The sequence below is a fragment of the Myodes glareolus genome, chromosome 9, assembly GCF_982192425.1.
Source record: "Myodes glareolus chromosome 9, mMyoGla1.1, whole genome shotgun sequence".
Classification (NCBI taxonomy): domain Eukaryota; kingdom Metazoa; phylum Chordata; class Mammalia; order Rodentia; family Cricetidae; genus Myodes; species Myodes glareolus.
In genome coordinates this window covers 7,573,995-7,854,885 of record NC_142034.1, presented here as the reverse complement: position 1 = coordinate 7,854,885, position 280,891 = coordinate 7,573,995, and the positions used below count along the sequence as shown (strand labels likewise).

The 280,891-nt window shown below is 50.2% G+C and overlaps 10 protein-coding genes, 2 long non-coding RNA genes, 1 other non-coding gene and 3 pseudogenes across 22 annotated transcripts in view; 9 read left to right on the top strand and 7 right to left on the bottom strand.

The window, feature by feature from the left end:
* Positions 1-38,801, top strand: part of Ttyh2 (tweety family member 2) — a 44,990-nt gene extending 6,189 nt beyond the window's left edge. Inside the window, exons 2-14 of the mRNA XM_048446163.3 lie at positions 6,650-6,822; positions 10,017-10,128; positions 16,147-16,367; positions 20,356-20,451; positions 20,890-20,962; positions 25,494-25,563; positions 25,827-25,882; positions 26,523-26,615; positions 26,802-26,894; positions 28,095-28,237; positions 28,834-29,019; positions 29,770-29,848; positions 37,025-38,801. Coding sequence (XP_048302120.3) covers positions 6,650-6,822; positions 10,017-10,128; positions 16,147-16,367; positions 20,356-20,451; positions 20,890-20,962; positions 25,494-25,563; positions 25,827-25,882; positions 26,523-26,615; positions 26,802-26,894; positions 28,095-28,237; positions 28,834-29,019; positions 29,770-29,848; positions 37,025-37,099 — 1,470 coding nt within the window. The 3' untranslated portion in view covers positions 37,100-38,801. The remainder of the gene's footprint in view (positions 1-6,649; positions 6,823-10,016; positions 10,129-16,146; positions 16,368-20,355; positions 20,452-20,889; positions 20,963-25,493; positions 25,564-25,826; positions 25,883-26,522; positions 26,616-26,801; positions 26,895-28,094; positions 28,238-28,833; positions 29,020-29,769; positions 29,849-37,024) is intronic.
* A 7,482-nt stretch (positions 38,802-46,283) lies between these two features.
* Positions 46,284-82,406, top strand: Dnai2 (dynein axonemal intermediate chain 2). Of its 3 annotated transcripts, none has more exons than XM_048446166.3 (13): positions 46,284-46,430; positions 52,740-52,939; positions 55,448-55,609; positions 56,516-56,637; positions 59,028-59,170; positions 61,001-61,114; positions 65,981-66,120; positions 67,838-67,960; positions 72,110-72,333; positions 76,002-76,137; positions 76,917-77,063; positions 79,058-79,285; positions 81,623-82,406. In XM_048446166.3, the coding sequence occupies exons 2-13, from the start codon at positions 52,757-52,759 to the stop codon at positions 81,737-81,739; spliced, it is 1,839 nt and encodes a 612-aa protein (XP_048302123.1). In that variant the 5' UTR covers positions 46,284-46,430; positions 52,740-52,756; the 3' UTR covers positions 81,740-82,406. The 3 variants fall into 3 exon arrangements, with proteins under 3 accessions (XP_048302123.1, XP_048302124.1, XP_085552133.1); XM_048446167.3 differs by having other exon boundaries at positions 46,326-46,499; XM_085696007.2 differs by having other exon boundaries at positions 46,326-46,741.
* Positions 82,407-90,384: 7,978 nt separating this feature from the next.
* Kif19 (kinesin family member 19) lies at positions 90,385-115,092 on the top strand. Its single transcript, XM_048446169.3, has 20 exons — positions 90,385-90,566; positions 92,160-92,240; positions 102,796-102,906; positions 103,615-103,702; positions 103,993-104,129; positions 105,622-105,747; positions 106,005-106,199; positions 106,621-106,767; positions 107,603-107,725; positions 109,331-109,496; positions 110,026-110,200; positions 110,359-110,554; positions 110,997-111,267; positions 111,356-111,477; positions 112,050-112,183; positions 112,412-112,517; positions 112,665-112,752; positions 113,664-114,061; positions 114,274-114,433; positions 114,646-115,092. The coding sequence occupies exons 1-20, from the start codon at positions 90,528-90,530 to the stop codon at positions 114,774-114,776; spliced, it is 2,994 nt and encodes a 997-aa protein (XP_048302126.3). The 5' UTR covers positions 90,385-90,527; the 3' UTR covers positions 114,777-115,092.
* Positions 115,093-115,747: 655 nt separating this feature from the next.
* On the bottom strand, positions 115,748-121,824 carry Btbd17 (BTB domain containing 17). The gene is made up of 3 exons (XM_048446171.3): positions 121,486-121,824; positions 119,025-119,301; positions 115,748-117,059 (listed from the first exon to the last, which is right to left on the bottom strand). Exons 1-3 carry the CDS (start codon positions 121,568-121,570, stop codon positions 115,985-115,987), a joined length of 1,437 nt encoding a protein of 478 aa, XP_048302128.1. The 5' UTR covers positions 121,571-121,824; the 3' UTR covers positions 115,748-115,984.
* Positions 121,825-128,652: 6,828 nt separating this feature from the next.
* Gpr142 (G protein-coupled receptor 142) lies at positions 128,653-132,024 on the top strand. The gene is made up of 3 exons (XM_048445690.3): positions 128,653-128,677; positions 129,592-129,753; positions 131,068-132,024. The coding sequence occupies exons 1-3, from the start codon at positions 128,653-128,655 to the stop codon at positions 131,925-131,927; spliced, it is 1,047 nt and encodes a 348-aa protein (XP_048301647.3). The 3' UTR covers positions 131,928-132,024.
* A 25,540-nt stretch (positions 132,025-157,564) lies between these two features.
* Positions 157,565-172,808, top strand: LOC125408086 (uncharacterized). Of its 2 annotated transcripts, none has more exons than XR_015738669.1 (4): positions 157,565-157,765; positions 162,423-162,568; positions 172,042-172,163; positions 172,545-172,808. It is a non-coding gene; the product is annotated as an uncharacterized LOC125408086 (long non-coding RNA). The 2 variants fall into 2 exon arrangements; XR_015738668.1 differs by having other exon boundaries at positions 157,568-157,765; positions 172,045-172,163.
* On the bottom strand, positions 167,634-168,002 carry LOC148120761 (large ribosomal subunit protein eL39). Its single transcript, XM_087909818.1, has one exon. The coding sequence runs from the start codon at positions 167,932-167,934 to the stop codon at positions 167,779-167,781; it is 156 nt and encodes a 51-aa protein (XP_087765944.1). The 5' UTR covers positions 167,935-168,002; the 3' UTR covers positions 167,634-167,778.
* Positions 172,809-178,675: 5,867 nt separating the features above from the next.
* Positions 178,676-178,865, bottom strand: LOC148120760 (Nuclear RNase P; annotated as a pseudogene).
* Positions 178,866-182,580: 3,715 nt separating this feature from the next.
* Positions 182,581-202,049, top strand: Gprc5c (G protein-coupled receptor class C group 5 member C). 6 transcript variants are annotated; one of them, XM_087909812.1, is made up of 5 exons: positions 182,586-183,066; positions 195,631-196,704; positions 198,196-198,290; positions 200,072-200,221; positions 201,882-202,049. In XM_087909812.1, the coding sequence occupies exons 1-5, from the start codon at positions 182,904-182,906 to the stop codon at positions 201,912-201,914; spliced, it is 1,515 nt and encodes a 504-aa protein (XP_087765938.1). In that variant the 5' UTR covers positions 182,586-182,903; the 3' UTR covers positions 201,915-202,049. The 6 variants fall into 6 exon arrangements, with proteins under 6 accessions (XP_087765939.1, XP_087765938.1, XP_087765940.1 ...); XM_087909814.1 differs by lacking the exon at positions 182,586-183,066 and adding an exon at positions 183,195-183,353; XM_087909817.1 differs by lacking the exon at positions 182,586-183,066 and adding an exon at positions 183,373-183,453.
* Positions 202,050-225,783: 23,734 nt separating this feature from the next.
* LOC148120757 (CMRF35-like molecule 8) lies at positions 225,784-242,892 on the top strand. The gene is given in 8 exon segments (XM_087909811.1): positions 225,784-226,160; positions 228,802-229,179; positions 229,983-230,112; positions 233,233-233,330; positions 240,191-240,228; positions 240,571-240,678; positions 242,211-242,339; positions 242,341-242,892. Coding segments are annotated over 8 exon segments (981 nt in total). The 5' UTR covers positions 225,784-226,093; the 3' UTR covers positions 242,374-242,892.
* Positions 235,292-235,469, bottom strand: LOC148120759 (Nuclear RNase P; annotated as a pseudogene).
* Positions 235,331-235,918, top strand: LOC148120758 (uncharacterized). The gene is made up of 2 exons (XR_015738718.1): positions 235,331-235,641; positions 235,687-235,918. It is a non-coding gene; the product is annotated as an uncharacterized LOC148120758 (long non-coding RNA).
* A 6,576-nt stretch (positions 242,893-249,468) lies between the features above and the next one.
* On the top strand, positions 249,469-250,173 carry LOC148120756 (small ribosomal subunit protein uS5 pseudogene; annotated as a pseudogene).
* A 3,002-nt stretch (positions 250,174-253,175) lies between these two features.
* LOC148120755 (U6 spliceosomal RNA) lies at positions 253,176-253,282 on the bottom strand. Its single transcript, XR_015738954.1, has one exon. It is a non-coding gene; the product is annotated as a U6 spliceosomal RNA (small nuclear RNA).
* A 9,097-nt stretch (positions 253,283-262,379) lies between these two features.
* On the bottom strand, positions 262,380-271,741 carry Cd300lb (CD300 molecule like family member b). The gene is made up of 4 exons (XM_087909810.1): positions 271,421-271,741; positions 267,689-268,018; positions 265,017-265,107; positions 262,380-264,440 (listed from the first exon to the last, which is right to left on the bottom strand). The coding sequence occupies exons 1-4, from the start codon at positions 271,458-271,460 to the stop codon at positions 264,272-264,274; spliced, it is 630 nt and encodes a 209-aa protein (XP_087765936.1). The 5' UTR covers positions 271,461-271,741; the 3' UTR covers positions 262,380-264,271.
* Positions 271,742-275,458: 3,717 nt separating this feature from the next.
* Cd300c (CD300c molecule) lies at positions 275,459-280,427 on the bottom strand. Of its 2 annotated transcripts, none has more exons than XM_087909809.1 (4): positions 280,017-280,427; positions 278,883-279,233; positions 276,986-277,046; positions 275,459-275,766 (listed from the first exon to the last, which is right to left on the bottom strand). In XM_087909809.1, exons 1-4 carry the CDS (start codon positions 280,075-280,077, stop codon positions 275,631-275,633), a joined length of 609 nt encoding a protein of 202 aa, XP_087765935.1. In that variant the 5' UTR covers positions 280,078-280,427; the 3' UTR covers positions 275,459-275,630. The 2 variants fall into 2 exon arrangements, with proteins under 2 accessions (XP_087765935.1, XP_087765933.1); XM_087909807.1 differs by having other exon boundaries at positions 276,986-277,100; positions 280,017-280,422.
* Between the last annotated feature and the right edge of the window lie 464 nt (positions 280,428-280,891).

The following is a 280,891-nucleotide window of genomic DNA, read 5'->3' as shown; positions in this document are numbered from 1 at the left end:
AGAGCTCACAGGTGGGAAGCAGACAGCCATAATCTCCACATGGAAAGGACACCCCAACTGGCTTGGGTGCTCAATTGGCAGTGCTAAGGATGATTAGAAAGTTACAAAGTTGAACGGTGTTATAGGAGGCCACTTGTTTGTTCCTGGCTGCTTAGCCCTGAAATAACCACACAGAAACTGTATTAATGAAATCACTGCTTGGCCTATTAGCTCTAGCTTCTTATTGACTAGCTCTTACATTTTAATTTAACCCATTTCTGTTATTTTATATTTTATCAAGAGGCTCATGGCCTACCTGCAAGATTCAGACTTGTCTGTTCCCGGCGGTGGCTACATGGTGTCTCCTGACTCTGCCTTCTTTTTTCCCAGCATTCAGTTTAGTTTTCCCCACCTAGCTCTGTTCTGCCCTGTAATAGGCTCAAAGCAGTTTCTTTGTTCATTACCCAATAAAAGCAACACACATACAGAAGGACTTCCCACACCAGGGTTGTGACTCTCTAAAGCCACTTCGGTTCCCTTCTCATCTGGGGAATTGTCACCCTCATCATCTACCAGCTACTCAGGAGAGGCCAGACCCTGATGATGTCATGTCCACAGTACTTCCTGTTGGGTCTGTGAACAGCACATCCATCCAGGCCTTCTCAGGACATGTGTTAGGAAGGTGTTCATTGTTAGAATTTGACTTGGATTTTCCCACGTCTCAGTTCACAGACTCCCCTGAGAGTCCCCTGTGAGAAGTTGAAGATGTAGCTTAGTTGGGAGTTCTTGCCTAACACGCATCCACAAAGTCCTGAATGGCATCCCCAGCAACCAAAAAATCTGCATATGTTAAACACATGCCTCCATCCCAGCACTTAGAAAGCAGAGGCCAGTGGATCTTTGTGAGTTCTAGACCAACCTGGCATACACGGTAAATTCCAGGACAGCCGGGGATTTAGAAAGATCCTGCCTAAATAACAATAATAATAATATAAACACAAACAAAAAATAACTCTTGGCTTCATATGCAGTTTGAGGACCAGCCTGGGCTATAGATCCTATCTTTTTTTTTTTTTTGACCCAGCTGAGTATAGAAGGAACAGAGTGTGGAATTTTGGGAGAACAACAGGATGCTCTGGCTCAGCTGGAGGCAGATCTGAGGAGGAAAATACAGACTTTCAGAACCCAGCCCTGTGGGAGATGAGCCAAGGTCGGGATGAGGAAGCCCGTTCATTCCATTTGAAGTTGGAGTCATGGTCATCAGGCAGTCACGCCAGTTCCCCAAGGGATTAACCCTTCCCTAGCTTTGAGGTGGTGTTCTCCCTGGAGAGCATGAGGCTAGCACACCACTCAAGTTGCCCGTACTCCCTCGGTGTCTGTCTACAGTGGCTGCTGCTGTCTGCCTGACCCGAGTCCTGGGGTGGTGCTGACTACAGATGATAAACCAGGAAGAACTGAAGGAGCTTTGATGATGGGCATGGTGCTGGGCAGGCCGCAGTGGTGGTGTAAGGTGGGAGGGGTGGGGCGGTAGGAGTCGCAGGGCGATGTGGATGTTGGCGATCGCTTGCGTGTGTATGAGTGGAATTATCCACCCGTCCTCCATCCCCACTCCTATCCTGCCCATACACTAATTAGGAACAGAGACATAATGGCCTGTTAGAGCAGCAGGTGGCACCACGTTGGCTATGCTCCCTCTGTCTTCCCCACCCCCTCTCTCTTTCCTAATTTCCTTTCCTTTCTGTCCCTTGGTCCTTGGCCCATGGACAGCCCAGTTTCCAGCTCCTCCTTTAGTGCCTAGGACTCATGGGGTGAACAACTAACAGGCCCTACCCCACCTATATGTGGGCTTCCTATTCACAGCCATTTTTCCCTGACCTGTTATACATTGACCTAATGAGGCTAACTGCCTGGCCTGGAGAGGGCCCAGACCCAGAGCTGTCCAGGAAATCTGGGCTCAGGAGTTCAGGGCCCCGCAGGAAAGCTAGGCTCATAATTTCCAGGAATCAGAAATCCAGCAACCAGCTGTGGAGAGCTGGTGGGTCAGGTTTATAGAGACTGGGTGGGGACACCTGGTAGAGTCAATGGTTCCTTCTGCTTGGGGGGACCACAGAGGAGACCCTCCTGGGAGTGAAGGTAGCTGGGTCATTAGCTGGGCAACACCAGTCATTACTATTGAAAATACCTTCTGGGGCCGGTGAAATGGCTCAGAGAGTAAAGACACTTGCCACCAAGCCTGATGATGTGAATTCAGTACCCGTGGTCCACACTGCATAAGATGAGAACTGACACCCTAAAGTTGTCCTCTGACTCCCACACTAGAGGCATGGCATGTGTGTGCCCCCACACTTAACTAAATAAATGTAATAAAAATGTAAATTATATATTTATTCATTATAACTTAATGCAATATGTCTATTCTTAACTCTTCAGCTTAATCAATCCCCCTGTCTCCCAAGACAGGGTTCTCTGTGTAACCGTGTAGTTCCGTCCTGGAACTCACTTTGTAGACCAGGCTGGCCTCGAACTTACAGAGATCTGCCTGCCTCTGTCTCATGAGTGCTGGGATTAAAGGTGTGCACCACCACCACCTGGATAATTTTCTTATTTTAAAAACTGTGTCTGTGTGTGTGGTGATGGATACACACATGTGTGCATATGCACATGCCTTTTCATACATGGAGGACAGAAGGAGACATTAGATGTCTGGCTCCATCATACTCAGCGCTACTTCCATGAGACAGGGTCTGTCACTGTGTTTGGAACAAGGTGGGGGAGCCAACAAGCCTCCTTCCTGTCTTCCCTCCATAGATCTGGGGTTACAGGTTATGTGTGTGTGTGTGCGCGCGTGTGTGTGCACGCATGCGTGTGTGCATGTATATGACCATACTCAGACTTTTCAGTGGGAGCCAGGATCCAAACTCAAGTCTCCATACTGGTCGGCAAGTATTCTTACCACCAAATCCTCTCCGCAGCCCTCACCTTGTATGTAATACATTATCCTGGCCAAGTGTACCCTTGACTACCCAAGGCACTGTGGCATCCGCCTCCACCTCAGTTGCCACAGGTGATCACCTCTGACGGCACTGAGTATGGTCTGTTGCCCCTTCCCTACTCTGTTAGGTTTACCCATATCATACGTAGCTGCTGGTACCCTCTCATGCCTGTGTAGTGTTCCATCATATGACTCCAGCACCAGGCGTGTGCTAAGTGCCGTTTCCAGTGTTTGCTGACTACCGCTGAGCTGAGTGACTGTGGACTTTTGTATGTGGATCTTGTGGGGGTGACACACCCCTCCTCTCTATGAAGTAGAGATGCTGGGTCATGGTGCATATAGACACACAGTGGCTTGCAGGTTGTCCAGGGGGAATGCCTGTTTCTTGGTGGTGAGATTTCAGGGCTTGTGAGAAAAGAGTGAGGTGGGGCTTACTTTTAGTTTTTGGAAACAAAATCTCATTCTGAAGTCCAGGCCAGCCTTACTTCCTTGATTGCTAGGATGATGGGCACAGATCTGTGCCGCCATGTCCAGCCACAGAATGTCATTTCTAGAGCTGGATGTGGTAGGAACACATCATCCTAGCACTTACAAGAGAGGGACACCAACAGGACTAGGTAAAACTGGGCTACACAGTGAGCTCAAGGACTCAAGTGTGGAGAGCTGATGTGGGAGTCCCCTCTGTCTGCTGCGAATACCATTGGTTAATAAAGAAAACTGTCTTGGGCCTGCGTGGGGAATAGAGGTAGATGCGGAAAACTAAACTGAATGCTGGGAGAAAGGAGGCAGAGTCAGAGAGAAGCCATGTAGCCCTGCAGGAGACAGATGGACGGAACTTTATCCAGTAAGCCACAGCCATGTGGCGATACACAGATTAATAGAGATGGGTCAAAGATATAAGAGTTAACCACTAAGAGGCTAGAGCTAATGAGCCAAACAGTGATTTAAATAATATAGTTTCTGTATGTTTATTTCGGGGCTGAGCAACTGGGAACCAACAAACTGCTTCCTTCATCAGAGACCCTACCTAAAAATAAAAAATAATTAAGTTTAAAAGCCAACAGTGGTGGGGCTGGAGAGATGGCTCAATTGTTAAGAGCACTGACTGCTCTTCCAGAGGACTCAGGTTCAATTCCCAGCACCCACATGGCAGCTCACAATTTTCTATAGTTCCAGTTCCAGGGTACCTAATACTCATGGCAAAACATCAGTGCACATTAAACAAACAAACAAACAAACCCAACAGTGGTAATTGCACCCCCAAGGCTCTGTGTGTCCTGAAGAGTGAGTCAATTTCATGAAGAAGCTGAATACTGGGGTGTGTGGCAGGATGGGCGGGGTGGGGGGCGGAAGGCTCACCTGTTGACGTTAATCTGTTGCTTCTGCACTTGAGTGAGATGCAGTTAGCATGGGGTCAGCTCTGGTTTTGCTCTGTTCTTTGGGATTTTGTTGTTTGTCCTGGTTAGGGTTTTATTCCTGTGAAGAGGCACCATGACCATTTCAACTCTTATAAAGGAAAGCATTTAGTGGGGGCTGGCTTACAGTTAAGAGGTTTAGTCCGTTATCATGGCAGGAAGCGTGGCAGCACACAGGCAGACACAGTGCTGGGAAAGGAGCCAAGAGTTCTATATCTGGTTTAGCAGGCAGCAGGAAGAGAGAGTGACACTGGGCCTGGCTTGAACTTCTGAACCTTCAAAGCCCACCCCCGCCCCACCCCCACACATCCCAGTGACGCATTTCCTCCCACAAGGCCACACCTCCTAGTAGTGCCACTCCCTATGGGCCTAGTGGGGCCATTTTCATTCAAACCCCCACACTGTTGCTGTTGTTGATCTTTGAGATGGAGTCTCATATGGCCCAGACTGACTTAAGATCGAGTATGTAACCAAAGATGGCACTGAGCTTCTGATCCTCCCCTCTTCAGGCCCACCTAGCAGCTCAGAATTTTCAAAGGGAGAGCTGTTGTCTGTCAGGAAGCTGTCAGGAAGCCAAGGTGTCCCCTCTACATAGGATTATATGTGTGAATCACCGGGCCCAATTTTATGCAGTGCTGGAGGTGAAATCCTGGCCTTCCAGCTTTCTCGGCAACCACTCCCCTCCTGGACCACATCCTCAACTCCTCCTACTTCTGACTCTGACTGGCTAGGTCCAGGGTGGGCCTTCAGGGTTCCCCAGCTCCAGGGAGGTGTCCTGCTCTGTCAGAGAGCAAGTTGCAGGGTGCTGACTTTGTGTGGGGAGCCTTAATCATCCCTCCCTTGCCCCAGCCTCCTCTGCAGGGGAAGATGCCTTCCAGGAAGGTGGGCAGTGACTTCCCACTGTCTCATTGGACAGGAGCGTTTTGAGGTCATTCTAAGGGGCAGGTGAGTGGTCCAGGCCTGCCTCAGCTTGACGACTATGGAGGATGCTGTGCTCAGAGATGCTGCCCCACCTTCCACCTCCCTGGAGGAGGAAGGAGCTCCCTTCCATGCTTGAGTGTTGCCCAGCATGGAAGAGGAAGCTAAGTGAAATGAGACACCTCATTTGTCCTCCCGGTTGACCTCATCACTTCCAGATTTGTCCCTAAGGATGAGAAGCCTGTCCACCCAGTGTTAGCATCAGGACGGCCCAGTCAGGGGTCCTGTGAACTGCCAGCATCCTCCAAGTGATACAGGGCAGCTGAGCAGTTGCCCATAGGGTTCATCTCCATACAGTCTACCCAGCCTGCAGCCACCAGCCGCAGCAGCACCGCGGGTAGCCTCCCTGTGATCTCTGCCCACATGATTGCTACCACCCGCCCAGGTTCCCTGAGGAAAGCTCTAGAGAGAGCAACCCCCACTGGGACACTCTGGATGAGGGCATGGCTGAGGCCGAATGGGAAGCCAGGAAGCTGTCAGCTCAGGAGCCTGACTTAGAGCCAGGTCCAGTCCTGGCTGACAGCCACTGATCCCTGGGCCATCTGGCGTCCATCTGGCCAAATCAAGGGATTGGAAGAAGCGGTGGAGGGGGACACCTAGGCCTTCTGACAGTCAACGGTTCCCTTTGAAAACCCTGAGCTGCTAACGGAACCCTCTCCACGTTCTGACTTTACTGCTACACTGGCATGTCAGTTGACTGTCCCTGGTAGGGTACAGCAAGGAGGACACCACAGATTAGCTACCCTATCTACCCTGGCTCCTTTATGCCCATCCTATAGCACCGAGCTGAATGCTGAGGATTCTGGAGAGCTCCAGCATTTGGAATGAGCACATTGCCTTTTGATTTAAAAACTGGTCTGGCCTGGTGGGGCCGAGGTATGGCGGCATCTGTGATTCTTAGTGTCACCTAAGAGAGACTGAAGGCTGCTGCCCCAGCTGGCTTTCCCTTTCATATTCAGTCTGGAACTCCAGCTTACATTCCTGATGGATCTCCCCACCTCTATCAAATTGATCTAGAAGCACACATACACACACAGAGACCGAGAGAGATTTGAATTGCCTAGCTGATTCTAGACCCTTGATAATGTGAGCCGTCGCAACAGCTGCCCTCCTTGCCAACCCTTCTCGTCGCCGATCCTGTCCATTTCTCCACCATCCCCGGTCTGGCACCTATGGAGGGCAGGCTGTTTATTTAGAGGGCTGAGCGTGAGGATGCAGTAGGCTCCCGGGACTCCCCACCCCGTTGCTGGACCAGAAGCTGACACGGCCCCTCCCTCTCTTTCAGTCGCTGCTCTTCCTGGGGGTGATAGCTGCCATTGGCCTGGGCCTAAACCTCATCTTCCTCGCTGTTTACCTGGTGTGTACATGCTGCTGCCGGCGGGACCACACAGTGCAGACCAAGCAGTCCAACCCCTGCTGCGTCACCTGGACAGCCGTGGTGGCCGGGCTCCTCTGCTGGTGAGTGTCCCAGGCGCAGCCACACCGTGGTTTCAACTCAGCTCACAAGGGGCCAGGTAGGCAGAGGGCACCCAACAGACACATGCAAGGGAAAGCTCGCCTGTGACCAGGACATGCCCCATGTCCATGTGGCCCCTCATCAGTGACCAAGCTAATGCCTGGATGAGCAGACCTGCCTCCCCAAATGAATACTGCCCTATTTGTGGCCTAGCATGGGATATCAGTCCCTACTGTGGTGATAGGGGTCTGCATACTGTCCCCCCCAACCCTCCTACCAGACTAGAGCCAGACCTGACAGCTACGTGGGTCCCTCCCTGAGGTGACCAGGTGACAGTGGGCATCTCTTTTCTCTGCGTCCCCATCACCTTCCACAGCTGCCCTGGGTCTGTAGCCCCAATCAGTTCCATTATCTTGTGAGATCAGGAGCTTTTAATGCCCTTCGGTAGACCTTCTCCTGTGCTCTGACTGAGAAATGAAGGTTCGCAGCACTGTGTGGGAGCCCACCCCACCCACCCAACACCTAGCCTGTGTGTGCAACCTCTGTTGGGAAGTTGCTGTGTTTTTCTTGTTTCTCTGTCTGTAGAAATTTTTCAAATGTGTAGCGCCCCCTTGAGATGTTGAAGGGTGTGGCTACCCTCTAAGGTAAGAGTCCCTTGCTGCTTGTTGGAAGCACTGGTCCTAGGCTCTAGTCTGCAGGAGGGACCCCTTACTCCCGAATACTTCTTTTCTATTATAATGTATTCATTCACTGTTTCTTTGCCTTTTGGCCAAGATATGTGGTGACGTGTTCATGATCTCATGTGGATGGGAGTGTGGGGCTCACTAAAGCCAGATGAGAGGCCATCCTCAAAGCAGCGAACTAAGACCGAGGACTGGGGAAACTTGTGGCTGGGGCCGGGGCCTATGGGAAAGAGTTCCAGCCCAGATGGGAAGGTGATCTGACCAGAGACGAGCTAGAGCTCCCACGAAGAACTGGGGTGCTAAAAACCCTCTACCCAGTGTAGGATGGTTAGGGAGAGGTGGGACCCAGAGATACACACCAACAGTGCTTGCTCCAATGCAGCGATCCCTGGATCCACAGAACACTACTGGTGCTCCAAAGTTTCCAGTAGGATTACTGCCAGATAAGCCTATTGTCAGGTACAAATGCCGTTAAAGTGCATCGAATGCTGGCTAATCCAGTGTCCAAATAGCACCATCGTAATTTGGCCATGTGTATTTTGTAGCAAGTAAAAATGGCTCTAAGTGGTCTAGTCCAATAAGCAATTATTACCTACCTATAGTTAAGAAAAACGCAAGGGGCTGAATGAGAAGACGGCTCAACGATTAAGAGCCCCAGCTGCTCTTCTAGAGAACGTGGGTTCATTTCTCAGCAGCCACACGGTGGCTCACAAGCAGCTGTATGTAACTTCCATGTAGTTCCAGGGGCTGTAACGCTTCATTGGGCCTCCGCGAGCATCAGGCACACATGTGGTGCCTAGACATATACTCAGGCAAAACACCCATGCTTGTAAAATAAAATGGAAAAGAAAATCAGGAGACAGGTTTTCAGAATAAGCTGAACTGAAAACAAGGAGGAAGAAGAAAAAGCTCAAAAACAGAAGGGGCCATGGTGTCAGGATTCCTTCTGGGCAGCATGTCTACAGCCGGCTCCAGGCAAGAGGACATCAGCAGTAAAAGCCAGCCATTGCTTCGCCTTTTTTGTTTGTTTGTTTTTTAATTTATTTTTTAAGCATGCTTTCTGCATGTGAATGTTTTGCTTGTGAACTTGACACCTCTAGCGACGCTGTGGAGAAAGACGGACAGAGCCACAGTGCCGCGAAGCTGCCTGAGCGTGGGTTGTGTTACTGCTTGAATGCAAAGAACACTGATGGGAGCCAGGCATGGTGGCCCACGCCTTTAATCCCAGGACTCGGGAGACAGAGGCAGGTGGATCTCTGTGAGTTCAAGCCCAGCCTGGTCTATAAATCAAGTTCCAGGACAGTCAGACTACAACTGTCTCAAGGAAGGAAGGGTAAGCATCAGTGTGTGTGTGTGCGTGTGTTTGTGTGTGTGTGCGCACACACACACACGCACATCCACACACGTGCCCTCTTGCACTTATTTTTCCCCCAAGGTAGTGTTTTGGATGAGAACTCAGGAAGCTGCTTATTTGGTCCTGTGATCCCTGGGAGGGAGGACCACATAGAATATGATGGATGACGGAGTTAAGATTGCAAATGATGTACTCAGGCTGGAATGTTGGATTCAAGCCAGCCATGAAATTTCACACAGATGGATTTCAAGTTTGGCTTTTGGTTAAAATCAATATGACACCATAGGAAAGAAGAGAAACTAAGCCTGATCATTCTTAAGGAGAAATTCTGGGAGGGGCTGTTACAGACCATAAAGTCAGTGAGGACATGAGGGAGGGTCCCAGAGCATACACACCACACACACACACACACACACACACACACACACATCAGCTCCCCACACTCTGCTCAGAGTCCTGGCTGAATAGTGATATTGGAAACCAGACTTTGAGACAGGGGATCAGGAGTTCAAGGTCATCCTCAGCTATATGGGGAATGTGAGACCCATCCTGGGGATAACATGAGACCCTGTCTCATGTGTCTATCTCAGAGAGCAAAAGGCAAGAGGTGAGGTGACAAAGGAGCCACTTTGAAACATCGGATGCAGTTTGTGGCAGAATTGGAGGTTTGTTCCAGCCACTGCGAAGCATGAATCAGGACCCAGTGGGTTCTGGGCAAATGAGGGAGGCAGGCAGAAGCTGAAACTTTATGTTATCTGAGGCCCCAGGTTCAATCCTCAGTACAAGGACGGACAGGGAAGAAAGACTGACAGCACTTTTTGGATGGAGGAGATAGGGGGTGATATGCTTGCTGTACAAACACGAGAACCTACCTGAGTCTGGGTTCCCAACACCCACATAGAAAGCTCACAAGTCTGCAATCCCAGCGCTAGGGATGGGGACCAGAGACAGTTCACTTGCTGCCAGCATCGTCCTTTCAGTGAACTCCAGGCTCAGTGAGAGGCTTTGTCCCAAGGGAATGACACAGAGAGCAATGGAGGAAGGCACCAGCATCCTCTCCTGGCCTCCCAGTGCACAGGCACACACACACATGTGCACAAAGAGAGATAGGTGTATTCTCTGCTGGTTACATCACCTTTGTTTGGGGTTTTGCTTGTAGTGCTGCAGTGGGTGTCGGTTTCTATGGAAACAGTGAGACCAACGATGGGGTGTACCAACTGATCTACTCCGTGGACAACGCGAACCACACCTTCTCTGGAATTGACGAGCTGGTAAGCATGGTGGGCAGGCGGCTGGGCACAGACACAGCCCATGAGATCAGTGGGGCCAGAACAAGGGTGCCAGTCGGCTCTCAGGAGCCCAGCTGCACCCTTCAGAGCTGTGTGGTGGATGCTGTGGGCTGGACTGCCCTCTGAGCAGTCGCCCTGCCAAAGGCAAACAGTTTCTATGACCCTGGCCAAGGGAGGCTTCAGGGCGGCTCTTTGCCCATCAGCCCCTAGTTGGTCTGCAGAACATCTGAAAGATTGCCCATCCCCAAAGGAGACCTGAACACAGGTTTCTGGAGTTGTTGGTGGTGGGGGTGGGGGTGGTTTCAAAGCAAGAGGTCTCACTATGTAGCCCTGATTATTCTGGAACCCACTGCATAGACCACACTCACCTGGAACTTCCCATGACATTCTTGTCTCTGTGTACCCAGTGCTAGGATTGCTGTCACGTAGCCTACTGTGTGTGTTTATTTGAGATGGAGTCTAACCTCGAACTCTGAATGTCTCAGGTGATGACCTGGGCTTGAATGCAAGTGCGCACTGCCATGCCTGGTGGATGCAGTGTGGGAGTTTGAACCCCAAGCCTCTATATGATAGGCAAGCTCTCTGCTTCAGCTGCATCTTTTGTCCCGAATGTGGACTTTTAAATGTTAGTTCTAAGTACTTTGTACAAAGTTCTGATCCAGCTATCAAAAGGGAAACTGGGGACCTAGCATGGTGGCACACACCCTGTACCCCACCCCAAAAAAAATTTAAATGGAGAAAAACAGTTCAGAAACAATGGAAGAGCAACCCCCTGCTCCACCCTCAAATTTTGAGGGCGGTTCAAGGGGTGGGAAGAGTCCCCATAATCACTGTGTGTGTCCCGGGACTCCAGGTTCAGCAACAGTCTCGCCGGAAGCTCAAGGGGGAAGACTGGGAGAAGAGAAGTTGGGTTGCTCGGAAGGGCAGAAGGACGAGCTAACCTGTTGAGCCCCAGTGATGGAGCCGGAGGAGTTGGGAACTAGGTTTCGGTCTCTTTCACCCCCGTCCCTGCCTACCTGTCACTTTTGCAGAGTGCCAATCTTTCCTGATGATTTTCTAGGTGATCCCACGTGTTGTCTCCTGAGGGCTCTATTGGGAAAGGCCAAACACAGAACTCAGGGAACTAGTCCTTGGGCCCCTGACGTCTCTAGACCAGTTCCCTCTGGAACATCAAAAGTTCCAGCAAAAGGACACATTTGCGTCAGCAGCTTCCACCATCAAACCCAGCCCTAACTAGAGGAATCAGTCACTCCCCAGACATCTTTCTAGGGAGGACAACCTCATCTACCCCCTCCTGGCAGGCTCCTTTAAACTCCTCCACCTTTCTAATCCTTCCATCAGCCCCTGGAGGTGGGGGAGGGGCCGGGATAGGAACTCTGACCTTAAAGAAACAGGCTGTGTACATTGCCCAGTATTTGTGGGAAGTGACCCCTGGGAACTCGGCCACTCTTACTCACCTTGGTCCTGATGAGGTTCAAGCCCCCAAGGACACCTTCTGTCTGCCCTTGGCACTAAACCACATCCCTTCTCTAGCCATCAGTGACCTTGGAGGTGGGGGGGGAGCCTGAGAGCTGGGAAGCCCCAGAGCTGTGACCTTCCCTGATGGGAAAATTCAGTCTTTATCTCTGGGGAGGAACTTGCAGTTGTGTGGGAAACAAGCCTTAGGCTCCCAACCCTTCTGAGCCAGGTTTGAACACTTGGCTATAAGTCACACTCTCTAGACCTTCCCTCACCCAGTGCCTGGAGATAGCCCCTTACCCTTTGGCTGGTACTGCAGTGGGGACAGTTGTCCCAGGGCTCTGTGATGGTGCTGCCAACTATGAAAAGCTTCTGCCCCTCTTACCTAAGGGGCTGTTGAAGCCTCAAGGTGGGTGCCTAATAGTCTCAGGCCCCAGGGCTCCAGGGAGATGGCCGATCCTTATAGGGCCTTCCCCCTCATCTAAGGGTTGGGGTCCAAATTGCAGGTAAATGGTTAAATGGCATCAGGTGAATTACCACCAAGGAAAGTGCAGGTAAACTACAGAGTGCCCTCTCCCTGGGGGATTAAGATAATGGTGTCATTACAATAATTACGGCAATCACCATGAGATAGAGATGCTGGGGTTGTGGGAGGCTGTGGGTGGCAGAGTCAGGATGGAGACTCACCCAACAGCCCAGATGGCTTAAAGCTGGGCCCTGCTGGAGCGCAGATGGAGCAGCCAAACGGTCAGCTAGAGGCCCTTCCAGGGCTGCCCCCAAACACAAAGGCCAGGGAAGGACCCTCTGCATTCTCTTCGTTTATATCCCCCGCCATCCTGGACCAAGGATGGGAAATTTCCCATAAGCCTATGGGAAATGACTCAGTAGAGAAACTGAGGCACAGACAGGTGTCCTCAGCCCACAGTGCATCTCACAGCAAGAACACAGAGCCCAGGCCTCGGGTCTCAGCCCTGTGTTCTTTCCCTCCCCCTATTTCCCTAAACCTGAGATGGTGGTTCTCTCACCACTCCACACCTGGCCTAGTGCCCTCTCCCTCCCCCCCCCCCTTCTCTCTCTCTCTCTGTCTCTCTCTCTGTCTCTCTCTCTCTCTCTCTCTCTCTCTCTCCCCCTCTCCCTCTCCCTCTCCCTCTCCCTCTCCCTCTCCCAGAGGTTCTCAACCAGGCACTTAATCAGAATCACCTAGAGGTAGTTAGGATTTGTGGCAGCAGGCCCCACCCTGCTGGGGCTCCTATTCCCCTCAGGCAGGCTGAGCATTTGCATTTGTAATGAGCCCCTGGGTGCTGTTGCTGGCCTGGGGACCACAATTTGAAAACCACACCCAGTGACCTTCTAGCTGGTCCTGGTCCCCAGCTGGTGGAGGAGCTGAGCTGTCCCCCCTCATCCTCAGTTCCCAAGAGAAAGCCACAGTCCTTCTTGGGGGCAACACACCTCTGTCTTTTTGAACCTCAAGGGCTGGGAACCATGTGAGCAAGCACAAGCTACAGGGAGGCCACTGTTGTGATGTGCTATATCACCTGTCTGTCCGTCTATCTATCTACATATCTGATCAATCTAGTATCTCTTCCCATGAAACAATACCAGAAGGAAAGATGGACTTGACAGATGTTTACCGACATGTGACTTTGTTTCTTTTCTTTCTTTCTCATCTACAAGGTTCTACTATGTAGCCCAGGCTATCCTAGAACTCCAGACCTTCCTGCCTCAGCCTTCTAAGCAATTAGATTACAGGCCTTGGACACCAATCCTGGTCTATTCTCTAACTGTGGCTTTGTTTGTTTTGTTTTGTTTTTTTAAGCCAGGGTCTCTACCGAGTCCTGTCTGTCCTGGAACTCGCTGTGTAGACCAGGCATATGCCACCACACCTGACTATTCTCTAAATTTTTAACTTTTCTATTTTTGCTTGGGTTTCTGTTTATTTGGGGATTTGTTGTTTGTGAGAGGGATTTGTTTGTTTGTTTGTTTTTGAGTCAGGATCACTGATAGTTCAGGTTGGCTTCAAACTCCCTACATAGCCAGGGTAGAACTTAAACTCCTGCCTCCATCTCCTGAGTGCTGAGATCATAGTGTTCAGTGCTACACCCAAACTGTTGGATGCTTCAAATCAAAGTCAGGGCCTTCTGCATTCTAGGCAAGCAAGCACTCTGCCAACTAAGCTACATGCCCGACCTTGATTTGTCTGTTCTTAAGGTAACCCTTGACAGTAACAGACTGAAATGCCAGACTTGATGGTGCAGGTCTATAATCCCAGGATTCGGGGGGGGGGGGGGGGGGCAAAAGGATCAGGAGTTCAAGATCATTGTAGGGTTGCGTGAGATCTTCTGTCAACACACACACACACACACACACACACACACATGTGCATGCACACAAGTGGGGGTAGAGAACTTGAAAAAGTCTAAGACAAAGTTTAAAATTTTGGTTTGTCTCTTTTTTTGTGGAGGAGGGCTTTTTTTTGTTTTGAGACAAGGGTTTGTCTGTAGTGCAGATTGGTCTTGACTTCAAGACAATCCTCCTGCCTCAGCCTCCACCAAGTGCTAGGATTCTACTGGCACGAATCAGCATTCCCAGTTAGCTGTCTCTGTCTTGGTGTCTCTTAATCTCTCACCGTCTCTTAAGAGCTCAGCTGAAACCAGAAAAACGGAAGAAGCAAGCGCTGACACACAGCAAACAGAGAGCCATTCTCTCTGCTAGAATCAGGAAGTCACAGTGCAGGGAAGACATGAAGAGCCACAAGATTAATGTCAAGTTCCCATGATTCCTGAGCTCAGAATGCTCTCCTGGCTCCATAGCTATGCCCTCCTCTGCCCCTCTGCTGTGTCTTTATCCTGCAGGCTGTGGGAGCCAAGACTGCTGGGTAAGGATTAACCAGACACCTTGTCCTCCATTAACTGCTTTGTTATGCATTGTCTATGACAATGTCAAGGCCGCAAAGCTAGACCCTGGCAGCAGAGTCCTATAGTGTCAGCTATCCAGAAGTTGGAGCAGGAGGATCTCAAATTCAAGTCCACCTGTACTCCATAACTAGTTCCAGGCTAGTCTGGGCAGTTACGGAGACCCTATCTGAAAACAAAACAGAGACAAAGTCCTTCCTCCTTTAGCTGCAAACGTGCTGTCTCTGCTCAGATGGCTGTGGGGCTGTGACCCCAAGCCTGGTAGCCCCTGAGTATGACATTTGCAGTGTAAGCTGCACCTTGCCCCTTGTTTGGGAGCTGACAAGGACAGCCACCGCCATCACGCTTTCATTTTGGTCTGTGTAGGTGGATGTTCTTCTGGGGTGCACTTAAGGCCAAAGCAAAGGACAGGTGCCGCTATACCCACCTAGCAGGACAGACGTCCTGGGAAGTGGGGGGCTGTGAGTCCAAGAGAAGACACTGATTTCCTCCTGCTGCCCCAGAGCCAGGCTGGGAGGAGACAGCATCTGTTCTCTGCTTCCAAGGCCCCATTGTTCTGCCTTGCCTTGCGGTTGGGACATTACAAGCTGATTCTAGCTCAGAGACAAACCCCTTCTCTTGCCGGGTGCCTGGGAATCCTATTGGACTAAAGCAAAAAGTGGCAGCCTGGAGCTCTAAGTCTTTGGTTTCCTAACTGCAAATGATTCAAATTTTAGAGAACAAAAATGAATTGGTTTAGTTGCCTTTTTGGAGTCCAGGTTGAGCCCCACCTGTCTGGAATTCAGGAGACCTGAGGTGTTTGGGATTTTAGAGTTTGGAGTTATTTGTACAGAGCTTGTTGTTTGAGGGCTAAGATTTGAGTTTTCAGATTAGAGAATCTGCAGAAAGGCTTGGAGTGGAGAACCAAAGCCCGGGGAAAACTAGAACAGGGCCAGACAGAACCAGGCTGTGTGTGCTTTCCAGCACTAAACAAATCACCGAGGTCATCAAATTTATGAAGAAAAAGGGTCTGGACACCTATAATCCTAGCACTTGGTAGATGGAGGCAGGAGGATCAAGAACAAGGACAAGGTCATTGTCAACTTCATAGCAAGTTGGAATATAGCCTGGGCTTCCTGAAAAATAAAACGGTTTTTAAAAGGAAAGCGAGAGGGAGGAAAGACAAAGACTGGTTTGGGTTCGACGACGTGGTTTCCACTCATGCTAGTTGGTCTCATGCTGGTTGGTCTTGTTGCTTTGGAGCCTTTGATCTGAGAGGTCTTGGTGAGTCCACATGACAGGCAGAACTGCTCACTTCAATGTATGCAGAAGAAAGAGTTTCAGTGTCCCCTTTGAGGAAGGGTGCTCCCCCATGACCTAAAGTCCTGTCACACACCTAACTACCACTTCCCAGTATCACCAAGTCTGTGGCCATGGCTTTAATATGGATCTTTGGGGAACATTCCAGACCTGCGGAGGACCTCTGTCCTTGGCCATTCCCCTGGGGCAGCAGTCTCACGAGTTCCCAAGGTTTGTGTCAGTGTGGAACAGCCCTTCAAGCCCAGCTGGCCTATTGCTACTTCCTCCTGCAGCGACCTTCTCAGTGGCTATCCCAGGGCCAGATTCCTAGCCCCGTCCTTACCTCCCGTAGGTGGCTGCAAACACCCAGAAGATGCAGGTGGACCTAGAACATCACCTGGCTCCGCTCAGCGAGATCTTTGCTGCTAGGGGTGACTACATCCAGACCCTGAAGTTCATACAGCAGATGGCAGGCAGTGTCGTCAAACAGCTCTCGGGACTGCCCGTGTGGAGGGAAGTCACCATGCAGCTGACTGAGTTGTCCCTCCAGACTGCCTATGTGGAACACTACAGGTGAGGAACTGGGAAGGCAGTGGGAGGGACGCAGAAGGCTACAGGTGCAGACCCAGCCCCTCCCCGCAACCTCGCTGTGTAACACCCCAGCAATGCAGGGCTAAGGGGTGCCCCACCATGACCACATCTATTATGTCCCTTCCTCTTGGCTGTGACTAAATATCTTGACCCAAACAACTGAAGGAAGGAAGAGGAGTTTATTTGGGCTCACAGCTTGAGCGTGGTCCATCGCCATGGCAGCAGGAGCACGAGGCTGCTGGTACCATCACATCCACAGTCAGGAAGCGGAGCGATGCCTGCTGGTGCTTGCTTTATCCTTTTTGTCCAATGGCTCTTCCTGCTTGTCTTAGTCACGGTTACTATTGCTGCGATGAAACACCATGACCCAAAAGAAACTTAGTGGGGAACGGGCTTATTCTGCTTACACTTCCATATCACTGTTCATCATCAAAGGAAATCAGGGCAGGATCCGGAGGCAGGTGCTGATGCAGAGACCATGGAGAGGTGCTGCTTGCTGGCTTCCTCCCCGTGGCTTGCTCAGCCTGCTTTCTTATAGAATCCAGGGCAACCAACCCTGAAATGGCACCACCCCCAATAAGATGGGCCCTCCCCCACCAATCACTAATAAAGAAAATGCCCTACAGGCTTGCCTACGGTCTGACCTTATGTAGGCACGTTCTCAACTGAGGATCCCTCCTTTCTGGTGACTTTAGCTTGTGTCAAGCTGTCATAAAACCAACCAACATATCACCTCAATTAATATAATCTACAAAATCTTGGGTCATTGAAATAGTTTAGATGGTAGAGACCCCTGGCACCAAGCTTGACAACCTGAGTTCAATTCCAGGACCCCACATGATGGGAAAAAATTTGGCTTCTCCAAGTTGCCCTGTGGCCTACACATGTATTGTGACATGTGTGTAAAAAAAAAATCTTTCTCAGACATGCCCAAAGATTTGTCTCCTGGTTGAGTCTAAGTTCCATGAAGTTGACAATCTAGATTAATGGCCACAGCAACTTAGGCCTCCAAACGCACCTCTGCCTCATCCAGCATCTGTTTCTGGCCCTCTGTAACTCCATCCCTGGTGACGTCACTAAACTCGGGTCATAGGCCCCAGACTGGCTGCCCTCCTTCTGAATACAGAGTCTCAGAAGGGTCACTGTTGAGAGCCAAGGAAGGAGACGGCTGTCCCTGTCCCGGGTTGACCTTCACCCGAATGGTAGCATGGACTTATATAATGTGCGTGCATCGTGTGTGACATACACGTCATTGTGCTCAAAGGGTCAGGGGTCCAGTATCATAGACAAGGGGTGGAACAGATATGTGGCTCTTGCATGACAAGTGTCAGCTCTTTGAATCCCACCCTCGCCCAAACGACTTGGCACCTCTTCAAGCCACTGACGAAGAGCAGAGCCTCTGCCCCAGCATTGCACAATATACCCTTGGTCTTCTGGATTTGTATCCTATTATATCATAAAACCCCACCCGGGAGGCTGCAGCTGGGGGCTGAGTCCAGAGGAAGTGTTCAAGGCCTCCCCCATCAGACTCTCTTTCCCAAAGGGAAGCACTCACCCAGTCCTGAGCTCCATGTCCCACTCAGGGATCCATCCAGGCAGTGCTCCCATCCCCCACCCTACAGACCTTGAATTTCCTTGATGTCAGAGATAGTCTAGATGGACAGGGCCCCTGGGGTTACTCCTTTCAGACATGGGCAAAATACCTTCCTCCTCAGGGACCGAAAGGAGCTGCCGACTCTGAGGAGACAATCTGCCACCACATCAGAGCCAGTGGAGTATTCATAGGGGTGTCCTTACCAACCTGACTCTTTTCCCTTGAGTTCATCTGGCTAATCCTGTGGACATTTTTAGTAAAAACCATGAAGAAATGGGTATAGATTTTATATATCAAAAGAGGCTTCTTATTTCGGTCAGGTTAAGGAGCAAGGGTATTTCAAGCCAGGTTCCTGAATGTTGAGGGTCACTTTCCCTTCTCTGCTTGGGTTTGTAGCTCACAGGTTTCTTCGGGAGGCTTCCCAGAAAGGTTTCCCAACAGTTGCACTCCCAGAGCACTTTACTGGGGAGACACATCCAGCTCCAGCTTGGAGGGGATAGCAAGCCGAGTTACTGCCCTGGGCTGAGATGTGGACACTGGCTTACAGATGCCGGATGTGGTGGGGTGAGGGGTGAAGCCGGCGGCATTAGTTCAGCAGGCAAGAGCCAAGTTCATGGTGAGAAGTCCCTCCCCCAGTTCCCAGAGGCTCCCGTGGGAGGACACAACCGCCCAGGAGCTGTTTCTAGGAACCGCTTACACAGGCAGCGGTTGCAGGAGCTGCGAAAGCACAGCTGTGGAGGGGACAGGAGCCCCTCTGCATCTGGATTTCCTGCAGATGGGAGAGGAGACGGAAGGAGCAACCCAGAGTTAGGTTGGGACCATGGAACCCATGTTTTGGAGGGTGTTGGGGCTGGGGGGGGGGGTGGGGCTATGCCTCTAGAAGGAAGGAGAGTATAGGGTTCCCATGCAGCTTCTGGAAATTTTAGCCACCATGAGTCTGTAGCATAGGACGCTAACACTAGATGGATCCCAAGTTCCTTTCAACTCTGACTTTAAAAAAAAAACTTGCTCCTTGGTGGCCTCCATCAAGTGGCAGGCCAGCTCAATCCATGTCCCCAAGCCATAGCCCCATTTCTGGGACCCCAGAGACCTGCCATGGGCTACCTGCTGCTCTGGGGGGTTGAAGGTTTTAATTTAGCCCCTTCTTTTAGGCGTCAAACCTCCATTCACAAAGGCAGAATCTTATTTGGCCTCTGGGAACCTCCAGCTTGCTCCATCTTCCTCAGAGCCTCTGTCACTTCCTGTCAGTTCTATCATGCCCTGCTTACACCCGAGGTCCGATCTCCAGCACCGCATAAAGCGTGCAGTGGTGCACACCTGTAATCCCAGCACACTTAGCCAGTGAAGGCAGAAGAATCACTCTACTGCACTGTGTATCCCATGCAGGCTCCATGTGTAAGATGGGACGCCTTGGGCAAGACAGGCAGGCATCCCTCAAAGAAGGGGGGCTCTCAGGGGCTCTCTTTGACCTGTGACTGCAATGTCAGGCCTTACCAGATCTGCTCTCTGAAGGTTCTAGAAACAAAGCAGAGCAGCCGGGAGCTGCCTGATCGATTGCGGGGAGGGAACCGTAGAGACAGAGCTGTGCGGACCACTATGGGCGCTTCCCACCGTGTGTGTCAAAGTGCATTAAAATTTGGCTGGGCGGCTGGGGTGTAGCTCAATGGCAGAACTCTTGTTAGCATCTACGAGGCCCTAGACCTGCTCCCCAGCCTCATAAAAAATAGTAATATTGCCAGGTGGTGGTGACAACACATGCCTTTAAATCCAGCACTCAAAAGGCACAGGCAGGTGGAACTCTGTGAGCTCGAGGCCAGCCTGGTCTACAGAATTAGTTCCAGGACAGCCAGGACTGTTATACAGAGAAACCCTGCCTCAAGAGAGAGAGAGAGAGAGAGAGAGAGAGAGAGAGAGAGAGAGAGAGAGAGAGAGAGTAATATTAAGTACTGAGACATTCATATCTTTGTGAGAGTCAGCTGAGTTTGCTCTATAACCCAGGCTAGTCTGGAACTCCCAAGAGCTGGATTCCAGGTGTCTGACACCACACTTGGCTTCATTTTCTTGCTTGCATAATTCACACCTCAGGTTCTTAGGTTCCCAGCAGGCATCTGTGAATAGTGGACAGTATAGATGTAGACTGTTTCCACCATGATGGAAAGTTCTAGTGCCCAGTACTGGTCTAGGTATTCCACTGGATGATTAAGGCGAGGGGTAGGAGAATTTGGGATGCAGCTTCAAGCCCGAGGACCCACAGCCTCTGGACGGTGCTCTCGCTGGTCTGAGCTGCTGGTCTGGCCTCCCAACAGCAGCAGATAATGTGTGTGAAGGTGGGGGTTCTGTTATACTGATCCCCACCTTCTCTTTGCCTTTACCCAGGTGGCTCTCCTACCTCCTTCTTTTCATTCTGGACCTGGTCATCTGCCTTGTCACCTGCCTGGGACTGGCCAGGCGCTCCAAGTGTCTCCTAGCCTCGTGAGTAGCCCTGTTTATGGTCCTGAAGCAAAGAGAGTTGGGCCAGAGGCCCCCTATAGAGGGAGAAGAGGGCTTGGCAGGCCCTGAGAGTGGTAGCAGCCAGGATGACCCTCCTCAGCACCAACTCCCTTGCAGGCAGGGGCTCCTCATGTGTCACATGCCCCCCACACTCCAGCTTTCTCTGTACTGTCACAGCTGGGTCTCTTCAACCCTGGGATACACTGGGATCCACATCCCTCTCCTTGCTGTTAGCAGAGATGGGATGGGTTGGGGGAGTCAATGCATGACGGAGATGGGGTGGACATGGGAGGGCAATGCCTGGCCAGGTAGGGCTCTGCCTGGAAAGAAGGATGCTGAATCCTGGTAGGATAACTGCTATCCAGAAGACTCCCTCCTTTCCACCCTGCTGAGATCCCTGAGTGTCTGCCTCTCTCCTAGCATGCTGTGCTGTGGGGTGCTGACCCTGATCCTCAGCTGGGCTTCTCTGGCTGCTGATACTGCTGCAGCAGTGGTAAGTAGAGGAGGTTTTGGGTGGGTGGTCTGACCAAGACAGTCCGTCTGTCCTGTCTTATTCAAAGACCCCAGCAGGCTACCTTTGGACTCAGTCCCTTACCTACCATCCCAGAGTCTTGAACTGAAGAGACTTGGCTCACTTTGGTCCTGGCTAAGAGACAGAAAGGGGTTTGTCCAAAGTTACAGGGCTTCAGGGACAGAGCCAAGACAAGACAACCTGCTTGTTTGGGCATGCGGAGAACGCGTGGGTGGCCGGGTAGCTTTCGTGCGAGTGCAGAAAGCTAACCTGGTGGAAGCTGGGTGGGTTCCTTTACCTGCCCCCAGACACCAGGTACAAAGAAGGTGGCATCTCCTACCTTCTGTCCCTGCAGTCTTTTGCCCTTACGCTCACACGTGCTCTGAAATACATGTGTGCTTCTGCATGTGATGTCTCAAATATTACGGAAAAGTGAGAGACTTCCTATATGAGAATATATAAAAAAAGAAATTAGTGATCTTAGACCTGAGCTGCCTGAGAGCTCCCTCCCTCATCAGGTGGGGCTTGCTGTGTGCCTTGGGCTGCAAACTCAGTGGGACATGGCGTTTCCTCTTGACAGTCCCTCAGTGGAAGACCGCTTGTAGGCAGATCATCATGACATGGTGTGAATCACTAGTTATAGGTGCTTGTTCTCTCTATGTGTGTATGTTGCTGCATGTCTGTGTGAACATGCATGCACATACAACTGCATACATGCTGAAGAAGATACACTTCACTAGATGATTTCACAGAACCGCTCTGCTCTGAGGGCTGTAAGCCAACCCTGTGGTCTGCCCCTGCTCTTACTTACCTACATCACACCTTGCCTGGCGTCCCTAGGGGTGGCTGGGAGCACTGGTCTTGGATGCTTTGTCTGTCATACCCATGGGATAAATGGCCCCTGGTGCCACCTGGCTCTGCCACTTTTGATAGATGTCTATGCAGAAGCGCCAAGGAGCCAGTCAGTTCTGGTGACACAAATCTTTGGCTCCAGATGCCCCGGAGACTGAGGCAGGATTGCAAATTAAGGCCTGTGAGTAACAGAATGAATTTAAGTTTACTAAGTAAGACCTATCTTATAAAGGGGCCGGGAGGCTGTGGAGCTAGAGAGATAGCTCAACTCCTAAAAGCACCTGCTACTCTTTGCAGGGGACCCAAGTTTCATTCCTAGCACCCATGTGGTGGCTTGCAGCCATTCATAACTCCAGTTCCAGATGATTAAATGCCTTCTTCTGACTTTTGAGCAGAACACCAGACACACATGTGGTACATGCATGCACACACACACACACACACACACACACACACACACACACACTAAATCTGAGGGGGGATGGTACTGGAAACATAGCTCAGTGGCAGAACCCTGGACTAGTAAGAAGCTGTAGGCTTGAGCTCTACTGCTGTAAAAGGGGAGAGGGAGGGCTGAGGACGCTCAGTTAGTAAGCTTACTGACGCAGATCATGCAATTCGGGTTACATGAGGTCCTGTCTCAAAACCAACAAAAACAGAGAAGAAGTGGGTATCTCTCATCTCCCCTTTCTGTGCTGTGACCACACACCAAGGCCTGGTGTCGAAAAGACAGTGCTGGAGCCCAGGCTGTGTTCATGGCATCCTGGTGGCCTTGGGAGCTGGGAGGTTGTAAACACTGTGGGGAGGGGCTCCACTGCCCGGAGTGATGGGCACAGCTGCCTGGCTGGCTGCCTCTGCTCCAGAGACAAGTGCGGGCACAGGGAAGCTTTCCGTACTGAGCCTACGGGACTGGGTCCTGGTTCTGGCAGCCTCTGCCTTTCCAAGAAGCAATGGCATCCAGCTTGCCACCGTGAGCTGCCCCTTGGCAGCTGGCACCCTTCCCGCAGGGGCTTCTCCCATCAGGCATCTCGCCGTTCAAGGAACCCACGGGTCGTTTTATCTGCAGCCGGGTGCCATGGAATGCCAGGGAGCTGGGAGCCATGCCATTTCCCTAATTCCTTTAGTCAGGCCCTTGTGCGGGAGAGGCGGGTGCGAGGGTTCTGAATGGGTCTTTGACAGAGCCGAGGCTGCTGTGGCATTTTAATAGGAAAAGGGGTAAGGAGGAGCTGCGGGTGGAGGCGGGGCACCAGCTGTCAAGGGGTCATTGTGCACAGCTTTTTGTGTTCCTCTACTGCCGCCCTGCCCTCTGAGGCCTCTTTTGAGAGCAGTGGGGCTAGATTCACACTGTTGCCCTTCCCCCAACCTGCCCAGCAGGCAGGGCATCCATAGGATAGAGTGTTGACCCTGAGACTCTTCCAGGGCACGCTGAGTTGGGGGAAGGCTGGGAACTGGGGACCCAAGCTCAGAGCCTCCAGACCTGTGGTCCTAGGCCCTCACTGCTGGCCTTCCTGGCTATTCCTTTTTAGTTGGTAAGAGCCACAGACGAACTTTTAGGTGCCAGGGGCTCTTTGGGCAGAGGAGAGGCAATGCCAAGAAGGAAGAAAGCAGGAGGAGTCTCCACAGCTGCTTTGACTGCTGCAGCGGTGACAGAACACTCCCAGAGCACGCAGGCCTGAGGGGCAGCAGGCCCACCTCCTGGGTCGGAGGCAGGAACTTAGCTTCTAGAGCCCCTAGCCTTAGCCTCATCAACCCTTCATCCCTCCCCAGCACCAGGACCTCTGGAAAGTCACTGAAGTTCTCACGCCACAGTGTTCTCTTGTGTAAAACGGGGAGAAGAGCAGTACCTGGTGCCTCAGACAGCACGCAGGGGTTACTCAACGTGTGGTAGCCATCTTGGCTTCTAAGACAGTTCTCACAGGTCTGAGGGCCACAGGCACGACTCCTTCAGATACTCAGGAACTTCCCACAGGCTCAGCCATCACCTGGGCCAGCTCACTAGGCGAGCTCACCTGGGCTAGCCTCTGGCAGCTCCTCCTACCTGTCCTACTTGCACTAGTTACCTTCTTCCCGACATCCTAGTCACCACTGAAAGAATACTATATGAACACATACATGCGTACACATGTATGCCTGTGCATGCCCGTGTGTATATCACCTTCATTGGTAGATCTGGATCCTCACAGTAAGCCCTGTACCCCACGGTATCTTAGCCCACTTTCCCAGGAGATGTGGACTAAAGCTCAGGCCTGGCTGAAGCAGAGAAGGAAGCGAAGCCTCAGCATAGGTGAAGCTCGTAAAGGGGTTCCTAGTTCCCGTCTTTGGACCCTGGGCTTCTTGAGGTGTGACTCCATTTACCATTATTCTCTCCAGCAGCCCCAACCCGGTTTCCCATCCCTGCTATTCCAGCCAAGGGGTGAAGGTGCAGCGCCGGGCCTGCTGGTGCTGCAGCTCTGATAATAATAGGCTCGCTGATCTATTATGTATGCTGGTGGTTTGTGTGTAAAACCATCCTCTGCGATCCTGAGTGCATGTGGGGGATCGCATATGTTGGGGGGAGGGTGGTCGTGTCGGTGTTGGGGAAGAGATGAATGAAGGTCAGGGTACTCTGGAGACATTTTGAATCTAGAGGAGCCTATTGCTCCCCAATGTCCCCCAACACAGATTTTCTACTATCAGTACTAAGACACAAACATACGCCCCTGACAAGTACCAGACCTCAGGGCCTGCACCTAGAAAGAGCTCAAAACCTGATATTGATTCAGTGGGTGAGGGGTGATGCTGCATATAGACAGAGTACCCCTCGTGTTGTAGGACCACCTGCAGGATTTCCAAGCTCAGGAATCATGCACCAGAGAAGTGGGTAGCCCCTTAGTACGGGGCACAGGAACCAGAGTTTGCCCCTGCTGCTCTGAGAGGTGGAGTGCCCCTTTTCTCCAGTTCCCCATTCCACCCCATGTCAGTTCTAGGCTCCGCCCGCCACTCCTCTTTCATGCAGTCACCCTGACCTGAGTGGCCCCTTAGCCAGCCCATGCTCCAACTCCAGTCCTATTCTCTGACCTCCTGCCTGTGGTCTCAGCAACGGAAGCCTGTCCCCTAAGGCCCCAAGATGAACTTTTTCCTAGCCTCACCCTTCAGATGGCAAGTCAGAGCCAGGCATAGTGATGCACACCTTTAATCCCAGCACTTCAGAAAGCAGAGGGCAAGCAGATCTCTGTGAGTTTGAGGCCAGCCTGGTCTTCAGAGTGAACTCCAGGACAGCTACATAGTTAGGTTCTGTTTCGTTTTGTAAGTTGGGGACCTTCCAGGGGTTGGCCACCAGAATGTCCAGGGGTGATGATACAGCTGAGAAGAGCAAATAAGCCTGAGAATGAAAGGAAACCCCCACCCCAGACTCACACCTGCAGCTGCCCCTGGGTCCTCCATGAGGTGAATAGAGCCATCAGGTCTACACAATAGGTGAGACTACTCAGACACAGAAAGTAAGTTGCCCAAGGTGACAGGTAGGAAAGGACAGAGGCAAGACAAACCTGATCATCAGACTCCCAGCCTCTATTCTGCCCAGGGCTGAGTTAGAGATCCTGTGACCAGGGCAGCAGGAGTCTGGCTAGCTCCTCCCAGTGCCCGAGGGTCTGACCTTCCTCTCCCCACTCCCCGTCTCCAGGGCACCAGTGACTTCTGCATGGCTCCTGACCTCTACATCTTGAACAACACACAGAGCCAGATCAGTTCAGGTAATGTATTCTGGGGCCTCTGTCCCTAGAGCCATTCATTCCCCAAGCTCAGACTAAGCCTATATGATCCAGCTACCTACATCCTGCCTCTTCCTGCAGTCGCCAAGGGTCTCCCTACCCAGACTTAGGTTTTTCTAGACCACTTCCTGGATAACTGCCTTCTTTGGGAGCTTGAGGGAAGAGGGGAGCGGGGCTGGACCACTGAGCAGGCAGAGGGTCCTGTTTCCTGTGGGCTTCCTGACACCGATGCTGTTGCTTTGCAGAGGTGACCCGCTACTACCTGCATTGCAGTCAGAGCCTAAGCAGCCCCTTCCAGCAGGTACAGCCCCCCCAAGCGCACCCTCATCCTTCCCACAGCCCCTCTTCACCTTCCTCTCTCTGGATCCTGAACTCTGCCGTGTACCAAGATGGTAGACAGCTGGGCATCTCTTCCCTGTGGTCCGTCTCTTAGCTATTTTCTGAAGGGGGTTTTGCTCTTGGTTACTGCATTCTTTACCTTTCTCCTATGCTCACAGTGTACCCCTTCCTGGAGAGCTGGTCATTCTGCTGGTGCTGTGCCGGTGGGGATAGAGCCCAAGGTTCTGTTTTTCTCACAAGCTCCATGTAGTCTGAGTAGCTTGAAGCAAGGGAACTGTGGGGCTCATAAAAAGCCAGAGGGATGTGGGAAGAAGCATAATCCTACCATAGTGATTGGGTTGGCCAAATGGCTCGAAATCTGAACGCTAGGGAAGAGTTTCCTTCTATGAGTTAAAGTCCAGTGTTCCAAAACCAGTGGAATCCAATTTCTTATGCCTGTCCCCTGAATCCAGAGTTCAAGAACCCCTTTACAATGGGTACAGCCTGTCCCTCCTATATATTTGCCTGATGGTGGCATGGCTACAGGAGGACAAGCCTCCTTGTAGCTGTGGGACTTTGGTGGGGAATGGATTCTCACGGGAGGCTGTGGTCTCTCCACCCAGTCGCTGACCGCCTTCCAGCGCTCGCTGACCACCATGCAGATCCAGGTCGCAGGCCTGCTGCAGTTTGCTGTGCCCCTCTTCCCTACAGCAGAGGTAAGGGAACTGCCACACATAGCGACCGTGTCAGCAGGAGGGGAGCCCTCGCTGAACCCCCACTCCCATCCACCCTTTCCTCTGCCACACTCCTACCTGTACCCTGGCCAGGTTTGGGAGGGGGCATCCTGCCAGCTGTGTGTCCCTCACTCCCTATGGCTCAGCTCTTCCCTCTTCCTGCTGCAGAAAGACCTTCTTGGCATCCAGAGTCTGCTAAACTCCTCTGAGACCAGCCTGCACCAGCTGACTGCCATGTTGGATTGCCGAGGGCTGCACAAGGTACTAGGTGACTGACCGTGGAGGGTGTGGGAGGACACATTTTCCTAGAGAGAAGCCAGCAAAGACCTAGAAAAAGGACTACCTGGCCTCCCTTCAGGCCCAGGAATGAGGCTGAAGCCAGATAGTGGGAAGTAGCTTTTTGATTCTCTCTGGCTGCAGGGGAGCACAAAGAAAGGAACTTAGGATAGGAACTAGGAAGGCTGGGCAGGTTAGTTTTCGAATATTAGAACTCCCTAACCTAAATGATGACTGTATAGTTAACCATTGCCTAGACTCCTGGCCATTGGGTCAATCCATCCATCTCATTATTTTGCAAGTCAGTAGTTCAATCTCATTACCAAGATACAGTGTATATATACACGCCCTCCTGACAGACATGCTAGTGCATGCTTGTAGTCCCAGTACTTAGAGGCTGAGGCAGGAGGATCATGAATTTAAGACCTCCTGGGATATATAGTGAAGCCTTGTCTTAAAGACAAAGAGAAGGAAGGAGGAAGGAAGAGGAGGGAGGAATGGAAGAAGGAAGGAAGGAAGGAAGGAAGGAAGGAAGGAAGGAAGGAAGGAAGGAAGGAAGGAAGGAAGGAAAAGCCAGATATGGTGGCACACACTTTTAATACCCAGAACTTGGGAGGCAGGGGCGGGTGGATTTCTGTGAATTCCAGGTCAGCTAGGGCTACATAGTGAAATCCTATCTAAAACATACCAAAACCCTAACCTCACATATATACAATAATGCAAAGGGGTATGTGAGCACCTCGCCCCCAAGCAATGTACGAGCCAATGTATGTCAACATCTTCCACAACCCATATAGATTTAGAATAAATACATAGGCTATGACCCATGTATGCCCCCACACACATTGTATACAATAGACCTTTTGGAAAAACGAATAGAGTTATGGATGTAACCTGTTTGCAATTCTACAACTAGTCACCACCTCATCTGTCTAGTTGGAAGTCAGCCTCTAGTATCCAGCACACAGTAGGGGGTCAGCAAATTCGTGTAGAGCAGTCTGTCCCAAGGAGTCCCTCAAGAGGCTCTAGAGTGGGGACCCTAAAAGGCAGTGAACTGTGCTTTGGCAGGGAGAGCAACCAGAAGATGGTAGGTGAAGGCAGGAAGGAGAGGGGCTTCCAGAGAAGGGCTCAGAACCTAGGTTTTGCCACCCATCCCTCTGCAATGGCATATCCCTGTTTCCCCAGGACTACCTGGACGCCCTCACTGGTATCTGCTATGATGGCATTGAAGGCCTTCTGTTCCTGGGTCTCTTCTCTATCCTGGCTGCCCTGGCATTCTCCACCCTGACCTGTGCAGGACCTCGAGCCTGGAAACACTTCATCAACAGGTAGGGTACCAGAAAGGTGACCCCCTGCAGCATGGAGGCTTCCTGTAGGGAACACCGATGAGCTAGTCACCTGAGACAGAGGAGGGCAGCAGAGGGTGTGGCAGGCTGGGTGGATTTCTCTGAGGATTAAAATAGATCCCTGCGAAAGTAACTGTCCCAAAGATGGTGACAACCAACCCTCCCGATGCTGCCCAGTATCCCTTGCTCTGCTTCCCAGGCAAGACTTTGCAAGGTGACGTGATGAGACAGAGGCCCCAGAAAATAGCAGGGAGGGTCAAAGCTATTATTGTTAAGATGGAACCTGTAGGCTCCTTATGGAGAGAGACAAAGACGAGATTTCAGGACCTCACGGATGGGTAAGATAGGGTGAGTGGGCCACCTCCCCACAGCCATGTCTGCAGCCAGTATGGTGCGCTGCCTGGAAGAGGTGGACTTGGAACTGGAGTCAGGCGGAGTAAGTCGTACCCCTGAGGACCATGCTTTTGTAGTTGCTAGAGAAGATGTATGCGGCCCAAGAGTATCCTAGGAAGAGAGACTGGGGAGCATAATAGGACCTTGAGCCTCAACCCTCATGGCCGACCAACATCTTGTTCTAGGGACAGAGACTATGGCGACATCGATGACGATGACCCTTTCAACCCCCAAGCCCGGCGCATCACAGCCCACAACCCAATGAGGGGGCAGCTGCACAGTTTCTGCAGCTACAGCAGCGGCCTTGGCAGCCAGTGCAGCCTTCAGCCTCCCACCCAGACCATCTCCAATGCCCCTGTCTCCGAGTACATGTACGCACAGTAGAACCCCCGGGTCTCCCACACCCAGCAGAGCCCTCCCAGCCCCGGAGTGAGTTTGGGTTTATAGACAGAGTGTTAGGTCCCCAAAAACACATGCGGGAGGTCACACATCAGAGGTCACGGGTTGCCTGATAGGAGACCCCTCCACAGCCATGTATGCTGGAGAAAAGCACGCTGCAGGTGTCAAGATGTGGACTTTTCCCACAAGCCCTCAGGTCAGTCCCAGGCCTGAGAAGCTGCCCTTCTCCAAGCCATAGTGCTCCTGGCATCTGTCCGTCATTGGTGGTCTCTCCCCTGGTCCCCCTGGAGCAGTGGTTCTCAACCTGCGGAGTATCAGCTATCCTGCATATCAGATATTTACATTACGATTCATAACAGTAGCAAAATTACAGTTATGAAGTAGCAATGAAATGATTTTACAGCTGGGAGTCACCATAGCATGAGAAACTGTGTTAGTTGTCACAGCATAAGGTTGAGGACCACTGCCCTAGAGCATTCTTTCCTTTCTATTTTATTTATTTTAAATTTTTGAGGCAGTCTCACACTGTAGCCCAAGCTGTCTTCAACCTCCCCCATGTGCCGGGATTACAGGTGTGAGCCACCACCCCCGGCTCTTTTCCCTTTATTGTCCTACCCACAATCCCTCCATCATACCCACCTCCGCCTGCCGCCACCACCACTCTCGGCTTCCGTGAGCACAAGTTCCTGCACACACACCTGATCTCTCCTCTCGGCCCACAGGAACCAGGCCATACTCTTTGGTGGGAACCCACGATACGAGAACGTGCCGCTCATCGGGAGAGGTTCCCCTCCGCCCACAGTAAGTATTCTTCCGTGGCAAAGTCCCTATCAGGGACATAATCAAAGATAAAACCTGTCAACACAGTGCGTGATCCCCACAGAGATAGAAAAGAAGGCAACGGCTTTGCTATCAAATAGGTATTAAAGCGGGCTGCCACACATGTCACCATGTCACGGGAACATCAGCTACCCAGACCATAAAGACACAAAGCAAGCTCGCCCTGTTAGATGGTCTCCTGCGCATGGCCCACTGCACAGCTGTCCTCAAGATAAATGGCCTCTGTCTTCAATCAAGAGGACCAGCAAGAGCTTTTGTCCCACTGGCCCATCATAAATCCACCCGGTAGTTAGAGTAACATGCTTGGCTGGTTGTTGTTTTCACTCAGAGGGAAAAGCACATTTCTCATACCACGCGACAATCAGGGGCCTCCAACTTGGAGCGCGGCATGTAAGCTGTCACTGGGGAGGGAGTGTCTTCTATGGTAATGGCTTTTACAGGGCCCTCAAGAAAGTGTTCCTAGGACTAGGGATGTGGATCCGTTGGTAGAGCCCCTGCCTATGCATGAGGCCTTGGATTCAAACCCCAGCACCATGGAAAACTGGATGTGGTGATTCAAGAAGTTCAAGGTCACACAGAACAAGTTCAAGACCATCCTAAGACATAAGAGATCCTACTTAAAAAAACTTAAAAGAAAAAAAAAAAACGTTATTCTTGTAAGACCAGAAGGAAATTTCTGCTTTTTTTCATTTATTATCTGTTGTGCTGGGGTTTTTGCCTGTCCCCTGTACATGCACATGCCTGGTACTTGTTGAGGCCAGAAGAGGGCATCAGATCCCCAGGGACTGGGGTTACAGGTGATTTTAAACCATCATGTGAGTGCTGGGAATTGAACCTGGGTCCTCTGGAAGTCGGTGCTCTTAACCACTGAGCTGTCTCTCCAGCCCCTGCTTCACCTCTTTAAAAGGTTAAGGCTGAGTTAGCTCAGTGGTAGGGCACTTGCTTAGCATGTGGAAAAGCGAGGAAAAGCATCATGGTATTTTCCTAAAAAGGATAAATGCTAGATGGTCTCTTTCCTGTCTGTCTTTCTGCCTTTCTGTCTGTCATGGTTTGCTTTTCTGCTGCTGTGATAAATACCAGTACCGAAGGCAACTGGGAAGGAAAGGTTTCTTTGGCTACGTCTCCTCATCCTAGCCCATCATTGCAGGAATTCAGGGCAGCAGCTGATGCAGAGGCCCCCTGAGGAACTCTGCTCCCTGGCTTGCCCCTCATGGCTTGCTCAGCCTGCTTTCTTATAGAACCCAGGACCACCTGCCCAGGGTGGGGCCATAGGCAGTGGACTGCACCCTCACGTGGCAGTTCTCAACCAAATGCCCCGCAGATAACCCACAGGCCAATCTGATGGAGGCACTTTCTCAGCTGACATTCGCTCTTCCCAGATGACTTGAGCGTGAGTCAAGTTGACAGAAAATTAGCCAGCAGGAGACCAGGTCTCACTTAGCGGAAGATGACCTTAAACGCCTGACCCTCCTGCGTCTACCTCCCAGGTGCTGAGACTATAGGCCTGTGCTACCAACTTCTCGTTTCCTTTCTGTACCAGGGAGAATCTAAGAGATTTCTTCAGATTCTGGGGCTGGGTTGACTGCTAAGCCAATGGGCTGTAGCCCCATGCCCTTCTCTTTAAAATTTGTGTTTCCCGTTAATCCTGGGGCCAGAGTGTTGTAAGCCAGAATAAGCAGCCAGGACAGCTGCTGCTGATCACAGCCCTCCTCCACCCTGGCAAAACTCAGAAGCCCCCAGGGCCATGCCCAGGTGAGCTCTTGCTTCTCGCCTCCTCTACCACTTCCAACCAAGAAGCAGTACGAGGGTAGAGCCCAGGAAGTGCTGGGTGAATGGGTAGTGGAGAAAACACCATGCTGTCTGTTCCCAGCATAGCATCCACAGAGCCCAGGATTACTGCAATGGCAGAGAGCTGCAGGTAGGAGCGGTACATGGACTCTGGAGTCCAGGTGGCTGGTTCAAATCCCGGCTTCTACCTTGTGGCCTATGTCACCTAGGGCATGGACTCTCTGTGCCTCAGTTTCCCTGTGTGTAGTAGAATGGGGTTGCTGGTGATACAAGTGTGAGCATTGGAGGGATGGATCATATTAAGTCATCATGGGCAGTGCACAGTAAACGCCATAGGTCGGAAGACTGGATCTTTTTGAAACTTCTCTACAGAGGCATGGCATTCATAAGAAAAGGCCAGGATAAACGTCTGTGAGGGCAGTGGGTAGACTCTTTCTAGTGTCTGTCCCCATGGAGCCATTCCTCCTGCCCATCCAGGTTGTTTCAAAGGCGGACCAGAGCCTCATAAAGTAGCACTAAATACCAGGGACCAGTGGAGTGACCCTGGGCCCTGGGAACCCAGGAAGTGCACAGATGGGCAGTTAGCAGCACTCCTGGCTTGCCCGATGCAAAACTGTCCATAACAAATCCTGCTTTTCCTTCCCATAGCTCCACTTCTGTGTTTTGCCCTGAAAACCTTACTTACTTTTCTCTTATAACTATTATTTTGTTTGTGTGTGTGCACGCGTGTGTGTTATGTATAGGAGTGCACAGGGAGGATGAAAGAAGGGTCCCTTGGAACTGGGTTATAAGCTTATTGAGGTGGGTGCTGGGAACTGAACTCGGGTCCTCTGGAAGAGCAGCAGGTGCTCTTAATCGCTGAGTTGTCTGGTCATCTCCCTTATTTTTTTAAACAGGGTTTCGTGTAGCCTGAGCTGACCTCTTAACTAACTCATAGCTCACTGTGTAGCTGAGGCTGACCCCTTAACTCATGCTCACTGTATAACCAAGACTGTCCTTGAACTTCTGATGCTCCGGGCCCCTACCCCCCAGTGCAGGGTTCACAGGCTTGCGCCTCCTGTGGTTTATGTAGTAGTGACTTAGAGGCTGCACCTTTAAAATCCCATCCTGCCTTCTGCTAGTCAGCTTTCTAGACCTTTCTTTCTCCCTCCAGCTGTCAGGCCCCAGGGACACAGGCTGACTTTATTATTAATCTAAGCCAAACATGATTTGGGAAAATCTGCTGCTGGGAAAAAGGAATTAATCGCTATACTGCGATTGTAAATAAAAGCGATTTCTAGGTTACCTTCTGTTTGAGACAATCAGGCCACTCTCTACGTCCTCGACCGAGGTAAACAACAGCTGACCTTGTTTGTGAGGCTGGAGGATAGAACAGCCCTCATTGCCTTGGCAAAGGTGATTACCAGCTGTCCCATCTCAGCCAGCCCCAGAGGAAGAGGCCCACCCTCTGCCCCTGCTGGGGACTTCTGCAGAGACGGGTGCTGATGCTGTTGACCGTGGAAACCAGCAGGATGAGGATGTGGGCATCTGTCTCAGGGAACACAGCACAACTGGCTGCCCTCCACCCCATGTGCCGTCTCTGAACTCTCAGCCCAAGCTGTGAGGGGGAGAGGGTTCTGCCTATGCCTCCACCTCACTTGAGTGGGTGAGGGAGAGGAAGCAAGACCGCCAACAATTCAGCCTGGAAAGTGTCTTCCCCTTAGTTCTATCTCCACAGAATCTCTCTTGTGTTTCCAGACCCTTCCCTAGACCCCAACAAAAATAACTCAGGGTCATTGTGAAGATTCCATTGTGAAGATAAGCTTTTCCATCCCATAAAACAGCAGTATTCTTGTAAGCCCTGAAAGGGGTGGATTGGTGCTGAGGACTAGAACTCAGGACCTCACACATCCTCTGTCTACCGCCAGGCTATACTCTCAGCCCCAGGAGATGGGCTTTACAGACAGCAAAGGACCAAGGAAAGCAGAAACAAGGAACGAAATTCTGATTGGTCTTTTCCGAGTTCTGTCTTGTAAAAGAGATCCTTGTAGTCCTTACTGCTGGGTAAGGATTAAAGCAGAGGGAACCTCATGATGGCCTCGCTTGAAACTGACCCGTTTCGAGGAATCCTGGCTGTTCTCATTCATATGGCTCTTTAGTGTGAGTGATTCCATTTTGATTTTCAGTCTGGCCCAGTGTAGGACTCCATGACCCCTGTCATTTTCTTATAATAATAGTTGTAGGGGTTTTTTTGTTGTTTGGTTTGGTTTGGTTTTGTTTGTTTGTTTGTTTGTTTGTTTGTTTGTTTTTGATTTTTTTCAAGACAGGGTTTCTCTGTGTAGCACAGGCTGTCCTGGAACTCTGTAGACCAGGCTGTCCTCAAACTCATAGAGATCTGCCTGCCTCTGCCTCCAAGTACTGGATTTAAAGCCGTGCGCCACCACTGCCCAGTGTTGTTGTTGTTGTTGTTAACTCTTTACTCTTTTGCTCTTATGGGGACCCGCCACCCAGCTCTCAAATAAATCACATGGAGTCTTATTATTGCTTATGAATGCCTGGCCTTAGCTTGTTAAATTATCCCATCTAACTTTTGCCTCTGGGCTTTTATCTTTCTCTATTATATATACGTTTCTTTGCTTCTTACTCCGTGGCTGGCTGTATAGCTGGATGGCTGGCCCCTGGAGTCTTTTCTCCTCCTTCTCTCATTCCTTGATCCTCCTTTCCTCTCTCTTCTCTATTTAGTCTCTCTGCCTGCCAGCCCCGTCTGTTTCTCTCTCCTGTCCATCTATTGGCTGTTTAGCCCATTATCAGATCAATCAGGTGTTTTAGGCAGGCAAAGTAGCACAGCTTCACGGAGTCGAGCAAATGTCGCATAAAAGAATGCAGCACATCTTTAACTAATATTTCACAACAAATAGCAGCACAGGGGTTCTCCTTAGACTCGTTGAAACAGACCCTCCCAGGGAAGCAGCCTGGGAGATTTGAAGTCTAACAAACTTACAGGCGAGTTTGAGGAACATTGCTTTCAGGGGGTGGGTCTCATGCTTGTGTGCGCACTGGAACCTATGGGCTTGTGGAATCTGGGCTGGGACCCAGGCAAAACTGATGCTGGAGGCCTGGGAGCCAAAGTGGAGAGCCAGCACTCTCAGGCTGCCTTGCTCAGCAGTCCCAGTGCTCTAATGGGCAGGATGGTCCTGTGTGATGGAGGCCCGCGCGCTGTGGGATGCTTACCTGGCTTCTGCTTGCTAGTTTCCGTCGTATCCCGTCCTCAATCCTGCCCCAGCTGTGACAACTGGAGCATCATTAGATGTCGTAGGTGTGTCTGAGAGACAAGATCACCTCATGGAGGTGCACTGGACCACCTGAAGAAGTGCTCCGTGTCCTTTCTCCTCTTCATCGTACCCCCAGTGGCATGCTTGCTGTTGTGTGTGACCTAGACCTCAGAAAGGTCCCTGGGGCTGGGAGACTCAGATCCTGGGGTCAGCAGACCAGCAGCAGTCACGAGCTTGTCAAGAAATGTAAAATGTCTGGCTGGGTGGTAGTGGCACGCACCTTTATCCCACCCAGCACTCGGGAGGCAGAGGCAGGCGGATCTCTGAGTTGGAGGCCAGCTTGATCTACAAAGCAGATTCTGGAACAGCCAGGACTGTTACACAGAGAAACCTAAAACCCTGTCTCAAAAAAAAAAAAAAATCACCGAAGGAAGGAAGGATCAGTAGCAAATAGCACTCCCTCCTCATGCAGGGGACTCAGGTTCAGTTCCCAGAACCCACACAGAGGCTCACAACACCTGATCCTTGAGTTGCAGGGGTTCAATGCCCTCTTCTGACTTTTGCAGGCCAGGTACACATGTGGAGCGAATGCGCACGCAAATGCAAAACACTCCTGCAGATAAAATCAGTCTAAACATTTTCTCAGCAGGAGCGGAAATGTTGCCTCTCAGTCCCGGGTCAAGGTCCCTGATGGGGTATGCTGGGTTTGCACACGCGCCCCAGCTTCTTCAATTCTGGAATTCCCAGAGCAGCATGCTTTAAAACTGTTATTGACAGTTTTAAGTTTGGTTTTCTATTTTCTGTATCATACCTCAATACAGGGAAAAACAAATCTTAGTGGGTGTGGCCCGAGTGTGGGGATGTTAAAGCACCCTATTTATTTGGAGACCCTTATAGCAAGGGTCTTGCTGAATTATTTTAGGTCTGCTTTTTTCAAGCGGGGAAACAGGCCAGGAGAGGTTAGAAGACCTCCGCCAAAGTCCCGGATAAGGTAAAATGTATAGACGGGGACTGGATGATGGTTCAGGCAGGAAGGTGCATTGCCTTGTAAGAACCTGAATTAGAGCCTCCAGAATTATAAAAAAGCATATATATATAAATTTATACCTACATAATAAAGAGCTAGGTGTGGAGTCTGGACTGTAATCTCAACACTGGAGAGTGGAGATGGGGCTCACTGGCCAGCCAACTTCACTTATTGGGGAGGCTTTAGGTTAATGAAAGACCTTGTCTCAAGGGGAAAAGAAGGGTGGACGGCAGCTACACACCTACAATGCACACTTGGGATTCGTTCGGACCTGGTTCCTAGAATCTGTGGACCTGCGCCCCTCCGTCTGCTGGCTGCTAACTGCTCCGAATGTCCCTAGTGCGCCTGATACAGCCCAGTGCTATGCCTCAGTGAGAGTGCAGCCTGGGGGGGTGGGGGGAAGGAGGATTCCTGCTCTGTGTTCATGTGCTAGGCTAGAGGCTAAAGCCTGGGGCCCCCCCGAGAGCTGTCAGACTCGGCATCAGTGAACATGAAGCTTCTCACGCCACCCTGGTATTCCCCCAAGCTGTACAATACCTTGTGATAGAAAACACCATGTCTGACTGCTGTACCAAGTTCCCGGAATCTTCGATGATGCAGTTGCTCCCTCTATGTACACAGAGGACCAGCTCCAGACATCCCAAAAGTACCAAACTCCGACGATGCTCAAGCTCCCCATTTAAAATGATGTGCTGTTTGCCATGTAACTGGCTTCATTGCCTCTGAGTGTGGTGACACACACACACACCATCTCTCTGGAGGCTGAGACCAAAAGACCCTTTTGCGTTAGAGTCTAACCTGGCTACATAGGGAGTTCCAGGCTATCCTGGACTACAAAGTAAGACCTCATCTAAATAAACAAGTAACAGAAATAATAGAAGAAAACCAGAAAGTACATACATGCACAATACAGGATTTTTTTTTTTCCAGTAGCTTTGATTTGATACAAAGTTAGTTGAACCCTTGGGTGTGGAACCAGCATCCCCAGAGGGAAAGACGGGCTGTATAATGTCAGGTTGACCCAGTAGTGAGCTGTACCCCCGTTCTGACTGCCCCTCCTCTCCTCCACAGTACTCTCCCAGCATGCGGGCCACCTACATGTCCGTGGCAGATGAACACCTGAGACATTACGAGTTCCCATCGTAGCAGCTTCCGGGGTACCTGCCGCCTCCTGCCAGCTTGGTTTTCAGCAAATGCAGATCCCAGCTGTGTTTCTGTAACAGAAACTGAAAAGTTCCCGGACGGGCAGGCTCCTGTGGCTGCAGGGACACAGCTGGTACTCCTGACCAGAGCCACAGGTGGACAAGACCAGCCTCGGGCCAAGCTCTCTGGCCCAGGGCTCAGGGCCTGGTTCAGTCCTCCCTTTAGTCTCACCCTCAGCAGAGGAGAAGTGGCAGTGAGGAGGGGACCACAGCCGAAGAGCTCCATTCTCAAGGTCCTGCCACCGGGCCCCTGTCTCTTGTTAAAGTGGCCCTAAGCCCAGGCTACACCTTCCAGTTAGTTACTGTGTCCTCGGTTCCTAGCAGGTGACAATTGGAAATGTGTTAGAACACATGGTCCAGGAACCGCATTCTGGGACCACGCAGACTCTACCTAGACCACAGGATAGCATTACAAGTACTTCCCAGAGGGGACTGGTGGCACCAAGCTGGGCACTGCAGTCTGGCAGTCTTGGGCAGGAGCTGGGGAGAAAACCTGCCATGTTCTGCCTCTCTCACCTCCACCAGCCACCTCCATTCCGGAGCCAGGTCTCAACTGCAGGCAGGGACAGTCTCAGGTATGAATGGACACTTTGAAAGCAACCAAATTCTTGTTCCCAGTATGTTAAGACATTTTGATCCAAAGAGTCGCACCTCCTGCCCAGGCACCTCAGACAGGCTCAGGTCCTTCACCTGTTTCCGTACCCTGGCTCTCACATAAGCCATGCTACAGATCTGTAGGAGAAGCTGGGAAGTGGGTTGTGGGTTTTTGTTTTGGTGCGGGCGGGCCTTGGCCTAGAACTCACAGAGATCCACCTGCCTTTGCCTCCAGAGTATTGGGGTTAAAGATATGCACCACAACACCAGGCCAGGAGCAGATTTTGGGAGGGGTTTTGAGATATGATTTCTCTGTGTACCCTTCGCTGTCCTGGAACTCAATCTGTAGACCAGGCTGGCCTCAAACTCACAGAGATCCACCTGCCTCTGTCCCCAAGTGCTGGGATTAAAGGTGTGCACCATCACGCCCAATTCTTTCTTTTTTCTTTTCTTTTCTTTTTTTTTTTTTTATAAAGATCACTGAGACGACATGTCCCAGACGGGTAGAGAAGGGTGTTCTGGGGCCCTGTAAAGGAACAGACATAACTAAGAAGGCTGAGGGCTTTTTCTATCCTGAAGAATAGGCATTTACTGGCTAGGAGAAAATAATGATCCCTGTCCTACCTGCTGGGGGACCAGGTTAGGCCATTTGGTGCTTCTAACTTTCTGCCAACCCAGAGTACACGACACACTAAAGCCCCGTGGCCTTGCACACCTAAGCAGGGCCTGGGTGATCCTGTGCGACAGGACCCTTTCCATCTCAGAAGAGCCACACTGTCATCGCACTGACAGCTCCCAGCCAAGCCGCCAGGCGCCGGCCTCACTGTGTCTCATATTAACCGGTGCATACTGTGAGCCACCTTTCTGTGTCTGTGTCCTGTGACCTCAAGGCATTTGCTTCTAATGTCTCCTCTGCAGCAATGGAAGGACTTTTTAATGCATGTACATTAAACTAAAACTCCTCCGGGTTCTACAGGAGTCAGGTGGGCAAACCTCTCTGCTTGAAACGTGTTCGCCCTCACCTGAGCCAAGAAATAAACCCTTTCTCTTAAGACGTGCGGTTGACTGCATCACTTAACTTGCTAAGCTTTGGGGGACTAGCAAGGGTGCACGTCCTCTCCACAGAGGTCCGGGAGGGAGGGACTACGAGAGGCTCCTCCTGCAGCAGTGTCAGATTTCAATGAGAGGGCAAGATGGGGGCTGTGAGGAGCTGGGTAGATGGCTCCGCAGGTATGAGTACTTGCAGTTCTTCCAGATGATCTGAACGACACCCACATCAAGCAGTTCATAACCCCCCATAGCTCACTCCATCTCCAGGAGATCCACTGCCCTCCTTCTGATCTTCCGGGATAACCATATACATATGATATACACACCGAGAAACATATATACACATACATAGAAATTAAGCAAATCTTGGAGCTGTAGAGATGGCTCAGTAGTTAAGAGCACTTGTTACTTTTGCTGAGGGCCCGGCTTCGGTTCCCAGCACCCACATGACAACCCACGGTCCTTGGACACTGCAGTTCCAGAAGACCTAATGCCCTCTTCTGGTCTCCATGGGCACGCAAACGTACGCTGCACATACATGAAGGAAAACACTCATACACAGGTCTCATTATGTAGCATTGGTCGACCTGGAACTCATTGTGTAGACCAGGCAGGCTTAGAACTCAATGAGATCGGCCTGCCTCTACCTTCCAAGTGCTGGCCCCAAAAGGTGTGTGCTACTACGCACAGCATGAAAACATTTTTTTGCTTATTTTGTGTTTTGAAACAGCTTCTCTGTGTAGCCCTGGCTGTCTTAGCACTCACTCTGTAGACCACACTAGCCTTGGTGACTTCCGTCCTCTGGATGCTGGGACTAAAGGTACACACCCCCACATCTAGCTATGAAATCTTTTTAAAAAAAGAAAAAAGAAAGAAAGAAAAGAAAAAAGAAGGGGCTTTGAATGGCTATCTCAGGTCACAGGGGCCTGTGGCCTTTGCCTATTTTTTTGTTTTGTTCTTGTTTTTCATTTGTTTGTTTGTTTGGTGGTGGTGATGGAGTGTGTGTGCATCATTACTTGCGCGTATGTGTGTGTGCGATTACTTGCATGTGTGTGTTTTACACATACACCAGAGGACAAAGGACATTGACTCTTCTGCTCTACTCTCTTGGGTATGGCGTCCCTTGAGATGGCGTCTCTCAGTTAGTCTGTCAGCCAGAAACGCTCCTGTCTTCCCCCACTGCAGCACTAAGGTCACAGACATGTCACACCTGGCTTTTTAGGTGGGTGCTGGGGATTTGAACTCAGGTCCGCATGCTTGCACAGCAAAAGCTCTTATCTGGCCGGGCGGTGGTGGCGCACGCCTTTAATCCCAGCGATCCCAGCACTCGGGAGGCAGAGGGAGGCAGGCGGATCTCTGTGAGTTCGAGGCCAGCCTGAGCTACAAGAGCTAGTTCCAGGACAGGCTCCAAAGCTACAGAGAAACCCAGCCTTGAAAAACAAAACGAAACAAAAAGGCTCTTATCTGAGCCACTTCCCTCACCTCTGCCTGTAGCCCCTCTCACAGAACCAGGGCCAGGCCCCGTTTCTACTCTGAAGGTCATCCGTTGCTCATCCCAGGCTGCTATAGTAAGCAGTCTTTATTAAGTGTTCACGGGGCGCCATCAGTCCTCTCTGGTGTTGATATAAATCTTTCATTATTAGCCCTCAGAGTATATCTATAAAACAGTAGTTCTAGTAGGTGCATCAAGGGTCAGGATCTGGTTGGATTGAGGACAGACCTAGGTGTCACACCCAGAGCCCTGGACCCCGTGCTGGGTGACTCTGGGTGGATATGGTATGGGGCAGTGGTCAGGCAGGAGCTGCCCGGACTACGCTCCTCCAGCTGCAATCCATGGGTACTGTGAACTCCCGAGCGCACCTTCAAAGGTTGCTTCTCAGGACAGGGATGACTGGACCCATGCCTCTGGGGCAGCCATCCCTCGCCGCAAGTCTCTGCTGGCTCAGCAGCCCCGAGTCTGGTGCTTCCCCCCTGTCAGAGTGACGGTTCACACCCCTGCGCAGCTGAGCTTCCGGAGCTTCCTGGAACATCGCCGCCGAGCTCCTGGGAAACTGCTGTAACCTTTGGGGGTGCTTGAGGGGAGGAGCTGAGCGTCACATGCAGATGAGCTCAGCGACCCAGAAGTGGCCGCGTGCTCTTGTGGCTTTTCCCGGGCTCTGCCGGCCCTAGGGAACCCACGATGAGTAAGAACGGTATGGGAACTCCCATAACTAGTTGGATTTGGGGGGGAAATTGCTTCTTAGCACCCAGGTGACGTAGGCTGTGGGGGCCTTTATGGTCTCTGCTAACTTGATGAAGCTTGAGTTGCAGAAGGACTGCGAGAAGTAGGAAAGCCAGGACTGGAGAGATGGCACCGTCTCTCTGCCGTTCATCATCTGGCTGCTCTTCCAGAAGAACTGGGTTCAATTCCCAGCACCCGCATGGTAGATCCCAACCATCTGTAACTCCAGATCCAGGAGATTCAACGCCCTCTTCTGGCCACTGTGGGTACTGCCTGCACATGGCGCACAGACGGAAATGCGATCAGTACACCCATACACTCAAAACTTTACTTCTCTTATTTAAAAAAAAAAAAATAGAAAGGTGACTCTGTGTGCACAAGCCCAAGGGTGGTCATGTCAGCCCTGTGTCACCTCTCTGCCCCCAGAAAAATCCGCACACTAGCTGCAAACCAAGGGAAAGTGCGTGGTGGCCAGAGGTCCGTTCACTGTCCGCCGCTGGGCTCGTCTGTCTGTCATCTGCTAGTGACATAACCGCAGACCCAGGAAGGGCCAGCTGGAGGAAGAGGACGGCCAGTAGCCTGCTCCCTGGGGGAAAACTGGACTCCACAAAGGCTCTCAGCGAGCTCAGGCTTCCCCGGGAACAGATGTCCCCAGTGCTTCAGACTGAACCCAGGGCCTTGCTCATGCTAGGTGGCCGCTCTGCCGCTGAGCTACACTCCCAGCTTGGCACTCCCTCCTCGCTCCACACTGTGCTCAAGAGGCCAGCAATGCCCACTGCCCAGTCAGATAGGAACCGTCCTTGCCAGCCCCCGTGAGCACTTTGATCTGTGTCTCCTAACCCACAAAGCCTAACTATGTGATGGCCCCCTCCTTTCTCTGAATTCTAGGGTAGTAGGGGTGTCTGGGAAGACATGGTCATGGGTCTGGAATGGAGTTTCCAAATAGTCATGTAGCAGAACCAGCTCTGATTGCTTGGATACGGGTTAGCTTTTGTGGGTAAGACTCCCAGGATCGTGTGCTTCCTGTTTTAGCTAGTTCTCTCTCTTTCTCTTTGTGTGTGCATGTGCGTGCATGTGTGTGTGTGCGTGTGCGTGCATGTGTGTGTGTGTGTGTGTGTGTGTGTATGTGGTGTCTGGTGGTTTTGGTTTTGATTTGAGATGAAGTTTCACTATATGGCCCTGGCTAACCTGGAACTCACCATGTAGAACAGAGAGCCTGGAAATCTGTAGGCCTCTACTTCAGGAGGGCTGGGATTAAAAGGCACCCAACTTGGTCTAGTTTTGTTTGTTGTTTGTTCTGAGACAGATTCATACAGCCCAGCCTAGCCTCAAACTTAGTGTATAAGGCTGACCTTGAATTTCTCATTCTCTTGCCTGTACCACAGAAGCATAGCATCATGGTTTTACTCCATTTTAAAATTATAAAAAACAGAAAACAAAACAACAAAGAATGGTGAAAGCAGAAGGCAATGGGGGTAGATATGATCAAAGTGCATTTATCCATGCATGCATGTATGCATAATGAAAGCCCTAACCCTGCACTATTAATATGCACTGCTGTAAACCACTAAGAAATCTTTCTGTAGAGTAGCTCTAAGTCCTGGTGTGATGGAGCTGGTACTTACAGCACTTAGGAGGTGGAGGCAGGAGGATCAGAAGTTCAAAGCTAGCCTGAGTTACGGGAGACCCTGGGGGAGGAAGCCAGAGGTGTGGTGTAATGGAGTAGGAACCTGCCTGGAGTTTGTCCAGGGCGGGGGCTGATCTAAGCAAAGAATTTCTGTGGCCAGTTATGCTGTGATTGGGCAGAAATCCGAGAAGCTGAGAAAAAAAGAAAAAAACAAACCACGTAGGACTTTATGAATAGTCCTAATTATATGACCTCATGCTGGCCTCCCATGGTGGCTGAGCTGGACCTTGAGCCAAGAACTCAAGAGCTAAGCGTGAGTGAGTGAGTGAGTGAGCAAGCCAGTGTTGGTCGGCTTTACACAGGTCTGAGTGAGGGGAGGGGAGGAAAGGGGAGGGTGTTGTGGGGTGGGAAGCCGAGGATAACATCATTGTCATAATAAAAACTGAGTCCAATTTCCCCCACCCCCTTTTCTTATCTACACTCCACCCCCCCCCCCCCCCCCCCGCTTCCCTATCCTGCGTCATCAGAGGGGCCCCAGCTCGCAACCCCAGCCAACCACGGTGCTCTAGCCTGGAACTGCTCAGCTTGCTCCTCTGGTCCCTATCATGCCCCACCCCCACTCCGGGACTCACTTCCCACTCCATCCCCTGCAACTCAAAACCACTTTCTAGGGCTCAGTTCCAACCCCATATCCCACATCTTGGTGACTCATTCTTTGCCTGGCTTCATCCAGATCTCCAGTGCCCACGCCTGGCCTCAGGTTCACCTCATCCTCTGGAGCCTGTAGCGGCAAGCACAGTGCTGGCCGTGCCGCAATGCGGGCTGGGCCATGGCACAATGCGGGCTGTGTCTGATGGCACATCTTCCCATTACCCCGAAAAACTGTCACGGTCCCCCTGCTGTGAAGATGTAGAAAGTTAAACCCCAGAAATGGAAACTCAGGTTGGGGATGCAGTTCACTGGTAGAGCTCTGACTTTTCATTGGCTAGGCCCTGTCCAGTCCCAATACTGAAAGAATGTCTTAAGTCATGGGTCGATTATACAAGAAAGCTTTTAATTGGGGGTTTGCTTATGGTTTCAGAGAGTAGTCCGTAATCACCACGGAAGGAAACATGGCAGCATGTAGGCACACATGATGCTGGAGCAGGAGCTGAGAGCTGCATCCTGATCCATAGGCCACAGGAATAGAGGGACGCTGGGCCTGGTGTGGATTTGGAAACCTCCAAGCCCACTCCCCACTAGTGACACACCTCCTCCAACAAGGCAACACCTCCTAAGCCTTTCCAGACAGCTTGCCCAACTGGGGACTAAGCATGCATATTTGTGAGCCTGTGGGGGGCAATCTCTTTCAAACCATCACCAGGTACAGGATAAATAAATGACCAGTCTAGGGTCCTCAGCTCCAAATGCTCTTAGGGTCTTCTGGGAAGCCATATGAGATTCTGTAGTTTTCTTTCTCCTTAAAATAAATCACTGCCACGCCACCTCCTGCAGAGTCTGTGTGGTCTCTCCTGTAAGATGTAGCACAAGCTTCAAAAAAGAATGCCCGCAGAGAAGGTATGTGTGCTGAGCTTCCTGCATTGGAGCCCTGGACTTTAGGCATTACCTGCTTATGTTCTAAAAACTAGAGTCTGGGGCTCGAGAGATGGCTCAGCGGTTAAGAGCATTGCCTGCTCTTACAACGGTCCTGAGTTCAATTCCCAGCAAACACATGGTGGCTCACAACCATCTGTAATGAGGTCTGGTGCCCTCTTCTGGCCTGCAGGTGTACATAGAGACAGAATGTTGCATACATTATATATATATATATATTATATATATATATATATATAAACTAGAATCTGGTCTGTCGCCCCCCCCCAAAATAGTATGTTTAAGTTTCCAGAGTTTACTAATGAGTCATTGCCATATACAAGAGTATACAATGCTAATAAAAAAAAGATGGGTTAACATTTTAAAAAAAGGTTTCCAGGTTAATCTGATGCTTATTAAAATTAAGACAAATCCAGCAAAAATAAGATAAAAGTAAAAAAAAATAAATGCCTGTAACTTCTTAAGATTGGTTCTGGGGATGGTTTTTAAAAGTTAATATATAAAAATAAATAAAAATAAATTACAAAAATATAAAAAGACTGTAGACTGTGTGACTATCAACCTCAACCACTTGCTCTTAGCTCAAAATGCCATAAATTCATAACTTCGATAATGACTTATATTAAAATTAATGCCAAGCCATGTCTAGCATGATTGACCATAGACAGACTCACACCAAAAACGTCTGTCTGATAAAGATCTGTTTTTATGTGTCTAATATGATAATTTTAAAAATAATCTATACCACATAAAAAACAATACATGCTGTTTTGTTAAACAATCTTTTCTATATATAAAAAAATGAGCCTCATGTCTAGTAAAGACACATTCAGATACAATTCCTTTAAGTCTTGTGTCTGTTTGTCATTTGCTGACCTGCCTATTCCTGAGACCCTGTCCCGTCAGTCCCAGTGATCTGGCTGAGCTGGTCCGTGGCAAATCACTGTGCATGTGTGTGTGTGCATGCGAGTGTGTGTGCACTCATTACACTCATGTGCCATACATAGCACAAATATGGAGGTCAGAGGACAGCTTGGGGAAGTCAGCTCTCTTCTGCACCACGTGTGTCCAGGGGCTCAAACCCAGGCCATCAGCTGTGGTGACAAGTGATGTAGGACTAAACCTCCCTTCTTTAATTTTTAAAAATTACTGATTTATTATTATTATTATTATTATTATTATTATTATTATTGTGGGTGTGTACCTTGGCAGATGTAGGTCAGAGGACACCCATTCTCCTTTTCCACTTTTACATGCCTTCTAGGATTTGAACTCAGTTTGTCAGGTTTTTGAGGCAAGCGCATACTGCTCACTTAGCCATCTTGCCGGCCCTCGATATGGTTTTCTAACCCCTCCTGCATTTTCTTTTCTCTTTTCTTTTTTAATATTTATTTATTTTGTATACAATATTCTGTCTGTGTGTATGTCTGCAGGGCAGAAGAGGGCACCAGACCTCATTACAGATGGTTGTGAGCCACCATGTGGTTGCCGGGAATTGAACTCAGGACCGTTGTAAGAGCAGGCAATGCTCTTAACCACTGAGCCATCTCTCCAGCCCCCTCCTGCATTTTCTCACTGCATTGTCTTAAGCTCAGAAGAAGCACGCCTCTCACTGGTCATTCATACTTCCATCTGCTCTTTCATTCATGCAGTGAGCCATGTTCGCTATGTGCCAAGCACACGGCTAATGCCATGCATATATTCAGTCTGACCCTCGAGGAATTTCCGTTCTGGAGATGTGTTCAGAAGGGTGGTGGTGCAGGAGATATGGCAGCAGAGGAGAACAGTGACAAACCAGACAACATAAGAACTGAACAGAGCAGGCTTTCACGAGCCGGGGCACAGAGCTTCCCACCCACTTTATTTGCGTTTTCAGAGGACTTTGCCGGACGCCGAACTGTAGCTTTGGGTAAGCCTTTTGGCCAAGCCCTTATGACCACTAGTGCGATTTACAAGTTGGTTAACTTCCCTCCAGATAAGGGAGGAGAGAAGGACTTTGCCTCCCACCAGCCGGACCAATGTCACGTGCTCCAGATCTCCTTCCGAACGGCCCGTGTCTCGGCCCGGCTGGGGTTGCTAGGCAACCGGTAAACTCCACAACTCCCAGCCGTTTGAACTGCGCTGGAGACCTGGACGTGGCTTGGGTGCTTCCTGGGCGCGCTGTGGCAGAATAAACTGCGCCTAGATCAGGTACTTGAGCTCGGGAGGACGTCCAAGCCTGAAAGGAAACCCGGCGAAAGGAGGGAAGCGTCCCAAAGGGTAATAATCACCAACAGCGCAAGAAACCTAGGAAATTGCTTCTAGGAGAATTGTCGGATGCTGGAATGAGAACCAGCGCTCCCTAGTGCTCTTCCCGCTGCATTAATCCGCGTTGCATAGAATATTCTCCAAGTTCCAGGACCTCTGCAACCCACAAGCACCTTGCCTTCCGCACCACTACCCCACCAGGCCCTAACCCCGACTGTGTCCCGGAGTGGGCGGGACTTCTTTCAGGCTTTCAGGTGAATGGAGCAAGCGTTCTGCCCCGGGAGGATGGGGCTGTTAAGAGAGCTTTCAATTAAGAGGAGGGAGAGGGAAAGGCACACGCCTGTGATCCCTGCACTCGGGAGGCAGATGCAGGAGGATTGCCAAGAGTCCGAGGTCGGCCTACACTACTCAGTAGCCTCCAGGCCAGCTGAACTAAGGGTGAGAACCTGTCTCAAAAAACAAAGAGAAGGGCCTGGAGGAAAGGCTCAGCAGTTAAGAGTGAGTACTGTTCTTGCAGAGGGTCGGAGTTCGGTTTTCAGCAGCCACATCAGGTAACTCACAGCCCCGCAGCTCCAGCTCCAGGGTATCTGACACTTCTGGCCTCCACCCCACTGCGCTTGTGTGCACATTCCCACACATATCGCGCGCGCGCGCTCACACACACACACACACACACACACGATTAAAAATAAAATCAGTTTAAGAAAAGTGAGGTTAGGGAGTAATGGTGGGAGGTCACACGAGTACGGTGAGGTGGGTACAGGGACTATATGTAAATGCATCCTTTTGTTTGCCCCTCAATCTGAGAGCTGACCTTATCATGCCCATTAGAGTCATGAAAACATTTTCCTAACCTAGTCCAGAAGGTTCTCAGAGACATGGGAATGGCGCAAAGAGCCCTCTCTCTGCATTCCTACCTCAAGCAAGGCTCCTCTGTTCCAAACACACAGATGGGCTGCCCCAGGGGACAAAGGCTGGCCCTCCTTCTGGCCTCTTTCTGGCACTGACACCCCTGCTTCCCACCATTCCCTCGGCTCCCCTCCCAGCTGTATACCACACTTTCTGTTAAGCCGCAAGACTTCTCTCTAGGAATGACTTTGCCGATCGTCCTCGCATGAGGCAAGTTTTATTTTGATACTGGGGCAAAGGATCCACCTTGACGCTCCCCAGGAGGATGCAGAAAATTCATGCATGTTTTGGTGTTTGGACCACGCTAAGGAGGTTCTTTGTGATTCTGGGTTTGGAGCTGGTGTAGGTCGGTGGTAGAGTAGACCATATTTCGTAGTAAGGGCGGGCTGGGGGAGACTATGATTCTTCATGCTTCTGGGTCTTTAGATTCCCATAGGGACAATCTCCCCCTGACACTCCTAGGCAACAATAATACTCTTGGTCCCCTCCGCTACACACACACACACACACACACACACACACACACACACACACACCCTGCTCAGATCCCGGGGAAGCCCCAGCTTGCAGCATTTATCTCCCAAAAGAGGGGAAAGACTGTTGTGGCATCCTTGGCTGACCTTGTCATTTATCTTCGCTGTGCTAGCTTGTTAGGAAAGAGCCTGCCTAGCTTGTTAGGAAAGAGTCTGCGCCCGGGTCCTTGAATGTGCTGTTTCCCTGTCACCAGGCTAGCCTTTAAATGTCCCCTCTGTCTGCCTCCAGACACAAGACAAAGCCTCCGTTCTCCAAGAGGCCTTGGCCTTGGGAAGCACCAAGGACAGAGCAAAGCTGTTAGAATCTGATTGGGGCTGAAGAGGCTGTTTTGTTGTGGTTGTTGTTTTCTTCCCAGGATTTTCTCATTCTCTTAAGTGTCCTTGTGTCACCTTAGGAGTCAGCTGTGCCACAGCAATGGGAGATGGAGGGAGACAGCCCCTAATTGCCTGACTCCAGCTGCCAGGACTGGGAGGCACGGGTGCTTGGCAGGACTGGTGGAAGACAGGGAATTTAATTGACTTCTTTTGCATTCTTCTTTTAAAAAATTATTTATTCATTATGTATACAGTGTTCAGTCTGCATGTATGCCTGAAAGCCAGAAGAGGGCACCAGATCTCATTACAGATGGCTGTGAGCCACCATGTGGTTGCTGAGAATTGAACTCAGGACCTCTGGAACAGCAGGCAGTGCTCTTAACTGCTGAGCCATCTCTCCAGCCCCCTTTTTTGCATTCTTTTCCCCAAGACTTCACTTTCATCCACACAGAACAAAGACATGGGGCACCCTTATACAGACCGCTGTCTTGACCACCCCTCTGCCCTCTGAGACATTGTTCCCATCCTTAAGGGAGACTTTCCCATCCACTTTCTCCATGAGCATGGTTTGTGTTGGCTCTGGGAGTGGTTTGAAGCAAGCTTTTATAGTTTTGTTGTTTGGTTTCAAGGCAGGGTCTCCTGTAGCCTTTTGCCTCTACCTCCCAAGTACTGGGATTACAGGCATGTGTCACCATGCCTAGCGGGTCATGCTCCTTCAAGGAGCAATATATGGATGCCAAGAGACTGGGGAGATAACCCCACCCTATCTCCTCCCTCATCCCCTGCTCCAGCTGTTCCCTTCCACCCCGGCACCTGCTGCTAGATGGGCATGCCCAGCTCTCAGCCTCTCAGTGTCCAGGACTCAGCAGCCAGAGCCTTGGGTCCGTATAGTCGTGGGGTCTTATAGTTTCTGTTCTTCCATTTAAAACCACACAGCCCATTTCGAGTTCATTGTTGCGTATGGTATGAGGTTCGGCTCTTTCTGATCTTTTGCTTGGGGATGCCCAGTTGTCCCAGCACCGTCTGCTGAAAAGGTCATCCCTCCCTGCTGCATCCCCTGATACTTTATCAGTGATGAGCTGACTGGAAATATGAAGGGTTAGTCCAGAGATTTCGGTTCTGTCTCATTGGTCCTGTGTCTCTTTTCATCAGGACGTCACTGCCTTCATTACCTGTGATTGGATTGATTTATTGATTGATATTTAAAAAGTTTTTTTTTAAGTCTCACTGTGTAGCCATGTCTAACCTGACACTCATTCTATAGACCAGGCTGGCCTCAAACTTGCAGTAATCTTCCTGCCTCTGCTTCTTCAGTGTTGAGCGTATAGACACACCAGCATGGCTGGTGCATAACTGGTTTAATTGTCTCTCCTTTCCCCTTCCTCTCTCTTCTCCCTCCCCCACCTTCTCTGTGTCTTTGAGATAGGATCTTTTAATGGGGGGGGGCAATTTTGAGACAGGGTTTCTCTATGTAGCCTTGGCTGTCCTAGAACTCAGTCTATAGACCAGACTGGTCTTGAACTCAGAGATCCACCTGCCTCTGTCTCCCAAGTGCTGGGAGTAAAGGCATGTGCCACCACCACCCAGCTTGATCTTTTAATTTTTAAAAACATCATTTTTAAAATGTTTATCTTATTTGTATGCATGTTTACCTGCATGTATGCCTGGTACCCACAGAGGCCAGACGTTGACATCAGATCCCCTGGAACTGGAGTTACAGATGGTTGAGAGCTGCCATGTGGGTGCTGGGACTCAAACCCTGGTCCTCTGAAAGAACAGCAAGCTCTCTTCACCATTAAGCCATCCCTCTAGGCTCTGAGAAAGTTTGATTTTTGTTTATGTGTATGTGTGTTGACCTGCTTGTCTGTCGTATGTCACGTGGGTGCAGAGCAATTAGTGCCGTTAGCCACCCAGCCACCCCTTCAGCACCAGACAGAGGACATAGCTCAAGTCGAAGTCCAGCGTCCACTGTACAATGACCCGGATGGCCAGCTTCCTGTACTCAGCCTCCTAATGCACAGGGTCTCTCTGTGCTGAGCGCAGGGCAGCCGATATTGTCTTTCTGTGTTCTCAGGGACTTTGATGAGGAGACCTTTCCTCACACGGGGATGCGTGTCCACAGCACCTTTGCAGCTGCAGGTCAGCCCTGGAAAGACTCGGTCACCCAGCCAAGGGCACACTGCTGGTGAAAATCGGTCAGGACTCCAGGGTCTTGCCTGCCTGCTTTACAATTATTTTTTCTTAATTTAGAGTGAGCGTGTGCATGTGTGTGTGCTTGTGCAAGGCACCATGTGTTGTGTGATGTTTTACTCTTTTGACTTTTTGAGGGGCCCACCTCCCAGCTCCCAAATGAATCACACATGGAGGCTTATTCTTAGGAATGGCCGGCCTTAGCTTGGCTTGTTTCCAGCCAGATTTTCTTAAATTATCCCGACTACCTTTTGCAAACTCCGGGCTTTTTCCGTTTCTTACTTCTGTATCTTACTTTCACTCTTACTCGTGGCTAGCTGAGTGCCTGGCCCCTGAAGCCCTCCTCCCCTTGTTCTCTCATGGCTCCCCCTCAGCCTCCGTTCTCCTATTTATACTCTCTGGCTGCCAGCCCCACCTATCCTTGCTCTGGGCTTGCTATTGGCCGTTCAGCTCTTTATTAGGACCATCTGGTGTAATCACAGCTTAACAGAGTTAAGCAAATGCAGCATAAACAAAAGCCACACACCTTAAAATAACATTCCCCAACAACCGTGCACATGCAGAGGTCGGAGAGCGACCTGTCAGAGATGGTCCTCTCCCGTCCACCATGGGCTCCAGGGACGGAACTCAGGTCAAGCAGCCTGTGCCACCTTTACCCGCTGAGCCATCTCCCTGGCCCAGTCCTTGATTCTCATGGTCAAGTAGCACAAATCAGTAACTTCCAGTTCCAGAAGCCCCCTGGCTTTTTGTCCCTTCTCCAAGTGGCTCACAGACCCGCACAGGTAGAGGGATGCAGGAGGCAGAGATTCCCCGTGTGGCCATCAGAGGCAGTGGAGAGTCAGGTAATCTGTCACTGTCACGTTGGCACGGATAAGCCTTTCGAGCAGTTGTGCCAGTGGCTGGGGGTTCTTCAGAGGTTCAGGTCTTTCTGATCTGTGTACCACGCTATTCAAATCCTGAGTGTGGTGGTGGGTTTGGCTCAACATTACAGTCATCTGTATTGCTTCCTGCCTCCCAGCAAGTGCATTGATCCCACAGAAAGTCTATCATTTTATGGGTAAGACCTCTGAAGCCTGGCAAACCACCTGGGCTACTTACTTGGCAGCTATGTGAAGCCAGGAAAGTCCTCTGGAGGTATGCCTGTTCAAGTGGATGGTGCTTTCAGTGCCCACCTCAGAGGGCAAGAGCAGGGACCACACAAGGTAATCTATACCTAGCATACTGTTGGCACTCAGGTGAGCTAAGCTACCTATTCTTGTTGTTTGAGGAGATTTTTTTTGTCTTGATTTGTTTTGTTTCTTTAAAGATTTTGTTTTTCTGGACATGGTGGCTCATGCTTTTAAATCTTGGTACTCGGGATGCAGAGGCGGGTGAATCTCCAAGTCTGAATGCAGCTTGGTCTACGTGGTTGGTTCCGGGCCAGCCAGTGAGACCCTGTCTCAAATAAGATGTATTTAGCTGTGTGTGTGTGTGTGTTTGTGTGTGTGTGTGAGGGGTGAGGATGGCACATACACACATGCTTCCAGAGGCCAGAAGGTGGCATCGGCTCTGCTGGAGTTAGAGTTGGAGAACCAAACTCCAGTACTCCACGGGGTCATCTCTCCAGGCTCATTTTAGACGGGCTGCTTTCGAATCATAGGCTGGCCTTGAACTCACAGCGGTCCTCCTGCTTCCGTCTTCCATGTGCCAACACAGCACAAGTGTGAACCAGCATACCTGGTTTCAGACGAGGGATTTTGGGTTTGGTTTTTTTGTTTGTTTTGCTTCTATGTTTTGTGTTTTGAGACAGGGTCGCGTGTAGCCCAGACTGGCTTTGAACTTGCTATGTAGCCTAGGATGACTTTAAACTCCTGATCCTCCTGACTCCACCTTCAAAGTGTCCCGTTGAATAGGATTATTTTTAAAAGATTGTGGGGGTGGGGATAGAGGGTGGTGCCTGAGTGTGTGCACTACCCATGGAGGCCAGAAGAGGGCGATGTTGGGTCCCTGGAAACGGAGTCACAGGAGCCCCACGGGTGCAGGAATGGACCCCAGGGTCCTCTGGAAGAGCAGGCAATGCTTTTAACCACTGAATCATCTCTTTAGTCCCTTATTTTTCTTTTTTTTGTTGTTGTTTTTGTTTTTGTTTTGCTTTTGAAAAAAATACAGATGTAGCTTCTGGAAAGATCCCCTGGGATTCCCTAACCTGGCTCCCTGCCAATCAGATGCAAAAAACGTGGCCCTGCCTCTGGTGGGACCTGAGGAGATGAGCAGGCTCTGGGTGGGACGCCTCACTAGTCTCAGACTCTCCTCTATCCTGCCGCAGCCACCGCAGCCATCACCATGGAGATCGTCTACGTCTACGTCAAGAAGCGCAGCGAGTTTGGGAAACAGTGCAACTTCTCAGACCGCCAGGCTGAGCTGAACATCGACATCCCGCCCAACCCTGAGCTGTCCTCGCTGTATGTGGAGCGGAACCCAGTGGACACGGGCATCCAATGCTCGGCCAGCATGTCAGAACACGAGGTGAGTTCCTGCCCTGGAGACCCGGGGAAGAGGGCTAGTGGGGAAACTACCTGGAAAGAGAGAGCAGGTGATGGAGGTGTCTGGGCATGGGAACCCCAAGACCCACCTCTGTGCTAGGATCAGTAGATAACACCACCTCTACTTGGGCCAGAGCAGGTGTGTCCACAGAATGCACACGGCAAGCCCACACTCTGAATGCGTGCAGTCTCTGTGATGTTGAGGAATGGAGGATTTTTTTTTTCTTTTTCTTTTGAGACAGGGTTTCTTGTGTAGTCTTGACTGTCCTGGAAATAACTCTGTAGATCAGGCTGGCCTTGAACTCACAAGAGATCCACCTGCCTCTGCCTCCTAAATGCTGGAATTAAAGGCGTGCACCGTCATTACCCGGTGAAGGGTGGAGGATTAATCACTGTTAATAAGACATCTCCTGGGACGGGTGGATGGATCCCTGGGCCTATTCACCTCCAGATATGGCTGAGAACAGGTGTGAATGTGGCCCAACACAAACTGGCAAACCTACTTAAAGCATTATGAGAATATTTTGTATGTGTCATTTTTTTTTCATGTCTGTGGCAGAGGGGCTGTGCACCCCAGCTTGGTCTTGAACTTGCCAAGACAAGAATGACCTTGAGCTTCTATCTTCCTGCCTCTATCTCCCAATTTTGTTTTTTTTTTTGTTTTGTTTTTTTTAAAGATTATATCTATTTCCTCTGTCCAGGGAGTAGGGGGAGGGAGAGAGGAAGGGAGGAAAGACAGAGAGTTGACCGTGTGGTTACTGAATATGAACTTTGTAGATGACAGTGTTGGCAGGGGTCCTATTACAATATCAAAAAGATTGGATATGTCTAGAACTGAAATGTTCCTCCTGAGGCTTCTGGGACCTCTAAGATGTCTCTGGACTTTTTCTAGGCATTTAGCCCTTCCCAGAGGGTCTTGAGACAAAGGAAGTGCTACATAGAAAATTCCTCCTGGAATGGGTCAGGGCCCCAGGAACACTGTGTGCCTGTGAAGTAGGGAATCAAGCCCCAATCCTGTCGGTCACGGTGAGAATCATGTGGGAAGAGCTAGCCCATCTCATCCAAGGGTCAACCAGTGAAAGTATCACCTGACTTGGCCAAACACCTTCACAGTCTTGTGGGCGCGAGCGATTTTGATGACTCACGCGAAGGAGCTTCTCGCTTTCCCAGCCTAATTGCTGCTTCCAGACCCAGAATGGTGGTGCTCATGGTATAACGGTGGCCCAGGGCTTTCCAGTTGTAGTGTCTCACCCTAGCAGAACCGGCTTAAAGCAGAGAGGAGATGGAGCAACCAGTTAACGGGCATGGGGCTTCCTTCCCTGCAAGATAATGAAAAGTTGTGTAGCCCCAGAGAGGTGATGGCTAACTGTGTGGAGATGAACCTCAGTAGAGTTGCTGAGCACTCCAGAGAGCCCTGGGTTCCGTCCCAAATGTGATCCAGGCGTGGTGGTGCACATTTTTAATCTCAGCACTCAGAAGGCAGAGGCAGGTGATTCTGAATTCAAGGTCAACTTGATTGACACATCTCGAGTACCAGGCCAGCTATGGCCACATAGTGAGAACCTGTCTCAAAAGAGACAAATAAAATCAAGTCTGGCAGTATATGCTTATAATCCCAGCCCTCTGGAAACAGAGGCAGGAGGATCAGAAGTTCAAAGTCATCCTTAAGCTACACAGTTTGAGGTCCACCTGGGGTACATGAGACCCCGCCTCAAATATAAAATGAATGGATAAATGGATCTGAGGGTTGTGAAGGGTGTGAGGAGTGGGGGGAGTCAAGAAGGCAACTTTGGCTGAGGAAACTGTCCTGCCTGCTACCCAGAATGCACTCGGCAAGCCTGCGCTCTGACTTGCAGTTGATTTGCAGTCTCTGTGATGCTAAAGGATGGAGGATTAATCATTGCTAATACGATAGCTCCCAGGACCCAGGATGGTTGGCTGGACTCCTGGGCCTGTTCCAGATAAAGTTAGATGCAGTGGTGGCACACGCTCTTAATCCCAGCACTCAGGAGGCAGAGACAGGTGGATCTCTGTGAGTTCGAGGCCAGCCTGGTCTACAGAGCAAGTTCCAGGACCAGTTTCAAAGCTACAGAGAAGCCCTGTCTCGAAAAAAAACAACAACAAATAAAAGATAAAGACAGAACTGGGTTTTCTGTGACCACCATTGCCCCCTGCAAAGCTGTCAGCATAGTGCTGCTGAACCACATAGGGCCAGCCTCACTTTGTTTGTTTGTTTGTTTGTTTCAAGACAGGGTTTTTCTGTAGCTTTGGAGCCTATCCTGGAACTAGCTCTTATAGACCAGGCTGGCCTCCAACTCACAGAGATCTGCCTGCCTCTGCCTCCCTAGTGCTGGGATTAAAGCCATTCACCGCACCCCTTCCTCAGCACTGCCTTAAGAGCTCAGGGTGCCATTATCCCGGGATCTGGGTTTGCGGAAATGACTGACTACTTAGACCTGTGACCTCTTCTCATCTCTGGTTCTCTGTTTAGGCCAACACGGAGAGGTTTGAAATGGAGAGCTGTGGGGTTAATCACATCGAGGGGGGCTGGCCCAAGGATGTGAACCCCCAGGAGCTGGAACAGACCATCCGCTTCCGGAAGAAAGTGGAGAAAGACGAGAACTACATCAATGCCGTCATGCAGCTGGGCTCGGTCAGGCTCCCCCCAGCTCCAGCTGTCTGACACCAGCTCCCCTTCCTCGGACTGTGCCCAGGCTGTGCATAGCCCCCCGTAGACTCCCATAGCTCCCAGCCAGGGAATGGGGAACCTCACTGCTGGCCATAAAAGTTTTAGAGAGTCTAAAATGCTGGAAGAGGGCTGGCAAGATGGTTCAGTGGGTAAAGGCCCTTGTCACCAAGGCTGACCACTTGAGTCCGAGCCCTAGAATTCATGTGATAGCTAGAGAGAACTCACCCCTGTAAGGTATCCTCTGACCCCCACACATGTGCAATGGTGAGACTATCTTCCCCAAACACAGGCACACACAATAATAATTAAATAAAATGCAAGGAGCCCCTTGGGTAAAGGGTACCCCAAAAGAGCCTATCAATCAGTCAGTAATGCTCATTTATGCACCGAACTAATTTTAAGTCTCAGTCAGACACGGCAGAGGCTGCAAGTTAAATCTCACATGCCTCCTGCCCCCAAAGAGTTTGTAATTCGCTCCAGGAGTCCAAGACAGACAGACACACAGACTTTACCAGATACTATCAAAAGGAACCCTGTCAGAGACAGGGATTGCCAATTTGCTGCATAAGGAGGAGATTTCCTGATGAAGGAATCAAAGAAGTTCCCAGGAAGGGTGTTGGGCTAGACCTTGCTGAACATCAGAAATGACAGGGAAGGCCTCTGGGTGGTTTGTCCTTGACATAAGTGCTATATGGGCCATGCTCGCATGCCTGTGTCCCCAAGAACCAACTGTCACTCTTGGGAAGTGATGCCTCTCCCATGAAACAAGGGCAGGGACCACTGCACACTTGTCCATCTCCGGCTGCAGGACAGCCCTGCTGGGCTGGGACAGAGCTCTCCTCACAGCTAAGAACTCTGGGTTCTCCACAGATTATGGAGCATTGTATCAAGCAGAACAACGCCATTGACATCTACGAGGAGTATTTTGATGATGAGGAGGGTGTGGAGGTGACTGAAGAGGCCCCTTCAGCCAAGACCATCAATGTCTTCAGGTAGCTCCGGAGGGTGGGGTGCCGGGTCCCCTCAAACTGGATTGACAGGTGGCCTGCCCGATGAGGATGCTGGGAACCAAACTCAGGCTCTCTACAGGGATCTGATACCCTCTCTGGCCCACACAGGCTCCAGGCAGGCGTGTGAGGCACATCTATACATGCAGGCAAAACGCTGGTACACATGAAATAAACAAGTCTTTTGAAAAGTAATTGACTTTAGCTTTTCACATGGTTTTAGGTCCTCAGCAAAGCTGAACAGAAGGGCAGAGAGCTCTCACGTCACTCCCACACGAATTGCACAGCAAACCCGGAATTTCTCTCAAGCCAGTGTAATGCTTCACTCCTGTAGTCCTAGCACTCAATAGGCTGAGACAGGAGGATTGAGAGTTCTAGGCCAGTCACAGGAATATCAGGAATTCAAGGTCATCCTCAGACTCTGATACTTAGTACATCCTGGGATGCATAAGATCTGTCTTTTAAAAAAAAAAAAATCAAGAGCCAGCTAACCGATGGACCAAATCTCTGCTATGCAGAAGCCGTGGTTTCCATTAGGGGGCACTCTTGGGCCTCACAGTCTGGATTTGGACCGAGCTCCAATGCAGAGCATATTTTCACCACCCTAACAAGTCCTTACTGCTTTCCCTATTCATCCTCCTGCCCCCCAGCTCCTGGTACCCACTGATCTCTCCGTCACCGCCAGTGTCCACACTCCGCACAATGCCGTACACTCTGTGGCCCAGCTAGTCTGCCTTCTTCCTCTCACCAGCGGTCTTGTTTCTTTGAATCTTTTCTTCCCCCCTCGCTTCTCCTTCCCTCCTTCCCCCCTTTTCCCCTTTTCTTTATTTCTATGACAGGGTGTCCTGTAGCTCAGGCTGGTCTAGACTCACTATGCAGACAACACTATTCCTGAATTCCTGATCCCTCTGTCTATCTCCGAAGTGCTGGGATTATAGCCCATGTTTTATGTGGGGATCAAAACAGCTTCATGCATGTAGGCAAAGGCTATCAAGTCCCTAGATCCCCCTTTTGTTTGGTTAGGACCGGGGTCAGGGTTATTGGCGTGTGCTGTCATGCCTAGCTGGACAGGAGTTTTGAACTCATTTGGGCGAAGACCAAGTAGTGAAGTGACTGGATTCCTCTTTTATGCTGATAATCATGGAATCGGGCTCCCAGTCAAAACTTTCATCAGGTAAAAGTGTTAAACTAGGCCAGCATGGCAGCACATGCCTTTAACCCCAGCATTTGGGAGGCAGAGGCAGGAGGATCTTTGATTTGATTTACACAGTGACTCTTAGGCCAGCCAGGGCTAGCCAGTGAGACCCTGTCTTTAAAAAGAAAAAAGAAAAGAAACGTGTTAGACTCCAGCTCGTCGTGGTGACACATGGAAGTGTTGTAAGGGGCTGCGGGCAGGCCTGCTTTTTGCCTCACCCGGCTCCCGCACGGCTAGCTTAGCCCCAGAAATAATAACACACAAATTGTATTCATTTAAGCACTGCCTGGCCCATTATCTCTAGAGAGTTAGTTACTGACTAACTCTCATATCTTGATATTAACCCATTTCTAATAATCTGTAGCACCACGAGGTGGTGGCTTACCGGAAAAGATTCAGCATGTCTGACCTGGTGGCTGGCTCCATGGCGTCTGCCTCATAGTCCTCTTCCCAGCATTCTATTCTGTTTACACCGCCTACCTAATTTTCTGTCCTATCAAGGGGCCAAGGCAGTCTCTTTATTGACCAATGAAAATAACACAATAGACAGATAACCCTCCTCCATCAATAGAAGAATCAGATCAGTCAGGGCTATACAGGTGCTGGCTTGCTGAGGCCACAGCCTGTGTTGGTGTGCCCTAGCATGCATGTACAAAGCCCTGGGTTCGATCCCCGGTACCTTACAACCTGGGTGCATTGGTGCATGCCTGTACTCTCAGAACTTGGGAGGACCAGAAATTCAAGGTTATCCTCGGTTCAAGGCTAGCCTGGAATACATGAGATCTTGCCTTGAAAATAGATATATTATTAGCCTGAATCTCACTCATTTGCATCCCTGGCTGTTTCCTCTAGGTGGAGCCATTGGGACTGGCTTTCCATTTAAGGGAGTCTTGTCAACTTTGGGGTTTCTTTGGGTTTCATCTTCGTCTAATCTATCTGTCTGTCTGTCTATCTATCTGAGACAGGTCTATCTACTCTGTAGCCTAAACTGGCCTCTAGAGTTGTGGATTGCAGGCAGGAGCCACCCACCGTCCAGCTTTAACCTCGGAACATCATTTCCAAAGAGCATGTGTTTGCTTAGATCTACTTGGATTATTTTGAAAAGGAATGTGATAGACATAGATTTTGGGTGGAGGGGACCCTACCCTCCAATCCTCTGCCTTCCCTGCTCTCCCTCCAGGGACCCTCAGGAGATCAAGCGGACAGCCACACACCTCTCCTGGCACCCTGATGGCAACAAGAAGCTGGCGGTGGCTTATTCCTGCTTGAACTTCCAGCGAGCCCCTGTGGGCATGAGCCACGAATCCTATATCTGGGACCTGGGTAAGGAAGAGGTGGTTCTACTGGCCAGGGAGGACTGAGGGGCCAGGCCAGAGGCCAGCAAGACTCGAGGAGCTGAGAATAGAAACAAGGGGTGCTGTCTGATGTTTTATTCTTTTGTTTTTTTGTGGGGCCCACAGCCCAGCTCCCAAATAAATCACACCCATTTATTCTTAGCTATGAATGCCAGACTGGCCTTAGCTTGGCTTGTTTCTTGCCAGCTTTGCTTAAATGATCCTAACTTCCTTAGCTGGCTGTGTAGCTGGGTGGCCCCCAGTGTCCTCCTCTCCTTGTTCTTTTGCTCCTTCCTCTTCCTTCTCTTTCTATTTATCCTCTCTGCCTGCCAGCCCTCAGGTCCTTGCTCCTGCCTCGCTATTGGCTGTTCAGCTCTTTATTTAGGCTCGTCAGGTGTTTGAGACAGGCAAAGCAGCGCAGCTTCACAGAGTTAAACACACGCAGCATAAATAAAAGCAGCACACCCTAAAATGATATTCCCCAACAAGGGATCGAAGGCACACTGTCAGGGGCACCAGGGGCAGGGGAGGGCTCTTGTCTCTTCCCTGTGTGGGAGCAGACAGGCACATCTCCACAGATCCAAACCACAGCCAGAAAGTTCCCATCCACTCTACATTTGCCTTCCGCCCCGAGCATGGATTGCACAGCCTTGTGAGTGTTAGGGTTGCTAACTCCAGATTGTTAATCTGCGGCATTAAGACCTTTAGGCAGCTCATCGAATTCTGACAGCTGCCCTCACCCAGCTGGCTCCAGTTTCAACCCTGGTCCTCTGACCTGGGTGGAAGAAATTGACAGAGTAGATTTTTAAAAAAGAGTAGATATTGTTTGTGGGGAGGATGTACGTGTCGTGTTGCACACGTGGAGGTCAGACAACAATTTTGTGCGGTCATTTCTCTTCCTCCTCCTCTATCTGGTCTCCGAGGACTGAACTCCGGTCACCTCAGGCTTGGGCAACAAGTGCCTTTCTTTACCTACTGAGCCATCTCACCGGCTCCAAGAGTAGACTTTATATAAAACATCAATGCCATTAATTCATGGACCCAGGGACTTGGAGCTGGCTGAAGTAGCAAAGGCACGAAGAAAAGACAAACACAGACAGACACACTGGAAGGCTGAGGCGGGCGGTCTGGACTCTCGGCTGCAGAAGTCGCAGTACTGAGGAAGCTCGGTCTTTGTGGCATAGAGTTGAACAGAAGCACGGGGTTATCGCACACAGCTGAACAAGGGTACGGGTTAGCATGCACAGATAAGCAAAGTGGTAGGGTCATTGTACACAGCCAAACCAAGGAGGCAGGGTTAGGGAATCTCGGTAGGAGCCATCTCTGTAGGCGAGCTGTCCTCAGTTTGTAAGTGTCTAGTGAGGAGAAAGTTATGGTAGCTATGTTCTGCACGCTCTGTCCACGTCCATTCTAAGTCAGCCGAGGGAAGGGTACCGTTTCCCTCTGAGCCTCCCCGCCTCCGCCACGTGGGATGAGGGTTGAGTCATCCTCCCTGGGGTTCTTGGCATGACTGTGCCTGTGTCAACAGCACACACACACACACACACACACACATACACGCACACACACTCAGGATTTCACTCACTCAGACTTCCTCCACTCCTTCAGCCTTAGGATAAAAATTTTATTTCATACCAAACCTGGGAAATGGATTAGAGCTGGGATTTAATATACGAACACACATCCCAATCCTGATTCTCTCCCCCTAAATAAAGGCACTAGCCAAGATTCAGGCAAAAGAGCCCATCGGCCGAACTGGTCGGCCCTGCCCTTTCTCTGTGTTGGCCTAATGGATTTTTTTCCTCCCTCTTTATTTTAGAAAACCCCAACAGACCAGAAATTGCCCTGAAACCATCTTCTCCTCTTGTCACCCTGGAGTACAACCCCAAGGATTCCCACGTGCTCCTAGGGGGTTGCTACAATGGGCAGATAGGTAAGGAGACTCCCCTGCCCCCACCAGCAGCCAGGCAGGATGCCGCTAACCCACAGGGCCACCAGGGCTCAGTCTGGACTTAGCAGGCGGACCATTTGGGAGGCTAACACTGCAGTCCCCTGGGAGTCAAGGTTTGCTGACACTTTGGGCTAGCCACCAGTCATACTCATTCAGGTAAGTCTAACACTAACTAGCCGGCAGTAAGAAGGTTTGAGAAATTATAATTCAGGCCAGGGAGATTGTTGCCTTTAACAAAATCTCAGTTATTTGATTTTACCAATAAAGACTTTGGAGCCAAATGCTGGGGTGAACGCCTGCTAATTCAGAGAGGAAAAAGCATCGGGCTACCCCTCCTTCTCAGTGGAAGCCTCCTGCCTTCTCCAACCAGACTTCTCAGACTGTCCCCCTTTTACTTCCTGTGCGCCTCTCTATCCATTCTCTTGACTCCCTCTTACTCTCTATGGTTTTTTCCTTAATAATCCTCTGTTTGCTCCCTGTCAACCGGTTGCTTGCTTTGCCTCTTGACCTACGGTTGACTTTATTTAATCCTGTTTACAATATTCAAGCAGAAAGCTCTTGGATTAAAGATGTATACTAGGGTTGAGCCACACCACAAACAGGTTTTTCCAGTAAATAATGGAATCTCAGGGCTCCCAGTGTGATCAAATATCCGGCAACCATTGGCTCCATTGGTAAGGGTGCCTGCCACTGAGCCTGATGACCTAAGCTGACCTGTGTGACCCCCCCATGGTGGACAGAGAACAGCTGTCCTTTGACCTTCACATGTATGCCACAACACATATGCGGCCACGCACGTCTACATGCATAACAAATAAGTACAGCGTAGGGGCTTTGCTTGCTTGGTTGGTTTTTGGTTTTTCAAGACAAGGTTTTTCTGTGTAGCACTGGTTGTCCTGGGACTTGCGTTGTAGACCAGGCTGGCCTGGAACTCAGAGATTCACCTGCCTCTGCCTCCCAAGTGCTGGGATCAAAGGCGTGCGCCACCACTAGCCCAGCAAATCTAGTTTTTGTTGTTGTTGTTTTAAAGCTCAGATAAACTCAAGGACCAGGGTCGGTCATGAGAGGGCCGTTGTGGAGTCAGTCCCGTCTAGGAAGAGCGGTCTGGAAAATTATGTGGAATGAGCCTGGGTGACGCTGGGTTTGCACATGCCATCGGGAAGCATCGCCTCCTGTATTAGCTACAGCTGTGACACAGCATCCCGGGGAGAGACAAACAAGGGAAGAGAAGAGAAGGAAGGTCCCTGAGGGAGCAGTCCATCATGGGGGGGGGGGAGCATGGCAGCTGGTCCCTGGTGGGGGAGGAGCTTGCAAAAGGGGCTTCACATGGTGGGCTCACCAGGAAGCAGAGGGCTTGGACATTAAATAAGACTGTCCCCCGCTACAACACACTTCCTCCAGCTAGGTCCCACATAAACACCTGGGGATGTATATTTATTTACGATTCCTTTTCCTAAAGTCCCAATGATAAACCGAGGCACAATCTGGGACATTTATCGGGCTTCCTTAAGGAGCACAGGATTTCCCAGGGGTTTGGGTGCTCTATGCTCTTTCTCCCAACAAGCCACACCTGGAAAGCTGTTACCCAGCAGGGTGAGAACTTCCCCCATAGCTTCATAAAGAAAGCCATATGTTTCCCTGCCATATTATCTGTTGTCTGAGCCCTAAGCACCACAGCCAAGCTGCTGTCGTGACTTATTCAGCAGCCCTGCTCGCTCATTATTCATGACCCCATTCAGTGGCCTTTCATACTGGCTCGGATCAGCTCAGCCCAGGGGTCCGGCTACCATAGCAAGGAGACTCCAGCTGTGTCACCGGGATCACAGAGCGCATCCTGGAGCACTGTTTTGTAGAGCAAGTTCCTCTTGGAACATTTCTGGGCCAGGCCAGGCCAGGGTCAAAAGCCTTAGACCTGGGGGCTCCTAGGACAAAACTGACGGGCAAGTAAGTATGGTTCTTGGTTTACAAAATCATCTTTCCAAGAAATGGCTCTTGAGTAAGTATGTGGGCCCTTGATGGCTCTCAGGAGGAAGGGAAAGCCAGACACTTCAGGGCAGGAAGCAGCAGGCTATATCCCTTTGTTGGCACAGCACAAAGGTGGTGTGTGGGTGGGGTTTCACAGTAGAAACCTGAGCGTGCCTGTGAGTTTTCTTTCTTTTTAATTTTATGTGCATTGGTGTTTTGCCTGTGTGTATGTCTTTGTGAGGGTGTTGGATCTTCCGGAACTGGAGTTCAGACAGTTGTTACCTCTGCGGGTGCTGGGAATTGAACCCAGGTCTTCTGGAAAAATAGCCAGTGCTCTTAATCTCTGAGCCATCTCTCCAGCCCTGTTTCTTTTTAAAAACTTCTTTTGGGATTTTTGTTTGTTTGTTTTTTGGTGTGTGTGTGTGTTGGGGGTAATGTCAGAGCAGACCAGATGAGGGCATCAGATCCCCTGGAGCTGGATACAGGCATTGTGAGTTGTCCATTGTGGGTTCTAGGCACCAAGATCCATCTCTGCTAGAGCAACAAATGCTCCTAACCACTGGGTCACCTTCCAGCCCTGTCGTTTTTATCATTTAAATGTTGTTCATGTGTGTGTGTGTCTGTGTGGGTATGCATACCTGCATGCAGGCACCTCAGGAGGTCAGAGGCATCAGATCCTCTGCATCTGGAGTTACAGGGAGCCATGAGCCATCTGATGTGGAAGCTGGGATCAGAACTCTGGTTCTCTGTAAGAACAGCAAACATTCTGAACCAATGAGCCATCTCTCCAGACCTCTTTTTTAACTTTTAATTTACATTTTAAAAATGTGTTATGTTGGAGGGTGTGGTCCTTTGGATATCATTGGCCCCCATAATCTCTGGGAGTGGTACCATTAGGAGGTGTGGCCTTGTTGGAGTGGGTGTGGCTTTGCTGGGGGAAGCGTATCACTGTGGGGCGGGTTTCTTATGCTCAGGATACTGCCCAGTGTTCAGTTGTCTTCCTGTTGCCTACAAGATGCAGCAGTCTCAGCTCCAGCACCATGTCTGCCTGCGGGCTGCCATGCTCCCCATCATGATGATAAGGGACTAAACCTCTGAAACTGTAAACAGACCACCCCAATTCATTGTTTTCTTTTTTTCTTTTTTTTTTAAAGATGTATTTATTTATTTTGTATACAACATTCTGCCTCCATGTATGCCTGCAGGCTGCAAGAGGGCACTAGATCTCTTTACAGATGGCCGTGAGCCACCATGTGGTTGCTGGGAATTGAACTCAGAACCTCTGGAAGAGCAGCCAGTGCTCTTAACCTCTGAGCTATCTCTCCAGCCCCATTGTTTTCTTTATAAGAGTTGCCATGGTCATAGTCTCTTCACAGTAATAGAAACCCAACTAAGAGGGATTCATGTATATCACGCATGCCTGTAGAGATCAGAGGACTTCTGGACAGAGGTGGTTCTTTACTCCCATGCGGATCTCAGGGGTCAAACTCAGGCTATCAGGCTGTAATGGGCTCCTCTCCCTGAGGAGCTGTCCCACCAGCCCTTTGTTTATTATCATTCATTATTAATTCTTTCTAGATTTATTTATGTTGTGGACCATGTGTTTGCCTAGTTAAAAGGTAATGAATCCCCTGGAACTGGATTCACAGATGGTTGTGAGCTCCCAGGTGGGTTCGGGGAATCAAGCCCAGGTCTTCAGGCTTTGTGATAAGACCCTTTGCCCACAGAGCCATCTCTCCAGTCGCCCCTCCGTGAGCTTCTTGCAGCACGGTGTCCATGCAACAGGGCGCTCTGCCCATTTTCCCACCTCAGGGCCTCTGCTTGTGTCTCCCCTGCCTTGGATCCTTTCTTCACCTCTCGCTTGATGAGCCCTACCCTCCACCTTAGCTTTCCGCCACCTTCCCCTGCTGATCTTCCCTGACCAGTCCAGCTTCTCTACCTCCCATCCCCGCACCTGCCTCTCCCAGTACCAAACCTGGTCCACTCCCAGGAGCTTCACCAGGGCGTAGAAGGGTCTCAGAACATGGCTGGGACGCAATGGAATGAATGAAGCCTGAACTCCAGGAGTCTATGCACAGATTGTGTGGGACTGGTAGAGAGTGTAGGCTGGTTTGAATGTTTGAATGTAGCCCTGATTCTCAAATTTCAAACTCAGAGAAACAACATTCCTCCAGTTCAGTTCCTTACTGGGGAAGGAATCCCATCACACACACACACACACACACACACACACACACACACACACACAAAACCAACCCCCAAACACAGCTCTCGCCTCAAAGGGAAATGAGAGACAGTTCTAGAGTTAAATATGAATGAATGACCATGGTCTGGAAGCATGGATGGGTTACACCAGATACTAAGTAACAACGTGACAATGGTTTCCCGAAGTTCTTAGAGCTCAACTGAAAACCACTAACCACTGCTTTTTTCAGAGGCAGTGGCAGAGTCACGGGTGACAGCCCAAGTCTGTAAACCCAGCACTCCCGAGGTACAGACAGGAGACTCAGTAGTTCAAAGCCATCCTTAGCTATAGAGTGAGGCCAGCCTGTGTCAAGGAACCAAAACCAAAGCGAATGAATACTGACCTCCCACAGCCAAATATCAGTGAAAATAACAGGCAGGCAGATTATAACAGTCCAGGAAGCCTGTTACAGGCCTCACACGCTATCCCATGACATTCTTCTTTTGACTAATTTTGTTTATTTTGAGACAAAATCTCACTATGTAGCCCTGGCTGTTCCAGAACTCACTATGTAGACCATGCCGGCTCCAAACTCAAGAGTTTCAACTCTCCTCGGTCACAGAAAAGCTGTGCTGCAGGCTTGGTCGGTTTGCTTTTCTGGGAACTTGAGTTCACAGCTTCCTCTTCTCCCCCGTCAGCCTGCTGGGACACCCGGAAGGGCAGCCTGGTGGCAGAGCTGTCCACCATCGAGTTCAGCCACCGAGACCCAGTGTATGGCACCATCTGGCTGCAGTCAAAGACAGGCACCGAATGCTTCTCAGCATCCACGGATGGGCAGGTACCACCTGGCTGGACCCTGGAGAGCAGAGGAGGGCCCACGAGAAGCATCCAGAGAGCATTGCCTTGCATTCTGTTTTCCATCGTTGCTTTATTGTGCAATGCAGGGGCTGGAATCCAGGGCCTTGTGCATGGGAGGTGTTCTACACCTGAACTACACCTCCTGCCCTCTCCTTTTAAGAAAGAAGGGGGGGAGAAAGGAAGGAGAGAAAGAAAAGGAAGAAAGGAAGAAAGAAAGAAAGAAAGAAAGAAGGAAGGAAGGGAGAAAGGGAGGGAGGGAGACAAGAAAGAAAGAGAAAGACAGAAAGACGGACAGAAAGAAAAAAAAGAAAGAAAAGGAAAGGAAGGAAGGAAGGAAGAAAGAAAGAAAAAGAAAGAAAAAGAAAGAAAGAAAGAAAGAAAGAAAGAAAGAAAGAAAGAAAGAAAGAAAGAGAGAAAACTTGTTTGGGGCAATAGTGTGTGTCATGGTGCCTATGTGGGTACCAGATATTAAACTCAGGTCTTCAGGCTTGGAGCAAGCACCTTTACCTGCTGTGCTATCTCATGGCCCTAAGTTCTCTCTCTTTAACACTAAATAGTAAACAATTCCAAAGAGACAAGGGCAGTCTCTGAGATGCCTCCTCTAACCAGAGCCTCCCAGCCCCTCCCTGTGTCATTTTTCTGTGTCTTCCCTGAGAGATGCTCTCTGTATAGTCAAGCAAACATCTCTCTCTGTTCTTCCTCCCCATCTTTTTCTTCCTTTCTCTCTGTTTGTTTTTGTTTTGAGACAGGGTTTCTCTGTGTAGCCCTGGCTGTCCTGAAACTCACTCTGTAGACCAGGCTCAATCTCTCGAACTCAAGAGATCCACCTGCCTCTGCCTCCCGAGTGCTGGGATTAAAGGTGTGCACCACCACCAGTGCCCGACCTGCCTCCCCCATCTTGCACACTTTACACCTGTCTGCACCCTGCTGTGTTCCCTGAGCCTACTCAGCAGCCACTTCAAATTTAATGAAGCGTGATTCTGTGCCTGGTGACAGCTTAGTGTAGGTTTATTATGATCTGTTTAAGATTTTACATCTTGTTAGTGTCAGAAAAGGAGTGTGTGTTTGCACCCATATCTTTGTACACGTACACAGGCAAACCTATAGTGTATATTGCTGGCAGTGAGAATGCTAGCCTGTTTTAGTTGTTGGTGATGTTTTTTGTTTTGTTTTGTTAGGGTTAGGGTTTTGTTTTGTTTTGTTTTTAAAATGTATATAATGTTCTGCCTGCATGTATGCCTGCAGGCCAGAAGAGGGCACCAGATCTCATTGCAGATGATTGTGAGCTACCATGTGTTTGCTGGGAATTGAACTCAGGCCCTCTGGGAGAGCAGCCAGTGCTCTTAACCTCTGAGCCATCTCTCTAGCCCTGCTTTGGTTGTTTTTGTTTTGAGATTGGGTCTCATGTAACCCAGGTTGGCCACAAACTGCTGAGCTTACTACCTCCACCTCCTGGATGTTGGGATTACAGGCACATATCACCATGCCTGGGTCCCATTTTCATCTTGGTAGATATTGCTATATGGGGGAGGGGGGCGGGAATGGGTCTTGTACCGGCATCTGAATTGTATAGAGTTTGCTTTTGTGTGTCTTAATAAATATGTCTGTCCTCGTTGGCCCCACATCCTTTGAGGCCCTGGATGGTTTGGGAGGCACAAGTCAAGGTCCTCAAGGTCTCGGTCGCCTTCCCACGTCAGGTCATGTGGTGGGACATCCGCAAGATCAGCGAGCCCACCGAGGTGGTCATCATGGACATCTCCAGAAAGGAACAGCTGGAGAACGCCCTGGGAGCCATCTCCTTGGAGTTCGAATCTACTTTGGTGGGTGTTTCTTGCTCTCTCTTCGTCATCCTCACTTGTGGGACTGTGGGCTGACCGGGCTGGTGTAGGAGATGTAGGGAGGAGGCCCCTTCCGGAGTCAGCCTTACTCCATGCGGAGACTTTACCGAGATGATCCAGCAGGGGGCAGCAGAGCACCTCCACGAAGGCCGCCACTCTCACTGGCTTGAGGCTGGCCTTTCTGAGCAGAAGCAAGCTTTAAAACCAGAAAAGCAAGAGTTTCAGGGGAAAGTCGCTAGCCAGAACCAGTATACACACTGCTTCGACATCATTTGAGGCCCTAGGCTTCCCTTCTTCAGGGGAAGAAAGAAGTGTTGGGGAAGGAAGGAGTAGCAGAAGAGTCCGGGAAACCAGAGCACAGACACGGTTAGGGCAATTCAAGAGATGGTATGGAAACCCCAGAAGCCAGGAATATTCTGTCTGTATGTATGCCTGCAGGCCAGAAGAGGGCACCAGACCTCATTACAGATGGTTGTGAACCACCATGTGGTTGCTGGGAATTGAACTCAGGACCTTTGGAAGAGCAGGCAATGCTCTTAACCTCTGAGCCATCTCTCCAGCAGAGGGCCAGTTTTTTAAAAAAGGCAAAACAACAACAAAACAGAAACAAGAGGGTTCAGTGGGTAAAGGCATTTAATGCACAAACCTGATGGCCCAAGTTCAATTCCTGGATCCCGCTGCAGAAGGAAACCAACTCCCAGATGTTGCCCTCTGACCTCTATGTATACATAGGATGCCATGGTATGCATGTACACACATGCCCCCTCACATACATCTTGTGATGATGATAATACAAATTTAAAAACTAGCCAGGTGCTGGAGAGATGGCTCAGCAGTTAAGATTACTGACTGATCTTCCAGAGGACCCGGGTTCAATTCCCAGCATGCACATGGCAGCTCACAGCTGTCTGTAAATCCAGTTCCTGGGCAAACTGACACCTTCACACCATTACCATAAAATAAAGTCAAATAAATCATAAAAAAATAAAAAGTATAAAAACTCACTAGGCGGTGGTGATGCACACCTTTCATCTCAGCACTGAGGAGGCAGAGGTAGGTGGATCTCTGTGAGTTCGAGCCAGCCTGATCTACAGAGCAAGTTCCAGAACAGTCAAGGCTATACAGAGAAAAAATAATACTAAATAATAATACTAAAAAATAAAATAAAATAAGTCAAAGTTGAAGCCAGAAGCAGAAGAATCATTGAAAATTTGAGACCAGCTGGGTCTAAATAGTTCTAGGCCAGCCAGAAGTACATAATAAGACCATGTCTCAAACATAAAAACCCAAAACCAATAAAATAAAGCACAAAGCTTGAAGTTTAACAGAGCAGTCGTGAGAATGAACACTCAATAAATAAGGCGAGAAAACCACGTTTCCAGGTGGTTGCTGGCTTGGACTGGTCCCTCCTCTACATTTTGCCGAGGTTCAAGTTTGTCCCCCCATCCGTGCCTTGGGGGTGTCACTGTTTGCTTAGGGTCCTGTCACATCAGTCCTAGGACCGTGGGTGGCTCTGACCTCACACCTGCCCTGGGGATCCTCAGACACTGGCCAGACTTCAAGGCTGGGGTGATAAGGCAGAAGGCAAACCTACCGCCCTGCCAGCATGGTGTTGGAGGAGCCCCTGAACTCAGAGCCTGTCTGGCAGGGTTCAGTAAGACACTGTGCCCCAAAGCTGGAATTTCTAGGCCACATGCTATATACAGTGTCCCCTCTTCTCCATGCTTGTCCCTGAGTACCCAGCCTTTGCCAGACACAGGCAGCCGCCATGCTCCTTTGAGATCTTGATTTTATCCCTGCTTCCCCCCAGTCAAGAGGACTCTTGGTGACAGTAAACCGAGTGACCTGGCAGCACACGGTAAAGCTGGAGCCTGAGCCCCCCAGTTCTGATCCTGTCTCCACCCCAATGTGACTCCGGAGTTTTCCCGTCTCTCAGAGTTGAAGCACTTTATCAAGATGTGACATTTTATTTACCACTGGGACAGAGACAGAGCCTGGGTGGGCAGGAGCCCTGCCTCCTATGTTACCGATAAATATGAGTGTACTTCCTTGTAGCTGTGTGGGTTCTGCTGACTCACTTTCAGCATGGCTCTTCCTCAAAGGAGTTGGTTATTTTTTTTTTTAATTTCTGGTGAAGCTAGGATTAGTGGTTTATGCTTAATCCCAGCACAGGCAGGCAGATTCCTGGGAGTTCAAGGCTAGCCTGGTCTACACAGCAAGTTCAAGGACAGCTAGGGTTATATAGTGAGGCCCTATTTCAAAAGAAAAAGAAAGAGAAAGAAAGAAAGAGAGAAAGAAAGAAAGAAAGATTCCATCAACTCTTTTTGCCTAGCACTCATTCTGATTTTTCAAATATTCAATGAAGCATATGATTTCTTCCCCAATAACTAATAACTTTCCTGCCAGAACAAACATAAAACAAAACCGAACCCCTGTGCCTGTGGGAACAGCAGCCCTCCATTCCTTCTCCCTGAGACCTCATCACTCTTTCTACCTCGATGGCCTGGCCTAATCTGGGGACATTGAAGGAGAAGGGTCATACAACAATTGTCTGCTTTCCTTCCTTCCTTCTTTCCCTTTCCTTTTTTAAAGCAGGGTCTCATTTAGTCCAGGCTGGCCTCAAACTAAGAATTTGGGGGTAACCTGAAACTTCGGCTCTGCCTCCCCTCCTGACTGCAGAATTTCAGGAATGCACCACATGCCCACTGTGTATAAGGCTGGAACTAGGGTTCCATGTCTGCTAGACAAGCTCTCTACCAACCTAGCTGCTTTCCTAGCCCTTTCCTTATTTTGTTTGTAATTTTATTTTTATTTTATTTTTTTTAATTTTTTAAAAGATTTATTTATTATGTATACAACATTCTGCCTCCATGTATGCCGGCAGGCCAGAAGAGGGCGCCAGATCTCATTACAGATGGTTGTGAGCCACCATGTGGTTGCTGGGATTTGAACTCAGGTCCTCTGGAAGGACAGTCAATGCTCTTAACCACTGAGCCATCTCTCCCGACCTTTAATTTTATTTTTAAAAGTTCACTTTAACTTTCTCTGTGTGTGTGTGTGCTTGCACATGCACCCATGCACTGGTGCACATATGTGTAATGCACCTGTGGAGTTAGGGCTCAGAGACAACTCAGCTTGCAGGAGCTGGTTCTCCCCTTGCACCGCTGGTCCTGGACACCAAGCTCAGGCTGTCAGGTTTGGCAGCGAAGGTTGTTGGTCACATCTCCAGTCCCTGATTGGTTGGTTGTTTTAGTTTGTTTGTTTGTTTGTTTGGAGACAGAACTTTTACCCCAAATGGTCCCAGGCAAGTTTCCAGGCTTGGTGGAGGGAGGAGGCACCCAGCACAGAGACAGACCCTGGGGTTCACAGACGGGAGGTGGGGGACTTGCATCACTGACCACCAGGTGGCTTTCTGAGTGCTGTCTGGCACCTGTCTGAGTTCACAGTGACATCCAGACTAGACAGTGCTTGAGTCAGTGTCCCTGCGGTGCCAGAGGAGGCTTCTGAACGACCAGAGCCACACTGTGTCCACTCCGGGCCTTCTTCACTCTACATGTAAACAAATATCCAAAATCCTTACGACAGAATGCTTACTGGGGCTGGGGAGGGGGCTTGGTGGCTAAAGTGCCTACTATGCTGTGGGGAAACGGAGACAGGAGGATGACTGGGGTCTGCTGGCTGCCAGCCGATTTAAAAAGCAAGAACTCTAAGTTCAGTGAGAGACGCTGCCTCAGAAGAAGAAGACAGACAGAGAGAGGGAGAGAGAGAGAGAGAGAGAGAGAGAGAGAGAGAGAGAAGAGAAACAAAGCTTCCTTTGGATTCTATACGCCTACACACACAAACGCACATTCAACACACACATTTTCTCTCTCTCTCTCTCTCTCTCTCTCTCTCTCTCTCTCTCTCATTCTCTCTCTGCATAGTATGCATTGATGCCTGTGGAGAGGCCTCCTAATGACCCTCTAGAGACCAGATGAGCCAAGGAAGGCCTTATTAAGCCAGGAATACTCCTGAAGAGGCTGGGAAGCCGGACGGGACTCAGCCTGAACAGAGCTGAAACAGGCAGGTCACATGGGTCCAGCCTAGAGCCCAGGTCTCATGACACCTGTCTTTTGTTTGTCCCCTCCACAGCCAACTAAGTTCATGGTGGGCACCGAGCAGGGCATCGTTATCTCCTGCAACCGCAAGGCCAAGACATCAGCCGAGAAGATCGTTTGTACCTTCTCAGGCCACCACGGCCCCATCTATGCCCTCCAGAGAAACCCCTTCTACCCAAAGAACTTCCTGACTGTTGGTGACTGGACAGCCCGCATATGGTCTGAGGACAGCCGGGAGTCGTCTATCATGTGGACCAGGTGAGAGGGTCATAGAGGAGCAGAGGGGACACGGGTCCGCTTCAGACACTTGGTATGGTAGCTCATGCCTGTTATCCCAGCACTCTGGAGACCAAGGCAGGAGGATCCCAAATCTGAAGCTGCCTGAGCCACATTGAAAGATCTTGTCTAGAACAAAACAAAACGAAAATTAAAAAAAATCAATGAACAAACAAAAATTTAAACAAAAAAACCCACTAATACCTAGATTTATATCACATTCCCAGTGAAATTTAAATTTCATTTTAAATGATTTTTTTCTGTTGTTCTAAAGGATGGTAACCTTGAACTTTTGTGTGCTTCTACCTCTCAAGTACCGGAGAAGTGTGAGGTTTTTTTTTGGGGGGGGGGGGTGTTTGTTTTTTGAGACAGGGTCTTACTACGTAGACCTGATTGACTTAGAACTCTCTACAGAGACCGGGCTGGGCTCAGACTCACAAGCGATCAGTCTACCTGTCCTGGTTGGGTTTCTTTTGTATTTTTTGTTTTGTTTTGTTTTGTTTTTTGGTCAACTTGGCAACAAGCTAGATTACCTGAGAAGAGACATCCTTAACTGAGAAAAAGCCTCCATGAGGTGGCCTGTGTGCAGATCTGTAGGACATTGTCTTGCTTGGTGATTGATGTGGGAGGGCCCAGTCCCCTGCAGGATGTCTCTGGGTATATAAAGAAAGCAGGGTGAGAAAGCCCTGAGTAGCAAGCCAGTGATTTTCTTCCTCCATGGCCTCTGCTTCAGGTCTTGCCTACAGATTTCTTTCTTTGAGTCCCTGTCCTGACCTCCCTGGATGATGGCCTGTCACCTAGAAGTCTAAAAGGAAATTAACCCTTTCCTCCCCAAGTTGCTTTCTTTAAAAAAAAAATAATTTATTTTTTATCTTATATGAATTGGTGTTTTTGACTTCATGGATGTCTGTGTGAGTGTTACAAGGTAATGTGGGTCTCCCTTGGAGGAGGGAGCAGGTATGCGTGGGGTCAATGACATAGGCACTGGGAGCAGGTCAAAGCAACAAGCTCAGTTTATTAAGGAAGGGGGAAACCTTATATACCCCACCCTGCCCAGGGGAAGGATGGATCTGTTAGGCTGGCACCTGCTGATGTGACGTGGCCGCTCCCAGGACTCAGCTGCCATTCCTCAGGCAGACCCTGAAGTATTTACTGTGCGCCTGCTCTTACTGTCGGTTAGGACTGATCTAAGTAGACTGGTCAGGTAGGCTGGCCCGTTAGAGAATCACCCCACATGGGAGCACATCAGATCCTCTGGAACAGGAGACACAGACAGTTGTGAGCTGCCATGTGGGTGCTGGGAATTGAACCTGGGTCCTCTAGAAGAACAGTCAGTGCGTCTAACCTCTGAGCCATCTCTCCAGTCACACCCCCAAGTTGCTTTGGATCATGGTATTTAATCACAGCAATAGAAACCCTAAGATACTACTCTGCCTCCCAAGTGCTCAGATTAAAAGCCTGTGTTGCTGGGGGGTGGTAGCACATACCTTTAACTCCAGAACTCTGGAGGCAGACATAGGCAGATCTCTGTGAGTTTGATTGAGGCCAGCCTGGTCTACAAAGTGAGTCCCAGGACAGTGTGGGCTGTTACACAGAGAAACCCCTGTCTTTTTTTTTAATATTTATTCATTTATTATGCATACAATATCTGCCTATATGTATGCCTGCAGGCCAGAGAGGGCACCAGATCTCATTACAGATGGTTGTGAGCTACCATATGGTTGCTGGGAATTGAACTCAGAACCTTTGGAAGAGTAGGCAATGCTCTTAACCTCTGAGCCATCTCTCCAGCCCCCGAGAAACCCCTGTCTTGAAAAGCAAATAAAAAAAGATAAAAAGAGAGAAAGGAAGGAAGGAAGAAGAGAAAAAAAAAACCTGTGTCACCACACCCACTCAACACTAATAAAGAATTTTGAGTATAAATATGCCCCCATGCAGTATTTGGAATATACTTACACTAAAAATTATACACTGCCTTCAGAAATCTTCAGTTAGGGGACTGGAGAGATGGCTCAGGGTTTAGAGCTCCGACTGCTTTTCCAAAGGGCCTGGATTCAATTCCCGCAACCCACATGGCAGCACAGAGCTGTCTGTGGCTCCAGTTCTAAGGGATCCAACATCCTCACACAGACATACAAGGAGGCAAAATGCCAATGCACATAAAATAAAAATAAAATAAAATCTTTAGTCAGCGGGGCTGGGCATGGTAATACTTTTAATCCCAGTATTCGGGTGGTAAAGGCAGGTAAATAGATCTCTTCCAGTTCCCGGGCAGCCAGAGCTGCACAGTGAGACTCTGTCTAAAAAAGACAAAAAAAAACCAGGGATTTATTTCTGTTTGGCTTGTTTCTCTCAGTATGGCCCAGCTGTTCACAAACTTAGTAGTAAATGAAGCCTGGAAATTTAGTCTTGTTTGATGTTTTACTCTTTTGGCTTTTTTGGGGGCCCAACCCCCAAGTAAATCACCCACGGAGTCTCATTCTTACTTATGGACACCGGCCTTAGCTTGGCTTGTTTCTTGCCAGTTTTTCTTAACTTAAATTATCCAAACTACCTTTTGCCCCTGAGCTTTTATCTTTCTCTATTTCTGTATACCTTTCTTTCCTTTTTTCTCTTTGGCTGGCTGTGCAGCTGGGTAGCTCACCCCTGATGTCCTCCTCCCCTTGTTCTCTCGCTCCTCCTCTTCCCAGGTTCTCCTATTTATTCTCTCTGCCTGCCAGCTCTGCCTATCCTTCCTCCTGTCTCGCTATTGGCCGTTCAGCGCTGTACTAGACCATCGGGTGTTTTAGGCAGGCAAAGAATCACAGCTTCACAGAGTTAAGCAAAGCAGCATAAACAAAGCAACACAACTTAAGATACTATTCCCCAACAATTTAGCCTTAGCTGTACCTCTTTGGAGGAGGGAGAATGGGTTCAGAAGAAAACTCAGAGAGAGAGAGAGAGAGAGAGAGAGAGAGAGAGAGAGAGAGAGGAGAGAAAAAGAGAGAATTTTAAAAATATTCCACCCACTTTGATCCACTTTGAAGAATGAATCTTTGTTTGGCCTGGTAAGACGCCACAGTGGATGAAGGTACTTGCTACCAAGTCAGACAGCCTGTGTTTCCTTCCCAGAATCCTCTTAGTGGAAGGAAAAAACTGACTCCTGCAAGTTGTCCTCTGCCCTCCACATGTGTGCCGTGACATGAATGCACCTGCACACATGCAAACACACACATGAAAATATGTCTTTAAAATTATTCAAAATATTTCCTGTTCACCAAACAAGCGTTTAAAGATCCAAACAAGGACCAGGAGGAAATAGAACCAACTCCCATCTCAGAATTGTGGACTTTCCTGGGTGTCTCCTTCCTGGGACCCCACGGTGGATCCCAGTTCCAGCAGGTCTGACACTGTGAGAAATACCGATGCCCAGTCAGCCCATGGAAAAGAGCCATGGTCTTTTCAAAGTCCAGGTCCTTGCAAAGTTCAGCCTGAGACCCACAGAGGAGTAAGACTGGCATTCTAGAGATCAGGCCCAAGAAAGAACTTCCTACCCAGAAGGACTCGGAGGCCCTGGGTCCTGGGAGAACCTCAGTGAGAGGAGCTGTAAGCAGCCTCAGCCCTCCCCCACCACAGGCTCTGACTCTGACCCTGGACCCTGGCTCCTACAGGTACCACATGGCTTACCTCTCTGATGGAGCCTGGAGCCCTGTGAGACCAGCAGTTTTCTTCACTACCAAGATGGATGGGACCCTGGACATCTGGGACCTGGTGTTCAAGCAGTGTGACCCTGCCCTCAGCCTGAAGGTCACATGTCCCCCTCCCTCTGGGGTCCTTCCATGGGTCCAGCGTTGGGAGGCATGTATGTGTGTCTTGCTGCTCTTGGTAGATGCACTTGGACAGGACTCTGGCCTTGGGGAGCATGGGTTCCTGCAGAAGGGAGGGGCCAGGGGACTTACAGCTGTGATGATGTCGAAGAATCGCCCTAGGGAATTTAAACAGGAGGGAAGGACCAGAGGTGCCAGTCAGTCTGTCAAATCTGAGTTCCATGCCAGGACCACAAGAAACAAGTTTATTCGGTTGATAGGACTCTTGCCTAGTGTGCACAAGGCCCTGGGTTCTGTCCGTACTGCAGAAACCAGGTACAGTGGTGCAGCCAGAGGATCAGAAGCTCAAGGTCATTCTTGTCTACAAGACCAACCTGGGCTGCGTGAGAGCCAGACTCAAACAACAATAAAACAGGGAGAATCTTAAGAGAAAACCATTTTCTGCCCTCCCCAGTGGTGATCCCTCTACTCAGACCCCTATGCTCAGATTCTCTGCGGCTCCCCCATCACCCTGTATTAGCAGATTGCAGCTGAGCCGCACTGGCTGGGGCCATGGAAGGTCAGGGAGCTTAGCAATCCACAGCAGGAATGGAGCTAGACCAACAAGGAGGCTGGGGACCATGGTCTTGGCAGCAAATGAACCTCATCCACCGTGGAAGGGTGCATTGCTGGGGGTGTTCCAACAGGGCCAGATAATAGGGTGTGTGTGACTTCGGTTTTCTTTCCCACCGTACCTGGTTCTGCTGACCCCTTCAACAGGTGTGTGATGAGGCCCTCTTCTGCCTCCGGGTCCAGGACACCGGGTGTCTCATTGCCTGTGGCTCCCAGCTTGGAACGACCACTCTGCTGGAGGTCTCCAGCAGTCTCTCCACCCTGCAGAGGAACGAGAAGAACATAGCATCTTCTGTGAGTGCCAGGGCAGGGCCCACTTTGTACACGTCCTGACCTGGCTTGTCACATAGAGACCAAGGCAGGAGAAATGGGTTGCCGTGGTTGGCAAGGGCAGCATGGTGTCACCAAACTGTCGGTCTGCCCTAGCTCTGCTGCTAGCATTCAGTAGTCTTGGCCAGGTCACCCAGCATGCCCAGGCTTTGGCTTCTCGGCTGTAAATCAAAGTGGTTTAATGGTAAAACAATGGGACTTCTTGGCAGCAGAGCCTCTCCTCTGAAGGCTTAGCAGTCGCCCACAGAGACTACAACGGAAGTGACCTGCCTGATGATAGGGCCACTGAGATCCAGCACTACCCCTCTCCCTACCCTAGGCTCATTCCCCAGCAGTATGGGGAACACTGGGATTGAAGTTTTTTCGAGACAGGGTTTCCCTAGCTGTCCTGGAACTAGCTCTTGTAGACCAGACTGGCCTCGAACTCATAGAGATCCACCTGCCTCTGCCTCCTGAGTGCTGGGATTAAAGGCATACGCCACCACCACCTGGTGGGGATTGAAGTTCTTGATGCTGAGGCTTGGCTTGCCTCCTGGCTGTGCCTGAGGCTGAGCCCTCACCCCTGAGCTGGGGACTAAAATCATCATCTTTCCTACTCCAAAGGACATTCTTCACTGTAGCCTGTGTATCTGGGGCGTTGGAACTGAGTAACTCAGTGTCCCTGCTCAAGGATGCCCTTGAATTTCTGATTCACCCGCCTTTGCCTCCTGAATCCCAGGGTTGCTGGTGTGTGTCACCATTACCATTTTTGCAGCTGGATCTCTGGTAGGCAGGCACTCTAACAGCTGACCGATGTCTCTAGCTCTTATGAGCAAATGTTTAATTGTTTGTTTTGAGGCAGGGTCTTACTTTGTAGCCTTGGCTTGGCCTCTGTCAACCAGGCTGGCCTTGAACTCACAGATCCGCCTGCCCCTGCCTTCCTTTGTGCTTCCCTTTCCGAGTGCTGGGTTTAAAGGCATGCCCACCAGATCTGGCTAAGTTGTTTGTTTGCTTTCTCCAATGCATGAATACAAATAAGCAAAAGCAAACGTGAAAAGTTCACATAATCCGAGATGTATTTTCAGTTACAAATTTACTTGATGTGTGAGTATTGCTGATATCTTTTTAATTTCACAGGGAATAGTGCAATACATAATAAATCTCTCAGCTCTGGCAGAGATGTTATTTTTTGACAATGTTTTGCGAAGTAGCCCATGTTGTCAAACTTTTTTTTAAGACCATCAGCTCCCCAAATAATGTCACGGAGACTTCTTATGAAAGATTGGCCTTAGCTCAGGCTTATTCCCGATTAGCTCTTGAATGAACCTGTTTCTATATTCTGCCATGTGACTCTTTACCTCTCCTCAGTATCATATGTCCGACTTCCTCAGTGTCTTGCTGGCAAATCGGCCTCGCTTCATCCCAGAGTTCCTATCTCTGCCCGGAAGTCCTGCCTGTTCTCTTCCGCCTAGCTAGCTATTGGCTGCTCAGCTCTTTATTAAACCGGTTGGGTGCCTTAGGGAGGCAAGGCAAAATAGTGACATATCTTTACACAGTGTGATAAAATATTACAAAGCAAGCCCAGACTGGCTTATACTTACAATAATCCTCCTGCCTCAGCCTCCTGAGCACTGAGATCATAAGTATGTACCACCATTCCTGGACTAGCCCTCCTGTCTTGATATGACCCCCAGTAGACCTCACCAGGAACAAATTTCCATAGATACCCAGACTATTCTGGGGTTTCCAGCTGTCTCCCTGCCTCCCTTGCCACCAGCCTGCCCCTGTCTGCCCCAAATATTTTTTAAACAGTTTATTTAATTTTATTTTATATGCATTTGTGTGAGGGTGTCGGGTCCCCTGTGAACTACTCAGACAATTGTGAGCTGTCATGTGGGTGCTAGGAATTGAAAGAGGGTCCTCTGAAAGAGCAGCCAGTGTTCTTAAACTCTGAGCCATCTCTCCAACTTCTGCCCCAGATATTCGAACGTGAGACCCGGCGGGAAAAGATCCTGGAGGCCAGACACCGTGAGATGCGGCTGAAGGAGAAAGGCAAGGCGGAGGGCAAAGATGACGAGCAGAAGGATGAGGAGATGGCCCTGAACCTTGAAGAGCTAGTTGCCAAAGCTGAAGAGGAGTTCTTCGAGGTCATCTTTTCAGAGCTGAAGAGAAAGGAGGTAGAGGCATTGAGGAAGAGCCCGAAGCCTGTGAGTACCTCAGCAGGGACATGGGTGGGCTGGGGTTGGCGAGAGAGCAGTGAGACCTGAGTTCTGCCCAACTTCTGACCTCCTGGGTGACCTGGAGCCAGTAACTTTCCTGGATGGAGCTTGAGTGTCCTCTAGTAAGAGGGTGGACTTAATTCTATCGCCTGAGGAGATTTGTCTCCCAGGAGACACCAGAGAGAGCTTCCTGCCTCCCGCTGTCCTCTTCCTTGCCATGGTAGGGCTCCTCTTCAACATGCAAGGTGCCCCCTGAATCAGGCCCCTGAGAATCTGTGAGTGAGGGCTTTGAGGAAAGGGTTGTGAGCTTTGCCCTCTGTGCGCTGTTCTGGCTTAACTCAACCAGGTGACAGGAGTGTGGCCTGTGACTGCTCCCCGCCCCCAGCCCCAGCCCCAGCCCACAGCATTTTCTGCCTTGTCCTCTGGCTTCTCACTTTTCTTCCCAGTGCCTCAGTTACCATCTGGAAAGCGAAGAAAGCACTGTAAAGATGATGCCTGGTTACCTTCTGGGGACAGAGGGGGAAAAGGGTCTCCTCCCTATGCACTATTGTTCTCAGGGGTCCAGATAGGAAGGCGACAAGGGCCAGATGTCAGGAACGCAATGAAGCCGAGCCACACCTGTGCCTGCTCTTCTAAGTTGTGTCCTGGGGTCCAAAGACAAAGAGAAAGTGTGGAGCCCTTGTGTCTAAAAAGCATTCAGGGTGAGGGTCTGGAGAGATGGCTCAGCGGTTAAGAGCACTGACCGCTCTTCCAGAGGACCCCAGACAACTGTCTAACTCAACTCAAGCTCCAGGGGATCCGATGCCTTCCCCAGGCCTCTGTGGACACCAGAACACGCATGTGGTATTCTGACATCCATGCAAGCAAAACACACATACACACTAAAAGCAAACAAAAATAAATAAATGTTTTAGTGGAGCTAACAAGACGGCTTAATGGGTGAAGGCACTAACTACAAGGCTGGTGATGATCTGAGTTGCCCCACGTGGTGGAAGGAAAGAACCAGCTCCCACAAGCTGTCCTCTACCTACAACCAGGATATTGTGGAACTCGGGTCATGTGCATGATCACATATGTGATTGCACGCATGAACACACACATGCACACACACACTCTGAATAAATATAACAACTATTTAGAAGGGCCTGGGATATAGCTCAGTTGTTAGGTTGCTTACCTGGCATTTGTAAGTTCCTGGGTTCCGTCTTCAATATCAAACCACAAACCAGGTGGGATCATGACACCTGTAACACCTGTACTGCCAGCACATATGTAGATCCAGGCAGGAGGGTGACATCACAGGAGGAGGGTGTGAGATCCCCTGGAGATGGAGGTGGAAGTGGTTATGAGCCATCTGACATGGCTGCTAGGAATGGAATACAGATTCCATGCGAGAGGAGCAAGTGTTCTTAAGCGCTGAGCCGTCTCTCCAGCACCTCATTCTCCCCAGTGCCACTTTCTCTGTCTCCCTCCCACTTCTTGAGGACAGGGAGTGAGTTCGTGATGTAGTTTGTATTCGGATAGCCCTTGGCCGAGAGCCATGTATGTGAGTGGGAGGGGAGCCCCCATTTACAGCACAGGCTGGACTACAGTCCTGCCTCTCTGTCCCTAAGCCCAAGGCTCTTCCCATCTGTCACTTCTGGTCCACCCCATCCTTCAGCAAGCAAAGGTTACAGTGCCGTGGTGCCAATAGACTTGTGCTTGGCGTCCTACATCCTGGAAAGCTTTCCTTACAAAGTTGAAACATTTTAGATGATGCTGAACTGGAGAAAGTGTTGAGGGTCACAGACTCAGCTCTTCTTCTGCCCGCCCTGTACCTCCTCCTCTCTTAAGTCTCCACAGTTAGCCTGAAACTCTGGGGGTCAGAGAGCTTCACTCGGGAGCTAGGAAGAATAATCCATACCTCTAACCCAAGCACCGTGGAGAGCCCGGGACGGAAAATCCAGAATTTGAGGCCAGGCTCTGTTATACCACAAGAGTTGGTCTCAAAAGAATGAAAGCAGGGAGGGGCTACCCATGATGGGGGCTGTCTCCATTTACCTACATCACAGGTGAGGGTAGCAAGGTGCCCCATGTGGAGCAGGCTCAAGGTAACCTACTCTGCAAGTGGCAGAAGCCTGGCTCTTAGATTCCCAAGGTCTTGCCTGCCTTCCCCATCCCATGGCTCTGAGCACTGGCTGCGCCAGCTTGGAGTGGGCACCATTGGTGCCCAGGGACTTCCTCTCTGGGCTCCCAGCAGCTCCCTGCCCTTGGCTTTCGGGGTTTTACCTCTGGGGAATAGGGAGGGCCTGCCCCTCACCAGCATTTCTGTTTCTACTTCAAAAGAAAAAGCCAAGTGTGGAGACAGAGGACGTAGAGGACCTGTTGGAAGAGAATGCCGGTGAGGAGGAAGAAGCCGGCGAACAAGCTGGTGAAGAGAGAGAAGAGGATGTGTCCCCCTAGGGCAGCATCTGCCCACAGCGCTGTCCCTTTGTGTCCCTGCCGAGCCTTCTCCATGCCACCTCCTCTGACAAGGGAAAGCTGAGTTTCTTTCTTCGACAGTTTTGGATGGGGACGGATCAGGGACAGTCACTGCCCCATACTGGGGCTGAGCCCCGTGTGCACCCCTTTTTAGTTGGGGGGGAAGGGATAGGGCTAGCTCCTCCGACTTCAGCTACCCCATAGCTCATTCCAGCTCAGGACACACACAGCCTTCAGTTAGACTACACACACACACACACACACACACAGATACACACACACACATGGCTAGATACAGACCTAGATTCTGCTTATCACAGGTTCCCCAATTAAGAGTTACTAGGTGCCTTTCTCTAGAAGCTTCCAGAGCTCAGCTGAGCATGCCCCCATGGTACAGGGGCCCCAAGAGCACCTACAGAGGGGCATGTTTCTTTCTCCCTCTCCACCCCCCTCACCTACTTTCAAATAGGAACAGAAGCTTTGTCCCCTTCTCCAATGAATGCCTCTCCAGGCAGCCCGCAGCGGGTATCTTGACACATAGCCACATAAGGCGGTCTACGAGAAAATGGGTAGATGGACCTGGCTCTCCTTGTACATGCATGCCTCTTATTACTATGCTTTTTATAAAAATTAAATCAGTGATAACAGCCGTCAGTGTTTGTTATGAATCCCACACTCAGGGCCCCTATTGGCCTCAGATAGTTCTTCGAACATTCCTGGAAGGTTTGTGTTGATCAGCCCTTATTTCGCCAAAGAGGAACCTGAGGCTCTAGGAGAGCTACCTGGTCACAGCTGCTGAGGCATGGAGCAGAGACAAGAGCATCAGGCAATTGACTGTGGGCCAGGTACTATGAAGAGTAGTAGGCCCTTTGGGGTTAGGCACTGGGCTGGGGCCCAGAACCATGGCTCTATACAGTAGTAGGTGGGTAGAAGGCACCTCTGAGCCAGCTCTGTACTCACACAAGTCCCAGAGGGCCAAGGATTCTGTGACCATCAGCAGAGATTCAAAGTGCCTGCAATAGGCACTATTATGGCCTGAGCATGGTGACATAGAACTTTAATCCCAGCATCTGGAAGGCAGAGGCAGAATGGATCTCTGTGAGTGCAGGATCTTCAGGACAGCCAGGGCTACACAGAGAAGCAAACAAACAAAACAAACAACAACAACAACAACAAGAAAGGCAGAAAGAAAGGCCGGGGAGCTAGCTAGCTCTAGCCAGCTCAGTCAGTACAAGTCTTGCTGTGCAGTCATGAGGACTCATGTACCAAAGCCAGGCACGTTGTCAAGTACTTGTGATCCCAGCACTAGGAAGGTGGAGGCAGGCAGATGCAGATCCCTGAGGCTCACTGCCTGGCCAACCTCGATGAATCAGTGAGCTCCAGGCTCAGTGAAAGTCCTTGTTTCAAAATCAAATGGGTGGCACTAAGAGTTGACCTCTGACCTCCACAGACTAGCATTTGAATAGTTTGTGGAGGGCCATTGCTTTTGCCCAAAACAGTGAGGGGACACCGAGTTGGTGCATTTGGCTAGACGTTGATGTCAGTGGTTGCTGTTCATATTTATTGAGGGTTAAATCTTCACAGGAGTCCAGGGAGGGCCCTAACATCTTCCACCCATGCATCACCAATGTGGCAGGTGACAGAGAGTAGGAGGAACTGCTGGGTCTTGTAAAAGCAAACGATAGGGCTGGAGAGATGGCTTCAGAGATTAAGATCACTGACTGTTCTTCCAAAGGTCCTGAGTTCAATTCCCAGCAACCACATGGTGGCTCACAACCATCTGTAATGAGATCTGATGCCCTCTTCTGGCCTGCAGTTGTACCTGCAGACAGAATACTGTGTAAATAATAAAGAAAACATAAAAAAAAAACCAAACGATAGAGTCCAGCTCAGGGTTGTTCATGATCCATAAGCATATATCACACACTCTTTACTCTGAGCTCCACCCTTCAGCCTCAAGAGTGGGCTCAGCTGGGGCCCTACACCCTGCCTGCTGCTGTATCCAGTCTGCAGGCAAAAGGTACTGCAGGAAGCAGAAGACTCCTCACTGTAAGAAGGAGACACAGGGACCACCCTTGCTGCCCTATGGGACTTTTTTCTCAAAGATGTGATTCTTTGTGTGGTGGATTTTGCTGCATTGGGACATTTGTCAACATCTGGAACATTTTGAATTAACACACCTGGTGAGTTATTCCTGGCATTTCACATAGAAAGGCCTGGATGCTATACCTCTCAGCATTCTAGAGTTCCCAGGACTCTAGACTCCTACCAGAAAAAAATGATCTTGTCCAATATGTCAGTAGAAGGCTGGGGTGGTATCTGCCTCGGCTCTGGATTCAGTGCCCAGTGCTGCAGAAACCAGGGGGTGGGTGGCGCACCAGCAGTCCCCGCACTCAGGAAGAAGAAGCAGAAGAATCAGACATTCGCAGTTATCCTGAGCTACACATCAAGTTCAAGGCCACCCTGGGCTACAAGAGACCCTCTCACACAAACAAGCAAAATGAGATGGAGTCAGGGTGCAGAATCCCAATTTGGAAAGCGAAGTCAATCAAAGGGAGAGCTCCTGGGGAGGGGGACAGTGCAGCTACTTGTTGACTTGGGCACTGATTGCCCCTGTGAGGGGCTGCCACTTTGAGATCAAAGCAGAATAACATTCTTTGGCTATTCTGGAATAGTCTTTGTTTTGGGCTTGCAAAAGGCAGTCACCTGCTAGGGCCTGAAAATCCTTTCCTGTGGGTACAAAGCTGCCACTGTGGATAAGATGGCATTCCAGAACAGACTGTGGGGAGAAGAGAACTTGTGGACAGTGCTGGGCAAGGCGCTGGGAGAGCTCTATGCATATGGTGTCCCTGTTACCAGGCTTATTGCAATGACCTTCATGGGCCTCATGCACCTGACAGCTATTGTTCATTTCCCTCTGTGGTGGTAAACCTTTGCAGGGTGAAAGGAGTCAAGGAAGAACCCCCTGATCCTGACTTGGGAACAGGGGATTGAAACCCCACCAATCCCTGAGCACAAAAACCCACCAATCCCAAGCCACACTTAAAACTCCACCCCCAAGGAACCCTGGATAAGCTCTATACCCTAATCAGTTTGCCCTAGAGGCAGTCATCTGCCTGGATTCTTCCCTTCCAACAAATCTCTTGAATGACCACTTTGCTCCAGAGTGCAGCTGAGCAGAGAATTAACAACTGTTGCTGGACCTGAAGCAGAGCAGAGCAGAACATAACACCTTTGCTGGGGGAAACACTTTTGCTTTCCCTAGCAGAGCAGAGCTGTTGCCCTCTGGGGGACCTAAGCAGAGCTGTAACAACTTCGCTGGGAAACCCTCCCGTGCCAGAACAGAGTTGTTAAGTTGGGGAAACCTTTCCCCAGAGCAGGGCTGTAAGCTGTTACACTTACAACCACTTTGGGGTACTTCTTGGCTCCCAAGTGCCAGGATACATTTCCATTCAAGCTGCAATGTTACCATCTTCACTGCCAACTTGACCTAAGAGCCACACCTCTGGAAGTATGTATGAGGGGTCTCCAAAGAGGCTTACCTGAAAGAAGGCCCACCTGAATGTGGGTGGCACCATCCCATGGACTCAGGTCTCAAGAGTGAATGAAAAGGGAAACATGGGAAAGCTCAGGCTGCCCTTGAACTCACTCTGTAGCTGAGGATGACCTTGAACTCCTAATCCCCTGAGGACTGAACTTATAGGTGCATGCCGCCATGCTTGTCTATGCAATGCTGGGGATAGAAGATAGGACTTTATGGATGCTAGGCAAGCACTCTGTCAACTGACCGACATTCCCCAGGCTCTGGGACAACATTTTTAAGGACTACAGGCATTATGAGAAGGATAACAGGAGAAAGTGTCCTAGCTTCTCGGGAGTACAAGGAGAAGCTTTCAGGTGCCCTCCGTGAGAAACTGACAAGCAGAGACCCCGAGAGGGAGTGTGAGGCGCCTAGGTGGTGTATGGCATATTTCTGTACACATTTGCACATGTGTGTGCCCGTCCACCTGTGTACACATGTAATCATACATCAAAAACAGTGGCTGCTCTGTTAGCCAAGGCAGGGCTTGTAAGTAAGTGGGCGAGGATCTCAATGAACTCAGAAAGTCTGAACTCAAGTAGGTTCAGATACCTACAGCGTCCCTACATGCTGAGTCCTAGGACGCTCGTGAAAACAGGAGAGGGTGTTGCCAAGAGCTTCATCCACATCCCTAGAGGGGAAGAAGGGGGTAGTGGCAGGTGTGATGGGTTTGACATCAGAATCAGTTTGGAAACTCACCTCTGAGTCTGAAGATATTTCCAGAAAGGATTAACAGAGTGGGGAGGAACCACCATGAACGTGAACAGCACCATCCTCAAGGGCTGGAGTTTGGGATCAAATAAGGAGAAAGTGAGCTAAGCACCATTTCTTCTTCCTCCTCCTGCTCCCTCCTCTTTCCTACCCCTCCTCCCTCCATGCTGCCTCCTCTTCTTCTTCCTCCCCCTATGCCTCTTCCTCCTCTTCTTCCTTACTGTGGATATAACTTCTGTCTCGCGTTCCTGCCATCACCATTTATGTTCTTTCTTTCTTTCTTTCTTTCTTTCTTTCTTTCTTTCTTTCTTTCTTTCTTTCTCTTCCTCCTTCTCCTCCTCATGCTCCTCTTCCTCCTTCTTCTTGAACTGTACTCCCAAACTCTGAGTCAAAATAAACCCCTTCTTCAGTTTCACTTGTCAGGAATTTTTTTGTTTGTTTGTTTTGTTTTTTGAAACAGGGTTTCTCTGTACCTTTGGAGCCTGTCCTGGCACTAGCTCTTGTAGACCAGGTTGGCCTCGAACTCGCAGAGATCTGCTTTCCTCTGCCTCCTGCCTCCTGAGTGCTGGGATTAAAGGCGTGTGCCACCACCGCCCGGCTCTTGACAGGAATTTTATCATAATAACTGAAAAATAATGAACACAACCTCGAAGTCACTGAAGAGAGTGTTTGAAAGCAGACATGACCTCGAGATGAGTCTCCACAGCAGAGAGGTCGAGACTTCTATCTGTGAAGTGTTTTATATGGGGTCTCTCTATGTAAGCCAGGCTGGCCTCAAATTCACCACAATCCTCCTGTTTCAGCTTCCTGGGTGCTGGGATTACATGTACACACAGGTATCCCTGCCTCCAAATCTGCTTCTTTTTTTTTTTTTTTTAACCAATCAGTCATGATGGGCCATCTTGGCTGGGGTTTATTTATGTGGATGAATGGCAAAGAAAAAGAAAACTAGACAAGCCCAGTATCCCAGGGACCTGCTTTGAGGGAGCCAAAGAGTTCAATTCAGAGCCTAAAATGCTAGAAGAATGGGTGGTGGTGACAAATGCCTGTAATTTCATCAGTCGGGAGGCGAGACAAGAGGATTGTGAGTTTGAGGCCAGCCTGGGCTAACAGTCTCAATCTCCATCTCAGAACAAAATGAACAGGTAGGAAACACTCTGAACCCACAGCCAGTTCTCTCTTGCGTGCCAGCCGCTTGCAAATTGGCCAGCCTCTGAGGCTGCTGCAGCCAATCAGGCAATGCCGGAGACCCCACTGCAGCAGACATTGGTTTCCAAGCTTAGCTGCTCCCTGCTGCTGTTTATTAATAACTATCCCCAACACAAGCTCCCCGGGGAAGCCGGGGAAACCAGTCCCAAGGCATAGGCTGACACTGTGCTCTGCCTCTGGATGCATGCCAGGCAGGCGCGACAGCCCCAAGGGAGTTGGGCTAACTTCTCCAACTTCTTTCCTGGATTCAAACCCCATGGAGTCTCCCTCTCTGGTCTTTGCAGCGGCTCTGGGCTCAGTTTCAGTGGACAGATGACACAAAGGACATCACTGTATTCAGGAAGAGTTCCAACACCCTCCAGGTGACGGACAATGAGGACAGGAAAACCAAGCTCCCAGAGGCTAAGCAGGATGAAGGAAGAAACAGGACTAGAATCCTGTTTTGCCCAGGCCTCCTGAGGGGAGGAATCTTTCCCCTGGGCTCCCCTGGGTGTGATTGTTGCTACTGTTACCAACAATTGTAACTGTTTATCCATTGTTCTGCCTGGTCACCTGGCCACCTGGCCAGCCTTTTGACATTGCAAAGTGATGGCTCACAGTGGAGAACAGTATAAGGTTTTTTTTGGTTTTGTTTTGCTTTTTTGTCTTTTTAATTTCAAGAAACCTCCCCAACCCAGTAAAAAACAACAAAAACAAACAAAAAAGAAAGAAAGAAAGAAAGAAAGGAAAAAAGTCCAAGCTAGGTGATGGTGGCACATGCCTTTAATCCCAGCGCTCAGGAGGCGGAGTCGGGGTCTCTGAGTTTAAGGCCAGTCTGGTCTTCCAGGGCAGTGAGCAGCACACAGAAACCCTGTCTCAAAAAAACCACAAAAAAGCAAACAAAAGCAAACAAAAAACTCCTGCATTGCTGGTGGGAATACAAGCTGGTTCAGCCCCTTTGGAGATCAGTATGGCAATTTCTCAGAAAATTAGGAAACAAGCTTCCTCAAGACCCAGAAATGCCACTTTTGGGTATATATCCAAAGGATGCTCAATCGTGCCACAAGGATAAGTGCTCAGCTATGTTCATAGCAGCATTGTTGGTCATAGCCAGAACCTGGAAACAACCTAAATGCCCCTCGACCAAAGAAGGGATAAGGAAAATGTGGTACAGTTACACAATGGAGTACTATGCAGCAGAAAAAATAACAACATCTTGAAATTTGCAGGTAAATGGATAGATCTAGAAAACATCATATTGAGTGAGGTAACTCAGAAAGACAATTATCATATGTACTCACTCATAAGTGGCTTTTAGACATAAAGCAAAAAAAAAAAAACCCTACAATTCACAGTCCCAGAGAACCTAGACATCAATGAGGACACTAAGAGAGACATACATGGATCTAATCTACCTGGGAAGTAGAAAAAGACAAGATCTCCTGAGTAAATTGGGAGCATGGGGACCATGGGAGAGGGTAGAAGGGGAGGGAAGAGGCAGGGAGGGGGGCAGAGAAAAATGTGTAGCTCAATATAACCAATTTAAAAAAATGTCAAGAAACTTGTCATTTTAAAAGATTTACTTATCATGTATACAATGTTATGCCTGCAGGCCAGAAGAAGGCACCAGACCTCATTACAGATGGTTGTGAGCCACCATGTAGTTGCTGGGAATTGAACTCAGTACCTCTTAATGGCTGAGTCATCTCTCCAGCCTTGAAACTTGTCATTTAAAAGAAAGTTACGTTTAATAATGTGTGTGTGTGTGTATGTGTGTGTGTATGTGTGTGTGTGCGTGTGTGTGTGCGTGCGTGTGTATGTGTGTGTATGTGTGCGTGTGTGTATGCGTGTGTATGTGCGTGCGTGTGTATGTGCGTGTATGTGTGTTTGTATGTGTGTGTGTGTGTGCGTGTGTGTATGTGTGCGTGTGTGTGAGTGTACGTGTGTGTGTATGTGTGCGTGTGTGTGCATGTGTGTGTATGTGTGCGCGTGTGTGCGCGTGTGTGTGTGTGTGTGTGTGTGTGTGCCTGCTAAGGTCAGAGGCACCCATTCACTGTTGCTAGAGTTACTGGCAGTTGTGTGCTGCCCGATGTTAATGCTGGGAACTGAACTCAGGTCCTCTGCCAAAGTAGCCGAGGACCTGAGTTCTTAACTCCTAAGTGCCAAACTCCAGCCACCCCTCCCCCAATTTATACTTTTAAAAAATTACTTTTATATATTATGCACTTGTACTAGGGTGCCCATATGGAGGTCAGAGGACATCTTTTGGGAGTCAATTCTGGCCTTTTCCCCCCAAGTAGGTCTCAGGAATTGAACTCAGGTACTAAGGTTTGACAGCAAGCTACCTTACAAGCTGTGCCATGTAGGGGGCCCTCAGAATGTTTTAAGTAAGCTTATGACTTTGTGTTGAGCCACATGCATAGCCAACATAAGCCAAATGCAACTCAGGGCCACAGGTAAACTCTCCTAGGTGGTGCTAGGTGGCATACCGGCTGGGTCCATCCATTTTGATCTAGATTCTGGGTTTGTGCCTCAGTTTGCTAGAGGGCCAACACCGAGGGGAGGAGACTCTTCCATAAGATATACCCCACTAAGCCTGGTGCCACAGGGTGCACACTCTCAACCTCTGCTTCTGGACAATGGGTGCAGCCACCCACACCCTAGGCCCTGGCCTCCACAGCTGCGATGCCTGCATCACTCCTGGAAACCCGACGCTGTCGGGAGCGCCCTGGAGACGCCCAGCAACAATCAGGAGGGCAGCAGATGATCGTGACCGCAGGGGCAAGGGTGCGTCTGCCCAGTGAGTCGCGTGCCAGGCGGATGCCGGGAGCGCAGAGGCCACAGCCAGGAGCCACGAGCCTGGGCGCGGGTGTGTGCGGAGGAGCCACCAAACGGACGCCGCTGTGCCGGGAGGAGGCCCTGATGCTGAGGCTGGAGGGCCACTCGGTCTGACAGAGCGCTTCAGCACCAGCTTGCAATAGCTGTAGCAGCAGTGCAAGCCCGAGGAGTGTCCTGGGTAGAGAAGTCCTGGTCATCCAGGTTCAGGGGGCAGAGAGCAGAGAGCCGGAGAGCGGTGCCAGCACAGTGGGCGGGGGAGCACAGGGGGCGGGGCGGAGCCGGACGAGGCCTCCCGGCCCCGCCTCCTGGTCAGCGCCCGGGCGGCAGGCTCGTTGTTGGTTTCGGGTTGTCAGGCAGCGGAGGCGGAAGAGCGACCCGAGGAGGTGACCACGGTGGAGGTGCGTCTCGGCCATGCCAGCTGTCGCGGCCTGAGGCTCTCTACCTGCCGCAATCATGAAGGACAGTGGTGACTCCAAGGACCAGCAACTCATGGTGAGACTTCCCCCCCACCCCCCATCAAGCTCCTCCTTGATTCCCTTCACCAGTCTTGGGACCTGACAACTTCACACATAATGTCCACTAAGGACACGCGAGAGACGGGAGTCTGGGACTGTGCAGAATAACTTTGCCCAAGTTCTACAGAACAGGTGGCCAGAAGGTATGGTGGAGCCTCCTGAGACTGAGAAGTTAGGACCCCACTTCCCTCTCTCCAAGCAGAGCCTTCTTTGAGCCAAGACTCAGAGGTCAAGACCCAAAAGAGACCTGAGCTATTGCCTGAGAAGAAAGCTGAAAGTCTCTAGTGAACCAGGGTGCTTAAACCTAGACAGGTCTTACTTTGAAGGAGGGCAGAACCACAGATAGGAATAAAAAAGGCCCCGAAACAGGGTGGGCCAGCACCAAGGCTGAAGTAGGTAGCTATGGGCTAATAACCCAGGCTCTGTCCAAATCAGTACTCTAGATACTTCAGAGAAATGTTGGAAGTCACTTAGTCCCCAGGATCTCCTGGCCTGTGATGAATGAGAAAATGGCAGTGAGGGTAGGGTAGGGGTAGGTAGAGATCAAAGGCAGAGATTCCTGTCTATCAGTGGTGGAGGCTGAAGCCACAAGAAGCCTTGGTACTTGGGGGATCAGTGGAAATTTCTCTCTCCCAGCCCCTAGCCTTTGATCTGCAGAAATGGTACTGCAGCAGCAGCCAGATGGCAGGGCAATGTTAGCACAATGCCCCCTATGTAGGGAACCTGCTTCCGCAGAGGGAAGCTTGGACCCAGCCCCAGGGGCCAGTCCCAGACTCTGTGGCACCCTCTCTGGCAGTGAGAATGTCTTCTTTGAAAGGGTTTTCTCCAGAACGCTCATTGTCAATTAGGGAAGGGACCTTCCTCCCACAAGGAGATCCAGCCAGGAGGCTGATAAGGACAATCTGACAGGTTGTGTGGATGAAATGAACTGAGGACCTTTTGGGTCCACCCAACATCTAGCAGGTGCCTCCCTCTCTGTTCAGCAGAAGAAAAATCTTCCTACTTCCTAACTCTGTTCTTTTGGGAGACACATGTATAGAGTGAAGACCCACCGTCTCTCTCACTGACCAGGAAATAAAGAGCAAAGAAGCCCTAAGTGACTCTCTCCTTGGAGTGTTAGGCTGCCATCTCAAGTTGCTAGGATGACAAGGGTAATCTCTGTCCCATCATAAGTTCCAAGCCCTTCCTATCATACCACACTTGCAGATGCAGACAGGTGGCCCTGGCCCCCAAGGCTCCAGATTTAAGCCCAAGGGAGTGACAAGTGTTTAATTCGGGCATGTGACTGATGCAGCCTGTGTAGACAGTTTTCCTCCTGGAGTGCAGGGTTTTGCAAAGAGACATAGACTCCGACTCAGCCAAACACCCTATGGATCTGCTGCCCTCTGCCTTAGGCATTACCCTCGGCCACAGTTTTCTTCAGAACCAAAGAGCCAGAGTTGGTTGGGGATACTGGAGAACACAGGGCTGTTGTGGAAGAAATTCAAAGACTTCTCATCCCCCCCCCCACCCCACCGCCACCATGGCCAAGTGTGGTCCTTGTAACCCAGGGTTCTCATCTTCCTCCCAGGTGGCACTTAGGGTCCGGCCCATCAGCGTGGCTGAGCTGGAGGAAGGAGCCACCCTCATCGCTCACAAGGTGGACGAACAGGTACTTGGGGCTACAGCCAGGTGCTGCAGGGTGGAGGCCTGCTCCGCTTGATTGACACACCTGGCTGGACAGCAAGAGCTCTGTGTCTCACTGCACCTCTGGGTGGGCTTAGCCACAGCATCACCAAGGTTTCTTCTTCCAGGAAGACTTCCTAAATCAGCCCAAGGAAAGCTAAGAGCATTTGGAGCCTGGGTGGGTCTGGATCATAAAATATATTTTGGTGCGCATGGTGTAAAACTCTCCCATCTGAGACACCTGCTATCCACAGAGCACGGATTCAGAAGCCCACCTCTAGAATATGCAAGTTTGGCAAAGTCCTTGACCGTCTGCTCTCCGGGTCCTCATGTCACCATGATGAGGGGGCATATAAGACAATAATTATTCATAGAGAACCTACAGCATGCCTGGGACTGTGGAAGGAACTAGAAAAGCCCTCCACCATGAAAAGCCCTGTCCTCCCTCTGTTGCAGAAGTCTCCCGTGGGGAGAGAAGATGAGGCACTGATAGGAACTAAAACAAATGAGGAATTGCAGCCTCGGAGGGCTAGGAAGAAAGAGTGTGTTGCCAGGAGAGGAATAAGGGGCGCTGGACCTAGGCTGGGGAGGTAGCTCAGTGGTTAAAATGCATGCTTCATGGGCATTGGGAGTTTGGATCCCCAGAACCCACATAAAATGCCACAGAAATGTTTGTGGGCATGGTGGCCGTCTTGGAAGGCAGAGACAGGGAACTGGCAGGGTGAGCTAGTGGACAAGAGTAGCAGTATCTGTCAACTTTGGAACGGATTGAGAGACCCTGCCTCAGTGCAGGATGTGTGGAAGGATGGTCAAGAAGGCAGAAGCGTGATTCAGGAAGAATACTGTAGAGGTTAACATTGGTGTTAGAGTTCCACATGTACACATGCATTCAGTGCACTCATACCCACATCAGTGCACACAGACATACATGCACACAGGAAGGAAGGAGAAAGAACAAGAGAAGGAGAGGTAGTGATGAAGCCAGATGCAGTGGTGATGTCTGTAATTCCCACAATCGTGAGGCCGAGGCAGGAGGATCAGGAATCCCATGCTACCCTGGACTTCAAGTAAGACTCTGTCTTAACTGGAACTGGAGTGTGTTATAAGGAAGAGAGTTTGCTGGGCGGTGGTGGTGCATGTCTTTAGTCCCAGTACTCGGGAGGCAGAGGCAGGCAGATCTCCGAGTTCAAAGCCAGCCTGGTTTACAGAGAGAGTTCCAGGACAGCCAGGGCTACACAGAGAAACTCTGTCTTGAAAATAATAATGAGGATAATAATAATGATAATAATGATAGTAATAATAATGATAATAATAATAATATGATGGTGGTGGTGATGATGATGATAAAGAAATCTCAAGAGGGAAAATTGCAACCAAAGGGACTTGCAGTGTGCAAGACCCTTGCGGTGGGGCTGCAGTCCAACCGCATCAGTAAGAAAAAGCTAGCGCGGCTCAAGGAGAGAGGTAAGAGGCATGAGGTGAGGTGACATCAATAGGTCCCAAACCAAACTCTCGGTCAACATGGCCAAGGTGCCTGTCTTATGTTTGTTTAGGTAGATATTCCAAAATTCAGGTACTAGAGTGGACCTGAGCACAATGGTGGGAACTGGAATAGGTTTGGTGTAACAACCTGACGGTGACCCTTGCCTGAGATTCAGACTGTATGGCTGGCTGCTGAGTGCCAGGCTCACTGGCTGTGCTTTGGGACAGACTCCGGGTCAGTGAGCATTGAGTGGAAGCTGCAGAGTTGAGAGAGACTGTGTTCAGATGCTGCCCTAGGCTGGGTCCTTTGGGCTGGGCTCAGGAAGCCCCAAATGATTTTTCTCCTTTGCCCCTTTCCTCAAAGCCCTTTGGGGAAATAGAGTTGTCTGGAAGAGCCCCATATGATGAACAGGAGCAGAGAGAATGTACGTAGACAGTACAGGAGCCTCAACTCTAAGTGGGGAAGACAGTCCAATGTCTTCTTTTTCAATGATTTTGTTTTTTGATGTTGTTTGTTTGCTTGTTTGTTTGAGACAGCATCTCACATAATCCAGACTGACTTTGAACTTACTATATAGCCTGATCTTCCTGACTCTTCTTCCCAAGTGCTAAAGTTAATAGTGTGTGCACCACCATTCCCGGGTTATGAAATGCTGGGGATTCAACCCGAGGTTCTGTGCATGCTAGGCAAACACTCTGCAGGACTTTTTTTTTTTAAACTTTTATTTTTATCCTAGAGTGGGGCTAGGGGTTGGATTCATGCACATCATGGTGCGTGTCTGGAGGTCAGAGGGCAGTTTGGGGAGCTGGTAGTCTTCTCCCACTTGTGGCTCCCTGGGATCAAACTCAGATCATCAGACTCAGCAGCAAGCAACTTCGCCACCCACTGAACCAAGACAAGGTTTCTCTGTGTAGCTTTGGAGCCTGTCCTGGAACTCACTCTGTACACCAGGCTGGCCTCGAACTCACAGAGATCCACCTGTCTCTGCCTCCTGAGTGTTGGGATTAAAGGCATGTGCCACCACCGCCCGGCTTGAGCCATTTTTCTAGTCCCCACAAAAGGACTTCTTTGGAAAGTCTTTACTTGTGTCTGCTCAGAGCCTGGTGCACAGGAAGAACTCCACAGATGTCAATTCTAGTCCGTAGAGAAGGAGGTCCCCAGAACTGCTGCGTTGGCTGTTGAGAGGGGCCAGCTAGAAGAGGGAGGGAGAACCCTCCTTCTAGATAAGGCCACTCATCTGCCTCCGAGGGTATCAGGTTCATGGGTTGGGACAATGGTGTCTCTCTTGGCTGTTCCTGGCTCCGGGCCACCTTGGGGGTTGATCAATACAAAGTGATGGGAACAGCCCCTGTTAAGTGCCCACGCCTGTCAGACACTGGCTCCTTCTGTCTATGAGGGCAGAGGGAGGGTCACCCAGTGAGCTACACCTCCCACCAGGCCAGAGCTGGGCCAGCCCAACAGGCTGTTCCTTTGTCAGCAGAGGCTCTTAGAGCGCTGTCTAAGCATTATGGGCACAGGGCTCTCCACACCACCCCCCTGCACACTCTGCCCTCAGTTCCCCAGTGGCTTCCAACCGGATTAGTACAGGAGGGCTGGGTCTAGCCCCTCTCGCTGCTGCCTAGGAGTGGCTACAGCAAAGGCCAAGTTGACAGCCTCCTGAGTAAGCTATCTCTTGGCACACAGGCCCTGGCAACTAGGTGTTTAAGACATGAGAATCCAAAAACCAACATGGAGGAGAGGCTGCACTGCCCCCTGGTCCTGTACCTCTCTCAGAACCTCGCTGTTCATCTGTCCCTCTCCAGGGATGCATGGCCCAGAGGAAGGCTCAGGGCTGTAACTCAGACAGACCAGTTGTCTCTCTTTTCTTCTCATCGTAGGGCCTGATGGCCGGGCAGTGGGATGAGCTAGGAGCTAACCCAGGACAGTATGGCAATGGTGATGTGGCTGGGCTCCTGTGGCCAGCACAGTGCCCTGCCCCTCTGAAGAAGAGGTCAGCTAGGATGCTTATCTGCTTTCCTTTGCTCCCTGGGGTTTTGGCTGTCATAGCCTCTGTGTCCTGGCCTGTCTGAGAGGCTCGCTAAACCAACTCCCTAGGGGCTTGGACGGTAGATAGGTCCTGCTTCTTGCTTCCTGTCTCTCCTCAGAGCTGAGTGGGTTCCTCTGTGGGTGTCATCTCAAAGTGAGGTAATCCAAGGCTGTCGTACCTCCCAGCAGATAATTGGTATTTCCATAGCCCACATGTCAGTGGGTTCTAAGTAGGAAGAGGTGGAGGGAACTCAGTTACTCACTGACTTCAGCCACTATGAGGGGTCTGAGCTGGTCTTAGGACTCAGTATATCCTTTTGGGATCATCTGGAGCTTGGTATCCTGTAGTAGTGAGGTTTCTCAGAAGAGGGCATGCCAGCAGACAAAGAGTCCCTGAACATCAAGAGGCCAGTGTGAGCCCAGGGCTGTATCTTAGCTGTTAGGGAGCTTGCCTAACTCGCACACGTATATTCAATCCCTATCACCACAGAAACCTCACATGTACCCCTGGCACGTAAGAGGTAGAGGCTGGATGATCAGAAGCTCATGGTCATCCTTGGCTACATAACAAGCGTGAGACCAGCCTAAGCTACATGATAATTAAAAATTAAAACAACAGAAAGAAAAATAAATAGACAGACAGACAGATAGAAAAAGGAAAAGAAGGGCTGGAGAGATGGCTCAGGGGCTAAGAGCATTGCCTGTTCTTCCAAAGGTCCTGAGTTCAATTCCCAGCAACCACATGGTGGCTCACAACCATCTGTAATGAGGTCTGGTGCCCTCTTCTGGCCCACAGCAATACATGCAGAAAGAATATTGTATATATAATAAATAAATAAATAAATATTTAAAAAAAGAAAAAGAAAAAGAAATGAAGGAAAGAAAGAAGGAGGAAGAAGAAAGGAAAGAAGGAAGAAAGGGAGGGAGGGAGGGATGGAGGGAGGGAGAAAAGGAGGAAGGAAGGAAGGAAGGAAGGAAGGAAGGAAGGAAGGACGGACGGAAGGAAGGCAGGCAGGCAGGAAGAGAGCAGGCCAATATGTGTCTGGATTCTGGGAAAGTTGAAGCTGGTCTTGGGTTTGTCAAGGAGCTAGCTCCAGTGACTTCCAGGCTTGAGATCACAGAGGCCTAGTACAGTTCAGGACAGTGATCTTCATCAGAGGGTCTTTGCACAATGCTTAAACATGGCACCCGTCCTAAGGAAGAGGGCATGAGAGTTACTTCTCTCAAAGGCTGAACTGTGGGGTGGCTTCTGGGCCCAGGGTTGAGTAAACCCCTGCCCGCCACCACATCCACTTTCTACACCAGACCTCTCTTCACTCCCCTGTGGCTGCCTTCCAGTGGGTGCCCTCCTGGAAGGGTGTGGTGGGGTCTCCTGCATTGACAGCTGCTGGGGTAAGATGGATCCTGTAGCCAGAACCTCCCAAGGGGGCCAAGAAAGCAGAAGGGGCCTGGAAAGTATCCCAGGAAGGGGTGGAACTCAGGACAAGCAGCCACCTGCCCCTCCCACACACACCCCTCCCAAAGCCTCCTCCCAGCCCCCCAGACTGTGTTTATCTGTAGGATTTAAATCAACTGGTGATATGTATAATCCAATAATTAGCCCTTGTCCAACTGCCTGTTTCTGGGGTCCTGCTGGCCACACAAGGGCTCTCCAGGAGGCCAGCAGAGGGGACAGAACAAGTGAGGGCGGGGAAAGTGCAAGGCAGGAGGGTGCCATGGGGCGGAAAGGCTACAATGCTGGGCCAGGGACCCAGCCATGTCATCCCTGGCTGGGTGCCTGAAGGCTGTTAATGACTCCCTGGGCCTCTGTCACCTATCAGAGGACTGGAGAGTGAGCTGGGTTCCATCTACCTCAAGAGCTATGGAGAAGATTAGAGGTGAGGCAAGGAGGCCATTGTGAACGATAAATACAGTATAAAGTAACGGATTCCAGAGGCGAGCTGGAGCTAGCCCAGAGGTGAGCCAGAGCTAGCCTGCTTGCTGCCTCGGGCACGGTGGGATATGAGGCTCCGTATCATCCATATAGAGGCTCCCAGGCTCCGTAGATCCCTAAGAGCAGAGTACCCGGGTAATGAGCAGGGGGTAGTGCAGGTTTAACTACATGCCCAGGCCATCACTGCTTTCCATCTGTCTATCCCATTGTATGTCCCTGTGATTGGCTCATACTCTCTTCATGTCTGGTTCTTCATGTCTGGCTTCATTCCCTTCATATAACGCTTTCAAGGTTTTTGAATATCATAGCTTATATCAGAACGTCACTCTTTTTCATGATCGCTCGTATTTTAAAGGATAGACGTACCGTGACTTGTTTACCTATTGAGCAGTTGACGGGCATTTGAGATGTTTCTGATTATTTTGACTCTGGTGTAAAATGCTACAAGTATGCAAGGGTTCTCACTTAGCAGTAGGATGGGTACCAGGAGAAGGTGCTTGTTACTGCAGGTTCTATGACACTTGGTGGCTAGGTGTTCACTATGGCTAGGCTGTGGACTACATTAAACTGTGATCTTAGCGCAGTGCACTGGTCAGTAGATGCAAAGTAGTTTGGTTCCGGGGGCCCAGACTTCTCACCCTCATCCCATCCCTGCTGCTCCCAGTGAGTGACTGGGCAGACAGATGTCCAGGGCAAATGCCCACTTGCTAGGGGGTTAATCGTACTCTCCATCTCCACCCCAGATTCATATGTTGGGGTCCTAACCCTAGGATCTTAGTCAGGGCTTTTAAGGAAATACATACCCATTGATGTAGTGAGGAAGAGAAAACGGTAAGAGTACAGTGGTGCCGGCGGTGCTGGTGGCACATGCCTTTGATCCCAGCACTTGGGAGGCAGAAGCAGGGGGATCTCTCAGCTCAAGGCCATCCTGGTCTGCATAGTGAGAACTATACAGAGAAACCCTGTCTGGAAAGAAAGAAAGCCATAGAAAATGAGAACGCACATGCCAAGCCATCAGCATGGTGCCTGGAACACCCCAAACTGCTTCTAAAGGCAGCCTTATTCAGCAAATGTCCTCAGGCCTATGCGGTGTACTAGCCAGGGTGACGGTCAGAAGGCTATTGCGAGCTCACAGCAGGTCCTGGGTCTGCACTGTGAGAATGCCCAGAGAGGGAGACCAAAGTCAAAATGCCAGGCTTTCCTTCCAACCTGCATTTCTCCCTAAAGACCGAAGACCGTGTCTGGCATCTTGCCCTTGCCTGCTCATGTTTTTCTCTAGAATGTTCTTCTCCCGCCTCCCCCTGACCCCGCCACCTCTCTTGACGTCTCCTGCTCATCCTTGAAAATACAACACCAATGTCATCCCTTCCAGGCTGCCTTCCTGTCCTGGAAGGGCTGGATTTGGGGGTCTCTGCTCTATACACCAGCTCTCCCCAAAGTTCTGAATCTGAGAGTCTCAGGTGCAGGACTCCAGGCCTCATCTTTCAGTTTCTCTAAGGCCTTTCCCATGTTTGGGGCACACTTTAGGGGCTTCACAAATGAGTTGCACTGGTCCGAACACCCCAAGCCAGTCTCCGTGGCAGCCCAGGCTCCCTGCCCAATCCTCATCGGCTCAGCCCTGCTTCACCTGGTCAAGAGGCACAAGGGCTCCATTGTGTGCTGCGGTGGCCCAGAACAACAGTGATATTCTGGGGCTTGGTATGGGGGCTGGAGTCCTGACAGATGGAGCCCAAACAAAGCCCTCATTAAGTGGGATTGAGGGTGACAGGTGGGGTGACAGTGCTCTGATACGGGAGCTTTCCAACATCAAAGAAACTGGGTGTCTAGGTGAACTTGGCAGTGTCTGAAAGTCATACCGAGGCCATCTGTTATGGTGGGTGACACAACATACTGGTTGCTCTCCCCAGCCAAAGCCCCTTGAGGCTCTGTGTCCAGGAGAACCCCAGTCCCCAAGATGAAATCCCTTATAGCTGGCCCTGCTCCTGTTGCAGCCCTTGGGGACCCATGCCAGGGCCCCCAGAGCCAGGGTTTGTCTTCATCTGGGTCTGAAGTCTGAGTGGGGCTCAAGCTGCTGGTAGCCTGGGATAGGGATCAGACCCCACAGGAGGCTTGGGGGGCTCTGGGGCTGATGCCCTGGGGAGGGGCCGGTGGCTGAGGACAGGTGAGTCCCTAGGGAACAGTGCGAGCCCTGAGCTCACAGTGGCTTCCAGCCTTTGGCCATCTAGGAGGGGTCAGAGTTGGTGGCCTTTCCCTACCCAAAGGCCCCACCCAGCCTGTCTGTGATCCTTCCCTCTAGCTGGCTCACCTGCAGCCCCATCTGATTCACAGACTTCTGTCTCTTGGGGAGTCACCCTCCCCTGGAGAACCCCAGAAGGGGCCCTGCAGCTGTCTGAGTTCAGGTGAGTTCAGAGAGTCCAGGTGCAGGTTGCTCCAGGTATCGTGTGTGTGTGTGTGTGTGTGTGTGTGTGTGTGTGTGTGTAGCAGGGATGATCCCAGGATATGAAATGTAGAGAGGTGTCTGCTGGGAATCCCAAAGCCCTTGTCCTCCTAAATCCTCAGGCCTGACTGAAGGACTCAAGGGGTCCCCTGAGGACCTCCTAAGCTACTGGGTTCAGTTGAGCTTGTAGGCTGGACTCCTGCAGCCTCATCTTCACCCTCATCACCAACCTCCGCTGCCTCTGGATGGCACTCTATGCCTGGCCTATTCACAAGGCCTTTGGAATAGTCATGAGCCTTGGCTGTCCTGTTTATCCCTGCGAAGGGTGAGGTAGGGGCACAGCTACTATCTCTGCCTTCTCTTAATTGCCCTGCCACAGCCAGCCCCCTTCCTGCTTGGCCCCATCCTGTTCCCTAAGGTGGAATGAGCACCCAGAACCCTTGTGAGAGCAGTGGTAGGTGGGGGTTGGGGGGTTGTTGGGCTACGTAGACCATGAAAACTGCCAAGGCGCCCCACAAGACCCTGTGCAGCAGAGGGAGCAGGAGAGGTTAGGGAAGGTTCAGAGAATGAACTTGTACCACTCTGAGAGCCAAGTGGCCAGAATCCCCAACTCTGGCTCTGCCGTTCCCAAGCGGCGAGGGATGCCAGGTTGAGAGTAATAATGAGAAATCCATGTTGAGGGGCTCAGTAAAGATCTGGTGTTGGTTGAGTGTGGTGATGTATGCCTGTCATCCCAGTGCTCAGGAGGCTTGCCCTAAGGTCAAAGCTAGCAGCGCTACAGACAAGGCCCTGTCTTGAAGAAAAAAATAAACAAACAAACAAGGCTTTTTAGTGTGCCCTAAGTTCGAATGTTGGCATGCACCAAGAGAGAATGGCAGTGTGCACTGGGAGTGAAGGTGCCCCCTCTGCCCTCCTTGCCCCCACTCCCGGTAGAGGGTAGACTCTGAGGCCAGCCACCATCTAGCCCCTGGGAGCAGCCCCACCTCGTTAAGTAAGGACCATGGGACGGCTTATTTCCCCTGGCTGTCTGGCAGAGCCTGGTGTCTAGGGAACCATGCCCGGCACTCCAGGTGCCAGGCATCTCTCAGGGGGCACCGATGTTGTGTAAGGGAGCCGCCGATGTTGCCACTCTCAGCCTGTCTTCTGTTTGTTTCATTTTTTACCACCCTACGTTTGATAGCAGAGTCTTGGGGTAGGGCAGTTGGTGACGTCCCCTTGCCCACACTCCCTCTTTGTGGCTTCTTGAGAGAGGATCCCTGAGACTCGGCTTGTGTCACACACTTTGTCTCATGGGCTCTGTACAATCCCCAAGGAGATTACACCACCATTTCCTCCCCTGGGGAGGGGACTAAGGCTCGGGCAGGTCCCCATGCAGACATGAGGTCACTCTGCTAGTGGGAGGCAAGGCTAGGATTCAGAGTGCATCCCTAGTGTCACCTTATATGCCTACTCCCTTTGTCCCTATGTCCTTCCCTGAAACTCAGACACCCCCTCTAGAGTACCTGAGTGTTTTCTGACGTTTCCTATCTCAAACCCTACCCTAGACCAGGAACCCCAGCAAGAACCGAGCCGTTTGCCCTGTATTCCTGCTCAGAGCCCTCAGCAAAGTTCAGCACACTGGGACCTGGGCAGATGCCTGGGCAGAGTGGAATGGGCTCAGAGATTGTTCTTAGAACATGGGAGGAATACTGCCAGCCCCGTTCTATGCCTTAATGCATGTGCACACACACATACATAGAGCACAGCTACCCCAACACTCCAGGCACCAGTGGAACACTAGGCTAGGGTTCTGCAGTCTCTCTTTCTCTCTCTAGTCCCAAGTCCTGGCCAGGGATGGTGTTATTTTAAGTTCACACAGGAGGGACCCAAAGCCACCTGCTCTTTTCACACATGTCACCCAGCTGTCAGCAGCTCTTTGCCTGCCTTGTCCTACAGTGCTCTGGAGGCCGGTCATGGGGGACCCGGCAGGGTCCAAGAGTCACAGAGCTACAGAGATGCCGTTACATCTGCTGGTTTTGCAGAATGATGGTGGCACGCACCTGCCTTTAATCCGAACACTTGGAAGACCGAGGCAGATGAATCTCTGAGTTCAAGGCCACCCTGGTCTACAGAGCGAGTTATAGGACAGCCAGGGCCATACAAAGAAACCTTGTCTCTTGTGGTTTGGAACCCAGGCCCTGGGTTCTGAGTTCTGTCTCTCCACAGGCTAGTGCGGAGCCTGAAAAGGGCCTCTGGACTCTAAATTCCTCTCTGTCGGGTGGAAGCACAAGCCTTGCTGCTCCTGAAGTGGGATGAAGCGAGGCTGCGGTAGAGATGGGGGTGTAGTGGGCAGAGTGAATCTTGTCACAATAGATGTGTTATGACAACCAGCGGTGTTGCAGTTCCTCCTCCAGTAAAGACAGCATGGGAAGTGGTACTGTGGTTAGTGGCCTCTTACTGTGGAAGAGGCCTTGGATCCGGGGTTCCCTCTAGATTCCGCCCCCCCCCACATCATTCTCTGCTGCCTTGGGATAGCGCCATCTTCAGGGGACAGTCGTCACCAAAGAGGCTTTGTCTCCCAAGCACCCAGACTGAAGCCCAGAGAACAGATAGTGCCCTGGAGAGGTCTGCACGCTGTGGGGACTCCAGGTGACTGTGGTCTTCCTCCTCGGGGACATTTGCAGATGGTGGTTCTCATGGACCCAATGGAGGACCCTGACGACATCCTGCGGGCACACCGGTCCCGGGAGAAGTCGTACCTATTCGACGTGGCCTTCGACTTCACTGCCACCCAGGTGAGGGAGAGCATGGGCTGGAAACACAGGAAAGACCCCACCTATGCTTCGCCCTGCCAGGAAGGATTCTCGGGGGACCCTGCTCACCCCTTCTCCAACATTTACTCAATGAGCCACTTTCTGGAACTTGGCCCGTTTGTAAAAGTCTCCACGTATCTGCGTAGCCTCTCACCTGTACACTTGCACCATCTGACACCACATGACAGATTTACCTGTGCACCTGCAAGACTGCGCACCGGGCTGTCTGTAGAAACACTCGCGGTTAGCACTCATGTGCCAACTTGCGTAGAGTAGCCACATGAGCTGCTCCACAGCTGGCCTCTGTGGGCCAGGAGAAGGACTGTGGACCCCATCTGGTATGGAGAGAGCAGGTGTGGGACAGACTCAAGAAAACTGACACCCTAGGGATCCCATCTTGCCCATCTTCCGGATGCTCTCCGGAGCTGACTCTGCACCCTCAGAGCAGGGGTTGGGCGGGGGGGGGGCACCTGTAGAGGAGGCTTCTCGGGTGTCCTGAGCCCTCTTTGCAGGCTGGTATCTCCCCTGAGGGGTGTAAGCAGAGCCTCCCTTCCTCCACTCCCTCCACTCAATTACCTCTAGCTTAGGACTCCAGAACAAACCCTTCACCTGTTCTCAGCCAGGACCTGCCTGGGGGCACCCGCATCGTGTCCTGTCTCAGACCCCCAATGAGTCTCTTCTCCCCTGTAGGAGATGGTGTATCAGGCCACGACCAGGAGCCTCATTGAGGGTGTCATCTCGGGGTACAATGCCACTGTGTTTGCTTATGGCCCTACAGGTGAGGAGGAAAAGCGGACACAGACCAGGGCTACAGCACCCTTATTGTCCCCCCTGAGAGCCAAGTGCTTTGCCCTCCATCAGAGAGCCAGCCTGGCCCGAGTAGGGGTCAGGAATGGGAATGATCCAAGCCTTGCCTTCTGCCACAAAGACCCCAATTCCTCAGCCATCTGGGAGGGTGCATCCTCACGGACAGCTCAGGTTTCCAGAACTACCTCCCCAATAAGGCTTCACTCTTGCTTGGCCCCTGCCTGGTCCCTGCCCTGCTGACCATCAACCTGTCCTATCCAGGCTGTGGGAAGACCTACACCATGCTGGGCACTGACCATGAGCCGGGCATCTATGTTCGGACCCTGAATGACCTGTTCCGAGCCATTGAGGAGACCAGCAATGACATGGAATATGAGGTGTCCATGTCCTACCTGGAGGTAAGTCCCCACCAGGCTTGACTAGGTGGCTTATAAAATAGGATGGCCCACCTCCCTAGAGCCAGTCCCTGGCAGTTCAATACTGGGGTGCTCAATATGTCTGCTCCCCACCCCACATCTATAGTATTAGCCCCACTTGATAAAAGTTAAGACTCAAGAGTCAGTCATGGTGGCACACACCTTTAATCCCAGCACTCGTGGGACAGAGGTGGGCCAGTCTCGGAGTTCAAGGTCAGCCTGGTCTACAGAACAAGCTCCAGGACAGTCCGAGCTGTACAGAGAAATCCTGTCTCAAAAAGCAAAAGCAAAAGACAGAGACATGGAGAAGTTAGGCGACTGTCTCTGTGGAACACGGTGATGACAGAGCAGGGATTCCAACTCGGGACCCTGTGACTCCAGCGTGGTGTTGCACTTGACAGTAGCCTGGGCAGCGAGCAGTTGGGCTACCATTCTCAAAAGCTCACCTTGCAGCTGGGCGGTGGTGGCGCAACCTTTAGTCCCAGCACTCGGGAGGCAGAGGCAGGTGGATCTCTGTGAGTTCGAGGCCAGCCTGATCTACAAGAGCTAGTTCCAGGACAAAGCTACAGAAAAGCCCTGTCTCAAAAAACCAAAACCAAAACCAAACCAAAACAAAACAAAACAAAAAAGTTCAACTTGCCTTAATCCTTTGAGGCTAATTCTTAAGCCAGTGGTTCTCAACCTGTGGCTGTGGGTCATGACCCCTTTCACAGGGGATGCATATCAAATATCCTGCACATCATCTATTTACATTATAGATATAAGATATTACATTATAACGACACACCTCTTATGCATATATAATAACATACATATACATAGATATACATTTAGATATTAGATATTACATTTTAATAACAGTAGCAAAATTACAATGATGAAGTAGCAACGAAAGTAATTTTATGGTGGGGGCAGACACTACAACATGAGAACTCAACTCATAAAGTCCTTAATGGGAAGATGTTTGCTTAAGGCAGGGGGATGGGGTGGGGCGGGAGGGCGTAATCTGAGCCAACAAGCCAGCCTCCATCTGGTTCCTCTGAGAGCTGATAATCTCCAGGGTGCTGGCTCAGAAGGAATGGTGAGGGGAGCAGCCAGCAGGGGTTTGCTCAGCCAGCAGGGCTTGCCTTGATTGTGGGGGATGATACCATATCAGATGCAGCCTGAAGGTTGCCCAGCAACAAGCTGAGCTCCCTCATCTGACCAGGGATCAGGTCCCTGTGTCCAGCCCAGGGCTGCAAGGGAGAGCCCCGAGGGGGAGAGGCTTCCGCAACCCCCTGCAACATTGACTTTGAAGCCTCTACCATCATGGAAAGGGAGCAGTTCCCCCAGTTAGGGCTTCTCTCATACACGGGGCTCCAGCAAACAGAAACATGTGGTCCTTCTTTTCTTAGGGTGGAGGGGACCCCACGACTGCTCCAGGCCTGGACCTCTTGTCCTCCATCTCCCTCCCCCTTTCTCACTGTCCCATCAGATCTACAATGAGATGATCCGGGACCTGCTGAACCCCGCCCTGGGGTACCTGGAGCTGAGGGAGGACTCCAAAGGGGTGATCCAGGTGGCCGGAATCACCGAAGTGTCCACCATCAATGCCAAGGAGGTAAGTCTACAACAACTGGCTAGGGACCATGGGCAGGACCATCAGTCTGAGGGATGAAAGCCAGGGAGCCTCTGGGGGAAAGATACCCTGAGTGGTGGCAAGGGGAGTCACATCACCTGTCATGCCCTAACATCCTCACCCTAGTAAGTAGACAGGCCACACAGTTTCTCCACTTACACAGAGACCTGTCCAGAGAGAACTGTCCAGGCCTCTTAGCCCACCCCGGGAAGCTAATAGGTTGGACCTTTGCTTTCCAGATTATGCAGCTGCTGATGAAGGGGAACCGGCAGAGGACCCAGGAGCCCACAGCTGCCAATCAGACGTCATCCCGCTCGCACGCAGTGCTGCAGGTGGCAGTGCGCCAGCGCAGCCGGGTCAAGAACATCCTGCAGGAGGTGCGGCAAGGCCGCCTGTTCATGATTGACCTGGCCGGCTCTGAGCGTGCCTCCCAGGTGAGGCCTGGTAGTGATACAGCGGAGTGAGAGGGGTTCCCAGAGAGAAGCGATTGATGGGCAGGGGTGGTGGCCCTCCAAGGGAGGCCAGATTTCAGAAGAGGAAGGACGTGGAGGAGAGGTTAACTGGGCGGGGTGGTTGGAAAAGCAGGGTATCTCAAGGATGTCAGGATACAAATGGCACCCCCAGAGTGAGGGCTGAGCAATGGACCTGGCGCCTTGATGGACTGCTCAGGGAAGAGAGGATGGGGCGAGGGCAGAACTAAGCCTCCTTCCATGCCACGACACCTCTACCTTCAGGGACCTCAGGAGCGAGGCCATGGTCTACAACCAGGATCGCTGGGGTGTTTTTGGGTCACTGAGTGAAACTTCAGTAGGTTATCCCACAAGGCTATAGTCATATCCCCTGCTGTCTCCCCAGACACAGAACCGGGGACAGCGCATGAAGGAGGGAGCCCACATCAACCGCTCCCTGCTGGCCCTGGGCAACTGCATCAACGCGCTGAGTGACAAGGGTAGCAATAAGTACATCAACTATCGGGACAGCAAGCTCACCCGGCTCCTGAAGGTACCAGAACAAGCTGGGCCTGGGCACTGGCATCAAGAGTGGGCCTGCCAGACCATAGCCAAACAAACAGTGTGGAGCTATTCCCTCTTGGATTTCAGATGAATCACCAAGTTCATTATGCATCAGTATGCCTCATGCGATATTCGAGGCTCCCTTAAGCTGAAACAGTCCGTTCACTGTTTATCTGAAATTTGATTACAAGCAGGTGCTTTTTATATTTCTGGCAACTCTCACCAGAGCACAGGTAGAGAATGAAGAAGCGCTTTGCCTGGGACCTCCCCCCAGGGCTGTGAGTCAAAGAGAACCTAGATTGGGGGCCTTTGTGATGGTCAACCTTATAGCCAATGAAGCTGCTTTCTGGGGCCACTTACTCATGGCATGGCCACTCTTTGCCTTCAGTTACAGACTTGATATCAATGAGTTCCCAAACTCATTGCTGGGTTCAAGGGCTTCTTCCCACCAGGCCTAAAACCTCCCTGGTGGCTTTGTGAGTTAGAAGGAGTACATTTACAGATAAGGAAACTGAGGCACAGACAGGTTAAGGAATTTCCCTGTAGGCTTAAACTTTGTGAGCTCTGGAAACAAGATCCCAGTTGAGGCCTGTGGTTGGTGGAGGCCTGCATCAGCCTGTCACGAGGACCGCAGCCACAAGCCAGGGCAGTGGGGATAATTGAAAATGACCACCACTATATGCATGTGTTCATGTCGCGTGTGTGCATGCATGCCTCTGTCTGTGTTGTGTACGTGTGTGTACACACAGGGAAGGTGTGGTACACAGCCTTGGGGAGCCTCTGGGGGAAGTGATCTCCAGCAAGTCACATCCCTGTCCCCCCAGGACTCACTAGGGGGGAACAGCCGCACAGTGATGATCGCCCACATCAGTCCAGCGAGCACTGCCTTTGAGGAGTCCCGGAATACCCTGACCTACGCTGGCCGAGCCAAGAATATCAGGACTCGGGTGAGGGCCCTTGGACTACCCCCAAGGCACACCCTCCTGGACTGAGATTTGAGGTCCTGCGAGGAGTCTTGCCAGCCTCGCCTCTCTTTCTGCACTGACATCGTTAGCCAGGCCAACACCACCCCAAGCACTTTGCCTGTATCCCCAGCCCCTGCCTGCCTGCCTGGAGCCCTTGTTCCCCAAAGACCCTCTTCTGCCTCTCACTCCAGGCTTGCCTCCATCCCATCCCTCTTCCTTCCCCGCCTCTTCAGAGGTTACTCAATCCTCTGTATGTCCAAAGCATGTCATCACCATAGTCACAATAAAAGGCTCCCTTACCTAGTGCCACTCTGAGCACCGTCACCCACCGTCCCATTTGACCTCAGAACTAGGCAGGAGTTACTGCTTCCCTACCATTCAGTTTAAGATAATGAAGCTCAAGGACATAAAGTGACTTCAAAGCTGGTTGAGGACAGCACTGCAGGAGCTGAGTCTACCTGGCTTCCAAGTTCACGGTCAAACTCATGTCCCCTGGCCAGGAAGTCAGTCTTAGCCTGCAAGGGTATCGGGGGAAGAATACCTGACTTTGAAGCAGTGTGTAATGAGCCATCTTCCAATACCTACAACTTCCCCCGACATCGTCATGCAGCCTCCAGAAACTTCAGGGGGACAGGCCACATGATTGTAGTGAACACTGCAGCCCAGTATTAGAGGGCAGACACGGGAGAATCAGGAGTTCAAGGTCATCCTTGATTATTCAATGAGTTCAAGGCTAACCTAGGCTACATGAAACCTATTTTTTTGTTTTGTTTTGTTTTTCAAGACAGGGTTTCTCTATAGCTTTGGAGCCTGTCCTGGAACTAGCTCTTGTAGACCAGGCTGGCCTTGAACTCACAGAGATGTGCCAGCCTCTGCCTCCCGAGTGCTGGGATTAAAGGTGTACGCCACCACTGCCCAGCTGAGACCTATTTTAAAAAACAGAAAAAGCAAGTAATTATTTAATTGATGCTAACAGTAGGTGCCAAGGCAAGCGAGGGAAAGGAGAAGTAGGGATGAGCTGGCTGTTGTGGGTATGGAGAGACCAGCAGAACTGCCTGGCTAGAACAGGGCACTCACACAGAAACAGAGTCCAAAAAGAAAAAGAAAATCTCGGGGCCAGAGTGATGGTTTGATGGTTCAGAGCATTGTTGCTCTTCCAGAGGACCTGAGTTCAGTTCCTAGCACCCACATCAGGCATTTAACAATCGCCTGTAGTTCCAGTTCCAAGGGATCTTACACCATCTTCAGGCACCCATGCTCACACACACAAACTCCCACACAGACAAACATGCACACACATAAAGTAAAAGATAAAATCTGGGGCGGGGAAGAGAAAAGAATCCAAGGGGCAAGATTTCAATACCCGGTGAAGGAATGAGCCCCTTCCTTTAGGCATTAGGGAGCCACTGAGGTTGAAGAGTAGGCTTGGAACTTTAGAATTACAGGTCTAACAGAGGCATGCAGAAATGATAGGAGGCTGTGGGGGTGGAGGCAAAGAGGACATTGCTGTCACTGAAAAGGACTGGTAAAGGGGAGAAAAGAGAAAGGGGCAGGCCTGGCTCGTCCCTCATCCTGGGCTCCCGACAGGTGAAGCAGAACCTGCTCAACGTCTCCTACCACATCGCTCAATACACCAGCATCATCGCGGACCTGCGAGGCGAGATCCAGAGACTCAAGTGCAAGATCGACCAGCAGGCGGGGCGGGGCCAGGCCCGGGGCCGCCTGGACCGCGGTGACATTCGCCATATCCAAGGTATGCACGTGCCCCTGCGGGTCTTTAGGTGAGAGTGTCTCTCAACAGCCCTCTCCAGGTGGCTTTATGAGGTTCTAACCCTGGCTCCTCCGGCTGAGCGGCCCTAGAGCCGTCCCATGTGATATGGGACCACACCTGTTTTGCAGATATGGGACCACACCTGTTTTGCAGAGCTGTAGAAGGGATGGAATGATCTGAGGAAATTACATGGGGGCTGCCCTGTGGGGCCCATAGGCGTACTACTCACTGAGGCTTGCCTGTTTGCTGTGATGGTTTCCCAAAAGATTGCAGAGAAACAGGGATACCCTTTTGTAGTCGGCACAAGGATGCTGTGAGGACTAGCACAATCTCAGTTTGTGTGGGAGAGCAAAAGTCGTTTTGGGGCTGCAGTGTGAAGATGGATTGTGGGAGGGTGTGTGTGTGTGTGTGTGTGTGTGTGGAAGGAGAGGGATCTAAGAAGCCGGAAGTGGAAGTGGTGGTCTAGGAAGCTTGAGTTGGCCCCTGTGCTGACTCCACTCCCACCCCTCAGCTGAGGTACAGCTACACAGCGGGCAGGAAGGGCAGGCGGAGATGGGACAGCTTCGGGAGCAGCTCATCGGCGCCTTCCATGAGCAGATGGATGTGCGGCGGCGCCTGCTGGAGCTGGAGAACCAGGCCATGGAAGTCCAGATTGACACCTCACGGCACCTACTCACCATCGCGGGGTATGCTTTCCCTGACCCGGGACCCTCCACCTCCCTCCCCCAACACACACCAGATGATTCAGGTTTGTCATGGAGGAGCCTGGAACATAGAAACACAATGCCTTGCCCCTTGAGCCGAATCTTGTGTGTATCTCTCTCTTGGCGGGGACGGCTGGCAGCTGGGAGCATGAGAAGTCACGTCGGGCTCTCAAGTGGCGGGAGGAGCGAAGGAAGGAATCCTACTCCAAAGACGACAGCGAGAAGGACTCAGACACAGGAGATGAGCCGGATAACCTGGAGCCACCAGAGGTGGCGTCAGCCCGGGAAAACATCGCCGCCCTGGTGGGTGAACAGAAGAAGCTGCGCAAGCAGAAGGTATACGGGGTGCGGTGGCGGGCGGCTTGGGGGCAGGGGTGTGGTCAAGAGGAGGGGCGGAGACCAGCGAGCTCAAGCCACAAATCCTGGATGACCTTGCCAAGTTTCTCCGTCTCTGTGTGTCTCATACTTCTAAAATGGGAGGGCCCATGATGATGCCCGAATGGAGTCGCTGGAGACAGTTAAGTTAATGCTTGGCGTAAAGCAAAGACTAAGAACATGGTAGTCAATATAATAACAGATTTTTACCTTCTGTGGTGGATAAGGGCTGCCGCAGGGCGTGGTTGAGTCAAGTGACACGGACACTGAATAGTTTGCGAGACCCAAAAATAAGCTTTGAGGGCTGGTCTGGGTCTGGAGCAACCCCCAGAAGACCTGAGGGCAGGGCCTGGCTGGGCAGGTGGAACTGGCCTAGCGCTGACCCGTGCGGCGGTCCCCGCAGCTGGCGCTGGAGCAGCGCTGCCGGGAGCTGCGAGCGCGGGGCCGGCGCCTGGAAGAGACGCTGCCTCGACGTATCGGATCCGAGGAGCAGCGCGAGGTGCTCAGCCTGCTGTGTCGCGTGCACGAGCTGGAGGTGGAAAATACCGAGATGCAGTCTCACGCCCTGCTCCGCGACAGTGCTCTGCGTCACCGCCGCGAGGCCGTGCGCCGCCTGGAGCAGCACCGCAGCCTCTGCGAGGAGATCATTCAAGGCCAGCGGCAGATCATCGACGGTAGGGCCAGCCCAGCGCGGGCCTAGAGCATTGTTTGAGGGATTGTGGGACCATGCCAAGCCTTCAGTTCCCCTTCCCTCACGTACAGACTTCAATCTGGAGATTCCCCGGCACCTGGAGGAACTCTATGAAGTCTACCTTCGGGAACTGGAGGAGGGCAGTCTGGAGCGGGCGACCATCATGGACCGCGTGGCCTCCAGGGCTCTGCAGGTGGGCGCTTGGACCCGCCTAAATTCGCTGACATGGGAATCCCATGAAGCCAGCCAAGTTCCAAGAGTTGGCTTCTCCCTCGATCCTCCCCCCTCCTCCATTCCTCCCTCCCTCTACCTTGCCAAACCTGGATGAGGGTCCCCATCCCTGAGTATTACTGCCTGGCCTGACACTTGTCCCCACCTAGGGTCACAAGGTCAGGACTGGCCATCTGAGATATCACAAGTGACCACTAATCAATAGGATAGTTTTTAATCCCAACACTTGGGAGGGTGAGGCAGGAGGATTGAAAGATTGGCCCTGTTTGTATAGCAAGATTCTGTCTCAAACAACAGATAGATGGATTAATTAATTAATTGATTGATTTCTAAAAATCAAGGGGAAAATGAACCTAATGCCCCAATGGGTTCAGGCCGTTGAGCTGTGCCACTAACACTGCCTGGCAGACCCCAAATTGATGGGGACCCAGAGGATAGGCCCAGAGCCCTCCAGAGCCCAGAGCTCTGTTGTTACTGGGTCCAAGTCTTCTTTCTGCTCACCTTATTATTGTCCTCCTCCCCCTTCCCCCATAGGACAGCTCCTTGCCCAAAATCACTCGGCCTGGGACCACACTGACTCCGGACTCTGACCTGGAGAGTGTGAAGACACTGAACTCTGAGACCCAGCGCCCCCAAAACAACACCCTACCCCCACTTGGCACAGAAAGGTGAGGCTTCCTGATAGCTACCTACCCTGTGTGAGCAGTGTCAGCCCCGGAAAGGGCTCAGCAGGGAAGACGATGCCAGAAACAATGAGGCTGTGGCAGGGGTCTGCAGCCAGGACCTGTAGGTTCTCTCTCCCTTGGCACCAACAGTTTCTCTCTAGGGTGGGGGTGGACTTTGGTGTGACTTGCCTGGTCAACAGCTGCCTCCCCCTGTTCCTCTGCCAACCGCAGTGAGTCCTACCATGTGTTCAAGGCCAGTCCCAGGGCCTGGCAGGCAAAGAATTCCTCTGTGCCCACTCCGCCTCCCATCCAGGTGGGCACTCTGGTGACCCAGCAGGTGAGTTCTGGGTGCCCAGAACGGTGGGTGGATTTTTTTTTCTCCAAAAAGGCTAGCACCTCCAAGATGACACAGCCCTCTGTAGAGTGCAGTGTGGGGTCCCTGCTGTCTTCAAGCCTTCCCCTTTCCAAATGGTTCACCCCCTAGGCCCCACCACAGGACAGCCTGGGCAGCCAGATCAACTCTTCCCCGGACAGCAGTGAGAATCTGTCAGAGATCCCTCTGTCCCATAAAGGTGGGTGTGCCCTACACTTCACATGCTCTGACCCCTGACATTGTCTAAACTGCTCAGATGACCAAGCCCGAAGCTCCTTCCTTCTCTCTGCCCCTGCTGAAGGTACCCATTCATTGCCTGTACCAGAAGGACTAGCTACCTGCTAAGGACACACAGAAGATGGGGAACAGTCAGAAGTTAAAACAGGGACACTTGGTCAGGTGTGGTGGTATACGCCTTTAATCCTAGCACTCGGGAGTCAGAGGCAGGCAGATCTTTGTGAGTTCCATGACAGGCATCAAAGCTACACAGAGAAACCCTGTCTTGAAAAACCAAAAGAGAAAAAAATTAGGGACTCTTGTCACCCCCTTCCCACTGGATTCCAGCAATTAAACTAAAACCATAAAACCATTGTCTAAACCATGTGGAGGTTTTTTTATTTTGAGATCAGGTCTAAGTTGCCTAGTTGGCCAGCCTTTGCTTTTTTATTTGTTTTGTTTTTAATAATAGGGTCTCACTATGTAGCCCAGGCTATCCTGGAACTCACTATGTAGACCAGGCTGGCCTCAACTCAGAGATCTGCCTGCTTCTTGCCTTTCAAGTGCTGGTATTAAAGGTGTGGCACCGTGTCCAGTCAGTCTTGAACTTTTGATCTTCCTGCCTCAGCCTCTTGAGGAGCTAAGATCACAGGCGTATGACACCAGTCTAGACTCCCAGCGTCTCAGTTAATCTTTGAAGTAGCCCCAGAACATTTGTTTTGCCCATTTACAAATGCAATTGAGGTTCTGAGGGTACAACCCACGTTTCTCAAAGAGCTAGCGAGTTAGGGTTCTGAGGGTGAAATCTGTGAGTCCTGGCTCTTGCTCACTTTTGACCTGTGAGGAAGGGGTGTGGGAAATGGCCTTGACCTTAAGTTGGGTATCTGTTTGTAGAGAAAAAAGAGATCCTGACCCGGACTAAGTGTATCTCGGTGAAGGCCGCCCAGCGGCGCTCCCGGGCCCTGGGATCGGAGGGGCGCCACCTGCTGGCACCTGCCACAGAGCGCAGCAGCCAGTCCCTGAATTCGTTGAGCGAGGCTGACGAAGTTCGCCCCTCCGGTCCGCTGGCCTGCAAGCGGCCGCCCAGCCCCACACTGCAGCATGCTATCAGCGAGGACAATCTATCCAGCAGCACTGGCGAGGGCCCCTCTGGGGCAGTAGGACCTCGAGGTGATGGCACTGGACCCTGGGTGCGTGGTCAGAAGAAAAGCCTCAGCAAGAAAAGGGAGGAGTCACTGGAGGCCAAGAAGAGGAAGCGGAGGTCTCGGTCCTTCGAGGTCACAGGACAAGGGGTGAGGCAAGATGCAGGGGGGAATTGCCTGTGCCCACTTCTAATGGGTGAGGGTCTGAGGACTAGCTCCCACCAGAACCTACAGAACACTACACCCAGAGGCCCTGAACTGAAACGCAACAATTCCCAGCCTGATAAAGTAGCTAGGGCCGGGTTCTGTAGCTGAGCGTCAGCCATCTCTCCATCTATTTTCACGGTTTTCCAACTGTACAGCTGTCTCGTCCTAAGACACACCTGCTGGGGCCTCATCCCTCAGAGGGCATTTCAGACCGGCGGATGCCAGTGTGTGGGCGGCCATCCCCTGGTGTCAGACATTTGGGAAAGGTCACACTTCCTCTGACCAAGGTCAGATTTCCTCCAAGCCAGAATACAGGTCAGTACCAACAAAGGAGGGATTGAGGTGGGAGACCAGCTCAAAGAGGAGACATGCAGGGTTCTTGCCCCTAGCTGGAACTATGGTTCCCGGAGCGATATGGGTGGGGTCAACAAACTGGGATTGATCCCCTAAGAAGTTCAAGACCACTGGATGTTGTGGGGAGGGAAAGCATTCCTCAGCAACTGATGCTGGCTTTTCCTCTGTCATAGGCTCTGGCAACCCCTCACCCCTGCCTGTTCCCCACAACCCAGCGGCTGTTTCCCGCAGAGCTACACATGGGCCCAGCCTGCCTCACGGGTCAAGCACTCTTGGCAAAGATGGACGCCTCCGGCATAATTGAGCGGTCCTGGCGCCTGCTCTTTTGCCTGCAGGACTGACTGGGAGGTGGGAGCTGGACAAATGGGGATCCCATGAAGCAAGGGCATAGGGGACCGGGCTCCCATGACCCTGAATCGGTTCATGCTCAATGCCACTAGAAAGAGAGATTGGGCCCCACCAGCTTGGCCTCCCAGCCCTGGACCGAATACTGTTGCCAAAAACCTTCCACAGACCAGGGGCCGATCTTGGCTTCGGCAGTGGGGGAAGAGGAGCTGTTAGTGAAATAGGGTTCCAAGGCCCACAGTGGGCAAGGGGTGGGGCCTGGGGATGGGGAAGGAGTCACAGGACTTCACACATGGTGGGGAGGGGTGGAGAGGGAGTCTGGTTTTATAACTTCTCTGTTGCTTTTTTTTTTTTTTTTGCCATTCTTTTAAATAAAGTCCTCCTGGAGTTTTGATGGTTTCTTATGCGTTTTCAGTATGTGCCGTGGCCGTGCCTGATTCTAAGATTTGTACAGTTCCTGGGCCTTTCACTCCCAGCACCCCATCTCCCTTGGCACAAACTTACCAAACATCTGCGGAATGCATGTTTTCTCAAGATGACAAGACTGTCCCTCCCCAGAAGGATGGGGCTAGAGCAAGGTCTCATTTGTGGCAGTCTCTCAAGGGCCTTTCCACTGACCTGAACCCCTCCCCAAGAGCCACTTGACATAAGCAGTGTCAGAAAGTCTCTCAAGCTAAAGGGACCATTACCCACTGGAGGTGGCAGCTCAGAGAACACCTTCACCTCCAGATGTGAATATTCAAGAGAGAGATTGATCACGCTGACTGTCAATCACTAAGCTGTCAGTCACTGACTGTCAATCACTGAGCATTGGGTCATGTTCCCTGCCCTAATCCGTGTCTGGATAGGAACTCTCAGGAAAAAGCTCAGGGGAGGGCATGTGAATCCCAGACTTTTGAGACCGCCCGCTGAGTCGCTTCAGGCCCTGGCCTCTCTGAGCATCGATTTTATTCTGGAGCAAGATCGCTGCCTTCCAGTCAACTGGGAAAGGCATTCCTGAAACCACAACCATCTTGTCTACCACATTCGCCTGCCTTCCATCCCCGGCCCCAACCAGCCGGACGTCGTCACCCAAGGCCCAGGCTGGCAGTCGATTCCATGTTTGCCTACCCCTTCCCTGACCCTGGAGCGCCATTCAGGTCAGGCCTTTATTTCTCAAACCACAGGCTAACTGGGAGTCCTGATGAGGGTGTGGTAAACGGGCTTGACAATGAGATGGAGATGCAGTGCATTTTCCACCAGGTACTCCGAGTTGCGCCTCTGCAGGTCTGCGTGGACCAGGAAGTCGCCAGCCTCCTCGCTGCTCTGATGGAAGCTGTAAGCGTGGCGGACCAGAAGGCGGCCCTGATGGCGCGCACCCACCAGCACGGTCTTCTGGAAGCTCACGCCCGCCGCGTCTCCACTGCTGCTGGCCGGCGTGACCACCAACCGTGGTCTTCCGTCCTCCGGGCGTGCCGCGGGCAGCGCAGTGCCCGCTGCGTCCGCGTAGACGGGCCGCAGGCTGACGGGCAGCCAGCGCGGGGAGAAGAGCACGTTCCAGGTGATCCGGCGACCTGCGTCGTGGCCGCTCGGACCCAATTGCGTCTGGAAGCTGGTGCTGCGATCATCGCGAGCCGGGTTGTTGATGACCCATGGGGCGCCCCAGGCAGGCGCGAGGTAGTTGCGCGGCAGGAAGGCGCTGCCGTTCACGTGGAAGAACTTGGCGTAGTGCAGCGGCGAGGCGGCGTGGAATTGGTAAGCTTGCAGTAGGAGGTCTGCCACTGCTGGGCCGTGGCGCGCCAGCGCGGCTGAGCGCGCCTGCAGCTGGAAGAGCTGTGCGGGCGGGATCATGGGGTAGCGGATGGCTCGCAGCGCTCGCTCGGCCACTGTTGGGGGCGGCCGCGCGCGACCCAGCCACGCCTCCAACGCGTGGAACAGCTCCAGCTCATCCTGTAGCACCAGGTCCGAGCGCTGCAGGAGCTGCGCCAGCAACTCGGGGCTCACGGCGCCCCACTCGGCGCTCCCCGCCACGGCCGAAAGATTCCAAGCCAGGAACTGCAGGCAGCTCTCACGCAGAGCTTCATCCCCGGTGCTCACTGCATAGTGGTACCAGCCCACAGCTGGGCCCGCGCCTCCAGCCAGATGCGTCCGCATGTAGTCAGCCACACCTCGCTGCAGGGATGCCACACGGTACTTGGTGGCCAGTCTGTGCAGCGGGATAGCCTGGGCCAGCAAGACGGTCAGCTCACCGCAGTACAAGTACCTGCAAGAGAGTTGAAGAGTGGGCCCTTTGAGATGGCTCAATGGTTAACAGCACTTGCCCAGGGGACCAGACAAGGCGACCCACTTCCACCCCTAGCTGGTTTTTTTTTTTTAAAGATTTATTTATTTATTATATATACAGTGTCCTGTCTGCACCTATGCCTGCAGGCCAGAAGAGAGCGCCAGATCTCATTACAGATGGTTGTGAGCCACCATGTGGATGCTTGGAATTGAACTCAGGACCTCTGAGCTCTTAACCTCTGAGCCATTTCTCCAGCCCCCCAGCTGGTTTTCTCAAAACATGGCCTCTTGGGCTGGAGAGATGGCTCAGTGGTTAAGAGCATTGCCTGTTCCTCCAAAGGTCCTGAGTTCAATTCCCAGCAACCACATGGTGGCTCACAACCATCTGTAATGAGGTCTGGTGCCCTCTTCTGGCCTGCAGGCATATACACAGACAGAATATTGGATACATAATAAATAAATAAATATTTTAAAAAAATGGCCTCTTTTGTAATCAGGCGCTAACAGGATGAATGGGCCCTGAGGCCTCCTGTCTTTCCCTCTTAAGTTCCCTCCCAGCTTATTCAAACATCTTCTAGCTTCTGGTGTTGTGGAAATCACATCTATTTAAGGAGCATCGCCTAGATGTCTAACTATAAGCTAAAATGAAAACAAGCCGCTGATAACCTCGGAGTCCACAGTCTGGAGTTAGGTGCCCCTCTGACCTCCTCCTTGCCACTAGACAAGGCAAGTCCTTTAACTTAGGTGAATCTTAAACTTACCTAGGAAAGGGGAAGGCCCCCCTCTGGCATATTGTCACAGTGAGAGGCCATGAAGAATCCTGCTACAGAATACACAGCCAACCCAGGCTACTTCATAAGCCCGGATCCCCTCCTCTTTGGAACTGGGTCTTTCTTGCTGTCCAGTTTCCCTTTCCCTGTTAGCTGTTTTACTGTCTCTGGATCTTTTAGAGTACTGCCCCCCTTATTCTTCCTAGCAGGCCCACTGGCACGCAGCACCCCACTAGGCCCTATGGGAAACCCTTCTCTTTTATCCCTCTTCCTGATGCCTGGAACTTGGAAGTGATGTCTGAAATCTGCAGCCACCTTGTCTCAGCCATCAGGATAGGGTTTTACCTCCTTAGACTATTTTGCAAGTCTTTTTCTGTGCAGGAAGCAGAGAGGCAAGACAGATCTAGCTAACCTTTTTGCTTCTTAGACCTGTGGTTCCAAAGCCATGTGCAGGTTTAAGAAATGGCTGGTCTCAGGCTGGAAAGATGGCTCAGAGGTTAAGAGCACTGACTGCTCTTTCAGAGGTTCTGAGTTCAATTCCCAGCAACCACATGGTAACTCACAACCATTTATAATGAGATCTGGTACCCCTTCTGGCGTCCAAGCATATAGGCAGGCAGAACACGGTATATATGATAAATAAATCCTAAAAAAAAAAAAAAAAAAACAAAGAAAGAAATGAGGGCTGGAGAGATGGCTCAGAGGTTAAGAGCACTGACTGCTCTCCCGAAAGTCCTGGGTTAAATTCCCAGCAACCACATGGTGGCTCACAACCATCTGTAATGAGATCTGGTGTCCTCTTCTGGCCTGCAGGCATACATGGAGGTTGAACACTGTGTATATAATAAATAAACAAATCTTTAAAAAAAAAAAAGAAAAGAAAAGAAAAGAAAAGAAATGATTGGTCTCAACCCCAAGACTTGAAAGAGGCCATCCAACGATCTGTCATAAACTCTCTTGGCCTGGTTTGTAAGTAGCTCAGAAGGGACTCCCAAGGGCAGGAAGTGGTACACAGGCTCACAGCAGGGAGGGCAGTGGAAGCAGGGACAAAGGAGCTGAGTGTTGTGTGTCACGCTATGACTTTTGAAAGTATATATAATAACCTCTAAGGCCAGACTTCTGTTACCCTGGAGGTGGAGAAGTTGGGGGGCTGTGGACATCCTTCCCCTACATACCTGATGAACTTGTCAAAGACAGCAGCACAGTCCCGGGGTTCCTGCAGCAGCACCTCGCTCTGGTTACTCAGCAGCTCCCGGAAAAGCTCACTGTGCATCCCCAGCAACAAGCGGTGGGTGTGGAAGGCTCGGACCTCATCGGTGCCCACAGCCTGTACTCGCAGGACGACGTCACTGGCGTTGCCCTGCTTCAGCAGGTCCTGCAGTCTCTGGAGCAGCATCTGGGAGTGGTTGATGGAGGTGCCTGCTGCCTCCCCACCGACATCGGCTCTCTGAGCTGCAGCAAGAAGAGACATAACAAAGCCTCAGCAGCCACCAGGCCTGCAGAAGGACCAACGGGTGACATATGTGCCAGCATGTGGGAGAAGGGTCTGAAGCCCAGGGAGGGAGCTGTGTGCACACACAAAATACATGAGTATCCAAGGGTTTGTCCTGGTTGGGCATGGTGGCCCCACGCAGACTTAGGAGTTAAGGCCTCAGAAGCAAAGTGGGCTCTGGTCAGGAAGAAACCATGGAGCATGAGCTGGTATCCATGACACTAGACTCTCAGGGGAAGGTGAAGAAAACTCTGGGTCCCCACCTCTCTCTCCTCCTCAAAAATGTGTCAGAAGTGGCACACTCTAGTGTAGTGAGCACTTGTCCTGAGACTGCAGTGTGGCAGTGCGTGAGCCAAACCCATTTCTCATGATTTCTCACAATTGGGAAAGCTTAGAGGAGCAGAACAGACATGTAGCAAGTATATAAATGAAAGGGTGAGACAGGAGGATTGCCCTGAGTTCAGGGCCAACCTAGGCTACATAGAAAGTATCAGATCAAGTGTTACTGCTTAGCAAGGCCCAGTATATAAAGGGGGGACATCTGATGGCTCAGCCAGTAATGGTACCAGCTGAAATCATGAATTTGATACTGGGGACCCACGTGATATAAGGAGATAACTGATTCCTGAGAGTTGTCCTTTGACCTCCACCTGTGTGCAGTGGCACATGAGCACCCCCACACACACACACATATGCACAAGGTAAACTAAATAAAATGTGATTAAGGAGGGGTTGGTTCCTGGAGACAGAGAGAAAGCACTCCCTTGGTAAAATGATTGAGTACCTGAATTCTATCCCTAGAAGGCAGGTTTATATATATAAAAAAAAAAGCTGGTTGTGGTGGCACATGCTTGCAATCCCAGGACTGCGGAGGCAGAGACAGGTGGATCCCTGAGGCTCCCTGCTCAGCCAGCTCACCCTCATCAATGAGCCCCAGGTCAGTAAGGGACCGTCTCAAAATACAAGGTAGATGTGTAGATGGTGCCTGAGGAACCGTACCTTGACCTCTGACTTCTACATGCACATTCATCACACACACACACACACACACACACACAAATATATATAAATTTTGAAAATAACTAAATGCACAAGTGAGCACTCTGAAGCCAGCCAGGGAAAGAATACACAGAGACAAAGGGAGAAGCCCCTAGGGACCCTTGGTGGGAGTGAGCTTGCGGGGCTGGGATCAGAGACAGGACTGGGAAGATCAAAGCTGAGACAGCAGGCAGGGGTTTTCTTTCTGTCTTTCTTTCTCTGTTTCTTTCTTTTTCTTTTTAGTTTTTTGAGATGGAGTCTCTCTTAGCTCAGGCTAGCCTTGAACTCATTACTAACTAAGGTTGGCCTTGAATTCTTGATCCTTTCCCCCCACCCCATGTGCTGGGATTACAGGAATACACCACCACGTCCAACTGGCAAGCTGTGAGACAGATAAGGAACCCAATGAAGTACCATGGGCCGCTGAGGGAATAGTACTCTAGGTAACTGAGGGTTGAAGTTGGCGTCCCCCGTCCAGGGAGGCTATGGGGTCACATGGGGACACAAAATGAGTTCTAGAAAAGACAGCCCCCAGCCAGAGCAGGGCAGGGAGCCTGCTAAGTGAGAAAAGAGAGTGTCTAACAGTTCGAGAACTGCAGAAGGGCACAGGCAGACAGCTCTTGTGCATGTGAGCACGCGCGTGTACGCGCGCATGGTGGGCACGTGGCTTATGTGTGGATTGTTGAAAGGAAGGCTCACAAGAGTGACCATCTGTGTGTGGGAGAGGGAGACCCAGCAAGAAAGGGAACAGCTGCTGGTGAGTTTCCCAGCCCTGCCTCCCCAGCTGTCACTCTGAAGGACCTGAATGCTGATGACGTCCCCCTGAGGCCTCTGCCTGAACCCAGCTGTCTGAGACGATGAATAGTGGGTCTTTTTGTCATTAAGACCCCTGCCTGCTGCCCAGCCCCTCTTTCCCTGGGAGGCAGTCCACCCCTTCTCCCTTCTGAGGACCTGTCCTTGGAGATGTCCCGTCTCTGGGTGTTCTCCGTGGCTGACTGGACCGCGCCACCTCCTGGCCAGCCCTAGATAGCTCCTAGTAGAAGTTCTTGCCCCCACCCCTTGCCTTTTTCCTTACCGAGAACCTGATCCCCTCCCAGCGCACTCACCTGCACGAGTGGCCAGTCCCACCAAGGTCAGGGTAGCCCAGAAGCTTCCCCAGGACCCAGGCTTGCAGTGGCCTTTCCGAAGCATCTTGGTGTTCTGTCCCTAAGTCTCCTGCAGGGACAGTCAAGTCCGCACACTCCAATCCCATCCTTCCTCCTTATATAGGATCCAGCAAGGGGACTGTACCCCCTTCCTTCCCGGCCTCCCTCCCCTACCAGTCTCCGCCATGGATTGGTTGAAGCTGGCCCCTGCTGTTGCCTAGGCAACTACTTAAGCCAGAGTGTGGCAGCCCCAGGGGCTATTGTGCAGGCCTGGGCCCCCAAGGGGAACAGATCCGGACACCCTCCTCCCCCACCTCTCCCAACAACCCAGCAAGGCTAACTGTTCCTCTCCAGAGAAGTTTAAGCTTTCTGAAGGGCAAGCAAAGGGCTTTGGGACCCCTGGCAGCCACCAGCCCCAAGGCCCCAGCCCCCAGGCCCAGCCTCCATCCTGGCACAGGGCATTACTTGGCAGTGTCCTGGTGAGCCGGCTGCAAAGGGAGAGACTGGAGGAGGCAAGGCAGAGCTGGCTCGGGGTTCTGCCCCTCCCCCTCTCCCATTTTAGGGTGGGCCAGTTCTCCAGAGGAGAGGATAAGGACCTTGAATAGGGGTATGGAGTAATGGGGATTATTCTCGTGCTGTTTGTGAAGTTCCTTCTACTCTGGAGAGGGTGATGGGCCGTTAGTGAAGTTGCACAGGGACGGACCATCTCCCACCAGGGACACAGCCTGTTTCCCTACCCAGACAGTCCAGAACTTTAGTCCATCCCATGCATGGCCCCATGCCTCAAGATTCCCCTCCCTAGATGGTGTCTCTCACCAGCTTCTGTCTAGTTTCTAGCCTTGCCCTTCCCAAAGTTCTAAGAAGACAAATCTGGCACTGTAGTTCACGTATAGGGAAACTGAGGCAGAGAGCTGGATTTCAGTCTCGTTAGACAATACAGGGATATGTTCTGACAATAAAGACAATGGAGACGAGGAGGGTGGGGTCCAGAATCCCTTGAACATGTATGTATGCCTATGTGGGTAGTGTGTGTTTGTATGTACACGTGTGTTCATATATATGTGATGTGTGTATATGCGTGTACTTGCATTTGTGTTTGTGTGTGTGCATGCATGTGTGTGTGCTAAGACTTGACCTTTGCATGGAATCCACAGGATTTGCCCCAATTCCCTGTGAGAGAGACATGTGGAAATAAGTGGATCCTAGGAAATCTGAGTTTCTCAGAGGCCAGATCCCGCTCTGGCGACGTGTTGGAACTTCTTGTCTTTGCCCTCTGGATCCGAGGGACCAGCTTTATGTGTTGAGTTCTGTCTCTTTCTGGTGTGGAGAGACTCAACAGTTTCACTTCTTCCCAGAGCCATAGAGAAAGCAAGAATTAGGTCTGGCACCAAGCTTGTCCGGGTTGGCAGAATCAGAGCTGTCCGGCTTAGCGGAAACATCTCCCTGCTCTCTCACGCCTGGCCTCTCCTGTCCAGATGGACCATCCATCTCCCGCTGGCTGCCTGCCTACCCTTCCTTTAGACTGTACCACACCTAGGCTCAACTGAAACAGGCTGAGCCTGTGTGGAATAGGGCAATCCAGCCTTGGAGGCAGCCTCACGTCTATGCACAATGCCCATCCACAAGAATGATGGTTTTCCAGTAGGCATGCTTCTCATCCCCTCTTCCTTGGGGACCCTCCTCAGTCCCTCTTGATGTCTGGCCTACCTGCACTGGCATCTTCCACGCTCCACTAAGAACCCAGAATTCCATGTTTCCTAAGCAAACCAACTAATTATTATGGACACCCCCAGCTGTGATCTAACCACTAGAGAGAGGTGACTGGCATTTCAAGTGTCAGGAGGCCTCAGGCTACCGAGAAGACCTCCCACCCCTACCTCTGACAGGCCCTTCCACATGAATTCTAAGATTCTAACTTCCCTCATCCCTGCCTCTCTTCTAATGATGTAGGAACCGACAGACTAGGTGAAGCTTGCATGGCACAGTGTGTGCAATCATATGTGCATATGCGTGCTATGTATTCATACATGTGGTGGGCGTGTCTCGGGCCGGGATATGTACAGCAGAGTGCTCAGCCTGCACTGAAGTGACAGATGAACGATGGACAGATGGACAACACCACAATTTAGTCCCTGTCCTCCCCTCCACCACCACTGCGGTCTGGAAGCTCCATCATTCCTTGAGCACAAGTCTGAAGATCTCATACCCAGAGAGGGGTCAGTGGAATGCAACTTCCTGCCCAGGGTCCACGTGCATCGTCTAAGGGACTTGTCTATGCTCAGCCAGAGCTGGCACAGCCAAGGGCGTAAGTGTCCACAAGCTCAGAATAGCTTTTCCGGAAAGCTAGGTCAGCCCCAATGAATGATCTCTATGTAGCAAGGTATCTCAAGAGGGTCTCGAAGCAACCGGAAACTTCTGCAGTCATGGACAGGGAGGGTGGCTTCAAGAACTACAAAGGTGAGGATCACTCAGACACTGAGCTTGAGGAGACATGGAGGATGGGTGGACCTGAGGCCCAGCCTGCCTCTAATGTCAACTGCCTTCTCATGAGTGGGGAATAGGGACTCCTGTGAGGTTAGGTTCCAGACTCAGTACACCCCCATAGGCTCACTAAAGATAAAAGAAAGGCAGGCTGGAGAGGTGGCTCAGAGGTTAAGAGCATTGACTGCTCTTCCAGAGGTCCTGAGTTCAATTCCCAGCAACCACATGACTGCTCACAACCATCTTTAATGAGATCTGATGCCCTCTACTGGCCTGTAGGATATATGTAGGCAGAATACTATATACATAATAAATAGATAGAAGATAGATAGATAGATAGATAGAAGATAGATAGATAGATAGATAGATAGATAGATAGATAGATAGATAGATAAAAGAAAGGCTAGGCAAAGTGGCAGGAAGAGGATTGGGAATTCATGGCCAGCCTCCGCTACACAGGGAGCTTAGGGCCAGCCTGGGCTACCCATCCCAAAAGGGGAGAGCATCTTTTCCTAAAGTCACTCAATGCTATGGGAGGCTCACAGTCTCACGGCTTCTTTCCTGATCTATTGTGGGATACTAGTTTAACATGTGTCGTGCTTGTTTATGCCGTGGAACATTTGTTTCAGATGCAAAGATGTGTTGCATTCTTTTATGTTGCATTTGTTTAACTCTGTGAGGCGGTGTTACTTTGCCTGTATAAAACACCTGATTGGTCTAATGAAGAGCTGACCGGCCGGCCAATAGCTAAGGCAGAAGAAAGGATGGGCGTGGTTGGCAGGCAGAGAAAATAAATAGGAGGAATCTAGGCTAAGACAAATGAGAAGAAAGAGTGAGAAAAGAAGGAGAGGAAGATACCAGGGGCGAGCCACACAAGCAGCCACGGAGTAAGAAGGAAAGAAAGGTAGGTATATAGAATAGAAAAAGGTAAAGCCCAGAGGTAAAAAGTAAATGGGATAATCTAAGAAAAGCTGGATAGAAAGGAGCCAAGCTAAAGGCATTTATAAGTAAGAATGAGTCTCCGTGTATTTATTTGGGAGCTGAGTGGTGGGTCCCCAAAGGAAAAACAAAGACCGTCTACACTGTTCAGCACCCTTGGTCATGTCCTCCATCCAACACAGCTAGCCATCTGGTCCACAGACCTCTCCTCCCTAGAGCCTCAGCTTACTGCAGCCTCTACTCCCTAGCACATCGTGTGAGGGAATGAAACAGAACAGTCCTGGGGGAGACAACAGGGAGAGCCAACCTGAGTTCGGATCCAGATGCCACATCTGTGATCTCCACCAACATGCTTGTCTTCTCTGATCCCTGGTCTCCTCGTGTGTCAATGTTGGTAGACAGGTAGCTAGTGGGGTTGCCATAAGGATGAGTGGTGGAGGGACAAGCAGATGTGTGACCCACGTGGTGCTCCCACCAGGGAGCTCTGGATGGGTGGGTAGTAACTAAAACTGCTGAGAACCATGCGTTTGAGGTGTGTTGCTGCTGCTGGTTGGTAACGCCTTTCACCTTACCCAGCTAGGTCATAGCTACCTGACTGTGGGGCACAGCCCCTTCTTCCGCACCCTCAGTGGCCGACCCTGGCCCCTGATGTAGATACAATGTAGGAAAGACTCACCAAGAAGAGGCCACTTAACCTCTGAACAGGCTCTGTGCCTGGTGATGACCTGGTACCCTATCCCTGCCACCACCTATACCCTGTCAGGTACTGCCCTTCCCTGTGTGATAGTATTGGCAGTACTGTACCCCTGGCTGTGGATACTGCAGACCCCAGCTTTTGTTTAGTGGAGCTCAGTGCTATTGACAAGCACAACATCTCCTAGGGGTGTGAAGGGTCCTGGGACCCACATGTCCCTGAATTAAAACATTTTCTGTCTAGAAAACCACACCTTCGCCCTGAGGATTCAAGAGACAATTTAAAAGATATTTTATTATTATTTTACATGCCTTTATGCTTTGCCTGCATGTGTGCCTGTGCACCGTGTGCATGCAGTACTCACAGGTCCAGAAGAGGACATCAGGTCCCCTGGAACTGGAGCTTACACATGGTTATAAGTTTCCATGCGAGTGCTGGGAATTGAACCTCTGTCTTCTGGAAAGGTAGCTGGTACTCTTAACTGCTGAGCCATCTCTGCAGTTCCAAGGCAATTTTTAAATTTTTCCTTATTTGTGTGTGTGTGTGTGTGTGTGTGTGTGTGTGTGTGTGTGTGTAGTGTGTGTGTGTATAAGGTCCCTTCCACAGGGAGGGACTCAAGGGCCAGGACTGGGCTGGAGTAGCTAAGCTGGTCAAAGACGTGAAGAGGTGTCCTTAGCAGATGTAGCTTCCCTCCTCCTCCGTGCTTTTGCCTTGCCCCTGATCCAAAGGCTCTGATTATCTGTATAGGTCACAGGAGGCTATAATGGAGACCACTAGGCTCTGTCTGAAGAGTGCTTAAGCTTCCCTATAAAGTTTACATCCCTAAAAAAAAGTAGCCCTCCTTGTCCCTCAGACATGTTTGGCCCTCCCAACATCTTGAAGCAGAGCCTCTAACTCACCCCTGCCTCATGGTGCAGGGAGGTGGAAGTCTGCAGGGTCTGTCTGTGGTGTATGATTTTTTTTCTTTAGATTTCTTTATTTATGCATACAATGCTCTGTCTGCATGTACACCTGCATGCCAGAAAAGAGCATTGAATTTTTTTTTTTTTTGAGACAGGGTTTCTATGTAGCTATGGAGCTTGTCCTGGAACTCGCTCTGTAGACCAGGCTGGCCTCGAACTCACAGAGATCCTTATGTCTCTGCCTCCTGAGTGCTGGGATTAAAGGTGTGTCCACCACCACCTTCCTTTCTGTTGTTGTTTTTTGCATCAGATCTCATTACAGATGGTTGTGGACCACCATGTGGTTGCTGAGAATTGAACTTGGGACCTCTGTAAGAGCAATCAGTGCTCTTAATCTCTGAGCCATCCCTCCATCCCCAGCACTTGCTTTTTCTGGCTGAATTCCTAAGTCTGTATCTGGGGTCCTGTCTTGAGCAAATAGTACCTGCCCCAGTCTCCTTGCTCCCAAGGGGTCCTGATGGAAGCTTGCAGGATCCCTGTGTGGCCGTCAGGCACAGCGGCTTCTGCTGTGAGCATGCGAGCAAACAAGCCTTGGGGTCAGGTGGGTTGACTCCAGCCCCAGATATGGGATCCACCTTAGGGAGCCAGAAAATGCCCGTCATTCCCTGTCATATTTCCTGGTGCGTTTCCAGGAGCTAGACCACTGTGGTCTCTTGGATGGGAATGGCCCCCATATGCTCACAGGTTTGAATGCTTGGTCCCCAGTGAATGGAACTGTTTGGGATGGGTTAGGAGGTGTGGTCTTGTGGGGGGAGGTGTGTCACTAGGGGTGGGCTTTGAGGTTTTCCAGTCTCTCACTCTCCACCTGCTGCCTGTGGATCAGGATGTAAAGCTCTCAGCGGCTACCCCAGCACCATGCCTGTCCACCCCCACCATGATGATCGTGAAGGAACCCCTCTGGAACTGTAAGCAAGCCCCAGTTAAATGCTTTATTCCCTGAGAGTTGCTTTGGGCACAGTGTCTTCTCACAGCAATAGAACAGTGGCTAAGACAACCATGAAAAGCGGCTCCAGGGTAGGTCTCAGTTCTGCACCCCAGGCAGTCCCCCTGGAGTCTGTCTGTGTCCTGATGCCCAGGGTGGCTCACCTGGGTTACTCTTCATCCAGGTGCCGGGAGCTGCTGGCCACAGATTCCAGCTTCTTTGGAGCGTTGCTGGCACCGGCTGGTGTTTATTTACCAGAGAATGGTGTTCCTGAGAGCTGCTTGGCTGCACCACGTCTAGGGGAAAAAAAAAAAAAAAAGGTTGCTAGACCACTGGGTCCTGTGCGCTCCACACTGCCGGCAACCTGGCCAGCCTTCTCCTGGGGGTAGCAAGGCACGTAGCCTCCTTCTGGCCTTTGTCCCAACAGCCCCCTCCTTCAGGTAGCCTGGACCTCACCCTGCCCACCACTGTGGTGTCTACAGGTAAGACTCCTTTGAATCCGATCCCTGGGACCTCTCTGGGAATCTAAACCCTGACTGCTGCTGCCTGCCTGAGGCTCGGGGCTAACCCCCCAGTTCCTGGACACAAGCCTCCTCCTTTCTGACAGGCATCACATGTGTGCCCATAGAATCAGCCCCTTGTTTCCTTCAGCCTTCCCCCAAGAGCCTCAACTCCAGAGTTGGTTGTCCCCACTAAATGGGCCAGTTTGCCGAGGGCCCTTGAGCACAGGGCTGCTGTCCAGAGCTAGTAGGTCTGTCTTCCTGCCTTTCCGCCCCTCCTTCCTTAACCCCCAAGCGCAGAAATACCCATTTAAGCAAATTCTGACCCACAGCCTTTTTGTCCTGAAGCCCCCTACCCAGCAGGCTTTCCCTGCTGGTTCTGTACCATAGAAGAAACTGTTTTGTTCCTCCTGGATCCCCTGGAGACTCAATGGCTGGGCCCCCGCCCTTCCTTCCCCACCCCCACTGTCCCACTCTCTGTACCAACAGACTCAGAGCTACAGGAGAAAGCGTGGGGCAAATAACCCTCCCTCAGAGAGCCAGAGTGAGAGTCACGGCAGGTAATACACAAGGTGGTGTGGGCACGCCAAGGAAAAGCTGCTGGGGACCTGGAGGCCAGGACTCAACGCTATGGGGCTTGCGGGACCAGAGACAGGTAAAATATTTTTAAATGGGGAGAGGGGCAGTAAGATAAAGGGCAAGTGTGTGTCATGAGGTGGGGGTGGGGCCAGTGATGCTGCTGATAGTGAGCCGATGGACCTGGGAGGTGGGAGGTGGGAGGTCAGAGGTGGGAGGGGGGGTGGAGGTGGGAGGTGGGAGGTGGGAGGGTGGGAGGTAGGATGTGGGGGGGAGATGGGGGGGAGCTCCTCCACTCATCTTCAGCAGGAAAGCAAAGTCTGTAAGTTAAATTCTAAAACGATTTAAAGCATATTTATGACTCAGGGCCAAAGCAGATGTGGATAGGGAATCCTCGTTCCCTATTAGGTCCTAGACAACGGTGCCACCTTGCTCTGGGACTCAGTTTCCCCATGGGACAATCTGAGTCATTTGAACACCGGTAGCTGTAACCTGCGAAGGAGGACGCTCTTGGCTGAGGAAGGAAGGGATCCTCTGGTCTTTCCTGAGTCCAAGTGTCCAATGGTGTGTGGACACTTTTCCTGGGTGTCCAATGGAACCGAGCAGCTGCTGGCAGCCGCCGCCGCCGGTCAGAGCCGCCGGTCAGAGCCACGGGTCAGAGCCACCGGCATCCTTACTAAAGGTGCAGCCACCCCAGTCCATTCCAGTGTGTTCACAACTACCGCAGGGCAGCTGGTTTCCTTAGTGGCAGGGGTTATGATGCAGGGGAGGGGAGGTCGCAGCCAAGGACTCTTCCCGTTGATAAGAGAGCAGCAGAGAGGAGGGGGCTGGAGTCCCGCAGGAGGATTGCATTTGGCTGAAAGTGTCCTAGGGCTTTATACAGAACAGCACTGAATAGAAGGACCTTGGGGCTAGGCAGGGGCTGCTGTCAATCAAGCCCAATTGGGGGAAAAAAATCTAACTCCCGTCACTCTGCCTTTCCATCCTTCCTAGCTGCACAGCCACGAGTGACCCTGCTGCCTACACTCAATGGGAGTGACCCAATATCCGATGATGTGGATGGCCACTGGCCAGCGATCCCAGAGAGGTCGCCATGTGTAGCTGGCATCATCCCTGTCATCTATTACAGCGTCCTACTAAGCCTGGGACTGCCTGGTGAGTGGGGAGCCAGGGTCTGGGACCTCAGGTTGAGCCAGAACAGGGGCCCTCCCTCATCCGGTCCAGATTCTCTCAAGATGGCTAAATCACAGAGGATCGGTGCAACACTGTCATAGCAACCCTTCTGTAACCTGCGTGCAGAGTGGAGCCAGGGAAGGAGGCAGTGCTCTCATGTAGGAAAGGTCATTGGCCTTGTTCAGGGGGTACTCCCTAAGTCTAGTAACTTATACCTTGCTCCCACGACACCTCTGCTCTGAAGGACATAGAACTCCTGAGAAAGTCATAGGCTAGAATGCCAGCATGCGGATGCCCTTCTAGATGAGTCCATTTGTTACCAAGGTGGTCCATGGCCAGGGATATGATGGGGCAGGTGGTCCATGGCCTGGGGTATGATGGGGCAGGTGGTCCATGGCCTGGGGTATGATGAGGCAGGTGGTCCAAAGCCCAGGGTATGATGAGGCAGGTGGTCCAAAGCCCAGGGTATGATGGGGCAGGTGGTCCATGGCCTGGGGTATGATGGGGCAGGTGGTCCATGGCCTGGGGTATGATGGGGCAGGTGGTCCATGGCCTGGGGTATGTATGATGGGGCAGGTGGTCCATGGCCTGGGGTATGATGGGGCAGGTGGTCCATGGCCTGGGGTATGGTGGGACAATACTGACCAGATGACCCAGCTTGGCAGACTAAGCTTTGTTTTCATCTGACTTGGTCCTGTGGTCACTGGGGACAGAGCCCAGGCCCTGTGGCTTGCAAGGCAAGTGATCTGTCACTCAAACTATACTTCCAACCAGCTGGAGGGCTTTGGTGGCTCGATTGGTTGAGTATTTGTCTAGCATGCACAAAGCCCTGGGTTTGATCCCAGCACCACATAAACTGGGCACAGTGGTGCACACTTGTAATCTCAGTGCTTGCTTGGGAGATGCACGCAGGAGTATCAGAAGTTCAAGGTCATCCTCCAAACTTCCATCTATAGGAAGTTTGAGTCAACTAGATCTGGGAAGGCAGAAGCAGAAAATTCAGGTCCTACCAGGCTACTACATGAGTTCCAGGTCAGCCTGGGCAACTTAGAGAGACCCTGTCTCAAAATACAAAGTTAAAAAAGACAAATGGATTAAGGATATGCTTCAGTAGCAAAGCGCTTGCCTAGCCCTGAGCTCAGCTCCCAGTACTGCAAGGGGTAAAGAAGGAAACAAGAAGCAGAGCCCATCATAGTGGCAGGGGAGAGGGACCCTGCAAACATCTAGAAAAGCCCACTGCTAACAGCCCTTCTAACGCTTCTGACTTCTCGCCTCCAAAACCTGGGTCTCCATCAGTCAACCTCCTGACTACAGTGGCCCTGGCCCGTCTCGCCGCCAGGACCAGGAAGCCCTCCTACCACTATCTCCTGGCGCTCACAGCTTCGGATATCGTCACGCAAGTGATCATCGTCTTCGTGGGCTTCCTCCTGCAGGGAGCTGTGCTGGCCCGCCAGGTGCCCCAGGCTGTGGTGCGCACGGCAAACATCCTGGAGTTTGCGGCCAATCATGCCTCAGTCTGGATTGCAGTCTTGCTCACGGTGGACCGTTACAATGCGGTGTGCCGCCCGCTGCGCCATCGGGCCACCGCGTCCCCAGGCAAGACCCACCGCGCCATTGCCGTGGTCCTTGGCGTTGCCCTGCTGACGGGCATCCCGTTCTACTGGTGGCTGGATGTGTGGAGGGACGCAGATCCCCCCAGCACTATGGACAAAGTCCTCAAGTGGGCTCACTGCCTCATTGTCTACTTCATCCCTTGCAACGTTTTCCTGGTCACCAACTCAGCCATCATCCTCCGGCTACGGAAGAGGAGCCAGCGAGGGCTGCGGCCCTGGGTGAGCAAGAGCACGGCCATCCTCCTGGGTGTCACCTCCCTCTTTGCTGTCCTTTGGGCACCACGTATCTGTGTCATGCTGTACCACCTGTATGTGGCCCCCGTCCACCGGGACTGGAGGGTCCACCTGGTCTTGGACATAGCCAACATGGTGGCCATGCTCAACACGGTTGTCAACTTTGGCCTCTATTGCTTCATCAGCAAGACTTTCAGAGCCACAGTCCGACAGGTCATCCTTGATGTCCACATGTCATGCACCGTGAAGTCACAGCCAAAGGGCACGGAGGTGGAACTTGTGTTGAAGTCTGTAGGGGCAGAGTTGTAGAGAAAGGGGGCCAGGCTGGCTCTCCCGGGGGCCTCAGGTCCACCTGCAAAGAGACCTTTGCAATTGTTTTGTTTTGATTTTTTTGAGAAGGGTTTCCCTGTGTAGCCCTGGTTATTCTGAAACTCGCTCTGCAGACCAGGCTGGCCTCAAACTCAGAGATCATCTACCTCTGCCTCCTGAGTGCTGGGATGAAAGGCAAAGACATGTGGGCCCTCTGCCAGTGAGAGCTTTGCAACTGTACCCACCAAAACTTCACCAACTTTTCAGTCTGGGGGAGTGGGAAAGGCTCCCCCTTTGGGTGACTCCAGTTAGAAAGAAGAAATAAAAAAATAGTCACCCTACAGGTGAGCCTCATCCCAATTCCCATTTTCTGGGGGAAGGGCAGGCCTCTGCGGGCCCACACATCAGAACAGCTGCTGGGGTACCCCTTTGGAAGGGGCCTTCCACCTGGTACATACAGGGCAAATGCTAATGCGAGCCGAATGGACGGATGGAATGATGGATGGATAGACAGATGCACGTATTCGTGTGAACCTGGCCTGCCTCCCGCTCCCTAAACTGGTGGCCTCTTTGGCCTCTAGTGGTAAAGCTGAAGTCTGAACAGAAGGCTATCTGTAGAGACTCAAGGCCTTTCCTGGGCTGAGAGAGCCAATGTTTTTGGCTAAGCAATGGGAGGTGCCTAGATAAGGAATAGAGATGCCTAGTGTCTTAACACATATTGGGTGTCCCCAGGTCTAACCCAGTCAGGAAGAAATCCCTTTGATCTCAGACACCCCAATTTGATTCTGAATTTCTCCTTGCACCAGCACCACAGTGGCTCTATGGGTCTTGCTTTGCGTCCTCAGTCCACGGCACTAGAAACTGATATGTGTGCGTACGTGCGTGTGCATGTATGTACAGGTAACTTCAACCCCTGAGCCTTGGAGGAAGGTTTTTCTCCAGCACAGGAAGGGAGGCAGAGCAGTTGAGTTGATAGGACTGGAGTCTTCCAGGCTCCCTGACCCCTGCTAGGCCCCTCATGTTGGCACTGACTCCCCTCCCCCTCTTGGGGCTCAGCAGGAAGAACTCAGCAGATGGACCGCCCACCTGCTGTGGGCCGTGGGTAAACACATTAGCGGCCAGCTGGGGCCCTTTTCAGCTTCCCATTCAGGCTGAGTTGACCTCTCTCCTAAATAGGAGCTCTGGGCTGAGACCCACCTACTTTCATTGCCACAGCCTGGTCGATGCAAGCTAAAGAGCTGATAGAGGCCAGGCACACAGTTGGTGCAGAATAAATGCCCAGCTTTCCTGTATTCCTCTCTCACTTGTCAGGAGAGTAGGAGCCTTCAGCCACCCTCTCAATTCCTTTACACTCTGATAAAGCAAAAATGTTTCCAAGTGTGTCACAAACATGTAGTGGCAGCACGTCTTGAACTGAGACATGATTTCTAGCCTTTTGTGTTTTTTTTTTTTAAGATGTATTCATTTATTATGTATACAGTTCTGCCTCCATGTGGGCCTGCCTGCCAGAAGAGGGCACCAGATCTCATTAAACATGGTTGTGAGCCACCATGTGGTTACTACGAATTGAACTCAGGACCTCTGGAAGAGCAACCAGAGCTCTTAACCTCTGAGCCATCTCTCTGGCCCTGATTCCTATTCAGGACGTAGCTTTGGTGTTCTAGTATTTGCTAGGCTGCCACTCTAGGCCCTTTGGGGGTCGGGTGGGGTTCTTCTGGCTCCACCCTGTGAGAGCAGATTCGTGTGTGTTCTAAGCCCTCTGGTCCGCTTCTGAGACAAGACACGGTGTTGAGACAAGAGAAAAGGCTAGGAATCTGGGAGCTGCCTGGGGTGGATGTTCACTGCCACAGTGGACACTGAGTATCAGAGTCTCCACTGTGCACACCCGGATGTGCACGGAGCAGGGTGAATGCATGGGGCTCTGGTCTAGTAGAGGGGGTGCAAGTGCGGGTAACCAGGAAAGAGGGAATCCCAGGAGGAATGGGTGGCGTCTGTCTCAGGTCAGACCAGTCCATCGCTATGCGCTATTCGGAGTCTCTGAGGAGAAAGCAATAGTTGCCTTTGATGTTTGGCCAGAGGGAATACAGGTTTCTTCGTCCCCTGTGGGAAACCTTTGAACCCCTACAAAGGAGTGCCAGGACCAAGGGTGAGCAATTGTCTTCATAGACAACGATGACGACCACACCAGGGGGCTGGGCCAGCTACAGGAGGCTTCTTCCAAATGCCAGGTGCCCCCACCCCTAGGGAGACCAACGAAAGCAAACGTTCTCGCCTGTTCCTGAGCACTAGGGAATCCAGAAATCCATCGCCGTCCCCCCCCCACCCAAATGACCCAAAAGGTACTGTTGAGGCAGATAGAGATCAGCACGGGGGGGGGGACGTTGAGCCACCAGAGATGCAGAGTTGACTCCATTTGTGCTCACAGACTGGCTAACACCTTTGTTTTCGAACACTGAAGCACCATAATCACTTAGCAGCGCACTGCAGAGCGAGAAGCATGGGGCAGCTAACTGCCATGTCCGAAGTCCCAAAGTTGGTTCAGAGCAATGCTAAGACCCAAACTGTAATAATTCTGTGTGAGAGGGACCTTTGGTGGCGGGCGAGTCCAAACCACAGCGAGTGAGAGCTCATGGCTGGTGGGAGACAAATACGCCAGACAGACAGATAGAACTTAAGTGCGGAGTTTTATTAAGATAAAGGGAGTGGGGGGAAGGAGAGAGAAAGAGAGAGAGAGAGAGAGAGAGAGAGAGAAAGAGAGAGAGAGAGAGAGAGGTGCAAAGAGAGAAAGGGAAGAGGAAGAACGGAGAAGTAGGTGGAGTTTCACCTTTCAAAGAGGCAAGGTCCTTGGGCTTGAGCTTGGGAGGACATGATGCACTCTGTCCAGTCCTGAAGAGGCAGGGCCAGGTTAGTCTATGCTCACACAAACCAACAAGCTCCTGGTCCACGTAGTACAAGCCAGGTCTTCTGAGATGCAGGGGAAGGGCATCTCAGGAATTCTTTGCTCTGTTGCTAAATCTATAGTCCTGGGTTTGACACTCCAGGGACCTAGGATCATGTTTCCCTAATAAAACACATTGGACACTGGGTGCCATGGGACATGCAGGTGGTCTCAGCTTATTAAGAGGCTGAAGCAGGAGGATTCTTTGAGTGCAGGAAGTGGAGACCCGCTGGGTACCCTGTCCAGACCCTGTCTAAAAAACAAGTAAAATAATGTGAGGCCGAGAAGATGGCTCAGTGGGTGAAATGCATGGCACACAAGCGTGAGGACCGGAGTCTGGATCACAAGCGTGAGGACCGGAGTCTGGATCACAAGCGTGAGGACCGGAGTCTGGATCACAAGCGTGAGGACTGGAGGCTGGACCCCAGCACCCGGTGAGAGGCAGGCAGGCCTGGCAGCTGTCTGCGATCTGACCACACAGGAGACGGAAATAGGAACTCCCCAGGGTGAGCTGGCTAGCTAGACAAGCCGAACCACTGAGCTCTTGGTTCAAGTAAGAGACTCAATATAAAAGGTAGAGAGGGACTGAGGGGGGCACCCAATCTCATCCTCTAGGCTCATGTGCACGCACACACAGTGCATCCACACACGTGCACGTGAAGACACACGATTGCATGCCACACACAATTATACACAAAAGAGTTAAAATAAGATTTTTCAAAATAAGGAGGCTATGCATCTGCTCACAACTTTTTTTGTAGACAGGTAGGCAAGAGGACAGGAGCGGCGTGAGTTCAAGGTCATTCTCAGCTTCAGAGGGAGTTTGAGGCCATGCCGAGCTATGTGAGACACTGTCTCTAAATAAATAAATAAATAAAAATTTAAACTCAGAGATCATTTTAAGTGTATCATTTGTGATATCACATATCTGTTCTTAGCTGGGCATGTTGACACACAACTGGAATCCCATTGCTTGAGAGGCAGAGGCAGGAGGATCATACATAGGGAGTTTGAGGCCAGCCTGGGTCACACAACAAAAACAAATAACCAAATTAAACTCCTAAACTAATCTGTTCTTGTTTCTTTGTGTACTTTTGTTTTGTTATGCCCAAATCCACAAAGTCCCAAAAGCCAACAAGGAGACCAGACCGAGTCCCACAAAGAACCTTTATTTTATGCAAGTTTGCAAACTTGGTCTCTCCGCACGTCCAACGTAATGGAATAAACCAAGAGCCCCAGCTCAGTTAGAACTGGGTTTTTATAGTAGTAAAGATGGGGGTGAGGTGTTTCTGACGTTCAGGACCCCTGATTGGCTGACATTTATCCGGGATGTCCTGGTGAGTGTGTGTTGGTGGGTGATCCTATCTACAGTGGTTGGAATGTTAGGCATTTCCTTTGACTGGTCTGTTCTTGGGTGGTGCCTGGGTTATCTCAGTTTGTGGTCCTTTCCACAGTCAGGTATTGCTACTGGGTAAACTACTGAGACTCAGGCCTCCATTTAAATTTATTGATGGCTGAGTTCTACTCTGGCAGTTCCTTTGGGCGACCTGCCCATATTTAGCTTATCATGACTGGCTCCTACAGTTTAAGGATTTTTTTTTTTTGGAGCGGGGAGGTTATTGAAATCAGACCTTACTGTGTAGCCCAGGATAACCTGAATGAACTTAGAGTGATTCTCCTGCCACAGTTGCTTTGGTACTGAGGTCACCATGTGAGCCTCCATACCTTCCTTTAAGAATTTTCTTTTTGCCGGGTGGTGGTGGTGCATGCCTTTAATCCCAGCACTCGGGAGGCAGAGGCAGGTAGATCTCTGTGAGTTCAAGGCCAGCCTGGTCTACAAGAGCTAGTTCCAGGACAGGAACCAAAAGCTACGAAGAAACCCTGTCTCAAAAATTAAAAAAAAAGGGGGGGTGGCTGGAGAGATGGTTTAGCGGTTAAGAGCATTGACTGCTCTTCCAGAGGACCTGGGTTCAATTCCTAGCACCCACATGGCAGCTCACAGCTGTCTGTAATCCCAGTTCCAGAGGCCTGACAGCCATGGCAAAACCACAAATGCACATAAAATAAAATAAATAATTTATTTAAAAAAATAATTTTCTTATTGATAAACTCTCAAGTGGTTTTTAGAGAATAAATCCTCTCCCTGTTTGTTTGTTCTCCTCCGCCCCGCAAACCCCCCCCTTCCCTCCCTCCCTCTACCCACCCGCTCACCTGCTGAAACATCTTTGTTATTCCACTGGGACACTTTAAGAACTAACCACACCCACCCCAGCCACTTCGGACCTCCCTTGCCGCCATCTTCTCTCTTTCTTTCTCTCTCTCTCTCTCTCTCTCTCTCTCTCTCTCTCTCTCTCTCTCACGTGTGTGTGTGTGTGTGTGTGTGTGTGTCTTTGTTCTCTCTATGTTTGTCTATGTCTCCCTTTTTTTAAGTGATAAATGTCTAGCTTTATGTATAGCCTTATGTCCATTTACTCTGCCGTCCACCGCATCTAGCCGCCTGACTCTGCCACTCGCCCGGGGACCCTGACTCCCCCGGCCGCATGGCGCTGCCACCCTGGAGATCTTGCGGGGACCCACAGCCACTAGCAGCTGCTCCGCGAGCTGCCCAGGACATCCCATCATGGGATAGTTAATAATCTTGACTGATGGAAATCCACTTCGGAGTCATGAAGTCCTTCCTTGGGGTCCTGGTTTCCTAGTGACCATATGTCAGTCAGTCCTGTTATCAGGTAGCTTCACTAGCACTGGGGGACGTTCAAATGTCAAGGGTCTCCCATTTCTTCCCAAGTCTTTTTTTTTGGGGGGGGGGGTCATGTTTTGAGACAGGGTTTCTCTGCGTAGCCCTTGCTGTCCTGGAACTCAATCTGGAGACCAGGCTGGCTGGGAATTCAGGGATCTGCCTATCTCTGCCTCCTAAGTACTGGTACTAAAGGCGTGGGCCACCACTCCCAGCTCTTCCCAAGTCACGTCGTGTTTGCTGGTTTGATAGGAAGTTGGCTGGAGAACGATTTTCTGGATCCATCGCATCCATTTCTTAAGGCTGACTTCACAATGTCGTACAGTCCGGGGCTCGAACATCAGAAGTGAATTTTCCCACAGTTCTGAAGTCTTTTTGATTTGTTCTTGAGACGGAATCGTGTAGCTCAGACTAGCCCCGAATTCATTGCGCAGTTGAGAATGACCTTTGGACCAACCCCAAATTGATTTTCATGGACTAGTTCACCCTCAAGCACCACCACACACCCGAGTCTCACTGAACCTCAGGTCCAGAGCCTCAGGCATCATAGGTAGGCACGCTGCCACTGAACTATATTCCCAGTCCTAATTTCCGAACTGAGTCCCTTGGCTGTCCGGGCTGCTATTGTGAAAGGACCATGAGGCAGTCTTTAGCAAGGGACTCTAATCACGCAGTAGGTCTGTCCTGTGACCTCCAGGAGAGAAACGCCCCAGCAGGGGGCGCTGCAGGACTGTCTGGTTGACCCATCTGGCTCACTGGCCAGAGGCCCTTTGAACTAACTGGCTTTTTATAGGAAAACCCAAGTGACTGCCGCAGGGCCCACAGCCAGCAGGGACTTAGTGGGTGGGAGAGTTCAGCTGTGCCCCTGTCTTCGCGTTCACTCTGAAGGCACGTTCCTCCGCCACACCAGGGTTGGAGTTTTGAGCAGAGGCATGAAAGGACTGGGTTCATTGCCTCCCCCAGCCACCACTGTTGTCCCTAGATATGACCACAGAGTCTCTGCTGGGACCCTTCCTCTTGCCCCAAAGAAGGAAGGAGTCTCTTACCCACCCTGCCAAGTTCATAGGCTGCTGTGGGCTGCTGAATTCATGGAGTGTGGCCATGTACTACAAGCGAACTCAAGCAAAAGGACAGGAGGCCCATCTAGTACCCTTCTCCAGCTGCCCCCAGAGTCCCCAGTTTCTATACAAAGAACTCAGAAGACTGGACAGGGTGGTGCATGCCTATAATCTTGGGTTGGAGGGGGGCAGAGGCAAAAGAATCATGAGTTTGAGAAGTGTGTGGGTTTGAAGCCAGCTCAGCTATATACAAAGGCCCTGCCTCAGATAATACGTAGGTAGGTAGGTAGGTAGGTTGGTAGGTAGGTAGGTAGGTAGGTAAGTAGATAAATACATAGACACATAGATACATAGATAGAACTGGAGATTTAGCTTAGTTAGTAGAGTGTTTGCCTAGTATGGAAGAAGCCCTGGGTTTGATCCCCAGCCCTGAATTAAAAATCAACAGGGCTAGAGAGATGGCTCAGAGATTAAGAGCATTGACTGCTCTTCCAGAGGTCCTGAGTTCAATTCCCAGCATCCACATAGCAGCTCACAACCATCTATAATAGGATCTGATGCCCTCTTCTGTCATGCAGGCACACATACAAGTAGAATACACATAAATAAATAAATTCTTTAAAAAAAAATTCTAGTACTTGGTGGCTGACAAAATGGATCAGCAGTTAAGAGCACTGGCTTCTCTTCCAGAGGTCCTGAGTTCAACTCCCAGCAACCACATGGTGGCTCACAGCCCTCTATAGTGGGATCTGATGCCCTCTTCTGGCATAAAGGCATACATGCAGATTAAGCACTCATACACATAAGATAAATAAATAAATCTTTTTAAAAAAAATTCCAGTACTTGTGAGGCAGAAGCAGGTAGATTTCTGTGAGTTCAAGGCCAGCCTGGTCTACAGAGTGAGTCCCCGACAACCAGGGCTTCACAGATAAACCCTGCCAAAAAATCAAAACAAACAAACAGAAAACAAAACAACAAAACCAAAAAGACAGGTGGAGCGCACATCTGCAATCCCAGCATTTGGGCAGTAGTGGAGGAACAGGAGTCCAGGCTAGCCTTGGCTACATAGCAAGTTCAAGGTTAGCCTGAGATTCAAGAGACTGTCACAAAACGACAATAAATAAATAGAAGATAGAAAACCAACCTCTTTTTAGTTTTTCATCAACTTAATACAAGCTGGGGTCATCTGGGAAGAGGGAACCTCAACTGAGAAAACTCTTTCATTGGATTGGCCTGGGGGCAAAACGTCTGTGAAGCATTTTCCTGATGAATGATTGATGTGGGAGGGCCCAGCCCATTGTGGCAGTGCCATCCCTAGGCAGGTGGCCCTGGGTTGTATGAGAAGGCAGGGTGAACAAGCCACGAAGAACAAGCTGCAGAACAAGCTGGTAAACAGTGTTTCTCCAAGGCTTCTGCTTCAGTTCCTGCCTCCAGGTTCCTGCCGTGGCTTCCCTCAGCGGTGGACCCTGATGTGGAAGAGTCAGCCAAAAAACCCAAGTGTCTTTTGGTCATGGTGTTATCACAGCTAAGGAGAGCCCGTTGGGACACCCTGCTGGAGAGAAATGGGCGGGTCCTGGTCTGCCTGCTGCCTCTTGAAAGAAGATCCTGTAGCCTGCGCTGCTCTTTCTAGAGGAAGCCATTTGGTATCTCTGAGCAGAGGATCCCCCCACCTGCTTATTTTGATCCAGTTCCTTCCCCTCTCACCTTTTGGGTTCGGAGAGGGCAGTGAGGCACAGTTTGTCTTCTGCCTACAGGTCAGGCCCACTCTGCAAACCCAAAGACCCCATTCTCCTGCCCTGCTGTGAGGAGCCTGGATCCCCAACTCCCCAGCTGGTTTGGGGATCTCTCTGAGAGTAACCTTGGGGCCCTGCCAGCCAGCCCAGCTGCCGGCATCACTGCGGGGCAGCGGAAGAGTTAACCCTGCCTGTGGTGGCTCTTTCCCACCACAGATTCCTCCTTGATGTATATTTAGCAGTCAGGGAGGGCGAGTGTCACTGGAATGCCAACCAGTGTCCTGACTTGTCCCGCCTCCCAGAGGGTGGGAGCAGGCTGAGGGCTCCTGGAGCCCGGTGGAACGGTGCAGCTAAGTGGGTCCTGAGCTGGCTTCAAGCATAGGTTGTGATCTCAGAACCTAAAGGCCTCATGGGGGAGGTATTTGTTTCTTACCTAAAGAACCCAGTTCCTCGGGGACGTGGGAGGATTGTGGGAAAGAGGACTGGGAACAAAGTGTGCCAGGGTGCATGTGACCAGTCTAGACCGGTTATGGGAGCTCCTGCAGCTGGGACAGGCAGATGGGATGCCAGCCTAGGAACTGGGGTGGCAGAGAGCATCTACCTTGAGAACCCCTCTGGTCTGGGCGCCCACATTTGCAGAGCTACGCTTTCACTTTGGGGAGGTCACCAGCTCTAGGTAGCCAATAAGGACAGGGAAGGAAGCTCTGTGTCCTTCAGCGAGGGTACTCCAGCGTCCCTGCCCTAGGTGGCGTAACTGCCAGGTGGGCCCGTTGACAGCGTGGAGACTGGTGAACCACCTGAGCTCACCCAGGGGCTCCAGCTGGATGTCCGGTTCACAAGGAAGATGGTTTGTTTGTTTCCTAGAACTGTCTGCACCCTTCCTCAGAACCCACACATGATGTACATCTTGGCCTCAGAGACCAGGATAAAGGGCTTGGTCCCGTTGGCTGATCTTGCCATGGCTTCTTTCCAAGTGAAGGAGCAGATCAGCCAGATCCAGACAGCCACCTGCTGCTCTGGAGTGCTTTCCCCTGACCTGGCGGCGCTGGCCCCAGGGTACCTGTACCTTTAGGAGGCAGAGATTCAGTTCTCCAGGGTGTGCCCACCCAGGAGTCACCCGCCGTCAATCCAGGCAGGCCCATCCTGGATAGAGTCTATACTGACTTTTCTGGTGAGGGAACATTACTTTTCCAGTTAGTGGCAATGTGGTGGCACATGCCTGTAATTCCAGCCCTTGTGAGGTAGAGGCAGGGAGGGTCTACTTAACAAATCAGCTTGAGGCCAGTCTGGTCTATATAACAAATTCCAATCTAGCCAGGGCTACCCATTAAGAACTTCAGTGAAGAGGCTGGAGAGATGGCTCAGTGGTTAAGAGCACTGCCTGCTCTCTCAAAGGTCCTGAGTTCAATTCCCAGCAACCACATGGTGGCTCACAACCATCTGCAATGAGATCTGGTGCCCTCTTCAGGCATACACACAGACAGAATAAAATAAATCAAAAAAAAAAAAAAAAAAAACAAAAAACAAAAAACTGAAAAAGGCCCGAGGGCCAGAGGGGTAGCTCAGTGGTAGAGCTCCTGCCTAGAATCCTCCAGTGAGGGGCTGGGGGTGTTGATCAATGGTAGAGCACCTGCCTAGAATGAAAAAAAAAAAGAACTTCAGTGAAACAGAATAAAAAGGAGCCTGGGGAGACGGCTCAGTGGCTCAGTTAACAAGGAGATTGCCTGGCAAACACAAGGCCCCGAGTGTGGTCCCCAGAACCCATGTTAGAAATATCTGGGTGTGGTGGCTTATACCTGTAATCCCAGGGCTGGGGACGCAGAAATCAGCAGATTCCAGTCAGACTGGCCTCATTGGAGGAGTACCAGGCCAGTGAGAGACGTTACCTCAAAACGAAGGAGGAAGAGGGGGAGGAAAGAAAGAACAAAATGAAGAAAGAGAGGAAAAAAGGAAGGAAAGAAAAGAAAAGAATTGTGGGGGGAGCCAGGGAGATGGCTCAGCCAGTAAAGGCACAACCCTGATGTCATGTGTTTGATTCCTGAAAGAAGCCCACATTGAGATGAGAGGACTGATCTGACATCACAGAGTCGTCCCCTGAGTGCCGTGGCGTGTGCACTCATGCCTATATCCCCCAAATAGACAATAAGAATAAACACAAACATTGGTTCTCAGGAGGGTGTGTAAATGCCACAGCTTGCTTGTGGGGCTCCGAGGACAGCTGCCCAGAGTCAGTTCCCTCCTGTCCTGACCAGAGCTCAAGCCCCAAACTCACATCATCAGGGCTATGTGGCAAGCACCTTTACCTGCTGAGCTAGCTCGCCAACCCACTAACAGATGTGGATGGTGCCCGAGGAACAAAGGACACTCACAGTCATCCCTTGACTTCCATATTGTCACTCACACTTGTGCACACATTTGTGTGTGCACGCGCACACACACAACACACACACACACACACAGATGACGTAGCTAGTTAGCAGGGAATGAAGGACTGGAATCAAAGTCCCAAGTCTATCTCTGATTCTGATGATTCTGAATGGCTAACCGTTGGGTGCCAGGCACAGAGGCTAGGGCCACCCAAGCCGGAATCCATAAGGGAGGGAAGAGGTCAAGTCAAGCGAGTCAGATAAGAGTTGAATGTTTCAGTGCGGCCAGATCCAGTGCGTGGCTCAGGTGATGTGGCAGACCAACTTGGAAGGGTAGACCGGTGCCAGCACTGAAGGCCGACAAGGCAGCTCCTGGGGGTTTTAGGATTGTGCTCCAGAAAGAACCCATTGGTGATGGGGATGTAGCTTAGATGGTGAGTGCTTGTTTAACACTCATTAAAAAGCTGAGGTCCATGCACAGCAAGGCAGGAAATACCAGGTGTGCCGGTGTACAGCCGTAATCACAGCACTTGGAGGTGGAGGCAGGAGGATGAGAAGTTCAAGGTCGTCCTCAGATACATCCCAAGTTTGAGAATAGTCTGGGATACGTGAGTAGGAGACCCTGGCCCTCAAAAGACAGAGACAGGGGGGATGGGAGGGAGGGAGGAAAAAAAAATGAGTGGAGAAAAGGTCGTCCTAGCAACATTACAGGAGACAGACTGATGAGTTTGGGTGCACGCACACACACACACACACACACACACACACACACACACACGCAACATTACAGAAGACAGACTGATGAGTTTGTGCTCATGCGCGTACACACACACACACACACACACACACACACACACAGGAGCCCTGGTTCTGAGCTTGTTAGCCCTCTTAAACCACCTTCAGGCTTCAGGAGGTGAGGTCCTCGTCTGCCTTGTCCCCTACTCCTGCTCCAGGGCTCTGGCTAAGATCTCAACAGCTGACTTTCATGATCCCAATAAGAGAACCTGGTAGAAGTAAATGGTAACCGAATGGGAACCCCGGGACTAAAACAGCTATGCTCTTGGCCACTCGCTCTGTGGCCAATCATAGTGATACCGAGGAGTACGAACCCCTCTGGTGGCAAGGGACCTGGCCTCTGGCAGAGGTAGAGCGAAGCAGCCTGCTACAGGCCTGTCTACCCAACTGACTGAAGCAGCGGAAGAAGACACGTCCTGCTAGATGCTGGCCTGGGGCGCTGGCAGAAGACGGTCTGCTGTGACCTAACGCTGTGACCCTTTGATACAGTTCCTCATGCTATGGTGACCCCCCCAACTATAAGATTATTTTTATTGCTACTTCATAACTGTGATTTTGCTACGGCTATGAATCATAATGTAAATATCTAATATGTAGGCTATCTGACATGTGACCTCTGTGAATCGAGGTCATGGTTCCTTGGGACTCTGGGATTTCCTTAGAAATCCAGGCCAGGCAAGGAACACGTCTCCCAGGAAGAGATTTCACACAGCTCTGACAACTTGTGGAAGAGACAGAGTCCAGACGATGATGTCCGGGATACCATAGCCAGGACACACCTCTTGGTCTCCATCAAACCTGAGCCTGGGAGCAGAAAGGGAAGGGGAGATGATCTAATGATGGAACTATATTATAAAAGAAAGTTAAAAAAAAAAAAAAAGCTAAACTACACCTGTTGGGACCCTAAAGGTGGGCTTGTAGGGGAAGGGTCACTGGTCCTTTGTTCATCTCCCCACTGTGGCCACATGGACTCAATCTCCTTTTTCTGCTTTTTGTTATCTAATTGCTGGGACCAAGCTCCGATCTTAATGACCCCAGTAATAGACAGCGACTTGAGCCTCAGACACCGGGTGGACAGAACTCCACGATGCCCCACAGTCTCTGTTCCTGACCCCTGGGGCTCCTGGGACTTTATTTCATCTGTGGTTCCAGATGTAAGAAGTCCTACCCTGTAGGCACAGGGAGCTGCTGGTGCCTGGGTATCGGGTGACCTCAGGGGCAGGTTACCTGACTTGTCCTGCCACAGCCCTGTGGCCTAGGCCACCACCCCTCCTCAAGGCCCAGTTTTGGCATCTGGGAATCAGAAGCAGGCACTGACCCAAGTAATCTAACCCAACCTTTTGTCATCTGAATTCTTTAGAGCCCAAGAGAAGCTAGGATTAAGGCCGGCTCCCCTGGGCTCCCCTCCCCGGTCAGGTGCACACATGCAGGCGCTGCCTTGGTTCTGTGAATGCAATTTTAAAAGAGCAGAAACCACTTCCTATGCGGTTGCAGTGTGGACAGCCTGTAGGATTCCCACTACTTCAGGCTCCCTCCTGCCTGGTTCCCCTAAGTATGACCTCGGGGGTGTGGTGGTGGGGGGAACCACACCTACAGGGAGAAAAGCTACCTGGTGAGCAACAGGTGTAGGCTGTTGATTTTTCCAAAGCTGCGCTCTGCTTACTGCTGGCTGAACACCTTCCCCCAGGCCATGCAGAAGGACTGCGGGGGCCAGCTGAGGAAAAGTTTTCTCCACTCCCAGAGTCTGGGGACACCCAGGATACAGTCCATCACCTGAGTGAGTCCAGGCAAGTGTAGTGCCTGGACACCCCGTCATAGCCTTGTGGACTGTCACACAGGGGCAAGGTTTGGGCGAGCAGGGAGCTTGTATGCCCAAGGCTCCCAGTGAGGCTGTTGTAGGTGATCTCTGTCTGTCTAGACCAGCTGTTCTTAGGTTTGTTTTATTTTGCTTGGTTTTCCTTTTTTTTTTTTTTTTTGGTGTCTAGTTCAAAGAACTGAAGAATTACATGCAAACAGAAAAGCAGTAAGGGGCTTTTCAGAAGCAAATTAAAAGTATAGAGTGGATTCACTGTGAGTGAGCAGAGGGCTCTGGGTAAGTGTAGGGCAAGGAGTGTGTGAGTGTGTGTGTGTGTGTGTGTGTGTGTGTGTGTATGTGCAGCTGGGTGTGGCTGTGGGGGGGGATAGGTGGAATTAGTGCCAACCTAACAGAATCTAGACTCACCTGGGAAGGGAGTCTCAATGAGGGATTATCTATATTAGACTGGCCTGTGGGTGCATCGATGAGGGAATTTTTCAGCTAGGTTGAATGAAGTGGGAACATCTCCCCTCCTCGAATATGGATCACATCATTTCATAGACTGGGCCCTGGATGGAATGAAAAGGGGAAGCCAAGGGGTTGGGAAGGTGGGAGGGTGCGGTGGAGGGAGAGGGAACTGTGGTTGGTATGTAAAATGAATAAAAAATTTAAAAGGAAAAAAAAAGCGAAGTCAAGCATGGTGGTGCACACCTTTGGTTCCAGCACTTGGGAGATAGGTAGGTGGATCTCTGAGTTCAAGGCCAGCCTGGTCTACAGAGTAAGCTCCAGGACAACCAGGGCTACACAGAGAAACACTGTTTGGAAAAACAAAAACAAATAAATGGGGAAAAAAGAAAGAAAAGAAAAAAGGGAGATGGAACTGAATGCAAGCAGTCTTTATGTTCTGTCTCCTGACTGCGGGTGCACTGTGGCTGTCTGCAGCCACCGTGTCTTCCTTTCAATGATGAACTGTAACCTATAAATGTCAGCCTGGAGTGGGGTGCAGGGTGGGGATGGGGCCTTTCTTCTCTAAGCTGCTGTGCTCGGGGTACTTTATCACAGCAACAGAAATGAAACAGGATCCCAGTCATCAAGTGCTCAAAGCAAGGGGGTTCTGGGGTGGAAACTCCCTCTCCACTTGCCTCCCTCCCCTCTCCCCTTCTGCGGAAAGTTCAGCAGGGGCTAAGTGGGGAAATGCCCTGTGGCTGGGCAGGCAGAGTAGGAAGGAGACAATGTTGAGGTTTGAGGATGCCGAGAGGATAGAATTGCAGGAAGACAGGGGGTGGATGTTTGTCTAGAAGCCAGAAGGCTTAGTGGAGACAGGATGACAAAATGCAATAGCAGCAGACTCGAGTGGCAAACCAGTTGCTGGGTGCCGAGTCAGGCTGGCAAAGGACACACGCTGTTTCCATTACGAATCGATAGCGGATTATGGGTGTTTATGGACAGAGCTTTGCCCGTGGGCCTCTGCCACATCAGCAGGATTTTGGTAGCATGTGGTCTCTTCGCCGAGGTCAGTCACCTATCTGGAAGCGATCCTGACCCTGTCGTGGCATAAAGTCTTCTAGTGGCTCCTAAGGCCTCCAGGATGAATCCTGTAGCTCGGAACGGCCAGCCCTGCTTTCTTGATTTCCCAGCCTCTCATTCCCATAAAGCCAGCTCCCCATAGACTCTGAGCCTATGGGTTGCCCATACAATTCTCAACACCTAACACAGCACCTTAAAAATACACAGGCTGTAACAAGCCATCCAGCATGTAGGATACCGTTCCCTTTGGTGTCGGAACGCAGCAGAGGCAAGACACACACAGACACATGCATCTCACAGCTGGGGCTGAACTGCCTCCTGTCCAGTCTGGTTCCGTAGTCACTGTATGAATCCTGCAGAACCGTGGGGCCTGCCTGGGCCCTCAACTACCTGTGGCCCTAGTTCCTTCAGAGAATCTTGCCTTCCCTTCTGCTGCTTTCCATGGCACCCAGGAGAAAGGGAGGCGTGAGAACACACAGGTGTCTCATGGGAAGCTAAGCACCAGGTGTTTGGTGCAAAGAGAGAGATCTTGTTGAAATTCCCCAAGACCCAAAACTTCCCAGGGAGGAGAGAAAGAAGGTGTATGTGGGAAGGTAGCTCCAGGCCTGAAGGAGGGGACTACACAAAGGGGTCCTTTTGCTGCCCAGCACCCCAGGACACCCCCCACTATGCACACATAGCTAAGAAAACACTCCTAGAGCTTGTTGCTACAGGTGTTCACACTCTTGTGACTAGAGGGGGCAGGCCCAGGGGAAGAGCAGGGCCTAGCCCCTACAATGGCAGGCTAGGGGAGGAACTAGAATCTTGCTTAGAAAACCCCTGGGGATGCAATAAAGGGCCTTTAAGGAACCTAGATGTCAACAGTTTGGCAAGAGGCTATGTTGAAATGGTTGTGGGGGAGCCTCACAAACAGGGTCAACCAGCTCTCCTGTCCTTGCTAGTGTTGGACCATCTATGGGAACAAATCGGCAGCTACCACTCCGGACTAGAGGAAAAGTAGGCCAGTCAATGCCTGGGGGAGCTGCCAAGTCCTGGAGTCACTGTGTCCAGGCATGCCTAAGAAGGAAGGAGTGTCCAGTAGACCCCCAGAGGCAGGGCCAGAAGTGTTTCTTTGGGGTCAACGTGTTCTATTCCATCTTGAGCCTCTTCCTGAGGGAGCCCGGTCTCTATGAAGCTTTGAAAGGGGCTTGCAGGAGGAAGGGACATTTCCTCTCCGTTCCCAGATGGGCCCTGTATATGGCAAAGGCTGTGGCCACGCCCATCTGTCACTCCAAGTGAGCAGCTCCTCAGCCAGAAAACAGAAGTCTCTTTAGCGTCACCGAACATCGTCCTGGGACTGGAGCGGTGGCTCAGCCGTTACGAGCTCTTGCTGCTCTTCCAGAGGACCTGGGTTTGAACCTTAGCACACACATGGCAGCTCGAAATCTTTTTAAACTCCAGTTCCAGGGGACCCGACACCCTCTTCTGACCTCCTGGGGCACCAGGAACAAACATGGCACACGTACATACCCATAGGCAAAACACTCATACACGTAAAACAGTTGAGGAAATCTTTAAATAGGATGGTTGTTGGGGTGGGCCTGACCTAATCATAGGGCTTCATTAACAGCAGAGAATTCTTTGCAGCGGAAGTCAGAGATCCCGATCACAACAGAGATCCATGCATCTAAAGAGGGAGCCACATGGAACACGCCAGATGGCCTCAGCCAATCGTCAGCGCAGAAACAGGGACCTCAGTCACCCCAACACAAGGAGCTACACGCGACCTTGAGAGGGTTGCTTCCTTGTCTTGGTCAGGTTTCTATTGCTGTGAAGAGACACCATGAAAACATTTTGTTGAGTGACTCACTTACAAATCAGGGGTTCAGTTCATTATCATCATGGCGGGGAGCGTGGCAGCCTGCAGGCCGAGGTGGCGCTGGAGCTGAGACTCCTACATCTTGCAGGCAGCAGAAGTCAACACCAAAGGAAGCTTGAGCGAAAGAGACCTCAAAGCCCACACTCACAGTGACACACTTCCTCCATCAAGGCCACACCTCCTAATAATGCCACTCCTTTGGGGGCCACTTTTCCCCCCAAACCATCACGGTCCTCAAGGCTCCAGGTGAGAGCTCAGCCTAGATTTTGACCTTGAGACACCCAAAGGATCCGGTAGACCCCTCTGAAGACTCAATCAGGAGCTTATCAATTCTCTTTCCTTTCCAAGTCTTCTTCTCAATCATGTGTGCGTGAGTGTATGTGGATGTGTGCAGGCAGATGCCTTCTGAGTCCAGAAGACGGCATTAGATCAGCTGGAGCTGGAGTCAGACTGCCGTGAACCACCTGATATAGGTGCTGGGAATCAGACCTAGGCCCTCCCAAAAAACAACACATAACTGCTAAGCCAGCTCTTCAGCGTCATAAATCCTTCACAAAAGCAAATTCCTTTCCTATTATTCCAGCAGAACTTCCTGATTGAAGTGCAAGGCTCCTTCTTAGAAGCCAGCAGCGGTGGCACGTGCCTTTAATCCCAACAACTCTCAGGAGGCAGAGGCAGGTGGATCTCTGAGTTCAAGGGCAGCCTGGTCTACAGAGCGAATTCCAGAGCTACACAGAGAAACCCTGTCTTGAGAAAGAGAGAGCGGGAGAAACTTTCTCAAAACTGGAACAAGCACTGGGATACAGCTCAAAGGCAAAGCTCTTGCTTAGCATGTGTGAGGCCCCAGGCTCTCTCCAGCTCCCAAATAAACCCAAAGAAAGCAAACATAACAAACAATCAGGAACAAAATACGTCAGCGTGAGTCACTCATCCTTTGTCCCATGACGGCATTCAGCAGAGATGGCTAACTATCTACCAGAGCCCCGCTCTTCTCCGACAGTCCTCACTGAAGAACAAAGGCTACATTCCCAACCACACAGTCACGTGACTAGTTCTCGTCACTAGACTGTGAGCAGATGCAAGCACACCTCCTCCGAGTCCAGGCCAAAATAAGGCATCTTCCTCCACAGTTCCTCTTCAGCCAGTTATGGGTAACCCCAAGATCAAAAGATCCTGGGTCCCTCAGTTACAGTGAGGGGGAAAGTCATTACCCACTTCTATTATGCAGGAAAAAAGTTAATTATATCTGTATTTCATTTTAGTACGTAGGAGTGTTTTGTTAGCATCTAAGTGCTTGGTGCCCACAGAGGTCAGAAGAGGACACTGGATCCCCTAAAACTGTAGTGGGTTCTGGAAGTTAAACCCAGGTCCTCTGGAAGAGCAGTCAGTGCTCTTAACTGCCGAGACATCTCTCACGTCACCAGAAATAAGGTCTAAAATGGTGATTCTCAACCTGTAGGTCTCGACCCCTTTGGCAAACCTCTATCTGCAAAAAATTTTTACATTATAATTCATAGTAGCAAAATTACAGGTATGAAGTAGCAACAAAAATAATTTTACGGTTGTGGGGTTACCACAACACGAGGAATTGTATTAAAGGGTCGCAATATTAGAAGGCTGAGAACCACGACTCTAAGGTATCTGAACCGTTACACAGTCAGTGGTCTCTTTGGGATTCTCTTTAGCCTGCCCTTCCTAAGACACATCCCTCTGAGCGACTCTCAGCTACTTCAAGCTTCACAAGATGCTGACGAAGCTCTTGGGATGCAAACCTCCAACCAGCCCGACGGTTCACTTTCCCCGGCTGGCTCCTCTCCCCATCCTGGTTCACACTGTCTGCTTGCGCTGAAGCCTGGCCCACTCAGGCAGCCCGGGCCACCATCCATCTGCAGTCGATGAGTGCCTGGCTCCTAGCAAAATGCACACTTATTCCCCAAACATAGGGTTCTTTTTTCGGCAGAGGTGGTGCGGCGATGTATTTGGAGAAGCAAGCTGCTATTCTGCACATCGCTGCTGGTTACTTTGGGAGGCAGCCAAGGATCTCTGGGCCTCAGCCCTGTTCCCCACGCAAGAGCCTCCAGAGGTTGGGGGAAGGGCTCAGGAGGGCAGTGGTGAGGGGGAGGAAACCAAAAGAAGGTGACAATTCTCTCAGAAAGCAATTAAGCATGTCTTGGGCGCCCCAGGGACCACTCAACTTTTTGTGTTTGTCCACCAGGGAGGCAAGGGGTGGGGATCATCTCTGCCTGCAGTTCTAAGAAAACTCTGCTTTGAACTGTGGCTTTGGGAAGCTGGCTTTAGAAAAGAGCCCCACCCTGCCTGCTTTTCCCTTCCCTCCATGGGGTACAGTGAGGCCAGGCATAGAATGGGGGCCCTTGCCACCGCTACCACCCATTCCTGGAGGCTGGCTCTGGACCTGTCAGAGGGCTGGATTTAGGTAGGGTCTCCACTCTAACTGGCAGATACGGAGGCCCGGCTTCTCCAGACTCAGATGCCCCGAGGGTTAGAAAGTGACATGGCCCATCCTTCAAGGGGCTCTGGGAGGCCTCTGCCTCAGCAATTTCCAGAGCAAATTTGCTGTTTGTTTGAGTCAGGAAATAACAGGCTGCAGACTCCCCAGGGGCCCAGGGATCCAGCCACTGGCTCCTCCTGTCCATCCTTGCCTTGGCAAAACTCAGCTAGATGTGCAGGACAACACCAAGGTCAAATTACATAGGCCTGACCTGGGCTTCCCCACAGACCCGAGACCCACTCAGAGAGGGCGGGCCAGCGGGCAACCAGGCTTCTCACTGAGCTGTTTGCACAAAGGATCTTGAATTCTTCCCACAAAGCTGTGGAGCATCTCAATCTCTTACTGCAGGCAGCTCAAAGCATTAACCCTGTATCAGTGATGAGCAGTGGAACCAGGCATGGAAAACTCATTCTCCTGTGATTTCCAGAGAGGATGCTTCCTAAGTACCCCCAACCCTCCGCCAAGGGCCTCTCTGCTCACTCACACCATTCTCTAGCCTCAGCCTGGCTCCTTTCTTTCCTGTCTTCCAGCTTAGGACTTTGCTCTTCGGTTCCTTCTGAATACACCCTCTCCCATTCTACCTGGGTCCTTCCCGTGCCCCGGTTCCTAAATACACCTGTCCTGACTCCTTCCTGTAGCATCCACCACTACCCTGAATCCCCCAGGCTTGAGAGTCACACCGCCCAGGGTCCAAGACCTTCCCCAAACTGGATGGACACTCAGGTGGTTCCCTGGGGAGAATTACCTTGAGTCCACTGCCTCTTGCTTCTCAGGAATGATTCACCAAGAGGCTGGGAGATGAAGACACAGGATCTACTCCTGCATCTTGAAGGTGAAATAGGACACAAGGCCCTAGGCAGCGTATGGGAGGTACTAGGGTTGGTCAGAGGGACAAGCGCTGAAAAGATGTTTGATGTCATCGTTGGTCAAAGTGGAGCAGGAAAACGTCTTTGTCTCAGGGCCATTTCCCACAGAGAAGGTTGACAAAGACTTTGAAAGGTCTGACAGCACAATCAAAGGGCCCTCACTCTCCACTAGACTGATTATAAACCATTACAACTTCCGTGGAGAGCAGTTTGGCACGTTCTCCCCAGGGCATACAAACCCAAAGATCTTCCAGTCATGAAGTATCCTCTTATGTGTTCTTGTTTGGGAACGGGGCTGGGTGGTATTTTCTTGCCAAGGGTAAAGGGTAGGCGGTTCCGCCCTTGGGGTCTACACTCCCATGACAGACTGTAACTGACAGACAAAAGAATTAGACCTGCCCAGGTCTGAATACAGAACCAAGTTCTAGGAACATAATGAAGCGGGAAATCATCAAACAAGTGAGGTGATGGAGAACTGAACTGTCCGGGGAGTGAATGAAACGGGGCACTTCTTCCGCAGGGTCAAAGAGGAGCAATGCACTCGCTAGTCTGCTGTGTGTTTGTGAAGAACGTCTCTGGGGGCTGGAGAGATGGCTCAGTGGTCAAGAGCATTGTCTGCTGTTCCAAAGGTCCTGAGTTCAATTCCCAGCAACCACATGGTGGCTCACAACCATCTGTAATGAGGTCTGATGCCCTCTTCTGGCCTGCAGGCATACACACAGACAGAATATTGTATACATAATAATTAAATAAATAAATATATTAAAAAAAAAAAAGAACGTCTCTGGATGGGGACCAAAGAAACAGGCTGCATTGGTTTTACAAGAGTTCGTATTTTGGCAACAGACATTGTTATAACCTTCAGTCTTTGGAATTGAAACCTGTAGGCTGCAACCTTCCAGTTCCTCGCTGAACTGTTTCTGGTCATCTTCTTTAACACAGCAGCAGAGGAGTAACCTAGATGTTGAAAAACGAGTTTCAAGCGGGCTGGGGCGATGAGATGGCTCAGTAGATGAAGCACTGCAGTACAGTGAGAGGACCAGAGTTTGGGCCCTCAGAACAGCGGGGTTCCTCGCTGAGTGACTCTGGGTAAGTTTGCCTACCAGGGCTGTGCTAACATCTGAATGTTTGTATCTCCCCAAATTCACACATTGAAACTTATCCCAGAATGTGATGTGATTAAGAGGTAGGGTATTTGAAAGGTGACCGTGTCCTTGTAAAAGAGACATGAGAGGTAAGGGTGTGGCGCATTTGGCAGGGCTTTCCTGCCATGCCCAGATCCCTGGGTTCGATTCCTGCACTGTGTAATGTGCAGGTGTGATGATAAATGCCTGGGATCCCCACACTCAGGAGGTAGAGGCAAGGAGATCGGAAGTTCGAGGTCATCCTCAGCTACATAGCAAGTTCAAGGTCCTCTGTGGTAGGTAGGCCACTTGTTTGTTCCCTGGCTGCTCAACCCAAAATAATCACACAGAAACCATATTTTTTGCAATACTGTTTGGCCAATAGCTTACGCATATTTCTGGCTGACTCATATCTTAAATTAACCCATCTCCATTAATCTGTGTACTGACATGAGGCAGTGACTTACCCGGTAAAGTTCCAGCGTCAGTCTCCAGCAGGGTTACATGGCTTCTCCTTGACTCCACCTTCTTTCTCCCAGCATTCAGTCTAATGTTGTCCTCCCCCCACACCCGCCACACACACATACCTTTATTCTGTTCTGTGTAGGCCCAAGACAGTTTCTTTATTAACCAATGGTATTTATAGCATACAGAGGGGAATCCCACAACAGCCCTCTCTCAAAGAAAGAAAGAAAGAAAGAAAGAAAGAAAGAAAGAAAGAAAGAAAGAAAGAAAGAAAGAAAGAAAGAAAGAAAGAAAGAGAGGAGTTAGAGAGTTAGGGGGATGACTCAGTGGGTATAGTGCTTGTTGCATGAACTGGTGACCTGAGTTCCATCCTCAGGATCCACGTAAGAAGAAAAGGAAATCACTGACTCTATAAAGCTGTCCCCTGACTTCCACATGTGTTGTGACAGGGCACACACAGACACAGACACATACACTAATAACAGTAGTAGTAATAGGATTAATAATAGATTTCTTTAAAGAAAAAAAAGAGGCAGGCTGGAGAGATGACTCCAGTTAAATACACTACAACTCTTGCAGAGAAGCCTGGTTCTGCTCCCAGAACCCACATGGTGCCTCACAACCGCCTATAGCTTCAGTTCCAGGGGGTTTAATACCCTCTCCTGGCCTCCTTGGGCATCTCTGCACACTCAATACATATAAATTCATACAGGCACACACACATACACATAAGTAGGTTTTTAAAAAAAAAGTTTTAAAGACAAAAAGAGCCTGAGGAATACCTGTCCCCTTTTCTTATAGAGTTGTGAGAAGTCCTCACAAGCAGGGTGGTGGTGCACGCCTTTAATCCCAACACGGGGAGGCAGAGGCAGGCGAATCTCTGTGAGTTCGAGGCCAGCCTGGTCTCCAGGACAGGCTCCAGAGCTACGCAAAGAAACCCTGTCTTGAAAAATAAACAAAAAAAGGAAGGAAAGGAAAGGAGAGGAGAGAAGGGGAGGGGAGGGGAGGGGAGGGGAGGGGAGGGAAGGGGAGGGGAGAGGAAAGAAAAAAAGTCCTCAACTGGGTCGCTGGCACCAGGATCTTGCACTTCGCAGTCTCCAGAAGTGGCTGCTGTCACCCTCCTGTGACTTATAAACTGCCCAGCCTGAGCTATTTTGTTCTGGTATCCTACATGGGCAAACCCAGGCTTTCCATGGCTCCATCTGTAAAACAGGAATCATATCTACCTCAGAGGGTGGTCACAGGACAGCATGACCAAAGTCTAAGGAAACAGCCTCCCAGAGGTACACCAGTCCAGGCTTCCCATTTTGCTGTGGGCTGTTATGGAAAGGAGGAAGAAAATTCTTTGTGCTCACTGGAGCATGTTTCTTGCATTGTCAGCTTCCCCGAGACTGCGGGATGCTTTCCCCTTCCCTTCTCCTGTTCCCGCTTTAGCTGCTTCCTCTTGCCCTCAGCGGACCGAAGCACTCTGAAGGACGGATTCTCTGACCTTCAAGTTCATATTTTTGCTTGCTTGTTTGAATTCGTTTTGTTTTGTTTCTCCCACGCTCATTTTCACGTGTGTTTGTGTGTAGGCATAAGTGTGCGTGTAGGTGTGAACGCACATTGTGCGCATGCCTGTGGAAGCCTGAGATTCATGTCGGAAATCATCCTCGAGCACTCTTCTCCTTTAATTAGGGTGGGGTCTCTCGGTCAAACCCAGGCCTGGCCTATATGGCTAGTCTCTCCCGGGATCCCCGTCTCCATCTTCCAAAGTGGGAATCACTGGTGTGTAGCTACATTCACCAGGTGCTCACAGAGGTTCTGGGGATCCAAAGCATGAGCTTCTCCTTCCTGTACACTTTAAGCACCAAGATCTTTCCTCAGTGGTAATTTGGCTTTTGGTATTTTTTGTCTCTTGATTGTTTGTTTGTTTTGTTTTGAAGACAGGGTTTCTCTTTTTAGCCCTGGCTGTCCTGGAACTTTCTTTGTAGACCACAGTGACCTCGAACTCCACAGAGATCCGCCTGTCTCTGCCACAGGAGTGCTGGCATTAAAGGTATGTGCCACTGCCCCCTGATATAGGAGTATTTTAAGGAGGCTCAGAGGTAATTCAGCAATTAAGAGCACTGGTTGCTCTTGCAGAGGACCCAAGTTCAGTAGTTTGGTTTTCTTTGACACTGGGTCTCATGTAATCTGAACCTTGAACTCCCAGATAGTCCTCCTCCTGAGTGCCAAGATCACGGGTATGCACCACCACTGTGGGCTTCAGACTGTGCACAGGGGCCCCAGACAGCCCTAGGGCAAGCAGGAAGGAAGGAGGCAAGTCAGAGTCTAGGTCTGCCTTAAATATCCATGCTGGGTGGTGACAGGGCACATCTATAATCCCAGCACTCAAGGAGGTAGAGAAGGGCAGATCTCAGTGAGTTCAAGGCCAGCCTGGTCTACAGAGTGAGTGAGTTCTAGGACAGCTAGGACCATTTGTTGAAATAACCAGGCTAGTTAATGATAAAACAATTATATTTTATTTATTATAAGGGGAAAACTCACGAAACAGGAAACAAGAAATCCAAGCACAGCAATGTCCCACGGGAAAAGGTGCAGAGAGTGTGCACATGGAAGTGCACACAGTTTACTCTGGGTCCCAGCGAAGCCATGCCTTAACTAAGACCCACCTCTTAAAGATGATTGGCTAACAAGGTTCCACACCATCTTCCCCTTTTGTCTAAACAAGAGCAACCCAAACCCAATACAAAACTATATACAATAGGAACAGATATCAAGTATAAAATTACAAACAACATAAGCAATATTAAGCAAGGAATACATGACAAATGTTTTAATAAAAAGTCCATTTCAAGGAGTCTAAATCTTGAATCGGAAATAAGCTTGGCCAAATCATAGGAGGAAGGTAACTATGACTGTCTAATCTTCAACCCCATCGAAGGCCTGAGAAGGGAAGTAATATTACTGGAGTGGACAGAAGGTGCAATCAAGCAGCTTCCAAAGTGAGCAGATAATGACGGATACAGTTAGCTACCTGAGCAATCACCCAAAGTCTCATTTTGCATTGTTGAAGTGACTGCGATCAACTTTGGCTAAGGCCTATCATAACTGACAGACCATTTTTAGAGGCAGAAATTTTTTTTTTTAATAGAAAGTTCAGGAATGGCCATTCACCTGCTTCTGGTAGAACAGGTTGTGTTTTGCCCGAGGACCATGAAAAATGCAAATTTCCTTTCCTCTTCTCCCTTGGCATTGATCCGTGTTTATAAAAAGACTCAGTGTAGTAAACTCTCTGCTAGTTAGCCACGGCTTTTACCTTCAATAAAATCTAATTGGGTTTCAATCTTTAAAACAGGCATAGATTCCCTTTATGATTTAAAAATGGTGTAGGGCTAGGGACACGGCTTCTGTGTCTTGCAGACCAAAGGCCCTGGGATCCATCCTTGGCACCAAAGCAAAACACATGGACGCCAGTTTGTAAGTATTCACGAAGCTTCCAGCCCTGTGAAGCTATGCCTTATCCTCTGGAGCCTGTACTGAGGACTGCTTGGCTCGGGATTTATCAAACTGCCTTCACAGCCAACATCAGACTCTCCAGGTCCTGGAAATCTGAGGGTGACAGTGAACCAGGGTGGGAGGAAGAGCCATGGGACTCCAGTGGGACTCCATGTTGGGGAGGGGTAAAGAGTTTCTCCCTACTCTTGGCCTCCTAGGAAAGGGGCATATGTTGCTTCCTGGCAAACTGTCCAGACCAGCCAGCAGGCAGGCCTTCTGGTGCCAGAGAGAGGAGGACAGACACTCAGCACAGAACACATTAGCGGAGGGTGGGGGTGGGGGAATCAATGGCTAGAGCGGCAAACCCACCACAGTAAGGGGACTGGGCACCAAGGCATCCTCCTCTGGAGCCAGCTGCAGCCGGGTTCTGGGGACGTTGATGGCTCAGCAGGAGTTGTGGTCAGCCTGAGCCAGCAGCTCTCTGCACCCGGAGGCACAGCCAGGCCTGGCACACTCCACTGGGCAGGGAGGAGGAGTGGGGGCCGTGTCTACGCACTTGTTTGTTTCTTGTTGAAGCCAGAAGCAGGTAAGGTAGTGGTGCGCGGATTTCCCTCTGTGACGGCCCCGAGGAGCAGGCTCTCCCCTTCCTCAGACCCTCTGCCAGCTCTGGAAAATGGCAATTTTCACTGTCCAAGAGAATTCAGCACACCCCGGAAGCAAGAAAAGGGAGCAAGTAAGGAGATCGCTGTGGCTCCTAATCAGGCAATCCTGGCCAACTGTCATTCTGACCAACAGGAAAGCAGCCTCCATAGACCTTGCTCTTCCTGGAGTGGGGAGAGAAGACAGAAATGGGGGAGGGGCATGCCAGACAGCCACTTCAACCAGGCCACACTAATACAGAGGAGATCGGGTTACAGCCTAGCTCAGTCTCAGGCAGGGGAAGTCACCTTCTGCCCTGAGGATCCGCAGTTAGTTTGGGGTAGTGGGTAGGAGGTGGGGAATTCCTCTGTGTGGCCAACAAGTCCTTTCCTGTTGTCCTGGGCTGTGGGATGGGAGGCCAGTGGGGTGGGGGTAGTTGTTTTGTGTTGCCCAGAGGCCAAGGCGGCACTTTTGTATCCAGTGGCAGCCTCAGGGCAGGGGTGACATCAGGGACACCTTGGTCCCTAACTGAGCTCTAGTCCTAAATAAACCCTGACACCATGACATCCTCTCCAGCTGATGCTGTAAAGAGGAACCTCCTCCACTTCTCCTACCTGCCCACTAGAAGGCAATGCTAGAACTATCTGATGCAGAGGGCAAGCCTGGGAGCCTGGCAATTGCCCTTATTCAGGGTGGTCAGCATTTCTGTGAAGGGCCAGATAGCAAGGAGATTATGTTTCATAGTCACATGATTTCCACCGCTGCTGTATAATGTAGCATGTAAGCATGGGGGAGACAATAGTTAGTACATCCACAGGGCTGTGTTCTAATAAAACTTTGTAAGGATGAGGTGGGAGTGGGGCTGTGACTTAGCCTGCTCAGCATGGAAGAGCCTGGGTTCCATTCCCAGCTGTGTCACACCAGGAGTCCTAGGGCGTGCCTGCCACCTCAGCCCATGGGAGGTGGAGGAAGGAGGATCAGAAGTTTGAGGGCATCTGCTTGCTACATAGTGAGTTTGAAGCCGGCCTGGACTATATTGTGAGTTCCAGATCAGACTAAGATACGGTATCTCAAAAGAGATCCCAGGGCAGAGGCATGGCTCAGCAGTTAAGAACACCGGCTCCTCTTCCAAAGGACCAGGGTTCAATTCCCAGCACCCACATGGTGGCTCACAACCCTTCAGGTCTCTCTCCTCTGACCTCTGAGGCATGTATGTGGTATGTGGGCATATATGTAGGCAAAACACCCATACACAAGTTAAAATAAATATATTTTTAAAAGATTCCCCATCCCTGTGACCAACAGAATCACACACACACACACACACACAGAGAGAGAGAGAGAGAGAGAGAGAGAGAGAGAGAGAGAGAGAGAGAGAGCGCACATGCGAAGGGGCAAGATTTGCATTTGGCTCTAAGTTGAGAAAGATAACAAGATAATACCTCTAAGGCACACCACAATCTCTGATGTGCACACAGGCAGGGCTAACCTGTGGTCAGAACTCCTAAGTTACTCATTGAGCACCTCCACATATGAGAAAAGGGCCTTTTTTTTTTTTTTCATGGTGCTGGGTGACTTGAATCCAGGGTCTTATATATGCTAGACAAGAAGTACTCTACCTCTACCTACCACCTTTTTTCTTTTGAGACGGGGTCTCTCTGTGTAGTCTTGGCTTGGTGGTCCTGGAACTCACTCTGTAGACCAGGCTGGCCTTGAACTCACAGAGAGCCTCCTCTCTGTACAGTGATATTTTATTTGTTTGCTTGTTTGTTTATTGGTATTTTTGAGACAGGTTTTCTCTGTACAACAGTCCTGGCTGTCCTGGCACTCATGTTGTAGACCAGGCTGGCCTTGAATTCACTGAGATCCACCTGCCTCTGCCTCCCAAATGCTGGGATTAAAGGTGTGTGCCACCACTGCCCGGCTTATTTATGTTTTAATAAATTAAGCTTGCCTAAAGATCAGAAGGGCAAAGCTAAGTCACCAGAGGTCAGGCAGTGGTAGCACACACCTTTAATTGCAGGAGTTGGGAGACAGAGGCAGACGGACCTCTGTGAGTTCAAGGCCAACCTGGGCTACAAGTGATAAATGCTGATACAAATTCAGGTGGTGGTGGCTCTCATCTTTACTCCCAGTCCTAGGGAGTCACATGTCTTTAATCCCCAGGACTAGAGGGAATATAAAATTGGAGGGAAAGGTTTAGTCTGCTTAGTCTGTGGTCACCCTGCTTTGGTAGAGGTAAGACTTCTCTAGTGGCTTGGCTGCTTTGTTTTTCTGGTTTTTGGGTTGAACCCCAATATCTGTCTCTGGGTTTTCATTATTCATGCTGCACCTCTGCCTCCTGGATGCTGGGATTAAAGGCATGAAGTACCACTGACTGGCCACATCGTTTGTTTTTGTTGAGATAATGCTTGGCTTCTTAGTACAGCCTGGTTTCATTTTGATAATGATATGCCTCCTCAGCCTCTAGAGTGGCTGGGATGAAGACATGTGCCCTCATGCCTGGCTCCTGCCCTGCTTCTTGTTTGAGACAGGGTCTCACTCTGTAACTCTGGCTGGTCTAAACATCACTGGGTAAACTCACAAAGCTCTGCCTGCCTCTGCCTTCTGAGTGCTGGGATTAAAAGTGTTAGCCACTAGGCCTGGCAATTGTTTTTATTATAGTTATTTGTTTATTTACTTTTCATGTTTATGCGGCAACCATGAATTCGCGTGGTGCCCAGCACATGTGTGGAGGTCAGGGAACATCTTCCGGCAGTTGGTTCTCTCCTCCCACCATGTGGATCCTGAGGATCAAACTTCCATCACCAGACTTGGCCGCAAGTGCCTTTAAGACTGAACTATCTCGCTAGCCCCAGCACTTTATTTAATAAATAAGCGTGACCGAGCTATGAGGCAGCGATCTTGGTTCCCATTTTTCAGAGGAGGAAACCCAGGCTTAGGGAAGCAGTTAGCTGTCCAAACACACATAGATTTTACTATAATCAGAGGGGAACTGTGAGTGCTGATAGACAAGCAAAGGACCGGAGTTCTGCTTCTCCAGACAAAAGGCAGATTGATAGCTTGCAGGGACTATGGTTCCCATTCATGCAGGGACAGAGAACTCAACGGCCCCAAGTCACCGTATGCTCAGCGAGGGGTCCTACTGGTCTCTCCTGGGAAAGCTGAGACTGTTCTGGGTGGGCATTAGTGGGATAGACTCCCGGAGATGGTGTATTGTACAGTCTGGTTCTGTGGTCCTCACTGTGTTTGAGCGTTTGGTGTTAGCCCAGGCCACCGGATAACTTGTGGTTAGATAACAGTCCTGTACCACCACACCCTTATTTGAATCTAGGTGTTGATAAATGTAACTAAGTATTGAAATAAGATTTTGATGGATACCAGGGTGTGGTGGTACACACCTGTAATCCCAGGACCTGGGGGCTGATGCCAGATGGACCATGAGTTCGAGGCCAGCTTTTACCACACAGGGAGGCCTTATCTCAAAAAAGATTGTGCTTGATCTGGGCATGTAGCTCTGAGTAGAAGGCTTACCTAGCATGTATAAAGCCCTGATTTTGATCATGCATGGTGGTTTACATTTGTCTCCCAGTACTCAATACTCAAGAGGAGGAGACAGGTGGATCAGAAGTTCAAGGTCATCACTGACTACGTGAGCTCCAGGTCACCCTGGGATACTTTTGACTTTGTCTTACAAACAAAACAAAAAATAATTAGCAACCAATAACATAATAATAATAATAGTAGTAGTAGTAGTAGTAGTAGTAGTAGTAGTAGTAGTAGCAGTAGTAGAGAGGAAGGAACCCTAAGCCCGGTGAAGACTGTCTGAATTGGAACCAATAATAGCTAGGAAGCTACTTAGAGACCTAAAAGGTCACAAGATGACTGAGCTACATTTGGTGATCCTACTAAAAGTCAAGGAATGTCAAAGACTTCTGGCTTTCTCCAGCAGCTGAGGGAGAGGTGAGGACCACATACTTTGGGGAACTGCCGAAAGGAATTAGTCCTGCTGATCTTTTGATCTGAGTTTCTGCCCACCTCCCAGACTGTCTAACTTCTGGTCTAAAGTCACCCAGCTTGCCACAGCAGCCACAAGAAACTAATACCGGCTATGAGATCTTTGCAGGGTAGTTCCTGCCATCTCTTAGAACCTGTCAGTTCTGAAGCATGCAACCACGCTGGTAGGATAAGAGAGTGGACAGGAAAAGAGGGGGCAATGGAAAGGAGAAATCAGCTGGGGTGGAAGGGGTGGCTTGAAAAGCTCCTGTTACAAGGACAGTTTGAAATCAAGGCCAGAGACTGTTAGGAGAGGTGTGATTGACTAAGCATGGGCTCCTCTCCTCTGGCCCTAAAAACTGTAGACAGAGCTGGTGACAAGCTCGTCACTGAAGAGAGAAGCCAGAAGAATCACTGGTTAGCCACGATGTTTACGCCTACACAGCTATCCAGTAAACAATCACAAAAGCCCATGTAGCCATCACCCTGAACGGATATGGTTGAAGTCAGGACACAGAAGTGGGACAAGGGTGGAGAGGGCCAGCTTTAGACACCTGAGTCTTGGTGCCTCCAGTGCCCTGATTCTCATTGCCCTTGTAATCCAACAGAACCTGAGTGACTCCCGGAAATGGATGCCCAATGGTTTTTCTGTTCAGGAAATGAAGCTCAGCCTCTACCCACATCTTCCACCAAAGCCAGGCTTCCATGTTGCCACAACATAGCTCTGGTAAACTGGGCAGCTCCGGAGCATCAGGTATGGAGACTGTTTCTGATTCTGGGTGGTGCTTGTCTCTGAAGGTATCAGCCTTGACTTTCTTCCCTCTGGCGCTGGTCCATGGAGAGAGGAAGTCCCTTCCTTTACCTCCTTCTACATGGACTGACTGAGTACCTTTCAATAGAATGTGGCATTGTCAGCTTGGGACATAGTTTTTTGTTTTGTTTTGTTTTGTTTTTCAAGACAGGGTTTCTCTGTGTTGCTTTGCAGCCTGTCCTGGAATTAGCTCTTGTAGACCAGGCTGGCCTCGAACTCACAGAGATCTGCTTGCCTCTGCCTCCCAAGTGCTCCACCACTGCTCGGCAACTTGGGACATATTTACAACCCCTTGAAGACTGCCTGTAATTGGGACCTTGAGCTACTATTTAGAAGCCTGGACTATACTGTTGGACAGAGGCCCTGAGGAGAAGCCCCAAGCTGCCATCTTGTCCATCCAAATAAGTTAGGCCTTCAGATGACCACAGCCCTAGCTGCTTTCAAACTGCAAATATATAATGACCCAAAGAAGAGGCTACCTGCTTAGTCCTGCCAACTCATGCAACCATGACACACAGAAATAAATCAATGGGGCTGGAGTCTATCTAGTTCAGGCAGATTATTTGCCCAGCACGCACAAAACTCCCGACTGGATTCTCAGTGTTCTAGAAAACCAGGTGCAGTGCTGAGCACTTTATAATGCTAGCTCTCAGGAGATGGAGGCAGGAGGATCAAGAGATCAACGTCATTCTCGACTATATGTCCAGCTGGAGGCTATCCTGGGCTGCATAAGAGTTTGTCTGATGCTGTGCGGTGGTGGTGCATGCCTTTAATCCCAGCACTCAGGAGGCAGAGACAGGCGGATCTCTGTGAGTTCGAGGCCAGCCTGGTTCATAGAATGATTCCAGGACAGGTTCCAAAGATACACAGAGAAACCCTGTATCAAAAAACCAAAAAAGAAAAAGAAAAAGAGAAAAGAAAAGTGTTTGTCTTACTAAATAAATAATGTTTTAGGGTACTAAATTTAGGGTATCTTGTTTATATAGTCATCAATTACTGGATTAATGTGGATGGTTTATTATCTCTTTGCCATCCTTGTACCCTGGGTCTTTGGGACAGAGGAGGGACACCATATTCATGTTCCTCTTGGCGGTTTGACCCAGTGGTCTCCCTAACTTTGGTAACCAGCTGCGGTTACCAAGGGTGGCCCCGCCCCTTCTGGGCTTGGTAGGAAGCCCTTTTACTGAGACCAACAAATATTTGTAAAGCAACCAGACACTCACGGCTCTGTGATGAATCGAAGAGGCTGATAATGCCTTTTATTTGAAGAGCCCTAAACATCCTGCCAAGCACTCTTAACCTGACTAAGTCCACTCCACCCACGACAACCCGCACAGGGAGCAGGCAGCAAAGCTGCCTTTGAGGCTGGGCAGGAAATGATGTCACGGGCCCCGTGGGTCACGTGTCTTACTGTCTGCAAGTCTTCGCTCAACGCTATCCCCCAAGCCATCCTGGAGGGTCGTTCTGGACCTGGTCAGGCCTGTTCTTGCCAGGTTGAAGGGACAGAGCAAGGAGGTAAAAGCACAGCGAGGGTTGTTCTGGGTACCGGTGCCACTTCCAGGTATCAGCGGTGGCTCAGGCGTTACTCGTAATGAGTTACTTAACTTTTCCAGACCCCAGTTTTCTCGTCTGCAAATGGAGGTGTCTTAGGGTTTCCGTTTTTTTGCAATGAGGCACCATGACCCAAAAGCAAGTTGGGGAGGAAAGGGTTTGTTAACCAACTTACACTTCCAAATCGCTCTTCATCACCAAAGGAAGTCAGGGCAGGAACTGAAGCAGGGCAGGAACCTGGAGGCAGGAGCTGATGCAGAGACCACGGGTGCTGCTTACTGGCTTGCTCCCCCTGGCTTGCTCAGTTAGCTTTCTTTTAGAACTCAGGACCACCAGCCGGGGATGGCACCGCCTGCAAGGAGCTGGGCCCTCACCATTGATCACTAATTGAGAAAAAGCCTTTCAGCTGAATCTCGTGGAGGCATTTCCTCAACTGGGGCTCCTTCCTCTCTGAGGACTCTAGCTCGTGTCGAGGTGACCCAAAACCGACCAGCACAAAGGGTGAACTGTGGAGAGCTCTTGTGAGCCCGAGGGAAGTGACCGACTCTGGGACTGGACTGACTACCTGACTACGTAGAGGAAGTGGCTCTGTATGAGGACGGGATGAATGTTATCTGCAGAGCCGGAAGAAGATAAACCTGAAAACCTCCCCACTCCACCCCACCCCACCGACACCAGAAACTGCTTTCTGCTTCTGCATTTCCAGGCGGACATGGCTGGGTGCCGCATTCAGAGAGGAGCCAGCGAGCACCAAGAACAAGGGTCTGAGCAGTGTGCCTTGGAGGGGATTCTATTAGAAACAAAACTTTAGAAAGCTAGTGGTTTCCGTCTGAAACACAGAGGGAGACAAGGGCAAGAGATGTTAGCCAGCCTGGGCTACAGAGTGGGACCTAGTCTCCAAGGGTATCCTTCCTCCACAAAAAGGAACCATTAGAAGAGGCTTGCTAATAGGGTCAGGGAATGTAGCTCAGTTGATAGAGGGCTTGGCTAGTGAAAATTATGCACCCCATAAACCTCTCCTCCACTGCAACAATCCTAGTAAGGCCAAATCAACCCAGATTAGAAAAAGCCCAGGTTTAATGGATACCATGCTCGCTGACAGCTTTCCAGCCCCCCAGAGAGGAGACAATGGGAAAGGAAGAATGGAAAACCAGGTGTCTGTTTTGGGGGGGCAGTTTAAATACCCCGTGGGAGTGGTCTTGAGCATCTCTAGGGAGGGATCATCGCTTGGTAGGCCTCCTGAGATGCAGCAGGGTTTGGAGAGAGATGGGGGAGGGGGCTTGGAGTGGAGCTTTCATCTGAACATTTCAGACTCTTTGGATATATGGATGCCAGGGGCTGAGGTGAAGCGTCCATCATCCAAACAGCTATCATGTCCAAAGCCTCGAGTTTGAATCCTAGTATTGCATAGCAAACCTGGGTACTGGGTCTGGAGAGATGACTCCGTGGCTAAGCAGTGGCTGCTCTTGCAGAGGACCAGGGTTTGGTTCCCAGGATCCACATGGCCGCTCACAACTGTCTGTAACTCCGGTTGCAGGGGAACTGATGCCCCCTTCTGAACTCTGTGGGCACTGCCCACAGATGATGCACATGTACATGCAGACAAACACACACATGAAATCAAAATAAATACATCTTTAAAAGAGGAAGAAAAGAAACCCAACCGGGTAGAGCCGCATAGGCCTACAGTACCAGCACTCAAGAGGCGAAGAAAGGAAGGAAGATGGGAAGTTCAATGTCATCCTTGGCTGTATGTCAAGTTCAAGGTCAGCCTGGGCTCCAAATGAGATCCTGTTCCCTAGAACAATTAAGAGCAACGAATGTGCTGCTGGGAATAGAGCCCTTGGTACCCTGCTCCTGCAGACGGAGAGCTGACTGCAGGGATCCTCCTAGGCCGAGAGGGGCTCTCCTGGATCACATTTCACCACCAAAGCAGGTCCAAGGACAGGGAAGTTGCTGAGCCGCTGTTTGCAGGCCTAGTTAGGAAATGGCCCAGTGAACAGACAACTGTTTTGAAATGCAATATAGTATTAAGGCGAAAGGGCTGTCGGGAGTAAGGGAGTAAATCTCGACTGTTTCTCCGCTCTCAGCTGGCTGCTTTAGCTGAGTGAGAAAAGTGACCTTGAAGAAGCCCAAGGCCTGGGAGTCTTAGACCGGTGTGGAAGAACTACCCACTCCCCCTTTTCTTCTAAGTCTGAGGCTCCTGCCTGCCACTTAAGAACAGGAAATAGGGAATGGTTGATTGACAGAGGCAAACGTGGTGGGGTCAGAGCAGAGACAGGAAAACTCAGCGACTCGTGGCATTTGCCTCTGGGATCCCTTATAAAAACTGGATGCAAAGAGCCTCCAGGTGTGCTCCCAGCTTTCCGACAACTCCTCCCAGCCAGGTATGCCTGGGAGACATGAAGAAAGGTTACTGGATATGGTTGTCCCTGAACTGTTATTAGGGTTTAAACTGTGCCCAGCCCCTGGTGGGTGGAGTCAATTCTCTCCTTCTGCTTTTACATTGGTTCCGGGGAACAAATTCAGATCACCAGGCTTTCACAGCAAATGCCCTAACCCACTGATCCATGTCCCAGGCCTGATAACAGCTTTTGATAACTAGAAAATGTTTCTGAGGGTTTGCACTGGCTGTTGACCGCCACCCCTGCTTCCTGCTCTGGTCATGAGCACATGATGTGACATCAGATGTCAGAAGGGGGGGAAAAGATGGATGGGTTTGTGTCTTCTCAGTGTCAGGATTTATTGAATAAAAATAAATTCAGAAAGTCTGGCAGTCTCGTTTACTGCAGTTTGTTGAGAAGGCCCAGTTTGCCTGGGTAGCTGGCCATGGACAAACAATAGTTCTTTTTTTTCCAGTCTTGATTATTATTATATTAATTCTCGGATCACAGATTACATATGCACAGTAATGATTTTCATATCTATAAAATGTGCGTGTGTGTGTGTGTGCGCACGTGCATGCATGTGTGAGCATGTAGCGGAATGGCTACAGAAAGGCTAAGGATCCTAAAGTGTTCAAAATTGCCGAATGAGGCAGAGCCGAAGAAGATAGAGGCAGATAAGATAAACAGGGAAACTCAGAGCCTAGCTTCTGGGTCATGGGTTGAGCCAGCCCTGGAGGTTGAGCTGAGCCACAAGACAAAGTGCAGAACTTTGTCCAGGTAGATGGATGGACAGACAGAGAGATGGACAGCAACTTAATTAGCAACTTAATTACACATCAGTAGTAGGGACTGAGCTAGAGCCCAGGACAATCGCGTCTCTGCCGGTTCATTCCTTCACACACACCCTGAGTTCAGATGATCCGTTGTGGGAGCCGGTATCACCATGGCATTTGGTGTCCTCTTCTTTATGCCATCCCCTGAGAGTGCTGCAGCCTTCCTGGGGCTGGAGTGTTCGGTAAGTTCTTAGCCTGGTTATTCGGATTTTCTTTTTAATTTTCTTTATTTTTAAATTTTTTTTTGAAAGGCTCCACAATTTATTACTGGAGAACCCACTCCCAACTTAAACATGATCAGGGTTGAAAATGTTGAACTCCATCTGATAACACTCATACAGGACCACGATTCAGCGTAAACTGTCTTGCCATTGTTGACTCCTTACAGACCCAGCTTCGTTCTCCTCCAGTGTCTTCTCTTGGAGTTGTACCTGATTTTGTTGCCAGTTTTCATCCGAATCCACTGAGGAATAGGACGATTTTGCTTTTGTTTCTTGGCCAAGAATCGCTTGATTCTGAAAGTCTTGTGCGAAGACATGGCGAGAAGGCGAGGGGGGCAGACAGCGCACGATGGCGGAGGAAAGGCGAAGAGCTAAATTTTTTTCTTTTTTATTTTTTTTATCTTTTTTTTGGCACTGTGAAGGCATTAATTTTCTTTTTATTATTTTTATTTACGTGTATGTGTGTCTGCATGAGTGAATGTCAGGTGTATGACTTCCCATAAAAGACAGAAGAGGACATCAGAGCTGAAGTTACAGAGGTTGTGAGCCACCATGTGGGGGCTGGGAACCGAACCTGGGTCCTCTGTAAAAGCACCCAGTGCTCTTAACCTCTGAACCATCTCTCCAGCCTTCCCATTTAAAAACTGTTTCTATTTGTGTGTGTGTGTGTGTGTGTGTGTGTGTGTGTGTGCGCACACACATTTGAGGATGCCCATGGAGGCCTGAAGAGGGCATTAGATCCCCTGGAGCTGGAGTTATAGGTAGTTGTGGGCTACCCAACACCCAACATGGGTACTGGAAGCAGAACTCAGGTCCTCTGGAAGAGCAATAGGTGTTCTTAATCACTAAGTCATTTCTCCAGCCCCCAATTTTATTTTGTTTTATTATGAGACAGGGTCTTACTATGCATCCCTGGCTGTTCTGGAACTCACTATGTAGACCAGGCTGGCCTCAAACTCACAGAGATCTGCCTGCACAACTATGCCTAGCCTGATATCGTTTTGACATGCCTATGTGGACCGGGAAAGTGACTTGGCGATACCACGTGACCCCGCTGACTGGCTGTCAAGGCAGTGTCTCTTGCTTCCTCACTGTTGCACCTGTGCTCTTTGCAAAGCTGCATGCTTTGGGGTCAAGGGAATACAAGTAGCTGCATTCTCCTTCTGGGACATCCAAATATGCTTTGAATAAAAGCCCAAGTGCCCAGATGTTCCCAATTGACGTTGACAGGTTTGTAGGTAGAACCCTTTTCCCTTTAGGGATGAGTTCTTTATCAGTCTGTGTCTCACAGGTGGTAGTGTCTGTGGGCTCAATATGCTGTACCAACCCTCTTCTACATCTGCACAGATACTGCTTTGTTAAATGGAATCGCCCAGGGTCAAGTGCAATATGGAGTCACTTAGAGCAGATCTCAGCTCTCTTCCAAGATCCTCCCATTGTGAACCACCAAGGCTTCTCACTTCAGGCCTCTCCCCAGCCAACTCTGGGTGAATTTCTTATTTATTCTGGAGACTTCTTTTCCTCATCAAAACTGTTCCCAAAATTACTTGTATTTGATGAGATTGCCTTTGTCCCATGCACCATCCAATCACACACAACCTGCAACTTTGTCCACCTGGTCAACTCTCTTTAGAAGTCTTAGTTACTTTTCTAATGCTGTGATAAAACACCACACCACAGCACAGGCAGCCTAAAAAAGAAAGAGGTTAATTTGGGTCTTACAATCTCAGAGGGTTAGAGTCCATGACAGTGCAACAAAGTATATGGCAACAGGAACAACTGAGAGCTTATATTCTGTGTGTGTGTGTGTGTGTGTGTGTGTGTGTGTGTGTGAGAGAGAGAGAGAGAGAGAGAGAGAGAGATTGGAATGGCTTTTGAAACCTCAAAGCCTGCCTGCGGTGTTACACCTCCTCCAACAAGGCCACACCTCCTAATCCTTCCCGAACAGTTCCACCAACATGGGAACAAGCATTCAAGCATATGAGCCTACTAGGGCTATTCTCATTAAAACCACCACACATTGTTACTATCTATCCAAAATGGGCTTGCATCTTAGGGGCTGCAACCTTAAGAAATCTCACAGTCACCTGTGCCCTCAATAAATGATAGATTCTGATTGGACAGGTTTAAGTGGGTTCAGAAATCTACAGTCTTGGGCTGGTGGGATGGCCCAGTGAGTAAAGGTGATTGCCACCAAGTCTGGCAACTTGGATCCGCAGAATCCATGCGGTAGAAAGAAAAAAAAAAAAACAAAAACAAAAAACAAAGCCTGCAAGTTATCCTCTGACCTCCACACTTAAATACACATTAAGAAAAACAGGCTGGGTGATGGTGGTGCATGCCTTTAATCCCAGCACTCCAGAGACAGAGGCAGTTGGATTTCTGTGAGTTCAAAGTTAGCCTGGTCTACAGAGTGAGTTCCTGGACAAGCTAAAAAGCTACACAGAGAAACCCTGTCTCGAAAAACCAATAAATAGATAATAAATAAATAAATAAATAAATAAATAAATAAATAAATAATAGCCGTTGTAGACAAGGCTAGCCTTGAACTCTTGGACTCACAGGGCTCCATCTGCCTGTGCCTCTGGAGTGCTGGGACTAAAGTCTGCTGCCACCTGCAGCCAAGGAATGTTGTGTTTACCTGGGATGATGTCAGAGAGCTCTGGAGAGAACCCAGGGACGGGAACACCAGGGCAGGAGGCAGGAGACCCAACATTCCAACTTCCCGCTTTTAAAAAAGTTTTCAAATTATATTGATTTATGGAGTGCATGTATGCTTGTGTGTGTTTTGTGCTTGAGCACACGTGTGCAAGTGCATGCTAAATACATCCGTGGAGGTTGTCCAGGCCCTCAAGTTTGGTGACAAACCAACACCCTTACCCACTGAGCCATCTCATGAGTCTGACTTCCTATTTCACTGTCTCCTTCACAGAGATAGAGGAAAGGTCTGCCTCTGGGGAAGAGCAGAGAGAAGAGGAATTGGTGGCTGGGATGGGTGGAGAGCCCACCCAGGGTCACACTCTGGACAGTCATAGGGCCGGCAGGATGGCAGAGAAGCCCAAAGAGCATATAGCTTGCTTATCTGTAAGATGGTAAGAGCCCCTACCTCCGGGGACCACTGTGGAGGTGTGGCAGAGTCACCTTCCTGGCTAAGCACTGCCATTGGGAGCTCTGAGCCGGGCCTCATCTCCCAGTCTGTACTGTGGAAAAGAAGCTCCTTACCTGGGAAGGTCCCCGTGGTACACTGAACGGAGTGGGCTGCTTGGCTGATTTCTGGCAGGCCTCAGTTGTGAACCCCTTCTCAGTTTCCCCTTCTGTTCATCTGCTATAGTCCAAAGAGTAGCCCAACTGGCAGGACCCGGAGGCAGCATCGCAGCATCTTACTTTCTGTGTTTTGCCTGCCTCTCTTTCCTTTTGCTCCCAGATGTTCCCTGTTCCTGTCTGTTCTTCCTTTTTTTTGATTTTGTTTTTTGTCTGTTTGTTTTTGTTTTTGCTTTTCAAGACAGGGTTTCTCTGTGTAGCTTTGGAGTTCGTCCTAGTCTTGGAACTCACTTTGTAGACCAGGTTGGCCTTGAACTCAACAGAGATCCACCTGCCTCTGCTTCCTGAGTGCTGTGCCACCATCACCCTGCCCATCTGACTTTACTTAATTTTTTTTATTTTGCTATATATGAGTGGTTGCCTGCATGTGTGTGTGCCTGGTGCTTGTGGAACCCACTATGAGCTATCTCTCCAGCCCCAATCCTTTTTTTTTTTTTTGAGACTGAGTCTCATTGTGTGGCTGACTGGTTTGGAATTCCTAGGTTGATCACAGAGATCTGCCTGTCTTTGCCTCTGAGTGCTGGGGATTAATGGTATGTGCCACCATGCCCAGCTTTGACCTTACTATTACTATTTCTTAAGGCCAGTGTGCACTTTTTGGGGTGTGGATATCAAGCAGGCTCCCAGGGACTTGGTAGGTAAAAATGGGCCCATATCATTGGTTTTCAAAGTAAATTACAAAATCAGTTCTGAAGCTTCATATTCACTCTCCCCTGCACACACCACAAATAAATAAATAAATAAATAAATAAATAAATAAATAAATGTAATAAAAATATTAAAAAGACAAGGACCTTGGAGGAAATTGATTGGTTACTGGACTTAACCGGGAGGAACTGCTTCAGAAGGCCCATGAATGGGTTAACTTTGTAAAGCAGGGCAGAAGTGAGGATGAGCGAGAGAAGACTTGTAAAAGAGAAAGAAAGGGACTGTGGGCCCTTGAGTGACAACAAGAAAGACGACTGCTACGCCCAGAACTGATCACAGGCCGCCTGCTCCTGCCAGGTCCCACTTTATCGAGACCACAATTGCTCTTAAGACCCTCAGGCGTGCCATCAGCGGTTCTGAACTTGCATAATGCCTGAACTCTGCCTTCTCATCAGCAGGGAGGAGACCAGCTGGAAACCCAAGAAGCTGAAGTTTCAGCGGCTGCTCAGCTCCATCACACTCCCAGAATAGCGCACCGGTTCCCGGCAGCCTGAGCCGCACCACAACTGGGCTTCCGGTGAGAGAGACAGTCAAGCCCCAGCAGCAGTGGGAACAGCTGGCCCTGGACTTAGCCCAGAACCAGCTGGCTGGCCCCTCCCTGCCTTATCCTGCCCTGCCCTGCCCTGCCCTGCCCTGCCCTGCTGGAGGCATCATCTCTGGCGAGTGCAGGCAAATGAGGCCCATCACCCACCAGAGATCTGAGCTGAGCTCAATAATATTTTGGGTGGTCTCAAATTCCAGATGAGAGGGGGAGCAGTGACTGGGTCTTTTAAAAATTTTTGTTGAGCCAGGTGTGTTTGTGGGAGGCTTGAGACAGGAGGATTGCCATGAATTTGAGGCAAGTCTGAACTGCAGACTGAAACCCTGGCTAACCAACAACAATCAATAACCAATACAGGGCTGAAGATGTGGCTCAGTTGGTGGAGTGCTTGCCCAGGATGCAAGGAGCCCTGGGTTCACCCCTAGCACGGAATAAACCCTTTGTGGTGGAGCCCACCTGAATCTCAGCTCACAGGAGGCAGAGGTGGGAGCATCAGAAGTTCAAGGTCATCCTTGGCTACTCAGTCAATACAAGGCCAAACTGGGCTACCCGAGACTCTGCCTTAAAAATCAGTCAATCAAACAAACACAATAAATAAAGAAGGCTTTGTTTTGTACAGCATGTTGGTAGTGGCTGGATTAGCCATAGGAGAGCCATGTTGGTGGAGTCTGCAGAGGTTGGTGAACGGCTAAATGGCTGCTGGCTGTGTAGAGTCGAAGTGACCACTGGGGCCAATGACCACCAGCAGAGAATGGGAACAGGCTGCAGCTGGCTTCGGAAGGTGAAAGGAAGGCTGAGAAGGGAAGATAGAGGGGCACACAGTGGGCTTGGCTGCAGGTGTGCTCTGCAGCCCTAACTTAACCTCCTTAGGCAGGCCCTTGCAGTTCTTTCATATGCTAATTCCCTTTACAAAAGTTAACTGAAGCCTCACTGAGTGCAAGCAAAAAAGGGAAGCCCAAAGACCTCAGGCTCACACCTTTCCCTCAAATCTTCCGTGTTGGCTGAGGACACTCATACATAAATAACAATCCACTAGGCAGAAAATGGTGAGGAGGTGGGGTGTGGGCACAGTCCAATACAGTAGAAATCAAAGCGCTAAAATAAATGGTCCTAACTCATGGCTGGTTTTAGCCTCTATGAATCTGTTTATGAAAATCTATAAAACAGAGACAATAAGATCTGCCTTCTGGAACCCTATCTACCTTTAATAGTACCTGTCTTGTGAGATCCTATTTATCATTTGGATAGCTACAGGGTTGTAAACATCATTTGTATAAAAGACAAAAATGGTTCAAAGCTATACAGAGGTAAACCATCACAGGTATTATATTATCAACTAGGCTTCATCTCTGAGCCCATCAGCACCGGAGTCAGGGAGTCGGGCCTGGTTGTCTTTTAGACTCCAAGCACCGGGCCCCATCCATCCCTTTACAGAAGCTTGTCAGCCTCCTACGGCCCTTGACAATCAATCCGATCAATCCACTTGATAGCTAGTGCCTACATTTTAGATGCATACCGTCCTGTGCCAGGGGCTGCTGGGAAGGAGAGCTTTGAAGTCTAGAATCCATTCTCAGCAGAGACCGTCAGAGAACAGGGGAGGCAAAATGTCTATGCATAAGGTTTCTTTAACAATACGGTCAGGTGAAGGGAGAGGTTCAGATCATGAGTTCAGACCCTTGGGCGGTCATCTCAAAAATGACTTTATTGCACTTCTTTTTAAAAAAAAAATATTTATTTTTATTTTATATGCATTGGTGTTTTGCCATGGGTGTCAGGTTCCCTGGAACTGGAGTTACAGACAGTTGTGAGTCACCATGTGGGTGCTGGGAACTGAACCCCGAGTTCTCTAGGAAGAGCAGTCAGTGCTCTTAACTGCTGAGACATCTCTTCAGCCCCCATTCATCTCAAAAAACAACTTTAAAAGTTAACAATGTAAAGAAGGAAGCCAGGAGTACTGAGCCACACCTGTCGTCTCAGCATTCAGGAGACAGAGAAAGGCAGAAGGGTTGGAATTCAAGGTCATTCTTGCTTACTTAGAGAATTTGTGGTCATCCAGGCTAAGCAAAATCAGCCAACCAACCAATCGAACAAACACTAAGTAATGGAAGATTCCTAGACAGGTCACCAGCAATCTTTCCAATAGGATCCCCAGGGCTTCAAAGTGGGGATGGCTCCGGCGGGGCCGAGAGGAGGGGGAGGACATCCGGGACTGAGAATGGGAGCCAGCGGGAGTGAACCCCAGGAAGGCCAGTGTGGGAGGCTGGCTGGGGCCTCTCTGGCTGGAGTGACTGTTTCCTGTGGGGACAAGGAAGGATCTTCCTTGTAGCAGCCAGGCCAGGCCAGAGGGAGTTTGGACCTTGACTCAGCGGCCATGGAAACCATTATCAGCTAAGGTCAGAGCCAGAGAACATCTCTCATTGGATGAGGCTTTGCATGACGAGGGGGAGGGGCAGCGTGGTAGGTTTGGGGGCGGGGGTCAAGGGTCAGTCACAAAGTATGCTCACTCCTGAAAGGTTCTCAGATTGGGGTGACACTCTCTAAGTTAGGGAGACCAGAATGCAACATGGTCACATGTTTCTGTCTTGGTTTGTGGAAGAGCTGGGTGAGTTGAATGTCTTGAATGCCTAGACTTGGATTTGAGGCTTGATTCTTAGGCTATGCTTTGGCCTCTGTTGATGAGCACTGGCCAGACCCTTAGGAAGGTCTTAGAAAATCCAGCTCTTCCTTCCCAAGGGAAGTTAGTTACTGCCATTGAACCACTGAGTGTAGAAGGGGGCCAGCGGGAGGTTGACACAGGACAAAGGAGGCACAGGTTTTGTGGACTGGACGGGTTCAGCATCAGGTGACATTCCAGCAGGCTCTACCCAAAGCCCGCTTCCGGGTACAATTTCTGAGAGATCAGCCACGGGTAGCCAGTAGTGGGGAGTGTGTGTTTAACTCCCTTGGATCCTGGCTTCCTGCTTCTTAAAGTGACCCTCCTGGTATGAATCCTCTCAAAATAACCTGGCAGGCTCAGCTCGCAGCAGGAAGCCCTGGAAGCTCCAGGGGAAAGGAGCCCCTTACTGCACCTGGGGCAGTAATGTCTGCCAGAGGACCAGAAGCAAGGCGGTAAAATACAAACAGTCTGCCAGCAGCAGTGGGACTCCCAGGCACCACCAACTCCTCCACACAAGTTCCAGGCCCCACCCTCAGCTCAGTGTGGGTATCCTGCCTGCCTTTCTCCCACCCACTCCCCTTCCTTTTTCTTTCCTTTTTGGGGGTGGATGGATAGGACCTGGTCTCAGGAAACCCAGGCTAGCCTCCAATTCAATATATAGTCCAGAAAGAACTCATGGTCTCCCATCTAGCTCAAGTGCTTGGATTACAGGATGGTCTGACTCTGAGGGACTGTTTTTAATCCATCAGGGCCCTTGATCTCCAAGTCAGGACTCGTCTCTCTGGCTCCCTTTAGAGATTCTCCATGTTGTGGTCCAGGATTCCTGCTTCTGGGACAAACTGAAAGTTCCTTCTTGGGAACACGCGTGACCTGTAGCACATGGGTTAACTATACCCAAAATGGGTCACTAGATTTCTACCCTGGCTTTCTCTTTGTTTTGTTTTGACAGGGTTTCTCTGTGTAGCCCTGGCTGTTCTGGAGCTTTCTCTATAAACCAAGCTGGCCTTGAACTCAGAGATCTGCCTGCCTCTGCCTCCCGAGTGCTGGGCCGAAAGGCATGCGCCACCACTGCCCCGCTCTGCCCTGGCTTCTAATATGGAGCCTTGCTGGCAGGGTCAGGGTGGCTAACTTCTCCAGCAGGCATAAAGTTTGCCTATGGCTCAGGAAGTTGTAATGTTGTGGGGGCAGGGCAGGTAAGGCACTACTGGCAAGGTCATTGGTGTGAGGGGAAGGTCGGGCAGCATTTGTACAGAATGGGCAGTTCAGAAGCATCCACTAAAAACACCTACCATGTGTCAGGCTGTCTGTCGGATACTAGGACCAGAGGAGTCCCTGCTCTTGCGCTGTCTAATTGGGAAGACAACTTATTTATTTATTTATTTATTTTTTAATATTTATTTATTATGTATACAATATTCTGTCTGCGTGTATGCCTGCAGGCCAGAAGAGGGCACCAGACCTCACTACAGATGGTTGTGAGCCACCATGTGCTTACTGGGAATTGAACTCAGGACCTTTGGAAGAACAGGCAATGATCTTAACTGCTGAGCCATCTCTCCAGCCCCTTGGGAAGACAATTTAGAAGATTAATTACAACATACTAGGATAATCATAAATAACTGAATGTATGATAGGTTGTGTGTGAACAAGGCAACTCAGGATGGTTCTCTCTTTAAGAAGAAATTTCTAAGGTTCATTTGTTTTATGTCTATAACTGTTTTGCCTACATACATTGCATGCATGCTTGCTGCATTTATCTCTGGTGCCTGAGGTCGAAGAGGGAGTTCTGGATAGTTGGGAGCCACCCTGTGGGTGCTGGAAACTGAACCTGGGTCTTCTGCAAGAGCAACTAGCGCTCTTGTTTGCTTGCTTGCTTGTCTTTTAGAGACAGGGTTTCTCTGTGTAGCCCTGGCTGTCCTAGAACTCACTCTGTAGACCAGGCTGACCTCAAATTCACCAAGATCTGCCTGCTTCTGCCTCCCGAGTGCTGGCATTAAAGGTCTATACCAGCAGTGCTCCTAACTTCTGAGCTGTCTCTTGAGCCCCCTTAGATAGTCCTTTCTGACCCAGGCATGGTGGTGCACACCTTTAATCCCAGCACTTAAAAGGCAGAGACAGGTGAATCTCTGTGAGTCTGAGGCCAGCCTGGTCTATAAAGTGAGTTCCAGGACAGCCAGGGCTACACAGAGAAACCTTGTCTCAAAAAAAGAAAAAAAAAATCCTTTCTGGGGTAAATGAGGAAGGCTTCTCAGAGGTAGGGGCATCGAGGCAGGGAAGAGTTTTAAAACTTTTGCTCAGAGACGAGGGGTAGAAGGCAGGGCTTGAAGACAGAAAGGCCAGTGCAGACCACAGCTCAGCGGGCAGACAGGCAAGTCTTCTCTAGTGATGGTGAAGTGGAATTGGAAGAGTGTGGGAGAAGAAACTTCTTTCAGTGTGTGGTTTCAGAACAATTAGCTGCCTTTTGTGGAGAGATCTATGACTCCGAGTGCGGGGCGCCATCCCGTCCAGCAGGAATGAACCCCACCAAAAACGAGAATTCCTTCTCTGGTCACATCTTTATTTGGAGCATTCCCTTGAGGAAAATTGGGGGAAGGGACGATAGAGCAGGGACGAGAGAAAGCTTAGAGAGAGCGTTGGGCCCCGAGGCAGCTGCTTTTAAACGGCGGAGCAGCCTGAACGCTGTCCCGATTGGTTAATGCCATTCTGCTGGTCTGAGCATGTGCAGGCAAGGGTGCAGGCAGGGTTGTTCAGCCCCACATGGCTACCTCCAAACTGCAGGACCACCTGTGCCTCCAGGTGGCTCCCAACATCTCCCCCTAATTATTGTCTTTAAGAGCAATAAGGCAAAACTATTTTCCAATCTGGTCCCCACCTAGACGCAGCATGCCAAGGATATCTGCTCCCACCCATCCCCAAGGAGGGAAAAGGCAAAATAGAGTAAGAGATAAGAGGTTGCACAGGGTGTTGCTCAAGTCGATGGTGTGAAACAGCTGCTCTTGGCACCGCCCAGAAGGTCATCTCTGCTGCCTCCGCACGAATCTTCCACAGCAGGACACTCAGCATCCACTGGGTCGTCTTCTTTATCTCTCTGGTCGGTCTCGCTGGCATCCAGATGTATGTCAGCATTCCTAGAAAAACATAAACAAAACTCTCCTCCCAAATTAACATTTAAGAGTATTAAAAACTCTCAGTGTAAAAATTCAGCACAATCAGTACTGGAAGTAGGCTGGTTTTGAACTTAGAGATCTGCAGGTCTCTGTTTCAAAAAGCAAATCTTGTTTGCCTGTACCAGCAAAATTTTGAATTAAAAATTAAGTGTAAAGAATGCAAGAGAAATCCTTTCTCTGGGGGAAGCTGTCACTGGTAATGTAGTCCCCCTCTATTGTTTAAAAACCAAAGCAGTTGTCACTGGGAATTGAACTCATGACCTTTGGAAGAGCAGGCAATGCTCTTAACCTCTGAGCCATCTCTCCAGCTCCCCTATTCAGATGGAAAAAAACCTCTAGGTAGCATTGTTCATTCCACCCGTTGCCAGGGGCAATAGGTAATGATAACCAGGTTGACGCGCCTTTATTATGATAATTAGGACCAGTTCTTTGAGGGAGAGTGGGCGTAGACCATCTGGCTACTTCCTGCTGACAAAGGGGCGATGTTTGGGGGATAAATGTTTTTATCTGACTAAATTCTTGGCGACAAATGTTTTTATCTGACTAAATTCTTGGCGACCTTGGCTGAGGGCGGCAGCAGCTCCGTCTCTGAGGCGCGGCCCACCGTGGCGCGCTCCGCATGGCCCAAAGGCATGGCTCCGCCCCGGGCTGTGCGCGGGCTCGCCGGTTCACCTCAGGCAATGAACTCGCACCGCCGGCTGTGAGCCTTTTCCAAGCTCCGGCGAGGGGGGGCATCCGCCCACCCGTGGAGGGGCTTCTCCTGCCCGGTCCACCTGCGCGCAGAGCCCCGTTCTCTGGGAACTCACCTCCCCGCTCGCCCATGTTGCTATGGAAACACAGTTTTTCCGCAGAGCCGATTCAGCTCCTCTCTGCCTTCTATGGCGCCGCTGCTCACCACGCAGCTTCCGCCTCAGTCAGGCGAGTCCGCTCAGGTGCTGAAAAAGTCCTCCAAAAACCATAGCCCCGCCAGAAGGCCGGGACATATAGCCTCTGATGTCACACGGACTTTAGCCTGCCCGCGACCTGGCTATTCGCAGGCCTCTGAGGACTCCAGCAAATTTCCCGCCAGCAACTGGTTAGCATGGCCATGCCTCCCGAACGAGCTAGCACTGGAGAGTGCAATTTTGCGTCTCCCTCCTGAGTAGCTGGGATTACAGGTGTGCACCACCGTGCCTGGCCCACTTCCGTGTTTCTAATCAGGCATTACCGCTCAAAGGCGGGCCGGCTGCCGCCAGCACTCTCAGCACGATCAAGCAGCTTGTCTTTCTCAGTCAAAAAATTAAAGTTTTTTGTACGTGAGAGCCAGAGACTGAGCTCTCTTATCAAAATTAGGCGAAAATCACCTCCAAAAGCTCTGTGGCTCTTTAAGAACAGGGAAGGCAGTGTTCGAACTCGATCAAGCCCGCCTCCCTACGAGACTGTTGCCTCCAGTCTCTAACAGCGAGTACGCAGGTGGACGGAGAGGGAGCGGAAGCCGCGGTCTCCCGTACCCCTTCGTCCTCATAGTCCCGCCTTAGTTACCTCGCCTTTTTGCTGCTGTTTACATTCCTCCTGCACTGAACTTAAGGGATTTTTCTTCCCCGTTGCTTTCTGTACCTTCTTTCAGATACCTTAACTTTGATTTTTTTTGTATTTTCTTTTCTATTTAGGCCTATCCTTTGAAATTCTTTTCCCCCCCTTTCTGGAGGATTTCAACCGACGTCACTCACCGCTCCATGTTCTCAGAGTTCTGAAATTCAAGGCTCTCTGTGCTGGTGTCTGATTTCAGCTTTTTCTCCCGGGCTTTCTCAGGGTCCCCCGGCGTAGTTGTCAGGGTCCCTCAGCGTCCCGGAGTTTCGAGCACCAGTTGCGGGGCGCCATCCCGTCCAGCAGGAATGAACCCCACCAAAAACGAGAATTCCTTCTCTGGTCACATCTTTATTTGGAGCATTCCCTTGAGGAAAATTGGGGGAAGGGACGATAGAGCAGGGACGAGAGAAAGCTTAGAGAGAGCGTTGGGCCCCGAGGCAGCTGCTTTTAAACGGCGGAGCAGCCTGAACGCTGTCCCGATTGGTTAATGCCATTCTGCTGGTCTGAGCATGTGCAGGCAAGGGTGCAGGCAGGGTTGTTCAGCCCCACATGGCTACCTCCAAACTGCAGGACCACCTGTGCCTCCAGGTGGCTCCCAACATCCGAGGGCTGGACCATCACACAGGAAGGAGAGTCTGGCCTCAGACCCATCTGTAAGTGCCAGGCACGGGGGAGGGGGGGCATTCTAGACAAGTTGTATTTGGAGGGTGGGGTTAACGTTCTCAGTTTTCAAAAGAGGAAAGTGAAGGGGTCAGAGTCACACACCTAGCCGGTGGCACTTGTGAGACTGAGATTGAGGGGTCCTCTGGCAGCTCAAAGATAGAAGTGAATCAAGATAGCATCAGCCTGCCTTTCAAACAGGAACAGACACCTAGAGTGGAGGAAGGTGGGGACAGCCTGTGCTCCTGCCAACCCTGTAACTCCAGGAGAGCTTGCAAGGGCCAGAGGGCAGTTCCTGCAATGGGCCTTTTCTTTCTTCCTTCCTTCCTTTCTCTCTCTCTCTCTCTCTTTTTTTGTTTGGTTTTTTCTTGGGGGGAATTGTTTTTTGTTTTTCAAGACAGGATTTCTCTGTGTAACAGTCCTACCTGTCTTGGAACTAGCATTGTAGACTAGGCAGGACTTGAACTCACAGAGATCCGCCTGCCTCTGCCTCCCGAGTGCTGGGATTAAAGGACTGTGCCACTGCCTCCCGGCGCAATGGGCCATTTCTGATGGCTATTATATTTTTGTGAAAATAGAGAAGATATCGGGTTAAATCTGGGTGAGAGACATGAGGGGACCAGCCATAGACCGTTCTGTGGCTGAGAGCTGCTGCGGGTCTACAGAACTTTAAAGCGCTCCAGGACACAGGCAGCAGCCCTCAGAGGGACTGACTCAATGGTAGCGTCCCCGACTCCTAAGACCTAAGCAGAGCGCAATAGGGATCTTGGAGAACCAGAGGTGGGAATCATCTGCCCAGAGGGACTTGCTCTGTCCTTTGAAGGCAGATCTTGTTCCAGAAAGGTGCCTGAGCATACCAGGGAGAGCAAGAAGTTCTTAGACTCTGGCCTCATTTCTACTGCCAGCTGCCTCACAAGGCTGGCTGTGGCAGGGCTCAGCCACTGTGGGCCAGTCCCTTTTTTCATGACTCCCAGGGCATGACCAGGCACTAGATACCCCTGCCTGGTGGAAGGTGTGTGTGTGTGTAGAGTGGTGGTCTTTTTTTTTTTTTTTGAGACAGAATCTTGTGTAGTCCAGGATGGTCTTGAAATGACCTTTAGTTCCTGATCCTCCGATCTCTACTACTTCCCAAGTGTTAGAATTACAGGTGTGAGCTACCTAGCAGGACCAAACAGTCACAGTTTTGGAGGCTGAAGGGAAAAGAGAGACTGGAAATTTAGATGGCTTGCAGGGTCCTGCTGTCTTAGAGCGGTCCTTTCCCTGGCTCCCTGTGCACCCCCACTCCCCCAAGGGCTCCCTTAGCTGGCTTTTCACCTATGCCATTATCCATCTCAGTAGTTAGGCATCAGTCGCCTAGTTAATGAAAAGCAGGCAGAGGTCAGGGTAACTCATTCTGCTCACTTAGGTCTAACCAGTATGTTTGCCTTTCAAGTTAGTGTGGGCACCAGCTGCCCGTGTCATTCAAGCCTGGTACCTGAGCACTGGATCCCTAACCCTGGAGTGGGAGAAGGTACCCCTGCAGCAGTCACCCACTGAACTAGTTCAGGCTTTGCCACATTCCCCAGACCAGACAGAATCTGCAAGGCACGGGAAAGGATTCAGGGTTCTAGAAATCCTGGGCTCCGCAGCGCCTCCCGCCCCCCCTCCGCCCCCGAGTAAACATTCCTCCCAGAGTCAGAAAAGAGCAGAACTGTGTGCGAGGGGAGGAACCGGCCTGAGGTTTATCGCTCCGGCAACTCCGGGTGATTCATTGAGTTTAGACTCCAGGTTGTCATAGATCGAGGCATGCAAACACACAGCCAGTCGGGGAGGTACGGGTCACCAACTCCCTGCCGCCTCCTCCACCTGGCTATCCCCTCGCCTGTGACCAGCTGCTTCCCCTCCCCCTCGAGGGCGCTCAGGGTTGAGCAAACACGCCCAGCCGCCTGCCCTGCCACCGGCTGGCTCCGACCGCGCTCCTGGCGATCCCCCAGGCAACTCGGCGTCACGAGAACCCGCACCCTGAGACCCGACGCCCAGCCTTCTCCCGTGTCCCCAGGGCCCCAGTCAGGCTCAACAACCTCTAGCTCTGCGACTTGTCTCCTCCGGGGATACAGCGCAGTCTAACCAGACCCACTCAGTACTCCAAGGACAGCGCAGCCCACTCCCGAGGGATCCCAAGTCCTCAGGGAAAGTGGCCGGGAAAAAAAAAACCTCTTGTTTACTGGGTCAGAGAGGCCTCAGCTGGGATTTGCTTCCCTGTTTCTGTGGTTTCTTTTCAGCAGATTCCTGGGGCTGGAGAAGAAAGGGTGGCAACCGTGGATCCACCCCGGCAGGGAGTGGGGGTGGGGTTCAGGGGAATCCGAATTCGTGGAAAGGTCCCCCGACTTCTGGAGTAGCCGGACACGGAGTCAGGAACAACGTGCCTAGGAGCGCAGGGACCACATGGATCGCGTTAAACACTTTGTACCTCAGGGAACAAAACTGAGAAGGCTAATTAGGACAGGTCACCACAGGGAACCGGGACGTGGGGAGGGGAGCCCGCGATGTGAGAAACTCGGACAGGTCGACGAAGACGCTGGTCAATAATTCTCAGGGTTCTAGGCTCAGTCCACTGAGTTAGGGGCTTAAGCCGTGGTATTCCCTTGTGATTTTGGAGACTGGGTTCTCCGGCAAGGATCACGAATGAAAGAGGACGCTCGTGTGTGTTGTGTCCACGCGTGCAAGTTCGCGAGGGGAGGGGGTGCGGAAGGCGTGACAAAGATGGACTTTATGGCTGAGTGTGCGCCTCGTTCCAACGGGGAGCAGCAAACTGTGCCAGGCATGTGTCTCACGGGAAAGTCAGGACGTAAGTGACAAAGGCTGGGTGTCTGTCACGGGGAAACGCGCCAAGGTGGCCACTGTGCGTCTGTGGATGCATGCGATAGCTGGGAGATGCAATCAAGGGGCGTGCTGGGCTGCCCCCCGAACCGCTTTCGGGAGAGAAACGCAAGCCCAGAAAGTGAGTACGCGCAAGTGCGCGCGCGCCCGCGTGCGGGGGCGTGGCAGTAAACAGCAACAACCCCACACCCCAGCTTGGCCAGAAACTCGGATTTCTCTTCCCAGCTCGAAAGTGCTCTGAGGCCGAGCCTGGAGGTGAGTCCGAGGGGGCAGGGCCGGGCGCGCTTTGTTACTGGGGTTACGGATCGCTAGTACCTGGAGCGCTGCTGGATCCTAAGGAGCGCCAGGAATGGAGGTGATGTCACGGTGATGCAGCCCGGCCCACCCTGGCCGAGAGAGGGGAGTGCTGTGCGGGGGGAGGCGGGAGGGAGAGCTAGCCACCGAGCTCACCCAGCTCAGTCCGGGGTCCCGGGGAGGAAGGCCCTGCACCTCTGCCCAGGCCTGGCCACCCCTGCCGGAGCGGGCTCTGGCCCCGCGCCCTCCTTTGAGTCCCTCCTACGCCCGCCGGCGCTCTGCCTGGGGCCGAAGTTGGCTCTCTGCGCCGCGCCGAAGCGGGCTGACTGCAAGTCCCAGGTAAGGGCTGCTGCCTCGGCGCTCCGCCCTCGCCATCGGCAGGCCGGAAGACCTGGGTCCCCTGGCTGGGAGAGGGCAAGGGCCGAAGCCCGGGGTGGGGACCCGAGGGGCAGGCCACGATGCATCCACTCCCAACTTCGCAGAAAGTTTCCAAACCCGAGCCAGCTGGGGACTTAATGGGTCAGGGAAGCCGGGTGCCGCGTCCCGAGGTGGGCGGCCAAGGAAGGACTCCACAATCCGAGTGTCCGAAAGGTGTCCCTTTACGCACTCACGCAGTGGGAGGTCACGGTTGACTGTGACTGTAGATTGGCGTCGTTTTCCTGATTTCTTTGCGGTGCGCGGGGAGGGCAGGTTTCTGTGACCGGAGGAATGGGAGAACAGAGCCTGGCCCCTTACTCTTTTGGCTCAGACTTCCAGGGGCGTGCGAGCGGAGACCTAGCAATCCGGTTGGAATGGGGAGGCGAGGGCTCGTCTCCGGATCTCTCCGCGGGAAGTTTGGAATTTCAGAGGCCTAGGGCGCCTCTCCTGGAGGCCTAGGTTCTGGATCCCACCCCTTACTCGTTCCTGGTTTTTCCGAGCGCTTTCCGCTTCCACCTCACGCCCACACTTTTACACGTACAAAGTTCTAAATCCCTTACGCCTTCATGATCTTGATCCTGAAGAACGGACATGGGGATATATGGAAGCGTGGCTTTGTGCTCCTGGAGAACCCCCTCCCCCTAACAGTGTCTGTTTTGTGGCTGGGAGGGAGTGCTGTTAGGGATGGGGGTGGGGCACATTCCAAAGTGGAGAGCAGACCCCTGATTGCTTAGAAGGCTTCTAAGATTTCTCATACTTGGGAATTTTGGTTCAGATACCTACTCTTGGTTATGAAAGCGGGACGGGGAACAGTAAACGGACTGTAGGTCCTTCCATGCATTAGCATCTCCCCAGGTCCGTTCTTACAGGATTCCTTGCTCATCCTTTTGGTCAGAGGGCTGAGACAATAGGACTTGTCCCGAGACTGTGAAAAAAGGAGGAAGTGGTGGGTGAGAGGAGAGAGGAAGGCTGGCTACGTGTCCACCCATCTTTTCAGGTCAGCTGCTGAAGGGACGCAGCTAGGGAGGAAGAAGAATGCTCTGTGGTGTCCCAGACTGAGCCATTGTTCCATGGAACGGGGCTGTAGGTGGTTATGATCTTTGGCTTGTGTCTTACTTGTAGCCTTGATCCTACCAAGCGGCCTTCTTTCCCACTGTGGGGTGTGTGTGGGTGAGTGACTCTGTGTGTGTGTGTGTGTGTGTGTGTGTGTGTGTGCCTGTGTGCGCACTGGGAGACCACAGGGATGTTCTGAGAGGTGAAAAGGTGAAGGTTTACTGCCTCACCTGTAACTGCTTAAAACCAGTGCAGGGCTGGCAGAGTCTCAGCCCACCAGCCTTACCAAGGCTTTTCTGCTTCATCTGAAGACAGAGGGAGAAAGGGAATCTAGGAACTTGACTGCATTGACTCCGACCAGAGTTGGGGGCTGGGTAGCTTACCCCGGGGAAAGGTTGATTTCTAAGGTGATTAAGAATATTTGTCCCCGGGAGGTGTTGGCTCACACCTTTAATCCCAGCACTCAGGAGGAAGAGGCTGGTGGGTTGCTCTGAGTTCGAGGCCATCCAGGTCTACAAAGCAAGTTCCAGGACAGCCACAGCTAAACAGAGAAACCCTATCTTGAAAAATGAAGGGGAAAAAAAATTGTATGACCGATTCCAGGGAGATGAAATTAAAAGCCTTTTTGTCCAGACGATAATCTGAAGTGGAGCCTTGGCTGTGGGCTGTTAAGGCTCTAGGGCAGGAGGCCTGTCCCACTTCTGGCAGAGATGGGTGGGGACTATGTCCTTTAGGGCGTGGGTTGCTGTGTTCAGGGAGTGGGAGACCCTCAGAGGTACAGAGTCCTTCACAACTCTTGAAGTGGTTCTCAACACAGGAGTCAAAGGACCCTTTCCTAGGGGTCTCCTAAGATCAGAAAACACAGACATTTACATTATGATTCATAACAGCAGCAAAATTAAAGTCACGAAGTAGCAGTGAAAATAATTTTATGGTTGGGGGTCACCACAACATGAAGATCTGTATTAAAGGGTCATGGCGTTAGGAAGGTTGAGAACAACTGACTTAGAGCCTGCCTGGGGGAGGTTGTGTCATAAGAGTCAAAAGTTCAGGCCTCCAGAGGCTCTGGCTGAATGTAGGGTGTGTGCGTGACAACCCACAACAGGTGGTGGGTGTAATGGTCTGTCCTGTCTCTTGTTTAAGAGCCTCTAGGCAAAGCTGGCCTCTCCTCTCTACCCTTTAGCCACCATTTTAAAAAGTAGTAGGTGACTGCCTGGCGGTGGTGGTGCATGTATTTAATCCCAGCACTTGGAAGGCAGAGGTAAGTGGATCTCTGAGTTCGAGGCCAGCCTGGTCTACAGAGTGAGTTCCAGGACAGGTAGGACTTGTTACACAGACAAAACAAAACAAAAAGCAGCAGTAGGTGGTCACAGAATCTGAATGGTGGACAAAATCGCTGACTGCTGTTGCATCGGTTCCCAGCACCCTCATGATGGTTGAAAACCATCTTTAACTTCAGTTCCAGAGAATCTGATCCCTTTACTGACCTCTGTGTGTACCAGACACATATGTGGTGAACATCTACACATGCAGGCAAAACATTCATACATGTAAAGAAATCAAAATAAATCTGGTTGAATTCATGTGTGCACCTGGACTGAAGGATTGGTTGGTCTCTGAGCCAATGTGCTTTCTTCTCTTCAAGTATCTTTTTGTTTTGGAGGGTTCTGTGTGTGTGTGTGTGTGTGTGTGTGCGCGCGCGCGCGCGTGTATTTTGGAGACAGAGTTTCACTATGTAGCTCTGGCCATCCTGAAACACACTACGTAGACCAGGCTGGCCTCCAATGCACAGAGATTTGCTGCCTCTGCCTCCCAAGTGATGGGATTAAAGACATGCGCCACCATGCCTGACTCTCAATGGTCTTGCTCACCCCAGGCCTCTGTCCTACACAGAGGAGAGAGTCCAGCCCCACTGTCCCAATTTCCCCACCTGACTCTGTCTCCATTTGCTCTTTAGAGAGGAATGGTACATTTCAGGGCAGCCCAGTTTTCCATACTGGAGACTTAGTGACAGAGGTGAGATTTGAAGGGGCAGGTCCAGGCAGAAGCTGGTCATCCCCTAGCAAAGCCAAGAGGAAATAAGTAGTGTAGGACTGTAACCCTTCCCTAATCCTGTCCCCAATGTCTGTAGGGGTGCTGGGGACCAGCCGAGCAGAGGCACACATGTGTTTCTTCTCTGCCTTCTTCCTCTTCCCTGGGGAAGGAAGCCAGGACCTTGTACTGGGACGTGCCCACACTGACCTACATCCCCAGTCTTGGGATGACCTGGCTGCTATCCGATGTAAACCTGTAATGTGGCCCTGCAGCACCCTCTTTTCCTAAATCTCCCTTGTCCTGAGATTTGTCGGGGAGGGGTACAGCAGGAGCGGGTGGCAAGAAGCTCTCAGACCTGGCCATTTTGGTTCTGCTGCCTTTGGTCTCGCTCCTTAAACTGGATGAACATGGTTTCAATAAATTGATTGCTTTGTTCCAGACACATCTGAGAACATGACCCTGGCGATGCCCCCCTCATGTTCAGTACAGCCTGCAGAGACTCCTCATTGCCTTGAACTGGTCCTCTTTGTAACCAGCCCCAGCCTCCCGCACACACGCTCACCACACCTTGAACTTAGTTTTCTGTCTCTTGTTCTGAATTTGGGAGCTGAACTCAGGATACTGATGTCTGTCATCTTTTTTTTTTTTCTCTTTCCTTCACCTTTGACATTTTTCAATTCCACCCTCACCCTGATATCTCCTTTTAGTCTGTGTCTTGAGGCAGTGTCTGAGACACCATACAATTTAATTTACTGCTAATAGCATTCTTTAAAAAAAAAAAACTAACTTTATGTGTATGGGTGTTTTTCATGCATGCATATCTGTGTATCATACATGTGCCTGGTACCCAAGGAGACCAGAAGATGGTGTTGGAGTCCCTGGAACTGAAGTTAAAGACAGTTGTGAGCTGCCATGTGGATGCTGGGAATCAAACTTGTGTCCTTTGGAAGAGCAGTCAGTGTTCTTAACCACTGAGACATCTCTCCAGGCCCCTACTTTTAAGCATTCTTGGTGCATTTTTGCTAAATACTGAGTAAAATGTTTTGTGTGGTGTGCTTTCAGATTGTTCGTGTGTGTGTATGTGAGCGTGTGTGTACATGTGCATGCATGGGAGGTTAAGGTTGGCATCAGGAGTCTTCCTCAGTTACTCTCCATCTTAGTTTATTATTATTATTACCTTTATTTATTTGTTTACTTTTTTTTACTGAGACTGGGTTTCTCTGTGTGACCCTGGCTGTCCTAGAACTTGCTTTATAGACCAGTCTGGCCCCAAACTCACAGAGATCTGCCTGGCTCTGCTCCTGAGTGCTGGAATTAAAGGCGTGAGCCACCACTGCCCGGCTACTTTTTACTTTTTTAAAATTATTTATTTATTATGTATACAATATTCTGTCTGTGTGTATGTCTGCAGGCCAGAAGAAGGCACCAGACCTCATTACAGATGGTTGTGAGCCACCATGTGGTTGCTGGGAATTGAACTCAGGACCTTTGGAAGAGCAGGCAATGCTCTTAACCACTGAGCCATCTCTCCAGCCCCCTACTTTTTACTTTTTATGTGTGTGAGCTCACACATGGGAGTCAGAGGACAACTTACAGGAGTCAGTTCCAGATCCTGACTTACACAAAGGTTGCCCGGCCAGGCTGCACGTGCCTTTACCAATGAGCTATTTTGCCTCTCTATTGTCTTACTTTTTAATATCTTTAATCAGGCATAATAGTCACATACGCCTTTAGTTCCAACACTTGGGAGGCAGAGGAAGGTGGATCTCTGTGAGTTGGAGGCCAACGTGGTCTACATAGTGAGTTTCAGGACAGACAGAGCTACATAGTGTGATCCTGTCTCGAAAATACAAATATACATATATATTCTTTGACAATTTCATACGTATAGACAGTGCATCTTGATCATATGGACTCCCTATTTCCCCAAGAACCCTCAACTCCTGCCTCCTGTTCCCTGCAGGTGCCTCTAGTACATTCCTTGCCCTGCCTCGTGTTCTCTCCTTTGTTAATGATCCACTGAGCCTGTTGGAATATTGACTGATCTTGCTGCCTTGACCTTGTGTGGTTCATGGGCACAGTTGCCATCTCATGTCCAGGAGACAGCATTTCACAGCGCTCCTCCTAGCCTCTGGCTCGAAACGTTCTTTCCCGCTCTGCAATGTCCCTGAGTGGGTCCACTTGACTTGTTGAGAGACGAGCTCTCACTTGAACCTGGAGCTCACCAATTCAGCTAGACTGGCTGTCCAACAAGTCCCAGCGATCCTCCTGTCTCCACCTCCCCAGAGCTGGGATTACAGATGCCTTCCCTAACCATGCTCTTTACCTGGGAGGTAGGGATGCAAACTCAGGTCTTCATGCATACACAGCAAAGTCACTTACTGTCTGATCTATCTCCCACTTTTTTGGAGGTATTGGGGAATCAGATAGACAAGTACTCTACCACTGAGCCATCCATGTGCCTAATTCCCAGTGAAATACTTTAGACTAGGTTATCTCCCCTTGTCCCCTGTATTCTTGCTTCCTTACACTCTTCCTACCACACCTACATTATCTCTATTAGACCTTAGCTAGCATCAGGCCAGCGACAGTGTTTGTCCATTTTCGTATTTTCCAGAACTCTAAAACAGTTGGGTCTTGTCTCCCTGTTAATACTGGCAGACCCAGAATCATCACCTATTCTGTATCCCTACCCCTCTTCCAGTGTTGGGGATTGAACCCAGGGCCCTTACATTGGTAGGCCGACACTGTACCACCAAGCTGTGTCCCTGGTCTTGATTGCTTGCTCTAAACTAGGACCTGACCTAGGAAAGTGGGTGGAGAAACCCTCCTAGGGGCCCAGGAAAGTGGTGTGTCCAAGGGATACAGGCTTCTTGGTTGTTCTCAGTGTTCTATTTTAAATTTCTAGCTGCACCCCAAATTCCAGCAATTGTCTTTTGCTGAAACATTGGACATTTGGGAACCTATGATATTGTTATGGGCGAGTTATCTCTCGGGTGACTGGGAATGACCCCTTACCCATTAACTCCCATGGTTCTTCTCTTTCCAGGACTTGTAGATACCAGTGACCCTTTATTGATTTACTAGTATACAGAGTCTCGGGGCAGGGGAAGTGAACTTTGACAAGCAACTCGCTTTTACAATGGTACTTCTTTAGGAAGACAACTATAAACTTATTTAAGCATGCGTGTTAGTTTTAGGAGTTAAAGGTAGATGATGGCTAAGGAAAAGCTAGGAAATTGCTGAGGTGACTTAAGTTTCATGAATTTTTATTTTATTTGTTTATTTTTATGTGTGTGCCTATGGGAGTTTATGTGCACCATGTGCGTGTAAGAGCTGTGGAGGCCAGGAGGGGCATCAGACCCTAGGAACTAGAGTTACAGGTGGTTGTGAGCTGCTCTGTGAAAATCCAACCCAGGTCCTCCCTAAGAGCAGAAAGCGCTCTTAACCACTGAGCCATCCCTCCAGCCTCCTCTCCGCTCCTCTCCTCTCCTCTTCTCTCCTCTCCTCTCCTCTCCTCTCCTCTCCTCTCCTCTCCTCTCCTCTCCTCTCCTCTCCTCTCCTTTCTCTCCTCTCCTTTCTCTCCTCTCCTTTCTCTCCTCTCCTCTCCTCTCCTCTCCTCTCCTCTCCCCTCCCCTCTCCTCCCCTCCCCTCCCCTCCCCTCCTCTCCCCTCCCCTCCTCTTCTCTCCTCTCCCCTTTTTTCTCTCTCTCTCCTCTCCCCCCCCTCCCTCTCTCTGTCTCCCTCCCTCCCTTTCTTGTTTTTTTTTTTTTTAAAGATTTATTTATTTATTATATATACAACATTCTGCCTCCATGTATGCCCGCATGCCAGAAGAGGGCACCAGATCTCATTACAGATGGTTGTGAGCCACCATGTGGTTGCTGGGAATTGAACTCAGGACCTTTGGAAGGGCAGGCAGTGCTCTTAACCACTGAGCCATCTCTCCAGCCCCCTTTCTTGTTTTTTGAGACAGGATTTCTTGTGGTTCTGACTGATGTCTGTCTGGCTCACTGTAACCAGGGATCTGGACTCCTGATCTTCCTGCCTCCACCTCCCCAGTGCTGGGAATACAGGTACGTGCCACCTTGCTGGGACCTGAAACTTTTTCAAGGGTCAAAAGCTGGGATGGCTTAAAGTACAATAATCCCCAGCACAGCACCCTGGAGGTTGAGGCAAGGGGATTGTCACACATTTGAGGCTGTTCTGAGCTATCACTTTGAGACTCTCAAAATAAATGAATGACTATATAAAATGACAAAGGGGGGGGTTACTGTGATAGTTCAGAGGGTAAGAGCACTGGCTGCTTTTCCAGAGGATCCTTTAGTTCCCAGCACTCACATGGCTGCTTACAGCCATCTGTAACTCCAGCTCCAGCTCCAGCCTCTATGGCACTACCTGGGCAAATAGGCAGGCCAAACGCCCATACACAATTTTCTTTAAGGACGAAAGGAGGCGGGGCAAGAAAAAAGTGAAGACTGATCATCTTTATTATGTCAGTTTCATTTAAATTTGTGTATTGGTTGCTTTTCTTGTAAGAAAATAACTGAGAAGACGCCCCCTTGAGGAGTTTGACTCCCGCAGCAGGAGCCTGAGGCAGGCGGCCACACCGTCTCTGTAGTCAGGAAGCAGAGAGCAGTGAATGCCGGCCCCTGGCTCACTCTCTCCTCCTCCCATCCTATACACCAGTCCAGGGAATGGTGCCACCCACATTTTTCATCTCCATTAACCTAATCTAGATAGAGTCTCACAGCACCGCCCAGGCTTGTCTCCTAGGCTGTTCTAGATCCTGCTGAGTCAACTGTCAGGATTGACCTTCACAACTGTGTCATTTTTCCCTGATTTAGTGACTTTCCATTTATCAGTTATGGATGGAATTTTCTATCAAACGGGAACTTGACATTTTGTGTGCATATTAAAAATTAGCTAGGAGTGGTGACTCCCCAGTATTCAGAAGGCTGAGGCAGGAGGATTCCCACAACTTTGAGACCAGCCAGGGATGAGTAGCAGGGCCCTGCCTCAAACTGAATAATGAATAAATAAATAGTTGGGCATTGGAGGAAGCATTTAGTAACATAGATAGTGCCATGCCTTTGGTAGCCACTAGTGGATGCTGTCATCTAAGGAAAGTTTGGTTGCTAGCTTCGGGGGGCCTTCACCCTGGCTAAGCAGGAGAGATACTCCTTTTTAAATTTGTTATTTATTTATTAAAAATATTTATTAAAAATTTATTTTTTATTTTGGTTTTTCAAGATAAGAGTTTCTCTGTGTAGTTCTGGCTGTCCTGGACTAGGCTGGCTTTGAACTCAGAGATCTGCCTGCCTCTGCCTCCCAAGTGCTGGTATTAGAGACGTATGCCGCCACCACCTTGCTTCTTTTGTTTTCAGCCCTCCTTTTGCTCTCCATGTACCCCTGGCTGGCCTAAAACTATGTAGACTCAAACTCATAGAGCCCCATTTACTTCTTCCCCTCAAATGTTGGGGCTAAAGGTATGCGTTACCATGTCTGTCCAACTGCACGCACCACTGAGCCTGTCCAGTTATAACTAGTTTCTTAACGTGTAGGGTACCTACTATACACACGGAGGATCTACGTGACAGGGAATTTGGACTTCATAGTAGTTTATTTTAGAGCCTTTAAACCTTCTATGTTAGAGCTCTGTCTTTTATGACTGAAACAACTTATAGAAGAAAGAATTTACTGGGGGTTTGCTTACAGTTTCAGAGAATTGGAGGCCAAGATCACAGTGGGGATCTTCGCAGCAGGCACCAGGCTGAAGCAGTAACTGAGAGCTCACGTCCTTACCTTCAAGAATGGCCTGGACTTTTGAAAACTTAAATCCCATCCCCGGTGACACACCTCTGCCCCCCAGGCCTTGCTTCCTAAACCTTCCCTGTTCCTCCAATGGGGAAAAAAGCATTCAAATATAGGTGCCTAAGGGGCCATCCTCATTCAAACTACTACCATTTCCAAATCAGTTTAAAGCTTTGAATGGAAAATTCACCAAATGTGTCCCTCCTGGAGGGGCAGGGAGCAGTGCTAAGAATGGAACCTAGAACTTTATACCCACGCCAGGGGAGTGTCCAGCACTGAGCTGCAGCCTAGTTCCCCGGATTTGAAGTTTTCTTAACCCACGACCTCCTTCCCTTCACACGGGGAAACTGTTCTGGGCAGCCAGCTTTGGTTTTCTTCCTTGGCACAGATCTGCGACATTTGATATGGCCACAGTGAGCATGTGGTGATCTGTTGTTACCTTTCTGGTGTTAATAAATAGACCATTTTCCCACCTTTCACTACAGTGTCTTAAAGTCTTTCATTAAAGATTAATCCCTTTGGGGTTCTGGGGTGTGTGTGTGTGTGTGTGTGTGTGTGTGTGTGTGTGTGTGTGTGTAGCTTTTTTGAGGCAGGTTCTCTCTGTGGAGTGCTGGCCTGGAACTCACAGTGTAGACCAGGCTGACCTCCACAGGGATGCTCTTGACTCCTTTGGAGCGCTGGGATCAAAGGTGTGTACTACTGCACCCAGCTCCTGCTTGTTTGGTTTTGTTTTGATTCTTTTCTTTTTAAGAGATTTATTTTATTTTTATTTCTGTGTGAACGTCTTGTCTGCATGTATATCTGTGCACCATCTACATAGTTGATGCTGACAGAGGCCAGAAGAAGACGTCACATTCCCTGGAATGGAGTTACAGTTGAATGTGAGCCACCGTGTAGGTGCTGGGAATCCAACCTGGGTTCTCTAAAAGAGCAGCCAGTTCTCTTAACCTCTGAGTCATCTCTCCAGCCTGGATCCGTTTATGTTCTCCTTGTCTTTAGTACCGAACCAGACAATGAACTCTAGGTCTGAAGAGGCAAGTTGGCACTAAAAGTGAAAAAACCAAAAGCCAGTCTTGGTATCCTATACCTGTAATCCTAGCGCTCAGGAGTCTGAGCCAGGTAGCCTGGGTTATGTAGTGAGTTCCAGCCAGCCTGGGCTACCTAGCAAGAATCCACCTCATGAATAAACAAACAGCGAAAAGAAAAGGGTACGTAAACAAGCTAAGGAAAGTGAGCCGGTGAGCAGCATTCCCCCGTGGGCTCTGTTCATTTCCTGTCTCCAGGTTTCTGCCATGGCTTCCCCTGATGGTGGACCGTGACCTGTAAGCCAAATAAACCTTTTCCTCCTCAAGTTGCTTCTGGTCATTGTGTTTCTCGAAGCAACAGAAAGCAAATCAGAACAGTGGAGCGAGGGATTTTCAGCTCTCTTCTTTTGCGCTGTGAGTGATCCTTAAAGGCTTTGAATAGAGGACACGTGCCTGAGTGGCCGCGTTCGTCAGGGTTCTCTAGAGGACAGAATTTACAGAATGAGCGATTACATATGGCTTACAGGCTGTGCCCTAGCTAGTCCAGCAATGGCCGCCTACCAGCGGATGGCCCAAGAATCCAGCAGTTGTTCAGTTCTCCAGGCTGGATGTCTCCGCTGGTCTTCAGTATAGTCTAGAATCCCAGAGACGTGTGATGTAATGGGCCTGTGAAGTGAAGGAATGGACCTGCCAGTGAGAGTGAGGGCAAGCAGGCAGAGAGAACTTGTCCTTTATATAGGTTGCCGGCAGAAAGTGTGGCCCACATTGAAGGCGTGTCTTCTCACTTCAAATGATTTACTTGAGAAAGTGTGCCCAGCCATTGGGACGTTAGTTCATTCCAGGTGTGGTCAAGTTGACAAGAACTGGACTTCTCAGTAGCAGTCTGGAACTTGCTTTGGAGCTCAGACTGGCCCTGGACTTAGGCATTTCCAGGATTTAGTTGAGGGGTGTCGTATCTTACCTGGAAGTCCCCAGGCAGAAAGGACCATGCTGAGTGGAGTAAACCCGGGTTCTGATGGGTTAAAGTACTGAGAGTTCATTGGTGGGCCCCACCCCAAGGTTTATTTTTATTTTATGTGTATGAGTGTTTTGCCTGCGTGTGTGTATGTGCACCTTGTCTGTGCAGTGTCTGAGGAGACCAGGCTCAGGTTCCCTGTGTCTGGAGTTGTAGACGATTGTGAGCCATCATGTGGTGCTGGGATTCAAACTTGGGTCCTCTGGGAGAGCACCCGGTGTTCTTTACCACTGAGCCATCTCCCCAGCAGTTAAAAGAAATTTCTTCTTTTCCATGGTTAGGATTAGGGATGACAGCTGGGTGTGGTGGCTTATACCTTTAATCCCAGCACTCTGTGAGTTCAAGACCAGCCTGATCTAGACTGCTACAGAGAAACCTTGTCAAAAACAAAACAAACAAACAACAAAACAAAACCAGAAAAGGAAAAGAAAGAAAAGGGAACAGGGGATAGGGGTGGCAGATGGACCTCATCTGTCTGCTCAGCTGGCAAACCTTTGTGAATTCTGGGCTAAGAAGGACTCTGAAGAGCTGGAGGGACGGCTTAGTGGTTAAGAACACTTGTTACTTCTCTAAAGGACCTGTGTTCAGTTCTCAGTACCCACACGGTGGCTCACAACCATCCTAACTCCAGTTCTGCGGGATCCAACACAGTCTTCTGGCCTCCGTAGGCACCAGGCACACGTGGGCGCACAGACATATATGCAAGCAAAACACCATGCACATAAAATATAATTCTTTTAAATTAAAAATACATAAAATAAGGATTCCAAAGCCTAGAGGGGCCTGTCTCCTGATCACTCTTGTTCAGGATGGGGAGCACTACTGTGCTCATTGAGGTCTGACCTTGGAGAATTGATTTTGCCTCTTCTTCCTGTCTCTAGGGACCCAGCCTGGCCTGGGAGCCAGGATGGCCACTCACAAAACCTTGTTGATGTGCCTAGGACTGCCTCTGTTCTTCCCTGGGGCCTGGGCCCAGAACCATGCCCCACCTGGCTGCGGCTCAGACCTGGATCCACTCTACTACAACCTTTGTGACCGCGCTGGGGCCTGGGGCATCGTCTTGGAGGCGGTGGCCGGCGCTGGCATCATCACCACGTTTGTGCTCACTGTCATCCTGGTGGCCAGCCTTCCGTTTGTGCAGGACACGAAGAAGCGGAGCCTCCTGGGGACCCAGGTGTTCTTTCTGCTGGGCACCCTGGGCCTCTTTTGCCTTGTGTTTGCCTGCGTGGTAAAGCCTGATTTCGCCACCTGCGCCTCTCGACGCTTCCTCTTTGGGGTCCTGTTTGCCATCTGCTTCTCCTGCCTGGTCGCCCATGTCTTTGCCCTTAACTTCCTAGCCCGGAAGAACCATGGACCCCGGGGCTGGGTGATCTTCACCGTCGCCCTGCTTCTCACCCTCGTGGAGGTCATCATCAACACCGAGTGGCTGATCATCACCCTGGTACGGGGAGGTGGCCAGGTTGGCCCTCTGGGCAATGGCAGTGCCGACTGGACCGTGACCTCACCCTGTGCCATCGCCAATATGGACTTCGTCATGGCGCTCATCTACGTCATGCTGCTGCTGCTGGCAGCCTTCCTAGGAGCCTGGCCCGCCTTGTGCGGCCGCTTTAAGCGCTGGCGGAAGCACGGAGTCTTTGCGCTTCTCACCACAGCCCTCTCCATTGCCATCTGGGTCGTGTGGATCGTCATGTACACCTACGGCAATAAGCAACGCCACAGCCCCACCTGGGATGACCCCACGCTGGCCATCGCCCTTGCTGCCAATGCCTGGACTTTTGTCCTCTTCTATGTCATCCCTGAGGTCTCCCAGGTGACCAAACCCAGCCCTGAGCAGAGCTACCAGGGGGACATGTACCCTACCCGAGGCGTGGGCTACGAGACCATCCTCAAAGAGCAGACAGGCCAGAGCATGTTTGTGGAGAACAAGGCGTTTTCCATGGATGAGCCAGCCTCAGGTGCGGCGAGGACCTATATATATATCCGCGCGTGCGTGCGTGTGTGCATGCGTGTATGTGTGTGTGTCGGGGTGTGCCTGTGTGTGAGTCCAGACAGGGTCTCATGTAGCCTAGGCTGATCTCGAACCCACTATGTAACTGAAGCTGGGTCTTGAACGGATCCTTTTTTTCTCCCAGTTGTTGGCGTGTGCCGCTGTTTTCAGCTTTTGTTTGTTAAAATTACGTTTCTTTATTTAGTCAGTCATTTCTTTCCTACCATGTGGCGTCTGGGGATCAGCCTCAGTTTGTCAGGCATGGTGGCAAGCATCCTTACCTGGCTGGGCCTTCCTTTATGCCATGTCTTTTACTGCAGGGCAGGGAGCCATGCTCTTGAGAAAATGGAAAGTTCTTGTGGCTGTCTACAGTTTTCTGCTTTGAGGCCCATCATGGAGCCTAAGTGGTAGAGTATTTCTGTAGCAGACCCAAGGTCGCTGGCTTAGTCACCAGCACCACAGACAGCATTTGTGAAGGCCCATCCTGACCTCTGGGGTGCGTTTGTTGACTGTAAGGAATATTAGCTTTTAGCGATTGCCTGCTGTGTACTGGGCTCTGCTAAGACACAAGGGCTTGTGGCTTACAAGCTGTAGCCCCCTCAGGCATGACCAGAATTCTGCAGGACCCAAACGGTTTGTAAGGTATTTACGGACTTTAGACGTGGACTGGCTATCACGTGCCAGCTCTGGGATCTCTGACAGAAGTTCAGTTAGAGGCGATGAATATTCCAGAAACAGAAATCCTAGGGTCCTCTGTCCACACTGTGTGTCCCTCAACTTCCTGCCTTGTGGAAATAGGTGACTCTCGCTCTTGTGGACACATAGTCTGGGACCTCACTCCCTGGAGATGACTGCTGCCCCTCTCTGGGGTGGCTCTGGCACACAGAGTGGGCCCTGCATGGCTGCAAAGTGGCACCAGCAGCTACCCTTGTCCTGTGTGGACATGAACCCATAAAAAGCTGTGGGGTTTCAGCTGGATCTCCCCTTGTGCCTGGCAGCGGGTCCATCGTGGCAGAGGCAGGAGCTGGAGGCTGGCCATCTTGGAAAGCTGCCGAAGGCCCATGTGCCCCTCTTGGCCTCTGGCCCCGAGGCTGGATAGGATGTGAAGGTTGCTGACAGCATGTTTTTCTGAGCTATAGGGGAGGGGGAACTGGTGTGTGCGTGTGGGAGGGGGACTGGTGTGTGTGTGGGGAGGGGGACTGGTGTGTGTGTTTGGGAGTGTCCCACGATGCTGGGAGCCAAGCGGCACTTTCTTATACATCTAAACAAAAGAACGCCAGGCATGGGAGGGGCACCAGGTCCACAGCCTCATTCTCAGGTCTCCACTCCTGGGTCTGGTGTCATGCCAGGGCCCCAGGGCCCCCACTCCCCTCTGCCCAGGAGAGTTGCTTGGACTGTGGATCAAAGCAGGAAACAAGAATCCAGAAACCTTCAAATTTGACCTTGTTTTTCCCTCCAGCGAAGAGACCCGTGTCACCTTACAGTGGCTACAATGGGCAGCTGCTGACCAGTGTGTACCAGCCCACCGAGATGGCCCTGATGCACAAAGGCCCGGTGAGTAGGTCCCTCAGGTTCCCGTGATCTGGGTGAGGGTCACAGAGCTCAGCCTCATTTGCTGGTAGGAAGCCTGTGCAGGCAGTGAATGTTTGGCAGGATAGAGGCATTATTAGTGTATGGCAAACTTCTCCTGGGGCATCAACTCATTGTACCTACCGATAGTCTACATAGCACACTGCATTGGGACCTGTCCTGCATCACTGGGCATCACCCACAGCCTGGTGCCACATACCTGTAATCCTAGCACTGGGGAGACAGAAACAGGAGGCTCAAGGCCATCTTTGGCTATAGCTTTGCACCACCAGCCTGGGCTATATGAGACTCTATTTCCATGCCTGGCTAGCAAGTCTTGACCTTATACCTCCCCTGAGCCCTGGGAGCCAGTGCTCCCTTAGCTAGGGGGGTGGTGGGAACAGGAAGGAGATGGATTAGATTCCCACTCCATATATGTTCCTCTTCTTGCTGGCAGTGGTTGCCAGAAAGGTCAGCGACCTGCCTTGGCAGGATTCTGGGAACAGGAAGCCAGGAGGTCAGCGGGGTGCTGTTCCCATCCCTTCCCCACCCCCTAAGCTGGGAGCAGGGGCTGGCTGGTGTGTCTGAGACTTCCAATCCCTCTCACCAAGTGTGAAGCTGCAGCCTAGCGCAGAGTTGAGCAGTTTCCATTCACACCATGGTCAGTGGCTACCCCTCCGCCCCCCCCCCCCCCCCAGCCTCTGAACCTGGTCCACAGGAGCCACCCCACCCTCTCTCCCAGTTTGGAGGGTGAACTGAGCTGAACAGTTCTTTCTGCTTAGTTCTCACACCATGGTCTTCTGACCACCGAAGGGAGCAGCAATCGAAAACTTGCTTAAAATGCAGATTGGGTCTGGGGTGGGACAGGTTATTGTGATTTCTGTGTTGGTAGCCGCCCTGGGATGGGGGCTGTTGATGTTCCCTGGTAGCTTAGGTTCCACCTAAAAGGGAATAACTCCCCAAGGCAGATTTACAGGGAACTCAAGGGCTTTCCTGTCCCTGTAGTTAAACTTTTGCCATTCTATCTCTGGGTGGGGCCCAGCTAGCGGGTGGAGCTCAACTGGGGGTAGGGCTTGACAAACAGTCCTGTTAATTTTGGTGCCTTCCCGCATTGAAGCTACAAGATCTAAGTGTCCTAGAGGGCAGGGAGTGGTTGAATGTTTCTGGAAGGGGGAACCCTCCCTCGGGGGAACAGTCACCCACAGCTGCTAGTTTGGGGTCCTGGGAGCCTGGGTGCTTTAGTGGTAACATCTAACATGGTGATAAGACAGGAGGGACCACCCCAGGGGTTCACGTACCTTCCAGGTAGAATATTTGGGGCTAAATTCCTAAACTAGAGTTATACAGACCAGGACCTACCCGAAGGGTACTGGGTGTTGTAGCTACAGTTTGGGGACTCGATTAAGACACTTGGAGAAAGGGAGCTTGTGGGTGGTATCAGTCCTGTAGTAGCAGCGTAATGCAGCTGATCCTGAGGTTTCCCCAAAGAATTAGGATAAGGAATTCAGAGACGGGGTCTCCTCTGGGAAGCCCCCGAGGTGTTCAGGGACCTTCTGTGCTCAGAAGGCCAGACTTCTGTTTCCAGAAGCATAGGCATCCATCTTATCCTGCCAGCAGGGCCCTGGTGGAATGAGGGTGAAGGGGGTGGGTCAAGAGGTGGGAGCTGGCAGGCACAGCCCTGCAGGAAGCTGAATGTTTGTGCCTTTGCCCTGGCGGAACCTGGCTCCTGATCCCCCAACTGTGAGACCGCCTGTTCTTCCTTCCAGTCCGAAGGCGCTTACGACGTCATCCTCCCACGGGCCACCGCCAACAGCCAGGTGATGGGCAGTGCCAACTCGACCCTGCGAGCTGAAGACATGTACATGGTCCAGAGCCACCAGGTGGCCACGCCACCAAAAGACGGCAAGATCTCTCAGGTCTTTAGAAATCCCTACGTGTGGGACTAAGGCAGCAGCTGTGGCCAGGAGGCAATAGGCGGATTTGGAGAGGGCACTCAGGACCTGGCTTGGGTGAGGGACCACTGGGGATGCTGCCCTCTGTGGCTCCCTTCTCCCTCACTGGTTCAGGGTAGCTTATGCCTCAGGGTCAGGTCCCCTGATCTGCCAATGTTTGGGTGGGTGTCCGGGGGGCCTCCTCCCTCTCAGTATTTGTGGAGTCCAGGCGCCTGCTCTGTTTTATGCCAGGGCCACCTCTGGCGATCTGCTCCATCCAAATAGTGTTCTGCTTGGGGTGGTAGCTGGTCCCATGCCTGTGCTCTCCAGTGACACCTGCAGCCTCCAGAGAGCTCAGAGAGGATGCCTTGGGCTGGATCCTGCTCCTCTGTGAGGAGCAAGGGTGCCTAATAAACACATCATTGCTTTATTAACTCTTGTTCTGGGCTCGTGGTTTCTGACTGGGTTCTCACCTCCCGTGATTCCTTCCTTTCTCCATGGCGAATCATTGAGCCCCGCTCTCCTCCTCCCATCCTGCTCTTGGGGCTGATGCTTGCAGTGTCGTCTGTGTTTGGGGCTGGCGCCTCCTCCAGGGCAGGGCTCTCTAGTGTATCTGTCATTGATTGCCATCAGAATGAGCATCTGGGCTCTTGTCTGGATCCACATCTGGGAGTGTCCAACCTACATAGCTTTCCTGAGGGGATCATCCTCTATCCAAGAAGGGGTTATAATCAGAGATAGAACGGGGGGGGCACCAGTGGGCAGTTCTTGGGGTGTAGAGGGGGTCAGCTCATCTTGGCCTTTCCCATAGGAAGTTAGCATACTTTAGAGGGTGAAGCCGACGATCATTTTGCTCCAAGTTCTGGAGTCGTGCTTCATAACATGAGGGGCGGCATGGCTCGGGGTAGGCCTGAGTTGTTTATAGTGTGGGTTCATGGAGACAGGCTGGTCACTTCAGGTCCTGGTTGGCTCAAGGGTCACAGCATCCGTGTACTTAGAATTTGGGGGTCAGTAAAAGCTTTTCCCCAGAAGTATAGGCTCATCTCCATGGCTAATCGGGTGGGGTGGGAGGCAGGGCAGGATGGGGCCAGTCTTTCCCTTCATTTTCAGAGCTAAAATCTCAGAATGCTGTCGCTTCAGGTTTGTATGGGGTCTTAGGGATAGTTATCCCAACCCCTCAGTCCAGCCACAGAGCCTCTAAGTAGCTGGACCAAAACTGGACAGACTGACATCTCCAGCTTTTGTCCTTGGCTCTCCCTGAGAAAAGCCAGACCAGTGTCCTGGGCTCTGAGATGCCTCTGACCCTTCTGGACGGCACAGTGTTCTGACCCTTGGAGATCAGCTTCAGGTCCTTCAACAGGACTTGAAAGCCTACCCATCCCAGGCTTGGGAAATTTCATCCCCAACTAGCCAGAAACTATTTTCTGACACTAGTTATAAGGGGGGAAAATAGAAAATAGTTTTGTTGAAAGGGAGAGAAAGGGTTGTTGGAAGAAAACTCCAGACTATGTTTAGATTGTGTCACTTCCTGTAGATTGAGGGTTTGTTTTTGTTTTTGTTTGGTTTTGTTTTGTTTTTAGTGCAATCCAATACTTGGGCTGTAGAGTCCACCTCTTTTGACTCTTGTTCTTTCTGGTTACTTTAGGATCAGTCCCCGAAAAACAAAGCGAGATGGTAGATGCCCTCTTCCCTGGACCACACCTCATCCGGATACCCTCATTGCTCTGCATCCAGCTGAGCAGGGCCCAGCAGTTTCCCCACCTTTGTCCCTGGAGCTGGGAGGGACCAGAGGCCAGCAATCTGAAGCTTTGGACTGAGTGGGGACCTTGGGTTAGGCCTGAAGCATGTGATTGGTGCTCATAGGGCCACCTACCCTCTTGCCCATCCCAGCCTCCTGGTCCCCGAGTGACTGCAGGGAGCTAACTGTTGACTCCCGTCTCCTGCCTTAACACATCCCCCAAGTCACCGAGTCTGTGTCCCCATGTGGTTCTCCAGGTGGTTGTTGTCCTGCTGTGAACGTCAGGTGTGCGATGCCACTGTTCTGACACTGGACCTTCTTGGCCATGTTGGTAACCCATCAGATGTCACACAACGGACACCATATGCATCTTTGTGAGTCTCTAGAGACAAACCACACAGATGTTATCCCTCGCCCTACTCTGGACCTTCTGCCATCTTCTAGACTGAAAGAGGTCGCCAGCTAGGAGCAGAGCCCAGGTTGGGCAGGCTGTTTCTCATGACCTGAGGGTTTCAGGTCCCAGCACCTTTGTGCCTGGCCTGAGTCTACCTTACCTTCAGTGAGCTGTGTCTCCTTACCAGGGCAGGATCGTTCATTCTCCCTCCCCATTGCCCATTCCCATTGGGAATGGGAATCGCAACACTTATCCCAACGGGGGAAGATTTCTCGTCCTGCACTGCCGCACAGAGAACCCCACATAAGAGTTGAAGAGCTGGTGGGGGCACAATGGTGCTTAGAGCTTTGCGCTATGGATGTACCTCAGTTAAACCCCTGGCCGCATCTCCCCAGTCTGCTTTCGGCTTCTGTGCCAGCTCCCAGGATAGCTCCTAGGACAGGCGCAGAGGTGGAATTATCTGGATCTCATAGGTTCTGGAGGTACCTGCTGGGGCTACTTGGACATATGTGGTTGGGGTCTGGGAGTTCCTTTAGGAGACAGTGGGTGGGAGACAGGGCTGCATTCTCAGGGTGACTTGAACCTTTCCTCAGTCGGGCTGGTGGGATGTGGGATTCAGGGCTGGAGATTACTTATGGGAAGATGTCTAAGTTTCTACCTCAGCTTGGGCAGCAGATGTCCTTGGTACACCTGGACAAGCCCTGCTGCTTTCATCACTAGAGGAGCTTCTAGTGGCCTTGGCCTTAGGACGTGCACCTGAGGAACCTGATGGCTACCCAGGTCAGAGAGGGCCATTTTCAGGCCTGCGAGCTGCCGACACCAATGACTGAGATGATCATAGTACCAGAACCTGGAACCGAGGTCTCCACAGCACTGGGTACCAGACAGAGCCTCCTCCAGGCCCTCTCCAAGTGTGCCCTGGAGCCTGGCCTTTAGCACAGCACTACTTAGTGCCAAGGTAGACAGAGGTGAAGATGAGTGACTGCCCAGGAAGGTGCCCCATGCTTAGTCCATGGCTCCCATGCTGACTCCTCCCTAGTAGCCTGTGCCTTTTGTCACTGGGGAAAAGGTCCCCACAGAGTGAGACTGTACCTCCCAATGTGACTCCTCCTGCCTTGAGCTCTCTGTTGAATGAGGATGCTCAATCTATGAGTAATACAATACTGCCCTCACACACATGCGAGGGAATGGGGTCTCTGTGGACCTCACACTGTTCCTGATCTAGAGCTCTGAGACCTGTCACAGCAAGCAGGGGACTAGTTTGCTGTCTTAAGCGAGTCTTTTAGGACTCCGAAAGCACCAGATGCCTAGGTGTGCAGCCTATGGTGTATGTGGCTGTGTTTATTGCCCAAGTCCTGGCTGCAGCTGCAGCTCAGGAGTCATGGGTTCCTGGAAGATGCAGACCTGCCTGGATGCAGAAGTACCTGTGGTACCTACTTACCCTGCGTCTTTCAGTTCCGGTTCCAGCGAAGGACATTTTTAGGAGGCTTGGGGGCCACCTAGTTAACAGTGCTGTATCACTGTATCCCACACAAAGGAGGAATGAGCAGACCCAGGCCTGGTTCAAGTTCATCATTCACAGGCCAGCCCCTTGGTCGATGTCACACCAACACTGTTAAATCCTACAGTGGATGTCAATGGAGGGTCAACTTTGTAACTTCTCAGAATTAAATGACTGCCCTTTCTTTGTGAGGGGTTAATGCCTCTGTGTTCCTGTGTGTTTCTAAGGCATTCTGGGGTGTCTGTCAGCTGGCCTTCCCGCCTCTTACCCCCCACCCCCATCTCCTGCTACACCAGCAATGTCTGTCTGATTCTGGCTAACTTCTCTTTGGTTAGACTTTAAGGGAGAAAGCCAGGCCTCCGAAAGACATTGAATTCTCAGCCGGGCATGATGTTGCATGGCTTTAATCAAGTACTTTGGAAGACGGAGGCAGGCAGATCTTCATGAATTCCAGGACAGCCGGGCTACGTAGTGAGAAGGGGAAAAAAGGACAATGAGTTGGTGCCGCACACCCTTAATCCCAGCCCTTGGGAGGCAGAGGCAGGCGGATCTCTGAGTTCGAGGCCAGCCTGGTTCACATAGTGAGTTCTAGGACAGTCAGAACTGTTACACAGAGAAACCCTGTGTGTTGTGGGGGGCAGGGGGTGGAGATAATGAATTCTTATGAGCCAAGCACCGAGACAAATGGTTCCTACACAGGATGTAGGATAGAAGGGATGGGGGTGGGGAAGGGGCCACCACAGATGGCAATCCAGCTACTTCTGGCACGGCTGGGGAGGCAGGGCCACAGCCCCATTTCATCTTCATAAAATGCTTTGTTCACAGAAAGACGCACTGGGGATGATCACAGTTGCCCCAGGCCAAGGCGCCCTGTCATGGCCAAGCCCAGCTTGCTCTCCTGGCCCATTGTCCTTGTTCATCAGCATTTCAGCTCCTCACTGGAGAGTTGGAAAGTTTAGGTGACTTGCCTGGCTATCACCACGCGAACATGAACATTCTCCAAGACCAGCACTCTCTCTAGCTCCGCAGAGGACACACCAAGGTCGCGCTCAGGGGGTTACTAAGCAGACTTCCTGTCTGCCGTCTCCATGCTGGGTCCTCCAGGAAGCTGCAGCCCCCACTTACAGCAGCACCATGAATTATTTAGTGTGTGCACCAGCCAGAGTGCTCTGACCTCATCCTCCTTGGGCCCCATGTGGCTCTGACCTCATCCTCATGGAGGAAAGGTAGCTGTTAATGGGTAGAACGGGGGAGGGTCCCATTGATGTGTCAATAATTGAGAGGAGGGGGTACCAGCAGTCTCAAAGAGGTGGACCCTGCGAATCAATTACCCTTGTAGCAGGAAGTGACTCCACAGAGTGGTTTTCTATACCCTGTATAGAAATCAAAGGGCAGCTACCAACTGTGACCTTGGGCGGTTCATTTGACCTTGCCAAGGCTCCTTTCATATATAAAATAGTAGGAGTGACAGCTTTTGGCTTCACAAAAGAGCACGAAAATCACAGTCAAAGCGAAACACTCATTATGTCGTCCCAGACCAGCAGGCCTCTAGACTGGATCACTTAGTGACCTTGGACTTAACACATCTCTGCTTGCCCTAGGTAGGCACTGGGTCCCCAGGGTGGGTGCAAGAGCTGGTTTGCGAATCGGGGGGGGGTCTGTGTTTGTCTATCTCGACAGTTTCCTGATGTGTATGGGGAAAGGCCTTGGTGCATGGCCTAGCTGCACAGGAAATCCTAGTCACCAGGCTGGAGGCTTGGGACCAGACAACTGTCCCCCAGTTACCTATAGGGGCATCAAGAGGAGCAGCTGTGGTCCCTCTCCTTTCTTAGGAGAAATCTGAACTCTGAAGAAGTTGTGGAGGCTTCAAATGGTCATTCCAGACTGGTAGTAGCTCTTTGGTCCACAGGACACCGTCATGGCGTCGCCTGACTCTTCCCTGGCTGACTTGGAGTTGGGAAGGCACGGCAGCTCCTGCCCAAGGTCTGCAGAAGAACTAGGTTGATGAAAAGTCACTGAAGGGCTGTGCCTCACACAGGAACTGAGGGAGGGAGGAGGCTCATCCTGGCCAGCTGTCTGCCTGCCTGTTCCTTGGAAGCCAGGGCAAGGAGGAGAGGCTCCCTGGTGTGGCCATAGCAGAAGCTCACATTCCCCTCCACCCCACCTCCATCCCTCCACTAAGGATACTTGAGGGTGCAAGGGTCCGGACCTGGCTGGGAAGGTTTTACACTGAATCCCAATTCAACGTCTGCTGGATCCCCAGGGTGCTGGGCTCAGGAGATCCTCTGCCTCTCCCAGGGCAAACACCCCCACTCTCTTAGGCTCTTGGGAGTGTGTGTGGGGAGGTGGCCTGAACATCTGGAGCCCCACTGTCACTCTCCTTCCAGGGCCCGCCCCTTTAGTCCCCAGCCGGCCAGAGGCTGCCATCTACTCCCATCTAAGCCCCACCCTGGTGCCCTGCAATAGGATCTCCTTGAGCTCCAGCCAGCGCCAGCTGTCCCTAGCTGTCCCTGTGCCTGCCTAGCCCTGGGTAAGGATGGGGGTGGGGGATGGGAAAAAGAGTGTGGGAACTGTTAGAGGTAGCCCATGGTGCCCCCACTTTTTCCCGTCCTTAGAGCCTGGGGTTGAAATGGTTTGGAAGTCTTCGTCCCGTATGCTCCACCAGTCCAGGATCATGGATGCCTCAGCCTAGCTCAAGGAAGCAGGTGCCCTCTCTGTGAAGAGGAGCAGTGTCTGGGCCAGCCAGTCCGGGCAGGGAGCCCCTGCACTGTGCTGCCTGGGCTTCAGGGGACAGGCTTATCAGTCTGGCACTACCAACATTTGAGAAGGAAGACTATTCTTTTGGTGGGGTCTCTGTGTTAGGATGCTAAGTAGTGTCCTCTATCCACTAGATATGAGGATCACCACCAAGCCCCAGGTTGTGACAACCAAAATTACTTGGAAATGTGGCAAATGTTGGTTAGGATTGTCCAACCCGTGGGCGAAGGTCTGATCTCTCCGGGATTCCATATAGTCCCAGATCCTGTTTTTTTGTTTTTTGTTTTTTTCCTGCACTTAGCCCAGGGATCCTGACCTTTGGCTCCAACATAGGTAACAAGTGTTTGCCAGCTGCCTACCTCCTGCCTGGTGAGCTGAGTTGTTGGGACAGGAATGCCAGCCACACAGGTCTGTTTGTGTACACCAACTGGATCAGGGTATCTGGGCCACCAGAAAGACCCACAGTAAGGGCCCAAGGTCAGGACAAGCCTGGCAGCAGGTGTCCAACTGCAGGTCACAGCAGGGGGCAGGCCACACTTGGCTGGGCACAACCTCTCCCTTGTGACCCTCAAGAGGATAAATAGAATACGGCACACACACACACACACACACACACACACACACACACACACACACAGAGCGAGCTGGAGTTTGTAGTCCAGGCAGAGTCCCTCCAGGCCCTCCCATCCCAGATCCCTATAGGAGAGGCTAGCAGAGCAGGGGTGGGGCAGGAGGCTCCAATCCCAGACTCAAAGAGGGTGGTTTCAGTAGCCTGCTAGCCCCACCCCTCCATATTCAGATACCCTTGTTTGCATAAAAGGACTCAGGAAAGGAAAGTTGAGGAAATGAGATTCAAGTTCACAGGTGAGGGTGGGGGTACCAGGCAGAGGAGGGAGAGACTTTTACTGCCTTCTTGTTTCTCTGCTCCCTCTTTTCTTCCTCCCTTACTCTCCTCTTTTGTTGTGAAAATAAACCATGAGTTTAATTTTCTGGGAACTGAACTCGGGTCAAACGGAAGGGCCGTGTGGTGCTTGGGGCTGGGGAAATGAATGGCTCAGTGGTTGAAAGCATTTGCTGCTGCCCTTGCAGGGGACAAGGTGGGGATGAGACTCTGTCTCAAAGGTTAGAAAAGCACGGAGTAGGCTGACTGAAGAGCCAGCTCCGCAGTTAAGGCTGCTTCCGGGGGAGTCTGAGTCTCAGCATCCACATCACGTTGTTCATAGCCTTCTGTAACTCCAGCTCCAGGTGAGCAGATACTCTCTTCTAGCCTCTGCAGGTACTTGCCCCCCCTCACGCGCCGCGCGCGCGCGTGCATACACACACACACACACACACACACACACACACACATGCACAAACAGAAGCTCTTACAGAGGCTTGTCTTTGGGGATGGACGTGGGATTCAGTTGTAGGGTAAAAAGGGCCAGACAAGCTAAGCTTGTGCTCTGCCCCCTCCAGATGCATCCCACATAGGGACATCCCAGAATCTATCTATCTATCTATCTATCTATCTATCTATCTATCTATCTATCTATCTATCTATCTATCTATCTATTTATCTATCTATCTATCTATTTTTAATTCTTTTGAAATGGGTTCTCAAGCATCTCCGGCTGGTCTGGAACTCATTACGTAGCCAAGGATGCAGAGATGACCTTGGACTCCTGATCTTTTTTGCTTCCACCTCCTAGGTGCTGGGATAAGAAGGGTGCACCACCACTCCTGGTTTATGTCGGGCCTGAGATGGAACCCAGGGTTTATGGGTTTATGCACCGCAGGCAAGGACTTTATCAGCTAAGCTCCATCCCCAGCACCGCTCTGGAATTTTCAGTGTCCTCTAGACTTCCTCAGGGGGACAGAGATCAAGCAGGGGGCAGGGGGAGAGCAAAGGGCTGGGGTCTAGTGTCATGTGTCGTGTCCCGTCGTCCCCTCCCCCTCCCCTGTCACTTGTCTGCCACTCTTCTGTGTCTAGTAGGAAAGCCGTGTGGTCAGTGTCTCAGGAGATCACTGGGGTTAGGGTTTTAGCAGCGATTTTCACCTTTTAAGGGAATCTTTTTTTTTTTCTTGTCTTTGTTTACAAGTTTCCTACTAAACCTCGGACTCCCAGAAAGGAGAAGTTGTTGCATTTTTTATCTCCATGACCCTATCTTTGGGCCCAGAGCCTGGCATAACAAAACAAGGGCAGCCATGAAGTATTTGCTAAGCAAATAAACAAGGCCTGGGTGGCCTGGGTGTCAAGTGCCACCTGGTGGAGACAGACAGCAGGTCTGGTGGCATCTCGGATGCCAGTTAGATCAGTGGACTTGCAGGGATGTGCCCGGTGCTGCTAATTGACTCAGGGACAGGGCTGGGTCAGATGGGCAACAGAGTGAGGGTCAGGAGGAGACTCTGCCGGCTTTAGACATGTGAGCTGTGACGAGACACTAGTCCACTCGCGCATGCGGCTCTGGTGTCTTCCTCCTCCCCAGTTCCCTCTGCCTTAGATTGTATCTCTAAAGCTAACCCCCAAGGTCCATTCCCTTATTTGACCAATTCCTGCTCCTGAGGCTATCATGGTCCAGCAATCAAAAGCCCTTTTTGGCTCACTTAATTAACCTGTCCAATCAAAATTAAACACCTCATCCTAACTTGGGTTTTCCATTTTACCTTTATAAAGAGTCCTTTGCCTATGGGCTGTGTCTGTTTCCTCTCTATCCAGAGGCAGTCCTTTGTCCCTCCAGGACAAATATCCCTTCCCTCTGTCCCCTGGCCCCTTTCTCCCTCTCCTTTGTTCTCTTCCCTTCTCCCTTTATCTCCTGTCTTTGTCCCGTATCCCTGCCCTCTGTTCTTTGGGGGCAAATAAATCTTTGTGCTGAGAACTTGGCCTGAACACTTGGTCTTGGAGGTCCTGAGCGGTTATGCCCTAAACCATACACTATGACATGGGGATAGTTATGTCCTAAAGGCCATGGTGTGGCTTAGGGAGATGGTCCCATTGCTAAACTACTCACCAAGCCAGTGTGAGGGCCTGAGTTTCATCCCTAGAACTCACATAAAAAGCTGGGCACGATAGCTGGTGTTGGTGTTGGCACACACCTTTAATCCAAGTACCCTGGAGGCAGAGGCAAGCAGACCTCTGTGGGTTTGAGGCCAGTCTGGTCTACAGAGCGAGTTCCAGGACAGCCAGAGCTACACAGAGAAATCCTGTCTCAAAAAACAAAACAAAACAAAACAATAAAAAATATGCTGGGCATGAATTAAATGCAATCCCAATTTTGGGGAAGCAGACAGAAGGATCCCCAGGGGCCATCTGGCAAGCCACCCTAATCTAATTGGTGAGCCTCAGTTTCTAGAGAGAGACCCTGTAGTTCCCCCCCCCCCGGCCCCCTGCCAAAAAATAAAAACCCCAAAGGTGAACAACATTGAGGAACTCCTGCTAGGGTTGACCTCTGGACTCCACCTGGACACTCACAATGCACCTGCACACACACATGTGCATTCAAACACATTTGAACATATCACACATACAAAATAAATTAACAAATAAAGACATTGAGATAGCATTAACTACAAACTGGACCTTGTATCATATAGATTGATGGCATCCTTATTCCAATTTGCTGGAGGAAAAGCTGAGGTTCAGAGAGGCTAGAGGTTCAGCCCACGTCACCCAGTTTATCCGAGACAAGGTGGGATCCAAAACCTAGGCTACTCTGGGTGTGGTGGTGTAAAGTCAGGTGCATCTATGCGAGTGTGAGGCCAGCCTGATCTACTAAATGAGTTCCAGGCTAGACAGCAATACAGAGTGAGACCCTATCTCGACAATCAAAAACCCAAAACCCTTGGCTATGCCTTTCATTCCTTGGAGCATTCATTTTCAGCACTAGCCTCTTGCCTCCCATCCCACCCGAAACCTCCCTTGCTGTCCTGAAGGCCCTCCTACCTTCCCTTAATCAAACAGGCTCTGTACAGCCTTTGGGTCAGAACCTCCAGGAGCAGTTAGGTTATTTGGGTGGGGACTGGCTCAAGCGGAGATGGGTTTGTCTGTTTTCTTTCTCTCCCTTCCTCCCTCCCTCTCCTTCCCTTCCTCCCTCCCTTCCTTCCTAACACCCCAGCAAGCATTTGTTCAGAAAAAGGGAGAAAATAACTCCCAAGAGTGGGAGGGGGTTCAAATAACACTTTGTTCTTGTGTCTAGCTTTTTGTTTGTTTTTTGAGACAAGGTTTACTCTGTGTGTAGCTCTGGCTGTCCTGGAACTCATTCGGTAGACCAGGCTGACCTGGAACTCACAGAGATCCACCTGCCTTTGCCTCCCAAGTGCTGGGACTTAAAGGCATGCACCACCATCACCTAGTGTTTTTTCTAGTTTTTGAGATAGGGTCTCCTGTAGCCCAGGCTGGCCTCAAACTTGCTATGTAGCAGAGGATAGCCTCAAACTCTTGATCTTTCCTAGCTCCAACTCCCAAATTCTCAGATTATAAATGTGCACCACATGCCTGGAAAAATGTTAGCTGCTTCTAATTTTTTCCTTCCTCCTTTCCTTTCTTTTCTTAACCCATTTGGCTTAGAATTTGTTATGAAGCCTCAGCAGGCCAGACTCACGATTCTCAGTCCCCTGAGTACTGCAGAATTACAAACCTGAACCAGAATACCTGCCTGGGCACAGGAACTGTTTGTTTATTTATTTATTTTAAAATTTTATGTGCATTGGTGTTTTGCCTGCATGTATGTCTGTAGTGGCATTTCAATTATACTTTAATAAATAAAGCCTGCCTGAAGATCGGAGAGTAAAACAGCCCCACTAGTCAGCCTTACAGACCAGATTATGGCAACACACACCTTTAATCCCAGTAGCCACAATGACATGCACCTTTAATCCCAGTAGCCACACTAGTTGCCATAGAAATTAGGTGGTACATGCTTTTAATTCAGTGGTGCACGCCTTTAATCCCAGAGAGGAATATAAAACGGGGGAGGGGCAGCTCTCAGACACAGTTGCCTTCTGAGATTCTAGGAGGCAGGATTGCCATTTCAGACTGAGGTCGAGGTAAGAGCCAGTGGCTTGCTGTTTTGCTTTTCGGATCTTCAGGTTGAACCCCAATTTCTGGCCCTGAACTTTAATTGTGCTTCATATATGTCTTCTGTGTGAGGGTGTCAGATCTTGGAGTTACAGACAGTTATTAGCTGCCATGTGAGTGCTGGGAATTGAACCTGGATCCTCTGGAAGATCAGTCAGTGCTCTTAACCTCTGAGTCATCTCTCCAGCTCCAAATGTTGTTTAAAAGCTCCCCAAAGGATTCAAAAGTGCCCCTGGATTTGAATTCATGCCAACATAAACGAATTTGGTCAGTGGGACTGGGAAGTGGGGCTCTACTTCACCCTACAGAGCCCTGCCCAGCTGACTACTTCTCCATTCTGAAAGTGGAACCTCTCACTTCTGAAAGTGGGAAACCTTAGTAGTTTTTGAAGCCGCCGCCTTGGACCCCTTACCCTGCAGCCAAAGCATATTCTTTCTTTTTCTTTTTTTTCTATTTTGGTAAAGATTTATTTATTTTATTTCATGTGTATTGGTGTTTTATCTGCATGTATGTCTGTGTGAGGGTGCCAGATTCTCTGAAACTGGAATTATAGACAGTTGTGAGCTGCCATGTGGCTGTTGGAAACCAGGTCCTCTGGAAGAGCAGCCAGTGCTCTTAACTTCTGAGCCATCTCCCCCACCCCCAAACAATTCTTAAGGAGTGTTTCTGTATTGGGAGCCTGAGGTGTTAGGCATCGAGCCCAGAACCCAGATTATAGTGGAAGACCAAATCAAGTTTTCCAGGAGTGGAAGGCAGGGCAGTGTGACCCATTTCCTTGCGTTTGCTTTCTTGGGCCCTGGAGAAGAGGAACAAGAGTTCCCTCAGCTATACCTGCGGCCCAGCCCCTCTCCCCTCTGCTGGAGCAATCTAGCAGGCACAGAAGGGCACAACACCCCGTTCACCTTTCAAGGCTGACACCAGTGGCAGTGGGTCTTAGAGATACTGGTGCCACCAGGGACGGGAGTACCCTTGGTTTCACTGATTGCTAGCCAGGAGCCTGAGGGAGCTCAAAGCTGGAGCCTCAGGGTGTCAGCTCCCGCCAGGCTGGCCTGTAAGGTTCCTCCCCCAAGATGCCTCAGGAGCTCTTCCCAGTGTTTGAGGCCTCCTGGTTGGGCAGGAGGTGGGGGTGAAGGACTTCTAGAGGCATTAATGCCATACTTGTACACCTGCAGTTCCTGTACGGAAGTTTCTACTTGCTCAGGAGAGTTAAAATTCCAGGGTTGATCAGCAGATGGCGACAGGGATTGCTTGTGGCTGGCTCTCTGGACTCTCACCAAGGATGCGCCTTCCCTTCCGCTTTCTGTCTCTCCCTCTCCTCCTCTTCTTTTGAGACAGGGTCTCTTTATGCAGCTCTCTCTGTGTATATCAGGTTGGCCTTGAACTCAGAGATCCACTTGCCTCTGCCTCCCCCAGTGCTGGGATTGAAGGCCTGTGTCAACACACCCAGCAGAAGCCTCTTTTTCTATTGAGGTGCGGACCATGCAGACTCCACAACCCGTGGCCACGGCCTGAATGGTAGGCACTGGCCCTGGTTCCCTTGGGAATCAGATGGGAACAGGAAGACATCCCCAGGTAGTGCTTGCTCCACCGCCTGCCTCTTTTTAACTTTGGCCACCTGGTCCACCCCAGCTTCGTTTCATTCAGGCCCAGTTCCTGTTTGTTCTCTTCCTCTTCCCTCTGAGTCTTTAATCCTCACCTGGGATGAGGTTTTGCACCCTCCCTTTGAGCTTAACACAGCCCTCTTCAGAGCATCTGCAACAGCTTGTAAGAGACTCTCAAGAGTAGGCTTTTAGCCCTAGCTGTGCTGGAGAACGCCTTCAATACCAGCACTTGGGGATCTCTGTGAGTTCGAGGCCGACCTGGTCTACATGGTGAGTTCCAGGCCAGCTAGGGCTACACAGTGAGACACTGTCTTGAAAAAAAAAAAAAATAGAAGAGGGGCTGGAGAGATGGCTCAGTGGTTAAGAGCATTGCCTGCTCTTCCAAAGGTCCTGAGTTCAATTCCCGGCAACCACATGGTGGCTCACAACCATCTGTAATGAGGTCTGGTGCCCTCTTCTGGTGGGCAGGCATACACGCAGACAGAATATTGTATACATAATAAAAAAAGAATATTGTATAGATAATAAATAATATAGAAAAAAATAGAAGAAGAGCCGGAAGAAGATAAAAAAAATTGAGCTGTGGCCAGGTTTGGTGGCACACACCTTTAATCCCAGCACTCTGAAGGCAGAAGCAGGTGGATCTCTGAGTTTGAGGCCTGCCTGGTCTACAGAGCGAGTTCCAGAACAACCAGGGCTACAAGGGAAACCTTGTCTCAAACAAACAAAAACAATAAAAATATTGAGCTGTTTAACTACTGATGTTTCCTTCTCTGTATATATGTGGTCTGTGTCTGTCTGCATGTGTGGGGTCACTGGCCGTCATTTCCAGCCACTTGGATTGAATTCTTCCCTGGTTGTGCATGGTCTGGTGGTCTCTAGAGGAACTAGCATGGGCAGACTGTGAAAGGCTAAGGCAGGTGGGGGTGGGGGCTAAGGCAGGGAGGCTCCGTCCATCGATGCAGCTATGGGAAAGTCAGCTATGATAGCGGGAGAGATACTTCCCAGTGGCGTGGCTGCTTCAACATCCCATGGGCTCCTATAGTAAACCTCTCGGTTCTGCTCTGTAGGTAAGCCCAACAGACTCACGCTTCTCTCCTTCTCCAAGTTGGACTTTGGTGGACTTGTGCTTCAGTTGGTTGGTGGCAATCTCTAAGGAGCTTGTCTCTGCCAGGGAAGAGTTCTGGAAACAGACCGCTACAGGGGGATGGCCCAGATAGAGGCAAACAGGCAGGCCAGCGTCAGAGCAGGAAGGATTTAACCTCACAGGAGTCCAGCCAGGGCAGCCCCAGTCAGTGTTTCCCTTGGTTCCTCTGAAAAGGAGCCCTCCATGCCACTGCACTGCCTCCTGGCTGTGTGGAGAATGAGGAGTCCTATTCCTTCCTGGAGGGTTTTAATGGCTTTGGTATCTGGTTTATCCAGTCTTGTGGGGAGTACGGAGGTTTCTGTGCTCACAGATAAGCACTAGGTGTAACATGAGGGCCGGCTTGTTGGGGTTTCTGTCCTGCCCAGTACCCCAACAGCCGGCAAATCCCAAAGAGAAATTACACACAGGACTCCATAAGGTTATAAACTGATTGGTCCATTAGGTCAGGCTTCTTGTTAACTCTTATAACATATATTACCCCATTATCCTTATCTATGTTAGCCACATGGGCTCGGTACCTTTCTCGGTGTGACAGCTTACATGTTGCCTCTTTGGTGGTCTGTACAGGAATGGCTGAGAGAGAGCTTCTGCTTCCAGAATACTCCCAGTCTCTTTGCTCCACCCCTACTTCCTGTCTGGCTTTCCCGCCTAAACTGCCTGCCTGGCCAATCAGCGTTTTATTAAAATATGATTGACAGAATACAGATAATTCTCCCGCACCATTTCCCTCTTTTTTTTTTAAAAAAACAAAGGAAAATACCCATAATCCATTTGTTGGGAATGTGGGCGTAGTATTTCAGGCTACTTCCTGCTGGTTGGGGGCGCTGATAGTCTTAAGGGGACCTAAAGAAAATTTAGAATTATCATCAAGTTCTGACTGGAGTATCCTGTGAGTCTTGATCATCTCAGGCAGCAGTCTTGAACCTGTTCTGGATGAAGAACTCAGACATCTGGGCCATCTATTCCTGTTGGAGATCTTTCAGGTGGCCTCCCTTGGTCAAAGGTGATTTTTCTTAACTCTGAATAAATCCAGAGCCTCTCGTTTTCTGTGGAAACAAAAGCAAAATCTCTTCTCCAAAGTAGCATACCTTTTGACTTCAATTTTGAAGCAAAGGTATTTTCAAAATATCTATCTTGGATTAATTTAGCAGCATTTATAAGCAAATATCTTTTAGCAGCTGTTGCTCCTTTCTCAGCATTCAAACAATTCGAAGAGAGCATAATAACACACAGTATCAAGATTCTCTGTGTATTTTCCATCTTTATGTGGCTTTATTTTAACCTCTATTTCTTTTATTTTTACTTTTACTTTTTGAGACAGGATCTTTGTATATCTTTGTCCTGGAATAACACTGTAGACCAGGCTGTCTTTGAACTCACAGAGATCCTCCTGTCTCTGCCTCCCCAGTGCTGGGATTAAAGGTGTATGCTACCACACCTTGAACTCACAGAGATCTGTCTCTGCCTCCCAGGCATTGGGATTAAAGGCGTGTACTACCACACCTTGAGGTCACAGAGGTCAATCTACCTCTACCCCTTGAAGTCACAGAGGTCAATATGCCTCTGCCTCCCAGGCATTGGGATTAAAGGTGTGTACCACCACACCCAACTACTCTCTTTCTTTCCTTTTAACTTTAAGAACTTTAACTTTTAGCCTGCATATACACACTGTAAACCATTTAGAGGTTTTCTTCATCTTTGAATCTCTCTTTACTGTTTATCTCTCTTTTTCTGACCACATGAGCCTTTAATTTACAAAGCAATATGGGAAGCCGTGGCTTTGACAGCTAGATCCAGCTCATTCCTTAGCTTTCCAGACTCATAGCTGAGATACCAGCCACAGCTGTGTTCACTGCCACAACTTGTCGTGTTTCAAGGTCCTTGCTAGCAAGCAAGCTGCATCATTCTGCTCACAGACCACACTCAGTCGGACTGCCTGCCTGCAAGAGTCAGAGTTTGTCCTGGCAGGACAGCCCAGAAAGCCGGCACTTCAAAACAGCACAGCTTTTTTCCTGCTACGACCGAAAAGCATGCGCTCAGCTCTCCACCAACAGCATCCAAGTGTTTCGTGGCAGGACCTCCCAATGAGCTGCAAGGTTTTGCAGCCAAGGCTGAGTCAAGAAGCCTCTCCTAGATGAGAGCACTTGCCCGCCTCTAGCAAGCAGAGCAGAACCGAAAAACTGCTGCCACCAAGAAAACATACCCCACTCTACTCTTTCCCAAACTCTCCCAGGCCTTCCGTGGACTCACCTATCCACGTCTGGGCGCCATATGTAACATGAGGGCCGGCTTGTTGGGGTTTCTGTCCTGCCCAGTACCCCAACAGCCGGCAAATCCCAAAGAGAAATTACACACAGGACTCCATAAGGTTATAAACTGATTGGTCCATTAGGTCAGGCTTCTTGTTAACTCTTATAACATATATTACCCCATTATCCTTATCTATGTTAGCCACATAGGCTCGGTACCTTTCTCGGTGTGACAGCTTACATGTTGCCTCTTCGGTGGTCTGTACAGGAATGGCTGAGAGAGAGCTTCTGCTTCCAGAATACTCCCAGTCTCTTTGCTCCACCCCTACTTCCTGTCTGGCTTTCCCGCCTAAACTGCCTGCCTGGCCAATCAGCGTTTTATTAAAATATGATTGACAGAATACAGATAATTCTCCCGCACCAACTAGGAAAACCTTTTTTTTTTTTTTTCTGAGACAAGGTTTCTCTGTGTAATCCTGGCTGTCCTGAAATTCGCTTCAGAGAACAGACTGGCCTCGAACTCAGAGATCCACCAGCCTCTGCCTCTCTAGTGCTGGGATTAAAGGCATGCGCCACCATCGCTGGACTGAAACCAAGAATGTTAAACACACAGGTTGACCTTTCAGAAGGAGGGATGTATAATCTGTTTTCCAATCAGAAGGCTGGGGCAGGTGTGGTTAATAGCCTGATCACCTTGATACACAAGGTGTGGTCAAGGCCACACCAGATCCTCCCTCTGGCCCTAATCATGAGTTTGTCAATCTATAGAGTCTATCTTTATGGAAAATGTCACATGTACATTTCAGAGTCTCAATGTAATCACATCTTAAGGTTTATCGTGCAAACAAGGTTGAATTAATATCACCAGGAAAATGTCACCAAATTGTGCTGTGTTCAAATATGCCTAAAATAAACTACGAGGGTCAGACTCCCGAAGTTTGAGCCGACACTGGCTACTTACTCATGTTGCACCTAACTACCATCCAACTTCCTGTGGCTCTCTGCTCACACCGCCCCACCACACCACCCCCTGCTCCCTGACACACATCTCTGTGTTTCTTCCAGCTTTGCAAGCAGAGAAGTAGCTCTTTGGAGCATTCACTACTGGTCAGGGTGGGAGGTCCCCAAGAGGACAGCAACCTCAGGAATAAGGACAGCAGCGTTAAGCTGGGTGATGGAGGGCTGGGGAGGGGTCTCTTTCCTGCCTTGCATGCAAACAGGACTTCAGATTTAGTTTTGAAACATCTAGTCACAGGGCTGGAGATGGAGAGTGCTTACCCAGCATGCACCAAGCCCTCAGTTGGGACCCAGCAGCTCATAAAATTGGGGATGGTGGCGCTAATACTCACAGGGTAGAGGCAGGAAGATCAGAAGTTCAAAGTTATCCTCAGTGACAAATTGGATTCAAGGCAAGCTTGGGATATAAAAACCCAAGTCTCCCGCTAATAAAAGAAAATAAATTAGTTATTGGTGGACTTGAGCAGGCAAATCTGGGATCCCAGCTCCTTAGGAAACTGGGGCAGTTGGAATGGAAAGTTTGAGGCCTGTTTAGGCAGTTTAGTGAGACTGACTCTCTCTCTCTCTCTCTCTCTCTCTCTCTCTCTCTCTCTCTCTCTCTCTCTCATAAAGCCCAAAGGGTCCACAGAACCTTTCTGTAGCATGCATGAGACTCTAGGTTCAATCTTGAATACCACATGGGCAAAATTAGCTATAACTTAAAGACAATGGCTTTCTTCAGAACTTAACGGTTTGGCTATCCCTGGAGTGTCGGCAACCCACCTAGCCAATCAGGTCGGACTTGCCTGCCAAGGCCAGATAGCAGTGAACTGATCTGAAGTGATTCTGACTGGGTCATTCCATATCTACCTTCCCTGTACCCAACCAGATCAGGGACAAGGACCAACAAGAAAGAGTTTGCAGGCTGGGGCGGTGGTGGTGCACACCTTTAATCCCAGCACTTGGGAGGCAGAGGCAGGCAAATCTCTGTGAGTTCGAGGCCAGCCTGGTCTACAGAGCTAGTTTGAGGACAGACTCCAAAGCTATACAGAAAAACTCTGTCTCAAAGCAAACAGACAAACAAAAACAATCCCCCCAAATCCTAAAACAACCAACAAAATAAAACAAAAAACAACAAAGAACAGTTCGCCTTTGTCTGGTGTCTTCTACAAAGAAGCCTGGCAGCCTTGGTAGCCTAATCCTTGGTTGAGAAGGAGGAAATAGCAGTGGTTGCCATGGTGCTAAAGCCCTTGGACCAGTCACTTCCTGTGAGGCTTTGGACTTTCCTTCCCCAGGCTTCCCGCACTGTGCTCCTCAGAGGGCAGCTGAGGAATACTTCTGGCTTCTTTCTTCCAGCCTCTGACTCCCATGTCCTGTGTGGTCCGTTTCCCAGGGTTAAAATGACAGATGTGGACTCTTGCAAGTAAGTCGGCTGTCCCTTTGTGTTTGAGTAGAGATAAACATAGGCACGTGGCAGGCCTCGAATTCGTGGTCCTCCTGTGTCAACCTCATAAATGATAGGATCACAAGCATGTGTCGTCACAGCCCTCTGGTTTCCTTTTTAGCTTTCCAAAGACCCATGAAGTGGGCAGAGTGAGGAGTAGATCTTCTATTTTGCATATGAGAACTCTGAGTGAGGACACACCCTACCCCCTGCAGCTCCCAGCTCTACCCTTCCCATCCCAGATGCCCCATTATTGTCACAGTTCAGTGTGACCCTCTCCTACCTCTTGACCCCTACCCATTCTGTGGAGGGAGTCCTGACCACTCTTCATGTCTCAGAAGACACCTGAGCTCAGTGCTGGGAATAGCCCTCCTCCCAGATACTGCCATCTTTGTGCATCTTAGGTGAGATGCATGTGTGAGCGCGCACTTAGAGGGCTGATCAGTGGCTGGATGCTGCCACTGCATCTCCTTCCGGGTGCACAGACAACCTAACTGCCTGGACCTGTGAGGAACAGTGACGTAGGTGAAGTGAACCAATCTCAAGGGCTCAGCGGATTACTTCCTGCATGATGTCGTTCATCCCCAAACTACAAACCATGAGTCCAACAAACCCTTCAGGTCGCTTTTGTCATAAACAAAGAACAAAAGCAGTAGTTATACAGCCTTACCTGTCTGCCGGCCTGTGGGCTCCTTCTCCTCCCTATCACAACATCCAGGATTCGGAGTGCGGTAGCATGAAAGAAAATGGTCCTCAAAGGGAGTGGCACTATTAGGAGGTGTGGCCTTGTTGGAATAGGCCTTTGTTGGAGGAAGTGTGTCACTGTGCGGAGGGTATTGAGGTCTCTTTTCTCAAGTTTCCCTCTGTGTGACAGTCAGTTGACTTCCGGCTGCCTTCTGGTCAAGATGAAAGCAGTGTCTGCCTGCATGCTGCCATGCTCCCCGTCACAATGGTAACAAACTGAACCCCTGAAGCTGGAGCCACAACCTCAGCTAAATGCTTTCTTTGTAAGACTTGCTGTGGTCATGGTGTCTCTTCACAGCAATAAAACACCCTAAATAAGACAAAAGATCCATCATGGCCAACATGACCAGGTGGTGTACTATGGCTGGGGCCAAGGGACACACTGGACATGGGTTCAAGTTGCCTGGGTCCCTTAAGGATCTGCCAGCCGAGGTTAATTCCCCAGAGACAGGCAAGATGGTAGGACAAAGAAAGACGGGGGCGGGGGGGGGGGGCTGGAGAGATGGCTCAGTGGTTCAGAGGCATTGACTGCTCTTCCAGAGGTCCTGAGTTCAATTCCCAGCAACCATATGGTGGCTCACAACCACCTGTAATAAGAGCTGATGCCAACTTCTGTCTGCAGGGACACATGCAGGCAGAACATTGTATACATAATAAATAAATAAATCTTAAAAAAAAAGAAAGACCCAGGGGTCTAAAAGAGGCAGGCCAGGCCAGATAGCTGAAGGTAACCCAAAACCTCCCAGTCCTCAGGCTGTTGCTGAGGAACCCCCTTCTTTACAGCTTGTCACGTGCAGCCTGTGTCTTTGCCTCTGTGTCGCCAGTCCCAAGTCCCAAGTTGTATACATTAGAGTCACAGCAGGAGCGCTTGAGTATCAGGGTGTACAAGGAAGTCTGTTCTTTCCGCTTTTCTTGGGTACTTCTGTGGCCACAGGGCTTTTCTTCCTACCATGGGAAACACAGCCACACAGACCTGCTTCCTGTTTTCTGTGCTTGCTGAGGGCCCAGCCTCTCTGACTTACGCCGGAACACACAGAGGCTCAAAGCCATCGCTGGAGTCCTTGGAGATATGAAAAGAAAGGATTGTTTATCCCAGAAAGAGGTGAGCTGGAGAGAACCTCATCCCAGATAGAGACAACGCCAACGGACACCAAAAAAGAACTCTGTCAAGTCCGCATGGCGAACCATTGGCCTTATTGTGGTTACTTACAGAGGCATGGGTGATTCAAAGAGATGAGACCATGGGGAAGTGTGTCATACCCACCCCGGTCCACCCCCACCCCACCCCCGTGACTTACAGGCAACTATGACACGGAGGAGTCCCACCCATGGCACAGATAATACAAGAAAAGCTGCACCCCTGAAGAGGCCCTGGACAACTGTCAAAACTTAAAAATAGAACTGCACCAGGAAGAGACCCAGAGAAGTATTTCCCTCTTATATGACCGAGGAGAAAGGGTAGGGTGAAAGCTCCTGAGCCTGCCCTTCTCTCTGGAGGAATACTAGTTGACCTGGTCTCCCAAGGGCCTTGGGCAGCTTGATCATGGCCAGACTAATCCAAGATGGCAGCCACACTCAACTTGGGGCAATAGCAACATGAAACACCTCCACACATCTTTTTTTTTGGGATCACCCAATGTGCAGGAGTCGATGGCCCCAATGGTCACCTCAGCACCCTTCCTCAACCTTTCATCCACCCTGAGAAGAGGCCCTGAGCCAGATGAGAGGCTTCCCCCGAGGAAAGGCTGAGCCTTGTGGTCCTCAGGTTCTTCTCCCACATCTGGTCTAGTGATGGGCATCAGGAACTTGTGAAAGGATGTTGATTCCTCAGTACCTCAGTGTCCTGTGGTGATTTCCATTGTGTCAGGGTTATTTGGCAGGATAGACGTGGCAGGGATGGGCTCAGGCCAGCTCCTCTTTTTTTTTTTTTTAAAAAAAAGATTTATTTATTTATTATACAATATTCTGCCTCCATGTATGCCCCCATGCCAGAGGAGGTCGCCAGATCTCATTACACATGGTTGTGAGCCACCATGTGGTTGCTGGGAATTGAACTCAGGACCCCTGGAAGAGCAGCCAATACTCTTAACCACTAAGCCATCTCTCCAGACCCCAGCTCCTCTTTACAATAGTTCAAGTTTCTCTCCATTCCAAGGAAAATGTCTTCCCGAAGACGATTCAAAGTGCATCCTCCTCCCCCATTGGATCTGTTGTTCTTGTTGCCTTTCACTAAAAGTAAAGACATTTCCTCTTGGAAATGTCTCGGATGTCAAGGGATGGTCATATTTTTTTTTGTTGTTGTTGTTGTTTTTGTTTTTTGAGACAGGATTTCTCTGTAGCTTTAGAGCCTGTCCTGGAACTAGCTCTCGTAGTTCAGGTTGGCCTCGAAGTTACAGAGATCCACCTGCCTCTGCCTCCTGAGTGCTGGGATTAAAGGCGTGCACCACCACTGCCCGGCTGGGACGCTCATATTCAAGTGTCCTCACAATCACTCAGTCCCACAGATGGGCTGTCATTGCTGATCTTTTACGTAAGCCACAGGATCTCTGTGTGTGCATGAGCGTGTTCAGGTGTACGTACCCATGTTCGTGTGTGTGAAAGCCAGAGGAGGATGTCCAGTGTCTTCCTCCATTGTTCTCCATGGTATTCCCTTGAGATAGCATCTCTCGCTGAACCCAGAGCTCACCGTTTTTTGACTAGACTGTAGTGGCGTTTCATTTGTATTTTAATAAATAAAGATTGCTTGAAGTTCAGAGAATAAAACAGCTGCACTGATCAGCCTTACAGACCAGACACTGGTGACACACACCTTTAATCCCAGCAGCAACACTAGTTTGCCATAGAAACCGGGTGGTAGTTGTGCGCGCCCTTAATCCCAGAACTAGAGAGGACTAGAAGACCAAAGGAGACAGCTCTCACTCACAGTCTCATTCTGAGATTCCCGGAGGCAGGATCGCCGCTTCGGACTGAGGTAGAGGTGAGATCCAATGGCTGGTTGTTTTGCTTTTCTGACCTTCAGGCTGAACCCCAATTTCTGTCTCTGGGTTTTTATTAATTGTGCTACAACTGTTGGTCAGCAAGTCCCAGCGGTCCTGTCCCCGTAGCATCCTCACCCTCAGCACCGCCCTCGGAGGCGTGTTGTGGGAACAAGACCCCACTCTGTAATAAATTAGAGACTAGTGAAGGTGGAGCAGTTCTGGAGAAAGGGACACTAGCATGAGAAAAGGCAAAGATGGCTGCTGTACCGATTTGGCACAAGACAGAAGTTTCTAAAGTCCCCAGTTCCAGCCCACTTTTCCACAGACTGGTACTTTGGACAGCTACAGTCTCACATTCTTCTAGCATAGCCCCCGCCCTCAAACCCCCCTATTGGTTCAGGATGCAAAACCTATCTAAGGGATGTCCTGTGGCAGGAGGCTACCTCCTTTTCTAATCCTGAGCTCATTCACCTAGCAACTTCCCAACTCTCAGAGTTCCGACACAAGCAGGCACTGTCCGTCAGCTAGTGGGGAGAGGAGCCTACCTTCACCTGCATACCTGGAGCTTTCTTATGAACTCTGAAAATATCTCACACTGAGAATGACTGTCAGGATTTATTTCTCACAGTGTCACCATGTCCTGATTTCTACATGGGTGCTAGGGATTCGAACTCAGGTCCTCATGCTTATACAACAAGCATTCTTATCCACGAAGCCATATTCCCAACACCCTCACCTCCTTCTTGAGTCTGGATCTTATGTAGCCTGGTCTAGCCTCAGACTCTCTATATTGTCACAGATGACCTCAAGCATTAGGTCCTCCTGCCTTAACCTCCCAAAAGCTGGAGTTACGGATCTACCATCACAGCCAGTTTACAAGCCATGTGTTATAAGTCAAGGTTAGTCAGATGCAAGTGAACCAGCCACATGAGTGCCTAGCCTCCTTTTTCTCTGTCTAGCCTGGGTGTTCAAGCCCACAGCAGTGCCTTTTGGATCATAGAACACCTGGGGGAGGGGGTCCACATTTCTGTGAATCTTACAGGATCAGGCTATGTAAATCACCAACTATGACTCCTCTGCTATGTGTTCATGTTTAGCACAACACAATCAATGGTGTCCTTGTTAGCTTCAGCTGTCAATTTGACACATGTCAGAGAGATTGTCTGAGGGAGTCACAGTCGGGAGGCTGCCTGGAAGGCTGCCCGGATATGACTGGTGGGTGGTCATGTCTGTGAGGAATTATCTTGGTTTTGGTTGATGTGGGAGGGCCCATCTCTTTGTGGGTGGTGCCATCCCTGGGCAGGTGGTCTTGGACTGTATGAGCTAGGGAGCTGAACATGAGCCTGGGAACTAGCTAGTAAGCAGCGTTTCTCCTTGGCTCCTGCTTCAGTTCCTACTCTGACTTCCCTCAGTGATGGATTGTGACCTGGAAGTGTAAGCCAAACAAAAGAAATGAACAGAACAATGAAATAAAATCTGTAAATCCAGTTGTGGGGGTTCTGGTGCCCTCTTCTGGCCTCCGCAACACTGCACACATGGTGCACATACAGACAAGCAGGCACACACAAATACATAAATACAATTTTTTAAAAATTTTATTTTTTAAAAATAGGGTCTCATTATATTGTTTTGTTTATCCTGGAACTCACTAAGTAGACCAGGCTGGCCTCAGACTCACAGAGATCTTCCTGCCTCTGCCTCCCGTGTGCTGGGAGTAAAGGCGTGAGCCACCATCGCCCAGCAAACTAATATGTTTTACTTTTAGTTTAAAAAATATCATGGTGGCTTGAGTGAGAACAGCCCCTATAGGCTCATAGATTTGAATATTTGGTCACAAGGGAGTGGCTCTATTTGAAAGGATTAGGAGGCGTGGCCTTATTGGAGGGTGGGTTTTGGAATTTCAAATGTTCAAGTCAGTCCCAGTGTGTCTCTCTTCCTGATGCCTGGGGATCCAAATGTAGAACTCTCAGCTCCTTCTCCAGCACCGTCTCTGCCTGCTGTGGTCATGGTGTCTCTTCATAGGGACAGAACACTGACCAAGACAAGTATCTAGAATGCAAAGTTTCTTACTGATCTTTAGTTGATCTGTGACATTATTGCCACTGTCCCAGGGTGGTGGGGTTTTTTTGTTGTTGTTGTTGAGACAATCTCTGTAGTCTCCTTCCAAATTTCTGAGCTCAAGCGACCCTCCTGCCTCAGTCTCCAGAGTAGTTACATAATAGGATTGTGCCACTGCACCTGGCCATCAGAAAAATGAAAGGGGACCTGCAGGCTGTCTGGATCCCTTCTCAGGTTCAATGGCACCGCTACCCGGGAAAGAAGGTCACAGCCTGGAGAGCTCCAAGTCAAATAGAAAATACCTTTCTTTCTCTCTCTCTCTCTCTCTCTCTCTCTCTCTCTTTCTCTCTCTCTCTCCCCCTCCGTCCCTCCCTCCCTCTCTCTCTCTCTCTCTCTCCCCCTCCGTCCCTCTCTCTCTCTCTCTCTCTCTCTCTCTCTCTCTCTCTCTCTCTCCCCCTCCGTCCCTCCCTCTCTCTCTCTCTCTCTTTCTTTCTTTCTTTTGGTTTTTATTTGTTTGTTTGTTTCTCTGTGTAGCTCTGGCTGTCCTGTAACTCACTTTTTTCCCCTGGTTTTTCGAGACAGGGTTTGAAGCCTGTCCTGGAACTAGCTCTTGTAGACCAGGCTGGCCTCGAACTCACAGAGATCAGCCTGCCTCAGCCTCTCAAGTGCTGGGATTAAAGGTGTGCGCCACCATTGCCTGGTTTAGAAGACACATTTCCAAGACCAGATGCCCTTCAGAGACTCTGGAGCTCTCTATTAATGTTTGGGGGTCTAGGCCTAGAGCTGAGGTTCATGGGAGCAGAGATCCCAGGAAGGTCTCACAGTGGGTACCACCCAGGCAGAAGCAGCAGGAACTTCCTCCCACAAGGCTGCCATCCTGTCCACAAGAGTAGTGACTAAGCGCCAATCAGAAAGAAGCCTGGCCCTGCACCTTGGGCAAGCAGGGTCGAGCAGACCCGAGAGCTACAGATCTCACCCTGGCAGTCATGGGATCTGCGCCGCACCCGGGCTTCCTCCGCTGGCCTCCGAGCCCCCAGATTCTTTCATTTTCTCAGTAGCTCAAGGAACAGAACTAAGAGAAGTCAGAAACAAAACAGCTAGACACAACAAAAAGCAGAAGTGGGCACTCAGAGACTGACCGTCCCTGACGGGTCTGAACCGTGGCAGATCCAACCTGGCTTGTGTGTGGGAGAAATGTCCCAACTGGCCTCAGCTGTGTGGCTGCCCAAACTGTTGTTGCTGCTGCTTTTCTGGCTTCCAGGTGAGGAGGATGTCTGCCCAGGAGGTGGGAGGCCTCAGGGAAATGCCATATAAGGCGCCGGAGCCTGGATTCCTCTGTGCACCAGACAGAACGTGGCCCTTGCGTCCTGTGTTAAGGTGGAGGGCCAAGGGTTCACACCGCTGGGGGAAGGGGCCAGCTCTGCACTCAGTTGTCAGAACAAGGGACAAGTCATACACAGTGAGGGCTGGTGGCTGCCCTGGAGGGGTGCTGAGAGGAATTTTGGATGGGTTAGCACAGGAAAGAGGAGGAAACAGCAGGTGGTATCAGCGTGAGGGGACAGGGGCTGTGCTGGGAGACCCTGAGAGGTGCCTGTTGGTGGTGAGATATGTGAAGAGATTTAGTCAGTCTGTCTTTTCTTTCCTTTCTTTTTTGGTTTTTCAAGACAGGGTTTTTCTGTGTGTCCCTGGCTGTTTTGGAACTCTGTAGAACAGGCTGGCCTTGAACTCAGAGATCTGCCTGTCCTGAGACTAAAGGGACCACTTACCCCCTCTAGTCTGTTTTTCTTTGAAGATTTTTCCCCCCTTTTACTTTTGGGACAGGGGCTCACTGTGTAGCCCTGGAATTGACTATGTAGATCAGGCTAACCCTAATGTCACCAAGATTGCCTTCCTCTGCCTCTAGAGTGTAAAGATAAAAAAGGAAAGCGAAGTGGGTAGCTTTCAGCAGGCCCTGCCAAGGTATACCACCAATCAAACACACCACGCAGGCGCCCCAGAGTTAGTGCACGAGGTTTACTGGGGGAGGGGAGAAGGAAAGGCCATGTCGGAATGGGGACATGGGAGGGCAGGCAGGCAGTCAAAGACAGGCAGAGAACAGGGAAGGGGAGCAAGGGATCAACTGGAAAGGCAAGAGAAGCAAGAAAGGAGCAAAAGGCAAGAGAGCGGGCTATGCCTGGTGGGCACTTTGAAGGAATGCACATGTCGCGTAGCTGGCTGTAGAAAGGCACCTGGTGACAAATGATGCCTTAGCTGCTTTGGTGGCAGCTGCAGGCTGCTGCGGCAGAAACAAAGAGTGGGTGTGTGCCACTACACCCCACAACCTACTTTTTTTTATTCTTTGAAAAGTTCCTGGATGTGAACAATGTAGTTTGATCATATCCAGCCCTCACCCTCCCTGCAACTTCCCCCAAGTCCATCCCAACTTCGTATTATTATTATCTTTTAAATAACCATTGAGTCTGACTAGCACTGCCTCTGTGCATATGGGTGTGGGGTTATCCACTGGGGCAGGGGTAATGTATAAATGACGACTGCCCCAAAGAAAAGGAGTCTCTAACCCCAGCACTCTGGAGTCAGGCAGGCAGACCTCGGTGAGTTTGAGCCTCGTCTACACAGTGAGTTTCAGGCCAGCTGGGGTTGAAAAACATTGTCTCAAAAAAAAAAGAAAGAAAGAAAGAAAGAAGGAAAAGGAAGAAAGAAAGAAAGAAAGAAAAGAAAAGAAAGAAAGACAAACCAAAATGTTCTGTTCTTGGCCTATATTGGTCACTCGTAGTTTCAAAACAAACAAACAAACAAATATTGGTTTTATCTGAGTTTATACATTTATAGAAGTTTGAACATCATCTAGGCTATTTCTTCCTTTTATTTGTTTGGATTTTCATCTTTTTTTATTCCCTTCAGGGTTTAAGGAGGTTTGAAGGAGCCATGCTGAGGGCAGAGGTGGATGGTGCAAACTCAGTCATCTGTGGTGGAGGGGGGAGCAGGGGGGCAGGGAGAAGCATCCATGAGGGCCAGGAAAGGCACAGGAGGACTGGGAACTGGTGTACCTCAGAACTGGGGGGATGACTTAGTTGACAAAGTGAGAACATGAGTTTGGATCCCCAGCACCCCCTTAAAAACTGGACTTGATCTGGGTCTCTATCCCCAGAGCTGAGGGTGCAGAGACAAATGGAACTTCTTCTCCGCTGCAGGCATTGTACTCTCGTACCCAAGCCTACACTCAAACACGTATGCACATAAGTGAAAATAAAAGCAAAATCGGCAAGAGATGGCTTAGTGGTTAAGTTCACTTACTGCTCTTTCCGAGGACCTGGGTTTGGTTTCCAGAACCCATATAGTGGCTCACAACCACCTCTAACTATGGTTTCTGGGCACCTCACACTCTCTTCTAGCTTCCAGGGGCTTCTGCATGCATGTGTAGGGTGCACATAAACTCTCACAGATACACACAAGTGTGCAAATATAATAAATAAACTTTAAAACAAAATCTTAAAAAAGCAGAACCTCAAAATCAGCAAAGTAAACCTAGGTGGAGAGAGCCAGCCCTCCCATTTTCTGCCCACCCCCAACTCCCCTTCCTGGTCACAGGGTCATGAGGACTGTGGAGGAGCAGGGTGTACAGCTGGCCACCGTCTTCTGCTCTGGCTCATGTTCCTCTGGTGACCACGTGAGGGTGTGGCTATTCTCCCAGGTCCTGAGATGCCCAGGGCTGGCATGTTTGAAAACGTGAGGCCCTAGTGGATGGAAGAGACTGGGGGGTAAAGGTTGAAGGAAGGAGCAGAGCAGAAGGGGAGGGTACCCTGAGATGACTGATGGGAGATGAGGGGATGAAGGATGGAACTTTTGGGGATCTACACCCCATCCAGCTGTGAGGGTGCAGAATTGGTGTTTGTGTTTTCCAGGCTGTGTCCTTCTGCGTGGCCCCAGCACCATGACAGGCGCCGTGGGGGAGTCCCTGAGTGTGCGGTGTCAGTATGAGGAGAAATACAAGAGTCACAACAAATACTGGTGCAGAGAGCCATTGCTGCTGTCATGTAATCATATTGTCGAGACCAGAGGCTCAAAAGAAGCTAGGAATGGCCGAGTGTCTATCAGGGACCATCCAGCCACCCTCACCTTCACGGTGACCTTGGAGAACCTCACCCTGGAGGATGCAGGCACCTACAAGTGTGGAGTGGATATACCGCTTTTTAATGGCTCTTTGTTTGGGATTGATTCCTCCTTGGGGATTGATGACTCCTTCAAGGTTGTGGTGTCTGTGGTTTCAAGTCATCTCCCAGGTAAGTCCCCTATAGCATCATGACAGCTGCAAAGTGGCAGGAATTTCTGGGGCGGGAATCAGCTTAGAGCCTGAAAGTACATTATGTGTGGTGAGGGAATGGAGGGGAGGGACAGACAGGGACAGGGCAACAGTCAGGGTGGCATCCTGGAGTAGCTGCATCCTGTGGGAACGAAGGTGCTGGCTTGCCAGGGGATGGGAGGCAGAGAGAGCAGAGTGTGGCCAGGACAGAGTTCTATGTCCTGTGGAGTGACCCATGGAAACTAGAATCCAGGGGTGTGTTGGGGGCTGAGCAGAGGGTCAGTAGGGGACAGATGGTGACAGTGCTGTGTGCAGAGGGAGCTTTGACGAGTGACACGCCAGCTTTGCAGCTACTTCTCTTTGGCAGCATGTGGCTGAGAGAGCAGACCTAGCGTGTGGTTTTGACTCAGGTGTGTTGTGGGTGGTGGCTGTGTCGTACTTGCAAAAGATCAGCTGATCGAGAAGGACTCCCATCCTGCTCCTTCGTTTGGTGTGAAATCACCTCAAAAACAGCCCATTGGCAGTTGGTCTGGGCGGTGAAGGCCTGTGATCTTAGCATTCAGAAGGCAGAGGTAGGAAGATCGCAAGTTCAGGGACAGCCAGGGCTGTAAACTCCATATTGAGATCCTGTCTCAAAGCATAAAGAAAAAAAGAAAAGAAGGAAGAAAAGGAGGAAGGAAGGGAGGGAGGGAGAGAGGGAGGGAGGGAGGGAGGGAGGGAGCCATTGGCCAGGGACAGAGTCTGAGGAGATTCGCTTGGTCTGATCTGTGGTTTTATCTCCAGCATCAACACAAGGGGCATTTCCGGTGCCCACCAGCCCGGCCACTAGCCTGATCACCAGTCTGACCACCAAGGGTCCCACCCGAGGATCCGTGAAGGAACACCATGGGCATTCTGGGCCCCAGGGCTTGAGGTGAGGTGCCCTGGTCCCTGACCTGGAGGTAGCCACCCCAGTCATGTGGTCCCCTCAGGAGAAGGGCTTCCAGAACTATAAGGGCTTGGGGTGAGAACCCTTGCTTCCTGACTTGAAGGTGGTGGCCCTTCTCCTCAGAGGGGCTTATGTAGGCATCGTGGCCATGTGCTGCTGTCATACCCCACTGGCTGGAAACTCCTGTGCCTTTGGCTCCAGTCCAGATAGGAGACCATAGGTCACTCACCACCCTGGGCCTGCCGATGCTGAAGACAGGGAGAGCTCAGGCTGGGGAGGACCCAGAGTGTGATGGAAGGAGAGCAGCGTGGAAAGGGGCTGCTGACATCTGACAGACATGGCTCAGGGCTTCATAGAGCGTTCTCTTTCGCCCCTCGTCATGATCCTCATGTTACCGCATGTCTTAGTTATCTTCCTACGGCTGTGATAAAACACCATGACCAAGGCAACTTACCGTAGAAAGCGTTCATTTGGGGCTAGCAGTTTCAGAGGGTTAGAGTCCGTGCCCACCATGATAGGATCACGGCAGCAGGGGAGCGGGCATGGCGCTGGAGCGGGAGCTGAGCTCCTGTCGTGTGACACAGTCACAAGGCAGAGAGAGGTAACTGGGAATGTTGTGGGCTTTTGAAACTTCAAAGTCCACCCTCCAGGGACAGACCTCCAACAAGGCCACACCTCCTAATCCTTTCCAAGTGGTTCCACCAACTGGGGACCAAGTATTTAAATATATGAGCTGACGGGTGCCATTCTCATCCAAATTATCATACCGTCCTGCTTTTAGATGAGTAAACTGGGGCCCAGAGGGCTAAGCAATCTGCCTAGGCTTATAGCTATTATAGAAGATGCAGGGCTGGGCTTACATGACTTCAAATTCTTGGGGTCCCCCCTAGATACTGGGGAGTCACCAACTCTATAGAGAATCCGAAAACATCTACAGATTCTCCCCAGAAATCTCTGTGTCGTCACCAACTATTTCCACGGTTCCGTCTGTCCGCTCTGACCCTGTTGGGCACTGCAAATGGATCCTGGAACTGACTGGAGTTAGTATGGGTCCCATAGGCTAAGGGCTCTGGCCACCTCCACTTCTAACTTTCAGTGATAAATGTTGAGGTTCCCATGATTCCTTTGGGTCAGGAACTCATTAGAGTCATCACTGATGGACATAGCTTTATGATAAAAGATAAAAATCTTGCTGGGTGGTGGTGGCACACACTTTTAATCCCAACACTCAGGAGGCAGAGGCAGGCAGATCTCTGTGAGTTTGAGGCCAGTCTGGTCTATAGAGTGAGTTCCAGGACAACCAGCACTGTTTCACAGAGAAATCCTGTCTTGAAAAACAAACAAACAACAACAAGATAAAGATCATGAGGAGACAGATGAAGAGACAGCAAGGCCAGACTGGGGGAATCCCAAGAAGTGTTCAGGACCCATTATCTTAGGCAGGGTCAAGCTACATCACCCCCTGGGGTCTCCATGTGTCTCTACCAAGAGCTCCCACCTCTCCTTTTCAGTTTTTTTTTCCTTTTTGGTTTTTCAACACAGGATTTCTCTGTGTAGTTCTAACTGTCCTGGAACTCACTCTGTAGACCAAGCTGGCTTCAAATTCACAGAGATTCACCTGCTTCTGCCTACCCCCTGTGCTGGAATTAAAGGTGTGTAGCACCACCACCATTTGGCTCTTTTCAGGGTTTTTTTTCTGGGGTCTCATATACTGGGAACCACAGGCTGAATTGCTGGCGTGTGGATGAACTTGTCTGCAGCCCCCCCTCTCTGCAGGCTGGTGAGAACCCTATTCCCATCTCTGACCCCACATTGGGTCCTGGTGAGCAGTCTCATCTCCCCTCTTAGCTATGGACAGGCACACCTAGACTTGACACTATGCCACAACATTGCCATCTATACACTTCACACTCAGGAACCATGCAATCAAGTTACAAAAACATCAGGACAAACAAACAAAAACCCACCGCTCCTCGTCATATTTTCAGTAAATTTATAATTTGGTGTTGGGTTTTACTAATCACTACGCAGGGCCAAATGTATGAGGTCCGTAGACTGAGTGCTTCTATCAGCAAACTCCCCAGCATCAGGCAGGAGTATCCAACCTTTGACATCGTGACATGATGTCATGATTTACAGATGTGTTGGCTATGTTCAAAGTTATCCCAGGACACATGTGATCTCCCTCCCAGGACTCAGGAACCAAGGCTTGTCCCCTTTTCACTACCCCACACCTGGAAACCTTCCTACAAGTTTTCTGTCAATCTAGAGGCAAAATGTGGCTGCCAGACAAGGCAAAATGCTGGACCCAGGCATGCTACTTTTGGAGGCTAACGTACAGATGTTCAAGGCAGGCAGAGCCCTGCATTGTTGGGTCCGAAAAGAGTGTGTGTGTGTGTGTAAGACAAGAATACATAGAGATAGAAGTCACTATGCTGTTGACTTTTATAATTTTTTTTTAAAGCGGGTCAGTAGTAGTAAGTGCATTTAGTCCCAGCACTCAGGAGGCAGAGACAGGTAGATCTCTGAGTTCGAGGCCAGTCTGGTCTCTAGAACAAGTTCCAGGATAGCCAGGGCTACACAGAAAAACCCTGTTTTGAAAATCCAAAGCCAAATAAAAAAGCAAAAAACAAAATCCCAAACCAAAAAACTCTATGAATGTATGCATGCATGTATGTATGTATTTTTGAGATAAGGTCTTACTGCATAGCCTTGGCTAGCCTGGAGCTCACTGTAAAGACTAGGCTGGCCTTGAACTTACAAAGATCCACTTACGTCTGCCTCCTGAGCACTCCCAGCTTCATACAATTTTATCGCTATTATTGTGTGAGAGAGTGTATACGTGCGTACAGCTTTCAGGAGTCAGTCCCCGCCGTCTACTATGGGTTCTGGGGCTTGAACTCATGACCTCAGGCTTGCATGGCAAGTACTTTTATCCACTGAGGCATCTCATCAATTCCTTTGAAAAAACATTGACTTTCTGTATCTGTTTTGAAAGTCAGGAGCTGGTGGTAGACACGAGGGCTGGGTAGAGCACTTGACTAGTGTGCATGAGGCCCTGGGTTCGATTCCCAGCCCTGAATAACTAACTCCCTCCCCTTAAAGCCCCCTGGTGCTGCTGTCCGTGTTAGCTCTTCTGCTGTTCCTGTTGGTGGGGACCTCTCTGCTGGCCTGGAGGATGTTCCAGAAGCGTCAGGTCAAAGGTGAGTTAGCTTCCTGTGTCCTTCTGTCCCTACTCCAGGGTGGGTGGATTCTAGCCACAGTTTTTCACCTTCAGTACTCTGTCTTCATTCATCAAAAATGGGCACCGCATGGAGCACACGCCCTCAGCCCTCAGGGCTCACACTCAAGTTGACCCTAGAGGGAGGGCCCCAGAGTTGTCTCTCTGTATAGTGGTTACATACCTCAGGAGATAGGTCCCTAGGGGCCTTTCTCTTGGGTCCTGAGTGGTTGTCCTATGGGGCCGTGTCTTCTTCTGTTTAAAACCTTCAGTGGCCTCCCGTACTCTTGAGAGACTCTTTACAGGGCTGCTAGGCCTCCATAGTGCACCCTGCCCCCCCACTCCCACCACCTCCCCCCACTTCTTGTGACTTTTGGTTATGAGGCAGAAGCCTCAGCCCCCCTCTCTCTCCTAGGTTTACTCTGCAGGCTGAAACTGCCGCCGCTGGCCTTCCCTGTCTTACTCCCTAGTCTCCAAGCACTGCCCTCAGATTTTTGCGGGGCGCCATCCTGTCCAGCAGGAATGAACCCCACCAAAAACGAGAATTCCTTCTCTGGTCACATCTTTATTTGGAGCATTCCCTTGAGGAAAATTGGGGGAAGGGAAGATAGAGCAGGGACGAGAGAAAGCTTAGAGAGAGGAAGTAGGGTCCCGAGGCATCTGCTTTTAAACGGTGGAGCAGCTTGAACGCTGTCCTGATTGGTTAATGCCATTCTGCTGGTCTGAGCATGTGCAGGCAAGGGTGCAGGCAGGGTTGCTCAGCCCCACGTGGCTACCTCCAAACTGCAGGACCACCTGTGCCTCCAGGTGGCTCCCAACATCTCCCCCTAATTATTGTCTTTAAGAGCAATAAGGCAAAACTATTTTTCAATCTGGTCCCCACCTCACTTGGGCTAGCAGGTAGCACACCAATCAAGGACATACAGCACTTCCACCTATACACAGCATGCCAAGGATATCTCTGCTCCCACCCATCCCCAAGGAGGGAGAAAGGCAAAATAGAGTCAGTCAGAAAATTGTTAAGAGATGAGAGGTTGCACAGGGTGTTGCTCAAGTCGATGTTGTGAAACAGCTGCTCTTGGCACCGCCCAGAAGGTCATCTCTGCTGCCTCCGCATGAATCTTCCACAGCAGGACACTCAGCATCCACTGGGTCGTCTTCTTTATCTCTCTGGTCGGTCTCGCTGGCATCCAGATGTATGTCAGCATTCCTAGAAAAACATAAACAAAACTCTCCTCCCAAATTAACATTTAAGAGTATTAAAAACTCTCAGTGTAAAAATTCAGCACAATCAGTACTGGAAGTAGGCTGGTTTTGAACTTAGAGATCTGCAGGTCTCTGTTTCAAAAAGCAAATCTTGTTTGCCTGTACCAGCAAAATTTTGAATTAAAAATTAAGTGTATAGAATGCAAGAGAAATCCTTTCTCTGGGGGAAGCTGTCACTGGTAGTGTAGTCCCCCTCTATTGTTTAAAAACCAAAGCAGTTGTCATTGGGAATTGAACTCATAACCTTTGGAAGAGCAGGCAATGCCCTTAACCGCTGAGCCATCTCTCCAGCTCCCCTATTTAGATGGAAAAACCTCTAGGTAGCATTGTTTATCTCACCAGGTGCCTCAGGCAAAAGGTCCGCCTTTCTTTGTTACCTAGGATACGGTAACCAGGTAAACATGCCTTTATTATGATAATCACGACCAGTTCTTTAAGGGAGAATGGGCGTAGCATCGATCATCTTACTACTTCCTGCTGACAAAGGGGCGATGTTTGGGGGATAAATGTTTTCATCTGACTAATCTTTTGGCGACAAATGTTTTTATCTGACTGAATTTTTGGCGACCTTGGCTGAGGGCGGCAGCAGCGGACAGCGGCAGCTGCCATAGCTCCGCCTCTGAAGCCCCTTATGGCGCGCTCCGCATGGCCCCGCCCCGGGCCGTGCGCGGGCTCGCCGTTTCACCTCAGGCAATGAACTCGCACCGCCGGCTGTGAGTCTTTTTCAAGCTCCGGCGAGGGGGGGCATCCGCCCACCCGTGGAGGGCCCGGTCTGCCCGCGCGCGGAGCCCCGTTCTCTGGGAACTCATCTCCGCCCGCCCATGATGCTATGGAAACACAGTTTTTCCGCAGAGCCGATTCAGCTCCTCTCTGCCTTCTATGGCGCCGCTGCTCACCACGCAGCTTCCGCCTCAGTCAGGCGAGTCCGCTCAGGTGCTGAAAAAGTCCTCCAAAAACCATAGCCCCGCCAGAAGGCCGGGACATATAGCCTCTGATGTCACACGGACTTTAGCCCGCCCGTCGCCATGGTGACCTGGCTGTTCGTAGGCCTCCAGCAAACTCCCCGCCAGCAGGCTGTTCGTAGGCCTCCAGCAAACTCCCCGCCAGCAACTGGTTAGCATGGCCACGCCTCCCGAACGAGCTAGCACTGGAGAGTGCAATTTTGCGTCTCCCTCCTGAGTAGCTGGGATTACAGGTGTGCACCACCGTGCCTGGCCCACTTCCGTGTTTCTAATCAGGCATTACCGCTCAAAGGCGGGCCGGCTGCCGCCAGCACTCTCAGCACGATCAAGCAGCTTGTCTTTCTCAGTCAAAAATTAAAGTTTTTTGTACGTGAGAGCCAGAGACTGAGCTCTCTTATCAAAATTAGGCGAAAATCACCTCCAAAAGCTCTGTGGCTCTTTAAGAACAGGGAAGGCAGTGATCAAGTTTGCCTCCCTACGAGACTGTTGCCTCCAGTCTCTATCAGCGAGTACGCAGGTGGACGGAGAGGGAGCGGAAGCCGCGGTCTCCCGTACCCCATCGTCCTCAAAGTCCCGCCTTAGTTACCTCGCCTTTTTTGCTGCTGTTTACATTCCTCCTGCACTGAACTTAAGGGATTTTTCTTCCCCGTTGCTTTCTGTACCTTCTTTCAGATACCTTAACTTTGATTTTTTTTGTATTTTTTTTTCTATTTAGGCCTATCCTTTGAAATTCTTTTCCCTCCCCTTTTTGGGGGATTCACAGACGTCACTCACCGCTCCACGTGTTCAGAGTTCTGAAATTCAAGGCTCTCTGTGTCCTGGTGTCTGATTTCAGCTTTTTTTTCCGGGCTTTCAGGGTCCCTCAGCGTCCCGGAGTTTCGAGCACCAGTTGCGGGGCGCCATCCTGTCCAGCAGGAATGAACCCCACCAAAAACGAGAATTCCTTCTCTGGTCACATCTTTATTTGGAGCATTCCCTTGAGGAAAATTGGGGGAAGGGAAGATAGAGCAGGGACGAGAGAAAGCTTAGAGAGAGGAAGTAGGGTCCCGAGGCATCTGCTTTTAAACGGTGGAGCAGCTTGAACGCTGTCCTGATTGGTTAATGCCATTCTGCTGGTCTGAGCATGTGCAGGCAAGGGTGCAGGCAGGGTTGCTCAGCCCCACGTGGCTACCTCCAAACTGCAGGACCACCTGTGCCTCCAGGTGGCTCCCAACAGATTTTCTTTCCTTGGACTTTTTCCTTAAGGGCTTCAGGCCCTCCAGGGTACCCCCTGCACCTTGGCTACCATGGTTCTTTTTGTACTAGATGCTTTTCATCAGCATCCCTGGCTGCCACCTCATGTCCCTGTGCCCTGCTTCAGGCCTGGGCCGTGGCTGGAGAAGGTCACTATTGGGTTTAGTATCTTTAGTCACGCAGGTACCCGTGAGGCATCCTGGGGACCCAAAGTCCCACCCTCCCTGAGTTCAGATTGACAGATAGGACTTGCACAGGCTGCACGTCAGCAAGCATGTTCTCAACAAACCCAGAACCGTGAGTAAGCACAGGGACTGAGGGATAAAAGGACGGAAGGAAAGGGGTCTGGCCTCCACCAGGGGAACTGTTGTTGGCTTCCTCCCTGTGCTGAGACTTCATGAGCACAGGGCCCTCAGGGCCATCTTTGTTCACGTTCCTGAGGCTTCAGTGAGGGTTGGTAGCAGAAATGACGCAGCTCTGCCCTACAGCTGCCGTCTGGGCTGCTGCGTGCTGTTGGTGGTGGCGCAGGGACCCCAGGCCTCAGACTCATCTCTGACTGCTCCTGGAGGCTGCCCATGGGGCAGGGTCACCTCAGAGCATCTTGGCACAGCAGCAGAACTGTTTTCCCTTTCCAATTGGACTCTCTGTCTCTCTGTCTCTCAAGTCAGGGTTTCTCTGTGTAGTCCTGGCTGTCCTGGAACTTACTCTGTAGTAGACCATAGAGCAGGCTGTCCTTAAATTCACAGAGATCCACTTGCCTCTGCCTCCCGAGTGCTGGGATTAAAGAGTCTGCTACCGCTGCCTCCCAAGTGCTGTGATTGAAGGGTCTTCCACCGCTGTCTGGCTCTCCATTCTCTCTTGGGGGACCTCCTAAGCTGCAGCCCTCATGTGGTTCCACTAACCACATGGGACTTTCCCAGCCTGGACAGCTCCAGTTCTGTGAGTTTCAGCACACTCACTTGGGTGCCCTTTCACCCAGAAACACTGTGACCCCACAGATAGCTTCCCCTTTAGGAAAGATGTAAGAGAGTGTGTTGGCTCATGTAATCCCTGTGCGTGGGAACAAAGGCAACAGGATTGCGGTGAGCTCGAGGCCAGCCAGGACTACATAGGGAAGACTCTGCCTCAAGAAACAAACAAAAAGAGAGGGTGAGGAGAGGATTGCTGTAGGAAACCTGAGAAGTTAGTAAAAGCAACAAAGAAGAAAGAAATTATTTGAGGTACATGGTAAATCAAAATCCCATCTCTCAGAAAATCAGTCACTGTATTAAAGGACTGCAAGTTCCTTCCAGTCTTTTATCTATACCTATGTGATTTCTTTACATTTTTTTCAAAACCAAAAAAAAAAAAAAGGAAGGAAGGAAGGAAGGAAGGAAGGAAGACAGACAGAAAGAAAGAAAGAAAGAAAGAAAAAGAAAAAAAGAAAGAAAATGTGGAGAAAAAAAATATTTATGGGCTGGACGGTGGTGATGCACGCCTTTAGTCCTAGCACTGAGGAGGTAGAGGCAGGAGGATCTCTGTGAGTTCAAGGCCAGCCTGGTTCCACAGAGCAAGTTCCAGGACAGGCTCCAAAACTACACAGAGAAACCCTGTCTCAAAAAAAAAAAAAAAAAAAAAAACCAACCAACCAAACAAACAAAAAACACCAAAAAACAAAAAAAAGCTCCAAAATTCAAACCAAACCAAACCACCACCACCAAAAACCCTGTAAGCAGAGGTGGAGCTTTTCTTTTGTCCCAACCACCTGGTCCCAAATAGTCACATAAATGCTTATATTAATTACAAAATGCTTATCCTATAGCTTAGACTTATTACTAGCTAACTCTTACAACTTAAATGAACCCATTTCTATTAATATACATTTTGCCACTTCATTTGGCTTCATTCTTTAGCATGTCTTGTTTCTCAGGCAGCTGGCTTGCAGCACTCTCCTTGACTCTGTCCTTCTTCATCTTTTGATTTTCAGTTTGATTTTCCTGCTTAGCCTTATTTTGTCTTGCTGTAGATCAAATCAGCTTTATTACCAAGCAGTGAAAGTAATACATATTCAAGTATACAGTAGGATTATCCCATGGCATTTCCCCCTTTCTCTCTAATCAAAAGGAAGGTTTTAACTTTTGTTTTGTTTTGTTTGCCTTTTTGTTTTATTGAGACAGAGTTTCTTTGTGTAGCTTTGAAGCCTGTCCTGAAATTCACATTGTAGACCAGGCTAGCCTTGAACTCACAGTGATTTGCCTGCCTCTGTTTCCCAAGTGCTGGTATTAAAGGTGTGTACCACCACTGCCTAGTAGGAAGGTTTTAACATAGTAAAATTACGTACAACAAAACAGTTATCAAGTAAGAATTACAGTTACAATATTTAGTCCATTTGTATTTGACAAAATTAAAGACAATTTTTTAATTTTCTATCCTATCTTGATGAGCTTAAAGTCTTATATCAAATTTATTTTTTATCATAACTAAAAAAGACTATAACTATAATTATCTAGTCTTGAACTTCATCAAAGATTTGAGAAGAAAATAACATTAATTGAGTAAGCAGGAAGAACAAGTAAGCAACTTTTAAAAAATGTGAGAAATGACAGAAATAGCTGGCTACCTTGACAGTCACCAAAGGCTCCTCTGCAATGAGGGGCATCCATCTTTGGCCTCCAGGCCTAGCATATCTGACAGACTTTCCTATGAAGCAGGAAATTCTGAAAGACTTTCCTACCTTGTCTTGGCAAAGTTCAGCAAAAAAAATAAAATAAAATAAAATTCCATGTTTTTATTATGTGTATATGTGTGTTAGGGTGGTTGTACGTCTGTGTGTGTGTGTGTGTGTGTGTGTGTGTGTGTGTGTGTGTGTGCGCATGCGCACACACGCGTGTGCACACACACATGTGCGCTCAACCCTTGGAGGTCAGAAGTGAGCCTGCATCCCTTGGAGCAGGAGTTACCGGCAGTTGTAATCTGACTGATGTGGGCACTGGGAACCAAATTCAGGTCCCCTGGAAGAGCAACCAGAGCTCTTAACCTCTGAGCCATTTCTCCAGCCCCATGTGTGATTTTCTAAAGATCTTCCTTTATAGCCAGGCAAGGTGGCACATCTCTGTACTCTCAACCCTTGGGAGACTGAGACAGGAGGATTAGGAGAGTTTGAGAGCAACTTGGGCAACATAGCAAGACATCCCCCACTTCAAAAAACAAAACAAAAACTTCATGCCACTTAAACCTGTAATTTTACACTTAACATATTGTAGCATTTCCACCATTATTGGATGTCCTAGAAATCCCAGACCTATGGTTGAAGTCTCCAAGGAAAGCCTTTCAGGGTATAGCACACCTCTCCTCCCTGCCCACTTTTGTCTCTGGTTTCACCTCCTTCTCTTTCTGTCTCTAGCTGATAAGCATCCAGAACTGTCCCACAACCTCAGGCAGGTAAGGTAGTTACATTGGGAGGTAAGGTGTGTCAGGGTGGCTGGACAGGAAGAGAGTAAAAGAAGGCAGCCAGGGAATCCCTGGGCTGGGCAGATGGATTTGTTCCAGAACAGGCGAAAAACACCTGGAGATCTAGTGGTCAACTCTTACGCCAAGTTCTGTCCAGTCTGTCCCCCTCTGGCCAGAACAGTGGACTTGGATGAAGGGGGGATCCGAGAGAGAACAGGGTGGGGGGTGGCAGGGTGGTCGCACAGTGAAGTGGGAGGGAAATGTCTTCAGAGGAGCAGGTGGGGGGTGGGGGTGGGAGGGATGACTCCATGGAGGACACCCGACCTTCTGCAGGCTGCCGAGCAGAGCGAGTCCCAGTATGTGAATCTACAGCTGCATACGTTGTCCCTGAGGGAAGAGCCGGCACCGCCAAGACAGGTAGAGGTGGAATACAGCACGGTGGTAAGTCTGAGAGCCCGGTTCCCGCGGCACGAGGATCCACACAGGGGTGGGGGAGGACAGAGAGGGAACGGGACTCTGGCTCAGGTGGAGACTCAGTGAGAGTGGAGGCCCTTAGGAAGACCAGGTAGCTAGGAACAGGAAGTAGGATCGCAGGAGTGGCCAGCATCTAAGGTCTTGACAGTCAATAAATCAGAATCTGCTATTTCTCCTTGTGTTAGTGCCTTCATATCTTTGGTATCAATTCTTTAGACCCACCATTTTACAGGCAGGGTCAAACAGAAGGCTTTCTAGGGAGACTCCCCTACCCCCACCCCAGGCTCAGAGCCCACTGAGCCCTTCTCGGATGCCCTGAGGGATGTCATAGTTTGGTGGCAGGAGATGGATGACATACTCTGAAAAAGTGACCTTTATCTCCCTGAATGTGTCTGCTCTGGTCCCATTCAACCCAGGCTGCTGATCCTGCTCCATAAAGGAAACAGGGAGGGGTTCTGTCCCACACCCATTCTGGATCACCTAAGCCATGATTTCTCCTCACTTGTGCCAGTATCTTTTTAAAAAATCATTCATTTAGTTTTATTTTACATGCATTAGTGTTTTGCCTGCGTGTATGTATGAGGGTGTCGGATCCTCTGGAATTGAGTTACAGACTGTTGTGAGCTGCCATATGGGTGCTGGGAATTGAACCCCGGTCCTCTGGAGGAGCAGCCAGTGCTCTCAACCACTGAGTATCTCCAGTCCCATGCCAGTGTCTTTTGAGAATGAGATGTGGGCAGGGACCCCAGTGTCCTCATTTTAAGCGGCCGGCTGTCTCTGGTTCCTCAGATGATACCATGTGTCTGCGAACCCCATCTCTTTACCATCTGACATGTCCTCATGTCTTCCTAGTTATGGAACTGGTATTAGCCTGATATTGTTGGCAGAAGTTTCTATGGCACCAGCCAGCTCCCAAATAATCACACAGAGAATTACTATTAATTGTAAAAGCTCAGTTGATAGCTCAGGCTTATTACTAACTAGCTCTTATAACTTAAATTAATCAATATTTATCTAATGTGCTGTCACAGGGCTCATGGCTTGTCACCTCATTTTCTACACATCCTGCTCCCTCGGCATCTGGCTGGCGACTCCCCATGACTCTGCCCTTCTTCCTAGCATTCTTTCAGTCTGGCTCTCTTGCCTAACCTCTTCTTGCCTATCTACTGGGCAGTTATCTCTTTATTAAACCAATGAGAGCAACACATCTTCACAGTGTACCAAAGGATTATTCCACAGCCTGGCATCACCTGGTAGCTAATGACTGCAAAATGTGTTGGAAGCTAACTTTCTTTTCCCTCTGGTACAAGTAAGCCTGTGACCAAACACAGCCAGTAAACCTTAGACCTGTTGTGCCATTGTGGCTACCTCTGCTGGCCATGGTTTAACCAGCATGGGGACTTCCCATTATGGTTTCACCAGGTAGGCCGGTGAGTTCGTTGTTAAGGCATATGTGTACCCTTCTTCTCTTGGCCTGAATCTGGGGTCTCTTTCCACAGGGAGTCCCCCAGAAAGAGCTTCACTATGCATCCATGGCATTTGACTCAGAGAGGCAGGAGTCTCACACCAATGGGAATTCCCCACGGCTGCCTCTGAACACACAAGCAGTGTACACTGAGGTCCGGAAGCCCAAGGGAAGGCCTCTCTGACCATCACCTGTGACTCCCTGTCACCTGATCCTCTCAGTGGTGACCATCATGTTCCTGAACTGCCTACAGGCTGCTGCCCTCAATGTCATGAGCCAAGCTGGCTTCACTCAAGATGAGCAGTAACCAAGGCTCTGTGGGGACAGAGGCTTGTCCCCACTGGCTCTCTCCTCTTAGCCTGCATTTCGTTCTACCTTTGGGTGTAGAAGACATAGCCGCTGCATCCCTTGGGACTTTGGGAAGTGACATGGTTCATATAGAAGGACACTGGTGTTATCTTTGTAGTGTCTGCCCAGCAGGAACGTCGGTGATCTCTGGGGAAGGTGGACAAACCGTGAAGAACCATGAGAATGCGAAGGAAGGGGAGTTGTGGAGGCACCAAACACCAGCACCCTCATCTCACAGAGAACTAAAGCCAAGCTCTGAGGAGAGGAGCCTGGCCCATGACTCCAAGGTCAGGGGCAAGTTCCTTTGGACTCTTAGGTAAAAGATGAAATAAACCTTAAAATATCTTCTTAAAGGGAGAAGAAAGGAAGCGATGTCTGTTATATGCCTATGGCCCCATATTAAAACCCAGCTTTGGAATCAGAGGATCCTTTGGGGTATAAGGGCTTGGGAAGGATGTGACCACTGGGCTGGAGAGGGTAAGTCGTAACCGTTGCTCCCCCACGGAACACACAACAGTATTTTCTTACCAGGGTAATTTTAAACTTGAGTCCAAAGATGGCTGTGAGTGTTTCCAGCCCACAGCAGCCACAGGGGCCTCGAAAACCACATCTGATGCAGTAATTTTTTCTTAGAACTTTTCATGTTGCGCCAGAAGCAACTTCAAGGGTAAGACCTCTCCAAAGAGTGGAGAGGTGATGGCTATTTGTGATTTCTTTAGATTTTTTTTTAAGACAAGATCCTTTATAGCCCAGGCTAGCCTTGGATTTGCTGTGCAGTCAAGGATGACCTTGAACGTCTGATCTTCTCACCTCTACCTTCCTAGTGTTGGGAATATCCATGTGGTATGTACCACCATGCCCATTATTTGTGGTGCTGGGGAATCTAAACCTAGGGCACTCCCCAGTCTGGATTCTTTAGTTTCCAGCTCATGTACCCCACCCGCCACGTGTGTATGTGCTTGTGGTATGCACACCCATGAGCTATCCCAGATACTTCCCGCGCTTCTTGTACTAATGTTCTGAGACACAAAAGGGGAAGAAACATACACATGCAGATGGTGCATGCCCAAAGTCAATCTCCACAGTGTCGGGAAAGTCTGGGTGGGGCAGTAGGGATTGTGGGTAGAGCTCACAGAACACTGGTGTGCTCTCAGCTCTGTTCCAGGCCTCAACCCCAAACCTACCAATGGCTCTTTCCACTTGAAAAAGCAGTAGACACTGGATTGTGCAGATAGGGCTCAAGAGACTTGAGGAGGAAGTGGGGAGGCTTCCAAAAATAGGCTGCTGGAACCACAAACAGTGAAGGCACGGAGGTTTAGCCCGACCACTAAACTAGACTGCCAACTAGGAGGGTTGGGCAGGGAAAGGAGAACCCTACTTCCTGGTGTGAGTCACCCATGGTGGGAAGGCCCAAGTGTCAAGCGCCCAGCCAGAGGGCACTTAGTTTTCTCCTCCTAAGGACATGTCTCTTCCTTCATTTTCTTCTCCTTCTCCCGGCTCCTCTCTCTACTGCCTAGGGCAGGTCAGCCCAAAGGCAGCTTTCATTCGTTCATTCACTCATTCACTCACTCATTTGCCCGCCATTCACCTAGCCGTCTGCTCATCCACTCGCCTTTTTATCCATTTGCTCATTTCTTCAACCATCACCCATCCTCCCATCCATTCCTCGTTCATCCATTTACTCAATGTATTTCATTCGCTCATTGCAGAGCATTCAGGGACCTTCAGTAAACGGATGTAACAGATGATCAGAAAAGCTGCAGGGCGGTGGTGGCGAACCCCTTTAATCCTAGCACTCGGGAGGCAGAGGCAGGTGGATCTCTGTGAGTTCGAGGCCAGCTGGTCTACAGAGTGAGTTCCAGGACAGTCAGAGTTGTTACATAGAGAAACCCTGTCTCGAAAAATCCAAAGCAAAACAAAACCCATAAAAACCAGATGCTTCAAATTTAATGTTGAAGAGCGACCATCAGGCTGGGTGGTGGTGGTACAACACACCTTTAATCCCAACATTCAGGAGGCAGAGGCAGGTAGGTAGTTTGAGGACAACCTAGCTACAGAGAAACCCTTTCTCTCTCTCTCTCTCTCTCTCTCTCTCTCTCTCTCTCTCTCTCTCTCTCACACACACACACACACACACACACACACACACACAAGAGTGACTGTCAGGACGCAGAGGAAGCTCAGTGGGTAAAAGTGCTTGATGCTTGCTGCACAAGTGTGAGGAACCCGCGTAAGAAAATGGATGTGTGATCAGCTAGAAGGCTCAGTGCCTGAAATGCTTCTTGCCACACAAGTCGGGCAACCTGAGTTCAGTCTCTGGAGCTCACATAAAGATGGAAGGACTTACTCCCCAAAGCTATCCTCTTACCTCCACACCATGACACATGAACCCCCACCCCACCTCCCCCAAATAATAATTTCAATTGCGAAAAAAAAATTTAAAATTAGAATGTGTATCAAGAGAGCCTGTAATCTCAGCCCTGCTGCGGCAACACGGGAGGTGGAAACAGGTCCCCGAAGCTTGCAGGCCAGCTAGCCTGGTGGGCTGCAGGGTGAACTGCAGAGACCATATCTCAATCAGGGTGGAAGTCGAGGACCCATACCTGAGATTGTCCTCTGTCACATGTGAGCCTGTATGCACACATATGAACACACACAGAATGACCATTGTCATTGGCAGTCAATGGCCCTGTTAGTTTAAAATCTAAGATGATGGATTCCACGCCTTCTTTAGTCCGGGCTTGGAGTGAAATGGGAGATAATCGGGTGGGATGGCCTTTATCCCGCAGCCCCACGGGAAAGCACTTTCTCCCTTGAGAATAGGAAACCAGGGTTCAGTCACAAACCTCGGCGGTGCTGTCTGTCATGCCCTTTTCTTGGGGGCATATGAACAAACATCTAGTCACCCCACCTAGGGGTCAACCCAAAGAGACAATTGCACCCTGGTCCAGCTTTGATGAACCAATGAGCTCCCTGGGTTTCCTTAAGGTCACAGCTGCATCATTGAAAGCCCCGCTCCAGTATAGGCACAGGTCTCCCCCAAATCCCTATATGTGGAATTCCCCCCACTTCAGCTAACTTCCCATCTCCTATGTACTCCAGCCCCTCCTTACATGCAGGAGGACAGAATTATGGGCAAATGGCAGGAAGGGGAGCGTTCAGGAGGGAATGGTGGGGACCTCAGGTGAGGGACTGATGGGAATGTTTCAAAGTCTCATGAGTGTGGGCCATTACAGCTGCTGGCCCTTCAAGACGGCGGTGACCATGTCATGTCCAGGACAATGTTCCCCAGCATCTCTGAGGAATACTGTTTGTCCTTGTAAGTAGTGTGGTGTGTGTGTGTGTGTGTGTGTTAACAAAAAGTTGTCAGATCAAAATGGAGTCACTTCTGTCTGTCAAACCCTACCAGAGTCCAGGGGCCATTGTCTACTTTCTGCTGCTTCTTGAACTTTTGGCTAAGATCGAGTGCAAACGACCGGAGGCTGGGACGTTTAGAGGAAAAAGGTTTATTTGTCTTAGTGATTTGAAGTCTGGGAGGGCCAAGTTAGGAGGCTGCACTGGGTGAGAGCCTCCTTGCTGATAGAGATTCTGCAGAATCTACAGAAAGGATGGAACTTCAGACTGGGAGAGAGATGCGCAGCAGACGCTGAGCGGCACTTTTCACAGACCCGTTCTTTTTTAAAATTAATGATGTTTGTGTAGGTGTGTGCAAATGTGTGTGTGCTCACACACCGAGGTGTGTATGTGGCGATCCAAGGACAGTTTGGAGCCTGTTCTCACCTCACCTTCCACCATGAGAGTTTCAGGGATTGAGTTCACATTGTCAGGCTTGGCAGCAAGTGCCCTTAGCCACTGAGCTCAACAGAACAATTTTTTTTTTTTTAAATGATACAGTGTAGCCCTGGAACTCACTCTGTAGACTAGGCTGACCTCAAACTCAAAAATCTACCTGCCTCTGCTTCCCAAGTGGTGGGTTTAAGGTGTGCGCCACCGCACCTGGCTCCCAACACACCTATACTTAAAATAACTTCATTAATCCAGCAATCTATGTCGGAACCCCCCCTTCTCTCAGCAGTCCTGGTGGTCAAACCCAGGGCCTCAGGAATGCTAACCAGGTACCCTCCCATCCAGCTCAGTCCCCAGTACTCTCTTCACTGTTTTATTGAGAGACTGGGTCTTGCTAAGTTGCCAAGGCTGGCCTTGAACTCACTCTCTAACTCAGGCAGGTCTGGAACTTGCCTCAGTGTCTTTAGTAGCTGGCATGACAGGCCTAGGTCCAGGACTGTCACACTCCAAGGTCCCGCCTGGTTCTACTGCCCAACAGGGTTAAAATTCAATCTCTGTTCTGACGGGCTCACCCAGGTGGAGCCATTTATGAAGAAGATCATTGCGTATGTTTATTTGGTGACAATAACTGTCACCGAAGACTCTTTCCAAACCACAGCCTTGCACAAAAATCATGATGAATTTGCACAAAGAACCACAGCCTTGCAGCAAAACTGCCCTTCCAGGCATCGGCCCAGAAGCTGCCTGCTCAGCCTCATGCTGACTCCGCCTTTAGCACTGAGCTTTGCAGCGAGGACCCAGCTTCTGTAATCTCCCTCACCTTCCCGTTAACCCTCGCCTCCCTTTACTCTCTTGCTCTGTGGCACCTTGCACCCCCTGTAGCATACATGGGCCATACATATTGCAATCTCATCACACCCTGCTCAGTTTAGTATCTTCATATTACACTACTGGAGACCCCCACCCCCACCCCCAGAGGGAGGGTGTCTTGGCTGGTTTTATGCCAGCTCGACACAAGTCAGAGTCCTTTGGCAAGAGGAACTTCGGTTAGGAAAATGCTCCCACCCGACCGGCCTGTGGGCAAGCCTGGGTACATTTTCTTGACAGGTGATGGATGTGGGAGGGGCTCAGCTCATTGTGGGTGGTGCCCTCCCTGGGCTGGTGGTCCTGGGTTCTAGAAGAAAGCTACTGAGCAAGCCACGGGGAGCAAGCCAGTAGCCATCACTTCTCCATGGGCTCTGCATCAGCTCCTGCCTCACGCAGGCTCCCGCTCTCCTGAGTTCCTGCTGTGACTTCTCTCAGTGACAGTCTGTGATGTGGAACTGGAAGAGGAAATCAACCCTTTCCTCCCAAGGCTGCTTTTGGTCTTTTATGGTGTTTTATCACAGCAATAGAAACCCTGACTAAGACAGAGGGGGTTTGGAGTGTCCCTATCAGCAATTGCAGCTGACAGAACAATGAGGGGAGAAGATGTCCTTGTCTCAACCCCCAGAACCTGGGAATATATTTTAGTAAGTTAGGTGATGGCATTATAGATTTTAAGTGAGACGCTCTCTCTTTCTGTGTGTGTGTACGTGTGCACACACTTGCACAAGCCTGTGTGATGAGTCTGAATTACCAAGGTATATTCAACTGTATGTAAGAGAGTGAAGGGTGGGGGGCGGTGTTAACCAGAGCTGGCAGAGAGGGGCCGGAGAGAGATATATAGAGAGATGTAAAGTTGGGAAGATGCTACACTGGTTTTGAAGATGGATGTAGGGGCCATAAACCAAAGAATTCAGGGCCCTGTGGCAACAGGAAAAGGCAAATGAGGGGCTCCCCCTAGAGGCCGCAGGAGGAACACACAGCCTGGCAACACCTTGGTTTGAGAATTTTGAACCAGAACTGTAAAGTCTGTGCTGCTTTAAGATGGTTATTATACCTGTGACTGTGACTTTGAGTAGATAACGCTGCTGGTCTGGTCAATGGGCCCCGAGAGAGGCGGGGTCCCACAGACTGCGGTGCCAGTGCAGACCTGAGCAGAGTGGGGACAGAAGTGGCCACACGGAGGGCTCAGCAACAATGAGAGACAAGCCCTAGAGAGAAGCCTCAAGAAGTGCCCTCAGGGCCTGGGTATTGAAGGCTTGGCTGTCAGCTTGTAGAATGTCGGAAGGTGATAGACTCTCAAGAGATGGCACCCAGCCCCTTCCTCTCGCTCGTTCTGCCCCTCACTGTCATCGGTGTGCAGTTCTGCCATGCGCTCCCACCATGCTGTACTGTCTCTGCAGGACTACCTGCGTGTGCCACCACGCCCACTTCTGGTCTCCTCTGTCCGGTCCTATCTCCCAACACCCATCACAGTGGCAGTTAAATCCAAGCTGAGTCCCACTGTGGTGGCTCACACCTGTGATCCCCGGCAGAAGGACCACTGAGGGTCGGAGGTTATCCTGGGCTACATAGTGCATTGCAGGACAGCTGGCTACAGAGTGAGACATTGTCTCCAAAAACAAACTAAACAATAAAACCGATGTCAATGTGAGTTTGAGAGACAACGTCCAAACCACAGGAAGAGACAGTGTTATGTCACGCAACAGTGATGCCATATTCTGAGAAATGAGTTTGTGGACGATTTTTATCATTGTGTGAATGAGTATATGTAGTAGACTACCTGTTACACACACACACATACACACACACACACACACACACACACACAGAGAGAGAGAGAGAGAGAGAGAGAGAGAGAGAGAATAGTGCTCCTCCTAGGGCCACTATGAACAAAACAACATGAGATTAGATTAAGCACAAGAGAAAATAATGTACTCAAAAGCCATGATAGTGATAAAGCCGGGCGGTGGTGGCACAAGCCTTTAATCCCAGCACTCAGGAGGCAGAGGTAGGTGGATCTCTGTGAGTTCAAGGTCAGCCTGGTCTACAAGAGCTAGTTCCAGGGCAGGCTCTAGAGCTACAGCAAAATTCTGTCTTAAAAAACAAAAACAAATCTTCTTCTTCTTCTGAAAAACACCAATGGTGGATGACGCCGGTGCAGTGGGAGGGCCCAGAGGACCCGGGGGCCCAGGATTAGGAGGCCGGGCAGCTTCTGCGGTCTGAGGGGCCGTGGCCGAGGCTGTGGGGCTCGTGGAGGTAAAGCTGAAGATAAGGAGTGGATTCCCATCACCAAGCTGGACCGCCTGGTTAAGGACATGAAAATCAAGTCCCTAGATGAGATCTGCTTGTTCTCCCTGCCCATTAAGGAGTCCGAGATCATTGACTTTTTCCTGGGAGCATCCCTAAAGGACGAGGTTCTGAAGATCATGCCCGTGCTGAAGCAGACTAGGGCAGGCCAGCGGACCAGGTTCAAGGCTTTCGTCGCTATTGGGGACTACAATGGTCACGTAGGTCTCAGTGTTAAGAGCTCCAAGGAGGTAGCCACTGCCATCCGAGGGGCCATCATCTTGGCCAAGCTTTCCATTGTCCCTGTGCGGAGAGGCTACTGGGGGAACAAGATTGGCAAGCCCCACACTGTGCCTTGCAAAATGACAGGCCACTGTGGCTCTGTGCTGATGCGTCTCATACCTGCCCCCAGAGGCACTGGCATAGTCTCCGCTCCTGTGCCCGAGAAGCTACTGATGGTGGCTGGCATTGATGACTGCTACACATCAGCCAGGGGCTGCACTGCCACCCTGGGCAACTTTGCCAAGACCACCTTTGATGCCATCTCTAAGACCTACAGCTACCTGACCCCTGACCTCTGGAAAGAGACTGTGTTCACCAAGTCTCCTTATCAGGAATTCACTGACCATCTTGTGAAAACCCACACCAGAGTATCTGTTCAGAGGACCCAGGCTCCAGCTGTGACCACCACATAAGGGTTTTTATACAAGAAAACTAAAAGTGAATCAAGTCTGTTAAAAACAAACAAGCAAACAAACAAACAAAAGCCATGATAGGGGTCAGCGAGGAGGCTCAACGGGTGAAGTACCTGCTCTATATGACCACACTGACTCTACAGAGTTATCCTGTGACCTTCACATGTGTGCCGTGGCCTGTGTGCGCTTCTCATGCAGTCTACACACACAAATAAAAAGATGTGATAAATTAGAACTACATACGGCTGCTGCATAACTATTTGGAATAAAGTTATTTTTAATAAGTAAGAGCACACTTTAAAATAATGCAAAGCACATTTAGACACACACATCTATATATACACATATACATAAATATGTGTATATTTAAGACAGCATCTCACATAGCATAGGCTAGCCTCAAATTTGCTATACAGCAGAAGATAGCCTTGACCTTCTGGCCCTTTTGCCTCTACATGACCTACCATGACCAGATTTGTTGGTTTATTGTTTTTTTTTTCAATGTTGAGTCCAAACCCAGGGTTTGGAGCGTGCTAGGCGAATAGTCTACCCACAGAGCCACATTTCTGGCCCCGTACGTGCTATGGTTTTATATTCCGGGCAAAGGGCTGTAGGTGTGTTTATAGCACATGGTAAACCCACAAGTGGTGATGTGTGCAGCAATGATAGACAGCTCCGGCGTCACTAGGGGATAATGGTTCATCTCATGACATTCTTTTAGGTCCAACATTGCATACGTGGCCTGTCATTGACTCGATGTGGTTATGTGGCTTGTGACCATACCAGGTCATTTTGCACGGATACATATAGATGTGGTCCACATGTTCCTGCTCCTCCAGCCACGTAGATGCCAGTCTTCCCATCCCCAGTTCCTCTTCCTGCCCCTTAGTGTTGTCATGCCGCATCAACCTCAGAGATAATTTTACATTCTCATGTAAGTACATCAGCACCATCCCATAATACTCCACGGCATGGCTGGACTAGATGAGTGTTCTACCACCGAGCTACTTTATAGCTACATCTTACTTTCAATTCTTAGCTAAATTCAGGAATCTCTGGACCAGGCTCAATGGTGGGTAAGACTCCAGGAAGGGCAGTTGCAATGCCACCTTGGCTTAAAAAAAATTAGATAATTTTATGTGGGTATTTCACCTGCATGTATGTCTGTGTACCACATGAGTGCCTGGTGCCCAGGGAGGACAGAAGAGGGCATAGGATCTTCTGGGGCTGGAGTTGCAGATGGTTGTGAACTCACGTGTGTGCTGGGAGTCAAACCTTGGTCTCCTGGAAGATCAGCCAGTGCTCTTAACTGCTGAGACATCTTTCCAGCCCTCTTTTATTCTACAATTCAGGAGAAGCCTTTCTCTTGGCTTCTCAAGAGCCATCTTGGGTCTGAAATGGAATGCATCACAGGGTGCTGGCCTTCAGGTCCTCAACTATAAAATGGGGGGGGTCCCTATAACTCTTCATATATTTGCAGATAGCAAAGTCTGGAAATTACATTACAGCAAGAATAAACATAACCCATAAAATACTGCTTCTCCTACAGAGTTCAGTCGGCTATCCTTCGACCTTGCTCCCCCAGTGCTCCCAGCAAACCTGTCCCTGCTTCCCAATCCATCTCTGTTGATTCTTCTTACGTTGATGACACTGTGCAGTCAGGGCATAAGCCAAGACCGAAAGATCTGCTTACCCTAGACCATCACCTGGTGTGGGATGCAGGATTTGGAGGGAGCCCCTCTTCCCTAAAGAAGCTGCCCCCCAGGCACACATGCATACACACACATGCACACCCACACGCACATGTGCACAGTGCAATTAAAACACTGGTGGGAAACTCTTCTGAAATGCCAACTGATGTGGTTCCGAGGCGCCTTTCTAAATCCAGTTCCCTCAGCCTACTGCAGTCATGGCTCATAGGGGAGACGGCAGAGGGACAGGGAAAATTCCTTTCTGTGATTTCAAACCTTGCAGTGATCATGTAAGAGAACAGAAATCGAGAGGAGAGAGCAACTCCCAGACTCAAATAGGGAAAAGAATCTAGAGTGGCTCATGGGAGGAGAGTTTGTGGGGTCCAGAGGTGGACCCTGACTTAAGAGCAGATAAGAGCCCCAACTCAAGGACTTGCACTGGGGAATGAGAGAATCCCTTTTGGAGGTGAGTATGGAAACTTTTTTTTTTAAGTAAATTTTATTAAATTATAAAAGTTTCCATTTCCGCCCCTCTTCCCAACACCCTCCCACTCCCCCCACTCCCTCTCCTCCTCCCTCTTCGTCCCTTAGGGCAGTCAGGGTTTCCTGCCCTGTGGGAAGTTCCAGTTCCTTCCCCCTCCCTCCAGGTCCAGGAAGGTGAGTGTCCAAACAGACTGGATCCCCAAAATCCAGTATATGCAGAGGAAACAGGTCCCAGTATCACAGTCAATGGCTTTTCAGAAAGACTTCGGGCCAGCCACAGTCAGAGAATCCGGCCAAATTCCGAGAATCTGGTTAGATCACCTCCTCGTTCAGTCCCAGTCCAACTGGCCTTGGTAAACTCTCATTAGATCCGTTCCCTTGTATCAGTGGGTGATAGCATCCCTCGCAGTACTGATTTCGTTTTTCATGTTCTTCCTCCTTCTGCTCCTCATTTGGACCTCGGGGGGCTCAGTCCGGTGCTCCAATGTGGGTCTCCGACTGTATCGCCGTCCTTCGCCAGATGAAGGATCTATGGTGATAAGCAAAATATACATCAGTATGGTTATGGGCCACGGCCGATTCAGGCACCCTCTCCTCTGTCCAGAGAACAATCTGGGGGATCTCTCCTTGGACCTGGGATCCCATATATAATCAAGTCTCCTGTAAACCCTAAAATGACTCCCTTAGTTGAAATATATTCTTCCCTGATCCCATATTCATCCTTCCTCCCTCCCCCCCCATCCCAGGCCACCGAGCTTTCCCCGTTTCTCCCCTACTCCCTTCTCTCTAACCCTCTCCCCTTCCATCAACCCTCCCACCCCCCCATGCACCCGAGGTTACCTGAAAAATATGGAACGCTTCACGAATTTGCGTGTCATCCTTGCGCAGGGGCCATGCTAATCTTCTCTGTATCGTTCCAATTTTAGTATATGTGCTGCCGAAGCGAGCACGAGTATGGAAACTTGATATCAGCCAATCAGAACTCAGATGAGTTTCAGATCCAAGATTTGGCACCAATGAATGAGTGTCATAAAATGGTATATGCTGAAATGACCAAATTATGGATATGTTGTGTGTATATATGTGTACATGCACACACACACACACACACACACACACACACACACACACACACACACGCTGTATAGCCAGGCTGGACTTGAGCACTTGCTCTTCCTGCCACCCTAGTGCTAGGATTATAGGTGTATATCTTTCCTGGCTCAAGGTATGTCATCAAAATCTGTTTTGCTTGCTCGTTTGGGGACGAGCAGGCTCCAGTCACACTGTGGGAAGCTTTAGCAGCAACAAAAGAGCTTGGACTTTGTTCTTCCGAGAACAGCAGCCTAAGTGACTCTAAGACTCATGAGGCTTAGCAGTTAACGGCAACAAACCCCACATTTTGTCATTTTCTTTCTTCCTTTTTCTTGTCTTTTCTCTGTGAGATGATTTCACTGTGTAACTCTGGCTGACCTGGAACTCACTATGTAGAGCAGGCTGGCCTCAAGCTCAGAGATCTGCCTGCCTCTGCCTTACAGGGACTGGAACTAAGTTTACTTATTTCGTGTCTACACCCATGGGAGCACACACACGTGTGCGTGTATGTGTGGAGGCCAGAGGACATCCTCACCTCCCAAGCACTGGGATTACAAATGGGTGTTAAACACCCAGTTTTTTTTTTATTTTTTATTTTTATTGTGAGTTCTAGGAATGGAACTTGGGTGCCATGTCCTTTACTAATTGAGCTAACTCCTCAGCCTGATGGAAGGTATTCTAAGTTAGGTCTCAACCTTCCTAATGCTGCATCCTAATACAGTTCCCCATGTTGTGGTGACACCCAACCATAAAGTTTTGTTTTGTTTTTAAGATTTATTTACTTATTATGTATGCAGTGTTCTGCCTGCAATGTATACTTGCAGGCCTGAGGAGGGCGCCAGATCTCAGGATAGATGGTTGTAAGCCACCCTGTGGTTGCTGGAATTAAATTCAGAACCTCTGGAAGAGCAGCCAGTGCTCTTAACATCTGAGCTGTCTCTCCAGCCCCCATAAAGTTATTTTTGTTGCTACTTCATAACTGTAATTTTGCTACTGTTATGAATCGTAATGTAAATATTTTTGGAGATTGAGGTTTACTAAGGAGGTCACAACTCATAGGTCGAGAACCGCTGATATATATAGGCCTTGTCCAAGGAGGAAGGGCCTGAGGAACTCCTTCCTTCCTTCCTTCCTTCCTTCCTTCCTTCCTTCCTTCCTTCCTTCCTTCCTTCCTTCCTTCCTTCCTTCCTTCCTTCCTTCCTTCCTTCCTTCCTTCCTTCCTTCCTTCCTTCCTTCCTTCCTTCCTTCCTTCCTTCCCTCATTTCTTTCTTTTTTTTTGACTTTGCACCTCAGTAATTGATTCCACCTTGGGCCAAATCGGAGGAGTTAGACAGTCATATGTCGCCACACTGTGGCGGCGTCGAGAACTGCACGTGTCTTGCTCTAGCGGGCCAGCCAAGACAAGGAATTTTGTATTTTCTGGGTCCTGCGGCTGAGAAGGGGACGAGCTTGAATTAAGGGGAAGGACAGAAAACCCTTGCCTGGCACTCGACTCTCTTGCCCTTCCCTTGGTGTAGAAAGAGAATCCCAAACTTCCTGATCACGAGTTTCCCTGCCGTGTCCAATCACACAGTCCTGATTCTCTAAGTTTTCCGTTGATTGCGGACTGCCCAAGGGCAGGGCCGCCACTGCCCCTGTGGTGGGGATAGAAAATATGGGAACAGACTGATAGACAGTGAGGCAAAAGGACACACAAATCTTTTATTTTGATTTTTTTGAGACAGTATTTCTCTGTGTAGCTTTGGAGACTGTCCTGGAACTCACTCTGTAGACCAGGTTGGCCTCAAAATCACAGAGATCCACCTGCCTCTGCTTCCTGAGTACTGTGATAAAAGGCATTGTCACCACTCCCCGGCTTTTCATTTGTCTCTTGAGACAGGGTTTCTCTGTGTTGCCCTAACTGTCCTGGAACCCTAGACCAGGCTGGCCATGAGCTCACAGAGATCTTCCTACCTCTGCCTGTCGACTGCTGGGATTAAAGGCATGAACCACCACCACCTGGTTTATTTTAAGTTTTTGATACAGGATCTCATGTTCTGGCCTCAACTTTGTCAGGTAACAAAGGATGGCCTTGAACTCCTGATCCTCCTGCCCCCACCTTCCAAGTGCTGGGTTACAGGAGTGTGCCATCACACCCAGTTTTATGTGGTGCTGGGGATAGAAGCCACGCCTTCCTACATACCAAGGAGGAACTCCATCATTCAAGACCATCTGAGTGCCAGGCCCGGAACACAATGCCCAGTGCCCCTGCGTCGGTTGCCATTGCCACCCAGACTCTCTTTCAAACCTGGACTCCTTCATGTACAGTCTCCTTGCCGCCTGTCTGAGGGTCTTCCCCGCTTCCTTTGGATTAGACTCACAGGTCTGGACCACCCAGCTCAGCAAAGCCCAAGAGATACATGTGGGGCACAAGCAACTGCCAAACCAGGAGTTCTCAGCTGTCTGGGAAGGAGAATGACGTGTGCAAACGGCAAAACCTATGGGCACAGGTCAGTGGAGGCATCAAGAGGGGTCACCGACCAAAATTAGCCTCTGTTTATGTGACTCACTTCCCTTCCTTCTCCCTTTCACCCAGCCCTTCCTTCTTTCTGCTAAAAAAACACATACATGGTTTTAAGTGGTGACGCAGTCTCAAAGGGACCTGGAGACCAGCGTATGCAGGGCTGTCAAAACCGTATGAGGAAATACCATCAGTTTCAAAGATAAAGACACCCGGGTGCTGGGTATAGTGGCCCATGCCTGTAATCCCAGCACTTGGGATCAGGAGTTCAAACTTATTCTTAGCTACACAATTAACTAAGGAACCGGTGAACATAGGAACAGACCTCCTCCTGAGGTGGAGGTGTCGTGGTGACTTCCTGAAAGTGACTCTTGCGGGGTGAGCAGAGTCTTCTAAGTGGAAGTGGGCCCAGCGACCTAAGAAAGGAGTTGAGGTCCATATGTGCACAGAGGAGTGGGTGTGTGCTACCTACCCCCAGAACCCAGGCCTGGGAAGTGCCCATAAGCCAGACCAGAGAGTAAAGACCAGCTCACAGGACAACTGGGGCGGCATGAACCTGCTTAGATTTTTATTTGTAAATGATTCTGAAGGCACTGGAAATTTATTTTTAATGTTCAAAAGTACAGAGGAATATTCATTTTAGAAAAATCAGAAAAGAGCCTAGAAATATGGCTCAGCAGCTAAGAGCACTGCCTGTTCTCCACAAGGCTCTGGGTTTATTCCCAGCGTCCACATAGTGGCTCACAACCCTCTGTAACTGCAGCTCCAGGGAATCTGACGCCCTCTTCTGGCCTCTGAGGACACTGCACATATGCAGTGGGCTATACATGCGGTGAACAGTCAGACACGCAAAATGAAGTAAAAGTAAAAAAAAAAAAAGCCCAATGCCGGAAAATAGAGAAAAGAAGAGCCACGCCCCTGCTCCTCGAGACTTAAAACACCTTTTCTGTATCTTTTGAAACGGCCTCTATGTTGTTGACTTAATTACAGCCAGCTACAGTGACTCACACCTGTAACCACAACACTTTGGAAACTGAGGTAGGAGGATTGCTGCAAGTTTGAGGCCAGTCAGGTCTAAAGAGTGAGATGCTGTTTCAAAAAGCAAGCAAGCAAAGAAACAGACAAAAGAATAAGCAAGCCTCTTAGTTACCATGCCCTCTTCTCAGCCCCTCATTCCCATATTCACGCCTCCATTTTCTATCATTCTCTCCTTCCCTAGCTTGTATCTGTTAACTGTCTGCAGGGCTCCAGATGCTGCCATGACCCCAGGGATGGGGAAGTGAAGAAGGTAAACAAGCTTCCTGCTCCCCAGCTTCCTCTTCTTCCACCCACTGCTTGTCCCCAACAACAAGTTTCTGATAGTATTTGCCACGCAGAACGCTCATGTGCCTTTGGAGGAATGAGCGAGGAGAAACCTGGAGCAAGCGAGATGGCTGGGGGGGTGGGGGGCAGAAGTGCTTGCCATGGTTTTGAGTTTGATCCTCAGAAACCACGTAAGAAAGCTGGATGCAGTGGTGCACATCTGTAATCCTAGCACTCTACTGTGAGACGGGAGGTGAAGACAGGAGAATGTTCTAGAAGCAGAAGTATTCGGTAGAATATATATCTTGATTCCACAATAAGCAGAATGCATGTGGCTTTCTGTGTATGCTCCACCAAGCGTGATGTCCTCCATGTCATACCCATCACTCCATTCCAGGTCATGGTTTCATACTGTCTCTGGTCAGCCCATTCTCTCTTTGTGGTCAGCAAAGTGTCCTCCCACAAAACCTCAAGGTGAAGGTTCTGTATGTCTTTTGGGCGCACAGGGAACACTTCAAGTTGGACCTTTCCCACCACCCGTAGTTGTTCTGTGGGATCAGTTGAGTTGGTATTCATTGAGCGTCGCTGTCCTGTGCAGGGTGGTGGAGCTACGGCGCCTCTGCGAGTCTGATGGAGGACAGTGCTGGTTTTCTGTTGTCCCAGCAAGACTATTCGCCGGGAGTTTTCCAGAGTTAGCTGCTGTGGGAAGCAGATAGTGGCATGCCAGCGGCTCACAACAGGGACATCACCAAATGAGTCCTTGGAAGGGGACACGTCACAGCATCCCCTCTCCTGTGTAAACGAGAGAGCTGATGGCAGGTGACATCTTGTTTCATCTCCGATCACCTAGATACATGACTATGATTGATGGCTAAGAGTAATTATGTCCAAGAGGGAGGCTCATCCAGCCACATGCAGGGACCTCTTGACAGAGAATTTGAGCTGTGACTGGTAGGATTTCTGCCACTTCCTTCTCCCAGCATGAGTTAGCAGTGCCCCATCTTCCTTTGGCTTATGCTATCTGAGGATACCCTGAAATGAAGACAAACCCTCCCCAGAATCAGAGAGGGGACCTGCGTTAACACTGGAGAGACGGTTGCTTCCTGACAAATAGGCTTAAGGGAAAATTTGGCAGCTAAATAAAGCCTCAATATTGATTGATTGATTGATTGATTGATTGACTGATTGGCAGGAATATGGCTATTGGGCTTGCCACAAGCATCTAGAAAATGATGGTCACCCAGCCTTCAGCCAGTGTTCTCACAGAACCTTTTGTTACAAAGAGGATCATTTCCTTATCCTGGAGGAGGCTGTGCTGAGAGGCAGAGGGAAGGTCAGGTTTCCAAGCCTGCATCTTGCAGAGAACTCACAGTCACAAAATGTCATCCGCAACCTGACTATCAGGTGGTGTAGCAGAGGGGATGCTTTGGTGTGTGTTCTGGTCTCTCACCATGTGTCCCTGTTGAGGGAGGACGAGAGAGCAAGGAGCTGCTGTGTTCACACAGACTAAGGGGCAGGACCTGGGCAGCACGTGAGCCGTCCAAGAATAGAGCTGGGTTTCAGCAAAGTTTGTAGGGCGGCCTCCTGCCCAACTGCCACACCAAGACAGTAATGCTTTGTTGGAGTGTGAACGGGCAGAGGGTTATACCCCAGTGGCAAGGTGTTCCCAATCATCTTGTCATTGATTGGCTTAAGGGTGCTCCCATGAGTCTGAATCAGACCATGGAATTTCAAGGGAGGTGTGGGAAGAGGGTCTCTTGGAATCTTCTAGAAGAGATGGCTCATTTCTTCCTTGGAAGTCACTGGGGCTGAGTGTGATGACTGCATGCAATGTACTCCCTGGAAACCAGGAAGAACCAATGTTAGGATGAAGATAATGATGAGGCGGCAGGCAGAAAAACGGGAAGGAACTTGCATCAGTCCACCCACACTGGCCAAATAAACTGGCTTAAGGTCCTGGGTAGCTAACGGTGAGAGCATGGAGGAAGTGGTGATGCCCTGAGACGAACCCCTGAACAAGGAAGCAAGGGCTGGGGATGATCCGTGGAATGGGGAGAAAGGGGTAACCAAGAATTTTCAAGGAGGGGAAGCTAAATGTAAGACCCTATTGTGGTGGATTCAAAACTGCCTACCTATGAGCAAAGTAGAAACATGAGCAAAATGACAATGTTTAAAATATAATTAGGGGTTAGCAAGATGGTTCAGTGGATAAGAGCACTGGCTGCTCTTGCAGAGGACCTGGGTTCAGTTCCCAGCACCTATATGGCTGCTCACAACCATCTTCAATTCTAGGGGATATGGTGCCTGCTTTTTGCTTCTGTGGCACCAGACATGCATGTGGCACACACATGCAAACAAAAAAACTCATACACACAAAATAATAACAAGTTAATATTAAAATATATGTAGTTTACGTTATTGCCAAAGATATCACACAATGTCGTTACAGGACACAGAGGGACTACTCTGGAATTGAGCTGGGTCCTTGGAAGCAGGAAAGTGCCATGTAGGCATTTTGGGGGAGCCTTGCCAAGTGGTAAGATCAGTGGTCTTACCCAAATCTGGACCCTAAATATTACAATAGTAACCTTCCAGGCAAGATAGACTCACTGGTGCAATAGTGGCGCTGCTGTTTTGGGGGTAAACAACTACCTTATGCTTGAATTTGAAGCCACTCCATGGGAGGGAGAAAAATCTAGGCACTGCAAACTTGGTCAAAAACACTCTGATATTTTGCCAAGTGGACACATAGTCAAACTGCTTTCTGGATATTTGTGTTCATATCTGTAGATTAGTGCTGGTCTTGGCCATGGCCAGAGAAGAAGCTTCTAACTGGTCAAAGGGCTGAGAATAAGTGACTGTGGGTGCTCATCCTTAAACATGACATTGGAATCACCCTCTGTAAGGCCCAGGGAGCACTGAAGAAGAATGGTTTGTATTAGGCTTTCTCAGCCTACCAGCCCCCAAATCATGACATGGAGACTTACTATTACTTATGAATGGTCTTGACCTTAGTTTAGGCTTGTCCCACTAGCTCTTATAACTTATTTTAACCCGTTTCTCTTTATCTACATGTTGCATTGAAACTTTTCACCTTTCTCTCATTCTGTATGTCCCACTTTCCCGCTTCCTCGGTGTCTGTCTGTCTGGTGGTTGCCTGGCTGGCCTCAGGCAGCTCTCTCTTCTTCCTTGTTCTCTTCCCTCTCGAGCTTAGATTCCTCCTCTTAATTATTCTCTCTGCCTGCCAGCCCACCTACCCCTCTACTGCCTAGCTATTGACTGTTCAGCTTTTTAGTAGACCAGTCAGGCACCTTAAGCAGACGAGCTGAAACGAATGCAAAACATCTTTACATAGTTAAACAAATGCATCATAAACAAACGTAACATCTTTACACAGTTAAACAAATGCAACAGACCTTTACATAGTTAAAGTAATATTTCACAGCATAAACAAACGTAACAATCTTTACATAGTTAGAGTAATATTTCACAGCATAAACAAACGTAACAATCTTTACATAGTTAAAGTAATATTTCACAGCATAAACAAACGTAACAATCTTTACATAGTTAAAGTAATATTTCACAACATAAGCAAATGTAACAATTTTTACATAGTTAAAGTAATATCCACAACAATGGGTGGAAAGATTGCTGAAGGACGGGAGGAGTGCTGTGAAATGCTGTCCTCTGGGTGTGATGTCGCTGCTGCGCTTGTGAACACACAGCGCCTGTGACATGAAAGTAGGGAGACTAGTTGAGAAGAGGAGGGTTAGAGAGATTGAGATGAGCATGAGAGCGGGTGGTGGGGCTGGATGTGACAGTACATTGTATGTGTATATGTGTGTGTATATATATATATGTATATACACATATACATACATACACACACATATATAATTATAAAAAAGAAAAACAGATTTTAAAATCTAATTGGAAAACAGGTTGGAATGTAGTTTAGTTGGTAGAGTGATTGCCTGGGTTAGACCCCCAGCACAACATAAAGCTACATGTGAAGGCACATATCTGTAATTCCAGCAGTTTTGAAGTGGAGGCAGACAGATCGTGTGAGTTCAAGGTCATTCTCAGCTCCACAGCAAATTCAAGGCCAGTCTGGGATATGCAAGACTTTAGTATAAATAAATAAATCCATAAAAGTAAAGGGAAGACTATTCATGTAACAAAAATAATGTTCATAGTTTAGTATATGACAGTCTATTTTATATGTATGTGTATATGGTTTAATCTTTTTTCTTTTTTTTATTTTTCTGGTCTTTTCAAAACAAAGTTTCCCTGTGTAGACTTTGCTGTTTTGGAACTCACTCTGTAGACCAGACTGGCCTTGAATTTACAAAATCTGCCTCTGCCTTATGAGTGCTGGGATTAAAGGTGTGCACCACCATGCCTGGCCACTATAATCTTCTTATAAAAAGTGAAATTCTCTACCTACTTCTTGTAGCCAGCTTGTTTTAAGTCATGTTTTTCCCTTCCATAAATTATCCATTATCTCCATATCCGACAAAGAGCTATACTCTCAATAGAGTGTAAGAATAGTCATAGAATGGGAAGGATGTTTGAAAATATTATCTTTGAAGAGATATTACATCTGGAATATGTATGCATAAACAGTCTGACTAAGAAGTGGACAAAAGGGAGCTGGAGCAATGGTTCAGCAGTTAATAAAACCCACTGCCGTTGCAGAGGACCCAACGTGGATTCCCAGAACCTACATCATGTGACTCGCTGCCACCTGTCACTCTAGTCCCAGGGAATCTGATGCTTTATAGCCTCTGCTCCTAACTAAAGAATAAAAGTTAAAGGTTTTTTTTTTGTTTTGTTTTGTTTTGGTTTTTCGAGACAGGGTTTCTCTGTGTAGCCCTGGCCGTCCTGGAACTAGCTCTCGTAGACCAGGCTGGCCTTGAACTCACAGAGATCCTTCTGTCTCTGCCTCCTGAGTGCTGGGATTAAAGGTGTGTGCCACCATTTTACAATGAACTTTGCTTTTTATTTTTTAACTAGGCAAAGGACTTGAATAGCAAGAATGTGACAAGACGCCCAACATCTCCAATTATTGGGAAAACATAAATTAAAATACCTGAAGAATAGCTGTGATAAAAGTAACCAGACAAAAGACAATGAATGCAGATGAAGGATATGGAGAAATTAGCATGTTTACATCCTGTTGGTGGTAATATAAAATAATGCAGCCATTGTGGAAAATGTTATAGCGATCATTCAAAATAGAGACCATGGCCACAGGACCCAGTGATAGAACTCTCGGGCCTGCGTGCTAGTTACTTGCCTCACTGTGACAAAATCCATGATGGAAGGAGCTTAAGGAAGGCGAGGTTTATTTTGGCTCACTGTTTTAAGGGAGACAGTCCATCATGTTGGAGATGGCACGGCAGCAGGGGTAGATCTAGCTGTAAAGGCCGAACGATGAGCTACCTAGCCACACTTCATCCTCAGGAAGAAGAGAGAGAGATGAACCCATTGGTGCTCAGCCCACTTCCTCCCTTTCCTTGTTTTTATTCAGTCTGAGACCCCAGACTACGGGAGGGGGAGGGCCCACATTCAGGGTGGGTCATCTCTCCTCAGTTAAACCTCTTTGGAAGCACCCTCATAGAAAAGCTCAGAGGTGTGTCTCGCAGGTGATTCTAAACCCAGCAAAGTCAACAATCAAGATTAATCGTCACCACCAGATCCAAGAGAATTGAAGACAGCATCTCAATGTGATACCAACCTACCCACGCTTATTGTCCACGAACGTCAAGAGGTAATAACAGCCAAAAGGCCTGTTAGTAAATGAGTGGTATATCCGCACAGTAGGAGATTATTTCAGCATTGAACCTAAAAGAATTCTGTCATCTGCTAGAAGGTGGATGATCCTTGAGGACATGGTGCTAAATAGAATAAAGCAATCCCGGACTAAAAATGCCTCATGATTCCACTCAAGTACATTAGCAAAACTCATCGAGGGGGGGGGAGTGAAATGGTGGTAGCTAGGACCTGGTGGGGTGAGGGGTTGTGTGCAGTGGGCTTAGAGTCTGAGCCTTGCAAGATGAGAATGTTCTAGAGATCTGTTGCCTTTGCAGTGTGCATACCGGCTGTGTACTGTGCACTGGAAACCTCATGGAAAAAGCATGTTAGGCGTTGTTTTCCCCAACCACAGTTAAAGCAGAAGAGCCCTTTGATAAGAGACCATTCTTGCTGTGTCTGCCTTTCTGACTCACGCTGTTGGTAGTTACTCTGACGAGATACCCTAACCTGACTTCCTCTGCAGAGCGGATGTTGCAGTGCAGGTCACAGGGAGGACCCAGGTCGGGAGGCACATGGCTCTCTCTGCCTGCCTTGCTCTCTTGGCGGCTCTCCTCTCTCTGTTACTCTCCCCTGACTAACCTCTGGTTAGAACCAGCATGCCATGCATCTGTGTAGGCCACAGCTCTATTTAAGGGAGTGTGGCCTTCTGTTTCTGGCCCTGGACAAACACACCTGCTGGGAAATGCAGACCCAGCTAGCTCCTGTGGCGAAGTCATGGATGTCTGAGTTCTCTTCTCTCCAGACCCTGGGCCTGTCAGATTCCTCAGAAGTGCATGCTAGGGGTGGCCTCAGTGTCCAGGACAGACAGAGGGCGGATGCCTGCTCCAGGCTCCCTGAGCTCTCAAAGCATAGGCTATCTACCCGCACCACTGGGTCCCTTCTGTTTCCCTGTGCTTTTGTCTTAGACCCTGCACAAGCTTTTTCAGCAAGGGACACGCAGCTGTCTTTCTGCAGCTTTGGTTCCATTCCAGCGGTTCTCACCCTGGGCTGACCGTGGCGGGTAAAGGAGATAGGGCAGGAGAGAATGTAGAGGAGGAGCGAGATTCTGGTACTGCAGGTGTGATGACACCTGAGGGGGGACTGGGTGGTGTCCCCATAGTGTGCAGAGTGGAGATCATGCCTGGCCAAGCCCTCTGGGCACCAGCCTCACTCACTACCCACTGAAAACTTAAAGATGTTTCTGGAATGCGAGTCCAGACTGGGAAGGCACTGCTTATGCTCCAGTCTAAGGGGAAATGTCTTTGTCCAGAAGTTCAGAGTCCAGATTGCTGCTGAGAGTGTGTCTCCACTGTTCCTCAGGGATCTTCCGAGTTGACTTCTTCAGCCAGAGGACAACACCAGCCAAGATGAGCAAGGCAGGCACCTTCAGAAATACCAGGAGTATGTAGTGTGTCCTATGAGAAAGATACAGCTATCAGGGTCCCATGCCTTTGAATCCCATGATGCCCTCTCCCCAACACTGGGAAGTCAATAGCCAGCTCATCACAGCCTGATACTGAAGGTTCACGTCCTACTTGGAAGATCCCCCAGGGCCTTCTTCAAGGACCACCAACCATGAGGGCTCCTCAATGACTCCATGTGGTCTTAGTATGGTCTGTCCCCGTCCCAATTTTACATCAAAGGCAGGGTTCTCCTTTACATCCTTCAACATCTGGGTTATGTCTGCTTACTCTGCCCTCAACATTCACTCCAGGTTGACAAATCTCTCTTCCTGCCCTGCTTCTGTGATGAGACTGGAACCTTATGGGATCATCTCTTCCCTTGCTGCCACCAGGGATGGGTAGTGATGAACAAACAGCTCTACAGAGGAGTTTTCTGGTGGAGCTGGAATGGGACCATGGTGGGAGCAAGGACCAGGGACAGAGGTGGCCTTGGGACCTTGAATCTTGACTATGACAATCACTAGAACATGGGTTTGGCGTCCCCGTAGGAAGAACCCATGCAGAGGGAGAAAGGACTTCAGGACTCACCTCTTATGCAAGTCAGAAGAAATCACATATGTGTTGCTATCCACAGTGGGCATAGAGGAGTGTAGCTGGGAAGACATGGTATCTTTTCCCTCTAGACATAAGCAAAGATGGCCATAGGTTATGGAACAGATTGGGGGTGGTTCATACATGGCTCACATTGGCACCCCATCCAACCAGCCCTCACTGGGTGTCTTAGTCAGGGTTATTATTGCTGTGATGAAACACCATGACCAAAACAAGTTGGGGAGAAAAGGGTTTATTTGGCTTACACTGCCACGTCCTAGTCCATCACTGGAGGAAAGCAGGAGAGGAACTCAAGCAGGGCAGGAACCTGGAGGCAGAAGCTGATGCAGGGCATGGAGGGTGCTGCTTACTGGCTTGCTCCCCATGGCTTACTCAGCCAACTTCTTTCTCTCTTTCTTTCTTTTGTCTTTCTTCCTTCCTTCCTTCCTTCCTTCCTTCCTTCCTTCCTTTCTTTCTTTCTTTCTTTTTTTCTTTCTTCCTCTCTCTCTCTCTTCCTTCCTTTTCTTCCTTCTTTACTTCTTCCCTTCCTTCTTTTTACTTCCTCCCTTAAATGATTTTTCTTTATTTTTTTCCTTCTTTTAAAAATTTTCTGTGCATTGGTGTTTTGCATGCATATATATCTGTGTGGAAACTGGAGTCACAGACTGTTGTGAGCTGCCATATGTGGGCCTTGGGAATTGAACCTGGGTCCTCTGGAAGAGCAACCATTGTTCTTAACTGCTGAGCCACCTCTCCAGCTCCTCATCCTGCCTTCTTGTAGAACCCAGAACCACCAGTCCAGGGGTGGCACTGCCCACAATGGGCTGAATCCTCCCACATTAATTACTGATTAAGAAAAAGCCCTACAGGCTTGCCTACAGCCTGATCTTACGGAGACATTTTCTCTATGGAGGCTCCATCTCCTCCAGTGACTCCGGCTTGTGCCGAATTGACATAAAACTCTCCATCACATCAGGAGACCATTCTTCCCCTGGATTAGGAAGCCCCATCTCTCTGATACAGTCCTTTGGCTTCTATTGAACTGTTGGATTCCCCATACAGTCATTTCCTTCATCTTTTTTATTAATAGGCTATATGACAGGGAGATATGGAAATCAGGGAGGAGAAAGACTGTAGTTCTGGAGGAGGAGACACCCACAGTCTCTTTCCATTTGTTTTGGCAGGGGGATGAACCTCTGTGCCTTTCCATTCAAACAGTACCTGAGTAAGGCTCAAGGACCGATGATCCCAGAAACAAGTCTTTAGTGGCCAGGGTGGTGAGTGACAGAGGGACTCCTGAAGGTCGCTGAGCAAGAAGGCACATGCTAGCTAAATCATGAATGGTTCTGAGGAAGGAAATGTCACCGAGAAGAAACTCCGGGCGGCTTGTAGTGGGTGGCTGGGTCATGGATTCCTGAGCCCAGCTGGGCATGAGCATCTCTGGCTAGTCCTTTGGGCTAGCTCTTGACCCAGCAAACCCTTCTTGCAAAGGTTCCGGGTTTTAAGAACACTTGGAAGCTGAGGAGAACTCTGGGGAGCCCCAGTCCTTGCTGTCCTCCAAGAGGTCACAGTCACCATATAGGCTGGTGTCCCCTGTCCCCCTGGACACTTCAAGCTCAGCGTGGGGCACATTCTTTGGCTACTCTGTCTTTTGCCTACATGTCTTATTCAACCCACGCTGTGTCCCCACAGATCTTCTCAACATCCTCTGAGCTGTGTCCCTGGGGAAATCTTTTTGGGGGGTGATCCTTTCTGCACCTCACATTCCCTAGGAGGCAACTTCCATATCTCTCTCATTGTTTCAGCCCGGTCACCCCCATGGGCTAACTTCAGTGCCAGCGCTGTGTTTGCTTGTTGCCTTCTCAGGAGCCAGCGTGTCTGCCGGGCTGAGGAAGGTCTGAGCATGACTAGTCGGGTGGAAGTGGGGAGGGCTGCCTTTTGGGTACCAACAGAAGACCCTGGAGTCCCTCAATGAGGATGAGACAGGAAGAAGTCAGGAGAACCAGGGATGTCTCTGATTTTGATTTAGTAACCAAAGCCTCCATTTAAAGCATCTACTTAACACTTGCAAGCCTCCTGGGTCTTCCTCACCCCACGCTTTGTCTTCTGTAGTCAGAAAAAGCAGAAGTGGTCACCCGGAAAGTTCAGGCCCGTCAACGTGCCCAGAGTCACTGTGGTTTGGCCAGGCCTGGCCTTCAACCCTGCGGCCCTCCCCACGGATGCCTTAGCTCGCTCCCACTGTCCCATGTAATGACAGGGCAAGGGTACACGTCTTAGAAAACTAGAAACTTCTCAGCCTGCGGTGCTGAGGGATTCTTCAGGCATCCAAGACTTACTCAAGTCTCCAGGGGAAGAATGTGAGTTTCCAGGGCTGTGTAGCTCCAGGAAACTGCAGGGTAGCAGGGCTCGGCCATGGGTCCCAAAGGGAGATGTCTAAGCCCCAGCCCCACATAGACATCTACCAGTCAGGACTCACATCTGCTGAATTCCTTAGAGTGACCCCAGGAGCTTACATTGGTAAAAGTGTTGGACTGCTATTCTTCCTTACTTCTGTCACTGCCCTGTCCTATCTGTCTGTCTGTCTGTCTTTTAGACTACCAGTTCTTTCTTTTTAGTCTTTTTGGTCCCAAGCACCAGAACTTTGGGGTAACCCATAGGCCAATGCTTACCTGGGTAAACGGTCACTTTAACTCTGGTCCCAAGGTCAGTTCCAAATCTTTCAATACCGCACCAGTAAGTGTCTGTGTCATTTTGCCTGAGCATCTCCATGGTAACCAGGAGCGAGTTCTCTCTCCAGTTGTCCCTGATGGACAACCGGCCACTCTTCCTTTCTTTCTCTGACCCCGTGGTTCGAATGAGGACCCTGCAAGTCTTCCAGTTTGCTCCTCGACACCACCACTTGTTGTAGGCTTGCCATCTGGAACTATAGTGGCATTGAATGGTCACTGACCCCTTCTCTGGGCCTCTCACCCATGCTGGGCCTTGGATGGCAAAACAGCCTGGAAAACAGGAGGGCAAGATATCTAAGTCAACCTAACGTCCACAGGATTGGAGAAGGGTCCTGCTCACTGCAGCCGCCATGATCCACTTGGATCTTCACATCTGTTTCCTCACATCTGTTTCCTCTGAGGTCCAGTGTGCTATTAACCCCTGTATGCCTGTGCCCTGGCCTCTCCAGACTTTATCTCCCCAGGCCTCTGTATCATGTAACACTTCTGATTTCCGCCACCTTTTCCGTGACCTCTGGCCGCTGTTCTCCTCGGATCGCCTCCCTGCTCTGACTGTTCTGCTCTGTGACCTTTCTCTTTCTTCTCTCTGGATCTTAGAGTGGCATGCTGGGAAACGGTCAACTGTCTTCTATCTAGGCAATATCCCTCCATCTTAGTAACATCTGCCAGTCTCTGTGGTGTAAATGTCCCCCATTGAGACTGACATCAGGCTATCAGTGAGCACTGAACTGAGCTGAGATGTCTCAAACCAAGTCTTATGAGCCATTTTGGGCTGGTTCTACATGTACCTGGGGAAATCCAGGGCATGAGTTACTTTCCTCCCAGCTGGGACAAAACTGCCCGACCAGCAACCTAAGAAAGGAAGCAGGGGTTTGTTTTTGTTTTTATTTTCAAAATTCTGGTTTAAGGGCTGCATCCACCATGGCGGGGACTGTATGGTGGTGGGAATATGAGGTGGCTGGTCACATTGCATCTGCTGCCATCGGGAAGCAGAGAAGAATGCTGGTGCATTTGTGGTCACTGGGTACAACAGCCGCAGGAGGTGCATAAAGGATTCTGCCAGACCCCCTTGTAAGCACTGAGCTTACTCCACTCGGGAGCCACATTGGAGAATTAGCATCTATATTGATTTCTCCTTTCCTTCCGTCCGCAAGTGACTGGTCGCCAGTTCAACCAACTGCACCCTGGAAATGCCGATCTGAACCATCTTTATGTCTTTGTTATCACAGCCCATGGGACATCACGACAGAGCAGAGAGGGTGTGAACTTTGCCAGCAGATGGCCGCGTCTACCATGGTGTTATTGAGAAACCCTGGGGAGGTTACTTAACCTCGCTGAGCCTCGCTTCCCCCTGAGCACAGCTGCCATGCTCCTTTCAGTCAGATTCTGGCTGTTAGAAACCTCATGAAACTGTCTAATGCTGGATATTGGGCTGTTTGGCAGGAGTCGGCTCTCATACTTGGATCGTGGTAGTAGCATTCAGAAAGGTCTGGTACATCCTTCTTTCAGTTCAAACTGCTGTCGGGACGAACTGAGCCTGTCTCCTCATCAGCTGCACCCAGCATGTCAGCTACTCCCCTGCACTCTCAAGTGCACCCAGTATGTGAGCTACTCTCCTGCACCCTCAGCTGCACCCGGCATCTCATCTACTCCCCTGCCTCCTCTGCACCCAGAATGTCACTTATTCCCCTGCCCCCTCAGCTGTACCCAACGTATCAGCTACTCCCCTGCGTTCTCAGCTGCCTCCGGCATGTCAGCTACTCCTCTTCCCCTTCAGCAGCATCTGGCATGTCAGCTACTCCCCTGCCCCAGAGTGACTGGAAAAGCTTCATTCCTGCAATGGATGTCCTATTGCAAACTGGTTTTAGTTTCTCCATAGTGTCGTTCCTTGCTCCTCTTGTAGCCACCTGAGCCTTGCTTTCCCTAACCCCAATGCACCCTCTCAAGGCTGTGGACCAGGCTGAGCTCCTTACTAATGCCTCCTCCTCTTCCTGGAGCTTCCTCCTCCTGTTGGCCCCCTGGCCTTTCGTCTGGAGCCCAACGCCTTTATATCTCTTTCCCTAATGTCCTCAACAGGCTTCTCACGCCCAAAGCCCAGAGGTGCTGTACATCCTTTCTCCCTTTCTCCATCCCCAACCCCAGTCTTGCTCAGTGTCTTGGTCATGGTGGGTACCACTAAAGTTGTTAGCTATTTTTGTGAAGAATCTGTGCATAGTGGTCACGCACACAACCATCCTAGCTCTAGGATTAGTGAAGACAGTGGAGTGTGGGAATTATCCTCACCACGGATGTAACAGTAAACACCGGGAAAACTCAAAGGCCGCTAATAGGGAATTAGATTGGGAAGTTCTGATGTAGCGATACACAGTTAAAAAGCAAAGAGTATTGTCCAAACAATGACAAGAGTGATTCCAAAGCACATTATTATTAGATTATTTTTTTAAAGTTACCTAACAGGGTAGCTGCATGCCTTTAGCCCCAGCATGCGGGAGGCAGAGGATCTCTGTGAGTTTGAAGCCAGCCTGGTCTACATAGTGAGCTCCAGGCTAGTCAAGGTTATGTAATGAGACCCTGTATCAATAAAATAAAAGGGGGGTAGGTGGGTGGGTAACTGGAGAGATAATTCAGTTGTTAACAACACTGGCTGCTCTTCCAGAGGACTCAGGTTCAATTCTGAGCTTCAGCATGGTCATTTGCAACCATCTATGACTCTAGTTCCACGGGGGAGCTAGGAACTTCTTTCTAGTTTCTGCAGGCTCCAGGCACACACGTGATGCACTTACACACATTCAGGCGGAACACCCACACACATAATACAATAAAAATTAAAATTCCTTCTGTGAACAGTCTCAGCGTATGGCATCTTAGGAGTGTGAATGTGAGTGAGTAGAGGATCGTGGGGGTATGGACTGAGTGTGACTGTAAGCAGATGTGTGCCTTTGAGTGTCCTAGTGAATGTGTGTGTGAGAGAGAGCAAATGTGCAAGCTGCGCAGGGCTCCTCCTGTCCCGCTTGGCCTCTGGGAAAGCCTAACGTTGAGACGTAGAGAGCAGGCAGCTGGGAGCTGAAACTCAGACGCTAGCTAGGGCATGTAGGCATCCACAGCTGTCAGTCACCATTTTATTTTCGGCATTTCCAAACTCACGTTTAGCCAGTGTCCCCTCAGTGTCCTGCCCACTGAGAGCTCCCTCTGCATGGGTGTGCCACCTCTTTAAGCCTGTAGCCCTTTCCCCAAGCTATGCCTTCTCCATGGAGTGCCTACTCTTCTTACTGCAAGGGCTGCCAAGATCTGTCTCCTCCTGGGGCATGGAAGGAACACAGGTCCAGGAGGGCTTTCTGTAGCTCCCTTAGTGGTAGCCTCTCCCTGCTCTAAGCTCCTTCCTCTTCTGTCCTGTCTTTTTTCCCTGCCGCATTCTTATTCTAAAGTATGTCTCACCCATCAGAGCATCTGGGATTTCTCTGATGGCCACTCCATTTCTCCTTTCCCTTCACGTTCCCAGGTCCCAACATGTGCCTGGCATGATATAGAATCAGGGATCCTTTAGCTGAATGAAGCTGCAGAGCTTCATGTCCCTAAAAGCAGCAGGCAGCTCTCCCTCAAACCCAGGACAGAGCCCTCTGCCTCCTGCTTGGCAGCTGCAGTCCCAAGCTTCCAGACCCTAGCTGAACATACCTGGGAAACTGAGGAGGAGCAGAGTTGGGGATAGCCACATGGTCCTGCCTCCCTGCTTCACACCCTTGATCGACAGCCAGCAGCAAATTCAAATCCCAGCTGGATACACAACGCACTGGAGAGCCCAGCTGACCCCTTCTGCTTGTCCAGGTTGCCTGTGGGTGTCTTCCTTGTCAGCTTCCTTTTATAGAGTGGGTATTTCCTGCTGTCCATTACTCAGCACAAGATGCATCAGCTCTTTACAGAGCTGGTCACTCAGGAGAAATGAGGAGGTTAGGGAACTGTGACAGGCGAGCAGAGGCGGCAAGCCTGTAGACCAGTGGTGGGGATGGCCAGACTATCTGGCCTTGGGTTAAGGGGTAAAACTCTCTGGGTATTAGGTTCAGAAGTGATCTAGGCTATAATGATGGGCCCCAGCAGTCGGGTTCCCAGCTGTGCTTGGCACACCTGGCATTGAATACTGAATGCCCAGTTGATGGTGCTGTTTAGTAGGTTTAGGAGGTGGCGTCTTGTTGGAGGAAGTGTCTCGTTTTGAGGTTTCAAAGCCTCCTGCTCTTCCCAACACTCTCTGTGTCCTATTTGTGGCCCAAGAGATGAGCTCTCAGCTGTACCTGCTGCCTGCTGTCACGATTGCCTCCCATGATAGACTCCAACCCCTTTGGCATCATAAGCCCAAATAAATCCTCCCCTCTATAATTTGCCTTGGTCTGATGTTTTACCGCAGCAATAGAACACTAACTAATACATCAAAAAAGATAAAAGGATTGGAAAGAAACCAAATTTTGTTATAATTGAAATGTCTACATATAAAAATGAAAAGAAATTTCTAAGATTTTAAAAAAGTTGTCATATAGATGCACAAAATATCACTTAATAATAATTTTTCTTTTTGTGTGTGTGCGTGGTACTGGTGATCTAACCAGGGTTTTCACATGGTAGGCAAGCATGCTACCATTGAGCCATGTCTCCCTCCTAAAGACACCATTTAAAATAAAAATAAGGGGTTGGAGAGAGGATTCAGTTGTTAAGAACATTTCCCAGTCTTCCAGAGCACTCAAGTTCTACTTCCAGCACCCACATCAGGGGCACACAAACGCCTCTAACTCTAGGGATATCTGACGCTCTAATCTCACACAGACACAAAATTCAAAATAATGAAAATGCAATAATTAAATAACTATCAGGAGTGAGGGAGGTGGTTTATTAGGTAAGAGCTACCTCTGACCTTCATGGACAACTGCACTCAAACACACATAACCACACACAGTACGCAATTACATGTAATTATACACATATGTATACATATATATGTAATTATATGTGATTGTACATACATATGTGTAACTAAAAATTTAAAAATAGGCACTGGAGAGACAGCTCAGTGATTGAGTATATACTGTTCTTTCAAAGGACCCAAGTTTGGTTCCCAACACCTACAACATGTGATTCCCAACCACCTTAAACTCCAGCTCCAGGGAAATCCATTGTCTTCTTCTGTTGTCCATGGGCACTTCTTTTACATGTGTGTGTGTGTGTGTGTGTGTGTGTGTGTGTGTGTGTGTGTATGTGTGTGTGCCACACACAAATAATTAAAATAAAATCTTTTTAAAAATCTTGAAATAAAAATGCAAGTTATTCAAAATCAAATATAGCAAACATATGAACAGGTTTCAAAGAAGAAATAGTTTATTAAGACATTTTATTATTTATTTTAAATTTTGTTTCTTGTGTATATGTGTGTGTGTGTGATGTGTTTGTGAGCATGGATGTGCAACACAGCTTGCATGTAGAAGTCAGAGGAAAACACCTGGGAGCTGGTTCTCTCCTCCACCATCATTCTGGGCATCGAACCCAGCTGGCCAGGTTTTCACAGTGAAGCTGATCCATCTCACCAACCTTTAAAAAGGTATTTTCAAAGTTCCCGAATAATTGAGGTTACAGTCCAGGTCCATAGCTAGGAAAGTTATCCAAAAGGTGCATTTGATGCACTGTGCTGGCTATATTTTATGTCAACTTGACCCAAGCTAGAGTCATCTGAGAGGAGAGAACCTCAAATGAGAAAATACATCTATGCCAGGCATGACGGTGCACACCTTTATTGCCAACACTAGGGAGGCAGAGGCAGATGGATCTCTGTGAGTCCCAGGACACCTCTAGGTTGATATAGAGAGAATATGTCAAGAGACCATCTTGTGTTCTGTTTCATCACAAATGCAGGATGGGGGAGGGAAGAGGAGGTGGAGGGAAGAAGGGAGAAGAAAAGGAAAGAGAGGCTCTACCGTGTTTATCCACAGAAGGAAAGCTACGTAATTTTGTGCTGACCTAGCCAACCAGAGGTCAACACAAACAAGATGCACGTTAGAGCGTCAACACAGCAGTGTGCATGAACCTCAGAGGCACAACATCTAATGAGAACACCAAAGGCTTAGGAATGAAGCATGCGTCCTGAGCATGGCACATGCCTACGGTCTCAGAACTAGGAGGGCTGAGGCTGGAGAATGAGGGGGTGAAAACTAGCCTGGGCTACACTATAAGGCTCTGCTAATGAAAGAAAAGGAAGAAGGAAAGAAAGAAGGGACAAGGGGAGAGAAATGTAGAGACAGACACACAAGCACACAGGCAAACAGACACACCCACACCCACAGATAGACACAGACTGGTAGATACACCAACAGACAAACACACCAACAGACAGACAGATAGGAAGACAGACAGATAAAGGAAGGGAAGTATCTGATTCCCAGCAACCACATCCATCTGTAATGAGATCTGGTGCCCTCCTCTGGCCTGCAGGCATAACACTGTATATATAATAAATAAATAATTAAAATCGTTAAAAAATGTATAACTCTGTCCATATAACAATCAGAAATAAAGGTGCTAAAAAATATGCTTGGCCAATCCATGTGCATGTATGTGATAAAACCGTAAGGCTCGCAGATAAAATTCGAGGTTGAGGTTGTCACCACAGGGGTAGAAAGCAGGAATGTGACATCAGAGAGGGGGATCACCAGTATGGACCATGTTCTATGATTGGATCTGGAGAAGGGCACAGTGCCAAGCGTATTTCCATGTGAGGTGTGTGTATTTATTGGACACATTGCCAAACTGCCCTCTAAACATCTATGTCTGAACCCTTTGATTAGTGCTGTCCCCAGCCTTGGTTGGAGAAGCATCTCTCTGCTGTCATTTAAATGCTGAGAAAAAGTAACTATTGAGTGCTCAGCCCTAAGAGAGACATCTATGTCAACCCTCCCCACCCCCCCTACCCCAAGGCACCCCATCCTACCCTAAGGCACTCTTACCCTATCCCAATGCACCCCCACCCTATCCCAAGCATCTCCATCCTACTCCAAGGTTTGGTGTGGGAGGTCCTTCTGTCTATGTGTTGCTTTTATTGGTCAATGAATAAAGAAACTGGTTTGGCCTCTAGCAAGGTAGAAGGAAGGCGGAGTCAGGGGAAAGCCATGCAGCCGCCACCAGAGACAGAAGCTGGGAACTTTACCCGGTAAGCCACAACCACATGGCAATATACAGATAAATAGAAATGGGTTAAGTTAATATTTAAGAGTTAGCCAATGAGAAGCTAGAGCTAATGGGCCAAGCAATGATTTAATTAATATAGTTTCTGTGTGGTTATTTTGGTTCTGGGCAGCTGGGATGAACAAGCGACCTCCACCTACAAAGGTTCAGGAACATTATGTAAGAAAGAGGGAGGGGAAAGAACTTGACAGCCAGAGGGGAGGGGCTGTGAGTTGCTGTTTTCCGGCTGTGCCACGGCCACTGCACTCATGATACTGCAGCTGCGGTCACCTGCACAGCACCAGGACAGCAAGGTCAGTGAGCATCCCAGCAGGTGGCGCTGACTGGACACAGAGGTTATGTAAAGAAGAAGAAGAATGGAAATAGGGGGATAGACCATGAAGGGGGAGGGAACAACTGGCCGAGAGAGTGGGGGGGGGGGTCGGGTTGGAGGTGGATATGATAGAGTTGGGGTGTACATGGCTGTAATTATCTAAAAATAAATAAGATACTCTATTAATATGTATATGTATTTATTGGGCACATTCTTTCATGTGCTTGGCACAGCACAAAGAATCTTCTAAGACATCTCAGTATTCTCAGAAGCACAGAATGTCCTCTGTCACCAGGGGAGCTGTGTGCGGGGACATGGACAGGGCTTAGTTGTCAACAGACGTCACTGTTTCTCCTAATCGTGGCGATGCCGCTTCTCCAAAGAGTGCCTCTGAGGTCTGTTCACCCAGAGGACCGCACTGAGCATGCTCAAAAGCAGGGGCAGCTCTAGAAAGACCAGGAGCTGGAAGTAGATGCTGCTCATCAGGGACCTGTGGGGGACAAGGTCACAATAAAGTACCTTCCCAGAATGCAGCGCGGGTGCCCTTTACCATCCCTGTCTCTTTCACCCAGGTGTGTGTCCACGTGCTCTTTTCAGGGACAAGAGACCCCTACCCAATCAGACAGTGTGACCGATTGCCTTGCACTGTGGGCCTGGCCCACTCTCTAGGACAACCCCATGAACCTCAACTCCCAAAGCCTGTAACAAGGCAGGCGTGCCCAGCCCCCCAACGAGGCCCCAGCTCTTCTTTAACTTGAGCCTCCCCTTTTCCTACTAGGGGCAGTTATTTTATTATTTTGTCATTTGGTTTTGTTTTTTTGAAACAAAGTCTCTCTATTATGTAGCCCTCGCTGTCCTGGAATTTACACTGTAGACCAGGCTGGCCTTGAACTCACAGAGATCCACCTGCCTCTGCCTACTAAGCACTGGGATTGAAGACTTGTGCTAGCAAACCCCGTGTCTATATTTATTCTAATTAGTTAATTTATTTGTGTGTGTTTATGTTCATCTGTGTGTATGTTCATCTGTGCATATGAGGTGCACATGTGTGCACATGAATGTGGAGACCTGAGGATAACCTTGGAAGCCGTTTCTCAAGAATCATTACCCTTTATGTTTGTTTTGAGTCTGGTCTCACTGTATCCCACTGGCTAGAATGGAATTTGCTGTGTAGTCCAGGCTGGTCTTAAGCTCAGAGATTGATAACTTTGCTCCCAAGTGTAGGGACTAAAAGCAGGAGCCACCATGCCTGGTCCATCTCTCTTCTTTTCTGACAGGATCTCTCATTGGCCTGGAGCTTGCCACAGAAGCTAGGCTGGCTATTCAGTGAGTCTCAGTCATGGTCCTGTCTTCACCTCCAGAGCTCAGGTATTTCAAGTGTACGCCACCATGCCTGACATGTGCGTGCTGTGACTCGAACTCAGATCCTTGTGTTTGCAAGACGAGAACTTTACCAACAGAGCCGTCTTCCCAGGCTCTGGATGTGAAACTAACTCCGTCTCAGCAGGTCTGTGTCTGGGTGTCATTGCTGTGTTCCAATCTTTACAAGAGCAACTGGCACTCACAAGACATCCCCCTTCCCCAGGTCAGTGTGGGATTAGGAGATGCAGGAGATGCCCAAGGAGGGGATGCAAACCCGCTCCCTCCACCCTCTCAGCATTACCCCCCCCACACACAATCCAGAGACCTCAGGGATATGGGTTCCTTACCGAGGTTGTAGGCTGGGACCAGGAGTTGTGTCCTCTGTGGTCACGCTGGGCTGAGTGTGCACTGGTGAGGATGTGGGAGATGTCAGGGTATTTGTTCTGTTACCAGGGATACGGTCTATGATAGTAGCAAAAAATGGAAACACAAGATAGTCCCAGTGACCTCTACTCCACCTCCTACCCACTGAAACCTCTGCAGTTCTGCTTCACACAGATTAACAGGAACAAGGTGAACAGCTGTCTTTTAGCCCATAAAACTCATGACCACACCAAGACCTGGTCAGGGCTTCCATTCCCAGCCCTTCCCATGGAGCAGTGTGGCTGGTTGGCACCTTCAAACTCGAGGCCAGCCTTCCTACAGAGGATAGTTTAGTGTCAGTGTCAAGACACATGTTACCAGGTCCCAGCTGGCCTCAGTCCCACCTTTGCCTCCTTGTCTTCCATCCTTGTGGGGACAGACACAGACGGGTGGGACCCTGTGTGCCTGGCCCACTCATTCCCAGACTGTCAGCCAGACAGCCCACTGGGCAGTCATCTCTGAGGCTTAGCCAGACGGAAAGTTCTAGAAAGGCAGATGCTTGAAGGACCCTGTGGAGAGTGGCCTCTACTGTGGAGAACGAGTAATACCAGTAGATTTGGTTGCGCACTCCTCAGTGTGAACCCACAGAGGATGCTGGAGGGAAGTTTATGTGAGGGAGAAACCAACACTGAGAACTAGAACAGGAATCTGGGTGTGGGGATGCCAGTGTGGGAGAGGCAGAGCCAGGATGATCAGTCATCAGGACAAACCCCACTACACAGTGAGTTTGTGGCCAACCTGGGCTACACAGTCCCTCTCTCAGAAAATAAAATAAAAACTGACCGAGCACTTCAGCCCTTCAGCCCCGCCACCACCCTGGTCTTATGAAAGAGATGCACAAGTTGGGGTTCTATGACCAAGGGAACCTCCGTAAGGGGAAAGTGGAATGCAGGCGTGGAGAACATTGGGACCAAAGTAGCTGAGTCCCCGTTCACCTCTGCCTGGGTAGGGCCACTTTTGGGGGGATTCTCTGAGTTTCTTCCTGCAGGAAATGGTTCCTGGGAAAGGGGAACACAGGGGAACTTGGAGGAGTTGAATGGATTCCTCAGGGATCAAGAACCCCGATATACAATCTAGACTCTTTCTTGTGTCTCCAGTTCCTCTCAGAAGCCCCAGAACTACTGTGATGAAGTTGGTCCCTCAGGGCCTCCATGGAAGGGAAGTGTCCACTCAGTCCCAGGCCAGAGCAGCCCTTGATGGAGGGAGCAGATGTGCTGGGGTTCTGTTCCCACATGGAGATGGGGACCGGACCAAATGAGACCTGGGAGAGAGGATGTGCCTCCAATCGGGACAGGAAGTAACAAAGAACCAGACATTCAGGGCCTGTCTCTAGAAAGGTTCAGGCTTGAGACTGTCACATGGGACACACAGAGAATCTCCAACAGGGTCTGATGAGACAACTCAGTGGGTGAAGACCCTTGCTTGCCAAGCCTGATGACCTGAGTTTGAGTCCCTGGACCCACACTGTGGAAAACAAAACTAAGTCCAAGAAATTCTCCTCTGACTGGCACACACCATGGACAAGTCTGGTAAGTAAGTAAGTAAGTAAGTAAGTAAGTAAGTAAGTAAATAAATTTACTGAAGAGAGTTTCTAAGAAGTCAGGTTCCCCACTGTGCCAGTGTGTGCATGCACACGCATGTACTGGTGTACATACGCTATCACACACCACCCATGCTCTCACAATGGCACATGTGGACTCACACTCCCTGTGTCTGCGTCACTGATTCACCAAGCTCACCATGCTACTGTATCTAGCTTCCTTCTTTCGTGACGGAATGACAGACCTGGACACAGGATGCTAGGGGATTAAGGGGGCTTACCTGGTACTACAGACACCACAACATTAAAGGAGGCATCAAACCCAAGCAAGGGGCCATGATAGATAAACGGTATATCCACTCCACACATGTAGGTGCCTGCATCCTCCAGGGTGAGGTTCTCCAAGGTCACCGTGAAGGTGAGGGTGGCTGGATGGTCCCTGATGGACACTCGGCCACTCCTAGTTTCATTTGAGCCTCTGGTCTTGACAATATCATTACATTCCACCAGCGATGGCGCTCTGCACCAGTATTTGGCATTACTCTTGTATTTCTCCCCATACTGACACCGCACACTCAGGGATTCCCCCACGGCGCCTGTCACGTTGCTGGGGCCACGCAGAGGGACACAGCCTGGAAAACACAAACACCATTTCTGTACCCTCACAGCTGGATGGGGGTCAGGCCACCCTTGGTCAGGTCTTAGAGAGCTCTGGTCTGGAGGAAGCAATGAGAAAGGAGACAGTCTTTGTCCGACCAGAAGTTAGAACTGAGGTCAGCACTTCTGTTGTCCATAAGAGAGGGCCGGAGGGGGCTTATCCCTGGAGAAAGGAAAGATCCAGGAACAAACAACTCTCTCTCTCTCTCTCTCTCTCTCTCTCTCTCTCTCTCTCTGTGTGTGTGTGTGTGTGTGTGTGAGAGAGAGAGAGAGAGAGACAGAGAGACAGAGAGACAGAGAGAGAGACAGAGACAGAGACACAGAGACAGAGAGAGAAAAAGGGAGGGAGAGGGAGAGAGACTTTACTTATGTACCTATATGTGTATATATTTCTGTGGGTGGCACAAGTGCCTTAGTGGGATTGAGTGCTTCTGTGTGTTTGGTATGCACACACATGTACACAGATACATGTGTGTACAGTAGAGACTGTGCGGTTCTGTGGCAATGACTTCGCAGCTAACCCTCTCAGCAGGTCCTGACTGTCTCAGGTGTGGCTGACATGACTGTACTGAGCCTGACCACCCTGTGAGACCAGGCTGCCCACTCCTGCCCACCCCCACTCTCTCGCATTCTCTCTAAGCCCCATCTCCCTCTGCTGGCAGCTCTCGCCCACCTCCCATCCCACTGTCATGCCCTCTCACTTACACCAGGAGCTCCCCTTTCAAAGCTGAAATCCCCCACCCTGTCCCCGTGCTCACCTGGGACCTGAAAGAGGAGCAGAGCTGAAGGCAGCCACACGCCCAGCACTCTCGGGGTCATTTCTTCAGCTCAGATGTCTCCTGCACACACACCAAGTCTAAGAGAAGAGAAGGGACGCCTCCTTCTAGAATGTACAATGCACAAGTGCCTTGTTCTCCTTTCTGTCCTCTGCCTCCTGGTCCCGTGTGTGGCCCCAGATGAACCGGTACAGGAAGTGCTCTGAAGATGCTCCAGGTGCTAGGGGCACTTGTTCTTATCACTCCCACCTAGTGAGGGACATATCCATGGTCACCTGAGAATGTCACCTGCCTCCTAGTCCTCAGCTAAGGGCTTCTTAACCTTCCCAGTCCTGGCACAGCCCGGAGAGCATTTCCTTTTGTGTTCATGCTGCAGAACCTCTGTGACATGTCACTTCCTGACTGGACTTGTGAGCTGACCGTCTTCTCTTGCTCCATCTCTGTGAGCACGGAGGAACCATCTCCTCCCAATAGTCAGCTTAGCCATCCACAGCGTGCTCTGAGTCCAGGGGTCTCCGGCTCCATTTCTGGCTTCACACAGCTGGTCAAGCTTACACTGTGATCCTGATTCCTTAATCAGAGTTCACCTTGATGCTGAGTCCCCCAACAAAGGGTACAGACCTGTAGGTCACAACTCTTGCTCCCTGTCCATCTTATTCTGATTGGCTGTTGTTCATTTGTTTGTGTCAGCTTCTCTAGCTCTGGTTGGCCCCTACACAGCTAAGGATGACCTTGAATTGATCCTCCTGCTTCCACCTACAAAAAGAGGAATAACCCCATGTATCTTATCAGATCACTATGGTTTGAAACTAGAAGTCAACAGCAATACTAATTCCAGAAAGCCCACAAACACACGG

Coding starts and splice junctions, on each gene's coding strand:
- Kif19 (XM_048446169.3), top strand. CDS start 90,528: ATGAAGGACAGTGGTGACTCCAAGGACCAGCAACTCATG. Junction 103,703..103,992: donor GTTTGCTTATGGCCCTACAG/GTGAGGAGGAAA, acceptor TGTCCTATCCAG/GCTGTGGGAAGACCTACACC. Junction 107,726..109,330: donor CCAAGAATATCAGGACTCGG/GTGAGGGCCCTT, acceptor GGCTCCCGACAG/GTGAAGCAGAACCTGCTCAA.
- Gprc5c (XM_087909812.1), top strand. CDS start 182,904: ATGAAAGAGGACGCTCGTGTGTGTTGTGTCCACGCGTGCAAGTTCGCG. Junction 183,067..195,630: donor TCTCACGGGAAAGTCAGGAC/GTAAGTGACAAA, acceptor TCCTGTCTCTAG/GGACCCAGCCTGGCCTGGGA. Junction 200,222..201,881: donor AAGACGGCAAGATCTCTCAG/GTCTTTAGAAAT, acceptor TGGTTACTTTAG/GATCAGTCCCCGAAAAACAA.
- Dnai2 (XM_048446166.3), top strand. CDS start 52,757: ATGGAGATCGTCTACGTCTACGTCAAGAAGCGCAGCGAGTTTGGGAAA. Junction 56,638..59,027: donor AAGACCATCAATGTCTTCAG/GTAGCTCCGGAG, acceptor CTCTCCCTCCAG/GGACCCTCAGGAGATCAAGC. Junction 79,286..81,622: donor TGAGGAAGAGCCCGAAGCCT/GTGAGTACCTCA, acceptor CTACTTCAAAAG/AAAAAGCCAAGTGTGGAGAC.
- Gpr142 (XM_048445690.3), top strand. CDS start 128,653: ATGGGGCTTGCGGGACCAGAGACAG. Junction 128,678..129,591: donor GCTTGCGGGACCAGAGACAG/GTAAAATATTTT, acceptor CATCCTTCCTAG/CTGCACAGCCACGAGTGACC. Junction 129,754..131,067: donor ACTAAGCCTGGGACTGCCTG/GTGAGTGGGGAG, acceptor GGTCTCCATCAG/TCAACCTCCTGACTACAGTG.
- LOC148120761 (XM_087909818.1), bottom strand. CDS start 167,934: ATGTCTTCGCACAAGACTTTCAGAATCAAGCGATTCTTGGCCAAGAAA.
- Cd300c (XM_087909807.1), bottom strand. CDS start 280,077: ATGACCCCGAGAGTGCTGGGCGTGTGGCTGCCTTCAGCTCTGCTCCTC. Junction 279,234..280,016: donor GCTCCTCTTTCAGGTCCCAG/GTGAGCACGGGG, acceptor TGTGTTTTCCAG/GCTGTGTCCCTCTGCGTGGC. Junction 277,101..278,882: donor TGTGGTGTCTGTAGTACCAG/GTAAGCCCCCTT, acceptor CTACTATCATAG/ACCGTATCCCTGGTAACAGA.
- Btbd17 (XM_048446171.3), bottom strand. CDS start 121,570: ATGCTTCGGAAAGGCCACTGCAAGCCTGGGTCCTGGGGAAGCTTCTGG. Junction 119,302..121,485: donor GGGACTGGCCACTCGTGCAG/GTGAGTGCGCTG, acceptor TTCTTGCTGCAG/CTCAGAGAGCCGATGTCGGT. Junction 117,060..119,024: donor GTCTTTGACAAGTTCATCAG/GTATGTAGGGGA, acceptor ACTCTCTTGCAG/GTACTTGTACTGCGGTGAGC.
- Cd300lb (XM_087909810.1), bottom strand. CDS start 271,460: ATGTGGCTATCCCCAACTCTGCTCCTCCTCAGTTTCCCAG. Junction 268,019..271,420: donor GCTCCTCCTCAGTTTCCCAG/GTATGTTCAGCT, acceptor CCTGTTTTCCAG/GCTGTTTTGCCATCCAAGGC. Junction 264,441..265,016: donor TCTTCTGACTTGCATAAGAG/GTGAGTCCTGAA, acceptor TCTTTCTCATAG/GACACACTACATACTCCTGG.